The sequence below is a fragment of the Scatophagus argus genome, chromosome 18 (assembly GCF_020382885.2).
Source record: "Scatophagus argus isolate fScaArg1 chromosome 18, fScaArg1.pri, whole genome shotgun sequence".
Taxonomy (NCBI): domain Eukaryota; kingdom Metazoa; phylum Chordata; class Actinopteri; family Scatophagidae; genus Scatophagus; species Scatophagus argus.
In genome coordinates, this window is record NC_058510.1 from 21,065,362 (window position 1) to 21,319,953 (window position 254,592).

The following is a 254,592-nucleotide window of genomic DNA, read 5'->3' on the forward strand; positions in this document are numbered from 1 at the left end:
CCCTGTCCCTGCTGAAGAAAAGCAGGCCCAAACCATGATGCTGCCACCACCATGTTTGACAGTGGGGATGGTGTGTTGAGGGTGATGAGCTGTGCTGCTTTTACGCCAAACATAACGTCTTGCATTGTTGCCAAAAAGTTCGATTTTGGTCTCATCTGACCAGAGCACCTTCTTCCACATGTTTGGTGTGTCTCCCAGGTGGCTTGTGGCAAACTTTAAACGACACTTTTTATGGATATCTTTAAGAAATGGCTTCCTTCTTGCCACTCTTCCATAAAGGCCAGATTTGTGCAGTATACGACTGATTGTTGTCCTATGGACAGATTCTCCCACCTCAGCTGTAGACCTCTGCAGTTCATCCAGAGTGATCATGGGCCTCTTGGCTGCATCTCTGATCAGTCTTCTCCTTGTATGAGCTGAAAGTTTAGGGGGACGGCCAGATCTTGGTAGATTTGCAGTGGTCTGATACTCCTTCCATTTCAATATTATTGCTTGCACAGTGCTCCTTGGGATGTTTAAAGCTTGGGAAATCTTTTTGTATCCAAATCCAGCTTTAAACTTCTCCACAACAGTATCTCGGACCTGCCTGGTGTGTTCCTTGTTCTTCATGATGCTCTCTGCGCTTTAAACAGACCTCTGAGACTATCACAGTGCAGGTGCATTTATACAGAGACTTGATTACACACAGGTGGATTCCATTTATCATCGTTAGTCATTTAGGTCAACATTGAATCATTCAGAGATCCTCACTGAACTTCTGGACAGAGTTTGCTGCACTGAAAGTAAAGGGGCTGAATAATTTTGCACGCCCAATTTTTCGTTTTTTTATTTGTTAAAAAAGTTTAAAATATCCAATAAAGTGTGTTCCACTTCATGATTGTGTCCCACTTGTTGTTGATTCTTCACAAGAAATTACAGTTTTATATCTTTATGTTTGAAGCCTGAAATGTGGAAAAAGGTCACAAAGTTCAAGGGGGCCAAATAGTTTCGCAAGCCACTGTATTCATCCAAGCCAACAACATGCCTCTTAGACCCCATCCCTACCAAACTTCTCAAAGAAGCTTTACCCTTACTTAGCACCTGTCTATTAGACATGATCAATCTGTCCCTGATAACAGGCCATGTACCCCAGTCCTTTAAAATAGCTGTAGTCAAACCTCTCCTTAAAAAACACACACTTGATCCAGAGGTTTTAAGCAACTATAGACCAATATCTAACCTTCCATTTCTTTCCAAGATCCTTGAAAGAACAGTCGCCAATCAGTTATATGACTTTCTTCAAAATAATAACTTATTTGAAACTTTTCAATCTGGCTTTAGAGCTCATCATAGCACAGAAACAGCATTGGTCAAAGTCACAAATGACCTCCTCCTGGCATCAGACAAGGGATTTATCTCTGTCCTTGTACTGTTAGACCTTAGTGCTGCATTTGACACCATTGACCACTCTATATTACTGCACAGATTGGAACACCTAATTGGCATCAAAGGAACTGCATTAAGCTGGTTTCAGTCTTATTTATCAGAGCGATTTCAATTTGTTCATGTTCATGATACATCGTCCACACTCTCAAAAGTTAGTCATGGAGTTCCCCAAGGTTCTGTCCTTGGGCCTATATTATTCAGCCTGTATATGCTCCCCATTGGTGATATTATTAGGAAACACTCCATACATTTTCATTGTTATGCGGATGACACGCAATTGTACTTATCAATGAAACCAGATGAAACAAATCAGCTAGTCAAGCTTCAGGCATGTCTTAAAGACATAAAAACCTGGATGACCAGCAACTTCCTACTTCTCAATTCAGACAAAACCGAAGTTATTGTTCTGGGCCCCGAACACCTTAGAAATAACTTATGCAGTGATATTGCATTGATAGATGGCTTAGCCGTGGCCTCAAGCTCCACTGTAAGAAATCTAGGAGTTATCTTTGACCAGGACATGTCCTTTAACTCGCACATTGCAAATATTTCAAAGACTGCATTCTTTCACCTCCGAAATATCGCAAAGATTAGGCACATCCTGAGTCAGAAAGATGCAGAAAAATTAGTCCATGCATTCATTACATCTAGACTGGATTACTGTAACTCCCTTCTATCAGGCTGCCCCAGTAAATCCATAAAGACTCTCCAGCTAATCCAGAACGCTGCAGCACGACTACTGACAAGAACCAGCATGAGAGACCATATTTCTCCTGTTCTGGCTTCTCTACATTGGCTACCTGTAAAATTCAGGATAGATTTTAAAATTCTCCTCCTCACTTATAAAGCCCTGAACGGTCAGGCACCATCCTATCTTAAAGAGTTAATAGTACCCTATTATCCCACCAGAACTTTGCGTTCCCAAAATGCAGGGCTACTTGTGGTTCCTAGAGTCCTCAAAAGTAGACTGGGAACCAGAGCCTTTAGTTATCAAGCTCCTCTGCTATGGAACCATCTTCCGGTTTCGGTCCGGGAGGCGGACACCCTCTCTATATTTAAGAGTAGACTAAAAACTTTCCTCTTTGATAAAGCTTATAGTTAGGGCTGGCCTAGGCCGGCCCCTAGTTATGCTGCTATAGGCTTAGACTGCCGGGGGCCCTCCCATGACGCACTGAGCTCTTTCTTCCTCTCCCTCTCCTTCTGCACACATTCATGTCCCATTAATGCATATTACTAACTCAACTTCTTCCCTGGAGTCCCTGTGCTTTCTTGTCCCGCAGATTCCTAGCGATCATGACTGGACCTCCTGCTGCGGTCCTGCTGTCGTCCTGCTCAAAACCTACTGCAATTACTACTGTTTAGTCATAATCTGATTTAAATCTGTTAAGACTCAGTACAGCTACTACCATTATTGTCACTACCATTGTTATCAAAATCACCATAATACCTTCTGTATACTTCATTGTCATTATCATTATCTACATTTCGATACTTCTGGTATTATTACTGCTGCTATGCATCTCTGCTTGTGTGCTCCTTCTCTCACGCCCCACCCCCTCTGCCTCTCTCCCTTGCTCTCTCTGTCGCTCTCCTGCTCTCTCTCTCTCTCTCTCTCTCTCTCTCTCTCTCAACCCAACCGGTCAAGGCAGATGGCCGCCCATCTTGAGCCGGGGTCTGCTCCGAGGTTTCTGCCTTCTAAAAGGCAGTTTTTCCTCGCCACTGTCGCCAAGTGCTTGCTCAAGGGGGAATGTTGGGCTCTCTCTATTTTACAATTTAATTAAAGAGTTTGGTCTAGACCTGCTCTAATTGGAAAGTGTCATGAGATAACTTTTGTTGTGAATTGGCGCTATATAAATAAACTGAATTGAATTGAATTGAGAGAGTAGTTCACTGAGTGATTCGTTCACCGGGTGATTCCCTGCAGCGGTACGCCGGCTGCCCGTCTGGTGCTGCTGCGTGCTGCGGCAGCTGGGCTGCTGACAGCTCAACTGAACCGAGAAACGAATGAATCACTTGAGGAACTGACTCGATTCAGTACGTTCACTTAAAAGATTCATTCTTTTGAATGAATCGTTCGCGAACAACACAAAACTATTTTAGGATTGTCAGTTGCTGTTTCGAAAAACACTATTCAAAGTTACTTTGCAGTTCAACAAGGAGAGACAGACAGCAGCACGGTGGTCAAGGAGGGGACAGAGAGTGAACAAATCCAAGTGAGTGAATCGGACATACAGTATGTGTTCTGAAGCAGAACAGCTACGTGACTAGGTGCTTCGACATAAATGATCAGAAACCTTTGTCAGGTCACGTGTGAAAAAGTTTGGAGTTAAACCCGCCCTTAAATAAAAAAAATTAAAAAATAAAATTTGTGAAGCCGTTTATAAAGTAACCCCTAAAACATTTTATTTATGCTGAAAATCGATTTAAATATATATGCGGTGGTGTTACAAATCAGTTCAGGTCCAAATCATGACATTTTAGAGCTGAGTATTGTGTGTTGTACTAGTTAGCTGTTTGAATTCTTTCCCTTCTGTCCTCTTGAAATCTTTCCCCCTGTAGTATAGGTCATAGTCATGTCTTCCATCTTCCAGCTAACAGTCTGGATGAGAGGCACTGGGCCTTAATGTACCATGTAGACACATCAGAGCAACTGCACAATACAGCATATTTTACAAAGTCAAAAGAACAGTGTTTGTTGGCATTGAATGGTAGGTTACGCACATGACTTTGACCTCTGTAGTCCTCTGCAGTCCGAGAGGAGCAAGAAATAACAAACATCACTTTATTTGAACTTGTACAGCATTTTTGTTATCCCGGATGATTACGCTGAGACAGCCACACAGTAGGAGATCTCAGTTTAAAAGACTGAGTCATTCTAACAAAGTACAAGGTTCAAGATGCATTTATTTATCAACCTTATACAATGTATGATTGAATTTCAGTCTTTCTCTGTTATAGTCTTCCTTGTCACCTGATAGAAAGACAGCTTTTTTGGTTCTGGATGGGACCCTCAAATCACCTTTCATTCAGACCTTTTGGTTGGGGAATGATGCTATTATTATTCTGGACTGTAAACAAATAACAGTTAAACAGGGCAACTGCCTTTTTTTCTTGATAAAAAGTGCTACAATGTTTACATTTCTTAAGCTATTTCAATTGTTTTTATATTCAAGAATTTATGATCTACCTATAGCACAGAAATACCTTTTGTCATTGATTACACCTATTTAGAATCTTGATAGATTTTCATCACTGCCAGAAGCTTAATTTATAGGTTGACTCAATTACTTGCAGATAAAAATAAAATAAAATATTCATTGCCTCTTGCTTTATCTTCCCTAGTTTATATTTGTATTCTTGACTCCCTATAATTCAGTGTAAATGAAGTGAGCAGAAAGTTTTTTATTGTTTTATCACTGTGTTTGTTCAGAGGCCAGTCCTGACCTTTCACAATGTTTGTGTTGACGCTGCAGTACGATTCAATGGCCACTGAGGTCTCTGTGTTTCTGTATCTATGGTATTGTAACATTATTTTAATTTTTTATTGGTTTGCTGCGGACAACACACGTTGGTAGCATTAAAACCTTACTTTTACCTGAACATGGCTGTTTTGATGAGGAGAAAAAAAAAAAAACAAAACACATACCCACCATTTCTTTAAGGTCATATCTGAGGCTGAAAAATACTTTAGCATTGCCATTGTCTTTAGTGTCTCCAAATCCATAATATGTCTTAAACAGAACAAAACAGATACAGAAGTAACAAGACGTAACATGTTATCAACTCGAGTATGCTAATATTTGTATGCTTGTCTTTACCTGTTTTTCCTCTGCTTCACTGTGTGTGAAGGGCTAACCAAGATCTGTTTGTAGTGGATAGGAGGGAAATACTCCAGCAACAGTACAGACTCTCACACTCAGCTGAAATGAAGTGAATGGACATAAATGAGGTTAATATAATATCTTGCTTCTTGCACTAAGTCAATAATAAGGAAAATAAGAATATTAATATATATATATATATATATATATATATATATATATATATATATATATATATATATATATATATATATATTCTTAGGGGTGCTGAGATTAAATTTAGGTGTGTTTTATGACTCAACAAATATATATATATATATATATATATATATATATATATTTAGGGGTGCTGAGATTAAATTTAGGTGTGTTTTATGATGTCTAAAGACAGCAAAAAGTGCCTGTGGGCCAGTGTGGGTCATAAGTGAGGTCATTACGGGGGTCCTCTTAGGGTTAAACATGGAACACTACAGACTAATTCTCTGGCTCCTGAAATAGCAGTACATTTCCCTTTAAAGTCACATTTCATCATATGTTGTTAAAAAAACTGATTAGTTGGAATTAGAGGAAAATTGTAAGTGTGTCTCCTCTACTGTATGTTTTAGTTCCCATTACAGTGGAAATGCTGGTCCTTCATGTGTTTTAAAGCACAATTTACGGGAAGTTAAAAATACTTACAGTCTGCCACTGTATGTCATTGTCTGGGCATGTACGTAAAAGAACCACAACATCCCACCTTCCTCTTTGCCAGTGCCAGTCGCACTTCCATGAAACATTTACTATCTGGACGTCCAGTGTATAGTGTATTGCTTTTACAGATACATTTACTTTTACGTTGCTGGTTGTGTATAAACAAAAAAGCTTTCAGCAGACACATTTGGAAGTGGTGAATAAGAAGGCAGTCGAGCTTATTTGGACAGCTGTTATACACATGCCTCTGCAGGCTTTATGGGCCCATTAACAACTGATCCTGAACCAGTTTGAACTCTGAAGAAGACAAGAAGCATAAAAATTAAGGAATCTTTAGGAAATTTATAAAGACAATAATGAATTGCTTACATGAAGTCAGAAAATTCATTCTCTGACAAAACAATGTAAGTGAGTTATTCAATCATTAGCAATTTATTTTTGGAGGTTTATATTCCTTTATTCTGCAGCACCACCAGTGATCCCTCTGTACTTTGTACCTTTTCCTTGGTCACATCCACTGTCTTATATTCTAGTCCATCTATCTAGTCCAGAGTGAGATTAAGTGGTTTCACAACAACTCACCATGCTCCCGACATGAAAGTTAAATAAAGATAACAGATTTAAAGACAAACAAATATGACACACCCACTCTCTCTCTGTACCTGTGCCCTCATAACCTATTATGGCACAGATGTGTCTGCATTTACTTCCAACCTTTGATTCAACCATTGATATGGCTTTATTCAGTATGAGGGCAGCCAAACTGTTTCTGTTCCCTGAAAATAAAAAAGGAACATGTGCTCACCACTGACACACCAAGAAGCTGTGAATCATTGGCTTGGTCAAAGTCAAAAAATATTATCTTCTCTATCAATAAGAACATGGGTTTGGAATTAGTATTGATTTCTTTTTGTGTTTTTAAGGGCTGAGATATTTGCAACCTATAACTCACATTTGAGAGTACAAATAATAAAATCACCGATCATCAGTGATTCATGTTCTGTGGGTTGCAGCCGGTTTCCATTGGTGTGATGTGCATGTTTTGGCAGATATTAGTGACATTTCTACTGGGATCCTCCCTGCCCCGTTGACTGTTCTGGCCTAGTATTATGCAGCGGTATTATTGCTTAAGGCCCCATGATCAGAGAAGGTCCCAAGCACACATATAAATGGATAATACATAACTGAATATATATTTAAAAGGCAATTATTAAAGCTTGCATTTTGTAACATACACAATATTCCTGCAATACTTTTGTTGTTCCTGAGTCATGTCTGTCTTTTCATTGCTTAAATGCAAGAGCTCAAATCAATTCCTCTGAGAAAGCAAATAGAGCAAATAGATTTCGAATCCCCAGAAACTCAAATTCAAGCAATAACACGATGTTTGCTGTGACAGCTTATCACTGTTTAAGGTGGGCTGATTCTAGAGTGTCTAAAGTGTGTAGGGCTGGTAGGCATAGTTTCACTCACCTCATGCTATATAGCCACAGGTAGAATAGGTCTGACTAACTGTTAATCTTTAAATCTCTATCATAGCTAAGCTGCTATAGGCCTATGCTGCCGGGGGACACAAACATGATCCACCAAGCAGTTTCCCCTCCTCCTTCTCCTCTTCTATCCTCTCCCCCAATCAGATTAACATACAATTCCTTATTTTATGTCACTAACTGTGTGTCCAGTTCTCCTCGTAGTCTTGTGTCTCTCCCTCCCTTTCTCTCTCTCTCTCTATATATATATATATCTTTCTGCAGGTATCTCTCCATCCAGATCTTCAAGTTGAACTGTAGCCGGCTCTATGACCAACCCAATGTCTACTGTTGACATCTGCCTGTCATTCTTCTGTGTACCGACTATCGGCGGGGTGGTTCTCCCTACGGGCCGAAATTGAACTGATAGGATAGTGATTTTCAACAGCACATAAAAAATACATGAATGTTACTGCAGTTCATTATAATTTCATTATTACAATTTCAGTCTTGTGAAATGTTAAAATCATATTGAGGTGGTATCGAAAGTGAAACTAAACAGTTTTTTGTTTTACTTGTCTTTTTAGTAATGTCATTTCTCATGTTGTTAATTGCTTTCCTGCCTGTACAACATCCATTGCACGTCTGCCCGTCCTGGGTGAGGGATCCCTCCTCTGTTGCTCACCCTGAGGTTTCTTCCATTTTTTCCTGTTAAAGGTTTTTCTGGGAGTTTTTCCTTAGTCGATGTGAGGGTCGAAGGGCAGAGGATGTTGCTGATGTTATGTTATGCCCTTTGAGACAAACTGCTTGTAAAAATGGGCTATACAAATAAAGTTGACTTGACTTGACTTGACTAGAGAAAGATAGGTAATTGTTGAGTCTCATTCTCAGTGAGTCACCTGGCAACTTTTAGCACCCTTTGAACCTTTAAGCAATACTGGGTTCACTCATCATTGTAATATGTCACTGACAAGAGATAGTAGCTTAATTGACATATATTTAAATGAAAGTCTGTATTTTTTGCAAGTTGAATTTGCAAAGCATGCTGAGATAAAACCAGCACAGGTTCAATTCAGTTCAATTTATTTATATAGCACCTTATACAATCAAAATTGTCTCAAGATACTTTACAGAGACCCAGAGCCTTTGGGTCCTAATTTTACTGTTCACCTTCATCTTTTCTGTAAAGCAAGACAGAATGAGTGAAGTGTAATTTGTCCCAATTTACAGTGTAACTGGGTAATTGGGTTGCAGTGTTATTTGAGTTAAAATAGACTGTACTTAATCCCTTGTACCTGTGTGTGTGTGTGTATTGGTATATACTCAACTGGTACGCTGTTAGTACAAGCAGTGGCGGTCCTAGCCTGAATGGCGCCCTGGGCGAACAGCCCCTGTGGTGCCCCCCCGGCCTGGCTCACGCCCCCACCAACCCAAAGAGAACATCGGGTGAAAAGTATATGCATAAACTTTATTAAGATAGAAATAAAATAAAATAAACTAAACATTAAACAACAAATTTAAAGTGCACAACCATAAATATATGCAAGATATATATTGTTTTTAAAGTGCTTTATAAATAATGCTGAATTGAATTGAACTGAAAGAAAATACACATTTCACATCACAAGCATAGAAAAGCATGACAAAGGAATAAGGATAATTGAATATAAATAACAACAATAAAAATACAAGTCAAAATACACAAATCCTTCACACACACAGAACTAAAACCTGACCCTTCTGGTGACAACATCTCCCATTAGGAAAAAGAAATCTGATGCCACCTAACTTGGCCCTCTGCGTACCAACTCGGTCCTTATGCTGTCTGTCAGAGGTGGTGGCCAGTCTGCAGGGTCTGTTGAAAGAGGCTCTTCCCCAGTGGAAGATGAACTTTGTGGGGGTTCAGGCATTTCTGTAGAACAGCACATTTGATTTGGCACATTATTCAAAGCACACAGCAGTGGAACAAAACCTGGTTTTAAGAAATAGCAAAACTGGATTAATCACAACTAACAGGAAAAAATGTGTACAGGCAGATAAAATTCACAGATAAAACACACTGCTACTTCTATCTTCACACACACACACAAATGACAGCAAAATACCACCCACCTATAGGCTGCTGAGGAGAAGCAGCAGCAAACTCCTCATGGCCTTCCTGAGACATGGCAGGAGATGCCATAGAAGCCATAGCAGCCGTAGAGGTGGATGGGATCTCCTGATCCTCTGCTACAGATGAGGCCTCTGTTGCTGGAGACTCATCCTGGGCAGGAGGCGCTCCAAAAAATTTTAGCAGTGTTGCTGGAAAAGTGCATCAGTGTAAACATGCACGAACGGCACACTTAAATACATTAGCTATCACTTAATGTCATTACGCCTATTACATGCTATTAACCTCCAGATTAACCAATGGAGAGAAATTCTTCATTGCCCAAATTCTATTAACGTTATACTGAGACAGAAAATAATGGACGAAATGTGGGCATCGTCTGTCTTTTTAAGGCTAGCTTACTGAACGGAAAATTCCGACGGCCAAATACAGTACGCAGTGATAACCAAATGGTCACAAAGCAATGACAGCAAAGGTGCTGATGGCTTAAGTTTAGACACAGTTATTGGTATGTATGTATGTTAACTCAGATAATGTTCAGGTTAACGATAACTAGCACACAAAACAGCAAACAAGCTAATGACCGCTAAACAATTAACGTTAGCCCCTTTTCGTAACGTAATTACAGTCGTACGCTACAGAGGGAACATTAGCTACATACCTTTGTTTTTGGACCGTTTCTCCTCTTCTTCTTTCCTTTTCTTTCTGAAATAAGCACCCAATAGCTTTGGCCTTTTTCTATCCATTATGTTTATTACCTGAATCGGAGTCGCCTCGGGAATCAACAGGTTACGCTAATGCCAATGGCCTCTGACGTGACGGACAGCAGGGGTCAAGACTAAACCAATACATTGGTGGGGTACAGATAGTCTCTTTTTTGATTAGTAAGGCTGTATTATCGACCTTCGCACAACCCACAGACAGACGAAAACCAGGAGTGTATGGAATTTGAAATAGGCCTACAGTAGGCAACTATCTAGTGTTATGAATGAAATTTACTTTGAGTGCTTTTTGATTCCATAACTGTGGAACAATTAGGAGGATCCCCGTTCCCCCTCCTCCTTATTCCAGTGGTTTGACCTCGGTGAGTGACCCTACCCCCTCCCCCCTCTTGCAGAGTTGCAGTAACTGCAGCGGCGCTCTCGGGGGGCGTAATTACAACACCAGGGGGCGCCAATTATTAATTAATTATTTAAGTATTTTTTATCTCTTTTTTGTTTTGGTGGGCGGGGCAGAGGTCCTCACATGCCGCCCCCAGCAAAGTGTCGCCCTGGGCGGCCGCCCAATTCGCCCATATGAGAAACCGCTACTGAGTACAAGTGATTAATTTGTAAATTGGGAAGAATTATGCTCTACACTGTGGGCCATAATCTAAAGCACTCTTCCAAATGAGTTTGTCTAATCAAATAAATTTGTCTAACTTTCTAATGTGATTACCTGACTGTCTGTGTTTCTTGACCCATCAACAAGAGATGTCACTGTGTGTGAGCCGGGGGGTACACCCTGGACTGGTCGCCAGTCAATCGCAGGGCTGACACACAGAGACACACTCACACAGTCACACCTAGGGGCAATGTAGAGCAGCCTAATATGCATGTTTGGGGGATTGTGGAAGGAAGCATGAGTACCTGAGGAAAACCCACACAGGCACAAAAAGAGCATGCAAACTCACAGAAGGACCCAATGTGCCACCCTAAAATAAGATTGAAATAATAATAAATAAATAAGGGGCGCCTCCAGGTTCAAATCCCGGTCTGGGCCCTTCTATGTGGAGTTTGCATGTTCTCCCTGTGCCTGCGTGGGTTTTCTCCGGGTACTCCGGCTTCCTCCCACAATACCAAACACATGCACATTAGGTTAATTGGCTACTCTACATTGCCCCTAGGTGTGAGTGTGCGAGTGTGTGGTTGTTTGTCTTTGTGTGCTGGCCCTGCGATTGACTGGCGACCAGTCCAGGGTGTACCCCGCCTCTCGCCCGTAGTCAGCTGGGATAGGCTCCAGCTCCCCCGCGACCCTGACAGATAAGCGGTATAGAAAATGGATGGATATTAATAAATAAATTAATAAACTAAAATGTAATAACCTAAAATTATCCTTAACACTTCACAACACTGCAGTTGCTGAGAATGTAACACCACAAGACAAGACAACTTTATTTGCATAGCCCATTTTTACAAGCAGTTAACATAACATCAGCAACAACAACACATTACAATAACAATGCATTATGTAATAACATCAAATGTCTACATAAACTCCTTTAACAATACTATGTGTTTGCTGATAGTATCTGCAGCTTTACTGCCCAAGGAGCCCTTAATATTTCTCTTGAACATACCCAACACAAGACAGAATTTTCTACTGTGTCCGACATGATTTATGCATAAAGAAGTAAAATTATTGTTAAAATCTAAAATTAAAATCTTTAAAATTTTTCATATTTCTTATATAAAATATATTAATATCTTTCACATTTCACTGGTTTTACTGCTGGACACAAGATGTCTCCAGCTTCACTGTAAAGTCCATACTCTGTCTATACACCCCGGTGGCTTCAAGTTTCCACAGCACACTTGTGTATGCTGAATATTGGACCAGGGTTGACTTATCATAAAAACTATATATGATGTCACAAGTCATGCTTGTAGGCCTGTCTCTTAAAATTATGTTTTCAGCGAGCACGGATGGAATTTACGCTTTCAGCTATGAATGTGAAAATAACCTTATAATGTCAGAATCTGTACATTCATCATTCCGCAGACTGCACAGCACAGTCAAGCTAAAGGACAAACTCATCTCTGTCTGATCCATTCCTGCTTTCATTCCAGGATTCAGAAATAAGTTGCAGACAGTCATGTTCCAACAAGTGAATATCCCACCTCTGCTCTCGTAACAACCTGCATAACAACACACAAAGCATCATTTCCCCAAATTCCTGGGCAAGCCGAGGCATCGTACACAAGTCCAGTTTTTAACAGTGGAAATTCACTGCTCACAAACTTCAGCTTGGTAATACAATATTTTACTCCATGTGTGTCATAACAGAACTGTTACCACATATGTTTGTTGTACACACAGCCATTCAGTTGACCTGAGCTGTTGTTTTTAGGTATGTGAGTGACCGACACAACTAGTGCTGCCTTTCATTTCATGAGAACAGTTGCTGGTTAACTGTATTAGCAGGAAAGCCCTTGCTGTCTATTATTAAATGTGAAAATGATGCAAAACAGGAAAAGGACGTTTGATTGACGCATTAAAAACAATAACATCCTCAGCTTGACTTCTTCACTGCGGTTTTGGTGACTATTAATAAAAAGACAAAAACATACACATATTTGATGTGGTAAGAATAAAAGAAAGTGAAGTCCTTTGATTAATTAATGTCTATTCATGTTGGTCCACTATTACATCTGGATGGAAAACTGCTTAAACTTGAATGTGAAAGTTCATCCTCCATCTTGAAAAATTAGTCTGGAAAACAAGAACTCTACTACTACTCTACTACTACTACTGCTACTGCTACTCTAGTTTCTGTTTGCAAATTTTCATACTTTGTACAGCCAACCATCCATTCTGAGATCACTCTCTACTACTGAGAAAAAACATTCGGTATTCACGTTTCTGCCAGACATTACTTGTCATTTCGGATGTTTGAACAACCTGCTACTGTTTTTTTTCTCAATCAAAAATAATCTAATTAGTTACTCTGTGTAGTTACAAGGCAAAAATCATCTTAAGGAAGTCAGAAGTTGTCAGAAGCTGGGATCCGCATAATCCAAGCTCTCAAATGACTGAGTTTATTTAAAGCTAAATTTCTCTTTGAATCATTGTCTTTCACCATATACAATATTAATTATCACCTAGATGAATTTCTGAAAATTTGTTAAAGAAGATACACTTTTATTAAATCCATATTGAGGAAAGTCACTTTAAGGCTGGGCCTAATGCTCAAGCCCCACAGATGAGGTTGTAGGTGACCAATGACTGACTGGATAACGAAGTTACGTGATTGGTTCAGATGGCTGAGTGTTGGTGCCTTTAGCCAAATGTTTTCTGTTACATCAATGGGGGAACAATGAAAACCACACAAACTTGGGGGCTTTACTTTTCAACCTATACTTTGTTATTGTAATTGTTAAGGATGAGAAAAAAAATAGATCCAGCTGATAAATTTCAGCTGATTCTTTTATTATGAAAATAATGGACTGAGCTACTGCCTCCCTCCCACCATCTAACAAAACAAACAACAAATTGTCTAATCAGTGAGGGCTGGTGAGAAACGAAACCTGGGCTGTAAACACAGCAAAAAGCCCAGCCAGCCCAACTTTCTAAGTGACTTGAAGGTGCCCTGACTGTGACAGTATGCTTAATAATAATGGTGTACAAAAGCGTGTTCAGGGTGTACATATCAGGCTATGATTACTTACCTTATCTTAGCGTATCATTACCTTTACTTCTGCAAAACTTGTGTAGCATTGCTGACTGGAAACAGAATTGAATTACCTCAATACTGGACACATAAATTCCTGCATGGCAGACCAGTGACTGTACATGAGGCCTCCCATACAGTTTTTCTTGTTGGTGACACCTCTGCTGTGACTGTTCTTCATTCAGTCAGTATCTCTGTGCAGGGAATCTGATACGTCAGCACTTCCAAATCCATGGTAACAAGGCATTGTTTAGAATTGCTATGTGTGTAGCCACTCCCTGACAGCCCTGCTCACTGTTGCACCAGACCTCCCTGTGTTCTCTGGAATTTAATGGTTCATAAAGCTTGCAGGAAGATGTTTTCTTGGTTTTAGTTATACCAACCTGTTAAGACAAGTTCCTTAGTCTTATTATTTATGAATTTTATAACACATGAAGGAATAACCGTACAACTTAACACTGGTTAAGACTGATTGCTATCTTTCAGATGTTGCCATCTTTCCTTTTATCCATAAAATCCTTTTTTCTTGCTGTTTGCTGTAGTTTGAAAAAAAATGTATATTAAATATCAGATCAGTATTCCCTCTTATTTCTTCTGATGCACTATTGAGCTGCCCCTGCAGAGATAGGGCATCTGAAAGACAGTGTGGATCACACACAGGGCTCTTCTGTAGGGGGACTGGGTTTTTTCTTTAAATGTAATCAGCTCTGATCATTTAAAGTCTCCCAACCCATTCACAGTAGAATTTTGGTTTATTTTCTTTGGTAGCTCATGTGAATGTTCTGTTCCTTCTGTTGTTTTAAGTGTCTGGTGAACTCTGTCTATTTAACTGTATTTTCTTCTTTTTGCATTCTGCAACATCGCAGATTATATTCACCCATTTGCACACACATTCAAACACTGTTAGCAGAGAGTACCATGCAAGGTGCCACTTGTTCATAAGCAGCAATAACTACTGAGCACTGGCACACTGAAGGCACAGCTGTCAGCGTTATTTTGGGGTTCGGTGTCTTGCCGTAGGACACGCTGACGTATACGCTTTTCTAACTTTCTGACTGACTTCACTGACCTCCAATGACCTTCCAGTTAGTGGACGACCACTCAACCTCCTGAGCCACAGCCACAACTAAAAATAAAAACTACTGCCTGTATTGTATGAGTGGCTACTGTTTTATGTCCAAGATATCCTCTGTTGTAGGAATGTAGACTCAGTGTTTTGCTCTTATCAGGCATCGGAGATGGCTGATAAGCAGCCTGACTGTAGACACTCTTTGTGGCTGCTAGACTTCCAGCAGGCTTCTGCTCATACTTACTAATACATACTCCAGTCTAAAATGTACCTTTCTTATGGTTCCTTCTGTTTGACTTTCACTCTATATAAGGACGTATTTGCACAGTCTGACTCTATAAGTCTGTTTTCACATTTGTTGCTGAAAATGTAACTTTTTTATGCTCAGTGAAAATCTTATTTTAAGAGGAAGGTCTATGTTGAGCATGACATCACACCAGTACTTATACCAATCTGGCTCAGATATGCAGCATACACAATTATGATGTGGAAACATGAAACGTCCAATGCACTTACACAGAGAATGAATTGAACATTGAGGTTGGACTCTTTCTTCCTCATCACATCTTCTGTTATCACTGTTATTCAAATTATATTCCAACACCTTTATATGTATTTAACTTTCAGAGTCATCATACTGTTTAGAAAAGTTCTTTTTGAACCTGCTTGAACCCCTACTTTTGAATGCACTCCACCAGCATCATCAATTCCCATGAAGCAGACAGCACCAGTTTAACACACTTTTGAGAAAACTGCCAGTTGCTCAGAGTAGCAGCTCTGTGTAACTGGAAAATGGTTTCAATTCCAAGGCCTATTTACAGTTTAAAAGCCTTTACCCATTGTGTGTGTGTGAATTTCCCCATTGTGGGACAATCTTAATCCTAATCTTACCCATCAGCTCAATCATCCAGTAACAAGCACATGACGGCAGCAGAAAAGAGATTTGGTACAAAACAGTGAATGCGGGTATTTAGGGACACTGGATGTGTTTTTTAAAACAATGTTTTAGCTGAGGATTATGTAGTCAGGAAAGGGTCAAATATTAAAGAGACTGGTATGGACCCTTTTGGCTGCACCACCATTGCTTCAGCGTGCATTGAAGTGTTTGTGATAATGTCACTGGTATCATATTTGAAAAGTTCCATGCAGCCTCTGAGGATTAATTACAGTAATTACAGTCTTAAAATGGGGTCAAAGTGAGAGAGGTGTCATGAGAGAGTATACAGGGAAGGAGAGAAAACTTCCACCTGGAGCTGATGGTGTGTCTCAGTTTAAAGAGATTTTTGAGATTTTTTGTATGGAGCTCGGTGCCATGAGGTTGAGATGCATGGCAGCCACAGAGAAAACTGCACAGTGTGTTGATCTGATATTAGTTTGTAATTTATTATAGCTATGGTTATCCTCTATGTCACCCGAAAGTAATTGAAAAAGATTTCAGAGAACCCCAAAACTACTTTGTATTAATCAGGGTGGTCTACCTATATTTTCACAATTTATCTTAAAGAACTACTGTGAGTAAGCTGATCTTTTCTCTGTCATTCATGCGCCAAACTCTTTCAAACATTTTCAAGAGGGAACTTGTATGTACAGTGGTGACAATAACACGTTGACAAGCTGTTGGGTCGCACATTAAACAAGGCCTAATGTGTTAGCAAAGAACACAGAATCAGAGGTGTGGCCAGCTTTGACCCAGGTCTTGAATTTCTCAAGACAGAAAAATTTTAAATTCCATTCTGAATTAAAACAAGCAGTGTAGAGAAGCCAATGTGGGAAAATATAATATTTTATGTGAGTTCTTGTAAGTATACATGAAGCTGCATTCTGGGTTAGCTGGGGAGTTCAATAACTTATTGGTGCAGCCTGATAACAGAAAGTTGCAATAACCCAGCATGGAAAAACAAATGTATGGACTAAATTTCCTGCATCTTTCATCTGATATAGAATGTGCCTAATTTTTGCAGTGTTATGTATGTGAAAGAAGGGAATCCTTGAAATTTGTGTTATGTGCAAGTTAAAGCACATATCCTGATCAAAGATAAACCAGATTCTTTACAGTTGTGGAGGCTAAAGTAATGCCATCTAGAGTAGCTATATCATTTGATAATTTATTTCTAAGATGTATAGGGCCCAGCACATAAAAACTTCAGTTTTGTCTGAGTTTAGAAGTAGATAATTGCAGGTCATCCAGATTTTTATGTTTTTAAGACATGTCTCAAGTTTATTTAACTGATACGGGCTTCATCTGATTTCATTGATAAGTATAATTGCATGTCATCTGCATAACAAATGATAGTTATGGGGTGGTTCCTAATATCACCAACAGGAACATTATTACAATAAGTTCAATAACACAACAACAACAATGTTAATAATATGAGATGAAGATGGTAACACTTTATCATAAGAGTACAAATTATACTTAATTCACAGTTACTTGATAGATAGATAGATAAATAGATAGATAGATAGATAGATAGATAGATAGATAGACTTCATTGATCCCGAGGGAAATTCAAAAAATTCACTTCATACATTAATTGAAACATTGATTCAGACTTTGAAACAGACATTCAAATATGTCTTTAATCAACTGATTGTTAGATGTCATGTCAACTGATGATCTGGCATGAACTAATCACATTAAAGTCATCGTGACTTTAACGACATTGCATTCCAAATACATAGACAGATTTGCAACTATAACAGCTTCTATAACAAGAATCTGCAGTGTTGGAATTTTTATTGCAGTAGATGAATAGTGAGGCCAGGCTCCAACAGGCACTATTATAATACTCACTAAATAATAAACTTGAATTTGAACTTAAATATTGTGCAATGACAAGTGAGTTAACTATCATGAAATGGTGAGTTAACAGTATTTTCTATTTAAAAAAGTATGTAAATGGAATGGTCAAAGGTTAACATCAAAGGGATATGGGTCAAAGGTATTAGCATTGTCTTAGTACGTTGTGATGGCAATTACTTTCTCATTCATTCTTTGGGTAATTAAGTTAAGTCAAGTATTATTTTTTCATAATTTTTTATTTTTTGTCATTTCAGCTGTATACAGTTAGTCCAGTACACAAAGTTCCTCCACAGACCAGGTGCTATGTAACACCATGCATAGTATGCCTATACATACTATGCAACTATAGTGCCCCAGACTATGCAATGGCATGGAATAATTAACACAAGAACAACACAAACAATTACAAGACTGTACATAGTTCAAACAAAACTATACAAAGTACAAACAGGGAAATTGAGGCAACGTGCAATACCTTTAGTCGCTTACTGTTAGTCACTCACTAACTCACTCACTGTACATAAGAAATTATTATTTATGCACAGCTTTAGGTAGGTAGATGCTATTTTATGCTTATGTTTATTCTTATTTTTATTTCTAATATTTTTTTATTCGTATTGTCCTAAATATTTCTGATCCTTCCAAGTCTTATTCCAGTGTACCCTGCTGTTGCAACACTGCAATTTACCCTCTGTTGTACAAATAAAGGTTTTCTTATCTTATCTTAAATTGAGCCGCTTTTCACTGAGGCTGTCTTCTTGGCAAGGAAAAATGTTACCACATAAAAATGAAAATATCAACCTTTAGTCCAGGATGTCTCTTGTCAATATTCTATTCAATTCACTTCAAGTCAGTTTATTTATATAGCGCCAATTCACAACAAAAGTTATATCATGACACTTTCTAATTAGACCAGGTCTAGACCAAACTGTGTAATTAAATTGTAATATAGAGAACCCAACATTCCCCCTTGAGCAAGCACTTGGCGACAGTGGCGAGGAAAAACTGCTGGCCATCTACCTTGACCAGTTGGATTGAGAGAACGAGAGAGAGAGAGAGAGAGAGAGAGCAGGACAGAGAGAAAGAGAGAGAGAGAGAGCGATAAAGATAGACAGACAAAGAGAGGGGGGAGGGGGCGTGAGAGTGGGTGTACAAAAGCAGAGATGCATAGCAGCAGTAATAATACCAGAAGTACTGGAACTGTAGATAATGATAATGACAATGAAGTATACAGAAGGTACTGTGGTGATTATGATAGCAATATTAGTATATTGCAATATTAGTAACAATAATGGTAGTAGCTGTACAGAGTAGTAACAGAATTAAAATAGATTATGACAGTAGTAATCGCAGTAAGTTTCAAGCAGGACCGCAGCAGGAGGTCCAATCATGATCCATGGGAACCTGCGAGACGAGAAAGCACAAGGACTACAGGGACTACAAGTTGGGTTAGTGATATGCATTAATGGGACATAAATGTGTGCAGAAGGAGAAGGAGAGGAAGAAAGAGCTCAATAGAAATAACAAGTATGCATATATGACAAATGACAATGAAAAAATGACTGATCAAAAAAAAAGTGGTGTGATGTGAACTAAGTGGGTAAATTGAACCACCTGGGGGTAAAGTGACCAGTGCACCTTTTCTCATTTAAAACTTGAGCATAACTTAAAACTTATAATAATTTTGAACATAAACAAAATGCAAGGGTATTGTTCTGAATTTTTTAATACAAATTACGAAAACAATTTTCATATATCTAGTTAGTATTTCAACAATTCAAAGTTCCACCCACCACAAAGACAGGGTGGATACAAAGAATGTAGGACACAAAAGATAACAGAAGTGTAGGTGAAAGCTTTTGTAACGTTCTATAATTCTTTAACTTGACTTAAACATTCTTCACTGAATAGGGCTTGAGTTTGCCTTTTTCTTACTCAACAACTGATTACTCCACATTCCAGCCTTCAAGGTTTCAAGGAAATATGAAGTGCTACTGCCTCTGTGCAGTTCCTCCTGCCTTTTCGGGTTGAGGTAACTTCAACACACCACTTCGTAGAAAAGTTCTTGAGCTTTTTGCTTCTCCCTTGCAGTATTATTTTATTTATTTTTATTTTCATTATTATTTATTTATTAGTATTATTTTTTCTTTTTTCATATGCCCTTTTGATGGCCTGCTTTTCAGGCATGTCAGTAAACAGCACTTGTCCTTACATGCTTTTGCTTTGTCTTTGCCCTGGGATGTGGACTTTCGGGTAAGGGTAGGATATCATCTGGAGACACATACGCAGGGTGACTTGGACTCATATCTGTGTCATCTGGTGAAGCACATGCAGGTGTAGAGCTTGACGAAGGCAGGTCAACACACATGGAGGTTGAGGCAGTGGGTGTATCATTTGCTGTGCCAGACTGTAGGTCTGGGTTTGGCCTGTCTGACACCATCGAGGGCTCATACTCTGCATCAGGAAAGATATCTCTGTTGTATGGGGAAATCCCTGTGGACCTAAATCCCGAAATGACATTCCATGGTGTCATTGCTGACAGAAAAGCTTCATTTACACATCCAGCGATCTGGTATATGTTAGCTGTTTTTCCTGGGTTAGATCTCATCCATCCATCAAGAGCTATGTTGTAATAAGTCTTGAATGCCTTCAATGGACCAATGTCTGCAAATTTAAATGCTAGTTCACAGTTCACCCTGGACCAGATCTGCACCTTGTTGGACCTCTGCCTTGCTACCACATGTTTCAAGCACAGTGGTTTACCGGTGTCACCCATTGTGGCCAACCTCTACATGGGGAAGTTTGAAAGCAAAGTACTGAGCTTCTTCAGAAGAACAAAACCCAGAAACTGGTTTAGGTATGTGGACAACACCTGGATCAAAATCAAAACCTGAGAAGTAGAGGTCTTCACTGAACACAAGTAGACCATTACATTAAATTCACCAGGGAGGATCCTAAGGGAAATAAATGACCATTTCTGGGCTGTATGGTGCTCATTGAGGATGATGGAAACTTGAACATTGAGGTCTACCAGAAACCCACACAGACCAGTACCTACTTTTTGACTCCCATCACCCATTAGAACACAAACTTGGAGTCATCAGGACCCTACACCATCGGGCAGAGAGTGTTCCTTCCTAGGAAGAGGGAAGAGAGATGGAACACACACACATCAGGGAAGCGTTAAAAATGTGTGGCTATCCAAACTGGGCATTTGTCAAATCACCTCGGAAACACAGAAACTACACCAAACTTCAACCACTGATGAACAGAATAGACGGAAAAACGTAGTTGTTCCCTATGTGGTCGGGTTGTCGGAGAAACTCAGTAGGTACAACATCTCGACACACTTCAAACCCAGCAATTCCCTCAGACTGTTCCATCCTAAAGACAAAACACCAAAACAAACTAAATAATGTGGTATATGCGATAAAATGCAGTGAGGAGTGCTCAGACCTTTACATAGGGGAAACCAAAGAATCATTTCACAGACGCATGGCACAGCACAGGAGAGTCAGCTCATTGATTCTTGCTGTACTCGGCACCGCCCTGTCACCAGCTCCGAAGGCCCTGTTTTGCTTCCTCAGCAAGGTGTAGACTTCCACAGTGATCCATGGCTTTTGGGTGGCACATGTAGTGATGGTCTTAGAGTCATGTCATGTCATCGATCCCTGATGACACATGCTTCCCCAAGTTAGTTTGGTCGCTGTTGGTTGCTTGATTGCAGTCTCCCTAAACATGTGCCTATCAGTGCTCTCAAAACAGACTTGAAGAACAGAAATGGCTCCTGCTGGCCAAGTTATGCCTGCTTCAGAACCACTTTGGTGCATCTGATGAACAGTCTGTATGCTGGAATTAGCAAAACAGACATGAGGTCTGAGTATCAGAGGTAGGGACAGGGCTCTTCCCAATATGCAACAGGAATATTTGTATACACAAGATCCAATGTGTTCTTCCCTCTTGCTGCAATGTCCACAAGTTAATGGAATTTAGGGATCATTGACACAAAAGTCTGTCTGGGTGTGAGTTCTGAGCGTTGCTTATTGTTAGATAGTTTAAACAAGCTTGTTTAGTGCTTCCTTAGCATTAGTGCTGCGCTGCAACAATGAGCACAGTGGTGAATCCCCTAGCAAATAAAATGGCCTGCATTTAACAATAAGGATTTCCTCCATTGCAAAACAATGACTCGAGACTAGAGCAGAGTTCTTGCACTATTCCATGTACATGTAGATACACAGACTGAGGATGTGAGCCTTACCACTTAGAGTTGCATCTCTTTCGGTGTGCAATAATACTAGCCTGTTTAGTTGGATGGCGGTGTCCCGTACTTTGAGCCACGTCTTAGTGAAAACAAAAACAGAGCAGTCGATGCATTCCTGTATCCAAATATCAACTAAAACCTTGTAGGCATCTCTGATTTATGCAGCATATACGCATTGGTTCTTACTGCATTTATTAAACTCATTCAACCAAACCATGTATATCTGTACGTTACTGCAACTTACAGATATACAGTATGTGCTCAAATGTCCGCAGTCTCTCAAATAGGATGCTAGCTTTGGCTCACAGTAAATACACCATTACTTACAAACTATCAAAACAAGAAGTGCTGGGTGACGTCCAATCTCAAAGGCCTTTGTCTTTGCGCTCTTGCCCCACTCCCCCTCCCCAGCAAGAATGCAGGATGGAATTTCCTTTTTCCTTAGACATTTAAACAAACATAACAAGAAATTCTAATATCTAAGAAAGACTTGCAGTAACATAATGTTGTATCAATTATAGGTTGTATTTTAATAGTTGTATAATAATAATAGTTGAATTTTTTAATCATTGTGTTATGAAATATTGCTTCTGGCATATAAAGAATTCACTTTGATTATTGTCACCTCATTATTGAAGCCTGTCATTTTATTTCATCTACTCATTTTTGCTGTGGTCAAATATTTCATTACAGTTTGGTTACAGTTAGCTGTCATTATTAAGAAATCAAGACATGTCCTCAGTTGCATGTGGGTGGTGGATGATTTACCTCAGTGATGATCAAATGACACATTCTAAAAACCAAGAACCAAAGGGAAGAATAGCTAGAATAAATAGCACGTATGTGCAAATGGGTATAGTTGTAAGAAGAGAGGCATAAACAGTGATAAGAGGAAGAGGGGATTCAACAACGGCATTGAGAGTCTTTTCATTAGTGGGACAATTTGCCACATAAATCATTTCAATTCCAAGATCAGAAGTTGTATGAATGTATGAATTTAAAATGTAGGCCTAAAATGTAAATGTATTTGATGAGTTTGAAGAGTGGATATCAGAATTCCAAACGTGGTGAGAAAAAATGAAAATTTAGACAAGATTCAATCATTTGGAAATTAGATTACAAAAAAAATAAAATGTATGTCTATATGTATGAAGGGGATATCACTCACTGTAAGGACCAAACCCCTACTAATAATGATAATCACTGGTCAGTTAACTCATACATTTGCTGTCACAAGTTTAATTATTCATCATTCAATCATCTATCACACATCATTAAGTACCAAAATGTCTAGTTTCATTTTCCCACCCATTCACTGATATTGTCCTACACTTATCTCGCTGTCTCCCGTTTACATACATCTCCACTTACTAGATGTAAAAGCAGCTCCTTTCTCATTCGCACATAATAAACTCAAGTCTGTTTTTTTAAGGATATGAACAAATACTGAGCTCACTTCTCAAAGTACTCCAGTAAAAAAGAGCATGATCAGGATAGTTTGATCCTGAGCATGTAAATGTACTCACTATGTATTGAAAAAGTCAGTAGTATGAGAACCATTTCCATTGTGGTAGAGATGGAAATCTCAGAATCAGGTATCTCAAAACTAACGTATAAAACCAAAGGTAACTGCAGGGCTAGATGACCTGACAATTTAACTCAAACAAGAATCAATCCAGTGAATGAAGCAGAAAATGTTAGCACCCATGCTGCATGCCCCTGCCCCTCTCCACTACAGGGATGGGCCTTGGAATTTTATTAAGGCAGAAATCCATACAGGAGGGTAAAATAATCCTGACTGCAGCATTGTTTGCCATGCCTTTGTTTACTTCTACACAGTGCACACAAAGCCAAGTAAAGGCAGTTTTGTATGGTAGTTGTAGATCACCAGTACCCTGGGAACTTGAAACGTTTTTCTCTGTTGTTTGGTGTAATCTCATCATCTGTCTGAATGTCTAGGCTAGCATAGTGATAAGATCAACCGCTGAACTGGAAACTGGGATACAATCCAAACCAAAATCAGAGGAGTGTTATTTGAGATTTTGCTCTTTTTCTGTAAATCTATCCTTACAGTAATCTCAGATGTTAGAAATGTTAAAGATCCAGCTATTGTAAATGTTTCATGAGTTGTTCATGCAATACATTTTTTAAATCAAATGCCAAAAAATTAGCCAAATGAGTTGTGTTGTTATATTTTATTAAAATTTTCAGCTAAGTTGGTCTAAACTTTGGAGAGTATGTGCACTGGATGTGCTTACTGCGCTTTTATCCATTAGAAAAGAACTGGTGAATAGCAGCTGTATTTGGGTTTGCATTTGCAAGTCCTTCCCGTAAGAGCATATTCAAAGCCACTGTGCTATATCTGGGCCCCTCACCGCCAGGGAGGCAGGGAGGGGGATAATAGGGGACAAGAGGACAAGGGCTGGCACAGTGCCAGACAGACTTTCCCAGCCAGCTCCAAATGAGAAAAACAGACCCACACTCAGGGACCATACCACATTAAGCAACCAGTGGTTTTGCTTTTTACTTTATTTACTACATGTCATGTACAGTTGACCACATGAAGATGATTCCCGACCGTATTACAAAGCATGTCATAGTGTTTTGTGTCATTTTCTTCCTTCCTTTTTCCTGAATGTGAGTGTCTAAGGGCAGAGGATGTTGCTATGATGTTATGTAAAGCCCTTTGAGACAAACTGCTTGTAAAAATGGGCTATACAAATAAAGTTGTCTTGTCTTGTCCTGTCACACGTTGTTATTGGTTGGTTGGTTATTATTGTATGAGTTCTGCTATATAGAACACTAATGTAAGTGTGAGGGCAGACTGATTTGCACTGCACTGCATTGCCGTACAACAGTAAGTGATGAACTCATTTTCTAGAGGCATTTCTGTACATCTGGAGATTTAGCATACCTCTGAACAACCAAGACTATAAATAGAGCTCCAGTGAGCTGTCTGATGATTGGACGTCCTGACTCATGCATTAAACTGCAGTATTTGTCAGATCTTACTGACACAGTAGTTTGACCCAACCAGGTTTCTGTGGTGCAGGAAGTATTTCTCCCTACTGGAAAGTATGTCACCAGTCTGTAAAATAACCATACCGTCTATATTTAGAAAGGTTTCATTTTAACGTAGATATTATTAATATTAAATAAATAAGCAATTCTGAAGCATTGAGCACACCGTAGTGATTGAATTACTGTGATAAAAGTGAGGCTCATTTGACTTTAATTCATCTCTATGTGTCTTTTCCTAATGTTATCATTTTTAATTCTAAATAGTTTCAGCTGCAAATGGACGAAGAAGCAGTAAATCCTGATACAACACCAACAGTTGTGTGAGTTTCTAAATTGGTTTGAGATTAATTCAACATTGTTTTTGTACACTATTGCATAAATAAAATGTTCTTAAAAATTTGAATGATTTCATAGATCTGGCTGGGGGGTGTGTATTGTTTTGAGTCATTGTACATAACAAATTGAGGAAACAACATGATTTCAAAGAGGGTAAAGTGAGGCACGTCCAACTGGTCTTACTTAAAATTCCTATGAAAGAGTAACTAAACCCCAGAGTCATGACTTAACTTCTGCTATCCATGAAATTTTTTTTTCAAGTCCTCTAGAAACTGAAAGTACCAAAAAAGGGCCAAAAAACACTGATTGCCCAGGTGATGTTTTTTGCAGTAGAGAAAGCAACAGCGTTGACCCATCTTGCCACTATCTAATAAATACTAAAGCTAACCAATGCTAAATCAAAGCAACTCTCTAAAACACACAAAGTTAAACTATGAGCTGACGCTGACCAATCTGCTGAATACTATAAACACAAGGGAGGGTGCATGGGGGGGTTGGTGACATAGGGGGGGTCAGCGGAGTACTCCTACACAGTGGAATTCTCCGTGTAAGTACCTGCATCCAAACCTCCTCACCTGTTAGCCTTTTGAAGAAACTGCTCTGCATTATTCAGTGTATTCATACTGTTAAATGGTTCCTTTCACAGACAAGTTCAGGTGTGCCTGCTGAATCACACTACCTTCTGATGAGAATAACCTTGATGGAAAAAATAATGGCAGCGGGGCTTGATAGGAATCCAGTAATGATGAGAAGCTTTTAATGGAATGTTGATTTGAGGTCAAAGGTCTTTGAACAAATAGATAACTAAAAGGCACACAGACCTTATTATTTCAATAAGAAAAAAATTAAAGATTACAAGAACATTACAATTTAAACAACAAACAAACATCATTTACAAATGCCAACAGCTGTATTGCTGCACCTCAGTATATTTAATCCATCCATGTTTTTTAATTTTTAAAAAATTTTTTTGCACAGGTGTATTCTGCTGGGATTATTTTTTGCAAATCTGACAGACATACTTATGTCTTAAAATCTGCCTGCCTTTAGATCTGGCTGGGGGGTTTGTATTGTTTTGAGTCATTGAACATAACAAATTGAGGAAACAACATGATTTCAAAGAAGGTAAAGTTAGGCACATCCAACTGGTCTTACTTAACATCCCTAAACCCCAGAGTCATGACTTAACTTCTGCAATCAATGAATTTTTTTTTTTAAAAAAAAATGCCTCTAGAAACTGAAAGTACCAAAATAAAAAAGGGCCAAAAAACACTGATTTCCCCTGTGATGTTTCTTGCCACTAGTGAATGAATGCTAAAACTAACCAATGCTAAATCAAACAACTCTCTAAAACACACAAAGTTAAACTATGAGCCAAAGATAGGCTGCTACCTAACAACTGTCTAAAATCGCTGACTAATCTGCTGAATACTATAAACACAAAGAAGGGTGCATGGGTGGGGGGGTTGGTGACATAATCCGCCTTTAAAATGTCACCTGCCTCCAGCTCAGCCACTCAGTTGTAATACAGTAATAATTTAGGGGTTTTTTTTTTGCTCCCCGGGCAGCCCACTGCTCCTGTGTGTTTTACTGCATGTAATTTGCATGTGCGTTCAACCAAGGATGGGTTAAAAGCAGGGGGAAAAACAGCATGTGTATGTAAAAATATATATACTGCCAATAAAGCTGATTCTTCTTTAATCTTGTAAAAGCATTTCATTTTTCATCATTTTTTAATAATTAAATTAGCATTTAGGCTATTAATTTAAAAAATGTCTTTGCCTTCCTCTATATCATATCTTTGCCATGTGGTTCAGTTCTGAGTGTAGTGGAAATAGTGGTAATCCAGGAGAGTACCGCACTGTATCCGCTCAATGACCTCAGCAGGACAGGCACGCACTCTAGCCTCCAGTCTGGTGACGACACAGCCGGATGCTCCTTATTTGGTCAAGCCGCGCGCGGTTACATTACTATAAGCAGCGGTTTGCAGTCAGACACAGTGTAACGAGACGAGAGGAATCACAAGCTGCACACAGTGATCAAGGAGCGAATCTGTTGCGTCTGACTCAACCTGTACAACAGCAGCTAAGAGGGATTAAGGAAGTAAACCCGACATGTGGACTGCACGACTACCAGCAGCTCTGTTTATCGTCTTCTTTCTCCGCACACATTATGTCTCAGGTGAGTCCAGGCGGTTCGCGTGCTCGTCTTATCGGCGTTTCGGGTTTAAAAAGTAACTTCAGGTATGAAGAGCGCTGTGTCCCTTTAGCGGCAGCTGGGTCATGGTGAGAGGGGCTCCTCTGGTGGGTGCAAAAATCAGGAATACAGGCTGCGTGAATCGTAAATACGATACAGTATAGAGAAGCGCAGCAAGTTATTTTGTTAGCAATAGGTTAGTTATATATTGTGGCACTGAGAATATAGAAAAAAAGAAATTCATAGCAAATCTGACCTTGTACTCAAATGTGTGTCTACATTGGTTGTGTAGTTAAGTGGCACAGTTAGCAGCATTGGATTTGAACTTAAACACAAATGTACGCCTATAGGCTACCTTCAACGTTATCATACAACTCATCATACAAAGTTTTGCTACTATTTTGCTGGCAGAAAATTTCACTCTATTTTCTCACTGTTACTGAAGTAAGGAACGACCTTCAAGACTGCTTACAAAACTTCCATTAAAATTTACATTGACTGTGTTCTGGTTGCATTCTGTGCCTTTATGAATTAATCACTTAGTATGTATATAATTGTTACTGCTGAAATAAGAAAATGAAAAAAAGTGTTAAATCTGAACATTAAGTCAGTGAACGCCTCATAGCCGTTTTAAAAGGTGTTATAGTCCTGTTTTACATGGTGTCTTTCATTTTGCAGGCTCCTATCCCCGAGCACAGAATGTCACTTGGAAATCTACCAACTTTAAAACATTTTTGACCTGGGAGCCCAAGCCATCAGTGGAGTACTCCTACACAGTGGAATTCTCCGTGTAAGTACCTGCATCCAAACCTCCTCACCTGTTAGCCTTTTGAAGAAACTGCTCTGCATTATTCAGTGTATTCATACTGTTAAATGGTTCCTTTCACAGACAAGTTCAGGTGTGCCTGCTGAATCACACTACCTTCTGATGAGAATAACCTTGATGGAAAAAATAATGGCAGCGGGGCTTGATAGGAATCCAGTAATGATGAGAAGCTTTTAATGGAATGTTGATTTGAGGTCAAAGGTCTTTGAACAAATAGATAACTAAAAGGCACACAGACCTTATTATTTCAATAAGAATAAAATTAAAGATTACAAGAACATTGCAATTTAAACAACAGACAAACATCATTTACAAATGCCAACAGCTGTATTGCTGCACCTCAGTATATTTAATCCATCCATGTTTTCTTTGCACACGTGTATTTAATTTTAATTTAAGTTACTTTATTAATCCCAAGCTGGGAAATTACTTCTCTGCATTTAACCCATCACTGGTTGAAACACACACACATGCAACATGCAGTGAAACACACAGGAGCAGTGGGCTGCAACAAGCACCCGGGGAGCATATTGGGGTTTAAGTGCCTTGCTCAATGGCACATCAGCCAGCTAATGGGGGGTGGGGACATTATCACTCCACCACACTCAAACTTTTCCTGCCCGTCCGGTAGGGGAGTCGAACCAGCGACCTTCCGTTCACAAGCCGCTTCTCCAGCCTCTAGGCCTCGGCTGCCCCCTGTATTCTGCTGGGATTCATTTTTGCAAATCTGACAGACATACCTATGTCTTAAAATCTTCTTGTTAAGACCAATGATATGTGACTGAATGTTTTCCTGTAAACCATTCCCTTTTGTCTGTGCTTGTTTTGAAGCTTGTCTCAGAGTCTTTGCAGTCATTAGCCATGTCCGTGTGTAGTGAATACTCTGAATATGATTTGTCAAATCGCTGCAGGGTTGGTGGAAACAAACAGAGGAACCCTCACTGTATCCGGTCCTCAGCGACACTGTGTGATCTGTCCAGCTCTCTGACTGATCTGAATAGCTCCTACACGGCTGATGTTCTGTCTGAACCCCCACTTGGAGCCACCTCTGACCTCACCGAGTTCCCGTACACCAGCGCACCACGATTCTGCCCTTACAAAGACAGTAGGTTTTTTGTTTTTTTTAAATCAACATAATCCGTCGAAATATTTCCTTTATGCAGCACATTAAGAGCACATTTTCAAATTCGAGAAGCTCAAGCCAGAGATTGCTCTCTAAAAATTTGTCCTCAGTCAAATAACTCAACAAGTCCATTAATCAACTGATTGTCGCAGTTCCTGTTTTGATAATGTGGATACACTCTTTGTTTGTTTCAAACATGTTTCAACATCTGACTGCCTGTCTCTCCTGGCCTGCCTGATTTTATTGTAGTGATGTCATCATGTTCATAGAGGACAATGTACAATGCTATACAGTCATAGAAATTATGGTCAAAATAGAAAATAAGTCCTAGGCTATCATAAATGTTAACTTAATATAACATAAACAGTAAAGAGCCTTAGGGTATTTTCACACCTGTCATTTGGTGTGCACTAAGGGAAAAATAATGATGCATTGTTGCACGTTGCTTCTGATCACAAAAGCAGGATACAAGGTTTTAACAGCTTTTTACCTATTAGTCAGGGAAATATCTGTACTTATGTGATTATGTGTGTGATTTTTGGTTTTTGAAAACAACTGCTCCAAACAAGCGAGGTGTGAATACGCCAATACGCCCTATATTCAGTTATACATGCGCAGATAAAATGTCTTCTTCCGCTAAACACCCCCATCATTTCCCTGTCATTCCTTCACAGCTGATATAGGCAAACCTGAATTCAAGGTGGAGGTCAGTGAAGACAAAAAGAAGACCACCCTGTATGTGACTGACCCACTCACTGCCCTGTTTAAAGATGGACGCCAGCTGAATATCAGGGATATCTTCTCTGACCAGTTGCAGTATAAAGTCACTTACCGGAAAAATAAGAGCACTGGCAAGGTGAGCAGTGTCACAATATCGGCTTCAAACGCTCATGAATGAGACAACACAAACTCCATGCTTTCCTGTGTTATCTGCAGAAATTCTACAGCTCCAAGAGCAATGTGATAGAGCTAACTGATCTGGACCAAGGGGAGAGCTACTGCTTCAGTGTCCAGGCTTACATCCCCACCCGCAGCATTGACAAGCAACTGGGAGAGCTAAGTCAGACCCAGTGCTCCAATGATGACGGCAAGTCCTTCTTTGAAGGTGAGTTGTCCTTGAAATGTGGCCAGGGAAGTGATTCATTTACATTATCCTCTGCTCCACACAAATGACCCATCAGCTGTCCACCAGCTACTTCATTACCAAGACACACTCACAGCATTGATGAAATGCTCCATGGACTTGGTGGTGTTTATTTCTTTCTCTTTTTATTTTTTTGTAGAATTAAGGAACTTACTTCTACACTCAATCAGAATTTAAGTACAAGATATTTGGCTGTGTAATGGATAAAAACATTGAGAAATTTTAGTTTAGTTTTTTGTTATTTTCTTCATCTCATTGGAATTAAAATGCAAGTATTGTGAAAGGTTGAAAGCAAACTAACAGTGTTTTTTATTTTGAACTGGAGCACACTTGGACACACACCTGTTGCTTGGCTCTGTGTTGTTTCATCCATTCACTTTTAATATTAAAGCTGCGGCACATTTAAGCACCCTATAGGTGTATGCATACGTCTGTGCATGCTGTTGAAAAGAAGTCTTTCCAATGAAAAAGGCTGAGAGACTTTTTGCATTTTTTTATTTTAATTTTCCTTGGCTTTTGGACATAAAGCCTGATTTTTAGAAATCCAACAACACCCTCTTGTGGAAGGAATAGACAGCTATCTCTTGATAGTTGGCAAAGCCTTCTGGGTGAATCATTGATGCAGCACAAGAAAAGACACACAGATGCACTGGACACATGCATGTTAATTAACTTTATACATTTATCCACACTGTTGTCAAACTCAAGGCAAAATCCTCAGAATGCTATTCATTCAACCTATAGGGGCCTACTTGGATTTAGAGTTTTGTTTTATTTGAATTTTATTCTCTACTTTGTGACTTTTTAAACTCTGTCTATGCTACATTTTAATAATCAGACATTTCCAGAATTGGCAGTATTCCCACCAGTGATCAAATCCTTTTCATGTAAATGCTCTTTTTCTTCTGCAGTGTATTCTGTGGGTGTGATCGCTGGTGCCATCTTCATCATCCTGTTGCTGATTGGCCTCATTATTACTGTCACAGTGATCTGCTGCAAGCGCAGGAAGAAAGCTCTGAAAAGTGGCAAAGAAGGACTGCCACTCCGTGATGTATAGTGCTTTCCATTATACACAAACATTACTGTGGAAACATGCGGTACAGCTGTGGTCTGAAAGAAAGCAGGAGGGCACACCTGGTTCAACATTCCACTGTCAGACACTGGAATCAATCCTTCCTTTAGTTTCTGTGAAACTGCCATTGAATATGTTGAATGTATTTGATTTATTTTTCTTTTCATTTCACGCTGCAGAAAAAGAGACTTCAGGAAAACAAAACTCCTACTGCACACACTAGTGATATTGCTGAAGCTGTAATATTCCATTCTCTGTCTTTTATATTTGGTGAGTGGTACTTCTTATGACTGTAGATGTATGCTGCTACCTGACTTTATTTATTTCATTTTATAGTGTACTTTTTAACCTAATATGATTGTCATAATTAAGATTTTTTGGGAGACTGGTGAAAAGCAACAGTTTATGGGAAATTATGACCAAGGACATATTTTTGTATCTGATGTTTAATTTATTCTGTTTAATTGAAATAACAAATTTGTGTATGATGCTTTTTTTAGCTGTGTTATACTGCAAATTGTCACAGATGATTATATAATGTGGTGAAATGTTGTAATAAAAGTAATAAATATTTTAAAGAGGACAACCAGTGTGTACATAAACATGTTAATGTTATAGTAAAACCACTTTTTTCTTTAGAATTTTGGGAACCCGCATTAGGACTAGCATGATAATGTTATTTACATATTAATATTTTGTTAAATCACTAAAATTTTTATTTTATTTTATTTTATTTTTTTTTATCAGTTCACACCTGTTATGAACACCTTTTCAGTAGATCAGTCAAAAACCTTAGATCCTGAAGTATCTGCAGTCGCGACTGAAACTACTGAAAAAGTTTTATTTTTGTAATATGATTATGTATTGATTAGTTTATATAGTTTATTGGGGTTTTTTATTTGTAGCATAGGGAGCTATATGCAGTCTGCTAGGCTGCTAGATGTAGTCTTTTGTGTATATTGACAATTAAATTAATCTTTAATAAAACTTTAATAAACTAATACAACCCAAACCCATCAAGATATCGAAAATGTTCCACAATTAATTGCTTTACTAACGATCCGCTGTCATTAATCCACATCATTATCATTCATCCTACTGTACTTGTAAGCCGTATATTGTAACATACCAATTATATATTCTTTTAAAAGACATAATCCAAGGGAAACAGAAAAATGTCTTCAACTTCACACACTGCATGTCATACATTTCACTTTGTATAAAGACTTAGACTTAGACTTAGACTTAGACTTTCTTTATTTGTCATTTGGATTTTCATCGCAAACGAAATTTCGGTACAGTGGCTCAAGCATAGCAGGAATTACCGACATATTCTTTTAAAAGAAAAAAAAGTAAAAAATATAATATATACACACAATAAATATGCAGTAAAAAGTACTTGAAAAATGAGGTATTTTGTATAAAAAGTCAGTCAGCATATATACATATGTAATTATTATTGCACAGTGAGTATTTGTAATAAATAGTACTTTTGTAGATACAGAATATAAATATATTGCACAGTAAATAAATGGGCTGTAGTCCTGAGTGGTGTATGTGTGGGGGAGTGATCATGTAGAGTTAAGTAGTCTTATGGCATATGAAAAGAAGCTGTTTGCGAGTCTGGTTGTTCTGCACCGCATGCTGCGGAATCTTCTGCCAGACTTCAGCAGTGAGAACAGACCGTGGTGAGGGTGGGAGGGGTCACTGGTGATGTTGTGGGCCCAATGTCCTGGAGAGGAGGGAGTGGAGTCCCAATGATTTTCTCCGCTGTCCTCACCACCCTCTGTAGTGATTTCCAGTCAGAGGCACTACAGGCCACTGACCAGACTGAGATGCAGCTGGTCAGGATGCTCTCTATAGTTTCTCTGTAGAAGGTGGTGGGGATGGGAGCAGGTAGTTGTACTCTCCTCATCCGGCGAAAAAAGTGCATGCGCTGCTGGGCCCTCTTTACCAGAGTGCCAGTGTGATTGGACCAGGTTAAAGATCTGCACCCCCAGGAACCTGGTGCTGCTGACAATCTCCACTGCTACATTGTTGATGGTGAGAGGGGTGTGGCTGGACCGGTTCCTCCTGAAGTCCACAATGATCTCTTTTGTTTTAGAGACATTCAGGATCAGGTTGTTGGTGTCACACCATTCTGCCAGGTGTTTCACCTCCTCTCTGTAGGCCTGCTCATCATTGTTCGTGATGAGGCCCACTACTGTTGTGTCGTCTGCGAACTTCACAATGTGGTTGGTAGTGGACCTGGCGTAGCAGTCGTGTGTCATAAGTGTGAACAGCAGCGGACTCAGGACACATCCCTGAGGGGAGCCGGTGCTCAGAGAGATGACACTGGAGACATTGTTTCCCACCCGCACACGCTGAGGTCTGTTGGTGAGGAAATGAAGCAGCCAGTTGCAGAGGTGGGTGTTATATCCAAGGGGGGCCAGTTTACTTATCAAACTGTATAATGCCATATAATGCCAGTGTCCATATAGTTCTGTGTGTGGCATTATCCATTTTACCACTGTCACTTACCAAAGGAATTGGGCCATTAAAACAAATAAAGTAATTATTTTGGGTGATTTCAATATCCATGTGACCATGATAACGATAGCCTTTGCACAGCATTTATCTCTCCATTATAGATTCAACCTGCTTCTCTCAGTGTGTACATAAACCCACTCACTGTTTTAATCACACCCTCGACCTTGTTTTGACTTGTGGCATTGAAATAGAACACTTAATGATCTTTCCACAAGTTCTGAATTTGTATTACTTGACTACATACCACCAAGAAAAAACTCTCATACTAGATACCTGTCTGATAGTGCTGTGGCTAAATTTAAGGAAGCGATTCTATTGTCATTTACTTCAGTATCATGTTGCAGTACTGCAGAACATACCACTAAAGAAAAGTCTTATGCCAACTGTAGTCCCTCTCAAATCAAACATTTTGTGGACAGTGCTGCAAGATCACGAAGGTTAACAGTCGACTCTACGAAACACATAAAGCAAAAGAGACTAGTGCCATGGTATAATAATGAGGTTCACATATTAAAGCAAAATGCACTAAAACTTGAAAGGAAATGGCGCTCCTTCAAACTCACAGAATCTTGCTCAATCTGGCAAGACAGCCTTAGATCGTGTAGAAAGGCCCTATGGACTTCCAGAGCAGCCTATTACTCAAAATTAATTGAGGGTAATAAGCATAATCCCAGGTTTCTCTTCAGCACTGTAGCCAGGCTGACAGAGAGCCATAGTGCTATCGAGCCTTGTATCCCTGTGACCCTCAGCAGCAATGACTTTATGACCTTTTTTAATGACAAGATTATAATCATTAGGGACTAAATTCTACACCTACTGACCTCAGCTGGTACTGATGTACCATCAAACAATGGAGCCTTAGAAACAGCAGTAGAACCAGATAATTGTCAATTGTATTTTTGCACAGTTGTTGAAAGGAGTGTTGTTTTTTCATTTCACTGTGGATGCACATCCACATGTGACAAATAAAGAATTCTGATTCTGATTCTGATTCTGATAATTATCTTGACTGCTTTTCCCCCATTGACCTTCATTAGCTAAATTCATTCATATTTTCATCTAAACCATCAACATGCCTCTTAGACCCCATCCCAACTCAGCTGTTCAAACATGTATTACCCTTACTTAGCACCTCCCAATCAAATATGATCAGTCTGTCCCTGATAACAGGCTATGTAAACCAGTCCTTTAAAGTAGCTGTAGTCAAACCTCTCCTTAAAAAGCACACACTTGACCAGACAGAGGTTTTAAGCAACTATAGACCAATATCTAACCTCCCATTTCTGTCCAAGAGAGAATAGTTGTGAAACAGCTACTTGACTTTCTACATAGTAATAGTTTATTTGATTTTATTTTGATTTTCAATCTGGCTTTAGAGCTCATCATAGTACAGAGACAGCATTGGTCAAAGTCACAAATGACTTTCTGCTTGCATCGGGCGAGGGACTTTTTCTTTGTCCTCATACTGTTAGACCATATGATACAAGTCCCTTATGAGGACTTGAATATAGCTGTATATTATACTGTGTTTACCGTACTGCAAATTGTTAATTTGTTAATTTATTACCTCTATAATTTTTTTTGTAACTGTTTTTGTACACTTTTTGCCTTTTGCACTCTTTTTCTGTTCTTGTGAGCTGCCACGACAAGTAAATTTCCCAACTGCAGGATCAATAAAGTTCATCTTATCTTATCTTATCTTATCTTATCTTATCATAGTACTGCATTTGACACCATTGACCAGTCAATCTTATTACACAGATTGGAACACTTGTTACAACCCGGCTGTAACCAAGAACGGGAGCAGAGACGAGGATAACTCCAAATAAACTAAGTTTATTAAGTAATATCACAAATCGGCAAAAAACAATAACAGTAATCAGTGTCAGTATCAGTAGTGTAGGCGTGCATGGTGATGTGTGAGTGTATGGATGCAAAACCAAATAAACAATAAATCAAAACAAAAGAGCCTGCAACACCGCAGCAATCACATCCCGTGTGTGGAGAAGCGCGAGAGACTGAGGACCAGAGGCCTTTTCAAGGCACTGTACTGGGCCCAGAGGCAGCTTATCAGCTGAGGACGACCCCAGCAAGACAGAACATAAAGAGGAACCACAGCACAGCTAGTGGTGTGTAGGGGTCATCACACTTAACAGGGATTAAAGGAACTGCATTAAATTGTTTTCAGTTCAGTTCAGTTCAATTTGTCCATGTTAATGATGCATCATCCATACTCACAAAAGTTAGTCACAGAGTTCCCAAAGGCCCTGTGCTCTGGCCAATGCTATTCAACCTTTATATGTTCCCTATTGGTGATATTATTGGGAAACACATACATTTTCATTGTTATGCAGATGACACACAATTATACTCATCAGTGAAACCAGATGAAACAAATCAGCTAGCCAAACTTCAGGCAAGCCTTAAAGGCATTAAAACCTAGATGACTTGCAATTAGGGCGGCACGGTGGTGCAGTGGTTAGCACTGTTGCCTCATAGCAAGAGGGTTCCAGGTTCGAATCCTGGTCTGGGCCCTTCTATGTGGAATTTGCATGTTCTCCCTGTGCCTGCGTGGGTTTTCTCCGGGTACTCCGGCTTCCTCCCACAATACCAAAAACATGCACATTAGGTTAATTGGCTACTCTAAATTGCCCCTAGGTGTGAGTGTGAGAGTGTGTGGTTGTCTGTCTTTGTGTGTTGGCCCTGCGATTGACTGGCGACCAGTCCAGGGTGTACCCTGCCTTTCGCCCGTAGTCAGCTGGGATAGGCTCCAGCTCCCCCGCGACCCTGACGGATAAGCGGTATAGAAAATGGATGGATGGATGACTTGCAATTTTCTATTTCTAAATTCAGACAAAACTGATGTTGGTCTGGCTCTGAACACATTAGAAACAAATTATCCAGTGATATAGACCAAGGCTAGATGCCTTAACCTTGGCCTCAAGATTGACTATAAGAAATCTGTTATTGAGTTTTGATCAGGACATGTTCTTTAACTCACACATAAGACACATTTCAAAGACTGCATTCTTTCACCTCGCCAATATTGCAAAAATTAGGCACGTTCTCAGTCAGAAAGATGCAGAAAAATTAGCCCATGCATTTATTACTTCCAGACTGTAACTCGTTTTTATCAGATTGCCCCAATAAGTCTCTAAAGACTCTCCAGCTAATCCAGAATGCTGCTGCACTCCAGGATAGAGTTTAAAATTTCTCTCCTCACATATAAAGCCCTGAACGGCCAGGCACCATCATTTATTGACAAGCTGATAGTATCCTATTATCCCACCAGAGCTTTACGTTCCCAAGATGCAGGGTTACTTGTGGTTCCTAGAGTCTTCAAAAGTAGATTGGGAACCAGAGCCTTTAGTTATCAAGCTCCTCTACTGTGGAACCATCTTCCGGTTTCTGTCCGGGAGGCGGACACCCTCTCTAAGTTTAAGACAAGACAAGACAACTTTATTTGTATAGCCCATTTTTACAAGCAGTTTTTCTCAAAGGGCTTAACATAACATCAACAACATCCTCTGCCCTTCGACCCTCACATCGACTAAGGAAAAACTCCCAGAAAAACCTTTAACAGGAAAAAATGTAAGAAACCTCAGGGTGAGCAACAGAGGAGGGATCCCTCACCCAGGACGGGCAGACGTGCAATGGATGTTGTACAGGCAGGAAAGCAGTTAACAACATGAGAACAACGTTACTAAAAAGACAACAGACAGGCAGATGTCAACAGTAGACATTGGGTTGGTCATCGAGCCGGATGCAGTTCAACGTGAAGATCTGGATGGAGAGATACCTGCAGAAATATACAGAGAGAAAGGGAGGGAGAGACACAAAACTACGAGGAGAATTGTATGTTAATCTGACTAGGGGAGTAAGAGTACACTTGACTTTGATAAAGCTTATAGTTAGGGCTGGCCTAGGCAGGCCCCTAGTTATGCTGCTGTAGGCCTAGACTGCCGGGGATCTCCCGAGGTGCACTGAGCTCTTTCTTCCTCTCCCTCTCCTTCTGCACACATTTATGAACCCATTAATGCATGTTACCAACTCAACTTCTTCCCTGGAGTCCTTGTGCTTTCTTGTTTCAGAGGTTCCCATGGATCGTGGTTGGACCTCCTGCTGCGGTTCTGCTTGAAACCTACTGCGATTACTACTGTTTATCCATAATTTATTTTAATTCTATTACTACTATGACTACAGCTACTACCATTATTATTGTTACTACTGTTGTTATCATAATCACCATAGTACCTTCTGTATAATTCATCTTTATCATTATTTATAGTTCCAATACTTTTGGTATTATTGCTGTTGCTACGCATCTCTGTTTGTGTGTGCCCTCTCTCTCTCTCTCACTCAACCCAACCAGTCAAGGCAGATGGCCACCCACCTAGAGCTGGGGTCTGCTCTGACGTTTCTGCCTACTAAAAGGCAGTTTTTCTTTGCCACTGTCGCCAAGTACTTGCTTATGGGGGAATGTTGGGTTTTCTGTGTTACAAAATTTAATTAAAGAGTTTGGTTTAGACCTGCTCCAATTGCAATGTGGCATGAGATAACTTTTGTTGTGAATTGACGCTATATGAATAAACTGAACTGAAAGTGAATTGAAAATTCTCAGAATAACAAGTGTGTATGATGCAACTCAGAAGTAAATAGCTGAATGTGAACTTGTGTCAGCTATTTTTGCCTGAATCATATTCATACACTGTGAAAAAAAGTTTTTTCATCCAATGGGCCCTGAAACTTGTAGATTAGTGTCACTTGAGTCTGTAAATCTTTACTACAATTCAATGTGAACATCTTAAATGACAAATGACTGATCAACTTGATGAACTTCTTAAATCAGGTATTTATTATCACAATGCAGACAGATTTCAAGCGTACATTGGTTTGATTAAATAATGAAATAATGGACAGCAGGTGTTTGCCTTTAAAATGTGATTAGGTGTCAGCAACTGTGTGTGTCCCTGCATATATGTATGAAGAAGGGCATTCTTTCAGCTGCTCCAGATGAGTCTGAACCCTGAAGGCAGGGTGGCATACTGGGCTTGGAAAATAATGCTGACTTGGTGGGAGGAGGCTGTGAATGGAGCAATGTTGGTTTCCTGGAGAAATAAAAAAGAGAGAAGAAATAATATACTTGCGTGTTCAAAATATCCATGATTGTCCTTAAATAAACCTAATTTACAGTGGTATAGAAAACAGACGGATGGCAAAAGACAAATAGGTAGCTGAGAAAGTTCAATGCACTGCAACTTAGGAAAACACATGCAGATGGACAAAACACAAGCAAATTAAGAAAATTTAAGGAAAAAGTAAAGATACACTGTGCACGGCAGTGCTGCTCTCTGGGTACCAGCTATTGCAGGGTAAACCACAGTTGACCAAGCAATATTCCAGTGTACATGTACATGTCTCATTTAGCCCAGTCATAGCTATCTCAAAGAGACTGAATCGAACGGAACTGGACTTGGTTATATGTCTTTGAAAATACATACATGTACATATACATATATATATATACACATATATACTGTATGTATATGTATATGTACATGGAAACGGAGTTTCGTACCTCTTTAGTTTTACACACACATACGTATATACACACATTTGTAACACTAAAGAGGTACAAAACTCCTTTAACTGTCTCTCACAGGTTCCATGTATCATGGTTGTACCTCCTTCTACATCATCATCATTATTATTATTATTATCATTATTGTTATTATTATTATTCAGGATCAGAATCAGAATATAATTATTGATCCCTGGGGGACACTGGGTTTGTTACAGTTAGACCAAGATTAGAAAGACCAAAGAATTATAATAAAAATAGAAGTCAAAATATATCTAGAATACAAAAATGAACATAAAAAATATGTATTGTATGTGTGCAAAATAATGCAGCAAATACAGTGAAATTGCAGAACCAGTTTCCCAGTCTGTGAACTCAGGATTCCCTTGGTGACCAGAGTTGAATTATTTTTAATGACTTCTTTATTAAACCCTTTGGAGCTTATCTGACTCTTCTGTCAGTGGATACATCTGTTTCACTTCACTTGCCAAATCATCCAGGAGTGACCACAACTTTAAACATCTAGCACACTCCATTGAAACTTCACTGATTTTTCATGGCTCATTCACTTGTGGTTATTTCTGTTGAGCTAAAAACATCATGCTATTAACTAATATCTCCTTGCATATCCAAAATTGTGTTTTTTTTTTCCTTTCGTTTGTATTTCATTACTTTCTTGATCACTTATTTAATGATAATTCACTCAAATCAAATGATGTTGATAGAACTGTAAAAAAATATTTTCTTCTGTTGGTAATAGGCTTATCCCCCTTAGTATGCTACATCTGAACTGCTGATAGCTTTCTTGGGATACATACCATTCCACAGTAAGGTCCTACAGGCAGTGAGGAGGTGTCTGGGCCATCATATAACTCCAAGAAGTTGTTCTGGCAATCTCCAGGGTCATCAATACTGATCTGGGCAAAGGTGATGGTCACCACATGACCTCTGGGTGCTGTGATGTGCCATTCACAATGGGTACCATTGGGATAGGTGCCTGGGAAGTTGGGGCTTGAGAATGAGCCATGGTCTCCATAAAGAGTGCCACCACAACCTGGAACACACCCACATTAATCAAAGTTTATAGACAAGCAGGGTAAGCAAAAAGGGAGACATGACATGACATATTTACTGCTTCCAAGCAATATTACTAAGTGCAGCCAGTAAGACTCTCTACATTTGAGAGTAGATTTAATAATTTCCTTTTTGATAAAGCTTACAGTTAACCCTGGCCTAGGCTAGCCCCTAGTCAAGCTGCTATCATTATAATTATTATTATCATTATTATTATTACAGCAGTTGTTATAGTTTCTTGTTAGTTATAGTTCTATTATTTCCGTTTGTCTTGCTGTTGCCATGCATCTCTGTATGTGTGTTGTTTCACAGACAGGCAGTATCATAGCTACACAGACCCATGATCCATGCAGAGAACAATACATGCCTTTGTGTGCAAATCTCATTTACTTTCTTTTTTTTTTTTTGAGTTTAAGAAGTATCAATTGCTGACAGCAACTGTTTTGCCAACCTGGTACAAAATCATTTGTATAAACAGTTCGGTTCTGACCATGAGGTGAGGATGTCCATGTGGCCTCAAAGCCATCTCGGGCATGTGAGAAGTCAGACTTGAAGCGTAAGTAGAGCAGGTTGGATTGTGGGAAGATGGGGCTGGGTAGGGTGCTGCCACATAACCGATCAATCAGTGGGGAGTCTGCCGTACTGCCATTACGGATCTGACAGACACAATGCAGAGAGGTCTCAGCCAGAAGGGTCAGGCCAATCACACACACAAAAAAAACAATGTACAGCAAGTGGACACCCTTGTTCACTTGATCTTGGCCTAGGTTTTGTTTTCCTGACATGACCCCCTTAGTTCTAATGAAGAAAAATCTTAATTGTACGGCACAGTGAAAATGGTGTAGTTCAAAACTTTGTGTATGAGTAACATGAAGGAGTTCAGTGATAAATGTATTCATTTAAAAGTATGTGTCTGCATGTGTGTTGCTTGTTTCACCTCCAGGTAATCAAAATTACAGCTGCTGTGGCTCTCCACATCGAAATTGTTAAAAAAGAAGGAGATATATGTGTTCTGTGGTGCCTTCAGGATGATGATGCAGTCCATGTTGTGTGGATAGATATCAGGCCAGCCCGGACTCTTCAGGTAGCCATATTCCTGTTCATACGTTCTGCTGCAGCCTGGAAACCACCACAACAATCAGAACAACTGTCTGCAACCAATTTTCCTCAGCAACCACCAGCCCACTTTCAAAACATATTAAACAGTTTTCATTCGGACTATTTCTTCAAGAAATTAAGTCAATCAAAACTTTGTGTCCGTTATGTGGAATATACAGACAAGCACAGACAGACATTGAGAGGTTTAATTTTGTCAAATGCAGTGAGCAGTACAAATGAAATTCAATTTACCTCCGCTGTATTGGGGTGTAGGAAGAAATTTCATGTTGTTAAAAGTCCATAGATTAATGTACATTTTCTGTTTTTTAAAACCAACCAACTGCACACATGTATACCCATTTGAAGACCCAACTTATTTATTGACATTTTTAAAAAAAGAAATATCACCTCTACTTGAGCAGGATATTTTGGTTCTGTTTCTCATCTTGTAACAGGTTTACTATAGGTACTTACTGGCAATCTGATAGGTGAAACTTAGGCCATTTCCTGTCATGAAGGTGTCAGATTTGAAATGTACAAGGATCGTCCTGCCATAGCTGTAGAAGTCTAATGGGTGATCATCTGATGCACAGAACTTATGTGACTGCCCATAGTCTCCCTGGAAACATGAGAATAACGTTATTAAGAATGTATATTATTACATTATTGCAACTTTGCTTAAAGAGAATCTCTATACAGTTACTGTAGGGGCTTTCATGTTCAAGCAAACTCTGGTAACCTTTGCATGCATGAGTGTTGAGATTTTCACAAATCTATTAGATACTGAAAAGCTCCTCAACTGTGGAACTATCTTGTAGTTTCAGTCTGGGAGATGGACACCCTCTCTGCCTTTAAGAGTATACCTAAAACTTTCCTTTTATATCCCATTAATGCATGTTATTCAACTTCTTCCCTGGAGTCCTTGTGCTTTCTGGTCTCGCAGGTTCCCGTGGATCATGGTTGGACCTCCTCCTGCCTGAAAGCTACTGCAATTACTACTGTTTAGTCATAATCAATTTTAATTCTATTACTACTACTGGCAGTATATATATAGTATTCCTACTATTGTTATCTTAATTACCATATTACCTTCTATATACTTCATCATTATCATTATCTATAGTTCCAATACTTCTGGTATTATTGCTGTTGCTACGCATGTTGCTACCCCCCCACCCTCCTCTCCCTCTCCCTCTTTCTCTCTCTCTTTCAACCCAACTGGTCAAGGCAGATGGCCGCCAACCTAACGCCGGGTTGTCACTGTCTTGCTCATGGGGGGATGTTGGGTTCTCTGTATTACAAAATTTAATTAAACAGTTTGGTCTGAGATGACGAGATAACTTTTGTTGTGAATTGACTCTATATAAATAAACTGAACTGACATTGAAAATTGAAGTGTGCATGACTGTCACTGGAATTTGATTTTCCCACGTTGTTCCATGAAATGCTAATGATATCACCAATATTTTTCTTTGGGATGGACCAAAAAAACTGAACTACAAGTGCAAAGGAAACCTTAAACAATGGATATTACAAGGAAAAATGCCTGTAGTCTTTCTCACAAGACTGACTGTGTAGACTTTGTGGCTACATTACAATACATTGTTACACTATTGTGTACATGTATTGTCCAGGTCGAAGTGCTCCTTATAAACAACAATCAAAGCTGTGTACTGTGGACAGGTTACACGTCAAGCTGTGCTGAAAGCCTGCTCAGAGAGATAGCTGGGAAACAAGACAAACACCTTGTCAACACTGAGACTATCCTGAACAATATGGCTACCAATACCCAATTCTATTTTGTTTGATCTACAAAAACACAACAGTTGTTTGAGAAGTTAGTGGCCAAATTACAAACTGCTTCTTATAACTTCTGCTCAAGTATGTAACTTATGATAACAGCACTTTTGTGTCCAGTTGCTGTCTGAACTCACCAGAGGCCAGTCCTTCATGTCAAGGTAGTTTGTGGAGCAGCTCTGGCTGGAATGGAGCTCAAAGGTCTGGACCGACACTTTGATGTTTTCCTGGGCTGGAGCATCCAAGATCCAGCGGCATGAGGTGTAAGGGGGATAGGCATTTGGAAAGGAGGGTGAGGTCAAAGTTTGAATGGTAGTTGTGGCATTCAGAGTCCCACCGCAAACCACTAAGGGAAGGCAGACATAAAAAAATTTGGAAAATGGACAGAATTATTAGTAGTATCGTAGCTACGTGTGATTCACAAGTTTCAAATGAGTTAGCTACTTTTTTCTCAGCAGTTGAGTCTCAATTAATATCTAATTAATCTCACAATTAATGAAATCAACTTCGATGTCAACTTCAGGCAATAAAGAAAAAATAGTTCTGACAAGGTGTAAATTCACCTTCAACTGCCCTTTTGCAGTAAACAAATAATCACAATTTGGTGGGAAACTGGATTTCTGAATACTTATTGAAGATTCTTCATTGGATTTGAATGTGCACATAGGTCTGGATAGGTCTGGTCCATTCACAAACTTGGAATGGGACCAATCCCATCTCAGAACTGCAATACCCACACAAAGTAGTTGAAAACCATACAACTGTGGTATCAAATTTAAACACGCTTACAGTACATTCACTACAAATTTGATCTTTTTGTCAGTGACAGAAACTTTTTTTTAAGATCTCCTACTAAGAACCAGCCACAATCTCGTCCCACCAGTACATGACTGATTAAATGTACTCTTGGCTAAGACATAACACACAGATAATGACCAGAGAGAATGCATGAGGTAATGATGAAGTACTTAGAAAAATAAACTGTCTCTCCACATTGTTAACTGAACAAGGTAGTGTCTTACAGTTTGAAGCTATGTAGAACAAACTGAAGCCTTGTTTCTGTAGCAAGTAGAGTGCAGTGTAGTACAAAGTGAAAAATGTCTTACGTGGCACAACTCTGTAGGTAGCATTGAAACCTCGCCTTTGTACTGAGTTATCAGTGACAAAGTGGATAGTCAGGAAGTTTCCACTGGATACAAAATAAGAAGGGATGGAGTTTCCACAAAATGTTCCAACCAGAGGGAAATTAATGCTGTCACCATCGTACACCTGTTAGAAGTACATGTATAGTTCATTAAAAACATTCACTGAAAATGTAGTAATGACCTCAGTTTTTAGAATTACAAATAGAGTAACACTTTCTTTGAAGGGGAGCGCATAAGACTGATATGACACTATCATAACCATGACATGATACCTGCCACAAACATGACTGAGTCTTTATCAGTTTTTATGTAAGTATCATTTGGTCAGTTATGTAATTTTTAATGCAAAGTTGATATTGCTTCTTTCTCATGACAACTTATCATTGACCAAGACAACAATGTCTTTTTTATGACAATTTGCACACCACTTCAAATAGAGTGTCAGCAAAGTAGGACATATCTGTCTAAGTGTCTGATCATTACACTTCATGAATCACAGAAATGCAGGAAAGCTTTGCAAGCAACAATAAATTAGTGATAGCATACCAGCATAGCAAATGTAAGCGCAAACAGAGGTTACTGGAGTGTGAGGGTAGGTTTTTAGAGGAAAGGAAGGAAAGGAAAGTATTACAAAGTTTGACAGTGAAATGAATTAGGCATGCTCTCAAATTGCAAGACCACTGCTTTGAATAAAGATAGGGAAAAAGCTACATATATTTGCCACCCATATTTCAACAAGGGGTTCTTTACTTTGACATAGTCATAACTGCAAGTAGAGGAGCTCTCAAGTTCAAAGACATTGAAGGTCAGGTTGATAGCCCTATTGACAGGCATCTCAATGATCCACAGGCAGTCCATCCTAGGCTCATAGCGCCCATCCAAGTTTGGATCTGGAGAACCAAACATGCCCATGGGTGAAGCAAGGTAGCCACCACATCCCTGTGCTGGACCTGTAGGCAATTCAGAAGCAAACACATTTAACTGCTTCTTAAAAGTCTTCTGTTGCAAAAAATAGTAATGTCTGGTATGTTCAAAGTATTAATGTGCAAATAGTTTGTTGAAGTGACATGGCGTTTTCACTGTACCACACTGTTGCATGTGTGTGTTTGTTGCATGTGTGTGTTCAACTAAGGATGGGATAAATGCAGTAGTAAAATTCAGTATGTGTGTATGTAAAAATATATATATACTGCCAATAAAAGTTGATTCTTCTTCTTCTGGAAAAAAGAATAATTCATATTGCTATCATTTAAAATGCATCCATTTCCATCCATTTTCTATACCGCTTATCCGTCAGGGTTGCGGGGGAGCTGGAGCCTATCCCAGCTGACTACGGGTGAGAAGCGGAGTACAACCTGGACAGGTCACCAGTCAATTGCAGGGCAGACACACAAAGACAGATAACCACTCATGCACACACTCACACCTAGGGGCAATGTGGAGTAGCCAGTTTACCTAATGTGCATGTTTTTGGGACTGTGGGAGGAAGTTGGAGTACCCGGAGAAAACCCATGTAGGCACAGATAGAACACGCAAACTCCACACAGAGGGGCCAAGACCTGGATTTCAACCTGGAACCCTCTTGTTGTGAGGTGACAGTGCTAACCACTGCACCAGCACAGAAAATAAATAGAACTGAAGTTCTGTCTTGAAAAAGTCAGCGTTTATTTTTTTCTTTGTTATTTTCTGCTTTATTGCAGGTGAGTGCAGCCAAATGGAAATAACCACTCACTCCTCAAATGGCATCACAAGTACAGTAACATTTACCTAGTGTCTCACTGTAAGTAGCCCTCCAACCAATCCCATTCACTGTGGCATCTGTCCTGAAGATGATGAACAGCTGGTTGGTGGAGGAACGCAGATTGGGTGGGAGCACTTCACCACAGAATTTTCCCAGCAAGGGTGCCAAGCTGTCCTGTCCATCATACACTGCCACATAATCATAGCGACAGGAAGAAGATGCCTCCAGATGAAAAGTGTTAAACCTGAGGAGAGAGAAAAGGAGACCACAAAGGGCTGAAAGGACACATTACAAAAAGCTTCAGAGTTAGTTCTCTCCCCCTGGACCCCCCTGGAAGTATTGTATGTGGTAACATGGAACCTGTCAAGTATAACCTTGATCCTACCTAAGGCCTGTGGGACCAACAGGACTTTGTTTTTATCAAAAATGTTTTTATTCTTATTGACTGGTGTATAAAATTCAAAGTAAAATCATTTTACATTATTTTCCTAGTTGCCTCAGTTTTGGTTTCTTCCAGTGACAGACAAGGTTGTATTCAATTATATTTGGTTATGTTTACAGAAAACAAAGCTATAATATCATAAAAATCTGCAATAATATGAATAATAACTTCACACTTCCTCTTTCTCCCTCTGCCCTCCTGTCATCACTCAGATTTATTAATTTCAAGTGTAGGCAGCAGTGAATAAATTCTGGTGTGAAACAAGGTGGTAAAGATCGTTTTTACTTTTATAAAAGATATGCAAGTAGCCACTTCATTATTACTGATAACTGAAAAGAAATGTTTCAAGTGCATATTCAGTTCCACCTTAGTCCTGCAGGTTAATGCAGTTACTTCAGTCAGTGCAGTCTTACTTGAGATCTATCACTCTGTCTGCTGGTACACTGATGTGGTAGGTACAGTTGATGTTGTGGTGGTAGTGGATTACTGAGAGTGCAGGACTGCTCACTGTACCCATGCTTGTATTGAAGAAACCACCACATGCTGTGAACACACACACCCAGACATACACATAAACACACATGCACAGTTACATCTTTATATGTACAGTTTACCTGCAGTACAACCCAGACTCAGATCATTGCTGTTTTGTTATATACTCAGTTGAAAACAGAAAGAAAGGTAATATACTTATTTCTGATCACATCAACGTCATTGATTGTTATGAATATATGCCTTTTGTAATTTGATGCTAGCTTGATGCATTTCAAACTAAACGGAACAGGGCCGAGAAAAGAGAAAATAATAAAAAAGAGACAACACATAGTTGATTTACACACCGCCATCCAACAGGTGGCAGAAAAGCAAGTGGTTCTTTGCAGCAACATAGCAGCCAGACATCAAGACTGAGCTAGGTGATACACATTTTCAAGAAGATGGTTAACCAAGAAGTCCTGCGAAGTCCATGCAGTGATACAAATGCTTTGTTTTTCTTTCCCTTCCTCTGTTTTCAAATATCAGGATCAGACCCATGGTTCAGACAGGTGTGACTGATTTAAGGCATTTCTCAGAAAATGTTTACACAAAAGGGTTGTTTTCAGCCCTGGTCCAATACTCAACATATCAGAACTGATGTGGAAACTTGAGCTTCTAGTGCACCAGTGCACATACACTTAGAATGCACTTTTACAGTTCAGTTAAACTTTTGAAATATAAAAAATGTGGGGATGTGATGTGTGGTGAGAGGAGATGTCATAGGTGTTCAGGTGTTGGGTTAGCCTACAGGTGTAAAGCTGGTTTGACATTTACAGAAATAATGTTCAATATGTGTTTGTCAGTTGATGCAAGTTTAGCTTACTCTGGTTCTGTACTTCAGCAGTGTGGAGATATAATGAAACAAGGAATATGATTTCAAGTTTTAAGTACAGATCTCCATTTCTTCCTACTGCTGCGGTGAAAGAATGATATGGCCATTTTCAACACTTGCTATGCCTTTCCTGGCCTGACATCTTTCTCTTCATCGAGAAGGCTGAATGAATTTTTTGAAGAATGCCAATACCTTATCCCCGAATATTTTATATAATGAAATGTTCTCTTGAATGCAGTTGCTTGCTTTGTTTATTTTGCTGTACTGACCAAACTGTTTTCTTTGCTTAACTGAGCAAATTTTGATGTTCATTCATATGCACTTGTTGTACATGTTATGTGAATATCTTCACATAAGATCATGTTATGATACATTTTTTGTGTGTTGCAGGAAACTGTTGCATATTCTGCCACAAACATGGACTCTGTCCTAACTACTTTGGACTATGTTTCAGGCATCAAATTCACAGTGACTGTATTCTGATGTATATCTACAAAAAACAAAGGTTTACTGGTTTGAACTCTGTAAATTGAATATAAGTTGAGAAGATTTCGCAAAATTTCCATTTTATTTATGTTTATCACAACTTTTTTGGAATCAGCGTTGTAAATACAGCTTTACCCATAATGTTGTGGCATGGTAATGACACTCCTGTGCCATGTACTTTGGTCATACTCAGGGCTAGTAGTAGTTAGTAGTAGTGTCCAGCTGGCTATGTAGCAAACCCATTCACTTACTTGACCATGTCCACATCCACAACATAGCTAGGTAGGTGAGCTTACATCCCCACCTCACTGCATATAAACGTTTATTACACTGTACTCTTTAGCTGTCTAAAGAGTCCGGTGTCCATAAGATGTGCCCACTCCAACTCCCAAAACCTGTTTCATGTCCATTTTCCATTCTTTATGCCACAGCTCCTTAGTTATATATTGAATGCCAAATGTCAAGCAAAAAGTATGAATCAGAAAAAGGGACAAATGTATTTGTGATATATGTGTATATCTGATATCTAGAGGCCTTTTCGATTTTTAACATAATTAATTAATGGTAAAGCAAAAAAAAAAATAATATTTACACAGTAATCACAACTTTTTACGTTATTCTGGGATAAAATTATGGTAAAAACAAAAAGTAAAAATAAATAAATAAAATAAATAAATAATTCTTTACTCACGAATGGCTCTATATTCTGCCATGAAGCCATTGTCAGTGATCACAGAGTCTGAGTAGAAGTGGACCAGCATGGGGCCAAAGGTGGAGAAGGGTCCTGGGATGCTGGTACCACACAGAGTAGCAATAGCAGGGCGCCTAGTAGCCAGGTTGTATATCTTCAACCCATCATACTGACAGGTGGAGTGTGCTAGACAACAGACAGAGAGCTGACTGTTGATTACCAAACAACTAAGAGTACAAAGCATATATTTCCAAATGGTCCAAAACTGTGACAGGTCAATCTTGAGATTATACTAAGATGCCTTGTAGATATATCGCTAATGCTAACACTTGCCTTCTACTTGAAAGACCCGAAAGGTGAGGATAACTACAGTCTGTTCTCCAGCATCTATGGTGTAGTTGCAGTTGGAGTTGTCAGGGTAGTTGGCTGGATAATTTGGAGAAACCACACGACCGCTGGGAGCTGTGAAGTTTGCACCACACCCTAATGAACAGAAAACAAAAAAAATTCTTGCATTTGTTGAAAGAGTCAAGATTCCACTGTCAGGAGGACCTTAGATAACATATCTTTTGTCCTCTGACACTGTCCTTTGAGAGTAAATATGAAGGCACTTAAGTTTCTAACATTACAGGCTACTACTTTAAGATTCAGTGTTATAGTCAGTCTATTAACACTATGACATGAAGCTGTCTTATCTGCCTGGTATTTACTTGTGCTGAAGGAGGCCATGAATCCTCTTCCCTGGGCTTCAGTGCTCTGGAATCGGCTTGTGATGATGTTATACGGAGCAATGATGGGGCCTGGGGCCACTGAACCACAGCCTGTGTACAGCAGAGACTCAGAATTTTGTGTCTGACCTGACCACACCTGCAACAAAATGGAAAATACAGAGTCAGACATTGCTGTTGAATGGAACATTATTGTAAAGATCCATGTACACATGTAAAAGTTATAAGGCACATTGCCTATTTCCAACCACTCCAGTGGCACTGTCCTTGAGGTTCGTGGGCCAACATGGACACCTCTACAACAATCAGAACCTTCACGAACTCGGGGTGAGTCTCATTAATGCCCTGGGGAACTGTCTCTGCCAAGATGTTTAACTACCTCAGTGACCTCCCCTCCTCCCCAGTGAAGGGAGAGCCCACCTCTGACGTTATTTGTCCTATTGGTTGTTGTGCCGATATGAAGTGACACAAACCACGTTTCAGATAAAACCCGCATTCTTTCTTGGGTATACGCAACTGATGGCACTTAGCATATGTTGTGGCCTATAAATAGCTTATACAGCCACAGGGTTTGGTGTCAGTTAATTATTCTAGATATAATACCTGTAATCTAAAATATATAAGTACCTGTCCCAAGTACTAAAGATGGTTATAATAGCTCAACTGCAGTGTACCAGCAAAAGTCAAACGAATCTGAAAAGTTTAGTGGGACCATTATAGGGAAGCTCACTGCCTTATTGGCTCTTACTCAGATTCTGATGTTGATGTCATATTGATGTAATCAATTGGAAAGAAATTATAAATTATATGTAGTGGAGTTTGTTCAATACACTATTATGGTTACTTGTGACTTCTCTAAGCCATTTAACCCAAGCAATGTCCAGCTTTGTCAGACAACGATGATCATAGCAAATTTGTTGCTTTGAAAGGCTAGATTCCTGGTATTCCAAGTATTCAATGATTTGATCATGTGGTTTTGCTGACAAGAGTTTTGTTTCTAGTCTAACTATGTCAATATACTCCAGCTGTACATGCCAGTCTTCACCATATCAGTCAGTTTGACATTGGAGTATTAACACTTTTGAAAGTTCTTGTCAGTATTTTCCTTGTGTTGCCTGTCCCTCTTTTCATTTCTTTATAGATGTTCAGTTTCCTTCCTTGCCTTCACTCCTAATGTCTTAGTCCCTCCCACCGGGGTTGTGAGCAAAGGAGCCAAGGAAGAGATGGCAAGAGGCATCCTTTCTTCAGAGCCATCTCTTTATAGTGATATCAGTTAAATACAATGTGTGGCACAGCTGCATCATCCTGACACTCATCTCTCCTTGAGATCAAGATTCGAGATTCAAGGTTCAAGTTTCAATTTACTAAATAACAGTGCATCAAAAGCCACATACAGTCACAGCAGCCAAAAGTAAGGAGGACAGACTTTAAGTTAAGGTGTTCATATGTCTCACAGCCTCTGGGAAGAAGCTGCTCTTTAGTCTCATGGTTCTGGCTTTGAGGCTCCACAGCCTTCTGCCTGAGGGGAGAAGCATGAATGTGTGCCGGGTGGTTGGGGTTCTTCATAATACATGACGCTTTGCTTCTGCACCTGCTGACCTAAATGTCCTCCAAGGAAGGGAGGCTGCTGTTGGTTATTCTTTTGAATAGACTTAACCACTCGTTGGAGTGCCTGTCTGCCAGGCCAGGCTCAGTAACAGCAATATTATTTTCTTTATTAACCAGTTGGTGTGACCATCATAAAGAAACATCACTTTGTATCTCTACTCTTACTATCCCCCCAAAACACCATTTGAACATGTTTCTGCTGTAGCTCAGTGCTGGTACCTTGACATAGTTGCTGAGGCAGGTTCCACTGTTGTCTGGAATCTGGAAATCATTGTTGAAGTTCACCTCCAGGTGGTTTCCCTCATGGGCAATGATCTGCCAGGTACATTCCACATTTGGTGGGAAGTTCTGGGGATAGTTTGGAGACTTGATTGTTCCTGTATCAGCATGTATCACCCCTCCGCAGCCTAGAAGAAAACAAAACTATGTGACAGTGAGTGTATAAACTGATCCTACAAATAATATGAAAACACTGATACAATGAATGAGCTTCCTTCACAGGGTTGCTAAGGAATTTCAAGTTTCCTAGAAGCAGGGTGTGGACTATTCGCAGAACAGAGTTTGTATAAGCCTACATCAAATTGAGACTTTAATGGATCTGCACTAAACAATGTAATGCAATCATCAAGGTGGAGTTATTACATTACTTTGTAAAGAGAAATGAGGCACCTGTACAAAGAGCTCCTGCAATTTTTTTCCACTCCTCAGCCAAATATAATCAAACAACAAATACATGCAATTACATATACTTTCTCATGACTTACACTGTCTGACCTGCTGTGCAGGGTTACTAATTGTACCGATTACATTTCAAGCATTTACATGGAAAATTAGTGCTGTGGTTTCAATTCGTAAATCTTTGTGTGGGGCAAGAGGAATGTGATGGCAAAATTCAAAATATGCACCTGCTAAATTATCCCATATATCATAGGATCTGGGATTGTTCCAAACTTGTGTCATGTGAAATATGACACAGTATTTTTTAATATTATGAATGCATGCCTAGAGCCTGTCCCCGACATTAAGCATTTTTAAAAAGAGAGACTATCACCCCCACAGTCAAAAAGAGGTTTAGACACATGATGCAGTTCACAAAACTGATTAAATAATTACAGGACTCAAGTGAATGTTTAACATTAACCCTTTGATGTTCACTCCAAGAAAAAAAACAATGTAATTTTTTTTGTATTTTTCACGTTATTGGGCACTAATATTATAAATTATATATATACTGTAATTTTTTTCTTTAGCTTAGCATACCTTGACTGAACATTAGCGATGGCTCAATAAGGCTGATTTAAATTCAACAATTTTTCAACAAGACATAGTGACTCAAAATGTGCTGTACCAAATGGATGAGCAGACAGTCTAGGGGTTAATGAGGCAGCTGATGCTAACCTTTGTAAACTCACCTGAGGAATCAACAGTCCAGGAGGCCGTAAAACCTCCTTTGGACACACTATGGTCAGCCAGGAAAACTACAGCAAGCTTGGTGGATCCTGACTGGATTATTCCCGGGGAAGTGGTTCCACAGTAGTGGCCAATAACAGGAGAGCCAGGGGATCCTCCATTGAAGATGGTGACAGAGTCCCAGGCACATGTAGAGTGGGGCTCCAGGCTGAAGTAACTGAAGGTTAGCTGCAGTAAAACAAGAAACCGGGGGCTAAGGGCATTTTCATAAGTGACTACTGAGCAGTAGGTCCTGGGGTCAAACAACCTCAGCAATATCTTAACACACACAATTTTCTCTGACTTAGTAACTACAATAAAGAGAAGCACACTGATACATTCCTTTTAAATATCACACAATTGTGATATGCATCTTAGTTGTGTCACTGTAATTTATTATTAACTGCTAGGACACAAACCTATATAGTGTCTGAATCTGCAACTACCAGGAAGTCCAAACATCTGGATTCAGCAAAAATTTTGTTAGTTAAGTTTTATTTTATTTTCTTCTGTAAGTGTATGTATGTAAGCGAGAAGGGCATTTCAGTTCTTATGTACTGGTGGTACTTTCAGGGTAAGCGTACTTAAAAAAACATGAATACAGAAGTAACAGTATCATGATGAAAGTAAGTATGATAAACAGTGCAGACAGTAAGTAAATTTGTTGAGTTTAGTCAGTGTATAGAGCCATGGTGTAGATTTACTGTAATAGTGTGGCCCAATGGGGCTTCTAGCAGCCAAGCACAGCGGCTGGGACTGGGGTACATGTTAGGGTAGTTAGGACTGGATAACACCCCTCCCTCACCAGTCTGCAAGCCTCCACACTCTGCAAAAAAAAATGAACTATATGAGCATTCTGATGATAACGTTATGACTGCTACATTTGACAAATACTAACCTCACATTTAAGTATATCCTATGGCACAGTAACTTGAGGAAGCTGCCAGTGTCTGTCTTACCGGAGAACAAGTAATCAGCTTTGAAACCCAGGTCACCCTGGGAGGAGTCAGTCTGGAAATGGACCCACAGCTCAGGGGTAAAAACCACAATGGGAATTCTGGGGATGGTCTGCCCACAAAATTTGGCCAACAGCTCTCCATCTGAGTTACCTGAAGCAGGGGTAGACAAACATAAATACAATATATAATGTATCTATCTATATCCTTTCTTGACATGATTTCCTGTGCAGAGTTGTAGTGTGCTTGTGAGTCTGTCGCAATCAGGACTCAGTGACACACTTTAACTTCACTTGGCAGGTATTTTTTCCATACATCTCAAACTTTGGTACATGCTAGTTATATCTAAGAGAAACTCAAACAGACACTGTGATGTAGTTTGAGTAGTTTACAGTGTATTTCTGCACTTTACAACACCACAAAAGATGTGTGTACTCAATAGGGTGTCATCCCACTTTTTTTCTGCTGTTGAAAAATGTGCATGTAAAAATGCAATTGCAAAGTGAGCTGTTAACTGAAATACATTTAAATGGTTAAATCAGAATCGTTAACTCATACTATGCTTAATTATATACTGTACTAAGTATATATATATATATATATATATATATACAGTATATATATATGGCATGCCGTTCAGGAAATTAATATCTGAATATATGGAATGAAACTTTGAATATATTGAATGAAACCTCGAATATATGGAATGAAATTCTGAATATATGGAATGAACCTTGAATATATTGATTGAAACCTGACTGTCATCATTGCCGCCATCTTTGTGTCTGCTATGTGCAGCAGGCGGCAAAAATGAGCCAGCCAGCACACAATTTGGTTGCAGCTATTTTAAAAAATGAAGACTTAATAAACACTGGTGAATCTTCACCCGTGCACAAGAAAAGGGGCAAGACAACAGAGATAAGAATAGGTAGGATTTATTTAAAACTAGATGAGGGCTCTCAATAGAGTGCATATTTAGGGATGCATCGATACAGATACTGTGTTAATATACTCGTACTCGTAGTTCACTGATACCAATCAAGAATTGATACCAATCACCAATCACTGATACCAATCAAGAACTTGATACCCGCTTGTACACATTGCACGTTAATATACTCGTACTCGTAGTTCACTGATACCAATCAAGAACTTGATACCCGCTTGTACACATTGCACGTTAATATACTCGTACTCGTAGTTCACTGATACCAATCAAGAACTTGATACCCGCTTGTACACATTGCACGCTGCGTCTGCTGATCACTGTGGACAGCTGCGGACACGAAGCAGCTCGAGTGATCGAGTCGATTCACCGCCGCTGCCTCCCAACACGGAGCACCTTAGCTGGATCAACTCGATCGGTGTCAGAATCATGTCAGGACAGCGCAGAATGAAACCCGAAATCTAGCTGAAAGCTTCTCGCTCCCAGAGCATGAGAGCACAGGTTTAAATTGGCAAGTAACTCACATGGATCAAAAATTAAATCTCAGTCAACTTTATTTTAGCAGAAACCATAACTTTGTATCACTTCTAATGTTAATGTGATGGCATGCTGTGGGGAAGACAAAGCCTAGTTTCTCTGGCCCACAAGAGGGTGGTGAGCAATAAACTAATCTTTTCTGCAAAGACATAACCACTGTATCTTTTCTGTGACTGACACCCCAGATGTGAAATGCACAAGCAGTAACTTCCTTCAGTGGATCTTAGAGCCAGTGCTCTCTGAATGGAACTCACCTATGCGAAACTGGAGGTAGTCTGACTCACAGGTCTGGTGGTTCTCAATGTGCAGGTCTTGTATGAGCACCACAATGGAGGAATTGGTGTGCTGTGGGTTCTGGATCAGCCACTCACAGTTGAGGTTGTTGCTGTAATTGGACACTAGGTAACCAGGTGAAGTGAAGTTACCACCAGCTGGGTTGTTCAGGTTTCCACCGCACTCTATCATGAGACAACATCAAAATTTAGGGTAGAAGGATATCCTTCTTTCGGGTGGAAGGATGGGGTAGGGTACAATGGAAGGATATAGGATACAATAGAAGGATATAAAAACAAACACACAGTAAATACTGTAAGTAAGTAAGTAAATACTTGGAACACCTCTCCAAATAACACAATGCAAGTCATCAGCAACACAAAATACATCCTTATTGCTGACCATAAAGTTGAATTAACAACTAACTACAAAGCGAGGAGTCTGTCTATTTTCCTGTCTTTCATTTTCCTGACAGGAAGTCAGCTGGATTTCACTCATCCAATGTCTGAGGATTCAGTGTGACACAGTCGCTTATAGCACCCCTTACAAAATTTCAACAAAGCAGTCCTAATGTTATGCTTCACCTACACCAACATGCAAATGTGGTAGGCACATATATCATACAGTACATAAATCTACAAAAAAGTCTTTTGGAGCCAAACTTTTAACCCAACAATAACTTGGTTATCTTTAATTAATTAATTCATTTTTATTTAGGGCGGCAGGGGTGCAGTGATTAGCACTGTTGCCTCATAGCACTGTTGCCTCATAGCTCATTTCATATAGATCTATTATTATTGTTACTAATGGCACGCCAATATGAAGTGCTGATAACACACAAACTACAGATCCCACAATGCAGCGCAACTGCCGCCTTGCCGTATACAACTGAGACTGTTGATTTTGTTGGCCTAGCTTGCTCTTTTATTATTATTTTCACCACAACAACTTATTAATTTCACCACAACAACAACTACTTGCACGATTGTTTTTCACTGTTTTTCACTGTTTTTTTGGTCGGGAATACTGCATGTGCAATGTCTGTAAAAACAGGAATTTCCCTCCAGGGATTAATAAAGGAATTCTGATTCTGATTCTGATTCTGATTAGCACACTGCTCCCTCCTGTCAGAAAGTGGTCACGAAATGCCCATCTGCTCTTGTGTTCTGTTGTTTTTTATATCCCCAGCTCCTATTCATCTTGTACTGAGTGCTTGTTCTTGTGCTGCCATGATTAGTGATCTAGCCATTAGTAGGTTTTGTTGATATCAGCCACTTCGTCTGTTGTTGGTATATGTCATGCAGGGGTTTGTCCCTCCATGGTGGGTCATTCTCTTCCTCCTCCTCATTGCCAGGTTTCTGCTGCCTGAGGTATTCACCTAGCAGTTCATCTCTGGGGGTCATTTTCCTGGTGTATTCCTGGATCTTTGTTGTTTCATCCTGGACAGTGGCTCTGACACTCTTTAACCCTCGGCCTCCCTCGTTTCACTTAATATACAGTCTCAAGATGCTGGACTTGGGGTGAAACCCTCCATGCGTCGTGAGGAGCTTCCTTGTCTTTATGTCAGTGGCCTCTGTCTCCTCCTTTGGCCAACTTATTATGCTGTCGGGATATGTGATGACTGGCAGATCATATGTGTTGATGGCCCGGACCTTGTTCTTACCATTCAGTTGACTTCTTAAAACCTACCTCACTCTGTGTAGGTATTTGACTGACTTGATCATGGTTTAAATTTGCCTGTGGGATCCAAGGGTACTTGTAACTGTCCAGAACATCTGCAACGTTGCCTTCTGGTAGTTCAATCCCCTCTATTCTGATCTTCTTCCTTCTGTTACCATCCGACCACACTCACTTCGGAACAGGTATCCGTAACCACTCTTTGTGATGATCTGGCTGAGCAGGTTCACTCCCAGAACAGCAGCAGGGATAGTGCATCACCTTAGTTTATGCCGTACTTGATAGTAACTTGTGCAGTTGGCTTTGAGTTGACCTCCAAAGTTGCATTCCACAGGCCCATCAGGTTCTTTTTGAAGGCTCTGAGTGTCCTGCTGATGTTATACATTTGCAGGCTTTCCAGTATCCGTGTGTGGCACTGAGTCGTAGGCTTTCTTGTATTCAATCCAGACAATTCACAGGTTGGTCTGCCTGGTCTTGCAGTCCAGAGTGACTGCTCTGTCGACCGGTAGCAGGACCTTGGTTCCCCTGGAATTGCTCCCAGTTCTCAGATCTATATGCCCACTTATCTTAGCTGCTATGATGCCTGACAGGAGCTTTCTTGTTGTGCAGAGGCAGGTTATTGACCGACAGTTGGATGAGACTGCACTTCTGAGGATTCTCCATGATATGGACTATCCTCCTTTTGGTTCATTTGTGCTGCTAGGCATTCATGGAGTACAGTTAACTTCTTTAGGCAGTAGGCGTGGATTATGTCAGGGCCTGACACTGTTCAGCTCTTCATACCTGGCACTCTTTGTTGGATGTCTGCCATTATGATGATTACTGGGTCTTGTTCTGTGAGATTGCTGCAGTCTGCTCTTAGATCCACAAGCCACTGAGCATTGATCTTAAGTGATACCTTCTTCTCCCATATCGTCGCTGTCCGACAAAAAAAACATATCTCCACTTTTTACGTTTTTGACATTTTAAATTGTACGGCATGTCCGTATTCCTCCCTAGCAACTGATAACAACAGGAGTAATGGCGGGGCGAGGGGAGGGGTCTTTCCATGCACCTCGTTGGTTGTGGTAACGGGTGTGTTTCACGTCAGTCGTTTTTTTTGTTTTTTTTGTTTTTTTTTTTACGACCAGACTGTGGGAGGTTAGGGTTAACTTTTTTTGTGTAATGTGTTAAGTGGAGATGTAGAATAGCCTGCAACCAAGTTTGGTGGGACATAAAAATGAGGCTGGAAGATCGTAAATAATCACACGTCACTGGAGTGCGTAGTAAAAAAACACGTATGTCCAATATTGCCCACAACAATGCACGTAAGTTTAAAATAAACTGTTTAAAAAATTTATTGATAAATGTGTCAAGAGAGTTTTATTTCGGATCCTAAATGTGTCTATTTAAACTGTTTTTGAGTTTCCTTTATAAGTTAGTTTTTGAGAAAAACAGTTTTTTCATGCTCCTGGAAAAAACAAATTTTGGAGATATGATTTTTTCACAAGGCAGCGACGATATATTCTTCCAGTACTATTCAGTCTCAGCCCTGGGTGGATCTATTCTCAGGTTATTACCCTGCCATTGAGAATACATTTTGGATGGTTTGGTGGAGAACATCTTGTTTATTCTCATAGCTTCTGCTTCTCGTGTGCATCTCTTCAAGCGGGTAGCCAGAGCTGTGAGTCTTTGTTTGGCAGTCTCCAGTGCTTCAGGTGTAGACTTCATTGGTAGTCCTTTCTTCATCATATCTCTTTGTAGTTCTGAGAGCCGACTGACTTCTCTCTGTTTTGCTCTGACCTTGGCTTCCACCCTTCTCTTCGGTGGTGGACAGTGCCAGTGCTATGGTAACCTTGGCTAACCTTGTAGCCAAACATCTCAAGGATTACTTTTGCCGTGGTGCACATGAGCACATTGGTTTCAGTTATTGACTTAGTAGGGATAGTCTGTAATGCTGCAGTACATATTCTAGCAGACTTTCAGACAGTACTTTGTCACTTAGCCGAGGTAATACACCACGGGGGTGCCAGGTATCCAGCTTTGTCATGATAATCTGATATTCTGAGGTCAGCCACCCCTGTGTTAAGGGATTATGCATCTGTTACTGGGACTGTGTACCCAACCTCATGTGTGGATGATAATATCTTCCCTCTGACCTGTCGTCCTTGGTCCCCCCCATACCATTGTTGTTGTACCTCATCGATCTCTAGTTGTGATAGCAATTGCTATTTGCGATTGTTGGAACACTGTGCTAGTAGTTGCTTCTTTGTTAGTGTAGATTGGTTTTCTAAGCATCCATATATCCCAGAGTCTCTGCATGTATCTGGGATTGCTTGTGTAGTAGCATTCCAACAGTTTTCTTTTCTCTGCCCTTGTCTACGAATGTCTTGTTCCATTAGCCCACTTCTCATCAGGTTGCCCTGGTCCCCCAAAACTTGATGCAGACCTTGTTGACCCAAGTGACATCCGAGCTGGCGTAACTCTTATTTGTTCAGTTTTGCTCATGCCTGAGGTAAGCTGATAGCATTAAGGACTGTGCCTAAGGGTCCACACTGACTATGTAGCCCTGCCCTGACCGGGGTTCGAACCGCAGTGCCAAAGTTATTGGACACCCCATCTAGCTAAGGCGTCATCAACTAGAAAAAGCTAAGAAAGCTAAAAAGCTAGTTTGGAGTACAAAGTGAAATCGCGGCAGTTTATTCTGTCAATCAACTACTAAATATTTATATCCTTGATATCCAGTTAATATTCTCCATTACTCCACTACTGCACTTTCACTCCATGTTGAGCAGAGCACCACTCCTAGTGTTATTTGAAAACTGCTAAACTTGGCATTAGCTTTAACTCACAAAATATGATGTGAAAAACTTAGTGTATCAGAGAATTTCTTTATAATGGATTTATAATGGTTGCCACACACCAGATGTTCTGTCAGTAACATCTGGTAATAACCCCTGCCATTTCTAGGACAAAATCTTTTGCAGCACCTGGAAGAGCAACTTTATGCTTTACACATGTTAAACTACATAGCACAAATAAAGTACTAATGGGCACTTTTCAATAAGTTATAGTGTAGGCAGTAGGTCAGTTTTAGTATTGTTATCTTACCTGCCGGCTCCTCAGAGGAGTAAGAAGCCATAAAACCACCACTGGACACAGAAGCGTCAGTACGGAAAACTATGGCCATGACATTGCCGGAGGAACGCACCTGGGTGCCTGCTGGTACTGTACCACAGTATCGCTGCAGACGAGGGGCATCGGCTGCCAACCCATTCAGAACCTACAAGACAGAAGGCTGATAATAGAGACACAAGGGTACTGTGTCTGAAGCAGGGCAGCAACATTCCCAGCATCAGGTCTTCTATTAGAGTTAAGGTGTTAATGTAAGTATAACAGTGTAAGGCTTACAGAAAACAGTTTTTATCTAACCTTAAGCGATAATATGTTTTGAGTTTTGAGATGCTTGCTGCCACCATTCAAATATATGTGAGGTCAGCAGAATTAATTCATCGTGTGAGAAGCATGAAAAAAATAAATTACCAACACAAAATAAATTTTTGTCTAACATCTTGGTTAAAAATGGGAACGTAAATGAGGAGCATACTAAACTGGAAAGAATAAAGTGATGAAACACAAGAAAATATTGGCAGAAATGGACTCACATCAACATAGTCATATACACAGGAGGTACCAGAATCTTCCAGCCGCAGGTCATTGATGGTGAGAGTTACACGGCGACCTGGTAAGACCATGAGCTCCCAGCGACACACCCGACTATGTGGGTACAAGTTGGGGTAATTGGGAGAGGAGATAGTTCCTGAGGGAGCATTCAGCTCTCCTCCACAGGCTGCAGTAGGAGAATTCAAAAAGTTTACTTAATTTTTGCTGTGAGCCAAAAGATACCAACACATAGCTATAATTAATAAAAAGTAGGAGGACAACAACCTGCTTTCATTTTAGGCTAATATATGTCGATGTACAGTAGGTTCTCAGTCACCCGGGTCATGGTGGTTGAAGTGCTAGAATTGAAGGCAACTAGGTATCTTTAGACTGTTGAAGACGTTTCACCTCTCTTCCAAAAGGCTTCTTCAGTTCTGAGATTGAAGGGGAAAATCAAGCTATTTAACCTCTAGTGGAGTTGTCACTTTGGGGGTGACCTTATGGTCACATGAACCAAGGGGTGACTCATTGGCAAGCCGTTGTCCCACTCCATCAGTCATTAGGGTCACAAGAAGGATGGTGCAAATGGGGTTTAGACCATTTAGAGAGGGATCTCAAGGCTGCACTATAGATGGCTGAAAGTTTGTGTCGTAAGCCACCAAATCAACTAGGAAACAAACACTGAACTTCAACCACTGATGAACAGAACTGAGAAAAACGCTGTTGATATCCAGTTGCTTCCGCTTCTAGCACTGCAACTTTGGCAAATGTAGCAATTATTTTTTCAGTTTAGTGCTGAATTCTATAGCACACAAAATGCCAAAAATAAGTCACTACAGAATTTTTACTAATTTTGTCTTTCTAACAGTGAAAGTATTCAGTTTACCATATATAAAATGAGGCAAACAGCGAACAATTACATGTGTAATTACATGGACATGTTACAACCAGCAACTGTTTTGTATTTCTACTGAATGAAAATTCACAAGAAGGAATATGGTTGATGGTGAGTCTAACATTGCCGCAGAAAGCATTAAAGATCAGTCAGTGCTGCAGTCTGCTTTTTGCAGATGATCTGGTCCTATTGATGTCATCAAACAGTGACCTCCAGCTTACACTGGGGTGGTTTCCAACCAAGTATGAAGTAGCTGGGATGAAGATCAGCACTTCTAAGTCCGAGGCCATGGTTCTCAGCCAGAAAAGAGTGAATTGCCCACCCAGGGTCGTAGGAGAGTTGCTGCCCCAAGTGGAAGAGTTCAAGTATTTCGGGGCCTTGTTCATGAGTGAGAGAAAAATGGAGCTGGACATTGACAGGCGGATTGGGGCAGTGTCTGCTCTGATGGGGACACTGTGCCAGTCTGTCGTGGTGAAGAGAGAGTTGAGCTGAAAGGCGATGCTCTCAATTTACCACTCAGTCTACATTCCAACCCTTTCCTATGGTCCTGAGCTGTGGGTAGTGAACGAAACGCGAAAGAAGTGAAAAAACGCAAATGGTCTGGTTTAATAAACACTGGTTTGCCAGTGTGCAAGTAAGGAAAGGCTTATCTGGGTCCAGATAAAAGTGATCTTGCAGGATTTGTCCTAGTTCTTTTTGGATTTTTTTGGAATTTTTGGATAGGATCATTCTGATCCAGATATCACAAGATACAGAATACAGAATACAGAATTTATAGAAGGCCTCCATCTCTTAGACACAACAATATTCTCTGTTTTTTTTATCAATATTCTGTTTTGTATTATCAGGATCACATCTTTCATTTTTTAAGTATACAAATTCAAGATTTAATTCTCTTGGGATATTCCTGATCTAGATTAAACATTCTGAAATGGTGAGGCCTGTAGATTTCATATCCAAGTGCGGTCAGGATGATCCAATTACACACGAATAAATGCTGTGTAAACCTGCATTACACATATATTAACAGGTATGTGTTTAACAGTAAGAAATCCAAAAACAGATGCACGGTAATACCATTTTGAAACTGTGTGACAACTGAGTAAAGACAATAAAGCAAACCCAAAAGTAAGAAAACCCGATTTAAATTCATGTTGACATTTTTAGTTCAAATAAAAAAAATCTCTTGTTCAGCAGTATGTTGTGCAGTTCAATGTCCCCAGTCTGCAGACTGTGAAGTGTTTTTTGGGAGATTTTGAACTGCTGAGTTGAACAAAGTTTTGAGCCATCCAGCAGTTTACATAACTAAAACAGTTGATGGCTGCAACTAGGCTTCTTGGGTCATTGGGTCTCAAGGGAAGATATATCTATGCGTCGTTCACGTAGCAGTGAAAAGAGACACTGTGTTTCTGAATAATTCAGCTGAGTGGGAGCATATAAATAGAGCTGGATGATGTGTATTTACCTATGGTGACTGCAAAATTTCTGTCCAAAAGATAAGAGGTAATGGAGTGCAGTGCCCTGGATGCCCACCCAAGACTGCAGACAGTTTATTAAAGTTTATGTTGAGGTCAACAGTGTCAAATGCTCTAAAAGAAATAAAATAGGGCTCCCTCCACTGTTGACCCATAAAAGGAGGTCACTGGTCACCTTAAGGAAGGCAGTTTCTGTATTATGCAGTGATCTAAAACCAGACTGAAATTTCTCAAAGAGGTCATTATGACACATGAACTCAAAATCTGAGCAAATACAACTTTCGTTGGCACCTGAGATAAAAATGGCAGTTTTGAAATTGGTCTAAAATGACTAAAAACAAATGGATTAAGGTTAGGTTTCTTTATATATTATAGGTTTATCCATATATTTCATTCTTTCAAAAAGACAAGTGGACAAAACACTCAGACAAATGTTAGCTAGTGTAACAGCAGTTAGCCACTAAAAGTTGTCAGGAATTCAGCTCTTTGCTGACAATGCTGATGTATGTAAATGTTATGTAGTTTGAAATCCCTCAACAAATAATCCCTTTTCCATAATCTTTTGAAATTTTGAAAATGACTGTACCTTCAATACTGGCTTCAAATGACAGACTGAAGCCAGCCGCATTTTCATTGGCATCACTGACGAACCTGACATAGGCGAAACTGTCAGATGTGTCCATGGAAGCTGGGAGTGTACTGCCGCAGTGTCGACCCAGTAGGCGCCCTACACACAGTACAACAAAGAAAACTTACCTCAGTGTCAAGTTCTTTCTTTCTCTCCTTTTTTCCATTTAATTCTTATATAGGAATATAATCTGGTGATAATATGAATGCTGCTCATTGGTACTGAAAAATACATTGTATTTTTGCTGTATTGTATGCATATTGTATATGGAGTGAATACAGCATTTCACTTCGTTTACAGATGGAATGTGTGTAACTTTTTCAAGACTATCCAAGAACTCCAGCTCTTCTGTAATTCCCCTCCCTTCGCTTTTTGCCTAGTGTTTGTGTGTGCTGAAGGAAAAGTATAGCTTTGGAATAAGCACCATGTTTATTGCTCACAGTAACAGATTTTCAAATTTTGCAGATGCATCCTTGATTGGAAATTTGTGAAAAAACTTTAACACTTAACTGAAATAAACATGGTAACCATCTTAAATTTCTAAAATGCCATTTAAATGAATTGTATATTCTGGCAGTGGCTCCTAAGAACACAAAAAGGGTGGCTGAAACAATCCTCTTGTATTCTCACCTGAGGCATTGTACTCCCTGATCTCCACATAATCACCAGAACAGCCTGGAGTGGTTTGTAGGCTGAAGTTTCCATAGCTGAGAGTGAGATAGTGCCCTGTAGGCCCCTCCAGGTACCACTCACAACTGGAGCTGTCAGGATAGTTGGATCCTGGGAAGCCAGGGCTCTGTATTTTACCCCTCTGACCTATGAAGGTACCTCCACATGTTCCTGTGAGGTATGTCAGATACAAAGCGAAAACAGGACCAATTGTGTTATTTTTCTTTCAGTACATCTCTATTGCCATCAGTTTCCATTGAGTAGACCCTAAAACATGTAATCAAACATTCTATCTGGAATTTGAAAATGTACCTCTTTCTTGAAAAGTGACTGTAAGTTCAACTGTGAACTTTTACTACTGTGTGATCGAGAGCATCCTGACAAACTGTCACAGTCTGGTATGGAAGCTGCTCTATCGCGGAGCGCAGGGCACTGTAGCAGGTGATGAAAACTGCCCAACGCATCGCAGGAACTCCACTCCCAGCCATCGAGGACGTCCAGAAGAAACGCTGTCTGCATCAAGCTCGCAGCATTCTTAAGGACTCCTCCCACCCTGCCCATATACTGCTTTTCCTCCTGCCCTCAGGCAGGCCCTTCAGGAGCTTCCGGACAAGGACCAGCAGACTAAGGAATAGCTTTTTCCCCAGAACTGTGTCCTTACTGAAGTCTTGCTGACCCCTACACACCACTTCACACCTCTCACCTCCTCATTCCTCCTCGGACCAAAGACTGTACTCCACTACCACTGCTCCACTACTACTGGACTGTCCTGCACACACACATAACTACACAATACCACACTAGTTTAGTAACCCTACTTAGCTACTGTCTATATTTATGCACTATTTAATGTCCATTTCACCTTTTTGTATAGCATAATTTGTCATCTGTACATTTCCTCTTGTAAATTATGTCCATCGTTCCTGCCTATAGTCTACTACATTTAATGCACATATCTGTCTGTATATATAATATGTTGTATATGTAATATGTTCATAGAACCCAATCTGTAAATCACTTGTAAATTATTCACATAATATGCCATGTACATACTGTTAATTTATTTATTATATTCTGCTTTTTGCACTTCTGGTTAGATGCTAAACTGCATTTCATTGCCCTCTACCTGTACATGTGTAAGGACAATAAAGTTGAATCTAATCTAATTTGATTACCAAAAAAACAAAAAAACAAAAACAAAAATAAACTGGCAGCTTGCTGAAAATTTCAAGCAACATATCTCCAAATGCAAGAAATCCTGAAACTGACACTGAAGACTCAAAAATATCTGCATATTATCTGCATATCAGCAGTTTTTTGCTGTTGTTTCAGCTTGAGTCAACATAAATTGCATCTATATTCAATCCATGGATTCGGAAAACCATCTTCAATTTGTGCTGACTGTGATTTGCCTACCTATGGAGTACTTTGCCTTGAAGCCTTTGTGCGTGACGCTGCTGTCAGTTCGAAACCTGAGCAGTATGGAGTAACCTGTTGAATGCTGAGTAGATGGTTGGGTGTTGCCACAGAGCCGGGAAATTAGGTCGGCGTTGGAAGTTGAGCCGTCACGTACCTCCAGGTAGTCATGCATACAGCTGAGAAATATATGAATAAATACCTGAAAATATATCTTGTGTAGGTCATAATTTCAAGGATCAAGGAACTTTTATTGTCATACCAGCTCACATTTACATGCTTATGGTACAAAATTAGGACTCAGTTCCCGGGAGCAATAGGTAGGGTATAAAAAAATATGAAATGAAAAGTTGAATAAAAAAATAGAAATATGAGCTAAGTAAAAACAGAATATATAGACTAAGAAGAGAATATATAGGCTACACAAATACAATATAAAACAACTAAACATTCTGAGAAAAAGAAATAAGTAAATAAGAAGTCAGTTTAGCATGTGCAGCATAAATATGCATGTAAAGGTGCGTGCTAGTGTGAGGTAGTCCAGGAAAGTAGTCCGTATTGCACTTGTAAGTCCAAATTGCACTTGTGCTTGTAGTATTGCACTTGTAGGTGTATGTAGGTCAGGTCTATGAACATGGATTGAGATTTTATCAAAATGATAATAATGATCATAATGTAATAATTTTGATAATGGTAATTCTTTTAGAGGTTGGGGAGTATAAATGAATTTCTCCTGCATCCAGCAAAAAATCATGAGATGAAATTTTGGACCCGAGAAAGATGAGACAATATATTCAGTTTTCAAATGCTGTACACTAAAAAACTAAATCTAAACAGTAATGAGAAGTACAAATATGAGAATAGCCAGACAATAGCCTGTAGAGAAAGAAGTTATACCTGACAGATGGCTCAATGTAGAATTCATCCTCAAAATCAATTTGGACAGCTTCTCCATTGGGCACAGTTATGACCCAGATACAGTCAATGTTCTGGGGGTAGTTCTGAGGATAATTAGGTGAAGTGATATACCCTGGAGGATCATTATCATTCAGCTCAATGAAGCCTCCACACGCTGCAAAAACAGAAAGAATATTTTATACTGGACCATTTTGCAATTATTTTGCGTTATTCATTACATCACAACCACAAGTAGATTGTGATATGATGTGAGACCGTGGAGGTAAGATTGAGATTAAACTTTAGATATAGCTTCAATTCAATTAAAGATGCAAAGCCAATCCTTTCATTATGAGCTGGCTCTAACCCTGACAATTTCCCAGCCTAGGATCAATAAAGTCTATCCATCTATCTATCTATCTACCTAATCAAGACACATTGTAATGAACTCTCCCATGACAGGAAAAAACAGAAGAGTGACAGTTGTACCCTGACTGTGGGCTTCAAAGGTCAGCTTAAAGCCACTGGCCTCATTAGTGGCATCAGATGTAAAGAGAATAAAGAGGTGGTTGTCAGTAGTCTGGAGGAGGGATGGTGCACTTGAACCACAGAGACGTTCCCCCAGTAGTGGAGATGAACCATCTGGACCGTTCCTAAGCTGCAGAGAGAAGAATAACTGTGAGTAATGAAATAAACTTGCTACCAACTGATCCCATAGTTTACAAGGTTAAAACAAAGTTGTTCTACCTAAGTAGTTTTATATCTTCCCTGGTTGACCTGCTTTGGCTTCATATTGCATGCATAAATATAATTCCAACTTGAGAATCCCCATAGAGATCACAACAGCATTCAAATTATTTAATGTAAATGAAGCAGTCTGAGGGTCTGAACACTAACTTACAAAACTGTCACTTTGCCATTAAGGATCTGGTTTCAAAATTCTATTCATGACATCTATGTTTTTGCTATCCATCTGTTGTGTACCTCCAGGTAGTCTCCTGAGGTGCATCGACTTCCATCGCCTTGAATCTGGAAGGGGTTCTGGAAGGTGACAGAAATCCTGAAGCCAGGCGTCACCATCACATGCCAGTTACAGTTAAGACCAGGGAGGTAGTTCTGGGGGTACCTGGGACTGCTCAGCACACCCCTGTCTACATGCAGAAGACCTCCACAACCTGGAAAGATAAGTGTTATTATCATGTGTTACAGATTACAAACTCAAAAATGACAAATCTGTGATTCTACACTCTTTTTCCTCGCATCATCATCTGTTCTTTTTTCATTAGTCAACAATGGGACAGCAAATAACTCACACATATGTGCATTGCTTTAATTGCTTATGTTTCTGATGTCCACATCCATTTGTTTATTTTATGTAATTTTTATTTTGCGCTACTGAAGTTTACCAAAACAAACTCTTGCCTGGACCTCCTCCTCAGTGTCCACGATTCACGGTTTGTAATCTTGCAAATTTCAGATTACATTTCCTGAGTCAACCAAAACAACAGCATAGACTGTGTTGAAGTCACTGCTGCACACTGTAGAGAGTAATTCCTGTCTTTAACTAATGCTGTCTGGCAAGTCTGGAGTTGTTCTAGAATGCTGAGAGCAAAATAACCAATACAACGCTCGATTCCAAAGAAGCTGGGACACTGGGTAAAATGTAAATAAAACCAGAATGCAATTATTTGCAAACAAATTGCTTACCAACAACAGTTCCACAAGTGTACTTAGTCCATATAGTAATATCCTTTACACATTCATGTGTTTCACAGAGGGGTCAACCTCAACCTATCCTGGCTTGCGAGCAGCTGAGAATGGTCCTTTAATACCCAATCATGATAAAATATTACCTGATAAAACACCTTACAAGTGTTTTTTAGCATTCCATAATTTTCCCAGTCTTTTGTTGTCCCAACTTGTTTGCTGCCCTCAGATTCAGAATAAGCATACATTTACAAAAATGAATGAGGTTGATGAGGTCTTTACTACTACCGTTTTCAAATGTGTATGTATCAAAAAGGATTAGCAAGTTATAATTTTTCAAATGCATGCTTTACACTCCAACTTTTTGGAAATTAGTGCTGTATATCATGCTTGTCAGTTCGCATCTGGTCTATGACCTTTGGAGTAGGAAGCATTAAAGCCTCGTCCACTAACGCTGCTGTCTGAGGAGAAGTGAATGAACATGGAGTCTCCCGTTGAGTGGAAAGAGCCTGGAGGATCCCGACCACATATCTTAGCCAGCACGGGGGACAGACTGGATGCACCTGAGAACAAACACACACACACACACATAACATGTCCAGAGGAATAAACGGTTACTGCGGTTACTAAATTTTTAACAGCAACTCAGGTTTTGTTCACAGTCTTTCACGGTAATAGTTTTAATAACATCTCAACAAAAAAGGCTTTTAATGTGTCTAATACAGCAAAGCATCATCTTTTCTGATGCCATTATTTACCTGGACATCAAAAGCCCCTGCTTTCTTTAATTCTGTTGCACCTAGTGGTTTGTTCACATAAAAAGTGAAACAGTTTTTCATGTGGCTTGATTATATTACAAAGTCAATTCAAAGACGCATATAGATACAAAAATGTATCAAAAGTCAAAAAGGTTGCAATTTATTTCCTTTTAAAAGCCATTAGTAATGGTAGTAGTAATAGTAATAGTAGTAGTTTCTCCAGCCAGACCTTCTGAGGATCATAAATACCCAGAATCTTTGGATTTTTTTCATTCTTTGTGTGCAATATTGCTGAAATACTGTGTTCTTAACACTTGAACTATATGTCTTTGTAAATTTAATATTATTTTCTGAATTTTACCACACAGACACCCTTGTTGTGTGCAACTACCCACTACATTTAACTAATTTATATATATTACGTCAGGATAATTTGATTATTAGTATAAATGTTTTCAGGAGTGTAGTTGAAAACTCTAAATGCTCTTTTGGGGGGTTGGAAATCTAACGACTGCTACAAAACTAACTTCTATCTAATTCAATGACATTACACTGCCAATTTCAGTACACAGAATCAGCACCTCACATGACATCAGACAATAAATATGATCTTTTTTTTTCCATATGGCATTACATAAGTGGGCAAAATAAGCAGAGTTCAGCAACATCCTGACTTATAGTCTGTAGCATGGGTCAAACATCAAAAAACTTGATAAGTCAGGAACACAGGCATTTGAAAAAAAATGAACATGCCTAATAAATATTTAAAAATTGATTCTGATGACATCATGAGCATTATTTTGTCAGACCTGACAAAACCCCTCCAGAAGACATTAGATACAGGCTGATTTTGTGAATAAACAGGGCAAAATCAGCAGTGTTGCTTTGTTCATTACTGTATCATCCTGCTGGGTTTTCATGGCTTACCATCTCTAATGACAAGACTGTCAAAGTAGCACATAGGGTAGTCCTCTATGTCCAGAGACAAGATATTAAATTCCACAGTCGAGTCTGGAGAACGTATCAACCAGGTACACTCCTGGTTAGGAGGGTAGTTTTCAGGCCAGCCAGATGAATAGAGGAAGTTGGGAGTCTCTCCTGTCATAAGCAGTCCACCACATGCACCTGACACACACACACAGAAAAAAAAAAAAGCTAATTCACATACATTCACATAATATAAACATTCAAAAACTATGACTATGTCATAACTGTAGGAACATCCACACATAAGATAATAATTCTTACAGAGACAAGTGATGACTCAACTTCGTAGCTGTAGCTTTGATTCAGTGAACTGGCATACACTGTAATTCAAACTACATTTATGTGCTATAAATTCATAGCAACCATAAATATGATTGTCCATTGCACTTTCTTCTTATTCAGTCAGGAAAACACAACATATTCCTAAACTGAGTGCACAAATTCCTATTGCTGCCCAATCATATCCACATCCGAAACCAAATTCCACACCCATCATTCTACTCCATCATCCATCCATCCATGTTCTATACCACTAAACCGTCAGGGTCGCGGGGGGCTGGAGCCTATCCCAGCTGACTACGGGTGCGAGGCGGGGTACACCCTGGACTGGTTGCCAGTCAATCGCAGGGCTATCATTCCACTCAACCATCACAAAAACAGAAACAGAAAGGTGGAATTTATAACACATTTACACTTAGGAAAAAGCTTAGTGAGCTGTTGAAGCTCAGTCTAATCCAATAAAACCAGTCAATCTAGCGTTTGTATGCAATTCCATATCATTCAATATTAAATTCAATATTAAATGTGGCAACAATATATTAAAAATTTAGCTATAAATACAAAATGAGTGAATATATTTCAATAAATAAATAGGTTTTATTTTAAAAAGGAATTTTTTTCAAATGACTACTCTTATTTATTTCGGGGGACTTCCATATTTATTTCCCAGCTCCTTTTATTTGCATCTGTTATCTTCAATACTAGGCTGGTAACAACATGGTTCAGTTTTAACATGCACAGTTTACACGTGTATACACATGTTGACTATCATGTAAAGTTATTATCATGTACTGGGACTCTATTGGCAATGCAGAAGTTAAGCCTGCGCTAATTACTTACTTACATCTACTTCTGTCACCAGCAATGGATGTACTGTGGCATTCAGTATTAATGTTTTTTATTGTGCTGTTCATGTAAAGGAGGGACTGTTTTGTCTGACCTGGTGTGATAGTGGGTGGTGGTCCAGAGTCCTGGACAGCAGTCCATTCCACAAGAAAGCCTTGTCCTCCCACCACTGAATCTGACTGGAACTGCAGGGTGACAGTGCTTGCAGAACTTGTAAGTGGAGGGGGCAGTGACACACCACAAAATGTCCCGATGGGATAGTAATGGACACTGGGACCATCAAATATCTGGAGAGAAACAAGGATTGAGGGCAGAATGGATCAGGTAGTCTCATATCAGTGGACAGCTCTGATTTGCTAGATAGTTTGGAAGCAATAAAAACTATTCCACCTAAATAATAAAGAAACAAGGCAAAAGCCTTACTCTGTCAGAATACATGTAACAACATGGATAGGTCATCTGAAAAACACTGCAATCAAGAATCTGATGAATCTCATTCCATTTTAAAGAAGCGGTGGATCAATATGAGTACAATGTGAACCAATGTATACCAATGTATACGTACACACAATACACCTGGACAAAATGGTGCAAACATTCTGACTGTAACTGTAATAACTAAAAAGGATACACTGCAATTACAAAGCACACACAGTCTTACTTTGAGATGGTCATAGTAGCAGTCATACAGATCCTCTATGTCCATGTCCAAGAAGCGGATTTGAATGTAGCTGTCTCCATCCACAGTTATGGTCCAGCGGTAGTGAGCATTATTGGGGTACATTCTGGGATAAAGTGGGGATGCTATCTGACCAAACTCCCCCATCAAATCATTGCCATACACTGAGAAATGGTGAGAAAGTCAAAGTTAGATTTCTCATTCTTTCTTAATTTAAACTATAATTGAACGGATGGATAAACAGGGGTGTGCACAACACAACTTATACACTTGACACAACAGATCTACATCAGTAAGGTATTTGTACAATTATTAACAACATAAAGCTAGTGCAAAGAAGATGCAATGGAGCATGTATTGGTGGCATGGTATGGTGATGAGTTTAATTTCTTCCTTCCTGACCAAAAGAGACAATGCAATACCATAAAAATCCATCACATAATTGCGCAAGAGGTTGAAGCCTTACACCCACAATGTCACATACATCAATGAAAGAAGTATTCAGATCTTTTATTTAAGTAAAAGTAGCAATATCATAGTGTCTAATTACTGTCACAAGTGAAAGTCTTGCATTCAACGTTTTACTTATAATGCAGACCTTTTCATTTATGGGAATTCACCACTGTGTTCACAGGTGGCCTCGCCATCTGAGCTAATGGTTCTCCCTAAATTTCACCTGCATGTGGACTTCGTAAAGATAAGGGCAAACGCGCTCAAACATCTTAGGCAAACATCTCCAGTTCTTATTGTGCGGAGCCCCATCGGTCTTGGACACTCAGACCAAAGAAACTCTCCACCATCATTCCTGTTCCCAAAAAACAAAAGCCCTCTGGACTAAATGACTACAGACCCGTCGCCCTGACCTCAGTGGTCATGAAGTCATTTGAACGCCTTGTCCTGACACACCTCAAATCCATCACCGACCCACTGCTGGACCCCCTGCAGTTTGCCTACAGAGACAACAGGTCTGTGGACGACGCTGTCAACCTAGCCCTACACTACATCCTTCGGCATCTGGACTACACAGGAACCTACGCTAGGGTCCTGTTTGTGGACTTCAGCTCTGCCTTCAACACAATCATCCCAGCTATCCTACAAACTCTCCCAGCTGAGTTTACCTGACTCCACCTGCAGGTGGATGACAGGAAGCAGCACATAAGGATGGGGAAGCACGTCTCTGACACCCGGACCATCAGTACTGGATCACCACAGGGCTGTGTTCTTTCTCCTCTGCTTTTCTCCCTGTATACAAACACCTGCACCTCCAGCCATCAGAATGTCAAGCTCCTGAAGTTTGCGGATGATACCACCCTCATTGGACTCATCTCTGATGGGGATGAGTCAGCCTACAGATGGGAGATCGACTGTCTGGTGACTTGGTGCAGGCTCAACAACCTGGAGCTCAGTGCCCTCAAAACAGTGGAGACGACAGTGGACTTCAGGACCAACCCACCCCCACCAGCCCCTATCACACTGTGTGGCTCCCCTGTGGTTGCTGTCGAGCATTTCTGCTTCCTGGGACCCACCATCACACAGGACCTCAAATGGGAGCTGAACATCAGCTCCCAGTTTGTTCTGCCCAAACCGGAGATAACAGGAATATACTGGCAGCGCATTGTTATTAATGTGAGGCAAGGGACTTAGTTTGCCCACTCATGACCTTGCTCAGTGGACTCAAGCAGGTAGACTCGCTGGTCTTTACCCGAGACGGTCTTCACACAAGATGGATTTGCATGAGTGCTGACGCTTCAGTGACTTGTTAAAAAGCTCAGTTTAAGACTGCCAACAGGTGAGTATGCCCTTGTGAATTAGCCCTACAATACTGATTGACTGTGGAGGCGTGACCATGCTTCATGTTTCGTTGATGGCCCCGAACCCAGCAAACACAAAGATACAACGAAACTAACGAAACTCTGACCACGCTACCTCACCTGCCACACTAATGCCTCCTTGACTCTTGGTTTATTCCTGTACATTAGTCTGGACTGTTAAATCTAGCTACCTATCAGAAGTTGTATTCTTTGATTTTAATTTATCATTTTACTACATTAACACTCTTTCCTGTGTCTGAGTGAGTGTTCTGCATTATGGGTCCTATTTCTCCTAGTTCTAAACTTAACAAGAATGAGGAAATCCTAGTGTATTTCATATAATTTTTTTTCCTTTTAACAGACAGCAACGATCCTTTTATCACATTTTTACTCACTGGCAAGATGATCTGACAGGAGTGTAAATTGTTGTGCCGTTGATGTTAAATCAGATAAACAATGTTTGCTATGGGTTCATATGATTGACTGTTCACATTTAATCGAAAAATAACAATCAAATAGAAATTATACTTTCAGTATTATATGAGAAGATAGATATATATGGAAAGGTTTGAAGTTATAGAGATCAGATACAGTGAATGGGAGAAAGATAAACCACCAGCACGCCCAACTTCAATTATAAGAACAATTTTACTTTGCAGCTATGCAATCTATGAGGAAAGCCGTTCTTAGTGAAGATGAACCCCTGAGCTTCTGTTTATAAGACAGCAGTGCTAAGCACTGAGCAAACACAGCTCCAAGAAAAATCCTGCACAAGTTCTTTTTTTTTTTTTGAAAGAGCAAAAGATTTTTCCAAGATTTTTCCAATATTATTGGAAGAAAACAATCAAAAATACAATATGAAAATAACAATAATGATTTCCGTAACAATTGAAAGTTGTGGGAGATAGGGGAACTGGAGTTAAATTATTTAGTTTGTTAAATTATTTAGTTTGGTCTTGGGAAAGCTGGCTGCTGGGCACTAATCCATCCCACACTGTCTGAGGAAAGAGGGTCTACTTGTCCTGGGTGAGAATCCCAATCAAAAGTATCTCCTTCATTTGTTATTTAGGGAGCACTTTACATAACAACTTGGTAATAACATGGAATTATGTTATTACCAAGTTATTAAATAATGACAACATATTTCCTGTGGGAGAAACTACAGCTTCCTAGATAATGTTGTTGAACAGTGCTAGTATAGGCAAGACTGGAGAACTGTCTTCATATACAGACACTCACCGTGTGAGAAGGTGGCTCTGAATCCTGCTCCACTAACTGATGCATCTGAGACAAACTTAACCCACAGGATGTGACCAGTCACAGAGGTGTAGTTGGAGGGGAGTGAGTTCCCGCAAAAACGTCCAACCACAGGTCCAGTGGAGTTGCCCTCTTTGATTTCTAGGTAGTCATTTTGACAGCCAGAATCTCCCTGCAGGTGAAATGTACTGAAGAAAACACAAGAAGACTGTTACTCTGGTAACAAGTTCACTTCAAATCATAATTTTCTTTTCTTTTTTTTTGTTCATAAAGGAAAGTTTGAAGATTCACTAAACATTCTTTGCATTTTTATCTGTCATTCACCTTTTTTATTTTCACTCTTATTCCAATTTTTCCTCTTTATTACACATTAACTTTTAATTTCAACCTTTAGAGTATGCCTCCCAACCTTTTACTGCAAATATTGAATGAGTATGGACGAAAAAAAGGCTTTAAACCTTTGAAACACGATTCACTGAAAAAAATGCCTGACACTGACCAACATATCATGAATAAAATATTCAATTCTAATATTAAAAATGTGTCATTAACCAGACATTTTCCTTCATTTCTTGAGTTAGGGTTAGTTAGGGTTTGTTCACCAAATTTTCAATTTGGTGAACAAATCTCATAATGCTAGTGGGTAAATGTTTGTACAAAAGTGGTCCTGTCATAAAAACTCCTGAGAGTGTCTCTCTACTGTTTGTGTCAAGGTTTGGCACATACACAGATACTTAATAGTGCATTCAGGTGCCCCTTTAAAACTCTCATGATAAACAGTGCATTGTGACACATGACACGAGACTTCATGCTCAAATGGACTAACACAAATGAGAGCTGGAGACGGTTCCCTGGTGAGCTCCTGATGGTCCACACACACTCCACATTAGGTGGATAAGCATCTGGATAGTTAGGACTGTTAAATGTACCACTCTCAATCACCAGATCTCCTCCACAACCTGAACAAAGAGGTGGAAAACATGAATTTAGAGTTATCAGCACTAAGTGTATCAAAGAACTGTGAGCAGTATATCCTGGTATGTCTTACTGGAAGTGGATGCTGAGTAGGTGGCTCTGAACCCTTTCCTGGACACAGAGTGGTCAGAGATGAAGTTGACCACCAAAGAGTTACTGAAGGATGTCACTGGGTGAGGTATTTCAAAGCCACAGTAGCGTCCTTAAGAAAAAAAAATGCATTTTATTTTCATTAAAATTTAAGGTTACATCTGATTTCATCCATTGAACAAGCTGTTGACTTGTTACATTTAACCAAATTCAGGGGAGGACATTAATTAGATAGACTTACATTAATTTCCTGGAGCCTTAACCACCACTTAACCATAACCACAACATTACTTGCCTAACTGTGGATAAACAAAAAATTATTACTCTTGTAAACCTAACCTAACCGGCACTTCTTTAGGATCATCAAGGCAGAGACCAGCTGGACATTTAAAGAAAAATGTAACAACAACTGCCCTCGGCCGCCCAGACCCACCCTCATCCCCTTGGTGATAACATATTCAGAGGGTTTAAAAGGCTTACTATCTACTCTGAAAACTAAATTTGAGGGGGCGAGGGAGGACTGTGGCGTGCTGAGGGCCTGCCGGCTGATTTCTGCCTACAGAAGGAACAAAAATTTGCTAGTCCATTCAGACATCAACAAAAACGAACTGAACAGGGAAGCATCTCGAGGCTCGGGGATTGGTTTTATTCGTCTCCCCCACATTTTTAACCCCTTTGCCAAGAGCAGAATCAACCCGTGGCAGGCTTTGACCCCACAACCACAAATACAGTGTATGCAATTTGATGCAAGGCTTGCCACAAACTTTATGTGGGTGAGACCAGACATGATATAGTAACTAGTAAAAATGGAGAAGAAAAGCAACTTAACTTAAAAAAAAACTTAACCTCAAACTCAACCTTAAACCAAGTCATCACCCTAACATTTAATGACATTGTGGGAACCTATATTTTACCTATTAACTATTGACCTATATTTCTCGTAAAGTCCTCTAAATGTGACCGTATAAACAGATTTTTGTCCACACAACTACAAGAATACACGTCCACACACACACACACACGGTATGATTACCTATGAGAGGTGCCTGGTAGTTGTCACCATCCAGAACTGTCACTGCATCATGTGAACAGTTGGAACTGATCATCTCTAACTCAAAGTCAGTGAATGACAGGGTCACATGGTTGACTGCTCACAGACAGAAAAGCCAGTTTCAGGTTAAAAGGACACATTTTGTACATTGTGTGAATGCAAAAAGCAACAATCAGATTCAAAATAACTTTGCAGGATGCTGCGTGAAATGTAAATAAAAACAGAATGCATTCATTTGGAAACAAAATGGTTTACAGTTTCACAAAGTGATCCTGTGCCCATATTTTAGTTAATATCTTTTATACAACTGTGTGTGACCATCCTTTCGGGTGAATGATTGCACCTTTCGAGAATACCCCTTTCATACCCAGTCATATTAATTGTTACCACAGAAATCTCTACCTGTGGGATATGCTTTTTTTTTTTTTTTTTTTGGTGTATTCCACAACTTTCCCAGTCTTTTGTTGCCCTTCTCACAACTTCTATGAAACATTCTGGCATCAAATTCAAAGTATATATAAAATCAATAAAGTGACGAGGTAAAACATTAACCATATTGTCTTTGTACTGGTTTCAGTTCAGTATATGTCAAAAAGAATGATCAAAATATTACATTCTGTTTTCTTTATACTTTATATCATCCCTGTTTTAGAATCAGGGTTGTATATACTGTAACAGTGAACCTTTCTGGTTGAGGGCTGATACAACTCACATGGTTCCTGCACTCTGATGATCCAAGTACAGTTCTGATTTGGTGGGTATGGTGCTGGGTATCGTGGCGACGCAATGGCCCCACCATTGTTATCTGCTGTGATGGTTGCACCACAAGCTGTTAAAGAAATCACAAAACGAACACTTACAAACTGAGAATTTGTGCAGAAGGTCATAGTGAGACAGAAATGCTTGTTTGTCACAGAAATAACCAGTTTAAAACTCAAGTAATCAAGCAATAGAATGTTTACTCAGGTCTGATATGGATTATTAGTAGCTTCTCAAGAGACCAGTAACCAATATTTGTAACAGATATTTATTTTAAGTAAAATGCTAATGCTAAAATGCTAATTTGCTAAACACAAGCTGCAGCACAAAATGTTTAAGTGCATTTCAGCATATATTTAATTTAATGCTCCAAAGGATAACTTTTCTCCATGGTCTTATGGTGATGCTGGAAAAGTATTGATAAGCTCTTATTCATTATGTATAGAGAAAACACAGAGAAAACCCATGCAGACACAGATAGAACATGCAAACTCCACACAGAAGTGCCCAGACCAAGATTCCAACCTGGAACCCTGTTGCTGTGAGGCGACAGTGCTAACCACAGCACCACTGTACAGCAGTCAGATAAAAATAATGATTCCAAAAATTAAATGCTGAATATCAAAGCTGATTATTGGCCATAATAATGGTTCAGCCCTAACTGATATAGGTTATTGATTAGAATTCTCAGTAAATGCAGTAGCAAAATATTAACAGTGCAGATGCAGCCTGTGATGTTGCAGTGATTTGAATGTCATGTTCACCCAGAGCTACGCAAAGAACTGTTTGGTGTATGCAGAGGCAGTTTCATGAAGATTCATTAGCATAACAACTCATACCATATTTATTTAAAACTTTATGAAATTAACATTTTCTCTTGTAGGAAGGCAGATTGCAAGGTAGATGTAGTACTAGTAGTAGTGGGAAGAAGAATAAGAAAAAGAAGAAGACTGGTTATCCCCAGAGTTATTTAAGTTTAAAAATAAATCACTAATACATTTTATCACAAGACAAACCACAACATCTCACGTCCTACTTTCTTGCTTTTACGATCTGATCGAGTAGCCATAATACAATTTTTGGTCTTTTTTTGAAAATCATTTTCATTAGTTATATATTGCTTATTCAGTATAGATAACTGCTCAAGGTCAATTCATGTTTCTTTTGTTCACTCCACTCCACTTTGTCCTTGAAACTTTTGCAAATCCCAACTGTGTAATTTTTACTTTTTTTTTTTTTTTTTTTGGTAAATCAACCCCATAGACCCCCATGTTAAAATACCCAACTTTACAGCAGAAATATTTACAATCTGGTACAAAAAATGGTTTTAGTCTGTATAACTAATTTTCCTATTCATGACAACTGTATGAGAGTGAATTTTTAAAAAACATTGCTAAGATGGCAACGACCAGAGCCACCACATTCAGTTTCAGAACGGCTCTTTAAAAACCTATTGGTGATGTCACAAAAACAACATCCATGTTTTATACAGTCTATGGCGTGGGCAGCAGTAGTCTGCATTTAGTATAGCACAAGCGAGTACTTAAAAAAGATTTACACACTTGATATTTCACACATGTTCTTGTCACTGAAAAAGAGAGTTTACAGGATACCCACCCTCGGAGAAGTGAGCACTGAAGCCACGATGGTTGCGACTAGAGTCCGACCTAAAGCGAACATAGATGGTGTTCTGTGTAGAGGTGATGGAGGGCGGAAGAATGGTGCCACACACGTGGGCAAGTAGAGGAGAAGATATGCTTGGACCATCATGGATCTACAGAGAGACAGACATATGATTTCAGGAAAACTATGTACCTTTAACTGTTGCGCACCAGCACAGCAGTTTGTGTGCTTTTTTAGTCAATGGCTGTGGGGGTATCCATGGCTTAGAGGTTGGAGAAGCAGCTTGTGATCATAGGGTCGCTGGTTTGATTCCCCCACCGGATGGCCTGGAAAAATTTGGGTGTGGTGGAGTGATTAATGAGACAATGGGCCTTTGAGCAAAGCACTTAACCCCGAATTTGCTCCCTGGGCACCTGGCAGTAGCAGCCCACTGCTCCTGTGTGTTTCACTGCATGTAATTTACTGTAATTTGTTGTTTGTGTGTTCAACCAAAGATGGGTTAAATACAGAGGAAAAATTCAGTGTGTGTATAATATATATACTACCACTAAAGCTGATTCTTCTTCTTTTTCGTCTTCTTCTAATAGACTGTATGTGTATAGAGACTGTTTTTCCTTAACAGACAAATCACTTTACACTTTGTGTCTGACTTACTCCAGCAGACTACACAGCATGAGTTTAGAGGCTCTAGTGTCTCTGTTTTCACGGAAAGGTGGCTCAGCAACAGTATTCTGCATGCCGCCATTCACCTAGACAGGCTCACCTCATTCTGTGCCGAAAGAAATGCAGCTCTGTGTGGTAAGGTTCGTGGTAGCAAGAACTCTCTGCTTGTTTCTGACCACTGCTCGTCACTGCTGGAGTTTATCACCATCAGATGTAGACCATTTTATTTACAATGGGAATTCACCACTGCCTTAATAGTGGGGGTGTACGTCCCCCCACATTTCTAAAGCAAAGGAGACACTCTGTGAACTTCTTGGGGCTATTAATGAACAACAGAAAGCTCACCCTTGAGAACATTTTATTGTCGCCATGTTCATCCACACAAATCTCAAATCAGTGATCCCAAAATTTCAACAGCATGTGGACTTTGCAACAAGAGGGTCAAACATGCTGTACATTGTTAACACACACATCCCAGCTGCATACCTTGTCCCGCCCCCACCACGAATACTCAGACCACATCTTCATCCATTTTCTATATCGACTTTATAGTTGCGGTGGAGCATGGAGCCTATCCCAGCTGACTATGGGCAAGCACGGGGTACACCCTGGATTGGTCGCCAGTCTATCACAGGGCTGACACACAAAGACAGACAACCACACATGCACACACTCACCCCTAGGGGCAATGTAGACTAACCATGTGGACCACCAATGTGGTTAATTGTGGAAGGAAGGACCTGGAGAAAAACCATACAGGCACAAAATTGCAAACTCTGAACAGATGGGCCAAGGCTGAGATTTGAACCTGGAGCCCTCTTGCTATGAAGCAACAGTGCTAACCACTGTGCCGCCCAACCACATGTCATCATACAGGCTACTTGCCAGACATACTAGGCTGGTGAAAACCTTGCCAGCAGCAGCCATCTCCGGTCAGACCACAGCTAACTTAGGGAAATCTGCTGGACCGGACAACATTGCTGGCAGAGTGCTCAGGGGGTGTGCAGACTAGCTAGCAGACATGTTGACTGACATTTTCAATATTTCCCTGAGCAGCACGTGCTTCCCCGTACCAAAGAAGTCTGCAGTGTCATGCCTCAACTACCATCCTGACGCACTCACACCCATCATCATTAAGTGCTTTGAGAGGCTCATCAAAGGGCATATATACAAGACCCTACTGCCACCCTTACTGGACACCCTGCAATTTGCATATTGTCCCAAGCATTGTTGCATTGCGACCACCCTCCATCTGGCCCTTACCCACCTGGACAATAAATACACTTATGTAAGAATGCCGTTCATAGACTTTAGTTGAGCATTCAACACAATCATTCCTCAACACCTGACTTAAAAACTGAGACTGCTGGGCCTGAACACCTCCTTCTGCAACTGGATGATTGATGAAGTTTCTGACATAGTTCAAACCACACCATTAAGTTTGCTGATTCAATTGATGACACAACTATAGTGGGCCTCATCAGCAAAAACAGAGAGGAGGTGCAATGACTAACAGACTGGTGCAAAGTCAATAACCTGTTTCTGAACGTCAACAAGACTAAAGAGATGGTTGTTAACTTCAGAAGAGATTGGGATCACCACGCTCTGTTGACCATTGACAGATCCTCTGTGGAGATCATCAAGAGCAAATTCCTTGGTGTTCACTTGGCAGAGAACATCACCTTGTTTCTCAATACCAGTTTCTTCAAAGGAAAAGCCCAACAGCATCTCTACTTTCAGAAAAGGCTGAGGAAAGCTCATCTTCCAACCGCTGTCCCGACCACTTTTTACAGAGGGAATATTGAGCGGCATCATTACCTGGTATGGAAATTGCACTGTCCTGAACTGCAACTCCATGCAGTTGATAGTGAGGACAGCTGAGAGAACCATTGGAGTCTATCTCCCCTCAATCACAGACATTTACACCACAGTGCATCCGCATAGCCAACATTGTGGCTTGTGGATAATATTGCACACCCATCACCCTCCTGCTGTCTGGGAGAGCGTACTCAAGCATTCAGACCCTCACAACCACACTCTGCAACAGTTTATTTCCCTGAGCTCTCGGACTCCTGAACTCTCAGGAGTCTGAGAGACTGATTCAAATATACACACTCTCCACATGCACTCACAAAACATACACACTCAAATAACTTAATAGCAGACATCTGCACGTACTTTAATACCCATACTATCACTGTTATTTATTTATTTATTTTTTATGCTTACCATGTGTATTTCATTTATGTAGCATCCTTGAGGAATATTGTTTCATTGCTCTGGGTACCACACATGCATGGTTGTAAAGACAATATAAAGTCCTGGACCTTGACCTTGATTACCTTGACCTCTCCTGTGTTTCCTCTTGTGTATATATGCCTGAACTCATCAGTGAATATCACGAACTGACAAGGAACACTCGGGAAGCAATGTGCCAGCATTACTCTGTGTGCTTTGCTTACCTTGTTTCTTGTACTCTTGCTTGCCTTGTGGATCTTGCCTTTGCCTTGATTGACTGCCATGCCATGTACTGAACCTCTGATTGTCCATTAAAGGCTGAGACTTATTCTGAAGTCCTGTCCCTGTGTGTCTGTGATTTTGGGTCCTTTTCACTGAGCCATTTTAACATGCAAGTAGTAGTTGCAGTACGGGGGCAGTCGTGGATCAGCGGTTAGGGTGTCGGACCCGTAACCGGTGGATCGCTGGTTCGATTCCCCGTACCGGTGTCCATGGCTGAGGTACCCTTGAGCAAGGTACCTAACCCCCACTGCTCCCCGGGCGCTGCACGCGGTCGCCCACTGCCCCGGGTTTGCTGTGTGTGTGTGTGCACGTCACTTGGGTGGGTTAAATGCAGAGCACGAATTTCGTTGGAGTGAGTTCCCTCCAATGACAAAATATGTCACTTTCATCTTTCATCTTTCATCAGTACAATGAGTCATTCGCCATAAAACCATTTCTGGATTTAATGGACAGGCTACACTATATATCAACAAATTCCCTGGTATTTAAGCTTTCATCTGTGATTCAAACTATGACTAATCCACATGTAATTACTTAATTACCAATTACCAAGCAACCATAAACCATCTAAATAAATAGGCCTTGAAATCTCAAAAAAATGTTTTGGCATACTGCTCTTGAACTATAAATTAAATATTCCTAAATCAGTCACTTACATCCACATAGTCCCAGAAGCAGTTGCTATGGTGTTCAATATCCAGGTCAGAGAAGTTGAAAAAAACACGGTGGTTTGGATCCACACTAATAACCCAGGAACAGTCGACATTGTTGGGATAGCTGCTGGGATACAAAGGGGAATGGATGTCCCCTGATGGAGCTGTGACTGGCCCTCCACAGCCTGTAGGAAAGAGAACAACTGATTTAGTTAGTTAGATAGACAGATAGATACTTTATTGATCCGTAGGGAAATTCAAGATTTAAGGTCATTCAGAGTACTGGTGGAAAATTGTGCAACTTGTTTCTGATGTACTCTATCTATATGTGTAAGTGTGTGTGTATGTGCTGTTGGTGATGATGGTATAGCTTATGCTTTTTGTATATTTCTCTCAGTACACTTGATACTACTACTACCTCTCACCCTTGATCTGAGGAGGTTGTTAACGAATGCCAAGAATCCTCTTTCTTCCAAAACATGACTCCTAGACTATTAAACTTTACAATATGTCTTTCTCACTCTTGTGGATGGTCTTCTAACATTTTTCTCCATCAGTATCTTTGTGTGTTCCCCCTGGATTTGCCAACTTTTCGGGCGTCGTCCCTTTTCACTTTTGCTGTGAGTGGGATGTCCCAGAAGCACCAGTGTGAACACCGAACTAAACTAAGAAGAGAGACTGCACAGCTCTTGAGCAGCTGGGAAGTTAGGCCAGTTGGATGACAGTGCGAAGGGAGCGTAGCTCCAAACAACGTCCCAAGGTTCACCACCAGCCCCTTCTCTTCTCCAAATGATATTCCTCACTCAGCGACACACCCGCCAGGAATCCAACTCTGGTCATTGGCGACTCTGTTCTTCAGAACGTGAAGTTAGAGACTCCAGTGACCATAGTTAAGTGCCTTCCCAATGCCAGAGTGGGCAACATCGAAACTAATCTGAAGCTGCTGGCAAAGCGTAAACCTAAATTCAATAACATTGTAATTCATGTCGGCATAAAGCACTTTAAAAACAATATATATCTTGCATATATTTATGATTGTGCACTTTAAATTGGTTGTTTAATGTTTAGTTTGTTTTATTGTATTTCAATCTTAATAAAGTTTATACATATACTTTTCACCTGATGTTCTCTTTGGATTAGTGGGGGCGTGAGCCAGTACGGCGGGGCGGGGCGGGGGGGCACCACAGGGGCTGTTCACCCAGGGCGCCATTCAGGCTAGGACCGCCACTGCTAGGTGGTGTTCAGCAAACAACATGGCCTATAGACAACTGGAAAACTTGAAGCCTGGCCTGGTTAGGAGAGACGGCATCCATCCTACTTTGGATGGGGCAGCTCTCTTGTCTATGAACAATAAAATCAGTGCGCCACCCAAAACCATGACGGGTCCAGACCAGGAAGCAGAGCTGCCGTCTTAGCCTCCCCCCCCTGCAGGCTCCATTCTACTGTCAACCCCCAACCCTCTTCACACCCCACAGAAACCGTGTCTGCCTTGAGGCTGTATAAGCCCACACCCAAATCTGGAAGAGTTGTTCATAAAAACCTAGTTAAATCGAAACAACTACTTTAGCTAACCAATCCAAGTTAACTATTACATGTGGGTTGTTAAATATTCGGTCCCTCATGTCCAAATCTCTCTTAACAAATGATCTGATACTCGATCACCATAGTGATGTAATGTCACTCACAGAAACCTGGCTGCAGCAGGATGAATTTATCAGTTTAAATGAATCAACCCCTCTGTGCTACATTAACTACAAAGTTCCCAGAAATACTGGTAGGGGAAGAGGAGTGGCTGCAGTTTATCAGTCACAGCTGCATATTAACCCTAAACCTACTGCTAAATACAACTCATTTGAAACTCCTGGAGAGTGTCACACAGCGGTGAGGTATTGTCTCATTTTGGTTTTATGTCTCGTCATTTCCTGTTTTATTTTGAAAAGTAACTCTCCTCTCGTTTCAGGTCACTTGCCCTTCCTCTTGTGTCTCCAGTCTGATTGTCTCCCCGATTACCTGATTGTGTCCACCTGTTCCCCATTATCCCTTGTGTTCAAATAGTCTGCGTTTCCCTTGTCTTGTGCCAGTGTGTTTCGTTCTTGTGCGTTCACTCCAGCTTTATTCTCGCCACAGCCATGAAAATAGTCATAGATCGCCTTTCTGTTCTTCCTCTGTTACAGAGTGAATTTTTGTTGTAATTTTCATAGCTTAGATCTCTTTGTCCATAGGTTAGTGTCATGTTTTTGTGCTTTGCTTTTGTTATCCTCCTAAGGAGTGATTTTTAGTTCGTTAGAAGTTTTCTTTGTTGATAGTAGTTTTTTCCTCAGCTTTGCGAGTGATTTTTTTTTGTTCTCCAGTTAGTTAATCGTTTCTAGTTAATCTTTCCTCCTATGGGAATGTTTTCAGTTGTAGATAGATTAGATATTTTCCTTGGTAATCTTTATAGCTCTTTTGTTTTTCCCCTCTAGTAGATTTCATAGTCGTGCTTCTTCTAAGGAAGATCCTCAGGTAATTTGATAGCTTATTGTTTTTTCACTCTGTGTGAGAGACTCAAGACTGAGAGTTCGAATAAAGACAGCAGTTGTGCAACTATCTCTGCATCTGAGTCCTGTTTGAGCCCGATCTTGACAGAGAGCAGATAAACTTCTCTTATTTGCTGTGGTGTACCATCCCCCAGTGCCTTATTCTAAGTTTTTGGATGAATTCCTTGACTTTCTATCATACTTTGCAATAAACCCAGACAAAGTAATTATTGTGGGAGACTTTAACATTCATGTGGATGTTGAAAAACTGTCTGGCATCTGCATTCAAATCACTGGTAGACTCAATTGGCTTCTCCCAGAGGGTAAATAAATCCACTCACTCCTTTAATCACAGGGACTCCACTTCCAGCCCTTGAAGACATCCAGAGGAAACACTGTCTGCGTCGAGCTCACAGCATCCTCAAGGACTCCTCCCACCCTGCTCATGGTCTATTTACACTCTTGCCGTCTGGCAGGCGCTTCAGGAGCCTCAAGGCCAGGACCAGCAGGCCGAGCAACAGCTTCTTCCCCAGGGCTGTCTCCTCACTGAGCTCAGCCCCCCACTAACACCCTCACCCTACACCACCCTATCCTAACTGAGTACTACGTACTGAGTGTTGCACTAGTTCCTCTACCTCACTGTTAATATAGTTAGCCTACTGCCTATCGCTGTACACTCCATACTGTCCATTGCACTAGTGATTTATAGTTAATTTAACATCTGTAAATATCATTTGTAAATTGTGTTATAGTTTCTGCCTACACTGGATGCACATTTAAGCACATATCCATCTGTATAGGATGTTCATAGTACTTAGAATCTCTGTATATTATGACAACTACCTGTGTATCATGTTTATAGTATATCGGTAGCATAGACACCTGTACACACCCTGTACATACTGTAAATTATTGTGTATCTGGCACGTACTGCTTATTGCACTTCTGGTTAGATGCCAAATTGCGTTTCGTTGCATTGTACTTGTACATGTGTAATGACAATAAAGTTGAATCTAATCTAATCATATCCTAGACCTGGTGCTAACCTATGGCATTGTGGCTGACCACCTCATAGTTTTCCCCAAAAACCCTGTCTTGTCTGACCATTCTTTAATAACATTTGAATTTACTTTAGCAAGCTATACTTTGCCTGGAAAAAAAATCCACTACAGCAGATGCCTGTCTGACACTACTGTATCTAAATTTAAAGAACTTATTCCAGCAGAGCTTGTCATTACACTCTACATTAATACAATGGAGGGCAACTATGCCAATTTCAATCCCTCTAAGATAGACCTTCTTCTAGATAGCACTGCAACATCACTTCTTAGAATCAGAATTCCTTTATTCCTTAGGACCTTTAATTCTGTAGCCCTCTGAAAAAGAAGGTCATTAACCAGAAGACAGTAGCTCCTTGGTACAATTCAAATCTACCCAGCTTGAGACAGAAAACTAGACAGCTGGAAAGAAAGCCACATTCTAGCCAATGTGTAGAAGACCATCAAACCTGGAAAAATAGTTTATTTAATTATATATATAAAAAAAGAACTTCATAGTACCAGAAGGGCATTTTACTCCTCATTAAAAGAAAGGAACAAAAACAATCCTAGATTCCTCTTTAATACTGTAGCCGGGCTGAATAAAATCCATAGTGCTGTTGAGCCATGCATGCCCCCGACACTCAGAAGTGATGATTTCTTAACTTTCTTGTTTGGACAGCTTCTCGCCCATTCACCTTTCAGAGTTAACTGCAGTCATTACCTCATCCAACTCATCCACCTGCCTACTTGATCCGGTCCCAACAAGACTGCTTAAGTGAAGCAGATCAATCTGTTATGTAATACAGGCCTTAATGGTTTCTGTCATCAAACCACTATTAAAGAAACCTTCCCTTGACCCGGATTTATGAGTTAATTACAGATCTATATCCAACCTTCCATACATCTCCAAGATCCTTGAGAAGGTTGTCCTAGAGCAGCTACATTGACATCTCCACTCTAATGACCTATTTCAAGCTTTCCAATCTGGATTTAGAGAACACCATAGTACTGAAACAGCACAGATAAAAGTTTCTAACGACCTTCAGCATCCGATAGAGGTCTTGTCTTAATACTTGTACTTCCAGATCTCAGTGCTGCATTTGACATCACTCATCACAACATTCTACTTCAGAGACTGGACCATGAAATTGGGATTAAAGGATCCATTCATCGATGGTTTGAGTCATATCTATCTGACAGGTGTCAATTTGTTATCGTGAATCATAATTGCTGGAGTACAGTTAAGCTATTTATGGTGTACTAGAGGGTTAGGGTTGTTAGGAGAGAAGGTGCAGTTGGAAGAGATGAGTTTTCAGGTGCTTTCTAGAGGAAAAGAGGGACGCCCTGCTCTTACTGTGTTCCACCAATGTGGAACATTGTGGGAGAAAAGTCTGACTTGGGAGTGCCTTGTGTGAAAGATGTCAAGCCTGAATGAGAACGCTCAGGTAGCTGGGTGCAGACCCTGAAGTCACTCTGTAAGCTAGCGTTAGTGACTTGAATTTGTTTCTGGCTACCATAGGTAACCAGTGTAGTTGCATGAGCAATAGAGTGACATGAGCATGTCTGGATCATTTGTAAAGCTTTGACTGCATATGCTGGGAAGCCCGTCAGAAGGGCATTGCAGTAGTCAAGCCAGGAGATAACTATTGCCTGTATAAAAAGCTGAGTGGCATACTGAGATAGGTGAGGTCGGATTTTTTGTATATTCTAGAGCGCATAGTGACAGGACCGTGACACAGACGCAATGTGGTCAAAGAATGACAACTGGTCATCCATCATGACACCCAAGTTTTTTGCCACCTTAGTAGGGGCGAGAGTGGTGGAGGTTGTTCCGGATAGAATGTTTGGCCAGAATAACCAGGAGTTCAGTCTTAGAGAGGTTAGTGTGCAAGTGGTGTGCCTTCGTCCAGGCAGAGATGTGAGAAAGGCATGAGGAGATTCGAGCTGAAATAGTGGAGTCCCCTGGTGGGAACGACAGGTAGAGCTGGGTGTCATCAGCATAGCAGTGACATAAGAACCAGTGTGAGTTGATTATAGGCCCTCAGGAAGTGGTGTATATTGCAAAGAGAAGGGGCCCCATCACTGAGCCCTGGGGGACCCCTGTGGATAGCAAGTGGGGAGCGGAAATTTGTCCCAGCCATGACACACTGAAGGAGTGCCCAGAGAGGTAAGATTTGAACCATGCATGTGCTTTGCCTAATATGTATGGTATATGAGCATGTACCAAATAACGTGCACCCACCTCCCTGAACTTCAGCCCAGCTCGCATTGAAACCTCGACCACTGACATAGGCATCAGATTTGAAACGCACCGTGACCAGGTTGCCAGTGCTGGAGACACGCATTGGGCTGGATGTGGTGGTGCAAAGCCTGGCCAGCTGAGGGGCTGACAAGTCTGGGCCTCCATACACCTGAGGGAAGTCAAAATTTAACAGGGAAACCACAGTGCTTTTTCAAGGACCAGTTTTGAATTGTATTTTACTTGACTGTTTTACACTTCCACTCCACCACATACAATACTTTTTATACCACTGCAAGTTAAGATATTGCATAACAATAATAATAATAATAATGCATTTTATTTATAGGTGCCTTTCTAGTCACCTTACATCATTAATCATAAAAAAACACACACAATAATTAGCAACAATAAGAGAAAATAAGAGACAATAAAATACAATTTAAAATGGACAATGCTTCCATGCAGTAGCGGTCAGAGGTAGTAGGCCAGTCTAAATAGATGGGTTTAATAAATAAATGTAATAAATAATACATATATGGTCAACTTATAAAATATGATGCATTGCTTTAGATTACAACTTTATTGTTGGATAGTTTAAACTAATTAAACTACAGTAGTTTCCACCTTTCACCAGCTATAACAGTAAAATGTTAAAACCACAATCCATCAACTTCTTTTCCGTTGCCTGTTTCACGGAGACCCTCCAACCCAACACCACCCCACCCATCCACCTACCCACCCACACGCACAAGCACACACCATTCACACATACACATTCCACCCACTGCTGCAACTGGCTTAATTAATTTGTGATTAAGCTGAAACATTATGTATTACTATGTTAGGTTTCTTGTTGCTTGTTTGCAGTACATTAGTAAGATTTGTTTAGCTAATGTGTTTGGAATGTTGTATAATATTTTTTGTTTATTAGCATGTTAATCAGCTGTTCCTTGTACTGTATTAGTGTAAATAAAGCTTTATTTATATTTATGAAGAAAATTACACAATGGAAGCTCATTATGTGTTATTTTATATGGATCTCAGACAGGACAATGCCTTTCTCTCAGACTGAAATGAAACCACTTTTATTACCATTATCATTATTATTTATAAACTACGCACTGTGCACTAGTCCAAGAGATGATGAAAGTTTTTAGCTAAAACCTGGAAGAGAGACAGAGAGAGAGCCTTACTTACCTCCAACACATCATAGTTACAGTTTTGGTGAAACTCCACATCAAACTCATGGATAGTGAGGGTTATGCTGCTGCCAGCTGTTGTGGTGATATACCAGATACACTCCTTGTTTTCTGGATATCTGTTGGGGTAGTCTGGGCTGTTGAAGGAACCTTTGGGTCCAGAGAGCTCCCCACCACAACCTACAGGGATACACAACAGAAGTGTGGGGCCTAAAGAATCAGGTTGAAATTATTCCAACCAAGTATTCAAAAATATAATCTAAACATGACAAGGCCATGTGGGAGGAGAGTCACAGTTAGTGGCAAGAATGTCAAGAAAAAGCACAGAAAGTTCTGTAACATATAATCACTTCATTTGCTGAAAGGCACACTATATAAACCTCTTTGAAAATACTCAAATTCCTTTTGTATTTGCTCCCCCTTGTTACTTTGATTCTCCTGTGTAATCACAGAGAAAAAATACAGTTTTATTCTAATTAATACAGATGAGTGATGATACTACTGCCATGAAACAACACGCCAGATCCATGGGAAAAACTTTGTGCAACCAGCTTGAGACTGTTACAATATAACAACAGAAATCACAAAAACTACTTTATATCAAAGTTGTTGACGTATGTTATTAATTGGCATAAATTGAGCTGACCGTACTTCTAGTAATGAATCTTGTAAGCAGACAAAGGTGACATAGTGTGGCTAAAACAAACCTGTTGTCTAGTTCTCTCAGCTCTCAGTAAATGGTTTCATAATAAGCACAAATCACTATCAAAACTGAGACAGTTCCATCTCACCTCAACAATGTAATTAGTTAATAGCAACATCGCACACAACAAATTAACAAAACAGCTAAATTAACAGCAAAATTAAGTGACACCTGGTCGAAAAATTGGTTGCAGTAACAGAAAAAGAAAAAGTGATATTAAACAAAATGAACTGTAGGCTAAACAAAATAGTCACATAACTATAACAGACTAAGACTTTTTAAAAATAATTGATGGTTTGATTTTGCTTTAGACTGGGATTTTCACAACTTTCATTTCACATTTCACATTAGAGGCCTTGCTCCTCAAAATTCTGAGACCTAGAAAGTCACAATGGAGTATAATTTTAATGCACTCTATGAGAAAAAATCAAGTACTGATCTCTGTATACAGTTGTCCTGTTGATTTTGAATGCTTCACAACAAAAGAAAATACTTCCTTCTTACCATACTGGTACCACATCATCTGGAAGCCCAACCTTGACACTGAGGTGTCTGTTCTGAACACCATGGTGAGAGCTGAGCTTGTGGTGCTGTTGGCTGGGGGGGGCATATCTCCACAGAATTTACCAATCAGTGGAGCTTGTTCGTTTGGGCCATTATAGAGCTAGGACAGTGATTTTGGAGAAAAAAGCATGAGTGAACCAGGCTAGATCATCATGGTAACTTGCTGCACACCTAACCTCACATTTTTTATCTACCACAACAGTGTTGCTTTTTACTGTAATTTTTTAAATATGCTTCATTGCTCTCCATCATAACAATTTATTCCTCTTGACTGAAGTGGACGGCATGTAATTGGTGCATAATGTAATGCAATTGTGAGGTGGAATGCGAGTGCTAAGTAACTGTGTACCTTGATGTAGTCATAGTTACAGTTGCTAGAGGTAGCCTCTAACTGGAAGGCAGTAAAGGTGTAGTTGACAGTGTTTCCACTGCTGGCCTGGATGGTCCATCTGCAGTAGGAGTCATCTGGGTAGTTGTTGGGAAAATTCAGCGACTCCACCACTCCTTTGTGTTGGCCTGAGATGAGCATGCTGCAGTCTGAAAAAAAAAATGCAAACAAACACTTAAACACAATGTGAAATTGTATTTAAATTAAACTTTCAAACTGTGTCTGTTCGGAGTAGGTTGCTTGCTTGGACTCTGGTATTGTTGCTTGCAGCTCTCTTAAGAACCACTCATCCAAACTATTTTAGACTACTTGGTATGAACTTCCTCAAATGAACAGTTGTTCTGCTGAAGAACAGACAGACAGAGATTAGTCTAATTATTTGAGCTCCAACAGCATAATTCTGGATATACATTAAAACTAAGCTGTATGTTTTTATTAATTACTCAACACATTTCATTTCATGCTTCATGCAGATCTGCAGAAATGAATAGTAGCAAGTTACATTCACATCTTTGCATGTTCTTAGGTAATTCTTTTGATGATTCTTTTTGTTGTAAGAGTGGTTTTAATGCTGCAATAAAGTATATTTTACAAGTATATAGTATATTTAACAATCTGTACTTTCACCTATTATTTTATTCATACAGCATATACTGATATCTCTGATCATGTACATATCAAAGTGAGTGCCAATGAGATGGTCATACAGATGGTGAGACATTAACATACATGAACTGAAAAGAAAACAGATATGATTAAATGTCAAATCATCACCTACTGTCAAATGATGCCATTCCTGTTTAATGGAAAATTGTGAAAAAGTGAACAAGAAAGCCTCGGGTTGGGGCTCGCAGGCGAGCGCCTGGTGGCCGGGTTTCTGCACACGGGACCCGGCCGGGCACAGCCCAATTAGGTGTCGTGGGTCCACCCTCCCATGGGCCCACCACCCGCGGAAGGGTTCAGAAGGGGCTGGTGCAATGTGGTTTGGGCAATAGCTGCGGGCGGGGTCCCCGGCAACCCAAACCCCGGACAAAAACTCTGGCTATAGGGACATGGAATATCACCTCACTGAGGGAGAATGAGCCTAAGCTAGTGAGAAAAATATAGCAGTTCCGGGTAGATATAGTCGGGCTCACTTCTACTCACAGCTTGGGCTCAGGAACCCAACTCCAAGAGAGAGGCTGGACTCTCTTCTATTCTGGAGTCATCAATGGTGTGAGGCAGCGAGCTGGTGTGGGCTTGCTTATAGCCCCCCAGCTCAGCTGCCATATGTTGGAGTTCTCCCTGGAGGGTTGTTTCCTCGGGCCTTCAGGTCAGGGATAGGTAGCAGAGTACCTGGCTTTCTTGAAGTCCCTGGGAGGGGTGCTGGAAGGTGCTCCAACTGGAGACTCCATAGTTCTACTGGGGGACTTCAATGCCCATGTGGGCAATGACAGTGACACCTGGAGGAGTGTGATTGGGAGGAATGGCCTCCCTTATCTGAACCCGAGTGGTGTTTTGTTGTTGGAATTCTGTGCTAGCCACAGTTTGTTCATAATATACACTATGTTCATGCATAAAAGTGTCCATCAGTGCACATGGCACCAGGACACCCTAGGCCGGGAGTCAGTGATCGACTTTGTGGTTGTGTCATCTGACCTTGGGCATATGTCTTGAACATCTTTGTGAAGAGAGAAGCTGAGAAGCTGAGTAGCATGAGATTGACAGATGGATTGGTGCAGATGTATCAGTCCGTCGTGGTGAAGAAGGGACTGAGCCAAAAGGCAAGGATTTCGATTTACCAGTCATCTACGTTCCTACCCTCAACAATGGTCATGAACTTTGGGTCATTACCAAAGGAACAAGATCTCAGATACAAGCGGCTGAAATGAGCTTCCTCCGCAGGGTGGCGGGGTGCTTCCTTAGAGATAGGGTGATGAGCTCTGTCACCCAGGAGGAGCTTGGAGTGGAGCCGCTGCTCCTCCACATCGAGTGGAGCCAGTTGAGGTGGCTCGGGAATCTGTCTCAGATGCCTCCTGGGCGCCTCCCTGGGGAGGTGTTCTGGGCATGCCCCACCGGCAGGAGGCCCCGAGGAAGACCCAGGACATGCTGGAGGGACTTGCCTTGCCTTGGGGTCCACCTGGAAGGGCTAAAGAAAGCGTCCAGGGAGAGGGAAGTCTGGGCATACCTGCTCAAGCTGCTGCCACTGCGACCCGGCCTCAGATAAAGCGGAAGAAAATGGATGGATGGTCGTGTCATATGTTTTAGACACTCGGGTGAAGAGAGGGGCTGAGCTGTCCACCGATCACCATCTGGTGGTGAGTTGGATCCGCTCCGCTGGTGGAGGAGGAAGCCGGACAGACTTGGCAGACCCAAACGTATTGTGAGGGTCTGCTGGGAACGTCTGGCGGAACCCCCCGTCAGAGCGGTTTTCAACTCACACCTCCGGGAGAACTTTGACCAGATACCGAGGGAGGCTGGGGACATTGAGTCCAAGTGGACCATGTTTTCCACCTCCATTGTGGAAGCTGCTGCTCGGAGCTGTGGTCGTAAGGTCTCTGGTGCCTGTCGTGGCGGCAATCCCCGAATCCGGTGGTGGACACCGGAAGTAAGGGATGCCGTCAAGCTGAAGAAGGAGTCCTATCGAACCTGGTTAACTTGTGGGACTCCCGAGGCAGCTGATGGGTATCGGAGGGCCAAGTGTGCGACAGCCCGAGCAGTTGTGGAAGCAAAAACTCGGGTCTGGGAGGAGTTCGGGGAGGCCATGAAGGAGGACTATTGGTCGGCCTCGAGGAAATTCTGGCAAACCATCCGGCGCCTCAGGAGGGGGAAGCAGTGCCCTGCTAATACTGTCTACAGTGGAAGTGGGGAACTGCTGACTTCGACTGGGGATATTGTCGGAAGGTGGAAGGAATACTTCGAGGCCTCAATCCTGCTGACATGTCTTCCGTCATGGAAGCAGAGGCTGAGGACCCTGAGGCGGATCCATGCATTACCCAAGCCGAAGTCACTGAGGTAGTTGGGAAGCTCCTCAGTGGCAGAGCACCAGGTGTGGATGAGATTCGTCCTGGGTACCTTAACGCTCTGGATGTTGTGGGGCTGTCTTGGTTGACACAACTCTGCAGCATCGCATGGCAGTCGGGGACAGTGCCCTTGGACTGGCAGACCGGGGTGGTGGTCCCTCTTTTTAAGAAGGGGGACCGGAGGGTGTGCTCCAATTACAGAGGAATCACACTCCTCAGCCTCCCTGGGAAAGTCTATGCCAGGGTACTGGAGAGGAGAATCCGGCCGATAGTTGAACCTCGGATCCAAGAGGAACAATGCGGTTTTCGTCCTGGTCGTGGAACACTGGACCAGCTCAATATCCTCTGCAGGGTGCTTGAGGGTTCATGGGAGTTTGCCCAACCGGTCCACATGTGTTTTGCTGTCAGTGACAGCAGTAATGCGGTCGTTGTATCGGTCCGTCGTGGAGAAGAGAGAGCTGAGCCGTAAGGTGAAGATCTCAATTTACCAGTCAATCTACGTTCCTACCCTCACCTATGGTCTTGAACTTTGGCTCATGACCGAAAGAACGAGATCTCGGATACAAGCGGCTGAAATGAGCTTTCTTCGCAGGGTGGCGGGGCGTTCCCTTAGGGATAGAGTGAGGAGCTCTGTCACCCGGGAGGAGCTCGGAGTAGAGCCGCTGCTCCTCCACATCGAAAGTAGCCAGTTGAGGTGGCTCGGGCATCTGTTTCGGATGCCCCCTGGACGCCTCCCCGGGGAGGTTTTCCGGACATGCCATACCAGGAGGAGGCCCCGAGGAAGAGCCAGGACACGCTGGAGGGACTATATGCCCCCGCGACCCGGTCCCGGATGAAGCGGAAGAAGATGGATGGATGGATGAACAAGAAAGCTGTGTTTATGTTAAGTTTTATCAGTAGATAATTTTTTTGGAAATTTGGATGTATGATAGATTTTAGTATTTATCTTTCAAAACACCCTTTAACACAATAAGCCTTGTTCAGACCCTTTGAATTATTCTGTGTGTGTTCATACTGGAGGTATAAGATGCAAGGAAGCCTCCAGTGCTAACGGTGCTGTCAGTGCGGAGTTTGATGTAAAGCTGATTGCCAGAGGAGCTTATGGTGCTGGGTAGCTGACTGCCACACAACTTGGCCAGCTCTGGAGCACTGCTGCTGTTACCATCATGTACCTAAAGACACACATTCATACACATGCACAAACACACACACACACACACACACACACACACACACAGAAGGAGAATGTTCAACTGATAAACTGATTTGATATTGTTCAGACTGTTAAATTAAAAACACACCCCTTGAGCTAATATACAAATTCAAATATGGCCAAGTATCAACTATTTGTTTCAGGTTTGGGTGTTTAAACAACATCATTAGACAAAGAACAACAATAAAGTAAATAGAACAATGTAATAATAAAAAAAACATCTATGTATTCATACTGGAAACTCATTATCTTAAAACTACTGCATAATGCAGTTATATGTTGTGATGTAAAGTACTCACAGCCAGGTAATCATAAGAGCAGCTGGAGCTGGACTCCAGGTGGAAATCAGAGAAAGAGAGGAGGAGCTGGTTGCCCTGGTTGGTCCTGATGTTCCAGTAACACTCAGCATTGGGGTGGTAGGGCAGAGGGTAGTTGGGAGAGGAAAATGTCCCAGATGCAGTTGTCAACATCCCTCCACAGCCTTGGAAGAAGGAATACAATCAAATATGCAGGTGCACAGGTAAAGAAGTTCTGTATCATGCAGAGACAGAATGTGGCAAAATACAATTTTCTTCCTTTTGAACAGTGATTTTTTTTTTTCAAAAAATCTAAAGGACAAGCAACATGCCACAGCATGGTCAAACAAGTGCAGTCACAGTTCAGCTGGACTTCATAAAACAACAATGATATGAATATAATTTGTAATTTCTTGTAGGCCAGAAACCGTGCACAGGATATAAAAATTGATGGATGGTAATTTGTTTTTGACTTACAGACCATAATAAATTTCTATGGAGTTGTAACATACGAGAGTGAACCTCTTGAAGTAGACATAAATACAATCCAAATTCTCTCTTTGGTTTCTATGCTTAACCAGGGTAAAAGAGGAAAATCAAAATGACAAAAACAGCTAAACACTCACCAGTCTGCGTGCCATCCCAGTGGGCAGTGAATCCAAGGCGTGTTACAGTGGCATCTGAGTGGAATCTCACCCATAGACGATTGCTATGAGATACTAGGACTGGAGGTCTCTGACTGGCACAGAACTTACCAATCAAGGGAGATGTTTCATAGCCACCATCCCTGCAAAAGACAATAGAATTCAAAATATTAGAAGTCAAACTGAATAAAGAAAGATAAACGTCAACTTAGAATTAATTAGACACCTTGGCCTGTCTGGTTGCCAAGTGTTTAAGACTTGTTTAAGGTATGAAAGTCTGAAAATGTAAAAATTATCATGGTTGTCAATATCAAAACATTCAAAAAGTACTGCACTTTGTTTGCACAGTTATTACTTATTATTATTATAATTATTACATGTCTTATATCTTATATCTCATATGTATACACCTATGGTCATGAACTTTGGGTCATGATCAAAACAATGAGATGTCGGATACAAGCGGCTGAAATGAGCTTCTTCCGCAGGGTGGCGGGGCGCTCTCTTAGAGATAGGGTGAATAGCTCTGTCACCCGGGAGGAGCTCGGAGTAGAACAGCTCCTCCACATCAAGAGGAGCCAGTTGAGGTGGCTCGGGCATCCGAGACAGATGGAAGCTGCTACCCCCGTGACCCGGTCCCAGATAAAGCGGAAGAAAATGGGTGGATGGATGGATGCATGGATAGTTATTACACAATACTAGATAATAGTGAATACCTGGTTTTCTTTCCCTTTTTGAGGTAATTTCTTGCTTCCTGTTTAGATTTGTCATAGCCTGTGCCTTTTCTTCCCCCCTCATGTGTCAGCTGTATTCTCCCTCTCCTTTGTTTCTTGTGGTTCCTTGTTGGTCTCTCTCTGTGTCTGTGTTCTGGGTGTGGCTCATCAGTCCTGCTGCCAATCAACTCCTGCTGCTATTCTGCCTGCTCACCTGAGAACCATCCACTAATCATCTCCAGCAGTACAAATACAACAGCTCTGCAGTCCACTTTCCACCAGATCATTCAGTCTACCTTGTGGTACAAACCTTGTCCTGCTAGTTACTGTTAGCCTTTTTTCCCTTGTGGGATTTTTTTTGCTAAAGACTTATGTTTTATCACTGCAGATTATTACCCGTGGGTCTCCTGTGAGTCAGCCACTTCTGCCTGCCCCTTGCTTCCAGTCTGAAAATAAGACCACTTACAACCAAACTGTTTTCCAGGTCTTGCTTTTGGGTCTAGTTTTCTCCACACACTGCATAACAAGATTATTCTTTTGTATTGTTTTGTGTTGTGTGACTGTTATACAGCTATACATGGCTTTTCCAGTCATTTTTATTTCTTTGTGTTGCCCTGCCCGCTTCAGTTCTCTGAGGAAAGTTAATTAAAGTTTTCTTTCCTTTTCTAAACTGTACCTTCCCTTTAGTCCTGCACCTGTATTTTGAGTCTTCTATTTTAAATCAAATTGTTTGCCCACCATGTAACCACAACATCCCCAAAATCAATTTTGGCTGGGGACTTTTGCTACATATCAGCTAAACACATATTCCCATAGCTTGTACCGAATATGCATTGTCTTACATTATATATTATATGCTAACCTAATAACCTGATGACACTCTAAGACATGAAGATCATACATACTTTATCTTGCTGTGTTTCCGACAAGAACTGTCTTTCCTGCCAACTTTGTGTCAAGTTTAGTATGTTTTTAAATGACAGCACACAATAACCATTTAATTAAAATATAACCATTTCAGTGTTACACAATAATGCTAAGGGTAAAACTTTCTAGCCATTTTCTACTTATTAAACTTATTAGACTCCACTTCTTCAATAATAAACTCTACCACTTAAATTCTTTCTTTACCTGATTTCCACAAAGTCAAAGTTGCAAGAAGGAGGGGTACCCTCCAGATCAAAGCTGGTGAAGTTCAGCATAATCTGCATGTTGATCTGTACAATGATCTTGAAGATACAGTCTCTCTTGTTGGGATAGTAGTCAGGGTAGTTGGGTGAAGTGAAAGAACCTGTAGGGGAGGTGAAGGTCTCACCACAGTCTGATGAGAGACAAAGATTGAAGCAGAATTTAATAATCTTTCAATTTATTTCAATTTATTTATATAGCACAATCAAAATTGTCTCCAGATGGTTTACAGAGACCCAGAGCCTGAACCCCTGAGCAAGCACACAGTGGCAAGGAAAAACTCCCTTTTAACAGGAAGAAACCTTGAGCAGGACCCGGCTCGCAAGAGAGAACCATCCTGCTAATAGTCGACTGGGTGAAGGGGGGGAGTACTACTTTCTCCTTTTGGCTGACTAACAAAAATATAACAAATAAATTGAATATATTCCTCCTTTTCTGAAATTTTATAAGGCATTCTATGAATTTCCTAAAATCTTTTTCATATTTTCATGTTTTCACATTCCAGAAAACCTCTTTTACGTCACCCAAAAACATACATACATTCACATGAAATACAGCACATTGTAGAATGATGAATATGCCTGTTTTTTGTGGCTTAAGAAGAAGGTTTTCTGAATGTAATTGTTTTTGGTTTCAGTAAGATTTTAGAAATCAACAAAATTAAAATGTATATAATATGGTCTCTGTGAGATCAGTTTAGTTTATCTGTACAATGATCTATTAATTGACCAAATGATCAATGACTTGTCAGATGATCAGTAGGATTTCTTGCATATCAGAAATTTTGGTGTACTCTATACAATGTAGTGACCTTGTTTTAGCATTATTGCAATAGTACTGCACATTCTGTGATTAAAATTGAATTCTTTACTGAGGCTGTGCTGCCATGGAAAATTGAACTTGGTCACAAAGCACACAGACCAAACTGCATTTACATCTTCCAGCCATCTGCAAATGGCATTTTTCTTTTATTTACCTTACTTTTCATTCATTTCACAATGGCATATTTTTCTCTTTTTGTATACGCTGGACCTACCCATCTTGTTTGTGTTAAGTTTGCTGGATTATTACAATTATCAGTAATGTGATTAAACTGTGCAATGTGAGTTAACACAACATACAAAATGAATTACTAGAATAACCACTTTGCAGCTGTATGCCTCTGCACACCAGCCAAGTGGCAGTTTGCATCCACATCTTTCCAGACTCATATAATATGCACAGGGATTGATTTGTGACTTTGTCACATGGTGCAACGATAATCACCTGAAGTTCAGTATCAGCAAAACCAGTGAGCTTGTGGTCAACTACAGTGCTCAAATATGGATGTTGCTGCAAAAGTGCTACAAATTTCAAAATACAGATGCTTCACACACATCTTCAACCTGGCAGCACAGAAGATCTGTACAATCAGCACAGTTTCAAGGTAGACAACCAAGATTAGTGTCACTAATTCAGTATCTGACCAAATATGAAACATGGCCACAATCCCCCTTCTGTTTATGAGTTATGGTGTTGAACAATAAACAGAAAACAATGTCACATTGAAGCTGACCTTTTCAATATAAAATGCTATCAATTAATCTGTATGAAATTTTGTGTGACATATGTGTGAAATTTTGTCACAGCATGTGAATTCTTGAGCCATGGCTATAATTATGTTTTGTGGGATAATAATGACCTTTGACCACCAAATTCTAATCATTTTATGTTTGAGTCCAAGTTGACATTTGTGCAAAATTTGAACAAATTCCTTTAAGGTGTTTCTGAGATATTATGTCCAAAAGATGGGACAGACAGAGTGTCTGGCCAGCTTAAATAAGTTGGGTAAATACGACTTGTTTTCAGGGGATCTTTTCCATAATTATATCTTCCACCTGAACTTGAGCTTGTGAGTCAGAAGCTTGTTTTTCAAGGCTAATTTATCAATACTCTCAAAGATTTTCACTAAAAACTATTGTTTAGCTAATTCATTCTGTACCTGTGGTGGCATTGATGGAGACATAGGTGGCAGAAAATCCCTCAGTCACTAAACTTGAGTCAGTCACAAACAACAGGGTCAGCAGGTTGTCAGTGCTGGTGATGGATGGAGGCACTGAACGCCCGCAGTACCTGCACATAACGAGCAGTCAAATCTCTCAACTCACCAAGGACAACAAATAGAAAGCAATTATCAGCATTATGTTGATTATCACATGTTTTATGTACTATATATGTGCACACTACTGCACACTACTGTAAATTTCTAGTTGCCTGCTAAAAAAGTTTGGTGGCTGAGAGGACTGATCTGCATTTTTGAATGGTCTTTCACACTTATAGGTTGTAGATAGTCTTCTATACATTTGTGGATGTGTATTCCTGTAGTTGTGGGGACAAAAATCTGTTTACACAGTCACCTTGTGAGGACTTGCCTTACTCTCGCCTTTCTTAAGGGAACAAAATGCAAGTGCCCACAGCGTAAATCATTAAATGTTAAGTTGAAGACTTGCTTTAAGGTTAGGTTGAGGTTAGAACGAGATGGACATAACAGTTAGGATGAGACAAATAATGTTTACTGTTGTGGTTAGGTGGTCAAGCCTCCAGGAAAGTAAGTCTATGTAATGTCCCCAAAAGTGATGGAAAAAAAGACTGTGTGTGTGTGTGTGTGTGTGTGTGTATACCTGCCAATCTTGGTTCCGGTCTGCACAGTGCCATTGTCATACACCTCAAGGTAATCATAGTTACAGTTAGCATGGTACTCCAGGTTGAAGGACTCAAATGAGAGCCGAACCAGGTTACCCGGGGTAACATTGATATGCCATGTACAGTTGGCACCATGGGGGTAGTTGTTGGGGTGGCCAGGGCTTGTGACGGTGCCTGAAGGACTAGTTAGGGTATCGCCACAGCCTGATAGAGTAACAAAGGACAACTGGTAAATTTTAGGAATCAATACATTTTTGAAACTTTTGAAAACAGATTCAGAAGAAATTAATTTAAGATAAGACAGGTCTTTATTATCTCATCTTTAACTTATTACAAATAAAGTTATTTTTTAAAAGAATACTGGACTAAATTCCAGGGCTTGTCATGAAAAATAGTAGATACAGTTTCTGAGGTCTCTATTTAAAAGCCCAAGTAAATGACAGGGTCACAATAATGGATCATCATTTCCCTCCAGCCACATTCCCACTTCTTCAAACACCATATGCTCTCTGAGTTTTTCTTGGTCCCAGTCAATTCATTATCACATTTAGCCACTCCCATCTGCCCTGTGGCAAAAAATACTCTAATTCATAAAACCATAAAGGGCAACATGGCAGTGCAACAGTTTGCCCTATTACCTCACAGCAAGAAGGTTCTGGGTTTGAGTCCAGGTCTGAGCCCTTCTATGCAGAGTTTGCATGTTCACACTAGAGTAATTGCCGACTAGGTGTGAACGCGTGCATGTGTGGTTGCCTGTCTTTGTGTTTTGGCCCTGTGATTGACTGGAACCCACTACAGGGTGCACCCCATGTCTCACCCACTGTCAGCTGGGATAGGCTCCAGCCCCCCTGAAAATGACATGGTATTGACTGTTGTGCAATGATTTAATGCCAATGCAACACACACACAAAACAATGTGTGTGTATTTGTATGCATACCTGTAACAACTGCCATTTCGGCATATTGTTTTGCAATTATTTCAGTGATGGGAATCATCATGACATGTATAAGGAAGTCAGGCACTAAGCACAAATATGTATACAAACTCTGAACATTTTTAGAGTTGAAGGACTTTTACTTAATATGGATGAATGTTATCAGACCTTTCTGCTGTCATCCGACATGGCTGAACACAGAATATTAGACATTCTGTGTTGAAACAAAATTACCTTTTAACAGTCAGGCATCATCATGTCCTTACTGACACACTTGTGATGGAGTTACAAAGGATAACAAGCTATATTTCAAAAATACTGTGTGTTTATACATGGTGTAGCTCTAAAGTTTTACATTTTAAAAAATAGCATTTTTCTCACAGTCTTAAACCAAAATGTCCACCGGGCAAACAAGAGAAAATCAAACAAAATTAAAACAAACCACATAAATGATTTCAAATGCCAAGAGATAAAGGTACTTCTCTACAACAGTTGTTGTTGCTCTTGCTAATTAATATCTTTTAACATTATCTCTGGTGACAGATGTTTCTAACCAGGAGATAAGTCAGTGTCTAAAATCTTTGCTAATAATGATTAAAATTATGATAATGAATAATTATACTACTCTCACCCTCCAATGCAGAACCATAGGCTGCTTCAAAGCCATGATTGCTGATAGATGAGTCAGTCTTGAAGTGGATATACATAGATTTCTGAGTAGACTGAAGTCTGGGGGGAATATCAACACCACAAAATACCCCCAACAGTGGAGAGCTAGACCTGGAGCCATCTCTGACCTGGAAGATGGAGAAAACATGCATCATTATAAGTGATCCACTGCCCCCCTCTCATCAATCAAGCTAGCCAACCACTATAGTATATACCACCAATGTAGCAAAAAAGTAAAATCAGTATTATTTTTATGACACAACACAAAAGCCTCTATGGTAATATAAATTGTGACATCAGAGGCTTTAATGTCATGTTTTGCTTTTTTGTACACACACATATATAACCAAAAACAGCACAAAACAATACTGGCCTGTATATACCAGCACTGGGGAGGGCCACTGTATCGCACCACAGTACACATAGTGATGGGGTGGCATAAATGCACACAACCTCTGACCCTCCTGCCTTATTGTCGTGCTGGTCAGTACTGTTATTTCTGCAAGCACTGTTAAGGCTGTTTATACTGCTACAGTGGTTAGGGCAATTCGTGCCTAAGTCACCACAGTGTTTGCAAGTTACTTTGGAACTGAGAGCTGTATGAATGTCTGTATGAATGGCAGAAAATTGCTGATCATGTAAAGTCAGAAGTCAGTATATTTATTTTACCACTAAATGCACTCTTAATGCCCTGTTTATTTCTAATGTGACAATTGTACAATATACAGGTCTTGAACTTCAAACTTGGACAAACATCAATACAATATTCTACACTTATGCAGCTATCTAGTCTTGAATCTGCTACAAGCTTACTCTGGACCAAAAAGAGCTAATTTTCTATTTGTATTTTCTATTTTCACTTAACACTTAAAAAAAATTCCACTGGTTTTTCATTAAAGGTATTATCAAAAGCTGATCCTGCTTGCCACCACAATTGTCTAACTTTTCACTTCACTTTGGGCCAGTTCCTTCTGGGTCCATTTAGAGGCTTCTCCTTTTTTCTTTTGTTGATCTGGTTATTTTCTCTCAGTTTTTTGACTGGGTGGCAGCCACCTTCTACCAATTAAAAATAATTTTTTTTTAGGAATTGTGTGTTTGTTATTATTATCTTATTGTTTTAAATTCAAAAGTAAAATTATGACAAAGTTGGTCATTTGATTTTATGAATTTGTTTGACATTCATTTACCTCAACAAAGTCATATTGGCAGGAGCCTCCCTCAACATCAAATGACAGGAAGTTGAGGGTGACCACATAGCCCTCTGGCTGGTTAATGACCCACTCACAGTCCTTGTTATGGGGATAGGCGTTGGGGTGGTAGGGAGAGCGTAACTGCCCAGACCCGGTCAAAATACCTCCACAAGCTGGGGGGAAGGGAGGGTTAAAGCTGGTCAGTAACTAATGGAATTATATATACAGTATATATATATAGATAGATATGTGTGTGTGTGTGTGTGCGCGCGCATGTCTGTGTGTGTATGTGTGTATGTATAAAATAATAGCTAAGCTTGAATATTGTGGACTATACTTGTATATTCAGTACAATTTGCTTTAAAAAAATGTATACATCTAGGAAACCCTATCTGAATGTCTACTGAAACCTCCTGGAACTGAAGCGTACTGTTGGGATTTAGCACTGTTAGCTGCACTATAGCTTTTAAAGTCTATAGACAGTCTATAAACAGAAAGGCACAATTCAGCATAACACACATAACAAAACTAATGTCAAATCACATGTCTGTGTAAATGTGTGGACACTCACCAACAGTGTATACAGCCCTGAAACCAGCACGGCTGACTGAGCTGTCAGACCTGAAGCGAATCCACAGGAAGTTGGAGGATGAGAGGATGGGAGCTGGCAGGGAGCTCCCACAGTACCTACCTATCAAAGGATCGGTCTCTGTTCTTCCATCCCGAACCTGGAAGAAAACGGGTGGAAGACAAGGAAACAGAAGTAGTCTCTTTTCTGGCCAAAAACTATCTGGGTAAAACATATGTCTAAAAACAAAAAACATTGAAATTTTTTACATTGTTTTGTCAGTGAATTAAAACAACACAGAAAAACAGACAAATGAACCAATTACTGTTTTAAGGCTTGTTGAACAACATGCATATATCTGAATCACACACTGTAGCCTAACTCCTGATAGGTAAAACATGTCCTCTGTCACCCGCTGATATTTCTCATTCAGATTCAGACTCAGATTGATTTAGCTGTTTGACCTGTTGTACTACTAAGGAGCCTGAGCTTGTGCGTGAGGTCGAGGAAATACCGGCAAGATATAGTCGGGTTCACCTGCCCTGGGGGTTGATGACATCTGGCCAGGGTTTCTCAAGACTCTGAAAGTTGTAGGGCTGTCATGGCTGACACACCTCTGCAACATTGCCTGGCCTTCAGGGATAGTGCCTTTGGATTGTCAGACTGGGGTGGTGTTCCCCCTTTTGTGTTGTGTTGATGTGTTCCAACTATAGAGGGATGACACTGCTGGAAAGGAGAACTCATCACTTAGTCGAATCTCGGACTCAAGAGGAACAATGCTGTTTTCACCCCGGCAATGGAACACTGGACCAGCTCTACAGCCTCTCATGGGTGCTGGAGGGGTCATGGGAGTTTGTCCAACCAGTCCACATGTGTTTTGTGGACTTGGAAGAGGCTTACAACCGTGTTCCATGAAGTATCCTGTGAGGAGGTGGAGGGGTGGGGGGTTTCTGGAAATATGGGGTGAATGGCCTCTATATTGTTGGAGAGAGAGTTTGGTTTTCTTTGCTGGCAATAAGTCAAACTCATTCTGCCCTTTGTCACTGGTTTTGTTTATAATCTTTACGGACAGAATTTCTAGGCACAGCTAAGTGGCAGAGCGTGTCAGGTTCGGTGAGTTTAGGATTCCGTCTCTGCTTTTTGCTGATGACATGGTCCTATTGGTGTCATTGAACAGTGACCTCCAGCTCACACTGGAATGTTTTGTATTCAAGTGTAATGGGGTCTGGATCAAGATCTCTAAGTCCGGGGCCATAGTTTTCAGCTGGAAAAGGGTGGATTGCCCACTCCAGACTGGAGGAGAGTTGCTGTCCCAAGTGGAGGAGTTCAAGTATTTCGGGGCCTTGTTCACGAGTGAGTGGTAAGTGGAGTGGGAGACTGACAGGCGAATCAAGGCAGCATCTGCTGTGATGTGGATGCTGTACTGGTCTGTTGCGGTGAAGAGAGAACTGAGCTGAAAGGTGAATTTACAAGTCTATCTACCAGTCAATCTACGTTCCAACCCTCAGCTACGGTCACAAGCTATGGGTAGTGACCAAAATAACAAGATCAAGAATGCAAGCTACCGAAATGGAACGAGATGAGAGTAGAGCCGCTGTTCCTCTACATCAAGAGGTGGCTCGGGCATCTGGTTGTGATGCCTCCCAAACGTCTCGCTGAGGAGCTGTTTTGAGCATGTCCATCTGGGTGAAGGTCCTGGTGCAGACCCAGGACAAGCTGGTGGAAGTGGCTGGGGAGAGGATAGAGACTGTTGCCTCCAAAACCCAGACCAGTACAAGCAGTAAAAAACAAGATGAGACAAGACCTGTTGCACAAGCCTACTGTTAATAAGAAAGAACTTGCATGATGTTTTATGAATCTCCGCATACGTTCAGCCAGGAAGATTGTCTTTCTGGAATACTAAATGTGTCCTTTAAAGTAGCTGTAGTCAAACCTCTCCTTAAAAACGCATACATTACGCATTAAGCAACTATAGACCAATATCTGACCTTCCATTTCTTTCCAAGATCCTTGAAAGAACAGTCGCCACTCTTCAAAATAATAACTTATTTGAAAATTTTCAATCTGGCTTTAGAGCACAGAAACAGCATTGGTCAAAGTCATAAATGACCTCCTCCTGGCATCAGACAAGGGATTTATCTCTGTCCTTATACTGTTAGACCTTAGTGCTGCATTTGACACCATTGACCACTCTATATTACTGCACAGATTGGAACACCTAATTGGCATATAAAGGAACTGCATTAAGCTGGTTTCAGTCTTATTTATCAGATCGATTTCAATTTGTTCATGTTAATGATACATCGTCCACACTCACAAAAGTTAGTCATGGAGTTCCCCAAGGTTCTGTCCTTGGGCCAATATTATTCAGCCTGTATATGCTCCCCATTGGTGATATTATTAGGAAACACTCCATACATTTTCATTGTTATGCGGATGACACACAATTGTACTTATCAATGAAACCAGATGAAACAAATCAGCTAGTCAAGCTTCAGGCATGTCTTAAAGACATAAAAACCTGGATGACCTGCAATTTCCTATTTTTAAATTCAGACAAAACTGAAGTTATTGTTCTGGGCCCCGAACACCTAAGAAACATATTCTGCAGTGATATTGCATTGCCAGATGGCTTAGCCGTGGCCTCGTAGTCTAAGCCTGCTATAGGCTTAGACTACCGGGGGCCCTCCCATGACGCACTGAGCTCTTTCTTCCTCTCCCTCTCCTTCCGCACACATTCATGTCCCATTAATGCATATTACTAACTCAACTTCTTCCCTGGAGTCCTTGTGCTTTCTTGTCCCGCAGATTCCTATCGATCATGATTGGACCTCCTGCTGCGGTCCTGCTGTCGTCCTGCTCAAAACCTACTGCTACTACCATTATTGTTACTATTATTGTTATCAAAATCACCATAATACCCTCTGTATACTTCATTGTCATTATCATTATCCACATTTCCGATACTTCTGGTATTATTACTGCTGCTATGCATCTCTGCTTGTGTGCTCCTTCTCTCACATCCCACCCCCTCTCCCTCTCTCCCTTGCTCTCTCTCTCTCTCTCTCCCTCTCTCTCAAACCCAACCGGTCAAGGCAGATGGCTGCCCATCTTGGGCCGGGGTCTGCTCCGAGGTTTGTGCCTTCTAAAAGGCAGTTTTTCCTCGCCACTGTCGCCAAGTGCTTGCTCAAGGGGGAATGTTGGGCTCTCTCTATTTACAGTTTAATTAAAGAGTTTGGTCTAGACCTGCTCAAATTGGAAAGTGTCATGAGATAACTTTTGTTGTGAATTGGCGCTATATAAATAAACTGAATTGAATTCTGGTTGAGCTTGAGGCTGAACTTGAACTTGAGCTCTGTTGGTAAGACATTCCCTGCAACTCTGAGTCCCAAAAAAAAGTCACACTCCCAGAACCATTAACCAGCCGTCTTGTCTCTTAAGAGCCTAAGGGAAGAAAAAGTTTCTCTGTTCGCTCTAGTCAAGAATGCCGCCCCTGTCACAGTTTCAAGTTATACCACCTCGAACACTAGTAGCTGTACATTGGGGCTGTACTTCTGGAGCAATGTACAGCTGATTGCTTCATTTTATTCAGCATTACACATATTAAAAATCACTTTAATTGTACTATAATGTATTTACATTCATTAAAATTGCAACTGTAGGTCACATGACTAAGATGGGACAAAGCTCATAAAATGCGAATTACATTTAATATACCCATACCCACTTGGTTTATATTGTCTTGAAACAAATGCTGGTTCAATAAAATACTAGCGTTAATCAGCCAAGGATGACCTATGCCAGAGGTAATAGGAGAAGAAAACAAAGCTTTTCTTTTTTGCATTTTTCTTTATAGGATTTTACTTGCAAGTAACCTTTCTTAATCATTGAATAATGATCACTGCCACTGTAAATTTGAGGAAAGAGTCATTAATGTGGACATACTGCTAATGCTGGTTGTACACGCAGTGTGTAAGATACATAAGCTTATTAAATTTTGTTTGTTTTTTGTTTCAAGTCTTTTTCACCTTTATTTATTCAGAGAAGTTTCACTGAGAGGAAGCTTCTCATTTGCAGGAACTGCTCCGAAGTTGCTCAGTACAACCTACTTTTTTATCTTTCCACATGCAGATTAGTTAGAGAAATAAAGTCATTGGTGATTTTAATCATGAGATGGAATTTGTTTCAGTCCATCATCCACTCAGTCCTCCCAAATCTTAATCATGGGTTTTACTTGGACAAGAACTTTAAATTGTCTGGAAAAATCATTGCCAGTGAACATAATCTAGCAAAAATGTATACCTTAAAAACATCTGGCAAGCAAATTAGGAGTGTACTGGATTTTGTAAGGGCTGGAATATTTATAAATTATTTAAACAAATTTAAAGAAACAGCATATATTTGAGAGTCATAAAGAAGTCTTACCTCCACATAGTCAAAAGAGCAGCTGCTGTGACTCTCCAGGTTCATGTCAGTGAAGTTTAGGGCCACCTTCTCACCCACTGGCAACCTTATCATATAGACACACTGGCGGTTGTGGGCGTAGTTATTGGGCCAGTTGGGGGAGATGATAATGCCCTCACTTTCAGTAAAGGTACCACCACAACCAGGGTCACCTAAGACACAACACACAGAAGGGAGAGGATTTCATTACTTGTATAGCTCATTACATAGAGCAGGGCCTTACACTAAGAGGGATAATAGATCATTTGGTTATAATGGCTGTAATGGATTTCATTCATTCAACTTAAGACACACTGTCAGAATCCACTCTTGGAACAAGGTCGTAATGGCAAAACAGAAGCATTGCAACACGTTTCAGCCAGATGATGTCTGACAACCAAAAGTGAAAAAGTGCAGGTCTACATCCTGCACAGAATCACTTGACAATGACATGACAATAACAAACTTTGCATGGGACTGCTTGTGTATTTGAACAGTGAAACTTTACATGTCCACAAAAAGCCCCAGTTCTAACAGCAAAAGTAACAGTAATAATATAAAATAATAACTGTATAGGTAACACCAACATGAGAATCACTGCACCGCCTCTTCTGAACTACACAGTTTCTTCAGAATTTCCTTTGTATCCAGTCCTTCTGCAAACAAATATGTTTTTACTTTGTCACATGGAATAAGAACAAGAAAAAGAAGAAGAATCATCTTTATTGACAGTATATATATTTTTACATACACACACTGAATTCGTCTTCTGCATTTGACCCATCCTTAGTTGAACACACACATGCAACACCCGGCAAATTACATGCAGTGAAACACACAGGAGCAGTGGGCAGCATCAAGCGCCCGGGGAGCATATTGGGGGGTTAAGTGCCTTGCTCAAGGGCACATCAGCCGACTGATGTGGGGGGGGGGGGGGCTTTTTTTTCCCATTAATCACTCCACCACACCAAAATTTTTCCTGCCCGAACTATTTAATACTTCACAGAAGTTGGGAAGCGGACAGTAGTCTCTATGACCTTGACCTTTTTCTGTATGACAAAACATTGCTGAACTGTTTCCAATCACAATGTTTGATTCGGGAAATTAATCTAATAAAAAAATAAGCATGAATATAACATTAAGGCAACTGATTTTTTAAGGGCATAAGGCAAGTTCCATGGGACAGTTAAAGCCCAAAATTGCCCTATCCTTTTACACTGCTCTCAAGGTCAAAAATAATCTTCTACTGTCATGTGAGAACGTAATTTGTTAGACACTGTGTATACACCTTCCAATTTAGTATGCAGAGTTTCTTACTTGGTGAGGTTGTGTATGTAATGTGGAAGCCTCGGTCAGAGATAGTGAAGTCAGAGTGGAAGTGAACCCATGCAGCTGGACCAGTAGTTTGCAGGGGGGCAGGTGTTGCTGTACTGCAGTACTTCCCCAAAACTGGGTCCTCAGGTAGAAGACCGTCACGGATCTGCAACATTTGGCCACACAAGATCATTAATAGAAAAACTTTGACCTGATAACAAACTTTTGTCATACTACAGCTAAACAGTGTAAAAAACATATGTGTCTGATCACATTTCAAGTCTGTGTTAAGGAATGAAAGGAAATGAGCTATGCAGCAACAGAATCTTGAATCTTGATACATATTTGATCAGCATATATGTATCAATGTGTCTGACTTCTTGATCAGAGTTTACCTCAAACAGGACACAAAATGGAAGCCTTGAGCAATAAGCCTTTACAAAGGCAGGAAACAGTATAAAGAGTGACACAATCTGCACAGGAAGATCAGGTTGTTGTGGATGAGTGGGTCATGCATAGGACTTTCACCCAAGAGACTTGGGTTTTAGTTCCATGCCCTTTTTTTATTTGTGATTTTCACACACACACACACACACACACGAACATGAACATGAACACATATATACTGTATTTTCCGCACTATAAGGCGCACCTAAAAGCCTTCAATTTTCTCAAAAGCGGACAGTGCGCCTTATAATCCGATGCGCCTTATCTATGGATCAATATTGGTCAATCGTGGCTACCGTAGTCAGGGGGCGTGGCCGAAGTAACAGATTTAAGCGCACTGTGGATAAAACGGAGCACGTACGGTGAATGTTCGCACCACAGGGAATGAGAAGTCGTCCTTCACTGTAGTTCTCGCTTGCCAGACTACCACCTATGGTTATTTTCAAGAGGAAGACCTTGCCAAAAGAAAACTTTCCAGCCGGTGTCGTTATCAAGGCTAACTCGAAGGGATGGATGGACGAAGAAAAGATGAGTGAGTGGCTGAGAGAAATTTACGTCAAGAGACCGGGTGGCTTTTTTCACACAGCCCCATCCCTATTGATCTGCGACTCCATGCGCCCCCATATCACCGATGGAGTCAAAAAAACAAGTGAAGCACACTAATTCAGTGCTTGCCATCATTCTGGGTGGATTGACAAAAGAACTCCAACCGCTAGATATTGGTGTCAACAGGGCATTGAAAGCTAGACTGCGAACTGCATGGGAGCAGTGGATGACGGAAGGCGAACACACGTTCACCAAGACAGGGAGACAGCGCCGAACGACATACGCCACTATCTGCCAGTAGATCGTAAATGCCTGGGCTGATATATCAGTCTCAACTGTGGAACTGATAAAGTGAGCTTTACGTGTTTCTTTTGTGTGTTCACAACTAAACAAGGTTGTTCATATTGTGAATATGGACATTAACGTTTGAGCAACGTTGAGTTATTATTAAATGGTTATTGCTTTGCACTATTTCGAGAGTTACTATATTGTTATTGCACTTACATTTGAGTTACGGTAACGGTATCGGACTGTTTCTTTTACGTGTTTACTGAATCGAGGAAAAGTTCCCGTCCACTACGTGATAATTGTATATGTTATATTATATATGTTGCACTACCTGTTATACCTTGCTGTTGTTAAAAGATAAACTGTGTTGCGAAAATACTACGTCGCTGACATTACCTCGGGAAAAATAATAACACAGCTCTTTATTCATTTTGGGAGTGAACGGAGTTGTCAGAACACTGGTTTGTATTCTATTAATAAAGTTTGACTGATTTATCTGACTGTTTTGTTGACATTCCCTTTAGCGCAGCTCCATCTAGTGGACGCAAAACGCAACCCGAGCCACTGCTGTAGCTTCTATCCTATGCACCTTATAATGCGGTGCGCCTTTTATATGAAAACAGTTTTAAAATAGGCCATTCATTGAAGGTGCGCCTTATAATCCGGTGCGCCTTATAGTGCGGAAAATACGGTATATACTGTATATCCCCTCTCATACAGCCAACAGATACCCCACTGGCATGATAAGTTGGACAAAAGAGGAGATAGAAGCCACTGATACCAAGGCAAAGGAAGCTCCTCATGATGCATGGAGGGTTTCACCACAAGCCCAGCACACTAAGACTGTACACTAAGTGGAACAAGGGAGGCTGGTGAGTGTCAGAGTCACTGTCCAGGATGAAACAACAAAGATCCAGGAATACATCAGGAGAATGGCCTCCAGAAATAAACTGCTAAGTGAATACCTCATACAGCAAAAACCTGGCAATGATAAGGAGGAAGAGTACCACATCTCTGCTTGACAGATAGAAGAAGTGGCTGATATCAAGAAATCCTGTCAATGGCTTGAGAAGGCTGGATTGAAAGACAGCACAGAAGCACTAATCACGGCAGCACAAGAACAGGCACTCAGTACAAGATCAAGGTCCCAAAGTCACAATGAAAGATGCTTTCCAAGGTGGCTGAGAATGACCAAGCTAAGATATTGTGGGACTTCCAGGGGCAGACTGACATAATGCTGATGGCAAACCAACTGGACATTGTGGTGGTCAACAAACAATCGAAGAAGGCAATGATGATAGATGTAGTGATCCCAAGCAACAACATCAAGAAGAAGAAATACAAGAAGCTTGAAAAATTCCAAGGGCTGAAAAAGGAGCTAGAAAAGATGTGCTGAATAAAAGCAACAATGGTGCCAGTGGTAATCAGGGCACTGGGGGCTATGACCCCTAAACTGTAAGAGTGACTCCAGCAGATTCCAGGTACAACATCAGTGGTCTCTGTCCTTCCTAGGAGCGCAGTCCTAGAAACAGCTAAGACAATGCACAGAACCCTCAAACTCCCAGGCTTCCAGTAGAGGATCTGAACTTGAGGAAGAAATACACATACACACCACCCCAGAGGGGGTGAGAGAGGAGATTTATTTATAGCAAGATAGACAGATATAGACACACACCCATATAGGGATATTTTCTACCTCTAAGAAGTCATAGTTGCAGTCAGGATGATGTTCCAGACTGAGAGTTCCAAATGCAAAGGTAATGAGCAAGCTGGGCTCCACTGTCACTGTCCAGTAGCAATCTCGGCTAGGTGGGTAGTTTCCAGGGTAACCAGGTGAATTAATGTTGCCATAGGGAGCAGTTAGTTCACCTCCACACACTAAGATGAGAGGGAGATTTCAGGGAAAGATAAACAATTATTTCACTTTTGTGCAATACATAAAAGAGCAAATGATTTCATTGTTACCATAAAAATTCCTTTTTATGGTTAAGGCCAAATAACTAATATTAATAATAATTGCAGTAAGTAGACAGCTACTGCCAATGAAAGAGAAATTTTCTTGCTTTAAACACTGGCAGGAAAACACACAAAGGCAGAATTGGGAAGGTAAGAAACAGGTGAGTGACAAAATAAAACATAGAGACAAAGAGAACAAGAAAACATGACTCTACTGGACAGGTTGTGCCAACATCTTTACAGAGAGCAATTGATTGAAAGAAACTTGCCAAAAGGAAGCGGGCGAGTGATAATGTCATTTACTGGTAAAACATGAAACAAAGCAGCTCTGTACTGATGTAAATAATTTTGTGTAAATGGATTCATTCAAGATTCATGCATACACTACAAAACTACAGAGATGCCACTGCTACTAATAATGTTAGTCATAACAATAGTAGCACCAGTAGTAGTATTCAGTTCAATTCAATTCATTTATATAGCACCAAATCACAACAAAGGTTGTATAATGACACTTTCCAATTAGAGCAGGTGTGGACCAAACTCTTACATTCAATTTTTTGTACAGAGAGACCCAACAAAACCCCCATAAGCAAGCACTTGACGACATTGGCAAAGAAAAACTTCCTTTCAGAAGGCAGAAACCTTGGAGCAGACCCCAGCTCTAGGTGGGCAAACATTTGCATTGACTGGTTGGGTTGTGTGTGAGAGAGAAAGAGAGAGACAGTGGGAGGGAGGGGTGGGGGTTACACAAACAGAGATGTCTAGTAGCAACAGCAATAATAACAGTGTGGGAGTGTGAGTGCTTTAACTATAAAAACAATATTAACAATAGCAATGACAGTAGTAGTAGTAGTAATATTAGTAGCAATAATAATGATGTAGTAATATGACAGGTGCTAATAACAAGTGGTAGTAACAGTAGTGGTACTAATAGTAGTAAAATGAAAAAAACTGGCTCACTGCAAGTCAAGCTTGCCTGTCTGCTTATCCAACATAGACTGCCTTGGCCAGAAAAGCCACCTTTTAACTGTGCCTAATGAAGTTTATGAACTTATTTCTGCATGTGTTTGTATTGTATGGTTGCTAAAACACATGGAATTTGAAACTGTCCAAGTTACAGTATGTACTTTCACCAAATTGAATCATTCATTTTACTGGGCACCTTTTAAAATCAATTCGAAGACTTAAAAAAAACCTGACTGATGTATTGATTGTTTTGTTTATGAAATGAACAACAAATACAACTACCTATTGTAACTTACTGTTACCCATAGTTCAGGTTCAAGTATTATTGGACAAACAGTCCAATAATCCAAAAAATTCACCACACAAATGATGTGCATCTAATAGAAAAAATCCTCAAGCATCAAATCCTTACACAAGAGAAATGAAAAACCCACTGTCAACCAGCAACAATTTACTTTCTGTGTTTTCAAGGACACAGTTGACAGTCTGGACGAACTGACTGATGTAAAGTCATCTTACATCAGATTGCTTTGTTGTTGCTGGACTGCAATTTTATTACAATTATAGTTTGCTGTATTGTTTGCTCATTTTAATTATTGTTTTGTTTACACTCTGCACAAGTGTTTCTCTTGTTGAGCCTGTTGCCACCAGCCAATAAACTGATATTTTACCAGCTAAAGGACCAGTGTGAAGCCTGCTGAACGACAGTTTGTCTGCCTTGTTACCGTGTGGTAAAATAAGCCAGTTTATAATGCCTCAGTGATAGTTAGGATCCTCCCTGTTTTATCTGCTTCCTCTTCTCCTTTTCCTTACTCCTCCTTATTAACCATCTTACACACATTTCAAACATCCATGACCATGTGAGTGTAGGGATAACTTGGTAGCCTAACTCAGATTTGCTCCACCTCTTATTATCTATATTTGCTATATAGTCTCACGTAATGCATAGACTTATTCAAAAATTATTCCTCTCAATAACCACTTTTAACTCACAAGACTGTGGTGTCTGCCTCGGCAGAGATCCTGCCCTCTGCCTGTATCTTGTTTTCCTATGTTTCCTATGTTACAGTGCATCCAGAAAGTATTCACACCGCTTTACTTTTTCACATTTTGTTATGTTAGAGTCTCATTCCAAAATGGATTAAATTAAATTACTCCCTCAAAATTATATACAAAATACCTCATAATGACAAAGTGAAACAAGTTTCCTTGAATTTTTTGCAAATTTATTAAACATGGAAAACAAAAAATGTAACATGTACATAAGTATTCTGCTTCCCTTGATCATCCTTAAGAGGTCCACCTGTGGCAAATTCAGTTGATTGGGTATGATTTGGACAGGGACACCCCTGTCTATATAAGTTCTCACAGTTGACAGTGCATGTCAGAGCACAAACCAAGCCATGAAGTCAAAGGAATTGTCTGTAGACCTCTGAGACAGGATTATGTCAAGGCACAGATCTGGGGAAGGGTACAGAAAGATTTCTGCTGCATTCAAGGTCCCAAAGAGCACAGTGGCCTCCATAATCCATAAGTGGAAGAAGTTTGGCACCACCAGGACTCTTTCTAGAGCTGGCCATCCAACTAAACTGAGTGATAGAGGTAGAAGGGCCTTAGACAGGGAGGTGACCAAGAACCCAATGGTCACTCTGACAGAGCTCCAGTGTTGCTCTGTGGAGAGGGGAGAACCTTCAAGAAGGACAACCATTTCTGCAGCACTCCACCAATCAGGCCTGCATGCTAGAGTGGCCAGACGGCAGCCACTCCTCAGTAAAATGTCTATCAAAGCCTGCCTGGATTTTGCCAAAAGGCACCTGAAGGATTCTCAGACCATGAGAAACAAAATTCTCTGGTCTGAGGAAACAAAGATTGAACTCTTTGGCATGAATGCCAAGTGTCATGTCTGGAGAAAACCAGGCACTGCTCATCACCTGGCCAATACCATTCCCACTGTGAAGCATGGTGGTGTTAGCATCATGAGGTGGGAATGTTTTGCGGCAGCAGAAACTGGGAGACTAGTAAGGGTCGAGGGAAAGATGACTGCAGCAAGGTACAGAGACATCCTTGCTGACAACCTGCTCCAGAGTGCACTGGACCTAAGACTGGGAAGAAGGTTTATCTTCCAACAGGACAATGACCCTAAGTATAAAGCCATTATCACAAAGGAGTGGCTTCAGGACGACCCTGTGAATGTCCTTGAGTGGCCCAGCCAGAACTCAAACTTGAACCCTATTGAGCATCTCTGAAGAAATCTGAAAATGGCTATGCGTGACGCTCCCCAAACAATCTGATGGAGCTAGAGAGGTTCTGCATTGCAGAGCATTGAAGAGAAACTGTCCAACAATAAATGCGCCAAGCTTATAGGATTATACTCTTCTAGACTTGAGGCTGTAATTGCTGCCAAAGGGGCTTCAACAAAGTATTGATCACAGGGTGTAAATTTTTGTTTTTTTATTTTTAATAAATTTGCAAAATAATTCAAGCAAACTTGTTTCACTTTGTCATTATGGGGTATTTTGTGTAGAATTTTGAGGGAAAAAATGATTAGGTTCTGGCAACTGAGGTTAGGGGTGTGCACTTCTGGTTTTGCTGAGCTGAGGTAGATGGGTCAACTTTTGTTATTGTTTTTAAAAAAAACCCACAAAACCACTGAAACTTATTCTGAAAATACTGAAAAACTAAGCATTCAAAAATCCTGAATACACAATAAAATTATTGGTATTTTGATACAGACTACTTTGAATAATACTTTGTGTGTGTGTGTAACATTAGAAATGTGACAGTACAAAATATAAAATGTGCTGACATTGCTCACTCAATCTTTAGTGTCATTTCAACCCCTCAAAACCTTTCAAAAATAAACATAGGACTTTTAAAGACATTTTATGACCTTAAACGTTGAAAATCATATTTTAAATACTTCTTTAAGTAATACTCATCATCTTGTGAATTTCCCTTGGGGATGAACAAAAGTATCTGTCTATCTATCTATCTATCTAACTAACTTAAACAAAACAAATAAAACACCCCTACCTGGGTCCTGAGATTGCCAAGCAACTGTGAATCCCCCATTGCTCACAGAGTGGTCAGAGCGAAACCAGAAATACAGTGAATTATGGGAACTATAGAGCTCTTGTGGGTTATTTTGGCCACAGTATTTTCCAATTATGTAAGCAGAGGCGCTGTCCCCATCATGAATCTGAAGGAAGTCATAGTTGCAGTTGGTGCTGCTCTCCAAATGAAAGAAAGGAAAGGTAATACGCAGAATCTAAAGAGAAAACAAACAGAATTCAGCATTCATTCATTTTGCAAATGTCCAGTAGCTAAAATAGCTAAAATTGATCATGTTGCACCCTGCAAGATAAGAAAGCATTCACTTGTTTAACACAATTTTCACTCAGCCACTATAAATAATGTAATGATGAAATATGTACATTGTACAAAATCAAATGTAGTGCAGGCCTCTTTTCAAAGTCCTGAAAAGTCCTGTGATGATGAGCATAAAATTATGATCAATCCAGATGATTTTCTGAACCCTATGTTTTGGTCCTACTGACTGGAGCACTGATTTAAAAAATTAAAAAGTAGATGGATATTAAAGCTACACAGTAACATTTATGTAGAATTGTTTAATGAAGGAGACAAATGACAGGAAAATTCAAATCTCTTTTAACTAAGAGGTACTACAACTGACCTTGCTTGTGTCAGTACGGATCACCCAGGCACAGCTAACCTGGTGATCATATTCATCATGACCTGGGTTGTTGGGATAACTGAAGGTACCCGCAGGGCCAGTCAGGTAACCTCCACACTCTGCAACACACATACACATTTACAGTAGCACTTAACAGTTGACCTGTTCCATACTCTGCATAAAGAATGGGCTAAACAACAGAAAGGGTAATAGATGGGGTGCACTTTCTGGTCTTTCATGTTTGTCTTTTTGTCTTTTTTTTTTTTTTGAAAAGTCACAGCCACAAAATGAAGTTGAATTGAGTTTTTGCAAAATCTTTTCATTATAAGGATATGCATTCCTACTTCTAAAGCATTATGTTTATTGAAGAAAAACGAGGTTGAGAGATACCAGCTAGATATAGTTGGGCTCACCTCCATGCACAGCTTGGGCTCTGGAACCAACCTCCTTGAGAGGGGTTAGACTCTAATCTTTTCTGGAGTTGCTCCAGGTGAGAAGCACAGGACAGATGTGCAGTTACTTATAGCCCCACAGCTTTTTGTCTGCAAGCTGGAGTTTACCCTGGGGAACAAAAGGGTTGCTTCCCTGCACCTGCGGATCACGGAATGGGTCCTGCCATTTGTGCATATACACGAAACAAAATTTCAGAGTACCCTTCCTTTTTGGAGTTCTTGGGACAGGTGCTTGAAGATGCCCCTACTGGGCACTCCTTAGTTTTGCTGGGGGACTTCAGTTCTCACTTGGGTTATAACAGTGTGACCTGGAGAGGTGTGATTGAGAGAAATGGCCTGCCTTCAAGCTGAAGAAGGAGTCTTACAGATCATGGTTGGCTTGTGAGACTTATGAGGAAGATGACAACTACAGGCAGGCCAAATGACACGCCACTCGGGCAGTTGCAGAAGCAAAAACCCAGTTGTAGGAGATGTAGGAATGAGACCACGGAGAGAGACTTTCGGTCAGCCTCAAAGAAATCCTGACAAAGCGTCTGGCGACTCAGGAAGGGGAAGCGGAACTGCAACCACTCTGTTTACAGTGGGGATGGGGAGCTGCTGACCTCAACTGAGGATATAGTTGGACAGTGTAAGGAATAATTTGAGGATCTACAGAGAACTTGATGAGCTCTCCCATCAATGGGGCAGAAGACAGTGAGGGAGTAAAACAGCTTGGCTGTGACGGTGCCCTGTGGGTGAGTGAGATCCTCGAGAGTTCCTCAAGGCTCTAGATGTTGTAGGGCTGACATGCCTCTGCAACATCGGTTGGTCATCAAGGACAGTTCCTTTGGAGTGGCAGACTGTTGTGGTGGTCCCTCATCCAATCTCTGTATTCTCATAAGTGAGATCTTAGTTCGTGTTGCTGGCAATAAGTCAAACTTGTTTCCAGTTAGAGCTGGACTCCCCCAGGGCTTTGTCACTGGTTCTGATGCTCATTCTTTATGGACAGGATTTCCAGCCAAGTGGCAGAGGGTGTCAGGTTTGGTGACCTATGGTTTTCATCTTTGCTTTTTGCAGATGACGTGGTCTCATTGGAGTTATTGAACAGTGATCTTCAGCTTGCACTGGAGTGGTTTGTAGCCAAGTGTGAAGCAACTGGGATGGAGATCAGCACCTCTAAGTCCAAGGCCATGGTTCTCAGCCAGGAAAGGGTGGACTGCCCACTCTAGGTTGGTCCAGAGTTGCTGCCCCAAGTATCTTGGGGTCTTGTTCACAAGTGAGAGGAAAATGGAGCAGAAGACATACAGGTGGATCAGGGCAGCGTTGCGGACAGTGTTGTGTTAAAGAGAGAGCTGAGCCAAACGGCGATTTTACCAATCATTCTAGGCTCCAACCCTCCCCTATGGCTACAAGCTATGGGTAGTGAACAAAAGAACAAGATTGTGAATACAATTGGCCGAAATGAGCTTCCTCTGTTGGGTGGAGCTGCTGCTCCTCTGCTCTCCTCTTGAGAGGAGCCAGCATCTGATTAGGATGCCTTTCAGACGTTTCACTGGGGAGTTGTTTTGGGCAGGCCCAGAATGCGGTGGAGGGACTATGTCTCTCGCCTGGCCTGGGAATACCTCTGTGTTCCATCAGACGAGCTGGTGGAAGGAGCCGGGGAGAGGACAGTCTGGGAGATTCCCCGCTGAGACTGCTGCCCCTGCAACCCGAATCCCGATAAGTGGAAGAAGATGAGACAAGACAAGAACAAAAATTCTTGTTGTGCCCTCCAATTTACTTTTTTTGTATATGTCATGTTTTTTTGTCGTTACATTGCAGACCACTACAGGTGTTTTGTGTACACCATAATAAGCAATGATTCAGAAATCCTGCATAATGTTGCTCTTTCCTACTCATTTATTCTTACCTCTGTTGTGTAGACAAGAAGTCTGCACAACACACAAGGTCAGGATTACACACGTTAATACATTATCCCAGTTTATACAGTATACGAATATGAGTGATGATAAAATATTTAAGATTAATGTCTCAGTCCCTCAAATCAGTCCCTTCTTACCTCTTCTCTTCACCTACCCTCCTTCAGCTTCCCATTCCCTCAGTATCATTTTGTTCTGCCAATACCTTGCTGTGGGGTCTGGCAGAGTTGGCCAGTCCACTGGGCAGTGCAAGTACATGTGAATCCATCAATGCCATCAGTGCAGGTTCCTCCATTCTGACAGGGATTGCTGAAGCATTCATTCGTATTCTGGTCACAGTTTACACCTTGCCAGCCAGAGTTGCAAATGCAGACATAGCCAGGAGCCGAAGTGGTGGCCTGTAATAGATGTAGTGAACCACTAAGACATTGCATTTTTAAGTGTGGCAAAATGTCTCATTTTCCACCCCTTAAAGACCAGTCTCCATGGAAGGTTTCACCACACAGAATTTGGTGGCATATATTTCATAGTCAGAGCTACAGGACATCAGCCATTTTGAATTTTGTGCCCATTTTTTGCTAATTAAGAGGCAACTGAAAATTGCTTACAACTTTAATTGTTTTGTTGGATTTTTTGGAATGCTATGAATACAAGGAAATATAGAACATTATCAGCCTTATTCAATATTAATGTCATCATGGCCACACATTATAAAGCCATGTCTGAACAGACATACAGTATATAGACACACACACTTACCACACACTGTCCATTGATACAGGGGTTGTTGGTCTGACAGGTGTTGCTGGTCTGGGTGCAACCAGTTGGACCATAACCATTGCCTATGTAGCCTGGAGGGCAGGTACATATAGGGAGGCTTGTACCTGGTGGATGTCAAGAGTTGAGTGACAAGAATACATGGTCATATTTTGCATTTCACACCTCACTCTTGAATTGCACTGGTGTATAAAAAAAGTCTATTTAATATGCTATACTTTGTCTTGATAAATACTTATGTTACTGTATACTTTGTACTGATAAATACCTATATTCATAATGTGGATGCCTTCAATAATTAGTGGGTATCATGAATGCAATAAGCTAAAAAGTTAAAAAGTCAGATCAACTGACCTGAAGAACTCATGCTGCATTAATCATCATTTTAACGTTCCAAACTGTAAACAGCTAAAAAAGACCCTCCCCCACTCACCCAAAAAGACATTCAATTCTCCCTTCAGCAAAATAAACACCAAAATAATGACTATCCCCTTAATTTTTGCAGAGCAGCAAGTTGTGATTTAATTATGTGTGATTCTCTTCTTTTAGTTCAAGCACAAATAATACTGCCCTATCTCATACAGAAGAAATAGTATCATTGATATATTTTTATATTCACACATATACATTTTACATCTGTTTTTACCTGGGCTGGAGGAGCAAGTAGCCAATGGGTAACAGCCTCCATTATTGGTAGCACAGATATTAGTCTGGGTGCATGTTCTCCCATCCCCCTCATACCCTGTACAAACAAAAGAATCAGGCAGGCTATGACAGTTTGTTATATGTCTTGTTAAAATGGTCAAATTATGGTTTTTGTGGTGGTTCTCAGTTGCTTTTACTCCTCAGGACCTAGGGTGTCTGTCTGGGATTACATGAAGATACAGATGGCTTTGAGGAAGCCTACAGCCACAGAAGATCTGTGGTTAGTTCTCCAAGATGTTTGGAACGGCCTACCAGCCGAGTTCCTTCAAAGACTGTGTGCAAGTGTACTTAGAAGAACTGATGCTGTTTTGAAGGCAAAGGGTGGTCACACCAAATACTGATTTGATTTAGATTTTTCTTTTGTTCACTCTCTTTGCATGTTGGAATTGGTAAAAATAAACAATTAATACTTATATGTTTGACAGTATTCTTAGTTTACAGCATTTTGACACATGCCTAAAACTTTTACACAGTACTGTGTATATATATGATATAATATTGTCATATATGATACAATATATTAAAATAATGACACTATTACAATTCATAATTCTGTGATCAGTACACTTAACTGGTCTTTAACAAATGGAGATTTCATTAATGGAAGATCACTTCATCTCTTTCCATACAAGAAACACAGGGCAGCTTGGTTAAATTAATACTTAGAATGTTGAAAGAGGTTCTAATAATTGTTCCTGACCACAGGAGGCAAATTTAATACTAAGACAGTCATCATACATGTCTAGGAGCTTAAAACCTTACACTGTGCCACAGGCTGACACCCAACAGTCATCTTCTTTTAATTACCGTATCTTGGATAACCATGCAAGTTGTGCAAACTGTTAGCATTTGCATGTGCATTGCATATGTTCTGTTTTTCAGAATTTACAGAGCCAATTTTCATCTCTACACTCATGCCAGTATGATGCTCAGATGTTTTTACTGAAACTTCACCTACAAAGTGACTGGTACTGTGATGCCTTGATTGTGGCCTTGACCTTTGACTTTTGACAACTGGATGTCCCGATCACCCCTGATCAACCTCAGTTAAAGATTATCCACACATGGAATGAGCAACAACAAAACTGACATTTGAAAAGGTAGTTGCAAAGGTAACATGCATGTTGTCTGTCACAAACAGACACTGAAAATACCATAATGGAAAAGGAAGACAAAAATACAGTGTTGCTGAGAGCATTATCCTGAAAAATTTTGTGAAAAGCAGTTACATTTCCCTAGCTGCCTCATCATTTTTGTCATGTTTTCAGGAAAAGTTAGGCTAATATGGACAGAGACTATTTAAGATCTGAAATGGTACTAATAACCACTAACTAACCACAACAATGACCATGAGAACAGAATGGTTTGGCATCAAGGAAAAACATGGAACTAGCATTCCAGTGAGGCCAAATTGGAGGAAGTTCAAGATCTTAGGCAAGAACTCAAATCCCCGAAGCAGAGGTTAAAGTTGGCAGAATAGGAGGAGAAGGCAGCCCCAGTAAGACTTAGACACAACCTAAGGAGGAAGCTTATCATGATCAAACGGGTGGAGTGGCACCGGACGAAGGGTAAGGAAAAGGCCTGAAAGCACAGTGCGTTCATTTCCAACCCATTCAGTTTCACCAAATGACTACTGGGTCAGAAGTGAAGCAGAAACTTCAACTGTCCAGCAGAGGAGATCAACCACCATGTCATCAACATCTTAGATGACACCTCAAGGGAATAAGACCTTGGCCCTTGTGAGGCGCTGGTGACATCATCTCCGAGCCAACCTTGAAGAAGGAGGTCAAAGAAGCAGTTAAAGCGCCAAGATCAATTGGGCCCTGGGCCCCAGTGGAGTTCCATATAAGGTCTAAAAGCAATGCCTGGGAGTCCTAGTGTGACTCTGAAAGGTTATGAAGATGATCTAGTCATGAAGGTGGCTGCTAACTAGAGGCATGCTGAGGGGGTCTACATACCAAAAGAGGAAAATGCAAGCAGCATTGAACAGTTCTGTATCATGTCACTGCTCAGTGTAGAAGGGAAAATCTGCTTCGAGATTGTGTCCCAACATCCATCTGAGTTCCTCTTGAGGAATGAGTACACAGACACCTCAGTACAGAATGGGGGAGTCCCTGGAGTCCCTGGATGCTTAAAGCAGACAGGGGTGTTGACCCAAGATGGCGGTGCATCAGTAGCATGTAGCAACAGCCCCTCTGGACCTACTATGGTACTACTTTGTGTACTAAGCTTAGTCTGTGGCAGGATTCTGGTTGCATAGATGTCGGAACAATCAGTGTTCATGCCTATCACTGCCAGACACTGCTGCAGATCAGAAATGGACCATTATCTGATGTAGACAGTGACCTGCTGGAAAGCAGAAATGTGGCAAGTGGGAGTCCATGCTAGGCTAAAAACAAACACTATCCGGCCTGCTCTCCCATGGGAATGCAGGAACTGCTGTGTTTTTGTTTTCACAGAAACTTTGCTCTATGTTATCGCCCGACATTTCAATTATGTGAATCTCAATGCAGTCCTTCCTAAGTTCCATCAACACGTGGTCTTTGCAATGAGAGGGGAAAACACACCGGATCTTGTATGCACAAACCTCCCCTGTTTCGAGAACACTGACTGGTACATATTTAGGGAGGCTGCAACCAGTGGCTACCACACCAATTTGGAGGAGTATGCTATAATAGCAAGTGCACTGAAATCACTGTAAGCAAGACCATAACCAAATGTGCCAACTAGAAGCTGTGGAGGAGCTGAGACAGAGCCTTCAGATCTGGTGACAAGGCAGCACTGAGTACATTTGTAACTTGTTTCTCCCTTCATACCTGGAGGGCAGAGACCGCAGTGGAAGGAGCCCATGGTGTTCAGGCATTGCACCATGGGAGTAGTGGAGCAGCCACCATTATTAGTCAAACATTCGTCCACATCCTGACAGCTGTAGCCATTTCCTTGCCAACCTGAGAAATATTATGAATAATTATTAATAATTAATAATAATTCCCTACTTATTCCAACTGTATTTAGTCATATTCATATGCACAAATATACCCATAACATGGTGATTAACAAAACTACATATGAGCTAAATTTATTTCCAGTTGCATGCACACAAACTCATTTTAACATGATTTTTTCTTTTTTTTCTCTCAGTTTGTTGTCCAGAATATCTCATAATTTCCTCAAGAAAAGGGCTGGAGCTTTTGGTGTTATACGTGTACTTTTGATTGGAGAAGACAGATAATTTACAGCTCAAGAGGACAATCTATGTCTCTTCCAGTCACAATATCAATTTGCCAACCCAATGTGAATTGTGTTATTAAATGTTACCAGCAGGACAGGATCCACAGTAGAAGGAACCCTCAGTGTTGTAGCAGGGAACAGCAGGATTGGTGGAACAAGGTTTGTTGGGTAAGTTACACTCATTCACATCAGTCACACAGGCCAGATTCCCAGCTGGAGCCTCCCAGCCACTTTCACAAATGCACTGGTATTTTGGCTATTTATTTGGAAAAAAATAGTCAGTATCAAAATCCTCAACCAAAATTATATTTATATTAACAACAGAATCGTGGATATATCTAGGAAATAGCCCCAACAACAAAATAATAATGCACAATATTGAATATGTTCCCATATTGTTAATATCATTTAATATTATTAGTCTTTTAGGATAGTCTTTTGCTAGTTTTTCCAGTCTGTATATTTAGGACTTACAGACTCCATCCATCTCTACCTCCCCTTTAGTATCACAAATTAAAGAGATGTCTCAGAAGTTAATGATTAGTGATTTCACTGATTTCACTGATTAGTGATTTCACTAATCATTCGGTCTAAACAGTCGGTCAGTGTCAATACATGATTAAAACACTTGTATTCACATTTTGACATTTTAATGTAAATGTAACATCCTATCCTAGTCTGCTGGTTTTTGTGCTTCAAAATAAAAGCCACTTATTGTGTAAATAACTGCAATCATATTGTTTGGAATGATTGGGCATCCATAAAATATGGCAAAAAACTGTCACTATAATCATCATTGTCAAAATGCAGTTATAAAATCGTGGTTTCCTTATACCTTCACAGTCTGGCATTAATGCCAAAGCTTCCATCATACAGTTCTTTACATATATATTCCCATTTTGCTTAACCTTTAAAGAAGGTGCAAATCAAAATTTTGTATTTGTTTTTATGTATCATTATTTTTTGCCCAATCAGAGGTGCTCAGAAGGAATACTTTCACTTTATATTATTTTTAATAGTGTAGATTTCCCTCTTTTTGTTTAATTGATAGTGCTGATTCTGCCATATTTTTTTACTGTGTTATTTAGACCGGTATCAATTAACCAGTCTAAATATCACAGTGCTTACCTGTCCAGGTATAACCCGGTCTGCATCAATACATGTGCCATGCACACACAGATTCTGTCCTACATTCCTGCAGTCATCGTACCGCACAGTACAGAGGCTCCCGGACCATTCTGGAGAGCAGTTACAACTACAGAGAAACAGAGTAATAATGGCAGTTGAAGAAAGCAGCTAGTTGTTAAACAAAAGCTAAGAATATTTTATAAATGAATTGATCACAAGAAGAGTGATCACTGAGACCTCAAACACATATTTGACTGCACACTCTGTGTGGAGTTTTTGTGTCTATGCACAGTAGTGTGATTCACATTTGAATAATGTTACTTAAGTGTATTTGGTCCTGGGCTAGTTTTTCACTTCTTGTGCATTTTGCTCTTGGCTGAATATTTTGCTTTCTTGTCCCCTGTCAGTAATTTGGGATCACAAATGATCAAGAGGCTATTTTTACAAAATTAGGTTTTATCAGTTGGTAAAGACAACGAAGAGAGAAGCAACTAGTATTACTGCAGACCACCCGTTAGGATCAAACCAGACTGAGAAAAACTGATTTGCCTTGACTTTTGATTTGCTATTGTGTATTATGTGTTGGAAAAAAGGCTGATAAAAGCTTGTGGTGGGGAGCAAAAAAGTATAAATGAACAACAGCAACAACAAAAAAATGTCAGTTATAATTATTAACATTGATGAATTCATGAATTTGGGGTGTTGGGTATAAGTAAAATATTTTACCATCTGAACTGCTGTCTCTATTTCATAAGGAGAAACAGCTGAAGAAGTATGAAGATTTGGAAAGGAGATGAATGGTCTAATTAGAATAAATGAGGTTTAAAAGGTTGCATAAGGTTTGGATGGAGTTTCTGATTTAAAGAACGAATGAGTTAATAAAAGGTGAAAAAAGTGAAAATAGCTGTAAGAGTGGGTAAGGGAGGACAAATGCAAAATAAAATGTAAGAGGACAGCAGTTTCTGTGAATGTGAATGTATGAATGAATGGGAAGAGGTTGAAGATGAGTGGGTTTAAATGATTTCTGATTTGAATTCAATAATCACTAAACCTCAAAGTATATTTTGATAAGTTTTAATGGGATCGGATAGTTGAATGATACCCAAAATAGAGAAAGAGATGTTGAACATTTTAAAGTTTGAGTAAAGTTTTCAAATGAAATTATAAATAAGTAGATAAGAGTCGAAAATGCATGAAAAATTGTGAACATGTGGGGTTTCTGAGCATTGTGTCCATTCATTTAAAGGGGAAAATTTCATGGAAAAGGAATATTTTGAAAATGTTCAAGGTTATCAAGTGGGTGTGAATGTCCCACTTGATAACTTAGAACTAAACTAAACTAAACTAAATAACTTATAAATAAAGAATTTCATTTGTAGAAGAACACACCTCTTTCAATAACGTTTGTTTTATGTAATTTCAAGGTAACACTTGAAATTACAGCACATTAATAACATAGTAATTGTAAGGCTTGGTATTAAAAATGGGTATAGATAGATAAGAAGATAATTTATGTAACAGAAATAAAATGCCAAAAGCTTGTAAAATCATGTTCACAAATAAGGCGTAGCATGCAGCTGTTATTACCTTTTCTATGAATGCAAAAAGATTTGCAGCTGTAAAAATGTTGTGTGATTTTATAGTTGTTGTTTTGTTTAAAGTTACACAGCATGTAGCTCATACACAACTGAATGCAAAAACTGAAATCAGTTGATGCATGTAAATGCATAAATGTTTTTTATCGAGAAAAGGTCAAGGGTTATACACAAAGGTCAGAATTTAGCGTGTCAGTCTCTCAGGCTTTGGGTAGCCTTACTGTTGAATATATTCTTGTATGAATCACAACTACATATTTATTTGTGAACACAATTTTACAAGCTCAAAATCTTAGTAGCCTTTATTTGGCTCCACAACACTGCCTCTCTGAGCTTACTTTTTGTGCTATCACATAAATGATCATTTCATATCCCATTCTCCATTCGACTCTTTACATCATTTGTGAAAATCTTAAGACTGACTGGAGGATATATTTATGTTTGTCAACTGTACACAACGTTGACTTTGGATCTTGCTAACATGATTTTCTGGCTCAGAAAGGTCAGTATTGAGCGAACGAGAAATATCTCCCATCGCCAAGTTGTATCTAAGCTTCATCCTATTTACTTCAGTTGATAGTCAAACCCTCGAATACTTTAAGGACAACAGAGTTAGAACTTTAAATTCTGATTGCAAAACACAAAATATAAATAATATAATCTAATATGAATAATCTTTAGTTTTTTCTACTGGTAAGCATGCATGGTATAAGCAAGATAATGCCCTCCAAAGAACTGCAAATTAATAAGGGACACCTCGTCCATTATCCTTGACATTATTACCATGTTATTACCTGGCCATAATATGAAGTGTTACTGATTTTACTCTTTAAAATGATTATACTCTAGCAAGTATGTCTTTTTCATAATGAGATCCTTTCTTCTGGTTGAGCAAAAAAGCACTTTCAGAGGACGTAACTTTGAGGAACATAGTTGCCCTAAAAGACTGTACTGCAGTCACTGCAGCCACGTCACAGCTGCCATCTTGGGCAAACTACTCGACCAGTTCCAAGTCTTTTGGGAAATATGAATCATTTACACAGCAAGATATGTAAATATAGGCCTCAGATCTCTATCTCAAGATAGCAGAATTTCCCTTTAATAATATTTAAGTATGAGTACTAATCCAAACAAACAACAAACAACATTAAAATTCTAACAAAATATTATGGGAAGCTTAAGACATACGTGAATGATCCAGGGGTGTTGACACAGGTTGCACCATTCTGACAACCCTGAGATGTTCCAGAATACACCTGACATTCATTTACATCTGTTGCGCAGTTAGGACCCTACACAGCAAGAGAGGAAGAAACAAAAAGAAAGAAAACACAGATGAGATATGACTTAAATGATCCCAGTATGGGTCATCATTACACAGAAAAAGAGCACACAGTGTTTGCAGAACAAGTAGTATTCTGAGTGACGTGAATTTTTTTCTTTTTTGGCTTTTTTTTTCTTTTTTTTGCTGTGTCAATGTTGAATGTTGAATGAAACTAGGTAAGGATGAATCTAAAAGTCTGTAGATCGAGTTGCCCATTGGCCCTTGCCACTTTAGCTTTGATCACTGGAAAGTGTATAAAGCATGTTTCAGCATAGTCTAATTTTGTGTTCTTCAACTCCAAATTAATCAAATTTATATAACACAAAAAACAAACAAATAAACAACCTTGGGACAAAGCAAACTTGAATCTAGTAGAATTACAAGAGTAATAGCACCCATATATTGTAACAGAAAGTATGGCACTCACAGCCCAGTTGCTGGGACACACACAGTGATATGAGTTGACTAAGTTCAGACATGTTCCTCCATTTTGACAGGGATTACTGTTGCAAGAGACCCTCTGGACTGTCTGGAGGCGGAAAGACGAGAGAAAAGACAAGGGGAGAAACATGACCTATATGATCAAGCATGAGTTTGAGACATTACAACAAATTGATCTTCCTGTGAATGTCTTACCAGTTCAAGTGCAGTTACTTTGTTCTCAAGTGTTGACACCTGTAAAGTATGTAAAATAGTGTTTTATGTCATTGGCTACTTACAATGCATTCACAATAATAACAGTTTGGACAGATACATTTCAAGGAGCTTATATTATGAACACGTAAGAGACAGATTGCATTAAAATAACTCACAAAAAATGTGATTGAAAATGCAAATGATCTGAATGAGAACAATTTAAATTAATTAAAATAAATGTATCAGAAGCAGTTAGTAAGAGAAACAAGACTTTAATGTCTTACCCTGCTATCAAGCTGATTTAGTTTGTTGGTGATATCAGGGGGAATTCCACCTCCATGAGACTTAATGTCATCAATGTCTTCTTTGTTGGTTTTGATCTGAAATCAGGCAGTTCATGTATAGACACTTCATTATAAAAGAGCTTAGACAAAATAGTCTCTTAAGAAATCTTTTTGATATTTATCATCACTGAAATTTCCACTGTATGAATATCTGAACTGTTCTTTGATCTTATGCTCCATTGGGCTATTGTATCACATCAAGAGTGCTTGTTAACAATGGAAAAAGTGTAAGCTTACCTGACTCAAGAGATGGGTGAGGTCTTCGTTATCGACTTTAACCCGTCCTAATTCTGATGTCTGAAATCTGATCTCTTTATTGTAACCAGTTGTGAAGACAAGGTGACCATTGTCTGACAGCATACGAGGCCTACAGGGTCAAATCACCAAAATTCTGTGAACATACTTTGTGATAATGTTGTTTGAACAGATCAATTGTATTTTGGTCACTCACAAACAAGCGCCGTTAAGAAAAATCCAACAACAACCTAGTATAGTTTCCTGTTTTTATTTTTCACCTTTTACTTACTAGTAAACAAATGGTGAACATGAACAGCATTTAGTTTGACGAGTGTGTTACAGATGGAAATTAAAAAGTGATTGTGAAATTATTTTTGGCTTTTTACAGACATTACAGGCGCGTTTGAAGCATTGAATTTGAATTTGAACCCTAATATGGGTCAATATTATTCTTTTTTTTTAAATTAAAATGCTGTTTCAAGTTTATACATAATAAAGCAATATGTAAATTAAGTTAAGACTGGTGGAGCCCAAATTTTTTGATTCATCATGATAAAAGACATCCCCCTGTTTGATTTCTACAAATTCCAACTTACTGGTCATTACTGACGTCCCTCTTGTTTCGTCCTTGTGCAGTGCCCCTTGACTCTCCTTGCAGCCCCACTAGAAGGAAAATGAGTATAAAGAATAGCCACAAGGGCTGCAGTGTTGCAGCCATAGAAAAGAGATGTATTGCCTGGACACTTAAAACAGCTTTACTGGGGTTTCATGCACTGTCACACTCTTATGCTCAATGTTCAGACTTTGACCTGGCAGTACCACTATAAAGCACATGTACACCTCATTTTCCCAAAGCTGGTGGACTTTATTATTGAGTGAGAATGTCCCCCACATGACTGTAGGAGATCAGTAACCCGCTTTGTGTGACTAGGTGTTTGCTTTACAGATGTCAGAGGTGGGTTACCACTGTGCAGAATTAAAAGGTAAAATTATCCTCATAAAAGATTTTAATAAAGTTTTCTTTAAGAATTATCTTAAAGAGAATGTTATGAACAGTATTTATTCTAATCATATAATCACAAACATTTTCAACACTAGTTGTAGGTGTAACTTTTTGAAACAATTTCATCATTCATAATTTTTGTTTTTATTTTTGCTTTTTCAATAAGAAGTCTTTATTAAGGATGAAAATCAACAACAAACTTACTAGTAAACAAACTGGTAGAATGTTCAAAAATATTATGAATAATGTGGGAGCAATTTTTCTGTGGTGGTACTATAGCAACCATCTGAATTTTAAAACTTCAGTTAATTGCTTTAAATATTTAATTAATTTGTTCAGTTCAGTTTAACAGAATAGTCCAGCTTCATCCAAATGATAAAGCAGAGGCAATTTTGATGATGGCCTTACAGCAAACATCCAAATCTTAAAATGCTCAGCTGTGTGCTGTGAAATTCCTGTATTGCTGGTCCTGGTAATAGTCTTAATCATGAATTATTTTACTTTTTTTTATGATATATAATTCAAACCATGATGTGCAGGATTTCTTAACTTGGAAACACAGAATCACATAACATACAAAGGGCAATATATATAACCAGTATTATTTACTCAAATCACATGTTCCAGCACACACGCACAAGGTTAATGATCTCCTGTAATCATATGAGACAGCCAGTAAAGTTAACAACTTTGCTAAGTTAAGATGTTTTTTATGTTAAGACGTTGTCAAGACCAGCCCTCAGATTAGAGCAGGGGTTTCAAACTCATTTCCATCTTTGGTCAGCATTATGGTTGCCCTCAAGGGTCAGTTGGAAATATAAGACTATATAAATGTATCTACTCCTTATAATAATATTATTGCACAATTACCTCTACATTAGATTTTTATTGACTTTACCAACAAATTAATCAATTGACCCAATACTGTTACCCATTTACACTTGCATCAGTGAAATCAGATGAAACCAATCAGTTAACTTCAAGTAACATAGAGTTAAAAAAAAAAAAAAAAAGAATGACCTGCAAGTTTCAGAAAAAAACTTGATTGTGATTGTTCTGGGCCCTAGATATCTTAGAAACACATTTTGTAATGATATAACCACTCTGGACAGCATTACCTTGGCCTCCAGCACTACCATAAGGAATCTGGGCATTGTCTTTTATCAGGATATGTCCTTTAATTTCAACATCAAACAAGGATTCTATCTTTAACCTGGGCAACATTGCAAAAAACCAGGCACACCTTAATGCAGAAAAAGTGATCCATGCATTTATTTCCAGGTTTATTGCAACTCCTTATTATCAGACCCTAATAAGTCTATAAAGGCACATATTGAATGAAAATGATAATATGTGAAATAAAATAAAATAAAATTCGCCTCTCACCTCCTCTAGGGTGGTGTGTGTCTTCCTCAAGCTCAGGTCCTCTACCAGAGGCCTGGGAGTTTGAGGATTCTGTGCAGTAGCTTAGCTGCTTCAAGGACTGTGCTTTTTTTTGGACAGAGACCACTGATGTTGTAACTGGAATCTGCTGGAGCCACTCTTCCAGTTTTGGGGTCACAGCTCATGTTTCAGCACTTAGTATATTTTGAGTTTCTCATGTTATTTCTTCTTGATGTTGCTGTCGCTTGGGATTGCTACATCTATCTCCACTGCCGTCTTCTGTTGGTAGTTTTCTCTGGCCCTCTGTCCAATCTAACTAATGACATGTTTAGCCGCATGTGGTCGTTCCATGGATGTCTAAGTGGTGTTCAGCAAACAACGTGTATACAACATATAGACAACTGGAAAACTTTCTGGGGAAAGCCTGTTCTGGTTAGAAGAGATGGCATCCCTCCTACTTTGGATGGGACAGCTATCTTGTCCAGGAACATAGTAAATTCTGTATGCTACCCAAAACCATGATAACCACCCAGAGTTCAGACCAGGAACTGCTGTCTTACACGCCCCTCTACAGGCTCCATTCTACTGTCACCCCCCTCCATGCCGTTGATGAGTAGAATAGAGGAACAGGCTCAGCACACAGCCCTGTGGCGCACCAGTCTTGAGTGTGATAGTGGTGGAGAGGTTGTAACCCGACTTAACATGCTGCTGTCTGTTGGTCAGAAAGTCCATGATCCAGTTGCAGAGGTGGGCACTGATTCCTAGATCCCCAAGTTTGGTGATTAGCTTGGAGGGAACAATGGTGTTAAATGCTGAACTGAAATCAACCAACTGCATTCTTGCGTATGTGTTCTTGTTTTCCCAGATGTGAGAGCACACAGTGCAGCGCTGTGGATATAGCATCCTCTGTACTCCTGCTTCGGTAGGCAAATTGTTGAAGTTCCAGTGAGGGGGGCAGGCAGTTCTTGAGGTGTGCCAGGACCAGCCGCTCAAAGCACTTCATGACAATGGGTGTGGGTGCTATAAGGTGATAGAGGAGTGTTTCGGTACTGGCACTATGGAGGTGGTCTTGAAGCACGCTGGTGCTGCAGCTTGGGCCAGGGACGTGGGCTGATATGACTCAGTGCTCTATGAATATCTGTGGCCATGAGTGTGATGGTCTGGTGGTTAGCAGAGGGTTCATTTTTAACACCCTTTTCCAAGTTGCCTTTGTTGAAACGGGTGTAAAAGTCATTTAGCTCGTTGAGGAAGGACACATGACTGTCGGCGTTGAATTGCTGGGCTTGTAATCCGTGGTGGCCTGAATGCCCTGCCACATGCGTCATGAGTCAGAGTTGGCAAAGTGTTCCTACACCTTCAGCTTGGGTTTGTGCTTGGCCTTCTTGATGCCCCTCTTCAGATTGGCTCTGGATGTGCTGTAGGCCTGTGCGTCTCCCAATCTAAAGGCACTGTCTCGTGCTTTTAGCAGCAGCCGCACTTCTCTGTTCATCCATGGCTTCTGATTCGGGTATGTGGTGATGTTTCTTCGTGGTAACACTGTCAATTGTGGTGTTGATGTATTCCAATATTGAATGGGTGTAAGAGTCAGTGTCTATATGTGAGCCACTGGTAGCCTGATAGGCAAACCTACTCCAGCCCGTGTCTTTCAACTCGTCTTGGAGTACCAAGTCTACCCCCCAACTGGCCACACTTTGATGGTTTTCACTGCTGGCTTCAAACGGTTGATGAGTGGTTCCTCCTTTAAAGGAGGTCTTGTAGAGGATTTCCTGCAGTATATTTGAAGATCTTTTCAGCCAAGCCTTCAAGAATGTCCACTCTTAGCTGTGGGAAAGATGTAAAAAGAATACCATTTGCTTTGAAGTCTGCATTTCCTCTTTGGAGCTGAGTGTCCGCAAAATATGAAAAGGGGGGGCCAAGAAGAGTTCTTGAATCTGGTGCTGGATCTAAAATGACAGTGTCTGCACTAGAGAGGTCAGAGGACTCATTGTCTTGATCATGGGAAGAAGAGCAGGGGGGTTCAGAGAAGTCCTTCCGGAGGTCATAGAGCTATGGAATGTAGTGAGTGAAGTTGTTGGTGTGCTGGTACTGCAATGTGGAGGAGTCCCTAGAATGCTGGGTATGGTTTGCTCACACTGAAGGAATACCGCTTTCAGAGTATTCCTGTTTTTAATGTCGCTGGTAGATACAAGATTGACATATTCATTTCCAAAGTCATAGTCCTTGTGTTGGAGTCTGAACTGCTGTGTAAGTCCAAACTGACACTTGACATCACTCCCTGTATTTTAAGAAACAAGCACAGGAAACACAATTTAGGAAAAGTACTTAACCCTACTGGTTAATTTTTATTTAAAATTAGTTTGAGATTCCAGATTATTATTATTATATACTACTAGATCAATTATTTATTGCAACCCTGATTTATTATATTAATTATGAATGGTAGAATGGTAAAAACGTCCACGTTATAAACCCAGCTTAGACAACGATATGCTGTTTCAATATGACCATCTGTCTCACACCTATAGTGTAGTCATAGTGTGGATAAACATCGCCAGGTCTTTAAGCTCAACTAGGGCAACCACTCTACGAGTAAATGTTGCCAACTCATAAGCTCTGAAGTGCTCATGGTACCATACACACAGTATTTTTACCACAAAGCTCAAATTGTTTTTGACAATGAACATTTGAAAAATTTCTGCAAACTCAGGCAGACAATCAGTTGAATCATAACGAATTAGCACGCAATTTTGTAAGATTCCTTTGATGGTTGCAAGATGTACCTTATTCATTTCAGGGTGTCTGCCAGAGGCTTGCCACCACTTCCTCCTTCAGAACACCCAAAGGAAGTGTGCAAACATTTGTAACTTCCAATGGGGATTTAACATGGAATGCACTGGCTTGATATGCAATCATTTGCTGGTGGAGATGGAGGAAAAAGTGGAGCGGCAATTCCAAACATAGCAGGTCCATACCCACAGTCAAATGTATTAGAGCTGAACAGTAAAGCAGACATACAAAATAATTAACATAAAACATAACAGTTGTCACAGAGACAGCATCACATTCCTGATGTGATGTAAAAGTAGCATACATCACACTGCTGTCATTGTTAGCTTTGTCTTGAAAGCGCAAAGCTTCTCAACCAAATCAGCAATAGACTTTTATCGTCCTTGCAGTTCACGATTCAGAGTGTTCAAGTGTCTAAAAATGTCACACAGAAAGTACATTTCTGCCATGAACTGTTCATCCAGCACACGCTCCAGGAGGTTTGCTGCCTGTTTGTGTTTACACCCATCAAGGGTGTTCATGACGGTGTTCATGGTGTTTTTCAGATCACCACTCAGCTTTGCACACAACACAGACTGATGAATGATGTAGTGTAAAAACTGCATATGTGGGGCTACGGTTGATAGCCTTGCCACCAGCCCTTGTAATGTACCGATCATGGCTGGAGCGCCATCCGTAACCAAAAGGCAAACTTTTTGTAAATCCAGCTCATGCTCGTTAAAAAATGCGACAATCTTTTGAAACATCACCTCACCTGTGGTGTGTCCCTCCAATGGAATAACCCCAAAAGTTCTTCTCTGAAGCGTACTCCGTCGTGAAATCTGACATAGATGCATAACTGAGCCATGTCAGTACAGTCAGTTGATTCATCCACAGCAAAAGACATAACATCAGATTTTCTGAGGTTTTCCAAAAGCTTCCTTGAGACATCCTTAGCGAGTAATTCCACTCTGTGAAGAGTTGATGTGTCCAAGGGAGGCACTTTTTTAATGGATGAGGTGACGCTTTTCATCACTTTTTCATCAACAACCATTTCAATGACAGCAAGCATACAGTCTTTAACCGTCTCTGCCTCGGTAAAAGGCCTCTTCTGTCTGGTGAATGTCGAGGCTACGCAAAGGGATGCTATCATAGCCCTCTCTTGTTCTGTGCAAAAGCAACCGAAAGGCAACCTGACACTGTTGAACTGCGCTTTGCACACACTGACTGGAGTGTATTTGAAAACCAGGACCTGACAGTATTCACAGAGGTAGTGATGGAATACATCACATTCTGTATGGGGACTGTCACTGTAGTGAAACGTCTTTCCCAATCAAAAACCCTGGATGACCAGTGAAGTCAGGCTACTCCTAAAAGGTTGTAACACTGCCTTCAGGTCAGGTGACAAAGCACTGTACAGTGCTGCTAGAGCTGACCTGAGGAGAGAAATCAGAAAGGTCAAGTCGGGTTACAGGAGGAAAATAGAGGACCACCTCTCCAACAACAATCCTTGGCAGGTGTGGCAGGGATTACAGCAGCTGACCAACTTCAGGAGACAGGCCAGCTCAGCTGCATGCTCCAGCGCCGCAATGGTGGAAGAGCTGAATATGTTCTTCTCACGCTTCGAGACTACACCACAGCAGCTTGCAATCACACCACCTCTGCCCCAATCTGTTCCCAGCTCCAAACCACTGTGCAGGTACAGGATGTGGCACGGATATTCAGCGGGGTGAACCCCAGGAAAGCGACTGGGCCCGACGGTGTTCCCGGCAAGGTACTAAAGGCCTGTGCCGACAAGCTCTCCCAGGTCTTCACAAAAATCTTCAACCTGTCTCGCACAGGCTTCCATCCCTGCCTGTCTGAAGTCATACAGCATCATTCCCATACCCAGAAAATCATCCACAACCTGCCTCACTGACTACCGTCTAGTTGCACTCGCCCCTGTCATCACTAAGTGCCTGGAACCTCCAGGCACCTCCAACCTTCAACCCCCACCATTTCACTTACAAAGCAAACAGATCGACAGAAGATGCCATATCCATCACCCCCTTTACAATTATAACCCTGAATCTGTCTGTGTGGTGTCAGACTAACAACCTCATCCTAAACACCACTAAGACTAAGGAGACTTCAGGAAGCACAGAGCAGACCCACCCCAACTTTACATCAATGGTGACTGCGTAAAGAGGGCCCACAGATTCACCTTCCTGGGCACCACCATCTTGGCTGACCTCACTTGGTCCATCAACACCAAGTCTGTCATCAAGAAGGCACAGCAGCGCTTGAACAATGTAGATCAGAAGCTGCTGGTAACCTTCTACCGCTCAACCATCAAGAGCATCCTGTCCTACTGCATCACAGTGTGGTTTTCCCACTGCACTGAAGCAGAGCGGCAGAGGCTCCAGAGGGTGGTAAAGACGGCACAGAGGATCATCGGCTGCCCTCTGCATCATGCTGCCTCAACAGAGTGACTAGCATTATCAGTGACTACACCTATCTTGCCTTCCGTCTGTTTGACCTGCTGCCCTCTGCCAGGAGATACAGGTCCATCAGAACCAGGACAAACAGACTCAGAAACAGCTTTTTTCCAAAAGCAGTCACCATACTGAACACACACATATATTAACCACACACCACCCTGACCAGATATGTGTGCAGTGTGGCAATGTGCAATACAGCTCTGCATCCATCCATAGACAATATTTATATCCATATTAATACTCTGTTCTTGCACTGTTTTTCTACTTATTTGCACCTTATTATTTTATTCTATTTTTATAAGTATTATTTTATTCTTATTTATCTCGACATCAGCTCTCCCTTGTCTGAATATTCCCCATCTCTGCCATATTTTCATGATTGTTAACTGCTTTCCTGCCTGTACAACATCCATTGCATGTCTGCCCATCCTGGGTGAGGGATCCCTCCTCTGTTGCTCACCCTGAAGTTTCTCCCATTTTTGGGAGAAAAACCTAGAACATAACACATGAAACACAAGACACACATGAAACATGACACATGGACTCAAAACCAAAAGACCAAAAGCCAGGGTGTGACAAAGTTGTCTTGTCTTGTGTTTTACATACTTAAATGTAGATTTAGAATAACACCACTGCAAGGCTGTTACAATTTTGTTGTATTCCTTGTACAATGACAATAAAGGCTTCTGATTCTGATTCTGATTCTGATTCTGATTCTGATTCTGATTCTTCTGATTCTGATTCTGAAAAGGGCAATGGAGTATATTCAGGGAATACTGGTGTAAGGGCACTATGGAGATGGTAAAGGTTACATCAAGATGTTTTGAGACAATTTTTGTCCACTGAGACATGTTGACCTGGAGGAGACTACTGGTTTCTAAGAGACAGTGGGCTAAATGGGACATTGCAGAAACAGATTTTGTACTTATTTATCCCTTGCAGGTATACCTAAACTCTCCCTGGCTAGTAAATAACAAAATCATTTCATTTGCAGGATCTCCTTACTATTTTAGGTTTGCATTAGTGATATAAATGCAGTCAGTTCATGAGGGTATGTCAGCGGATCAATGGATGATCACGGACTTGAAGGTTTCTTCTGTTAGAAGAGGCAGCACATAGTTCAAAGTTATGCGCTTTATGGGGGGAGGTTAGGGTCACACAAGGGTCATACTAGGATAAGTATAGGCACACAGCAGGTAAGTGGCAGACTTCCATGTCTTTATTTGAAATATTTGCTCAGGATGGGTGCTTTTGAATACATTTACATTTCCACTTGGAATGTAAAGGGTTTGGGGCACCCAATCAAGAGAAAAACATATTTTCCATTTTGAAAGCCAAAGAGCATGATATATTATTTTTACCGGAGACACACCTTAGTGCTGAGAAATTATGTAGGGACTGGATAGGCCAAGTCTATTACAGTGCTGGATTCTGCCAAAGTCGTAGAGTCCTAACACTAAAAACAAAAATTACTATTCAAATTTCAAATTTTCAAGAGTCCTTATAATTGTAGCTAAAATAGAATACTACATGATTATTCTGGCAAATATTCATGCTCAAAATGGAGATGAGCTGCAGTTTTTGCTGACTTGGAGGCTAAACTACAACAGACAGGGGACTATGATACAGTTATTAGGAATTTGAGCACTAAAACAACAAATTAATGAATACACTCAGATAAATGAGCCCACAGCACCCTCTGCTGGAATCGCCTGGGAAGCTTTGAAAGTGGAACTAAGAGGCTTTGTTATCCAATATGCGTCACATAAGAAGAAGAGTAGTATGGTGAAACAGGTGGAGTTTGAAGAAAAGATAAAGACACTTGAGAAACTTGAGGAAACTTGACACTTGAGGAAAGTTAACTCTACGAATTTTAGGGCTTTGACACAACTCAAATATGATTATAACTGTATACTGTCAAAGGAAGTGGAATTCTCACTCTTCACAATGAGACAAAAGTATTATGAATCAACTCGTTAAAACAGAAGGAATTATCATCTATCAGGAGGGACAATTACAGGCCAAATGTATAGATATTAGTAATGTGTTTAGAGAGTTCTACGTGAAGTTGTACACACCTACAACCCAATATAATGAAAAAAATACAGAAATATAAGTATTAAAATAAAAAATAAAAGTATTTTTTCAAGTCAAGTCAAGTCAAGTCAACTTTATTTGTATAGCCCATTTTTACAAGCAGTTTGTCTCAAAGGGCTTAACATAACATCAGCAACATCCTCTGCCCTTCGACCCTCACATCGACTAAGGAAAAACTCCCAGAAAAACCTTTAACAGGAAAAAATGGAAGAAACCTCAGGGTGAGCAACAGAGGAGGGATCCCTCACCCAGGACGGGCAGACGTGCAATGGATGTTGTACAGGCAGGAAAGCAATTTGCAACATGAGAAATGACATTACTAAAAAGATAAGCAAAACAAAATCTCAACTGTTTAGTTTCACTTTTTGCTACCACCTCAATATGATTTTAACATTTCACAAGTTATAAGAAAATTATAGTAATGAAAATTATAATGAACTGCTGTAACATTCATGTATTCTTTTTTTATGTGATGTTGAGAATCACTATCCTATCAGTTCAATTTCGGCCCGTAGGGAGAACCACCCCGCCCATAGTCGGTACATAGAGGAATGACAGGCAGATGTCAACAATACACATTGGGTTGGTCATAGAGCCGGCTACAGTTCAACTTGAAGATCTGGATGGAGAGATACCTGCAGAAAGATACAGAGAGAGAGAGAGAGAGAGAGAGAGAGAGAGAGAGAGGGAGGGAGAGACACAAGACTACGAGGAGCACTGGACACACAGTTAGTGACATACAATAATGAACTGCATGTTAAGGAGAAGTAATGACGTCATTGGTGCATGAAGAACAAGTGGGATTTATTTCTAAATGTAGTTCTGCAGACAATATCCGACGCGTTATTAACATTATGTGGGCAGTCTCAGATTCAGATGCACCAATTGCTGCTGTATCGCTCAATGCAGAAAAGTCCTTCGATAGGGTGGAATGGAGATTTCTTTTTAAGAACCTTGATATTCTAGTCTTTGGGGGAAGTTTCAACAAGTGGATATGTCTACTATATAACCAGGGTAGAAAAGGGTATTTTTATACAGTACTAGCCCTCTGGAGTCAGGTATAATTGTCAGTTTTTGACTATTTTTGATTCTAACTTTATATTTCAACTTAGAAATGTTTTACCTTGCCATGTTTGGTATCATTTTTGTTCAGCACAACCTCACAAGTGTGACTTTACTGTTATTTTTTTCATTTTGACATACTGTATTAACACACTGGACCTAAAATCACACAAAAACCATAAAATCCGAGTGGGAAAAATGCGCTGAAGTGCGCTGAATGAAGTGCGCTCAATGCGCTGGTTTTTACTGCGTCTTCTTGCATAAAACTCGCACCAAACGCGCAACAAAAACGTGACGGCAATGTTCAGGAAAAAAACATTGCGTATATTGTTTATCATAACTCGGGTTTTACTTGACATATTAACAAAATTTAAAAACTTGTATATAGTTTGAAGTGCCCACTTTCGACACAAATTAAAACTGAGATTCAGCGAGGCTGCGTCTTGCAGCTACGTCCTCTTAAATTGGTCTTGTGATAAGGACGCGCCGGCGCGTCTGTCGACTCCATGGTGCTAGGACATTTATTCAACTTTAGTGTATTTAAATCATTTCATGAGCTACAACAGCAATATAATTTACCCAGGACACAATTCTGGAAATATCTCCAACTACGACATAGTTAATGTGATTAAAATGAATTCTGTTCCCAGGATTAGTTGTTTACTTAATTTTCTACCATTAAAGATCCCAGATAGCTACTTTAAATGAATTAATTCTATACTGAAACAATTTCTGTGGAATAGGAAGAGCCCACATCTGAATATGAGGAAATTGCAAAAATCTGTGGATATGGGTTGCTTAGGGCTCCCTAACTTAGGATATTATTATTATGCATTTAATCTTAGACATTTTAGCACATTGGGCTTTGCCTCCAAAGAGAAAAATCCATGTCTGTCCCTTTACCACTCCTTTACTTCTTGTCTGCTAAGCCTGCTAAATGTCAGAAGACACACCCAATCATAACCCACCTTCATATGGAGGAGAATATCGGGGCTGGTGAAGACTGACCCCTACTTAAGGTTGTCGAATCTTGCCATATTTGTTGATATTAGTCAGTGAAATGTTAACAATCTACATTAAAATTTTTGATGAGATTCAAAACCTAAATGTATTAGGCACAGAAATTCTCATTAGACAGTTAAGCAAACTTTATTTAAAGACAAATTCATTAGTTAAAAAATTTAAAACTTTGTCAAGCAAAACTGAACTCCTGACTTCAATGAGATTTATCAGTCCTGGGAAGAATTTATCCAACATTTATCGTATACTTTATTATGATGTATTTATTGAACCTACTCCACTGCCATGTCCAAATAAACTAATCAAATCTATTAATCTAATTAATATGAAATTAATTTGGAGAAATAAACCACATTATATAAAAAAGTGACATGGTCTCCATGTCTATATATGCAACAGCTTCAGCCAACCACCTATTTCCAGCCACTCTGGATAATACATTTAATCACTGGTTTAAAAACAGAGTGTTAAATATTAGGATGTTGTATAAGGGAGATATTTTCATGTCATTTAAGCAAAGTAGATACCAGTTTGATGTACCAGCACATAATTTCTTCTGATAGGCTACTCACAATTCAGACACTTTGTAAGATAAGATAAGATAAGATTATCATTTAATAGTCCCATAACTGGGAAATTGCAGTGTTACAGCAGCCAAAAGGATATAGAGGGTGAAGAGCATGCAAAAGTAATAGTAGAATGTGCATTCAAAAAGAATAAATACACATGAAACAAGTGCAAGCAACTGTACACAGTACAGAAAGACTATTGTGATATGATATGATATTGTGATATGGCCTTGTATGCTCTTCCCTTATTTATAAATGTATTTATGGGATGGGATGGTTCTTGTTTGGTTGTGGTTTCTTTTTTTATGATTTGCAATTTTTATTATTTTTAAAGTATACATCTCAATATACTCACACCGAGTGCAACTACAACAAAACAAAACATAACAAGTAGTAAAACACCCAAACATCCCTCTCCCAAAACCCCACAATGGTCATCCAGGCACCAGTTGGGTCAAATTGCATGCAGTTACTGACACAACCAACAGCAAAAACCAGACAGCATAATCTAAAGATACATGTCCCATTTCTCAGAGTATTTTTCACATTTGTCTTGCATCCTATAAAACATTCTTTCATATACTGCCACCTTTCCTAATTCAGTCCACCACTCCTGAAAGGGCGGCTCTCCGGGTTTCTTCCACTTCCTCAAGATTATATTATATGTATATTTACTGCATGTATGTTTCTCTTTTTCTCTCTCTCTGTCTCTCTCTTTCATCCCAGTACCGATTAATCTGAGGGCAGAACCACAGCACATGCAACAGTGTACCTCCATCTCTATTACACTTCCAACAGGTAGCTGAGTTTAATCTGGGTCTAAAAAGTCTACTTGGGGTCCAGTAAAATCGGTGAAGAATTTTAAACTGAATAAGCCTCACCCTCAAGTCCCTTGACATTTTCCACCAATTGCCACATAGCCTATACCACTCCTGTTGATTAAATGAGACCCCAAGGTCTCTTTCCCAGGAGAGTCTCAGGGCTGACACATTCCAATCCCCTTTACATTCCATCAATATCCTGTAGTGTTTAGCTGCTTCATGTCCTTAACCCATTACCTTGAGTATTTTGTGTATTTCCTCTGCAGACTCAATCCGCAGGTTTTTTGTATGACATGTCGTAATTGGAGATATTTCCAGAATTGTGTCCTTTGTAAATTATATTGCTGTTGTAGCTCATCAAATTATTTAAATACACCAAAGTTGAATAAATATCCTAGTACTGTATAAAAATACCCTTTTCTACCCAAATAAACACTTTTTTCCCCCAATTTTAAGTTTAGGGTTTAGCCAGCTACTATCATCCTTATTTAAAGGATTCCTGCATTAACGTTGAACCTGGGGGTGGTGACATCAGGTAATAAAACAGAGTTACTGATGTTCTGATATAGTCCATTAATCAGATTTCTAAATGTAGTTCCAAAACCAAGGTGTATAAATTAATAAATTAATGTTCCAATGAGTCAAAAGCCTTATATAAGACTAAGAATAGAAGAAAACCATCATCAATAAGGTTTCTGAATTCAGTAATGTCCAATACCAGTCTTAAATTGTTGTGAAATCTTCCTTTTAAGAAAGCAGACTGTGTTTATGAGACAAGATTGGAAATCCCTGTTTGAATATGGGTAGCGGAGACATCAGTTAACTTCTGAGTTCTTAAGGATAATAGGCCTCCTGTTTTCTATAACCCTGGGGTCTCTTGTCAGGCTTTGGAGTTAAGGTGACCCCATGTCTTATTGTGGGTGGGAGAATACACGTCTCACAAATTCCTAGAGAATCTTGGTGCAACTTGATGTTTTCTTATGTCTTCCCAGAAAAGTCTGTAGAAGTCTCCTGTAAGTCTGTCCGATCTGGAAGGCTTTGTTGGGGAAAGGTGAATAATTGCTGCATCAAGTTCCTCAGTTGTTACCTGATCATCACAAAATGGTTTGAAGTTATCCATCCTGGGAACATGCCCTTCTATTTCCTTTAAAAATATATTACACTCCAGCCATTGATAGCTGTTAAGCTGGCCATAAATTTTGTGAATCTCTGAAATTAGTTTATTGCTTGTCATTTCACCATCAGGGCTTTGATATAATTTTTTTTTCTGTCTTCTTTTGTCAAGATTGCAGAAATATGCTGAGTTTTTCTCCCCTTCCTCAATCCAATTAGCTCTTGATCTAATTGAGCTCTCTGAATGTAAATTTCATCTAAGAAAAAATCTGTAGAAAGAAATATAAAATCCTCCACCTTAGAATGAGTTTCTTACAAAAAAATAAAATTATCGTTCCCTTGCATTAATAAAATTAAAGAAATGTCAGTTTTCAACCAAAACATGTAACAGCAATAAAAGAAAAAAAAGTGCAAATAGTAACAAGTACTAGAATGCCTGGACTGTATAAATACAATAAAGTGTCTCTAATAGGTGAGGTATTGATGGTAGCAAAACCTTGAGTATTTTAAATGTTTTTTAAATGCAAAACTCACTTTTCAGGAGTTCAAAGTCAGGATTCAAAGTCCCAAGATAGAACTTAGTATGGTTTGACTCTCTGTCCATTAATGTAATGTAAGCATCCGCATCTTTGAACATGGTCTTCTGACCTGCCAACCTCTGGGATTAGAATCCTGCCATCATCTAAAACCGAAAGAAAACGTTTTGCAACCTTGAAAGTCAGTGTTTGTAAATTTAAAAGCTGCAATAAAGTTTTGCAAGTGTGAAAATAAGTTTTGAAACCTTAAAAGTATTTTGAAACTCTAAAAAAAAAAAAGTTCTCTTCAAGCATAATTTTGTACTTGAATTTTTATTTTTCTTAAGTGCAACATGCATATTACGGAGTTTCAGCATCACATTTTCAGAGATTTAAACCTCTTGTTGCACCCTTGCTGTTTTAAAGTATACATTTTCAGAGTTTCAAATATGGCATTGTTGTCCCACCACATCAGTTTGGAAAAACCTTTTGAAACCTTGTAATATGAGATCTGAAAACTGCTGTGTGCATGTTTGCAAAAAAGTTTTGAAACCTTGAAACTTGAGTTTTGAAATGTTAAAATCTTCTGCAAACATCATTTTGTATGTGAGCTCTGGGTGCAACACTGGTTTCTGTTTTTGCAGAGTTTCAAACCTCCCATTAACAACAAACCGTGCTGTTTTCACCCTCACGTTTTCAGGGTTTCAAATGTGTCACTGTTCTCCCACTCGTCTCTCAGGTTCCCATGGATCGTGTCTGGTGTGTCTGGTGTGTCTGGTGTGATTATCACCTGTTGTATTCCTGCATTATTATTATTACTTACTACTATTACTACAATCAAAATCATTATTGTTAATAATTTCTTAATAACTTCCAAATTCAGACAAAACTGAAGTTATTGTTCTGGGCCCTGAACACCTTAGAAACAAATTATCCAGTGATATAGCAATGCTAGATGGTTTAGCCGTGGCCTCAAGCTCCACTGTGAGGAATTTAGGAGTTATCTTTGACCAGGACATGTCCTTTAACTCACACATAGCGAATATTTCAAAGACTGCATTCTTTCACCTCCGCAATATCGCAAAGATTAGGCACATCCTGAGTCAGAAAGATGCAGAAAAATTAGTCCATGCATTCATTACCTCTAGACTGGATTACTGTAACTCCCTTCTATCAGGCTGCCCCAATAAATCTATAAAGACTCTCCAGCTAATCCAGAACGCTGCAGCATGACTACTGACAAGAACCAGCATGAGAGACTATATTTCTTTTTTTTTATTTCTCTCTCTTTCTTCCTCTCCCTCTCATTCTGCACACATTTATGTCCCATTAATGCATATCACTAACTCAACTTCTTCCCTGTAGTCCTTGTGTTTTATCGTCTTGCAGGTTCCCATGGATCATGGTTGGACCTCCTGCTGCGGTCCTGCTCGAAACTTACTACGATTATTACTGTTCAGTCATAATGTCTTTTAATTCTATTACTCTTCTGCTGCAGCTGCTACCATTATTATTGTTATTAATATTGCTATCATAATCACCACAGTACCTTCTGTATACTTCATTGTCATTATCATTATCTACAGTTCCAATACTTCTGGTATTATTACTGTTGCTATGCATCTCTGCTTGTGCGCTCCTTCTCTCACACTAGGTTTAAAAAATGTGCTTCATGGGTTCCATTTTAGGTTTTTATTTTGATTATTAGAAATTCTACAAATGTACTCATAAAAAAAAAAACATATTCAAGTTCTGCCAAAAGACATGCACTGTTTGAAGTGACATCTAAGAAAGTAGGCAACTGTTACATCCCCAACAAAATCCAGATGATACACTTCTAAACATAACACAATATAATCTACAATGATAAATAAGATGGTTTTCTCCTCCAGCGTGTCCGAAGCGCTAAGAAACCAGCAGCTGTAGGAGTCTTGCCACCACCACAACATTGAGGCTGTTTCCCAGAACTTTGTACTGCTGCTTGGTAGGGATCTTGTCGGGAAAGGCTGCAAATGACATCAAAATAAAATTAAGACAAGTAAACATTTGGGTATATAATCCATCAAACAGTATTTTAAAAAAGATCAATATCACATTTACAGTATTTTTGATAAAAAAAAAAAAAGATTTCCATCTAACAATCAGAGTCATTGACAGTTTAATAGGTTAGGATAGGTTATGAATTTATAAAAATTCAATTCTGCTTGTCAGGAAAATGCTAATTATTTGTACCTACATTCAAATTGCCAGGATAATTTACATGCAACTGTTTCCAATAATTTAGACACATTTTACAGAGCAATACAACAGAAAAAACAACACAACACAGCCATAAACATTTAATTAAGCGTGAAAATTTAATAGGGAATGAGACAGTGCATGAGGGCAATCAGGATATTATTGGCTCATATTAATCAAGTGAAGTGATATATAAATTTACCAATGCTCATATGAAACAGCTTATGTTACCACTGAATTATATAAAGACAAACTAAGTAGACAAACGTCCTGGACACCTGGACACCAACAGGGACACTGCAATCTAAAGACATTAATATGGAGTTTGTCCCCCTCTTTGCAGCTAAAATAGAAAAGGACCTTCCCCAAACTGTTGCAACAAAACTGGAAGCACAGCATTGTCCAAAATGTCTTGGCATGCTGTAGCATTAAGATTTCTCTTAACTGGAATTAAGGGGCCTAGCCCAACCCCTGAAAAGCAGCACCATACTTGACAATCTTGACGATGAAGCCACAGTATCGAGGCCCTGCCCCTACGCTTGTCAATCCACTGTTGTGTGCACTCAAATAACTAAATAAAACCAAACTTATCAGAAGAACATCTGAACATACATGGCTGTGATAAGACCTACCCAAAATGAATAAAATGACAGAAACAGTCTTTGGGAGGAAACACATTTGGTGTGTACTTGACTTATCAGTTCAGCCCATGTCCATCCATCCATCCATTTTCTATACAGCTTATCCGTCAGGGTCGCGGGGGAGCTGGAGCCTATCCCAGCTGACTACGGGCGAGAGGCGGGGTACACCCTGGACTGGTCGCCAGTCAATCGCAGGGCCAATACACAAAGACAGACAACCACACACTCTCACACTCTCACCTAGGGGCAATGTAGAGTAGCCAATTAACCTAATGTGCATGTTTTTGGTATTGTGGGAGGAAGCCGGAGTACCCGGAGAAAACCCACGCAGGCACAGGGAGAACATGCAAACTCCACATAGAAGGCCCCAGACCGGGATTCGAACCTGGAACCCTCTCGCTATGAGGCGACAGTGCTAACCACTGCACCACCGTGCCGCCCTTCAGCCCATGTCCCATATGCTAATGTAAAAGGGGAGGGGCTTATGGCTAGTACTGAGGAATCGTTACTCTGAGCACTCCAGTCTTTTTTTTGTAGTTGATATAGTTTATATCACTGATAAACCAGATAATTATAAAGAACAGCATTATATATTTATCAAATAAATAATAAAGTGAGCTATACTGCACAGTCTAAATTCTTTTATAGCACTTGGATAAAAACTGTTCATACTGGCCTTAATGGGCAGCAGTGTAAACAGACCATTGCCTGGGTGGGAGCAGTCCTGGATTATGTTTGTGGCTCTGGGCAGGCATCTGACTCTGTATATGTCCCTAAGTGAAGACATCTGCATCCTTATAATGTCCTGTGCTGACATAACAACTTTCTCCAAAGCCTTTTTGTCAGTGATGGAGTAGCTTTTGAACCACACCAGAATGTCGTGGGTGATGATGCTTTCCACTGAACATTTGTGAAAAGTAAAAAGTACAGCGCAGTTGTGGGATTGCATCCTCAGGCCAGATCTTGTGTATCTCACTCTGGGCATAGTTTTCTTAACAAGAGGTCTGTATGAGTCTTTCAGTCACTGTAGCGTTCGTACATCACATGTTGTTAGAGTAGATGCACAGCACTCCTCTCCCCTCTGCTTTTATCGGAGTTCCTGTTTCTGTCAGCCTGGTGCGATGTGCGGCCTGCTAGCACAATCGTCTTGTCAGGGATCCCCGACTGCAACCATGTCTCTGTTATCACCATAACTGAGCAATGTACTAATGCACTGTGTCGCAACAGTCATTGCCAATTTGTCCGTTTTGTAGCTGAGGGATCTGGTGTTGGTCAGCAAAATGGAGAGGAGCATGGGCTTGTGCGGGGCTTTCCTTAGCCAGGTCTGAACGCCAGCTCTACAGCCATGCTTCTTCAGCGCCATATTGCCATATGCCATTTCAAGATGGCTCCAAATTAATCACTTAATTTCTGTAATGTAGTTTAGATTTTTAGTTTCCTTCATATAAAGATATATATATAAGAATGGTGCAATGCATGGATATAGATTCACATATCTCAATACCAGGGGAGCCAAGCACCAGCTACTGGTGGGCAGAGCAGTCACTAGAGACTGCAAGACCTGGCAAACTAACCTGTGCACCATCTAGATTGTCTACAAGGAATGCCACATGCATGGATGCTGAAATGCCTGGAAACGTACAGCATCAACAGGACACTAAGTGTCTTCATAAAGAACTTGAAGGGGCTGTGGAAGAGAAGTCAACTCAAAACTAGTTGCATAAGTTACCAGTACGTGCAACATATCCCCGTTACTGTTCTGCATAGGCCCCTCAGCCAGATCATCACAAAGAATCGTTACAGATATCAATTCCGAAGAAGGGTAACCATCAGCCATCTCCTCTACATCTTGTGATGTGAAAGTTGAATATTGTGATGAATGGTGCCCATGTAATTGCTGGGTGCACACCAGGTAGAGTCAACCAAATTTCATTGTGCAGTAAGTAAAATGAAAATAAATGTTTCTATTCTATTCTATTCTTGGGATCCCACAGGCAAATGGAAAGTATGAGGAGGCTGCAAGGAAGTCAGCTGCAGCCAATCCCTGCACAGAGTGCAGAGTGAGGTAGGTCCAGAGAAGTGAGATGAATGGTAAGAACAAGGTCCAGGTCATCAACACATAAACCCTGCCAATCATCAGATACCCTACTGACATAATAAGCTGGCCAAAGGAGGAGATTGAGGCCACTGATATAAAGACAAGGAAGCTCCTCATGGTGCACGGAGGGTTTCACCCCAAGCCCAGCAGCCCCAGACTCTACCCTAGGTTGAAAGAGGAAGGCAGAGGACTTGAGAGTGTCAGAGCCACTGTCCAGGATGAAACAACAAAGAATCAGGAATACAGCAAGAAGATGCTAAGTGAATACTTCAGGCAGCAGAAACCTGATGATGATGATAATGTGAAGGAGGATGAAACATCATGGAGGGACAAGCTGCCTATAACCTTGCCTATAAGGCAAGTACGAATGACAGATGGAAGTGACTGATAGCAAGAAATCCTACCTATGGCTAGAAAAGGCTGGACTGAAGGAGAGTTATACAGTATGAAAAGAACATCATGATTAAACACAATCTAACCTTCTGCTTTATTTATAGGCAGAGGCTACCAGTAGCAGCTCAGATTTTTCTGATTTTCAGATTTTTCAGACAACTCTGTGCCACTGTGCTGACTTGTCTGCTTGCTGCAAGAAGTGAACCTGCCTTGATATAACTCCAGTGACTGTACATTTTTTGAGAAATTCCCAAAACAACCACACCAGGCAGGACCCCATGTGCAGGCCATGCAAAGATGCCCCTGAGACAATTCCGCACAGGGTATAAGATGCAGGCAGAAACAGCATACATGGAATACCATAACCAAGTGGTTGGCATAGTACACAGGAACATCTGCACTGAGTATGGGCTGGAAGTCCCAAGGTCTGAATGGAAGATGCCTCCTAAGGAGGTTGAGAATGACCAAGCTAAGATCCTTTGGGATTTCCATGTCAAGACTGTCTAAATGGTGATGGCGAACCAGTCAGACACTGTGGTGGTCGACAAACAAAAGAAGAAACATAAGAAGCTTTAAAATCCCAAGGACTGAAAGAGGAGCTCAAAAAGATGTGGCGAGCAGGGACAACAGTGTTGCCAGAGGTAATCAGAGCACAGGTAATCAGGGCTGTGACCCCCAAACTGAAAGAGTGGCTCCAGCAGATTCCAGGTACAACATCAGTGGTCTCTGTCCAGAAGAGCACAGTCCTAGGAACAACTAAGATACTGAGCAGAACCCTCAAACTCCCAGGCCTCTGGTAGGGGACCCTAGGTTGAAGAAGACACACATCACCCCAGAGGGGGATTTTTTTATAAGGTATGTGAACTTTTGCTTCTGTGTCTGGTGTGACCCCCTTGTGCAGCAATAACGGCAACTAAATGTTGAGTCTCATCCCCTTGATTGGACTCACCTCTGAACAGATGGACCTTAATTTGGCCTTCAAATTAACTGCTAATCCAAGAAGGTCACATACTTTTACAACTCACAGACAATGAACTATTTTCCTAGGTAAATAAATAAATGCACACATATTTCTAATATTTAATATTATATTATTATAATATTTAAGAGTTCTCTTTGTCTACTTTCAGGACTTGTGTGAAAATCCACTGATGTTTTGAGTCATTTCCATGCAGATGGCAAAGGCAATTCTAAAGAGGTCACAAACTTTTAAGCAGCACTGTAGATATAAAAGTTCAAATACTTTCATTATTGAAAATGTGTGATAGCAGGGGGATGCTGCAGCTCCCTCAGTATGGGTAGCTGCAAGCATATGAAAGATCAGAGTTAGAAAAAAGATTTAAGTAATGTGATGCAAGAAGAAGAAAAAGGTTTTTCACGTACAGAAGCTTGGAGGGAAACCCATGAGGTTGGCAACTTCTCTGGGAGTAAAATAACGGAGCTTAAGTTCCAACAGCCTCTGGAGTTTCTCCTCGTCCGAGTACTGGTCCAGACCTCTAAACACAGTCTCTACCTGCAGAGCACACACAGCAAAAGCCTTCAACACACTGACATAAGAAATGTCTGTTGTTCTGATGCTCAAAGGAAATTGGTCTGGCTGAGATGTGTTAATCATAATAATGTACTGAATGATACATAGAATGATACATCTGGACAGACTCAGTAAACACATTTCAGCAATCTTTTTTTTTTTAAGTTCTGTTTAGATCCCAGTGTATCTGGGTGCACGTGTACTTCTTTATTTGCCATTATTTTATTTGGAAATTCTAGCATAATCTGCAACAGAGCATATACACAGGATCTGACTGTGTAATAGCATAGCTGTGTCACGGTTGCTGGAGGCAATCCACTGCCATTCTAGCTGGTGACGTAAAGGGGTGTGTGTCTAATTCTCAGATATTGTTTGGTCTTGCTCATACCTTTACTGAGGCCAAAACCTACCTCTGTTTCCATGTTGCACTTTAGTACTGAACCAGTTCCCTCCACATACCGCCCATAGCTATGGATAAAACACATAAACACAATCATAATAACATAATAAGTGATCATGTTAGCACTTATCAGTCAACAGTGAAGAGAGGGAAAAGACATTATCAACGCATTTATCAAATACTCCATTTACATCCTTAAGCCATTCAGATCAGAGGCAAAGCCAACCCAGGACCCGAAGTGGACCAACTGTACTCTGTCTAATTGGGTCAGGTAGGATGTCTTTTGTTACTGCCACAGTACTCGGGTCTGTGTGTCAATATAGTACCTCATACCCAAGTGGATCTGAGCAGATTCAGACTACCCTCTGCACCCACTTATTCTCTGCTTGCACGTCCCTGTGCAGGGTCTGCCACATTAAGTACAACCCCAAACCAATGACCCTGGAGTGGAAGTGGTTTATAAAACGCTCCCACTGCAAGTCTATACTAAAGCTGACTTACTGACCATGTGCACCTCTATGTTGTGTTCACCATGTAGTTCTGTATGACTTCCCATACAAATGTAAACTGCTTAAATTAACTGAATTCAAGCTCAATATACTCTTTTCTAGTCTAGAAAACAATAGACTTCATTTTACTGTAAGGCGTTTTATATTTACAGGGACTGTTGCAACACCAAGTAGATAATAAATATCAGGAAGAAAAATAAGATGTAAAAATACAAGAAGACACTTGACACCTGATGGGTGCTAACAGGAAATCACGGTTACAGAAAGGTACAACACTGTTCAGCTGGAACCACCAGTGAGATGGAGGTTCATCCTGAGGTTTGCAGCCACCCTGCACCTTAATGAAGGGAGCTTCAATCATCTATGAGACCGACTACAAACAGAACAGGAGTTGGGAGGGTCTGATCTGAAAAAGGCCCCGAGTATCACATGTTATAATTGCGGGACGTGACTTGACCTTACACACAACACAACCAGATGAGTATACTCCAGCACATTCTGGCTGAGCTGCACAGTTTGTATTAGTATTTTTTTGTTTTATGTAGGTTTTATTTTGTAGTTTTGATCAATATAAATATTTCAGTTTTAAAACTTGTCAAAATGTTATTGAAGACATTTTAGATTTTTAGATTTTACTGGATTTTAGGTCAAAAGAAACCCTGTTATTGTTGAAATGATAATCTTGAATTTTGAACAGGGACATCTGGGAAAGTTGCTGAATGCTCAAAAAAAAACATCCATTTTGAACATTTCACAAGTAAACAGTTTCACTGTCAGCTGAGGGGCATTGGTTGCTATGTTATGTAATAGTTAATTTATAGGTTGCAAGTAAGTCATTTCATAAATGTTTTTGTTATAAACAAATACTCAATATAAAAATGTTGGCAAGAGGTAGTACTTGATAAATGATGATACTAAGAGCAATATTAATTTCTCATCCATTGTTGTGGTTGTTGAACACCTACAATAAGATGGTAAGATGTCACGTTTGGCATTTATCCTGTCTCTCTTCCACTGGGATTGGACAGCTGGATAAAGCATTTTACCCAAGACTGAACATTTATCAAATCTTGATGACCATAAAAAATGATTGTTATAATGCATCAAAACATTTTTTCCTGCTAATCAATGACAAGTAAAATAACACACACTCGCACAGATACAAAGACACACAGACACACACACGTTCTTTGTTGGCAGTTGTTTATGACATTATGAAACAAATGAAGATAGTAATAGTAAGATGAAGACTGTTGTCGTACTCACCCTTTGGTAAAGCAGACAGACCGCCTGCATGTGGGCTGAACAATGTCCAAGATCAGAGCATATCGCAGCAATGTTTTAGGAGGAACAAGATAGTCTTCCATGTTTACTTCCATCTGTGGCTCCAAGAAGTCTTGGATCTGCCTGACACAGATATCATTGTTCTGATTCATCTTCCTCTGGAGATCCATTGTTGTTTCCAGTTTATAAAGGACATGAACCCCCTCCATGTTCTCTTGTGGCTGACAGGTACCAGGGCAGGGAGGAGTCAAGACTGTAGACTTCTCAGGGGGATTACTCTCAGCAGGATGTGGAAAGGCATCTAAAATCTAAGATTACATATTTGTCAAAAGTCTTATATACACACGAGTAGTAGTGCCTGATCCTATTATATAATGAGAGCATTATGCAGATGAAACTTCAGTTGTAGTTCCAGTGTAACAGTGACAGGTAGATTTTTTTCAATCTCATTTCACAGTGAGCAGCATAACTGATGCCACCCCCCTTAATGATTACCAAAGAGGTAGGAATATCAGAGAGATATCTCCAAACCCAGATGATGATTTTCCATATTAGCAAAACTAGTGAGCTTGTGGTGGACTGCTGCAAAGAAGCAACATTATCAAAAACAATGATGCTTCACACACAGCAGTACAACCAGATAATTATCTTGACTGCTTTTAAATTCAATTCAATTCAATTCAGTTTATTTATATAGCGCCAATTCACAACAAAAGTTAACTCATGACACTTTCCATTTAGAGCAGGTCTAAACCAAACTCTTTAATTAAATTGTAAAATAGAGAGAGCCCAACATTCCCCCTTGAGCAAGCACTTGGCGAAAGTGGCGAGGAAAAACTGCCTTTTAGAAGGCAGAAACCTCGGAGCAGACCCCGGCTCAAGATGGCCGGCCATCTGCCTTGACCGGCTGGGTTGAGAGAGAGAGAGAGAGCGAGAGCGAGCGAGCGAGAGAGAGGGGGTGGGGTGTGAGAGAAGGAGTACACAAGCAGAGATGCATAGCAGCAGTAAATAATACCATAAGTATTGGAAATGTAGATAATGATAATGACAATGAAGAATACAAAAGGTATTATGGTGATTTTGATAACAATAGTAGTAACAATAATAATGGTAGTAGCAGTAGCAGTAGTACAGAGTCGTAACAGAATTAAATCAGATTATGACTAAACAGTAGTAATCGCAGTAAGTTTCGAGCAGGACGACAGCAGGACCGCAGCAGGAGGTCCAACCACGATCGAAAGTAACCTGTGGGACAAGAAAGAACAAAGACTCCAGGGAAGAAGTTGAGTTAGTAATATGCATTAATGGGACATAAATGTGTGCAGAAGGAGAGAGAGAGGAAGAAAGAGCTCAGTGCGTCATGGGAGAGCCCCCGGTAGTCTAAGCATATAGCAGCATAACTAGGGGCTACTATAACTAACTATAAGCTTTATCAAACAGGAAAGTTTTTAGTCTACTCTTAAATATAGAGAGGGTGTCCGCCTCCCAGACCAAAACTGGAAGATGGTTCCATAGTAGAGGAGCTTGATAACTAAAGGCTCTGGTTCCCAATCTACTTTTGAGGACTCTAGGAACCACAAGTAACCCTGCATTTTGGGAACACAAAGCTCTGGTGTGATAATAGGGTACTATTAACTCTTTAAGATAGGGTGGTGCCTGACCGTTCAGGGCTTTATATGTGAGGAGGTGAATTTTAAAATCTATCCTGAATTTTCTTCCATTGACCTTCATCAGCTAAAGTCATTCATATTTTCATCAAAACCAACAACACGCTTCTTAGACCCCATCTCAACTAAGCTGCTCACAGAAGTTTTACCCTTACTTGGCAACTCTCTATCAGACATGATCAATATGTCTCTAATAACAGGTTACGTACCCCAGTCCTTTAAAGTAGCTGTAGTCAAACCTCTCCTTAAAAAGCACACACTTGATTCAGAGGTTTCAAGGAACTACAGACCAATATCTAATCTTCCATTTCTCCCCAAGACCCTGGAGAGAACAGTCGCCAATCAGCTATGAGACTTTCTACATAGTAATAGTTTTTTTGAGGATTTTCAATCTTGCTTTAGAGCTCATCATAGTGGCACTGGTCAAAGTCACGTATGACCTTCTATTGGCACCAGACGAGGGACTTATCTCTGTCCTTGTACTGTGTGACCTTAGTGCTGCATTTGACACCATTGACCATTCTATCTTATTACACAGAATGGAACACCTAATTGGCATTAAAGGAACTGCATTAAGCTGGTTTCAGTCCTATGTATCAAATCGATCCCAATTTGTTCTGGTAAATGATGCATCATTCATACTCACAAAAGTTAGTCACGGAGTTCCCCAAGGTTCTGTGCTCATGCCAATACTATTCACCCTTCATATGCTCCCCATCAGTGATATCATTCAGAAACACTCCATACATATTCATTGTTATAGAGATGACACACAATTGTACTTTTCAGTGAAACCAGATGAAAAAAATCAGCTAGCCAAACTTCAGGCATGTCTTAAAGACATAAAAACCTGGATGACTTGCAATTTCCAACTACTACATTCAAACAAAACTGAAGTTATTGTTCTGGGCCCTTAACACTTTAGAAACAAATTATCCAATGATATCGCAATGCTAGATGGCCTAGTCTTGGCCTCAAGCTCCACTGTAAGGAATCAGGGAGTTATTTTTGATCAGGATATGTCCTTTAACTCACAAATACCACACATTTCAAAGACTGCATTCTTTCACCTCCACAATATTGCAAAAGGCACATTTAGGCACATTCTGAGCCAGAAAGATGCTGCAAAATTAGTCCATGCATTTATTATTTCCAGGCTGGACTATGATAACTCCCTTTTATAAGGTTGCCCCAATAAGTCTCTAAAGATTCTCCAGCTAATCCAGAATACTGCTGCACGATTACTCACAAGAATCAGCATTATAGATCATATTTCTCCCATACTGGCTTCTCTACATTGGCTGCCTGTAACATAAAATTCTTCTCTTCACATATAAAGCCCTGAATGGCCAAGCACAATCATATCAGAGTTGATAGTACCCTATTATCCCACCAGAGGTTACTTGTGGTTCCTACAGTCTTCAAAAGTAGATTGGGTACCAGAGCCTTTAGTCATCAAGCTCCTCTACTGTGGAATCACCTTCCGGTTTTGGTCTGGGAGGCCGCCACCCTCCCTACGCTGACGTGGAGACTTAAAACTTTCCTTTTTGATAAAGCTTATAGTTCGGGCTGGCCTAGATTGGCCCCTAGTTATGCTGCTATAGGCTTAGACTGCCGTGGACCTCCCATGATACACGAAGTGTCTGTCTCCTCCTCTAACTCTCCTTCTGCACACATTTATGTACCATTAATGTATGTTACTAACTCAACTTCTTCCCTAGAGTTCTTGTGCTTTCTCCTCTCGCAGGTTCCCATGGATACTGGTTGGACCTCCTGCCGCAGTCTTCTGGTATTACTGCTGCTGCTACACATCTCTGTTTGTGTGCTCCTTCTCTCACTTGCAGATGGCAGCCCATCTATAGGCGGGGTCTGCTTTGAGGTTTCTTCCTTCTAAAAGGCACTTTTTCCTCACCACTGTAACAAATGTTGGGTTCTCTGTATTACAAAATTGAATTAAAGAGTTTGGTCTAGACCTGCACAAATTGGAAAGCGTTACGAGATAACTTTTGTTGTGAATTAGCGCTATATAAATGAATCCAACTGAATTCAAATATGAGCAAATGTGAACTTGTGGCTGAACACAATGAAAAGTACAAGAGAAGTCCAAGAAAAGCAAACGTGCGTGGTTGTTGTTTCCCTTCAGGCACCTCAGTACAAGGTTCAATAAAATAGCGTGTCCTCCAGTGTTGGCAAACTACAAGAGCTCAAATAAGTCATGCATAAAACCTCAGATTTGACAACATGGAAATATTTTCCTTACTAAAAACATAAGGGTCACAGGGTGACAATCATTTAGTATGTTTGGAGACTTAACCATTGCTGCTGCCACCATATCCCTTGCACATGCTGAAAACTACCGTATTTCCTGGACTATAAGACGCTACTTTTTTCTCATGCCTTCAACTCTGTGGCCTAAACAACGATGCGGCTATAGTCAAGTGCGACCTATATATGTACAAATTTATTTCTTTTTTTAAAATTTGGTGGGTTTGGCTTATAGTCAGATGCGTTCTATAGTCCAGAAAATACGATATGTTGTTCCAAATAGGAACAACTCTGTGTTGCTACAGAAATGATTTAGGAACTTATTCATAAAGTGATGACTGAAACCTTCAATGGCAAAATTGACTTGAGTTGCACAGTTTTGAAAGTATCATTTTATTTTTGAACTTACTATTTTATTTAAGTATTTTAGAACCTGTGCTGTTGACTTGATAATTGTTTGCTGAAGCTGCTTTGTTTTTCCAGGGTTTTGTTTTATTGCATGCCTCAGGACTAAGGGTCCTAATTTACTTTCTATTTATGTTTCTTGTCAAAATTCACCTGACTAATAAAACTGACACAAACAAACAAGCAGACAAAAAATTAAATATACAGACTATACACCGTATCCCTAACAGCCACAATTTTGTGCCATTAAGTGTTTACATTTTGGGACACAACCTATCCTTGATTTGCTGGTCAGATCAGAAAACCTTCAATTTCAAGATAAGAATCAGAGTGGTGGTCTTTAAGCCAAGTTTCAATAATGGAAATGATACAAAAGCTGTCCTCTAACACAAACATTGCAATCGTTTATAGTTTATAGTCTGCACTTCAGTTGCATCTCAGTTGTTTCATTTCAAATCCAATATGGTGGAACGCAGAGCCCAAATCATGAAGATTGTGTCGCTGTCCAAACATTTCTGGGTCTAACTGTATTTTATGTCTTTGTAACCGCAAACCTGCAATTAAATGGAATTCAATGGAATATGACACCAATGCTGTCTCTGTAGTCTTTGGTATGCTCCAGTTGATTTACCTGTATCAGTCATTTGGTACAGGACTGATTGTTACTAGTTATGTTTCAAAGTGGACTTGGAGCAAATTTCCCTCTTTCTATTATCTTTTGACTACAACACTGAAACATTTGCCACAAGGGCACAAAGGTTTTCCTACCAACTGATCTTGAGAATTAATTTTTATGCAGAATGAAGATGTTGGATTTGTATTTGATGTATCACACACACTGATCATTAATACCACTGACAGGTGAAATGAATAACATAAATCATCTGTTTACAGATGTCCAGTGCATGGAGCACTGAATGTTTTCTACATGACCTCTGAAATATGTTTAGTTCACTAACTAACTTGTAATGTTGTGTTGCCCAACCTCTGAAACATTCTGATTTCTCCTTTGCAGCCTCGCCAAATACAATAAGCAATATGTGCTGCAATTTTGACTGAACTACACAATTCAGAAGCTGTGGAAAGCATACAATATTACAATCTCTGAAGTCCAACTTCAGTTAACACAGGAGACTAGCACTAAAATGATACATAAGAACAGACTGCTGTCAGGAAGTCTTACCTTTTTTGTTGAGAACTTAGCAATCAAGTAATAACGCAGTCGTGAATTTGGGATCCCAACCTGAATTTATGATATCACAGGGATAATAAATATAATTTACTATTCCAAAGTACATTAGTATTTAATTACATTAGTGATACAAAATATCTTTCTTACACTTGTGGGTGAGACCATGATCTCCTGAAAACTGTATCCACATTCCGTCAGTGTCTTCACAAAATGTTCCCTGAGAATTTAAGTACAATATGTATATTAATAATTCTTACATAAAACGTTTTCACTCACGTAGAACATCATTACAGTGGACAATGAGACTGAAATTAAGCACACAGGTTCATTTATAAAAATGTAACTTTATAATTTAACTCAAAAAGTGAAACTTTCACGTATTCTTGATTCATTACACAGAAAGTGAAATATTTCAGGCCTTTTTTTGTTTTAATTTTGATGATTATGCCTTATAGCTCATGGAAATCAATAAATCCAGTTTCCAGACAGTGTACTCTTTGGTTTATCTAACAAAGACTGTACTATCTGTACGCCACATTTACCCTGTTGTTAGACCATCAAGCACCCAAGGTTAAAAAAAAACAAACAAAAACGCTAAGTTAGTAATAAGATTGAAACCACCTCATTGTCAAAATAAACAGAAGAAAGATCATTTGTGGATGTTCTAAATAAATGCATTTCACAATACACTTAGTTTTCAAATGTATGCAAGCAAATGTTGAAAAAAGACGAAAGTGTGAAAGAGTCCGTGGTTACCTGGCAGTGGAGCACTCAAAGCCTTTTACATTCTCCATCAAGATGAAGTGAGGCAGCCTGCACAACCTGGCCAAGGAAAGATCAGAGACTTTACTAGCATAAATTTAGTCCATAGATGAAACAGACCTGGGTTTCATTTATAAAACTACATGATGAATCTACACTGTATCTGCTTTTCTCCTACAATCTACAAATACATTTTCAGTGTAGAATAGATTGCTGTGTAAATACAATGTAGTTGTACATTTTATGACTGGAATAGCTCTTGATTAACTCTGAACCCACTGGTGAAGAGCACAAAAGTAGTAGGACTCATTCATTATGAATTACTTTTTGTACACCCCAAGTAATGTACAATATTGAGTGGTACTAAGTAATCCCCATTGCTCATAATAATAATAATAATAATAATAATAATAATAACTTTATTTATATAGCACCTTTCAAAAAATACATTTCCAAAGTGCTTAAGAATCATTTAAAAACCAAACCAACAAATCATATTGTAATGATGACAGTGAATGTATTGGCTTTATGATCAGACATACAGATATCCTTGATGTCACAATTTAAAAGACTGAGACCATTGTGAAGGACCAGATCAACAGGGTGGCCTTTCAAGTGAGTTGGGTCCTGAACTACCTGGGTAAGGATAAGGATTCTAAAATGTCTATAAAACCAGACACAATTGGCTGAGAGGGGCAGCAGACATGAATGTTAAAATCACCTAAATGAGAATATTGCTGTACCTACAGATAAAACAAAAAAAAAACAATCACAGGGACTATAGAGTGGATCATAAAACCGAGGTGTTCAAAAGAGCTAAAATGGTCATTTAAAACAGGAGTGCATTTAAAAGACAGGAGACAGGTGTGGGGTTCAGAGCTTGTGATGAGAAGGCAGAGGGAGAGAGGGGTCTTAAAATGGATGAGTAATGGGTGGACTAGACTGCATTTTGGACGTTTGCAGATAGCATCCGACTGCAAGGCTTATTAATTAATTCATTTCATTTCATTGTTCATGATCACCTTAAATGATAATCATAATTATTCTTGGTGATGAATGTTCTAATTAAAAGAGCAGCTACGTGGTTAAAAAAAATTGCTATGTTTGAAATTGTGATTTCTATATAAAAATATTTTTTTCATTGATGTCAATCAGATGATAATAAAAAGCTAAATCTAGAGATTTAGACCTTGGAAGAAGATCAAGGATGTAGAGGAAGCTCTTGGTTCTGGGGTCAGCAACGTCACCCTTCAGTCCTATCCTGCACAGAGGAGTAAAACAAAAATTTCAATGGAAAAGTGGTTTGATAATTGAAAAGACAGCAACAGGTTAATGTCATAAGTCAAACAGAAAAACAGTGAGGTGTATCCCGTGATACAACTGAAAGTATGATTCAAATGATTTAATGATTCAAATCAACAGAACAGAAGAGACCAGCAAAACAGATAGAGTTTGCTGTGTGGATTTATTTCATAAATCAGCACTGTTCCACCAGGCAGTTCCAGGTAGCACTTTCTGGTGCTTCAAACTTTCGTCTGACTCACTCATTGACTCATTTTACATATTGATAAAGCAACCGTACAGCACAGCTGCTGTCATAATCCTGGATTTATGTTTATGAAAATAATGATCAGCAGTGCAGCAGCCTGGGAGTGAGTCGTAACCATGTAGCCACAATTAAATTGTCATTTCATACTTGTTCTGTTGTTTGAAAACAAAAACAAAAATATGTTAAAAGCTTAAGCCTGCATCCCTCTTGCTCCATTTCTGTCTCTTGCCTACAAACAAAAAGAAAAACCAGAATTTTCATTTCAGTATCTTAGTATATAATCAAATACAGCACTAATGGTATTCCCATCTCAGCTGTCTCTGGGCTTTATGCTAATGAACAAGATAAACCAAGGTAATTAAACACTACATTACCAACATCAACATATTAGCCTTTTGAGTATAATAGCATTTAGCTCAAAGCACTATTTCCCCAAAAGAGAACCTTAACCCCTGATCACGTATTCACTCTAGTGTATCTGCTCAATATACTGGAGCCTTGCATTTAGCAGGCAAGTCTCCTGGGCAAGTCATGAGTCCATCTAACATGTACTGAGTTTCTGTAACAAATGACATAAAATAAAACCTACCTGGTGAAAGGCTGGCAAGGAGGGCTCATCAAAATCATGTCAAAAGATAATTTATTTAATTCATCTAATGTTATGCCCTAAAAAAGACAGAAAAAAGTAACATATTGAAATGCTGTAACACTGCATAATTATAATAATGTAATTCATTTAAATTAGGTTATAATGGTGATCTTTTCATCCTCAGTACACACTAATTCCTGTTGAAGACCGCATGGAGGCTACAGTGTTGCAAAGCCTTTATGCAAAGAGTTGCATAAAGCCAATGCAACATCCTGAAAAGGGCAACAGACAAAGGGAAGTGCATATAGCCCTGAATCACTGTTCAGATGCTAGCAGTCATACCTAAACCCTCCACTGTAACCCACCTCAATGGTCTTGTTCCAGAGGGGGGTGTCAGGAAAATTGTGTCTGTAGATTTGATTGGCTGTGGTGTTTATGTCAATGGCAGCCACTATCTGGAAAGGTATGCCACTCTCTGGGGGGTAAAAAAAAACGCAGGTTATAAAGATACGGATGAAGATTTTCTAAATTTAAATAATCTGGGTCACTGACTGGAGAATTTACCTAAAATACATGTTTAGATGGTAAAAAAAAAACCCAAACACCTGAAGAAACCCACACAAGTATTGGGAAAACATGCAAATTCCACAAAGGGATAAAATCGCACCAGATCCAATGGCACAATGGTTTTCTTAGCCTGGTGGCAGTAAACCACCAAAGCACAGGGATACATTCCTTTTTCCTTAGATGATAAAGAATATTTTTGGTCTTAAAAAAATAAGTAAATGATTTCAACTTTATAGTCAATATAGCCATGACAGGGGAGAATACTGCAGTTTACCCCAAAATATGCTTTAATTTTGAATTTGTTTTACTATCCAGAAAGATCTAGGTGACCCAAGACCATTACTGAACCGCAAAGGTGCTTGCAACTGGGCTCTTAATATTCTGGAAATCAGCTTTTCTTTGGGCCCTTTGCAGTCTTGTCAGTGGTTTCTCTGCAGCTACTGATTATTAATGATTACTCACATAATCAGATAAGAAATGCTTTTGTTTATTTTAAAAAAGCAATAGTAAATATACAAAAGAGAAAATAAAGCAAGTCTCTTAAAATGAACAACAATTGTTCATTGATTACATAGAGTAGAGTCAGCAGATGTGAGACCACCCTTCAAAACTGGCTAAAGATCTGACGTCGCAACCAGCCTAAACCAAGAACAGGAAAACATCAGAAAGTGGGCTGAAGGTCACCTTTGAATGCAGGAAGTGTAAGGCAGCATCCTGTCCACACAGAGGAATCATGTTTGCCCTGATCACTTCTTTGGGAGCACTAAAAGCAAGCTCAGTGAGCAGACAGAAGGTCTGCATGGATTAACAATTGCAAATACAATGAAAAATCATTTCGGGTTACCACAGGAGTCTATCCTCCTTGGTCCACTGCTGTTTAGTTACTATACACAAAAGACATAATACTTAATACTTACTTTACTGACCATTTTTTTTAGCTGATGGCACAATTTTTTGTCATCAGTAACAATTTTTATGTGTTCCAGGTCCACCCCAGACCCTGATCCATCTTCTTCTTTTGATTCTTTTCAAATATCACTCCTTAGTTACAAACTGGTTTTAAAGAAAAGTCCAGGTCTGTGGTTTTCTCCACCTCCAACAGTGACTCTAACTTTCCATTAAAACTTTAAATGGCTCCTATTACTCTGAGTCATGCAAATATTTAGGAATTTGGCTTGATAGCACACTATCATTCAAATTCATATTCAACATATAGTTTATTTAATGTACAACAGAAGCAGTCACTGACTTCTGTGTTGTAGACAATTGTTCTAACTGGCATGAAACAGAGCTCTTCAGCAGACGTCTTACTGTCAGGGAAGATTCGACTTCAGCCTTGAAGAAAACGACACCAACTATCAGCTATAGTCTAGCTATAGCTATATCAACTATGTTAAAAGTCTACAGTCTCATAGTTTCAACAACTGAAAACTGTTTACAAATTGATATATGGGTATGATAAAATTATAAATCAGCATCAGATCTAATAGGACATCTGTGTGTGTGTGTGTGTGTGTGTGTGTGTTCCGGTGACTTCCTATACAGACTGAAGGCTGCTGAAAACGTTTCGACCTGATTGAAGCTTTGCCTCTGCCGCCTGCTGCTGCCGACTGCTTTCCAGGCGAAGTGCGGTTTATTTCGAATTGATTTAATAATCTCTGTGACTTTAATAAGATAATCCCTTATTATTCCAAAAACTGGGAAATTACAGAAAATCAGAACCACTCCCCGTCGGGGAATCGAACCCCGGTCTTCCGCGTGACAGGCGGAGATACTGTCCACTATACTAACGAGGAGACAATAATACCACAGACTAAGTTAATAGGGAATGTCAATTGATGAAAAGTATTCTTAAGATGCTTAAACAGTTTTTCTTTGTACTTGTAAGTTGTTTTCCGACTTTCGAAGCCGGAAGTCACAAATGGAACACCATCCGATGTCAGAATTCCAACTTGTTGGTTGACCTCAGATGACACGGGGTTCACAAACCAAGATGGCTGCCCAGAGCATCGACCATAAATAAAAGCTGTGCTTCTGCACGTTTTTACTGCTTTTGTCCTTTTTGTGTCCAATTTAGTAAGCCACATACACAATACTGTCTTACTGCTACCTATAGGCATATAACTATGATCTTGTTTGGTGTGAAATACCGCCTAATGTGTTTTTCATCAACTGGTGCTACTTTTAACTGGTCAAAGCTGCTACAACAATAATGGCTGAGTAACGTTACAAACAATCTGCCTTGTGATGTGGCAAATAGAACGCGTCTGACTCGGTTTTTACCGGATGTCACTCCGAAGTTAGAACTTAACTTAAACGCAGTGTGTGGCAAAGTAATCAGCATGACAGCAATCAATATTGCTTACTAGAAGGAAGGAAGTCATTGCTTAACAGGGAAACTGACTGATTATATCTCCAATCGGTATGGTTTAGACCTTCCAGGGAAATAAACACAAGTTATTATCACTTTCAGCGAGCTCACCCTTTAGAGCATAATGCATTCCTCCTATTCCGCTGTAAAGCTCGAGCACCCGCAGATTCTCCATGTCTCATTACTGTAGTACACGTCCTTCCTCTCGGTGTATTATGGAATTTGACTAACAACGAAATGATACATTAGCGCCATCAACTGGTGTGGAGGCAGCATTTCTACTATGCACCAAACCTATTAGGGATTAAATCTCAAAATTAGGAAGGAATCTGCAAAACTGGGATACGGATAATCCAATCATACCCATAAACGAAAAATAATTATGTTTCTGGGTATTCTATAACTGTAAGGTGGAAATGAGGATAGTTTGGACAGTAAAATTCAGAATATTCCTGATCCTGCTGCAGTGGTGGATCCAGCATGTATTCAATTTGAATGAAGAGACATGTAGAACAAATGGCACATATTAATTCATTCTTCAATTCAGTGCTTTTGTATTAAAGTAACAAAGACCAAAGTAGTATCCAGTTAACCAGTGAAGCCTGCAGTGCAACTATCCACCCTAAGCCACTGTCAAATTCTTTCAAACACCAACTTTCAAAAGCTTCTAATATAAATTCTAATAAAAAGACAATGGAATGTTTAATTACATTTGTTATTGAGACCAATTTTAAAAGAAATTTGCCTGGGAAGAGATCTAGGAGCAGGAAGATGAGGAGGAGGATATATATGACATTATGACGTTTATGAATTACCAAAAAATACCATTGTGAAAGCGAAATGTTGGCAAAATTATTTTTCTACGTTTGTACATAAATTATCTTTAATGTATATTTTAATTATAAAATTCGTAGATGGATTTGCATGGCCAAAATACATAATACAAATTACATAAAAACAAACTGTTTCTATCCTGTTTCTGATAATAACATAAATTAGTAATCTATGTGAAAAGAAGAAGGCCAAGTCTCGAGTTTGACGCTCTGAACAGGCGACTCGCAGCTGCTGCCATTCAGCATGGCTACGTTGAAAGAATGCGGACATTTAGGTTTCTGGGAGCTCTCAATTTGACACGTAGGAGGGGCAGACCAGATCTTGGAACAGGAAGTATCCTATTATGGAATGGTTTAGCTCACATAAACTTCCGGTAGAGCGTGAGCTTGAAGCGAAGTCTTCATCAGGAATCAAAAGTCTACATTTTGCAAACGGTAGGCATCCTCTGTAGCCTAACGTAACTTTTCAATGTGTCAACACGGCTGCTTTCGGTTTCTGCTGTACGTAAAGTGTTTGTTGTGGTGTTGTCGCGCTTATTTTAAAGTTACAGTGTACGAATGGCGACCTTCCTAACAACACAATTTAACGTATTTTTCTTTGTATTTACAGAAGAAAATGTCTAAGTCTTTGAAGAAGATAGTGGAGGAGAGTCGAGATAAGAACCTCCCAGAGGTGGAGATGTGCGACAGGGGCATTTCGAATATGCTGGACATCCAAGGACTATGTAAGAGAATTATTTCCATTTCACCGCGAAACTGTATAAATCTCGCTCTTCTAACCGCCATTAGGCCTAAGCTTTACACGAAGAATCTTTCCAATGCGTGTCAGAAGCTCCAAACACAGATACAGGTTACTGGTGATGACGTCACCGCAGCTCGCCTCATCACTTAAACCGTTGTCAGTAAATCACTCGTATCAAGTTTTTGTTCAAACACACAAGGAATTAACCTCTTCCAGACTCTTTTCAGTAGCTCTCTGTGGAGGCTAACTACTCGTGGTGCCGAGAATAAAAACAATATTCTCATACAGTTCAGTTTAAATTCAGTTGTATTTATATAGTCCTAAACTAGCTACAGAGATGGACAGATAGAAGGACAATGTGGGAAAATATGGTTCATATAACCTTAAATACTGCTAGAGTGCATTGGAGCAGAAAATGTATATTATGTACTGCTGTTGTAGTATGTGTTACATATATATTACATTAAAGTATATGGTGCAGTAGGGTTTGGCTGGGGTTCTCAATTCAGAATTGAGAAGTGTTGCACATATCACATTGTGTTTGTACTCCTCACAACAAAAATTCAACTCAGCCTTTCTTCTTCTAAACTTTAACATCAATATTATAATAAATAAAATAACAGTACAGCCTGTTGCATCTTGACAGAAGATGGCAGTAATACATTTCATGAGTGTATGGGAACCATGCAAGTTCCTACTAATATTTCACAATAAAAGCATTAATGAAATGAAGGCTTTCTGTCTACTGAAACGTGGCTTTTAATTTGAAATAGATACAGGAAATGGTGATTTGTCTTAACAGCGTATTTCAGTAAGTTCAGTAACAGGGCAAACAGAACAGATTAAAACAAGGCTTCATATTAAAGTAGCATGTCACATAACATTTGACAGCAGAACTTGCACCATCCAATAACTGTATATAAAGAAGGAATACATGAGAGTTCCCTCAAAGAGAAGCCGTCTTGATGTTGGGCTGTTGAACTCCACGCACATGTTAATAGAGGGGATTTTGACCAAAGTAAAAACTCAAGGTACACATCAAATACATTTTTCCAAAGATGGTTCCTGTCATTTTAGGTTAAGTTTGGTTTTAATTAGTTGACTGAACTTAAAAATGAGAAAAACTTAAAAAGTGCATGAAAAGTCATGATTGACAACTGAGCGCTGCATGTAATTAGTTCAGACAAGTGCATGGGCGGGGATTCCATCCTGCTGCTCCACTGCCCGAATACCACATCAGCAGCTTGAGATGGCAGCACTCTTATCTGGTATATTTTGACTTTAGTTTTGCACACTGAGATGAGATGCATTGTCCCTATTTATATATGTCAATGACAAAAACATTCTCCTGATGAAAATTGTTGGTCTGAATGGTAGAGTGGCACTGTGTGCATTACTGTCAACGGTGGTACATCACAACAAAACAAAACAATCCTCCTCTGCATGCAGGACTAGGAGCTCCTGTACCTACTGTTGTTGTCCCAACTTGCAGACATTTTCTTGTTCTGTTCTTGTTTTGAGTTAGTGGCTAGCTGAATTTAAAATTCTCTGGCGCTGATCACACAAATAACACCTTCTTAACATATCAAACCCACGTCCCATCCTGCTGGCTCACCTGCTAATGTGTAAATTGTGTTCTCTACCACCCTAATTTTTTCCTTCTGTATTGTATACTATTTGTTGTGATAGGTTTTGATATCATGTCATTACTTTAGTCATACTACACTGACAATAGATAAAAAAAGAATCAGTTCACTGTTAGTATGTTCTGTGGTCCTATTTAAATATTATGTACCGGTAAGATTTATGACTAAACAAATTGCTGAGTTAGTTGCGGTGCTGTGCTAATTTGATGTTCTGTGTTGTTTCAGTCACTCTGTCTAACATCACTCAGCTGGTCCTCAGCCACAACAAACTCACAGGTAAGCTGCACCCTCTGTCCTTTGCTGTCTCACACACACCAGCACAGGTCTTCAGAGAGCAGCGAAATGAGATGTGTCATCACTTCCACATTGGACAGAAGCTGTGACATGTGTAGCAACAATGCCTTAAAGCAAGGGGTTACTTTTTGCAAACACCAGTATGATTCAACACATGGGTATTTAAGCTACTTCCTGATTTATCATTTGAAATCATGAAGGTGCTGATCGATGAGGGATTTCATGTTGGTCTTTGAAGACAACACAAAAGGTAAAATTATATAAATGAGAAGAGAAAACTGCAACAAATATAAGTCAAAGAACAAGCATTTTTCTATAACATATTACAAAATGGAGTATCATGTATTTGAATTTCTGTCATTCGTTAATTGAACATTTCAAAGAGTGCTGGTTCAAAGAGTGCAGGTTATAGCTATTATCGCAAAATTCTTTCAGAATAGCACTACAGTTTTCACTTGTTGACACATGACGCTTTCCAGGTTTTACCAGTCTGTTGACAAACTCCTCAGTGATGGTAAAAGATATGTTCACTCTGGGAATGTACAGTACTGCTTAAAAGTTGGTGACCTCTGTAGAATTTTCAATATTTCCACATAAAAATGAATCAAAAGGCATGAAATTCCTGAAAGTATACAAAGAGAACCCAATCAAACAAATGAGATAAAAGTATTATACTTGTGCATTTATTTATTCAGGAAAATGATCCAATATTGCATATCTGTGAGTAGCAAAAGTATGTGACCTTGTAGGATTAGCAGTTAATTTGTAGGGCAAATTAGACTCCATCTGTTCGGAGGTGTGTCCAATGAATGGGATGAGACTCAGGTGTCACTCAGTACCCTGTTTTATTTCTGTTTTATTGCTATTTCTTTTCTTTTAATTCTGATCTTCACAACATGTTTGTGGAAGTGTATGATGGCACTGACAAAGGAGCTTTCTGAGAACTTCAGAAAAAGAGTTGTTGCTCATCAGGCTGGAAGTATTACAAAACCATCTCTGAACAGTCTTGACTCAACAAATCCACAGTCAGACAGATTGTGCACAAATGGATGAGATTCAGGACCACTGTTACCCTCTCCAGGAGTGGCTGACCAACAAAGATCACTCCAAAAGCTACAATAGTCAATAGTGTAATAGTCGGAGAGGTCGTGAAGGGAACCCTGGTAACTGCTAAGCACCTGAAGGCCCCTCTCACATTGGCTAATGTTGATGTTCATGAATCCACTGCCAGGAAAATGCTGAACAACCATGGTGTGCTTGGAAGAGTGGCAAGGAGAAAGCCACTGCTCTCCAAAAAAAAAACGTTTATGCCCATCTGCTAAACATCATGTGAACAAGCCAGAAGACTGTTGGGAAAATGTGTTGTGGATGGATGAGACCAAAAATAGAGTTGTTTGGTTTAAATGAGAGGTGTCATGTTTGGAGAAGAAAAAACACTGCATTGCAACAAATTCTAAAGGAAAATGTCAGGACATCTGTCCATGAACTGAATCTCAGAAGAAACTAGATTATTCAGCAAGACAATGTCCCCAAGCACACACGCAGTTCTTCAAAAGAATGCTTAAAGAACAAAATTAATGTTTTGGAGTGGCCAAGTCAAAGTCCAGATCTCAATCCAATTGAAATGTTGTGGAAGGACGTGAAACAAGTGGTTCATGTGAGGAAACCCACCATCATCTCAGAACTGAAGCGGCTGTGTACTAAGGAACAGGCTGAAATTCGTCCAAGCTGTTATGGACGACTGATCAGCAGTTGTTGGAAGTGTTTAGTTGCTGTTATTGCTGCACAAGGACGTCACCCCAGCTACTGAAGCAAAAATTCACATACTTTTGCAACTCACACATATGTACTAATGGTTAATTTTCTTGAATAAATAAATGCACAAGCATAATATTTCTGTCTCATTTGTTTGACTGGATTCTATTTGTCTACTTTCATGACTTCTGAATGATCTAATTTTAAAATCTGCCGATGTGTTAAGTCATTTTTAACCAGAAATACAGAAAATTCTAAAGAGGTCACAAACATCTAAGCAGCATGTGATTAGGCTGCAGGCCTTGACAAACTTGCTCTCTTCTATCTTGGACATTGCAGAAATTTCAAATGTAATGATAAAACTGTTCTGAAATGCTTCATCATGTGTCTTTTTACATTTTGAAAACCGATTATTGTTTTGTCGGGATAGCCATTCCTCTTTGGTTTGGAGTTGTCCTGTGTGCATGTCATATTTCTCTGTGTGGTGTCATAGTGTCTTTTGATGTTATGTTTTTGCCACAGCACTTGTGAGCAAATGGAGTGTAAGCCATTTTCAGTCTTTCTCTTTTTTTTGCAGTGTTTTTTAAGCTTGCGTATCAAGGCAGGCAGCAATGATCAGTGTAGCAACTTCTTTTTCCGTAATTCCAGTGGATGAATATAGTTTGCAGTGCTTTGTTTAATTAATTTATTATATCACAGAAACCTCTTAGTTTGCTCATTACGCAAAGTTTACACAGGCTGCATCTGTGACATTGTTGCCTTTTAATGATACCAAAATATTAATAAAAGGACACCAAAACTACAGAGAATTACATCAAAATAGTCATAATATCATAAATTTGGCAACAGGAGTTGCAGAATTGAACTTGCATTAAAAAGTTGCTCTGGAGAGGGAAGGGGGAAAGCAGTGTCAGTTCTTATGTAGACTTGGATGCACTTTATCCTCCATTGTGACTCAGCTCGAGCTAGTCTCTCTTTGTTTGCCCAGCGGGGAGTACTAAGGTCTTTGTTCACGCGCTTGGCGGGGTGTGATGGAGCTACCATTGCATTGTTAAACGTAAAGTTTGTTGCAGTTCTAACTTTTGTTGCTATGAACACAGAGTCGAGAAGGTTTCTGTAAGAAGATTCAATTCTGTCAGGGTTGGTGGGGCCTTCAGCGTGTTCTGTAGGCTCTGAAGCTCCGCGGACCTCCAGGCAGGCAGCCCAAGTTCTGGGCTTTATCAGATAGGTTACATTTTAGTGTTACAGTGTTAGGTTGCTACTGTAACGTCTAAAGACCAAAAGCTGTGGCTGAGACTACGTCCATGCATTTTTGTTTCAACATGCATAATTTTTGCTATATTGAAGTTCTACTGACTAAATCTTGACTAAAACAAAACAAAAAGTATAACATTAGAATTTAAACTACATTTTAAAAAAGGGAAAATGATTAAAGCTAAGTTTAACATTTTTGACAAAATTAACAGTGTGGTCAGCCATTGATTTATCAGTGTCCTGTTCTGTGGGATGTCTGACATTTTGCACCAGCAGATGTCACCACAGACCCATAAACGCATTCAAAATAACCTGTGTTTTATTATGGAACAACATTCAAATAACCATGCCCAGTTTTAGTTTTGTATTAATATAATTTCTGGGCCATTTCAGCATTGAACAAGGAGAATAAATTAGAAACTATGAAGCAACAATTATGTCATTTTTAGCTCTAATTTAATCTTTCTTCTCCTCTTGTCCCTATTTTCCAGGAAAGCAGAGCTCTTGAGATTACATTGGGCTTACTGCAGAATAATAAAGTGGTTTTCCTCGTAACTCGCCGCTGTGACTTCAGTCTTACAGGCTTTCTTTTGTCTAAGTAAACAGTGAAAGCCTGCTTGTAACTAATACAATGTTTAAAATTGATTTAAATTTTAAGTGGAAAAGCATTTTCATTATTTAACATGATTAGATCAGTCATTAATAGTTCATCTACATTGATATTAGAATCAAAAAATTCAAATATGGGACCTCTTTACATTTGATGTTTATTTTCATTAGATAAAAATCTTTTTTCAGTTCCAGTTTTTCACGATGTTCACCTTGTGTGTTTTCTAATCTGCTGCTGCAGATTAAAAGATTGCACACATCTAACTTTGCTTGGTTATTTTTAGCTCAGATTAGACTGAAATGGGGATAACATAATTGGCCTAGTTACCCACCTGCAGGCACTCTTAAGGTATACTCACTAACTCCATCCTTGTAAAATGACTATCTACTGTCCTACCCTGCCAGCAGCCTCTGAGAGTATCAACAGGATCAGACAGGATGGATATGATGATGCTGCTATATGAAGATAGTCATGAGTTATAGTGATATTTTGAAAGTCCTCCATTTGAAGAAGAAGAAGAAGAATCAGCTTTATTGACAGTATATATATTTTTACATACACACACTGAATTCATCTTCTGCATTTGACCCATCCTTAGTTGAACACACACATGCAACACCTGGCAAATTACATGCAGTGTTTGTTTTTTTTTTCTTGTAAAGCTTCCTCAGGCTGCTGCCAGCTGTTAAGGTGCCTCCACCATGGTCATCACATCAAGTGAAAACGTGAAATGTGAAAAAGTGAAAATACAATCACAGAGCAGCACTAAATGTCACCTGACATGTCACTTCATCCTCACATACGTTAACATACAAACTGATAATCCAGCAGCTCCCCAAATCACACCAACACACAACAGGGCTGTGGAGCCCATATGGAAATCAATATCATACGATGTACAGAGGACCTTATAAATTCTTTAGGGTTGTCCACCTGGATAGGCGGTTGTGGTGCTCTATTGACGGAGCTCTAGTCAGTGTCCCACAGAGGCCAAATAAATAAAACTGATTTCTGACAACCCATATGAACCAGTGGGACCTTTAAAACCAGCAGCTCTTTACTCACTCTCAAACACAGCACAGACAATTTATCTGTTGGCTCTTGTACTGTAAGCAGTGTGACTTGACCTGCAAGGCTGCTTTGTCCCTGTTTCACTCTATATACCAATACTGCAAGTTTTGTGCCTGCACTGGGGAAAACCACAGAATAATATATAAAATGCCTCTCCTTTTCCCCAGCTCCCGAGAATGATGTGTGCTACTGTGGCAGTAGCACACATCATTCCGACAAAGCAGGTTGATTTTCCTACTCAACAGTAATCAGTAAAGTTGTCAGGGTGAGCGTGGTCCAAACTAACAAACAAAACAAGCGTTAATGACAAGCATTAATAATAAGAATTATGATATAGCTACCATAATAATTAAGATAGGATAAGATAAGATGAACTTTATTAATCCCACAGCGGGGAAATTCTTTTGTCGTGGCTGCTCACAAGAACAGTGAAGAGTGCAAAAGGCAAAAACTCTGCAAAAACAGTTTGAAAAAATATAAAGAGATAATAAATTAACAATTTACAGGTAAATGCTGTACAATATACAGATACTATCTGCATAAGGGAGGAAATTAGGACTAGACTGTTGAGTTGTACAGTGTAACAGCAGTGGGAATGAAGGACCTGCTGTAGCTCCTTCCTACACTGAGGGTGTAGCAGTCTGCTGTTGAAGGAGCTGCTCAGAGCCTCCACTGTGTGATGCAGAGGGTGAGAGGTGTTGTCCATGATGGATGTCTAACATCCTCCTCTCACCTACCTCCTCCATAGAGTCCAGTGGGCAGCCCAGGACAGAGCTGGCCCTCCCAACCAGCTTGTTTAGTCTCTTCCTGTCCCGGTCCGTGCTGCCCGGTCCCCAACAGACCACAGCATAGTGAATAGCAGAGGCTACCACAGAGTCATAAAAAGCGCTTAGGAGGGGCCTGCACACTCCAAAGGACCTCAGTCTCCTCAGAAGGTGGAGGTGACTTTGGCCCTTCTTGTACTGGGCATCGGTGTTATGTGACCAGTCCAGTTAATGGCTGAGGTAGACACCCAGATACTTAAAACTGTCCACCATCTCAATGTCCGAGCCCTGGATGTTCACTGGTGTATGTGGTAATGTCCTTCTCCGGAAGTCAATCACCATCTCCTTTGTTTTACTGGTGTTTAAGCACAGGTGGTTGCGCTCACACCAGTCCACAAAGTCCACGATGACTGACTGTACTCCGTCTCATTCCCCTTAGACACACAGCCAACAACGGCTAAGCCATCAGAACGTCTGGAGGTGACATCTGCTGGCGTTGTAGGTGAAGTCCAAAGTGTGGCCTGTTGGTGAGGTAGTCGATGGTCCAAGCAGCCAAATGTCCATCCACTCCTGCTCTCTCCAGCTTCCAACTCAGCAGCACTGGTTGAATTGTGTTGAATGCGCTTGAGAAGGGGGGTGAGGAGGAGAAAGGGGTGGCAGTTGGGGATGGGCGGGCTGATGGTGGTGGAGGGGGCTGGTGTGAAGACAGGGGGGTGATGGGAGGTGAAGGTGAAGATAGTGATGGTCGGGTGATGATGGTAGTAGTGTCTGCTGGCCTGGAGATGTGTGAAGAGGGGAGAGGAAGGGTGGTAGAGGGGGTGGGGTTGGAATTAAATCTGTTGGTGTGGCACTTCACATACTGTGTGAATGTGGGAAGGATGGAAGATAGAGAGGCTTGACTGAAGTTAATAACAATATGATGTGATCATAATGTAGAATTATGACTGAATGATGATAATAGCAGTCGATGTCAAGCAGGACCGCACCATGGATCGTGGTTGGACCACCTCCAACCACGATCCATGGAAGCTGCACAGAGACCCCATGGAAGAAGCCAAGAAGAAAACTAAGTTAGTAACGTGCATTAATGGGACATGAATGTGCACAGAGAGGGAGAGGAAGAGAGAGAAGCTCAGTGCATCATGGGATGTCCCCTGGCAACCTAAGTCTATAGCAGCTTAACTATGGGCTAACATCAGCCAGCCCTAACTAAAAGCTTTATCTAAAAGGAAAGTGTTAAGTTTAATCTTAAATGTCGAGAGGGTGTGTGCCTGCCGGAACGAGGCCGGAATATGGTTCCACAGGAGAGGAGCTTGATAACTAAAGGCTCTGATTTCCATTCTATTTTTGGAGACTCTAGACACCACAAGTAACCCTGCATCTTGGGAGTTGTGCACAGATGGGAGCAGATTTGGTTATTAGCAGATTATTATTGATTATCAAAGATATCATTAATAGTCACAAAAGTATTAATAATGTTAATTACAGGGCACCACTCTTTTACCAGGGACCAATAACCAGACTGGGGAAGCAGTCTCAATCTGGTGTTCACTGAGAAGTGTTAATATTTCAAGATATTAACACTAATCAAGTGAGCAATGAAGGGTTGAATTCGAGCACCAGATGTCAGTATCCAGCAGTTGTCACACCAATATGCAAATAATCACAATCAACGAGCTTAAACAGAATTTATTAACAAAAGTAATATCAATTAACAATCAACACTACTTCCATTCAATAAAAACCTGCCATGGACTGCAACTAAAGCAATAAACGCAAGCAACTATACTACAGCAAAGCAAAGCACACTGTGTGCGTGTGTGTAGGAGAGAATGGACGAGGTGACATAAGTCACATGTCTCAACGGGTTCGTTATGGTGGGCTCAACTGTGAGGTTTGAACAGCGACAGTGGGGAACAAGGAGGGACAGCGTGATCCAACACGTGTCTATCGAGAAAGAAAGAGCAGATCGAGCAGCACCAGCAAGGCGCAATAAGCTGAGCTATCCTACCATGCAGTAACAAGGCAGGTGAACTGTGGTTGGGCCAGCTTCACATCGGTCTGGCTAAATCTCAGCTCACTGGCTTGGTGGAGTTAGACTCTACAAGCAAAAACACTCGCGAAAGAGCACAAGCTCTGAGTGTAAACAAAAGCCAAATCAAACATACTTAGCATTTAACAACAAAGGACAAAACACAGTTAACCACAATGTTTAAATACACGCTATAAACTTGAATTTCCCTCTGTATCAATAAAGTATCTATCTATCTATCTATCTATCATAAACGTTCAGTAACATAGGACACAGTGATCCTACAACAGTAACATACTATTTAAGTCTCTGCCCAGACCCGAGCATCTTACTTCATGTTGCTGCGATCTGTTGCAATCAGAGGGTGCGTGGAGTCTGCTCTTGTCTGCTCAGCAATCCCTGTTATAACACAGGGGCTTTGCAATGGGAGGGGGGGCATATCTTTGGCGATGTAGTCGGCCACCGCTTTTGCCGCTTACGGCTTTTCTTAGCGTAAGGCACGACACAGTTGAATGATAATAGTTCAGATAGAGTTCAGCGAGTAGGGAGACAGAGAAAGAGAGCGTTTTATGTTAGTGCCTGTGCATCTAGATGAGAGGCAAGCAACCATCTGAAAAGCAAAACTGGCATAATGCAACTTTTAGATATATAACGGTATAACAGTGTTGTCGCATTTTCATATCTCTTTCTAAAATATTCCAGTGTAACACTTAATACCGATATACCGCTCAGTGCTGTACTGATAAAGTGGACAGTGTGATAGTGGGTGGTATGAGTCTGTGGCTGAATCTGCCCAGTAGCCACAGCTCGTCATGGAGAAAGTAAACTGGGTTATCCAGAATGGCTCTGATCTGTATTCCTGATCTATCTTTCTCCCACTGACTCGTGACTGTCCAGCTCCAGACTGACCACTGAGCTGGCTTTCCTCATCAGCTTGTGTAGTCTGTTGGCGTCTCGTGTTTTTATGCAACCACCCCAGCACACCAACGCAAACAACAGGGTGCTGGCAACCACAGACTGATTAAAAAAAGTTTTCAGGAGTCTGCTGCAAACACTGAATGAACTGTAGTCTGTCCTGTTCCTTCCTGTAGAGGGCATCAGTGTCCAGTCCAGTTTATTGTGTATTTAAGATAAGATGGGCCTTTATTAGTCCTGCAGTTGGGAAATTCTCATTGTCACAGCAGCACAAGGATATCAAAATAAAGGTGCAATCGTTTGAGTAAAAGAATATAAAGTAAAAAACTATGGGAATATTTACACTTTTCAAAGTCAAAAGCACATGATATTTACAGTATTTCATGATTTTTAAATTGTTAGCAGTTAAAGTTACTGTATTGGTCTAGGAGAGAAAGTTAAAGTAGCAAAAAAGTGATAAATATAAGAGAGAAATATAAAAAAGAAGTACTTAAGAGTATTTAAAAAGTAGACAACAATTCAATTCAATTTCAATTCAGTTTATTTATATAGCGCCAATTCACCAAAAAGGTTATGTCATGACACTTTCCAGTTAGAGCAGGTCTAGACCAAACTCTTTAATTAACAAATACAACAAGACCTCCTCCTCTCTTGTTACTGCTCTGTTTCCCTGTGTCCGCCCACTGTAGTGTGTAGCTGGATAGTTCAGACTGTCCTGTATATTCTCAGATAGTCTGATAGTAGGCTACTATGAGCTCTTTGAATCATAGACAGACAACCACACACTCTCACACTCACACCTAGGAACGATGTAGAGTAGCCAGTTAACCTAATGTGCATGTTTTTGGGATTGTGGGAGGAAGCCGGAGTACCCGGAGAAAAGCCACGCAAGTGAATTTCCCCACTGTGGGATCAATAAAGTTAATCTTATCCTATCTTAAATAATTTCTCATCAAAATTGTTGATTAATTTTGGTATTAAAAATTATTATTTTTTTTTTTTATTTTTTTTTTTTTTTAAATTTTTCTCATTTAAATGGGAAGTTTAGCCCTCTGGAGTCATTGTTCGTTTTTGACTACTTTTGATTTTAACTTTTTACCTTAAATTTCAGTTTAAACATGGTTTACCTTCCCTTGCCTAGAAATTGTAAATGTCAAAAAATAATGTACAAATTTAGTAAACAACTTAATAGAACTAGTTACCTTAAAATGCAGTTAATGTCTCAGAAGTTTTTTGTACAGCTATTTACAACTATTTACAACACAATCAGGTGTCACACTAAAATGCACAACAAATTATTTATAAAACTTAAAACTTATTTATATTATTTCTAAAACTCACACCAAACACACAGCAAAGTGACGACAATGTTCAGGTAAATTTTTTTTATCATAACTTGGGTTTTACTTGACATACTTTGAAGTGCCCACTTTTGACACAAATTAAATCAGAAAACACAAGCAGCTTCGTCATCTTTAATTGGTCATGCGATAAAGATGTGCCGGCGTGTTCCTCAAATCCACTAGTTGACTGCTCTAAATGTGAGAAACCACTAAAGTGAGCAGAATTTAATCTACAAAGTTAAACCCTATCCAAAATATATTCTGAATATCATAAAAGTCATTTGAAATCCTTAACTGTTCTTCAAAAACTGGTGCTTTCAACATTGGTAACAGATGTTTGTTTCTTTTTTTTGTGAAAAATCACTATGAAAACATGACATTTCAGTGCAAATTATGTCAGTATATAATTTAAATGTGCAGCGCTGTAGCAGCTAAGCCTAAACTTAAAGCCACTGAAGAGATGCATAGACAGGCTAATAAATCATGTGCTTGCCATACCCTTAGCAATGTCTTGTGTCTAAAGTCTGACTTCTGCTTCTTGTCTTTGAAGTGATATTTATTGTTCACTTGCTAATGTTCTTTAATGCGTTACATGCAAGAATCGTCAAACATTTTATCTGTTCTCAAACAACTATTTGCACTCCTCTGAACAGAAACATCTATGTATGTATGTGTGTATGTGAAAGTGACCCAAAAGGACACAGGTGACACCAACCAACCAATGTAGAATCCCACATAATTTAGTTTAATTACTGTCTAGTATTTCTGCTGCTGACTAGCGGGTGTAACCGTGTTAAAATGACCAGTCAACTCATTGTGCACATTCGTACTAGTGAGTGTAGTGTGTAGGGTCAGCAGCTGTTGGGCAACCCTTCAACACTACAAACAAATTTACATGAGCCAGTCCTAAGTGTACATTAGCCCATGTTATGAACTTACTGTTACGAGTTTGATCTTGAACCGGTGGCCCTGAGCTTTAGGTCGAAATGAATCTGGAGGACCTGTCATTCATCTGCCGTTGCTCTCAAAGATTTCCATTGCTGTTTCAGTGCTGAATGCATTGATAAAAGCTGCTGATTCGCAGTTGATTGGAGAAGCGGCTTGTGTCGGAAGGTCACTAGTTCGATTCCCCCACCAGACGGGCAGGAAAAATTTGAGTGTGGTGGAGTGATAATGCCCCCCCCCCAATTAGCCAGCTGATGTGCCCTTGAGCAAGGCACTTAACCCACTATCTGCTCCCTGGGCACTTGAGCTGCTCCTGTGTGTTTCACTGCATGTTGCATGTGTGTGTTTCAATCAGTGATGGGTTAAATGCAGAGAACTAATTTCCCAGTTTGGGATTAATAAAGTAACTTAGATTAAAAATTTAAAAATTAAATTAGCAGAAGTTGCAGTTGTATTTGCTTCCACAGATGAATTTAATTCCTTCATCACCAAGGACCCTCTCTCTCTCTTGGGACTCACTCATTTTCTATTCATCAGTTCCTCGAACACAACCTTATTCAGGGGTGTATTGATTGTACATTGAGTGCCTGTAACCCAGTGTCACTCTCAGAGCAGTCAGCACAGAGGACTCTTCCTCTGTCTCTGCCCGTCTGCCTCTCTCTCTCTCTCTCTCTCTCTCTCTCTCTCTGTTCCACATGTGTTTGTTGGACAGGATCGCTAGCTCCATGTCATCACTGCACAGTAAAAATTATCAGAGTAAATGTTACTCAAACTGAATAGAATTTTGCTCTGAAAAAGATAACATTTGATCCCAGTCTAAATGGAGTAAAATTTAATCCTATTGCAGAGTAAATTTTTCAATCATGTCTACTCTGTTCAGTGTTTTTATTTAACACTAGATGACTATAGTTTCCTTTATGTAGCATAAAATGAAAATATCTCTACTGCCATTTTACTTATACTTTACTTATATATAATTTTAGTTCACTCTATATAGAATTGCAGATCGTTTTATGTCGTATTGTACTTAACTCTATATAGAATTGTAGTTCACTGCATAGAATTATTGTTCACCCTCTTTAGAGTTGTGTAACAATTAAAAATCATAACTAACTCAACAAAGTTATTTTTTAAACTTAACAAGGTCAGCAAATCAGATTGTTATTGAACAAAGCACACTTTATTCTTAAATGTACAAAAAATACATCAAACACTGATGTCATTTTAAGAAAAATGTTTCCTCTGCAAAATAGAAAAAAATGTTGCCATCTCTTCAAAAAACACATTTAATAAAAGTTTACTGCATTCCAGTACATCTGGGTTTTACTGCACATTTTTAGGTCACAAGAGGTAGTATGGGTCAGTTTCTGTGTCACCCCTGCAATTGACTGGCGACCAGTCCAGGGTGTACCCCGCCTCTTGCCCGTAGTCAGCTGGGATAGGCTCCAACTCCCCCGCTACCCTGACGGATAAGCGGTATAGAAAATGGATGGATGGAATAGCTCTTAGACATCAACTACATTGTGTCCCACTGTTGTACACATGACTTTAAATGCATTCAAATGCTCATCATTTGTGGGGCAACTGTAACAAACATTAACCTCTCATTTTTAACAAGGACATTTTGTGAAAAAGTGTGAGAATCTCACAAAGGAAACCTGAATCATACATATTTCCATGGTGGTGTTTTTTCCACAGTGAAATACTTGTGAATCACACTCTTCTGTATTACCTCAGCAAGCAGATAGGGTTTTAGGCTTTTGTTGCGCCTGGATGCTGGTCTTGGTCTGCAACACAAGAACTTCATTAATTCTACTTCATAAATGACTTGTGGTTCTTAAACAGATTTGAGAAAGTGTCTTTAAATTACAGATCATCTTAGCATGATTTTATTATAATCTTCAAAGGATTTGATAGGATTGATTGGGAATGGGGGCAGAACAGTGACCTTCTGGCTGAGAGTTTTCCTGGTCTCTTGCAGCCATGAGGAGGCCCGCGAAAGGCGGACAAGGATCAAAATGTCACATCCTTAAAATAAATACATATTTCACTTTACTTTAAGTTTTCGCCCAGAGCTAATTGTCCTTCCATTTTGCTTTCATAAAAAAAATTCCCCTTGCTTTAGTCTAGCTTTATTCCGACATACCATTTTCCAATTCTGTTGGAGATCCAGCATTTTGAACCAGGTCTTGAAGCTTGCCTGTCTTGTGTGCTGGAAAGAGCACGCAGAAAGGCTTCACGGAGAGCTTCTTCTTACGCCAGCTAAGTTTATTATATTTGGTTAATGTAATGTGCTTTAGGTTACACTATTGTGCAACATTACAGCCAGCTTGCATTACAGTGTGGGCTTACTAGATACACACAGCTGCTTCTTAAACCTCGACTGGTCAAGCCTGCCATTCCACCTCCAACCTGCTGTCCCACGAATTGCTGCTCACTGTTCTCCTTGGATCTCAATTCGGACTTGCTCTGTCACAGTTCGGCTCCAGCCTCTATCTCAGGTCTCAGCTACAGCTCCAACCCCTGTAATCTTCAGTCTGTTTTACACATGGTGTGCAGCTAACATCTTTAACGTCATACCTGACTCTTTGTTTGTGTCTGCGTTTTGGTTCATTAGTTCTGCACCCCACGCACATTTACATACATATGGCTATATGTGTGATTATGTGCACACATATACACTCATACACAGCTGACATAGTATCATTACATGCATGCGCCTCTTCAACACTGGCAGTGTTCAGGTCAGAGCCCAATTGGTTTACTCTTCCTTGCACTGGTTCCATCTCTCTTCTTCCATTGATCAGCCTGATAATCCGAAAAATTCCCAGCTCTTTGTTCTCAGCTCATTGATCCATTTCCACCTTTGTGACTGCAGAATATGGGGGAATAGAACTGTAAATGTAATGAAATGAATGTAAATGGTAAGGAAGAAACCATGTCACTGTGTGCTGTTAAAATTTCAAATGCAGCATTATAATCAAGACAGCTGATAACAGAGTTATTAATTAAATCAGAATTGTAAGAGCCCCTCAGCTAATGATGATAAAGTGGTTGTCAGGAATTGGGGCTGCTTAGAATGGGTACTAACCGCACTCCGAATGATGTATTACTCTGAGATACAAAACAATAAACATTTTGCAGATGTGCTTGTGTGTGTGTGTGTGCCTGTGTGTTTGATACGCTTGTCATTTGTCTCCTGTGTCTGTTTTCAAGTGGTGCCTCCTAACATCTCTGAGCTGAAGAACATTGAAGTTCTAAACATGTTCAACAACCAGATTGAAGAGCTGCCTACTCAGATCAGCAGTCTACAGAAGCTGAAACATCTCAATCTTGGGTAAATTTTACTGATATTTCTTTTTGCATGCGCACGCACACACACACATAAACACACACCTTTTATTCTGTGCTGATCTGTAGCAGTACTGTAGATGCTTAATTTGCTGCTTGTTTTATTACTCCTGCCCCTAGGCCAGGCTTGTCTAGTGTCTGATCATCCTTCTTTCGGTCATAGACACACACACACGCACACACAGACCCTTTGCCATCTCTGTAATCTCCACAGTGAAACCTAAATTGTACCTGAGGCTGTTCCAGCTCAGATTTGGGTTCAGCAGTTATTTTGAACCTTTTGGGTCTCTCTGCTTGATTCGGTTCATTAGGCTGTTTGACAAGACAGCAACCAAATCAAGGTAAGAGTTGTTTTATAAGTGGTGGTCTAAGTGCACTCCAAGTTTCAAGAATCAAGAGATTTATTTGTTGCATGCATAATTGTACAGGTACAACAACAGTGAAATGAGAGTGCGACAACTGTGCAAACAGCAAACATGAAAGAAAAAAAAAGTAAAACTACGTACAATGAAAAGTCATGGAACATCAGTATAATAAAAAATGATATACAGCTATAACTATTTATCTTTTTTTTTTTTTGTGTGTGTGTGTGTGTGTGTGTGTGTGTGTGTCTGTTACGTCATACAATGGAATGACACAGAAACTTTTATCTTTAATAAAACTAGGTAAAGGTAAAGTGCCAAGTTAAACCAATTGAACATGCCAAGTTAAAACAATTGAACAATTCTTAAAATTAATTAAACAAACGTTAAATAATTTGTAGTGTGTGAACAAATACTGTTTGCAACCAGTGTGCAGTGTGGACAATTTGCAGTGTTCGTGGTCTATATGGCCTCAGAAAGAAGCTCCTTTTCAGCCTCTCACTCTTGGCCACGGTGGAGCAGGGACTCTTGACAACAGTGGTTGGGATGTTGAATGTCATTAATGGGCTGGTTAGCCTTGGACCTGCACCAGTCTGACCTCCTTTGTAGTCGGGGCTGCCCACCTTAGCCCTTGTTTGTATTTCAAAATAAGGAAGATGGCAGCATAGTCAGCCTCACCATAATCCAGGAAAGATGTGCCTTTGTAAATGTTCCTGAATGAGATGAAACAGTGATCCATTGTGTCTACCGGTCAAGGCAGATGGCCATCTTGAGCCAGGGTCAGCTTTGAGGTTTCTGCCTTCTAAAAGGCAGTTTTTCCAAGTGCTTGCTCAAGGGGGAATGTTGGGCTCTCCATATTACAATTTAATTAAAGAGTTTGGTGTAGACCTGCTCTAATTGGAAAGTGTCATGAGATATCTTTTGTTGTGAATTGGCGCTATATAAATAAACTGAATTGAATTGAAATGTCTACACTTCTGGTTGGACGTGTGATGTTGGAAAAAGCTGGACGTAACCTGTTTGAGGTTTGCCTTCTTAAAGTCACCAGAAGTCACCAGCCATGATGAGGGTAACTTTCGGGTCTTTGGTGTAGTGTTTGTTTATGATATCATTTAAAGTTTGCTGAGCAACATCTGTGTCCACATCTGGTGGAATATAGACCACCATAGAACATTTATTACAGAGGATCACTCAGTCTTCAAGACAGGGCAAGAGCATGACAGTATAGAGACATTTATTGGATCTCACCAATTGTTTTTGGGTCAAGAAACACACTCCACTACCATTCAGATTGGTTGGATATGGAGAATGTCTGGCTGGCTGAATGCATTTCAACACAGAAGAGAACGATTTCTCAGTTTCTCTGTGAAACAGAGGAGGATGCCCTCCTGTCTGGTTTATTTTTTGTTTTTTGAGGGGTTTTTTTGTTTGTTTGCAAGCAGGCCCAGCCCCTAATGTTGTCAGGCTTGTTATCCATGGATTGACATTATTTACAAATAGGAAACTGGGCAGTTTGTTTCAGATTCCAGCCAAGTTTCCCTCTATTTCGTTTTAATGTCAAGATGTGTGCCAAGGTCAAAAATCTCAGTCTAAGCACAGTAGTCACAATGGCATCTGGACTAAGTAATACTTAAACAAATTTGTGATAGAAAGTGTGTTCCTCACCTGTTGGCAAGAAATACTCTATGTGTGTGTTTAGACATGAGTGCAGACTCACACAGGCAGGATGTCAATGACAGGAGGATTAGGAGGGCAGCCTTGGTGTGCATTGATCCACAAACAAACATCATCTGGAAAGTGTAAGCCTCATACTATGATTCAGGCTGTGCATTCCCTTTTCATCATCTGTTTATTTTTCTTTTTTCTGTGTGTTTGTGTGTATTTGTCAGTGGACACGAGTTTGTGCGTTTGTAAATGTTTAATCTCATTTTTCAAACACACAGAATTGGAATAGAAAAAATGTTCCTTTGACCTGTCAGTTGCTTGCACACACAAACACACAGGCATATATGTGCATAAATTCAGCCGGTATCTCTTACGTCATCAGATCGTCCCTGTCTGCTGATCTGCCTCTTGTTATTATTCATTGATGTGGGTAATGGTTAGTTCACAAGGACAAACAACACAAACCTGACCATTGGTTAGGAAACATGATATCAGATTTTAGAAGTAGACATTTTAGGTGATTTCTGTAATTGATTATTGTAGATTATAATACATAATGAATATTTAGTTCAATTCCACATGGCAATACAAACGCATTATTCTGTGAGGCATGAAAAGTTCTTCTCAGATAGGGTATTCACCCGTATTCAACACAAATTATACAGGATCTACCACACTTTGAAAGGAAACATCTGTAGTTAAGATGACTGAAAAATTGAGACAAGCATCAACAAAATTTCACAATTTCCACCCCTGTATATGAAACAGAGTTTGATATTACCTTGTGATATAACAGTTCAACACTCCTTTCCTCTGACTTGACCATCTTGTGTTATAGATGCAGAGTTGTGTGATCCTATAAAATCAATGACCAAGTGTTTCAAACAGTGTCTGCTTGAAGGTGTTGCACTTGGTGTTCACGCTAAAGATATGAGAAGAAAAGTGAAAGTGTCAGAATTGACAGAAATAGTTGTGTGGCAAATGATCAAAATGAGCTATACGGAGAAGGTCAAACCCCATCTGTTCCCTCACTTCCACACTGACCAATCAATGTCTGAAAAGAATGCTGGGTTGTTGGCATTGGTTTAAAAAGATATTGTCCACAGCCCACCAATTCAGATGCTGTTCAGCAATCCATGATCAAAGGGACAAACCTTCAGGAAAAAAAATGTTAAACTGTCGACAGATTAAGCCAACAGCAGCTCTATAGGCCTCTTGGTACCCAAAAAATCTGGAGTGTCTTGTTTAAACAACCAACCACCAACTACCACCCTGTGACTCTCAACATCATACTGATGAAGTACTTTGAGAAAATCATTGTCCAGCCAGACCACACCCCTGTAACATTTGAACCAGTACCTATAACTCGGATACTCCTACTTGTTCCAAACAAGCTTACAGCTCCATTCTGACAGATTCTGAAACACCAAACACACAAGTCTTGTCTCTAGCTCCTTGTCATAACATTCAGTTTAGCTGTTGGAATGGGGATGATACAGAAGAGAGGCTGGCTGTGGCTCCAGTCACTTTGCAGAACTCTGCCCAGAACTTTGAGGCAAACTGGTGAGCACAGTCAGAAACCACACCCTGTTGAAGACCATGTAAGCAGGAAACTTTGGACAACATTATTTCCTCCATTTCCTTGGTTGAGTGGAGTTTGGATGAGAGAGACAAAGTGAGCCATCAATTAAAACCTGTCAAATATGAGTATGGCTGTGTTAATTACAGAAGGTGGCAGGTCAGTCTGGGACCAGGGCCTTTGGTATAGGGAGCAGATGGAGGGTCGTGACATGAGGGTCGTTTTCTGAGCACAAACTGGGCAGAGGGAAATGCAGCTCCCTGCCCTGGTCAGTGGAAGGCCACCAGAAATGCTAAAGGCTGAGTGTTCGGTACAACCACAGGGGATAGATGGACGGATGGATGGATAGATAGAGAGATAGATAGATAGATAGACTCTAATGCAGAGAGAGACACGAAAGGCAAGATAGAGTTAAAAACAAAATATGTATAAAATCAAGAGAGTGGACATGCAGAAGAAGGCTGGAAAGTGATGCAAACATGAGGAGGTATAAAGTTAATTTGGGAAGGAGTAAAGGAACATGTATGAGTTGGACTGGCTAAATATTTTAGGAGCAGATGGGTGGGTGTTGATAACAGGTAAGAAAAAGGGAGGGAAAACACACACCTGTGTCTGGATCAGTGGACTTGATGAATAGTTTTAGGGTCCTGGGAATCAATATCACAGAAAACCTGTCATGGTCATGACACATCTCCACCCTGGCAAAGAAATCTCAAAACAACTGTAATTCTTTATCAAACTTGGGGAGGCTAAATTGCTATGCAAACTTCTTGATAACTTTTACAGAGGCACAATAGAATGCATTCTGACAGGTTTGTACATGGACCAGGAGAAGAAGACTCTGCAGAGGGTGATTAAAACTGCCCAGAACCCATATACTAGGTATCATTGATATTGGTGAGGTGAGGTGCCTGCACAAAAGCCAAAGGAAACTAAAAGACACCACCCATCCCAGCTGCCGCCTGTTCACTCGGCTGTCTTTAGGGAAAATATACAGAAGTATCTGCTGCCAAATCACAAGACTATGGGGCAGCTGTTTTCCCCCCGAGCTCATACCCCACAGTCAGATTGTTATACAATCCTGTGCTTTATAAAGACAAATTCCTTTTGTATATTGAACTTACATTAACTTGGTTGCTATGATGCAAGTGCCATGTTCTCTGGTTACTTGTGTAACCTGTTTCTGCTGAGGAACTTAAGTAACATGAGAAAGTAATCTTAGTGATGCATCACAGACACTGTAACCTCATTTTTACTGGAGGGATACCTCAAATATTTCCTCAGAGAACAGGCATAAATTGAATTTAAGCTGATCAGGTATATTAAAACTGATGAACTGTTGAAAATTGTTACTTCATGAAGTTACTGCAGTGGTGTCATTGTCATGTTCAAATGTACTGAAATACTGTGCTGTGGAGAGGACAGTCCTTCTGTTGATGTGGAGCATGAAGACAACAATAGTGTGTTTTATTGAGTGACCAGGGGGAAGCTCGTGCTCCATGAGCTGTCGGGTTTTACCGTTGATTTGTCAATATTCAACCGGCAGGGAAGGTATTCTGAAATAACTGTAATGGATTGTCAGTAAATTGAGATCTTAAAAAATAAATCAGTCAACTGGTTATTTGGCCTACTTAAAATGGTTACATCTTATCTAATAACAAATGTTTTATTGATGAAAGACAAGGAATTTTCAAGAAAATGCCACTTTGTCCTAAAATGTCGCCTCAATTTGGATCACACGAAGTGCATTTTAAAGTGATGGGATTGTGCATGTAATGTACATTTTGCATTCGTGTGTATGTTTCATGAACACAGTATGAACCGTCTGAGCACCTTGCCCAGAGGATTTGGTTCGCTGCCAGCTCTCGAAGTGTTGGACCTCACGTATAACAATCTGAACCAGAACTCCCTGCCTGGAAACTTCTTCTACCTCAGTAAGCAACACACACTAACACACTATAGTTTCAGTTCTCAATCTTTTAACAAATAAGTTTGTCTGATTCTGCCTTCAAAGAGTTTCACTGACTAATTGAGTAGTTGACAACTGCCGTTGCTGCTACTACTTCTACTACTGTTAATATTACCGCTGCCTTTAAGCTACCTGTAAGCCTAGTGTACAGCATATTACTTTTGAGTAGTCTTTCCAGACAGACAGAGGGTCTGTGGATTGATTCTGACCAGTTTGTGAGGCAGTATTATTTTTCAGGCTCAGGGTGATCAGATCACTCTGGTCTCAACCACACAGCCCTCAACACACACACACGCAGACTAACAGACATGCTTTTTTTTTTGCAGCCACTCTTCGGGCTCTCTATCTGAGCGACAATGACTTTGAGGTCGTACCTGTTGACATCGGGAAGCTGACCAAGCTGCAAATTGTAAGTCACTGTCAACAATAAATCAAATCAGTCAGTAATCCAGTACATACATGATTTACCAGGTTTAACAAACAACTGCATAGCATCAACAGTGAGAGAGAAGGAAAATCTCCTGCTGGTTTTTTATTTACAGCTCCAAAAGCAGTGATGAATGACCAGATGACCTGGCTTCAACACTGTAGGCTCAGCAGTCCCATTTTGGTACTAATACAACCAAAGTTCAAACCCAGCGTCAAGGTTAATTTACAACAAAGGGTTGCATGACAAAATGTAAGTTCCTTCATGCTACACAATAATATGTAAAAGAATATGTATGTGGATATATACTATATTTGTAAGTTGCGGAGTCTCACATTTCATTTCTCATTCTGAGAAAAGAAGCTGCTTTTTAGTCTGGTGATAAAGCAACAGTTACTTCTCTGTTGCTTGCAAGACAGCAGCAGGGTGATGTCTTCTGTTATCCTCTGGGCTCTGCCCAGGCACCTTACTCATACCGCTGGTGCTCAGTAGATGGGTAAAAATAAAGTTATCTGTGCTGCTGCAGCTAAACCATGCCGGTTTGTAATGTTTGAAGAAACTTTATGTTGTTGTGTCCCTGATTGGTATTTGACAGAAGATACTGAAAAATAGACTTGTGAATTCAAATGAGTTTATTTGCAAAGAATATATATATAAAACCAACTGGAATTGGTTGGGATGTGACCATGCTGGTGAAATTTAGGAAAACATATCTGAGATCCATCCATCCATTTTCTATATCGCTTATCCGTCAGGGTCGCGGGGGAGCTGGAGCCTATCCCAGCTGACTACGGGCGAGAGGCGGGGTTCACCCTGGACTGGTCGCCAGTCAATCACAGGGCCAACACACAAAGACAGACAACCACACACTCTCACACTCACACCTAGGGGCAATGTAGAGTAGCCAATTAACCTAATGTGCATGTTTTTGGGATTGTGGGAGGAAGCCGGAGTACCCGGAGAAAACCCACGCAGGCACAGGGAGAACATGCAAACTCCACATAGAAGGGCCCAGACCGGGATTATGGTCTGGGATTACGGGACTATGAGGTGACAGTGCTAACCACTGCACCACCGTCCCATCCTATGTCTGAGATCTGTCTCATTAAAAATATCTTTGTTTTGTCCTGTGACTGCTAATGACCTAATAGAGTGTAGTCCATTTTTGAATTAGTATCTGGAGGAATGTTAACAGGGGAAACAAACACGCAGACAGAAAATATTGTGGAAATCTTGACATGAAAAAATGTACATCTGGTAAACATTGTCTGTCAACTTTGACAGTGCTTCCACCAAGCATCATTGACAGAGTCCACCTCCTCTCCTCTTACTGATATCTGCATGAAACATGGTCTGCACATCAGGTGTAATAGCTCGATTAGGAATGTTATGATGGAGTCAGGTCCCTGTAAAGATATGGGCATAGCAGTCTCTGATTGCCGTTGCAGAGTTACCCTCAATCTTATTTCATCCATTTTATTGTCTTATCACTGGACATTAGCCAAGAGTAGGCTGAGAGAGCCCTAGTTCCAAGCTAGGTTAGCTGAGCTCTCTTCCAGACATACTGTTATTGGTGTCATTTCGTCTGGCTGATGCTGTGGGTAGTGATCATTTTCAGATCTACTGCACTGCATCCAGTGCCTGTGCTTTCAGTTCTGATGTTGATGACCATCATAGACAATATGGTCTTTGGTAATAAAAGGTGAAAAAAAAGACAAAAAATGTAGTGAAGTTTACATGAACATCTGGCTGCCGCATTTGCAAGTACCATGTGTGGACAGTGTTCGTACAAGAAAAGCACACATACACACAGAAACACCGTATATTGTGTTATTGTTCATAGTAACCACACAGAGTAGGAAGAAGACAAGGAATCTAAACATTGCGTTAACTGCAACATATACCTTTGTTAGTGGGTGAGTCGCTTAGTTAATTATTTTCCCCCTTTAAGAACCTGTCAAACTAGTAATATATATTGTTTGTTTGTTTAAAAAAAATGCCTTTGTTTGTTCCATTATGTTGCTGTACTGGTATGTTCTTCTGTGTCTAAAGTGAGTATACATGGCAAGATAAGCAGCAGATATTTGTGAACATGCTGTGAAAATGTATTCTTTGTGATTACAGAATTTTAAAAAAAGAAAGAAAGCACAGTCAGTCCTCAAAAGTCCTAAAGATATGCTGATTAGGATTTTGGTAAAATTTACAAACTAATATTCACCTCCAAACTCTACTCACTTGTAGTACTTATTGTGCTCTGCAGTTCATGTTAGAGAGCTAACTAGCTATTCTCCTGCCATTTTGAACACAAATTTGTCTTGCCCTCTTGGTTTAACCAGTGCAATATATTTGCAAGGTCTTGAGAGCAAAACGTTTTCAGAATCTTCATATTTTTTCATAAGCCTTGTGCCAGCCAGTGATTGTGACATCGTGAGAAGATATGATCAATTGTGACCCATGCTCTGTTCAGTTTGTCTCCTGCAAAGTGACTTCCTGTAGCCTGGTCTTGCTGAGGGTCCTGTCTGGGACAGTGGGGTGTCGTTCGGCAATGACATTTTGGTTGCACGTAGAGAAACTGTGTTGTGTGTTTATCTCATCGGCCTTTATGGAAACCACCAGTCAAACTATTTGGAATGACAATAGTTCAGTAGCCTTCGATGGCCGATCAGCCCTTACTCCAGAGCAAATGACTGCGAGAGAAGCATCTTTAATTTTATTTGGATAGCATACCATTGCAGAAAAATGTTACAATACGGGTTAAAACTGGCACAGTCTGTGGTTTGCATTCAACTCACTTATCCTGCTGTCTCCTTGTCACATGATTGTTTCATTGAAAGTTTCATGTTTATGCTGCTATCTGGCATCCTCCTCCCAACTTTTTTTGGGACAGCAACTAAACCATTTGATAGTGGATTGTTAGTGACATGAATACAAACTACAGCTGAAGAAAAATTGAAAAAGTTTGAAGTTTAACGTTTTGTGTGATAATCTAGATGCAGTAGAACAGGTTTCATCTCAGTAATATAATAATAAGTATAATAAGATATAAGACAGGTTGAACATGTTAGTCCATTCTATATCTGGTCAAAGACTTTGTTCTTTCAAAAATGAATGTTGCTGTTGTTTCAGTTTGTCAAATCTTGTCTTCTTCCTGTGTTTTTCCCCCCTTCTGTCCAGCTGAGTCTGAGGGATAATGATCTGATCTCGCTGCCTAAGGAGATAGGGGAGCTGGCTCACCTCAAAGAGCTTCACATCCAGGGCAACAGACTGACTGTCCTGCCCCCTGAACTGGGTACTCACCACAAACTGACATACACACACACATACAGACACAACATTCATTTGGCTGAATGTAAACATGTGAGCTTTAACACTTGAGAAAATGTGCTGTAAGGATAATGTACAATAATAATAATAATTATAAAAAGCATAAGAAATATTTTTATTGTACCCCTGCATTGGTGCTAGCTGTGGCTGGAGGCATTATTTTTCAGTTTGTCTGTCCCTTCATCTGCCCTATTTTTGTTAATGTGATATTTCACATCAGAAAGTCAAAGGCAAACTTCACTGTGACATTATAATGTTCTACACAAACAAATTTCTGGTAATTATTTATTTAGGTTGCAGATGTGTGTGAAGATGCGAGAATTTGTAGCTTCTTTCCAGCAACATCCATATTTGAAGCATTGTAGTTCACCATAAGCTCATTGGTTTTGTTGATACTGAGCTTCAGGTGATTGTCATTGCATTGTCAATGCATCTCACAAATCTCAGGACAAATCAGTCCTCTGTACACCTCTGTAAAAGTAGTCTCTAAGTGGAGAAAGCATGCTTCTCAATTATTCAGTGGAATTATACATATAAATAGAGTGATAACATTTCATCAAGAACTGCACTGTTGAATTTCTTTGAAATTTTCACTCTATTTTTAAATGTGTCTGGACTGACATGTATATGAACTCCCAAGTTGACTGGTGCATGGAGGTGATAACTACAGTTATCACTGTTATTTTTTGTTTTATTTCAAATATTAGAAAATATAAATCCACATCCCTGTCCCTGACATGCTAACATCTCTAATACTGACGACTTCTGACACGTGAGTCTTGTCACCAAATACCAGTGTTACGCCGATCACCTTTGTCTGAGTGTACACCTATGAATCTGAGAAGTAAGGAAACCTTTCCTCTACACTGTTAACTTACCTCATTTAATTTCTTACTGTAAGAGCTTAAGTAACAGTTTCCATGTCCTTATGCTTGTTTCCAGATAAAAAACCCTGTCTTTAGTTTATTACTGCCTACTTATCCACTCAGCATTGTATGTTGAATGAGTAAGCTGGTTGGGCATCTCAAACAGCAACAGTAAGACATGACAAGTGAAAGGGGAGAAACGGGCTTGCCGAGTTCCCCCAATGCGGCACCAGGACAGAGTGTGTGGCTTGTGTCGAGTGTGTAGATGAACCGGACAGGTTATGATTATGGTGGAATTTGAAAGAAAAACCTGTTCTGGGTGGATAAGTTAGAAAGTTACAAAGAATCCAATACAACCAGTGCATTCAGTGCCGGATAGCAAGTGGATAGCATTCAGCATACTTAATATTTTTAATTTTTCCTGATGTAAACCACCTGTGCAGGTATATCACATGCACATTCATGTATATAGCTTATTTTACCTTATTTACTTGTAGTTTATATTTCATCTTTACTTTATATTTTATGTTTACTTTGCTTCTTAAATTGCTTATTTTGTTAAATTGTTCTATTTTTTAGTATTCCTTAACTTTTAATGGCATTCAGTGTGGACAGCAAAGTAAAAATTTCATTGTACAGGGAAACCGGTTTCCTTACTGTGCATATGACAATAAATGCTTTGAATCTTGAATCTTAAGGTTTTGATCAAATCACTTAGGGTCTGTTACAGACAAAGGTCCAGGATTTCTTGTCTGGCTGCAGTAAATAAATCTTGGGCAAAAGTTCTACAAGCTAGACTATGTTCTGTGGTGCGGGTTTGATTATAAACTGAACGACGAACGGTGAGAAGCGTTTGCATCTCAGACTTAACCGTCTTGATAATGTTTTCATTACTGCTAGTGAGATATTGCTATTGCAAATTGCTATCCGGTTTGCCAACCATGATGAGTGCTGTGATTGTCCAGTAATCCTATAAGAGTTAGCGATAGAGTTAGCAGAGCCAAAAGACTAGTCACATCAGCAAATAAATCCCACTAGACAGCAAGTCTAGTTTTGTAATCAGAAACTCGATCATCAATTCGTGATGTCATATAAGACTCATCTTTGTCACTACAATGGGTCAAATAGGTAGAAAAAACATTTTTGATATTATAGCTCACATGTGTCATTACTAAACTTACATCATGCAATAAAGTCTTATTAACATTTCCCTTAATAATGCCGCCTGGAGGTGTGGGGTAAGTCTTATTCCATCACCTCACATTGTCTTGCCCATCTGCGTTTCTCATAGTCAAACGCTTCAATACGCGTCTTGAGCTTTTCAGTTACTGCTGAGCGCATTTTTTTCTAGGCTTTGGATGTTTTCTAAAACAAGTTCACCTTTGGCTAGTATTTTAATATTGTTGCGCCCTCATCTTCCCTCTCGTTTCCCTGTCGTATAGGTGTGTTTTTCAAGATTGTAAGATTTCCCCCCATCGGATTTCTACGGTCTCTGATCTATCACCGGATGTGTCGATCCATTCTACAGTATGTGTCTATATATGATGCAAATAAACTCTCTCTGAATCTCTCCTGAGAACAAAAATAAGTTTTACTCACGAAAACAGCTGGCAAAACAGTACCACCAGTTAAAACCTCATCACATGTCATTCCAGAATGACGTGATCGCTTGCAGCCTCGTTGCAATCCTGCGATATCACCACCTGAAAGGGGAGAAACTAATGGGCTTGTACCGAGTTCCCCCAATGCGGGTTCTGTCTTCTCGGTGCTTGAATGATATTTAGGTGAGATAATTTTAGCCAATCTGACTTCAATTTATAAAATGTCTACGAGGTTGAAACTAACCGTTAACCATTATCAGTACACATATCAGCACACCCCCGAAGAAACAAGTTCTGTCCAACAGAACTAAGTCTGGTTAAATAGTTCAGGGATAGGAGATTTAGGTCTAAAGCTATCCAACAAGCTACAAAACATGGGAAATAGCCCAGGCCCTGGGTTGAGATGTTCAGCGGTCCAGAACTTAGCCTACGCCAGCGATTACAGAACACTCAACCTTTTCTATTTTCCTCAGTGCTTAAGAACGTGATATAGCACCCATTGATACTCACTATAAAGTCTCTATAAACTATAAAGTCTAGAGACTCAAAGAATCTCAGACTCCAGACCTCTACAGGCATTTAGGCCTGTTAGATAAGGTATCTCAGCAAAGCAATACTACAGGTTAACAGTTAACAGGTATTATAACCAAAATAGACATACAATTAACAAAACTATATTCCCAAGGTAATCCTAAAAATTAATCAACCAGTCAGTTGATCAATCAAGCAAGATAATAATCAAGAATACCACATAGCATACCTGAAATAGATAGGGCTACTAATATCTCATAATACACAAGATACATTTCAAATCCAACATTTAATGAAGTCCAGTGGGCCTTCAGTGGGCCTGGCCCAGCAGGAGTTGTTATAGGTCCCTCACAGGGTGACAAATGACCATGTGGTCATAGCCAACTGTGGGGGTTCAGAGACAATTGGGGCAGCCCATAAAATAGCCTTACACAGGTTTAGGTTTGTATTTATTTATAAAGCTCTTAATGGCAATTTGCTATTATGTATTTAGTTTCTAGTGCAAGTGATTGGCCAATGGTCAAAGTCACACATGCGAACCCTAAAGGCCAGGTTAGGCCAGCACTATAACTACTATAAGCTTTATCAAACAGGAAAGTTTTTAGTCTACTCTTAAACATAGAGAGGGTGTCCGCCTCCCGGACTGAAACCGGAAGATGGTCCCATAGTAGAGGAGCTTGATAACTAAAAGCTCTGGTTCCCAATCTACTTTTGAGGACTCTAGGCACCACAAGTAGCCCTGCATTTTGGGAACGCAAAGCTCTGGTGGGATAATAGGGTACTATTAACTCTTTAAGGTAGGATGGTGCATGACCGTTCAGGCCTTTATAAGTGAGGAGGAGAATTTTAAAATCTATCCTCAATTTTACAGGTAGCCAATATAGAGAAGCCAGTACAGGAGAAATATGATCTCTCATGCTGGTTCTTGTCAGTAGTCGTGCTGCAGCTCTCTGGATTAGCTGGAGAGTCTTTATAGATTTTTTGGCGCAGCCTGATAGAAGGGAGTTACAGTAATCCAGTCTAGAGGTAATGAATACATGGACTAATTTTTCTGCATCTTTCTGACTCAGGATGTGCCTAATCTTTGCAATATTGTGGAGGTGAAAGAATGCAGTCTTTGACATATTTGCTATGTGCGAGTTAAAGGACATGTCCTGGTCAAAGATAACTCCTAAATTTCTTACAGTGGATAACTACATAATTTGCATAATTTGTTTCTAAGGTGTTCGGGGCCTAGAACAATAACTTCAGTTTTGTCTGAATTTAGAAGTAGGAAGTTGCTGGTCATCCAGGTTTTTATGTCTTTAAGACATGCCTGAAGCTTGACTAGCTGATTTGTTTCGTCTGGTTTCATTGATAAGTACAATTGTGTGTCATCTGCATAACAATGAAAATGTATGGAGTGTTTCCTAATAATATCACCAATGGGGAGCATATACAGGCTGAATAATATTGACCCAAGGACAGAACCTTTTGGAACTCCATGACTAACTTTTGTGAGTGTGGACGATGTATCATTAACATGAGCAAATTGAAATCGATCTGATAAATAAGACTGAATCCAGCTCAATGCAGTTCCTTTGATGCCAATTAGGTGTTCCAATCTGTGCGGTAATATAGAGTGGTCAATGGTGTCAAATGCAGCACTAAGGTCTAAGAGTACAAGGACAGAGATAAGTAGTAAGTAGTAAAGGACTGGGATACATAGCCTGTTATCAGGGATAGATTGATAATGTCTCATAGACAGGTGCTAAGTAAGGGTAAAGCTTCTTTGAGTAGGTTAGTAGGGGTGGGGTCTAAGAGGCATGTGGTTGGCTGATATAGCTGATGGGGATCAATTGGAGAAAAGCAGTCAAGATGATTATCTGTTTCTACTGTTGGTTCTAAGACACCAGTGTTTGATGTTAGATCAAGGTCAGTAGGTGCTGAATTTTGTCTCTAATGTTTAAAATCTTGTCATTAAAAAGGGTTATAAAGTCATTGCTGCTAAGGGTCACAGGAATACAAGGCTCAATAGCACTATGGCTCTCTGTCAGCCTGGCTACAGTGCTGAAGAGAAACCTGAGATTATGCTTGTTATCCTCAATTAATTTCGAGTAATAGGCTGCTCTGGCAGTCCGTAGGGCCTTCCTATATAATCTAAGGCTGTCTTGCCAGATTGAGTGAGATTCAATAAGTTTGGAGGAACGCCATTTCCTCTCAAGTTTTTGCACATTTTGCTTTAATTTGTGAACCTCTGTATTATACCAGGGTGCAAGTTTCTTTTGCTTTATGAGTTTCTTTTTTAGCAGAGCAACATAGTCGAAAGCCGTCCTTAAAAAGCTTGCAGCACTGTCCACGAAATGGTCGATTTGAGAGGGATTATTGTATTGTGCGTTTTACAGTGCACATTAAACCTTATAGTTAGGGGCGACCACGGCAAGATCTCGGATTTGTCAGACTGTGTTTGTATTATGCAGCTTTGGTGTGAATTTGACCAGGGCAGTTTAACACATGTAACCAGATATTGGTTGTGATCACTTCAATTGTTTGTCTGTCTGCAGGTAATCTGGATCTGACTGGCCCTAAACAGGTGTTTAAAGCAGAGAATAATCCCTGGGTCACTCCCATTGCAGACCAGTTCCAGCTGGGTGTCTCCCATGTTTTTGAATATGTTCGCTCAGAGACCTACAAGTAGTAAGTAATAACATTCACACACACTTATGCATTCCAACAACCAAGTGTGGACTACAACTACAGTTTGCTGTTTGTTTAAACATCTCCACAGCTTTCATTTTAAAGTCATTTATCTCATTATTTCATAGTCATAGTTGTGTCAGATATGCTGTGTCACTCCCACTTCTCAACAGATTTGCTCTCACTTTAATCTCTGCAGTCTGCACTATCCCTTGCAGGTTTGTGTCTTACGCGTGTCTCATCAATGTAACCTAAAGCTTTTATTCACATTTCAAATCTGTTTTTCGACATTGCATGAAATAGTGATGCATGAATTGGCTCTGCATCAATTCATCTGAATCTGCACGAGCACTTAATCATCCACCTGCCATGCCGCCAAATAGATTTTATTCAGTTTAAATTCTATTTCATTTCAGATCAGGACACAGATGGAAGTACATTGTACTTTTATTTTACTGTGGTTTGCCTGCAGCTTCCAAATCACTAAATCTGCTTAATCTCTGTTCATATCATGCTCCAACCATTTTAGATTAAGGTTATGAATGCACCCATAACGCAATAAACAACTATGAGCTCGGCTTTTGCAAACAGTACATTTCCCTGCCTATATGTGCTACAAATTCAGTAGACTTGTAGACAGATTGCACATGTTTCCATCAATAATTGCACAGTGTGTGTGTGTGCACAGCGCTGCAGTGAGTGAAAGAGTTGCCCCCAAACCCTTAAACACAGGCTCCGAACAGGAAGGTGTGTCTTCTGGATTGGGAATAGCAAAAAATGCATCATAGACAAATGTGAGATAAAATGTGCAAGATAACTTTTATGTGACAGTAACAAATAGGGAATCTGTTTTCTTAATTTCTATACTGAGAGTGGAACCGGTAATATTGGAGCTTATTGGTCTTTAATAATTTAGCCTGAGGCCCCATTTAATACTGGGTTTTCATACCCACTTCTAGTGCCAAATCTACATTTGGGTGTGTTACAGCACAGAAATGTGAGTCTAAGCTGAAAAGAAGTGTTGGATGTAGCACTGTGATGCAGAAGGCTGCATTGACAAGAGATGCTGCAAATCCTGTGTGTGAATGCTCCAAACTGCTGCTCTGAGGCATGCTCTGGAACTGATCCCTGCACTTTGTGACTGTGTGTGAGTGAGAGAAAAAGACCATGTCTCGACAATATTCCATTCCATATGAATGTTTACAAACTTGTACAACCATTATTCCAAAAAATGAAAATCCTTTGTGACATATACTGATTTATGAAAAAATGCAAAGGTTATAGTTAATATTTGATTTCATCAACTTAATTGATATTTAGTAAATCAGAATCAGAATCAGAATCAGAATCAGCTTTATTTGCCAAGTATGTGTGACCATACAAGGAATTTGACTCCGGATTTTTCTCTGTCCTGTGCACCATACAAAATACAAAAAAGCAATAATAATAATAAAAAGAAGAATAAAATATTTACAAGAAAAAAAAAAAAAATATATATATATATATATACATGTAGTGCAAACAGTGGAATGAGGTAGTGCAAACAGTGTGATGGTTCACACAATGGCAGGTGGTTTATGGGGAGATCAGGGAGACAGCCTGGGGGAAGAAACTGTTTTTGTGTCTGGTGGTCTTGGCATACAGAGCTCTGTAACGCCTACCAGAGGGAAGCAGATCAAACAAAAATATATGCTTATTTTGAATTTGATGATAGCCACAAGGGCGGCACGGTGGTGCAGTGGTTAGCACTGTCGCCTCATAGCAAGAGGGTTCCAGGTTCGAATCCCGGTCTGGGCCCTTCTATGTGGAGTTTGCATGTTCTCCCTGTGCCTGCGTGGGTTTTCTCCGGGTTCTCCGGCTTCCTCCCGCAATACCAAAAACATGCACATTAGGTTAATTGGCTACTCTAAATTGCCCCTAGGTGTGAGTGTGAGAGTGTGTGGTTGTTTGTCTTTGTGTGTCAGCCCTGCGATTGACTGGCGACCAGTCCAGGGTGAACCCCGCCTCTCGCCCGTAGTCAGCTGGGATAGGCTCCAGCCCCCCCGCGACCCTGACGGATAAGCGGTATAGAAAATGGATGGATGATAGCCACAAGTTGAAACAAGTTGGGACCGGACCAACAAAAGATTGCTGTTGTATAATGTTAAAAAAAAACACCTGTTCGGAACATTACACAGGTAAACATGTTCATGCTTAACAGGTTGTAGCATCATGTTTGGATATGAAATTAGCATACTCAAAATTCTCAGTCGTTCAGAAGCAAGGATAGGGCAAGGTTCAACACTTGAAACAATGATACAATGACGACAAAACAAGGATATTACTACGTGGGCTCTGTGTTATTATGTAAAACTGCTGTCAGTAAACCCCATGCTGGGTATCATTTAAAAAATTACAAATACCAATACTAGTACCTCTGAAGTGACACTGATACCCATAGAATACTTCATTTTTTGCTCATTGTCATCCCCCCAATTATTTTTGCCTTCCATCTCTGATTGCTCTAGAGACTCTTCCTAAAGCATCATGGTATTCACAGTGGATGGCTAACAGCCATGCTAACAACAACGCTACCTGTTTTCAAATGGAAAAATGGATAAATAATTACCAAAGACAGCCAGTACTGGATTTATCATTAAGGATGTATTTTAAAGTCTCTGAAAAGACACTGCAGTTCAAGGCTAGGCTACATAGCTTTAATTTTGTTATCCAGAAAATGATGTTGAAATGATGTTGAATAAAAAATGTTTTTATTTTATTTATTTACACATTATCCCAACCTTTTAGGAATTTGGCTTGTATGAGCACTGTATGGGAGTGAATTTTAATTTTTTTTTTTTTAAATATTGATTTTAGACCACTATCAATGACATCAATAATGATGAATTGCATTATGGTGTGAAGGATGCAGCCTCATGTTAAACAATAGTTTTTTGATCGTTAGATGATCACAGCCCAGTTTTAATCAATAGGGATCTGGATCAATTTGATGGCAAAATTTGGGCCTCAGCCCCTTGGCCCCATTTCATCCTCCTTTATGAAATTTTGTAGGCTTGGTAGGCTTGCAAGACACACAGTCGTGGATCAGCGGTTAGGGTGTCGGACCCGTAACCGGTGGATCGCTGGTTCGATTCCCCGTCCCGGTGTCCATGATTGAGGTACCCTTGAACAAGGTACCTAACCCCCACTGCTCCCCGGGCGCTGCACGCGGTCGCCCACTGCCCCGGGTTTGCTGTGTGTGTGTGCACGTCACTTGGGTGGGTTAAATGCAGAGAACAAATTTCGTTGGAGTGAGTTCCCTCCAATGACAAAATATGTCACTTTAATCTTTAATCTTTTAAAACAAAATGGCTCTTGGAGCAGCACCCTAAGCTTAACAGGGAGTCTGCTATTTTGGCTCTAAAGGCGTGATTTTGGTGTATTTTTTGCCATTTCGACACATTGTTGAACAAACTCCTCCTGGAAATGTCATCCAGTTGGCTTTTGACGTCCCCTCAAAGTTTGATGATATGCCATAAAACAGGAAGTTCCAAGTTCCTGTGCTCACCACATATTTCATCCAACCTGGCTCATACTTCACAGATATGATGAGCCTACTGGCCTGAACAAATTAATATGACAATATTCGGCTATTGTCATAGCACCACCTACTGCCAATAGGAAGTTACTTGTTTTAGATTTTGGTCTACTGTTCCTAATTTATTTGTTAGATCCACCTCATAACATGTTGTAACATGTTGATGATCCAGTTTTCTTTACACTGCATTGGCTTGGCAGTGCAGCAAATTTTAATGTTTTGCTGTGACACATCAAATGGTTATAATTCCCAGAACAGTTGACCAGTCTTGTCAAATTTTCATGTGTGCAATAAACATGCCGACCTACACACAATGATATGTTGATGGTAAGGAATGGTTATTGGTATGTAATGGTTTTTGGGCCACTTACAGGGGTCATATTTGAAAGAACTCATCCTAGGGGATTAATCTGATTGACTTCAGACTTGGTCAGTTTATACAACAGATCTTGATGTTGAAAAGTTATCAAAGGTTTCTGCAAAACTTGAAAGGTGTGACTGTGGCGGTGTTGTTTGATAGTTTAACTCTAACTCAAGTGTGTCTTATCCATTCTTCATAAAACTTTACATGGTGAATAAGAGTTATGATCTGAAGACCTGTACGTGTGAATATTCATTTATACTCATATTGCCACCTGCTGGCAACAGGAAATTACATATTTTTTCTTTTTACTTTTGTGTACTGTTTCCCTTAGATTGACCAGATACACCTCATATGCGGTCAGACCAGCCTTAAGAGCTTAGTGAGGAGTTTTTATGGAACAACCTTTCCATGGATGCACATCAAATTTTCATGCTTTGTCATGCAACAGGATGTTGTTGTAACTCAAGCATACCTTGTCCAATCTGCACCAAACTTCCGGTGTTGGATCAGAGTGCAAACCTTAATACATTGACATGCCAGTATTAATTTATACTCATAGTGCCACCTGCTGGCTCAGGGTTGAGATGGTCTCACGCCCTGACTTGAACAGGTGTGCGATGGCCCATTCAATGCTGCTTGCAGCTTTAATTTTATTTTTATTTTAATATATTTTTCACACTGGACAAGTGGAACCCACTAGATTGTAAGTCTTCCTGCCAGCTTTCATTTTGGAATTATAGCTAATATACATTATATAATATTGACCAGTCACCTTGTCTGTCAAGATGAATGATAGAGAGCTTAGCTTTTCTGTTTCATTGATGCCTATTCCATCTTTGTAAGCAATCCCTGTCAACATTTAAGTCAGCACTCATTAAAGCAACATATGCATAATTTATGCATCACACACTCTTTCCTATGATAAAATCTTCAAATCAGCTAAACTGGGGCGTAAGCATAATGGTTTGTTGCCGGGGTGCTGCCACATGGCAGAAACTGGGTCACTATCGGCACTGTTGATATCAAACAATAGGTACACAGTTTGAAAAACAATGGTCAGGTGTTTTAATATGATTATTAAAACAGGTTTTGTTTGCTGCAATAATCCCTCCTATTTGTACTGACCATCCAGAGATCTGATCCTCTGGAGCTTTCAGTTTAAGTGAGGGAGAACCGAATGTCACAATTCCCCTTTACAGAAATACATTTCAGACAAACTGAAGTCTCGTCTCCTCTCTCAACTCCCAAGTCATGTTCCCTTTTCCAGTGTAATGCTTTCACACACATTCAAGTTAAGGACATTGTTGCATAAATATTTTTCCATCCAACTCTATTCAAGCAACATTTGAACATCATTCAGTTGAATTTGAGTAGGATTGCATAAAGGCATACATCCCGCAATGACTGGACTGTACAGACGGTCTGACCATTGACCATTATAAGGAGGAGGAGGATGACATATGAGATATGTGGGGGCACGGAGGGCTGGAGGAAAAAGACAATCTGCAAGACATGAAAGGTGGGGTGGAGTGGAAGCGAAGCAGAGATTTCACAACAAAACCCCACAGGGTTTAATGATGGACTCCTGATGGAGCAACAAGGCAAGGCGGCAACTTCCTGGATTCAAATTTAAGAAAGAAGTATTTGGAACTGAGCCAGACCTTTTTTGAGCCAAGGGTGTAACTTGGTGCACAGCTCACTAGTATAAAGGCGGAACTTGATGCAGCACTCTCTCTTCTCTGGTGTTTAACAGGGTCTGCCCAGAAGAGTGGAAGCTGTTATGCCTGCAAATGGGGGGACAAACTCCAAGTTAATATCCATGTATTTAGAATGCAGTGTCATTAAAGTCCCTGTTGGTGATCAGGTGCCCCAATACTTTTGTTCATATAGTGTATTTTAGCAGGTTTACACATTTTAAAATCCTGCATACATGCTAATTTTGGTGTAAAAATTGTATGAGACATAGTGTCTGTCAGAAACAGTCTCACACTGTGAGATTTTTTACATCTGGCATTAATGCATCTTGGGTGATTCAGTCAAGTGGACTGCCAGGGATTACAGTGTGTCTCTCCAATTGTCTCAAGTGACCACTTCTGATAGGATCTCACTTCCCGGTGCAAACAAACATGTATACATAGTAGTGAACATGGTGAAAGAAACACATTTTTTTTTGATAAAGAAGAAAATAATTTTACTACATTTTCTGAATTTACAAGAAGGCCCGAATAATAAAGAATTTGTCATAGACATCATTTCACAAAGTTTCTTAAGTTTCTCTTAACTCAACAACTCACAAAATTGCATGGGATTTTAAGGATGTCTAGGGACTTTCTGTGTGAACAACAAAGACATAACTTGCTGGTATACTGGTTACTGTTTTCTGTATTTGTAAAATTTGTCATGTTTACAGTCAATATGGTAAATATGGTCTTCTTTTATAAATTCAGTGTGAATGGTGAAATCAGATGAAACAGTCAGTTTCAACAGCTGCCATTGGCAGGTCTAGATTGAATTTATAAGTATGCAGTAGCATACAGGCCATTACAGTGATGAGGCAACAAACTGACGAAATGGTTTTAACAAATCAAATGGAGTCAAATGAAAATCAGACAGCATTTTCCTGGTATACTTACAGAAGACATCAGTTTGCGATCGTTCACAATAATGTGCATACCAGACCACCTCTGGATCTGTCCTCAATGTGTCTTGGGTGCATTCACACCTGCAGTTATTGCTGTCCACTTGTGACCGGCCCGGATGAATGTTAATGCTAGGTGTAAACAGGGCCTGTGAAGACCTGTGAGAGTGAGAGAGATTTATGAGTGTGTGTGAAGAAGTGCCAACAGTGAAAAAGAACACACACACACAATTCTGTCTTAAGACAGGTGTTAAACAGTTTCCCAAAGAAATCTTCTTTGAGCTCGCACAGCTTCATTCACACATGACTAAATGTCCTTCATCTTCCAATTCTGTGAAAACACACACACACACACAAGGTTGTGTTTCCATCACTTTTGGGGACATTACATAGACTTACATTCATTTCCTGAGGCGTAACCACCACTTAAACATAATAAAAATCACCTTAACCTAACCCTAAATTCAACCTGATCTTAAAGCAAGTATTCAACCTAATATTTAATGATTTACGTTGTGGGGACTTGCATTTTGTCCCCATAAGTCAGACGGGGCCTCTCAATGTGACTACGAAAACAGATTTTTGTCCCCACAACTACAGAAAAACATGTCTACACACTCACAAAGACACAGTCTGCACTCAAGTTTCAGTATAGTTTAGTTGGCTGAATCTTGTAATCTAGTAATAATGCTGTGCTCTCCTATTTTTCTTAATGAACAAATACACCCTGACAAAAATATAAACATTATATAACATTATAAACATCAATATAAACATTTTAGACAGACTTTCCAACATTTTGTTTCAGAGCAACATGTTAACATAACCAAAGGCCTTATTGACATGATACTTTTTTATCAATACTTATGATTCTCACTACATAATGAATAGACTCCCAATTTTGGTGACTGAGACCTTTGGCCCAGTGCCACCATCAGTTCACAACTTTCCCTTCACCAACACCTTCTAATGGTCATATGTCAGTGACATTTACAGCAAATATTTATCCGCATATTTCAGGATGATGTTGTCCTTGTGGGAGGCCACACAGTCGTGGGTGTAGAAGATGGGACTGAGGACACAGCCTAGTCATCTTTATTATGAACAACAATAAACTCTTTTCTTCTGTTAAACAAATGGCCTCCATGAAAACTGCGGAATTATACTATTTTTAAGTAAGTCTCTCAGCTAATAGCTAGCAAAAGTTTTAAGTTCCCCTTTCAACATCAGAGAATTAAGTTGTTATGGCCATTTCATTCATCTGCTAGGAGGAGTGGTTGTTGGTGGTTTCAGTGACTGTTTTTGTTGGAAATCTGCTCAGTTTAAGGGAATGTTGCTAATGTGAAGAAAGCAAGACTTTATTAATATTCCATATAAAATACAATGTGCTTCACATAAAGTTCTGGTGACTGTGTTTATCCCAATCCTGAAAAACTAGCATCCTCCTTCAAAATTGTGTGTGCTTGAGAAAGAAAGCAGGGATATGTTACATGTCATACTTTTCATCAGCAATCTTATTATGTTGACAAAGAGCCCTGTCAGATACATTAACATGCTGTAGAGAGAAATCTCTGTGAACCTACACATATAGCGGTCATACGACTAAGAATAGAATCTAGAATATAACCTCTCCGAAGCAGAAAGGGAAGCTGTGGAGGGGTATATCACAACTGCTCTGGCTGCTGTGATAATTAGACCTTCCTCCTTGCCACTAGAGGCAGGCTTCTTTTCTGTGTCTATAAAAGATACGTTTTTGAGACCTTGTATTGATTTTCATTTACTAAACAACATTTCAGTCAAGAATATTTATCCTCTTCCCTTAATCTCCTCTGCCTTTGAGTATCTGCTGCAAGCCACTGTGTTCTCCAAACTAGAGCTACGCAACACTTACCATCTGGTGCTGATAAAGGAGGCAGATGAGTGAAAAACAGTATTTAACACTTCCCTGAGGCATCTTGCATACTTGGTGATGCCTTTTGGGCTCACCAGTGCCCCTAGGGTTTTCCAGGCATTGGTGAGCAATTGTTCTTCAGGACTTCCTGCATCGATGTTCATGTACTTGGACAACATACTCATCTTCTGCAGGAACACTGAAGAGCACACTGTCCTGGTCTGTCAGATACAGTGATTACTTCAGAACAAGTTGTATATAAAAGCTGAGAAATGTGAATCTCATTAATCCATGGTCACTTTTCTTGGGTACATCACTGAGAGTGGAAGGGGCAGGGGCAGTTCTTTCACAGCATTCAGGTCCTTTTAAGGGACTTCATCCCTGCACATTCTTTTCTGGCGATGTGCGGAATCAGAAGCCGTTGGTAGTTTAGATGCTGGAGGTGTGGTGACACTTGCTGGAGGGCACAGAGGTACCATTTGTTGTGTGGATGGATCATAAAAACCTAGCCCACATTCAGTCAGCTAAAAGACTAGACAGACAGACAAAAGTCCAGACAGGCTAGGTGGTGGTGGTCCATGTTCTTTAGTCAGTTTAACCTTTCCTGTACCTTTCCTGTTCCTTAGGCAACATCATATTCAGCGTTGTGTAAGTTGTGGAGAACAACTGGAGATTGACTGACCATCATTCATTCATTCTCCACCAGATCATACAGTTACTTTCTGTGGCCCAGTCTGTATCTGTCTCCTGTTCACCTCAGCTCAACTCAGACTAGGGACTTCAATCCCAGCTTAAGGCCACCGTCTTTCCCAGCTGGCTCACCCTCAAGATTAACAAGTTCCTGTTCTGTCACCCTCAGAGTGGGAACTTGGACCCCCACTCCAGAAACCCCTGCCAGCTAAGAACTCTAAAAACCTGTTTGTAAACATTAAAGACTTATTTTATCTTCTGTGTCTCTATGTGGTGGGTGCTGCTTTGTGAGTCAAAGAAAACTTGCCTTTGAGTCATAGGCAATTAATATTCTATGCACAACTTTTTCTTTTTCACCAAATGTGTGAGCAGATTTCACTAAAACTCTGACAAACAAAAGACAGAAATTGCCTGTAGAGGTTATAGTCAAGTGCTTAAGATGGTGACGCTCATCCATATGTGGTTTTAAGTTCCGTACCAGGTTAATCTTAGTCCTAAAAACAGTTTCATTCTAAACCCCCCAAATCTTCTGTGTGCCTGTGTGTTTGTTTGTCTTTGTGTGTCAGTCCAGGGTGTACCCTGCCTCTCACCCTTAGTCAGCTGGGATAGGCTCCAGCCCCTCTGTGATGCTGACAGATAGGGAAAAGGATGGATGGATGGCTACTCTAAATTGCCCCTAGGTGTGTGTGTGTGTAAGCGGGTGTGGTTGTCTATCTTTGTGTGTTGGGCCTATGATTGACTGGTGAGCAGTCCCGGGTGTACCCCGCCTCTTGCCTATTGTCAGCTGGAAGAGGTTCAAGCCTCTCCCCCCGTGACCCTGACAGATAAAGTGGTATAGAACATGGATGGATGGTTGAAAGTTTGCATTAGTCCCATTAGATTAAGTCAGAAATCTTTCTCAGCATTAATTTGCTGTGTGTTTACAGTAATTTAATATTATGTTCTCTTAAGTTTCTTTCATATTATGCCATAGTTTTATCGAAATAACTTGATCAAACTCCCTGTTATTTACTTTTGTTGTGGCAGTAAATATCACTACATTTAGAAATAAAAAGTTTCAGGGTGAAGAAATATTAATTTGTACACAGCAGAAGAAAAATCCTAATCAGTCACAGAGCCTGGGAGTAGGATAATATCATTAATTCCCAAAAAGTATGATTCAATTTCAGAACTCATGAGACTAGGGATTAAAAAGATTTCAAAATTTATGAGACTGTCAATTAGTTAGTCTATATAATGGCCTCACACTAAAACGCTGAGCGGCATTTATGGTTTTTGACTTAATTTGAATGTCCAGGACAATTTACAATTAATGGGGGGGGGGTGTCATGCCATACAGGAGACTAATGCATGCACTTTAAAGACAACAATATTGAGAGACCTGACTATTACACCAAGAGGGACTTTAATGACACTGCATCCTAAATACAAAGACATTAATATGGAGCTGGTTCCATCTTGTAGCTATAACAACACTCTTCTGGGAAAGCTTTCTACAAAATTTTGGAATGTTTTGTATAGGAATTTTTGTCCATTCATGCAGTAGAGCAATAGTGAGGTCAGGCACTGATGCTAGATGAAAAGGCCTGGCTCACGGTCTCCATTCCAGGTCATCACAAAGGTGTTCAGTGGGGTTGTCTTCAGGGCTCTGTACAGGTCAGTCAAGTTTTTTAAAACCAAACTCATCCAGCTATGTCTTTATGGGCCTTGCTTTGTGCATTGTGACACAGTCATGCTAGGATAGAAAATGACCCTCCAAAACTGTTGGAAGGTCGAAGCCTAGCGTCAAGAATAAGGGGCCTAGCCCAACTCCTGAAAAACAGTCCCATTCCGCACCTGAATTCAATAATAAAGATTCGTGTGTCCAAGTGCTTTTGTCCATGATTTTCACATTTTCCAACAGCATTTCCTTTTTGCTAAATCTAATTGTAAGGTATAATTTGAAATGGTCATCATGCACTGCAGCCATAAAGCAAGGCAAACAGCAGTGTCTATCCTGGCATGTGGCTGATCCAGCCTTGAAAAGCATGTGACTTTAATCTCTGGATTTCTGAGTTTGTTTTCTTGGAATATTGCACCATCCCAAGCCCTAATATGCCATTGTAGCTAGCTGTCAACGGTGCCTACAGTGTACTACATTTATATTGTAGGTATAATGCCATTAGATGAATTATAATGGTCATGGACCATAGGAACAAATTATTGGCCCTTCTCTACACTTGCATATACACATGTTGGGCACCTCTCCCAGAACATAGGATTTGAGTATACAATTGTACAATTGCATATGATCAGTAAATTACACACATCATGTTATGCTCTTATGTTGATTATTTTGCATTGTTGACCATATTTTACCTCTGTTTTGTCCTGTGCATATCACATCTTTAGGCTAAGGGTCAAAACACAACCACTTGCAGATTTCTAAAGCCACATGTACACCTGATTTAGTTTTATAACTCTCAATCATTGTGGAAATGGCATATGGATAAGCCTCATGTCTGCTCTGACAGTTAGCCATAAATAAACAAAAAAATCCCCTTAATCATCTCTTTGCATATCAATATTTTTGCCTGCTCCTTGACTTATTTGACCTGGAATGAATGTGACAGTGTAGACTGCAAAATAATAACACAGTTATTGAAATTGGCAGACAACTGTTTCATTGTTTTAAGTTATGTCACTCACTTCATTTTTCATGTCCACCTGAACATTTCACCCACAGCTATCTTTGTAAAACTGGGCTGAAGTATACCCTCACATACCTTTCTTCTGCTTTTGTCTTCCCATTCCTCTCTCTCCCTTATCTTCTTTGCTTCTACTCCCTCAGTATTCTTTTTCCTACTAATGTTTCCCTTCCTGTTAAGGGAGCTAAATTGCTTGGCAGCTCTGGTGAAGATGAGGTGGCTGCAAGAGGAAGGGCCATCAGATCAATGGCCTTTGGCCTCCCTCTGCATTTATCACACAAGCACTCGCACATACATATTTTTAACTTTGTAACACACACATACATATGCACAAATTGGTAAAGGAAAGCAAAATATCAACTTTCAATCTCTGTACACACACACATACAGAACTTTGCAATGATAAATTAATCCGTGTGGAATAGCAGAGCTCCTTAAAGACATCATCAGGAATCTGAATCTATTCTCCTCTCTTCTGCTGCATTTAATTGGACCTAACAGTTCATCACCAGAGCTGCACATACACATGTACACGCATGCACACACATAAAAGAATGGGAAATCTTTACATTGAGCTGTTGCTGGAATTTTTAGACTGTTAGAACAGTTCTCTATATTGCTTGTATGAAAGTGTGATTAATTTGTTTTTGTAATTGGTGGGTGTATGTGCGTTTGTGTGTTTTGAGTGCTGAGTGCCTGATTGGATATCCCCAGTTCTCCTAGGTTATGGCATCTTGAGCAGGCAACGAGTGGGAATAAATGTCTAATGTTTACGATGTCACAGATTTTCAGTTGGATTAAGACAGGAAGAAGCCCTTGCTTATTATAGATCTCATATTGTATACTTTTTAAATGCTTTTCAAAGACAGAGTGAATTAACAGTTGCTTATGCACAATGCTGCCATTTCGACTGTGGTTGTGCACTGAGTTGGATGACAACATCCAACAAATATTCTCTCTGCCAGCTGTTTCGAAAGGTGGTCATGAGTTTCTGTCTGTATCTCCATCTTCAAGTTATTTCCTCTTTGTTCACTGTTGGATGGTGATTATCTGTTGGGATTCTCTCAGAATGTTTTTAACTGACCACACAAGTTCAACGATGAACCACCCAGTGATGCTCTTTTCTGAGAAAAACTCTTGCAGCTTGGGGTCTTTGAGGTTCCGCCACAGCTCTTGCAAATCCTGATCTGCTTTCTGAAATGTTCTGGTATTGTCTGAATAGCTCACCTTGCACAATCCTCTTCTTGACATGAATCTTTTCAGGGCTAACAGGAGGTTCAGGAAGTTGACTGATTAGAGACTAGCTCTAGGTATACTGTTTTGTGGAAAAAATAGATCTCTTTGAGTTTGGTGAAGAGAAACAACTGAGTCAAAGAAAGTCTTGGGTTCTTTTTGCTGGTTTAATGTTTACCATAGAGTAGCACAGAGTCACTCTCCTGCAGGAGAGCCACCAGTGACTGACCAAGAGCAATTGAGAGCAAGATGTATTTATGTCTCTGTTTGAGCTGAGGTGCTTGGATTTCCTGGGTGAATTAACCTATGAAAGAGAGGTGTCAGCGAAGTGTGAGAGAGATGTCTGGGTGTGGCCTGAGATCACATCAATACTAATACGTTTTTGTTTTAATACAGCATTTTAGAACAAATAAGATGTCCGTCCAGACACACGTTTTTAATTACGGAACCAAAATGTTCTGCATCCACACTAGGGCCTTGATACGCAGATCACAGGGCTATTCACACATATCACATGACATTTCACGCAATTGTCACATGGCCAAGCGTGCATACTGGGCATGCCCGAGCTGGAAGGAAGCAAACTGTCATGTCTGCACTTGTTGGAGAATTACCTTAACAACATCCTGTCCTGGATGGACAATGAGGTCAAAGAATGTGGTCTTTGAAATGCGTGTTATGTGTGATCAAGGCCAAGGTTAAGCAATCTAGATTTGCTATATCATTGGATAATTTGTTTCAAAGGTGTTTAGGATCCAGAACAATAACTTCAGTTTTGTCTGAATTTAGAGTAGAGTAGTAAGTTGCACGTCATCCGGGTTTTTATGTCTTAAAGACACAGCTGAAGATTTGCCAGCTGATTTGTTTCATCTGGTTTCACTGGCAAGTAGAATTGTGTGTCATCTGCATAACAGTGAAAATGTATGGAGTGTTTCCTAATAATATCACCAATGGGGAGCATAGCAAGGGTTAATAGTGTTGGTCCGAGCACAGAAGCACCACAGGCTTACATCTCCATTGACCTTCTCAATCATCAGCTTCAACTAGATCAGGATCTTCCTTTACTAGTTCACCATCCATTTGATTCAGTCGTTTCATGGTGTACAGTGAACCCTCGCTATATCGCGCTTCACTTATCGCGGCTTCGCTACTTCGCGTTTTTTTTTTTTTTTACAGTGCTTATATTTTCCGCGCTTTTTTTTTTTACAGTGCATTGTGCTCTGAATCCTAATTGGCTTCGGGGCTTTACTGTATAGAAGTGAAAAAGTTGATATTGTTGATATTGACAACTACCCATAACGATGTTCTTCTCTCGGGGAAAGACTCCTGAGGCAGCCTTCAGTGGAAAAAGACGCTACAGCGCAGCGGAGTCAGGACGAAGAGGCACAGCTGGACGGACTGTGAAATACGCGTGTGCGAGAATAAATCCTGTTTTATATCATAGTTTTTGTTAAAAAAAAAACGTTAATATTTGTATTTCTTAAACACATTTTAGGCCTGAAAACAAGTTTTGATGTTTTGTTTCATTCTATAGTACAATATTGCATTGTAAAATAATAGTAAAAGTAAAGATATCTACTTCGCGGATTTCACTTATCGCAGGTTATTTTTGGAACGCAACCCCCGCGATAAACGAGGGTTCACTGTAACTCCATATCTTTCATTCATCAATTCAGCCCAACTGGTTCAGGGTCTCAATCTTCACTGTCTGCCATCTTAAACTTCCTGGGTTTCGGCACCAAAAAGTGAATGAGTTGCTTGAATGCCAACTGCCTTGTGGCTTGAGGTGACATGTTTCCTTGGGAAACTGAGGACCAAAAGCTGACACTGGTGCTGGAGGACTGTTCAGTGAATCCCCTTCACAGCTGCAACCTATTGTTGCTAGAATGCAAATGACCACCAACAATAGAATTCTCTACACTGGCTCAAAGTTAAACATAGAATTGATTTGAAGGATCTACTTAATGTCTATTAGTCATTAGTGATCCTGAAAATATATTGCAGATCTGAGCTGAGACAAGCCAGGCAGATCTCTCAGATCGGAAGGGACTGGTCAGCCGGTGTTTCCCAAAGTTCAGAAGATATTTCCGACCCCCACAGCTACCCACTCCTGGCTAATGTCCAGTCACTTAGCTACGAGACGTAGCTTTGAAAGCGAACGATTATGAGAGGAACAGTGTCTCCCTTGGTTTCCGTCCCCAAATTGCCAAAAGTCAGGTTGATTTGCGTGAGGAGAACTTAACATGTAAAACAGAATTACCTGTGGTAGTATCAGTGCTTGCTAAGCAGAAACTCTCTTGTGCAAGGTGGCTGCTGTATGCACTTGCTGCTGATTTATGTGTAATGGCTGCATGTCTGAAATAGTTTTGCTATAATTTGCTCTTGAGCATCACGTGTGTGACTTATGACATCAATGTGATGCCACAAACCATCTAGATTACTTTAAGTTCTCCAAAATCCTAATTACTTTACACATGAGTTTATGCCTATATTAATTGTTTGTGCTATTGTGTAACTGGCTAGACTAGTTTGTCAGTAGCTGTGGCGTGATGGGGTGATTCACATTTAAATTTGAGGTGTTGTATATTTGTATTTTGGGACTTCTAGTGCTTCATGAAGGGTGTCATCTGTTGCTTTTTATATAGATGATGAGAAGAGCTCCTCTTTCTCCTCTTTCTTTTATTGTCCTTAGTATTCTGTTCATGTTCGCCTCCATGTCAGTCCCCAACTGCCATAAAGACAAGAGATATGTCTGTGTGACTTAACATCATAAGAACACATAATATACATACTAGTACTGAAAAGAAGTAATTAGAAACCATTAATAGGTCAATCATTAATCAAGTTCCTTTTTCGATTGAAGAATCTTCAATGAGGCTGCATTCTGCTTGTCTCTTCACATTGATTTATTTCTTCCTTTCTGACACACTGACTGATCGCCCCCCTCCTCCGCTCCTCCTCTTCCCTTATTCTTCTTTCCTCCACTCATCCATCAATGCTGGGAACCCACAATTATGCAAACTCTAGCTTGTTATGTCAACACCAAGTGTACTGCATTGGCCACTGATTGACTAAATGGATGATCTGTCAAAGCAGTCTTGATCTCCATTTGCAGTATCACTTTGCTCTTTATACCATGTGCTTTTGTTGTCTTTGTCATTTATAATGGCACGACATATATGGATAAATCGTACACCACTTTGTGATATTATTATGTTGTCACATGCAATGTCTCTATTTGATTGCATTTAAATATTTTAGTCAGCATGTTAAAAATATAGGTTTAAGTTTGTAGTCTAAAGATTTGAATGGTGTATAGTTATGTATCTCTTTTGCTATAGAGGTCTAATATGAACCATAACAAGCAGACAAGTCAGTAAGGGAGCAACGTATTAATGAATATTAAAAATGACAACAAGGTTGTCCCAGAGGAATGAGTGCCTGTGTGCTCATTGTTGAAAACCAGTCTGTTCTAGTTCAGTGTTAATATGAACTTTCAAGCTAACTGATTCCGATGTGTCATAATAGCTCTGAACTCAAATAAGGTTGTTAAATATCTTGTCAACTTAGATAGAAAGGCCTTCTAAATAAAGGTAGACTGATGGCTTCTAGATGGTGACCACTAACCTTTTTATATAACTCATAGGTGAGTGCGGTAGCTTGCTGGTGTAATGAATCAAAAGGCACACTTGTAAATGGTGTACAACACCTCTGCATATATTTGCATGTAAATAAAATGTGTGCATGTGTCAAATGGAAGTGTATCTGTTCTGTCAAATGTATGTGAGACAGACGATTGGAAAATGTGCCTGAATTGCCTCCCATGTAGTCACAATGTGTAGAGACTACAGCTAGCAACTAACAGCTCTGTGAGGTTATGCTTGAGCTGTAACATTTATCAGAGGTGATTATCAGATGGTTAAATTGCTTTAGAAGCACCAGACACATAGACACAGATTTCCAACACTGGAATCATGGAGGGCTGTTTTCTTACATTTCTATAACTTTTCCGTCCAGGATATGATAGAGAAGAACTGTTTTGCGTGATAGTGAGAACACATGAGAAATCAAATGGTTTCAGAGCCGTTGCAATAAAACAACAAACTATGCTAGCAAATTGTGTTTACCATGTTCACTACCTAGTAATCATCACAATACACACTGGTCCAATTGAAGTTTTGATGATGGCACCAGATGAAGTCAAGTGATTAAAATTCATCTGGAGGGGGGCATGAACATATGCACCAGATCCCATGGCAATTGGTCCAATAATTGCTGAGACATTTTCCTCAAAACCATAAATGTGAGAGAAATGGTGCTGAAGGAAAGTCAAGTCCATCTCCAAAGTCAGTCGGATATATGATCATTTAACCATCAATGTCTGTACAAAATTTCATGCAAATCCACCCTGTAGATGTCCAGACCATCCAGTGGTCAGACCAGCCATCATTGCCATCCCTGGATCCATCTAGCATGGCTAAAAACTGTCATCTGTCCAAAGGCCCAGCTGCTTCCAGACACCATGCTGCTCTGAGGGGCTGCTTGTCATCCACCCTCTTCTCTGACTAAGTGGCCCAGCTGAATGGACGATGGGCTCTGTATACCCTGGAGATCGTGCTTTGTCTCAACTTCTCTGTAAAATATGCATCCCTGCAGACTGGAAGCCCTCACATGGGGAAAAGGAGTAGGGGAGAGGTTGGGTGAGTTTTCGACTGCAAATAGGCAGATATCTCTTAGTAGGCGAAATGTAGACAGTAAACCAAGATGACTAACAGTAATGTAGTACACATGGTTGGACAGTTGCTTTGAGGAGCTGTTCAAAAGTGAACAGCTTCCTATAGATTGAGCACTCTTGTTAAAATGAAGAGCAGTTGCCTTCAGCAAGAGGGCAGTTCTTCCATTGGCTGTTTCTCTTAAGTTTTTTCTGTCTGTTTCTGCTGTAGGACTGCTCTGTGGCTTTGATGGGCAGCAGATATTATGGGGTTTGGCAGCACTTAATTCCCAGTTGAAAAATTTGACATTGGATGGATTCAGAAAGAGGAGAGGGAAATACAAGACACTTCAATAACAGAATGACATTCTTTCTAAGTGTGTGTGTGTGTGTGAGAGAGAGAGAGAGTTGTGTAAGGTTGTGCTTGTATGCATGCACGCATGGACTGTACAAAACCATGGTCATATCTGTAATGTAATGCATCTGAAATGTCTTACAGGTTTTTAAGTAACGATTTTAAGTTTTTAGTTTTTTAGTTTTCCTCTTGTCACTGTCTAACTTGGTTAAAGAAATATGGGCAAAGCTAATGTGGGAACTGGCAACTTCAACAGCTGTCTGTGATGCACTGACTATCTTTAAGTGCAAAAACTACTCTGTTTTTATTATTATTTATTATTTTTATTTTTCCAAAAAAAAAAAAAACAATATTCTTTCTAAGCTCGTTACATGGCCAGTGAGGATGAATAATTATCTAATCCTGTATACATGCAGGAGGGCATAAAGCTATTAATATAATGATGTATGCCCTAAAAAGAAATTTTTCAAACAGCAGTCGTACTGCTCACATGGTGCAAACTCGTCAAACCAAACCCTCACCCAAGTTTGCGAGGCTGTATTTCTCAAGCCATTAGTGATACAGCTATGCACTAGAACGGACTCCGACATATACTGCTAATGCAGCAGGTGGCCTTCTCAGTGATCAGTGAGCTACACTTAATGCTGTCACAGACCACACAGAGATTCTGGACAAGAGTATGCAGCAAGGATTGGTGAGAGAGAGGTGGGATCATCACTAACTCAGAAAGTGCAGAGTAAGAATAAGGTCTGATTTGGGATATCCAAATGGAATAAGCTGTTTACATGGCCTATAACAAATTTGGAATATTGTGATATTCTGAATAATAGTGGAAAATGCATGAAAGAAATTTTGGACGAAAAAGGTTGGAAGTCTTAATATCTCATTTATAGCCATCCTTGAAAACATACACTATAATTCATGACAGTTTGAGTGTTTTGAATATACGGATACTGTGGATGAACAGTGTAGACTGCTGCAGTGATTGAGAAATGAGCATGGACTTTTTGAAAAAGGTGGCATCCCTTGTAGCCACCATCATTGTAGTCACCTCCACAAAAGGAGCAAGACAAAAGTTTTTGAAGCAGCATTTTCAAGTCTGCAGGGGATGAGTGTTAAGGCTGATACATAAGGCAAGTCTTTGGATGGAGTACTGCTGGAATATAGGCAATCTGGTATTTCTTTTTGTAACATTGTAACACATTTATTTATGTGTTTATTTATTGTAGATGATATACTCTTATCACATCGCTATGACATAATCAGGGTTATTTACTTCACATTCTAACATTTTCCTTTATTAAGTAAGATTATTTTAAATTCAGACTAAGCATGAATACAGTAAGAGAAGGAAAAACCAAGAGACAATTATCTGTGAAACAGACTGCAGGGAGGAGGACAGAGACATGGAGACTTTTCCACTCCACTGAGCTCTCTTGCTTTACCATGAGCAAGAGAAACCCATGGGAGACAAAAAGATGACAGATAGAGGTTGTGTGCGAATGTGTGTGCATCCCCTAATCGGCACTAATAAATGAACCACAGCAATGTTGACTGACCAAGTCTCCATAACTGATGATTCTCCAGACTGATAATGTATATTGTGTGAATTTTTTATGTCTTTGTAGTTGGTACAATTACAGTGATTTTAACTATCATTCTGGTGAGAATTATAGTGATTGTAATGTTCTGATCATGTTTTGACATTTATCCACCTGCAGCTGTTCAGTTATCTATGTATCGACATGCAAGTGCTGTAAGAGGAAGGGTCAGCGTAAACAAGGAGCAGCAATGCTGATGTCAAAACTGCTGTTTTTGCCTCTAAATGAGTGCATCTTAGCACAGAATCAGCCATTCAGTGTTATTTCTGTGCCTTTATATGTTACATCAATGGATACTTTAATGCTAAGAGAGATTGGTCCATGGATGAATGTTTCAATGAAAACCGCTTCCTTCACAACCACATCTATGGACCCCTCGAGTTCACAAGAAAATGCTCTGGTTTGTTATTCGGTTGTATGTTCTCTTAAGAGCCATCCATCCATCCATCCATCTTCTTCCGCTTCATCCGGGACCGGGTCGCGGGGGCAGCAGCTTGAGCGGGGATACTCAGACTTCCCTCTCCCCAGACACTTCCTCCAGCTCTTCCGGGCAGACCCCAAGGCATTCCCAGGCCAGCCGAGTGACATAGTCCCTCCAGCGTGTCCTGGGTCTTCCTTGGGGGCCTGAGTGTATCTGGTCTTTAGTTTGTCAGTTATTACAAAGATTCTTTTAGGTGTTGCCAGAAAATTGTGGGAATAGAACATTGTTTTGGTGGTTGCCTTGGATTCTACTATTACTGAAATAATGCAGCTTGCATGTTGTTTGAAACATTGTCTTTGAAGTATTTTTCATTTATCTGACTTGTTGTCTTATTTGTGTTATTTCATCTAACCAGTGGATGTTTTTTCAATAAAAACAAATTTTATATTGTGGCATACCTCTTGGGTGCTTGCCTGAGTGATCAAGACAAGACAAGACAACTTTATTTGTATAGCCCATTTTTACAAGCAGTTTGTCTCAAAGGGCATCAGGGATCATGTGGCTTCTTTCTTGAGTGTTTGGTTTGGTTGTCTACCGTGGGTGGGCTTCATCTTGTACCATGGAGATGGGGTTATCAAACTGGACTTTGCATTGTGCATTGCATTCAACATCGACTGTTATGTAATTTGTGCATTTATGCCACTTAATTTTTGCTCTAGTCACTTCCATATATTTCTTTGTCCATTGCACAGTCCATATTTTCATTGTACATTTAATATTTAATTTCAAGATTTATTTCACATTTCAGAACTACTAGTCTACTGTGCAGTATGCATGAGGTGAATTTAACTCAAGCTGTAAACGCCTTGAAAAACTGTATCCTTAACTTGCTTTTTCGCCCACAATTTTCATGCTATATACATACTTTTATTCATTTAAAGGTTTCTCACATATACTTATGGAATTTAGTGGTCTTAGGAATGTGGCCCTGTGAGCAATTAACTGGAGTGCCAGCAAGCTTCCCACAGACTCACAGCATTTCTGACTGCAGAAATCCCATCCTAATTTCTTTCTCTTCTTAAATTTCTAACATACTGTAGTTGTCAAACAAAATATACACAATGTGTTCAACAGTTTTGGTTAACATGATATGTTTGCTTTGGTTATGGGCTGTAGGATCCTGGAACTGTAAGCAGGGGTTTAAGAGTTTGTGTTCCCATTAATGGAATGGTTAATGGACTATATAGATGTGGTGTTTTTCTAGTCTGAACGATCACTGAAGCAGGAGTCAAACATACATGTGGTAGGGGCTTTGTATTGTGGTAGGTCATGAACACTGCAGACTGTGTGTGAAGATACAGTAGTTATCTGTGTATACTGAACAAAGTTTCCCTTCTCTTCTCCTCTGCTTTCCTCTCCAGTCTCTATGGCAGACACATGCAGGCCAACCCAGAGCCACCAAAGAAGAGCAATGATAAGAGTAAGAAGATCAGCCGCAAACCACTGGCAGCAAAGAACAAATAAAGAGAGAACCGAAGAATCAGAACTCGCTCAGGCAGCCAAGCTCACTGCATGTGCCTTTTCACTTTTTCTTTTTCATTTATAATACACTGTATTACATGAAAATGCTTTAATTATGTTTTTTAATTCATAGTGTTAAACACTGTTTACCGTGCCTAAGCCCACATGGATTGTTTTTGAGCTTTTTAACTGGTTTAGATTCTTGGTACTACTTACAGTGCTTGCATATATTGATTATAAATACCCTGCATAACCACCAGACAAGAAAAAAGACATTTTTATGCTGATGGCCTTGTTAAACCATGATACCAAAGTCTGACAGGACAGTGTTATTCACAAACCCTTTCACAAAAACAAACCCGAGTCTTTTAATTCATGTACAATTATCTCTAACAGTGAGGAAGCAGAGCCAGTGACACCTGTTCATTTCAGCGATCTCTCCAATTCCACATTCTCTTTAAATTATTTACAGAGCTTTACCAGTGTCCATTGCATTTCAGCCTGTTGTAAATATGACTGGACATCATCATTTTATTTTTCATTTTTATGCATGCTTCAATTCTTTCTTTTATCAGAGCCTCTCTGTATCAAATGTTTCAAATAAAACAATCACAGTGTCCTCTTGTGTATTTTTCATTTCAGATAGATGAATCTTGTATTACTGCCAGAGACAGTGCTTCACACAAGATCTTCCATCTCACACACATGCAGATCAAGTGTTTGTATCGATAAAATCATGTGTGGATGACCTCTGGCCAAATGTAACTGCAGGTGTCATCCACAAGATTATTCCAAAAGAATCATCTCGAGGATCATGAGATTCTGATTGACTGAGGACTCTGGCACCATCCAGCATCTATCCTTTGGCACATATGTCCTCAGGGTACTCCTGTCAGGATTGCCCAGCACTGTAAAATAATAATAATATTAATAATGCATTCTATTTATAGCCGCCTTTCTAAACACTCAAGGTCACCTTACATCATTGATCATATAAAAACACACACAATAATTAACAACAATAAGCAAAAATAAGAGACAATAAAATACATTTTAAAATGGATAATGCTTCCATGCAGTAGTGTCAGAGGGAGTAGGCCAGTCTAAATGGGTTTTTAGTTTGGATTTGAAATGAGGGAGTGAGTCAGAGTTACGATCAGGTGAAAGTGAGTTCCAGAGCTGGGGAGCAGAGCGGCTGAATGCTCTGCTCCTCACGGTAGCAAGGCAGTCAGGGGGTACAGCAAGATGAAGGGAGGAGGATCTGAGGGTGCGGGAGGGTGTGGCAATATATGGTCCACCAATTTTGGACCAGTTGTAGTTTATGGAGGGTTTTTTGTGTGGAGGCCAAACAAGAGGGAGTTGCAATAGTCTAAGTGGGAGGTGATGAGTCTGTGAACAAGAATGGCAGAGGAGTGAGGGAAGGACAGAGACGGTTGATGTTACGGAGATGGAAGTAGGAGGATTGGGTAACACTATTGATGTGGGGGGTGAAGGAGAGAGTGCTGTCAAGGATGACACCCAGACTCTTTACCTGAGGGGACGGGAAGATGGAGGAGTTATCAATGTGAACAGAGAAGTTACGGACTTTCATTAATGTGGATTTTGTGCCTGTTAGAAGAAGTTGTGGTTCAGAGCTGTGGTCGTAAGGTCTCTGGTGCCTGTTGCGGCGGCAATTCCCTAACCAGGTGGTGGACACTGGAAGTAAGGGATGCCGTCAAGCAGAAAAAGGAGTCCCACCGAGCCTGGCTGGCTTGTGGGACTCCCAAAGCAGCTGACGGGTATCGGAAGGTCAAAAACTCGGGGTCTGGGAAAAGTTTGGAAAGGCCATGGAGGAGGACTATCGGTTGGCCCCGAGGAAATTTTGTCCCGTCTGGTGCCTCAGAAAAGGAAAGCAGTCCCTTACCAATACTGTTTACAGTGGTAGTGGGGATCTGCTCACTTCAACTGGGGATATTGTTGGGTGGTGGAAGGAATACTTCAATGATCTCCTCAATTCTGCTGACACGCCTTCCATCAAGGAAGCAGAGGCTGGGGACCTAGAGGCTGATCCGTTCATCACCCAAGCTGAAGTCAGTGAGGTAGTTAGGAAACTCCTCAGTGGCAGAGCACCAGGGAGAGATGAGATCCATCCTGAGTACCTTAAGTCTCTGAATATTGTGGGGCTGTCGTGGCTGACACGCCTCTGCAACATCGTGTGGCGGTTGGGGACAGTGCTCCTGATCTAGCAGATGGGTGGTGATCCCTCTTTTCAAGAAGGGGGACCGGAGAGTGTGCTCCAACTACAGAGGGATCACACTCCTCAGCCTCCCTGGGAAAGTCTATTTCAGGGTACTGGAGAGGAGAATTTGGCCCACAGTCAAACCTCAGATCCAGGAGGAACAATGCGGTTTTCGTCCTGGTCGTGGAACACTGGATCAGCTCTATACCGTACACAGGGTGCTCGAGGGTGGGTTCATGGGAGTTTGCCCAACCTGTGCACATGTGTTTTGTAGACTTGGAGAAGGCATTCAACCGTGTTCCCTGCTGCATTCTGTGGGAGGTGCTCTCTGCTAAAGGCTGTGCGATCTCTGTACTCCCAGTGCAGGAGTCTGGTTTGCATTACTGGCAGTAAGTGTTCCTAGTGCATGCTGGACTCCATCAGGGCTGCCCTTTGCCACTGGTCCCGTTCATCATTTTCATGGACAGGATTTCTAGGCACAGCCAGGGGCCGGAGGGTGTCCGGTTTGGGAACTTCAAGATTTCATCTCTGCTTTTTGTGGACGATGTTGTCCTGTTGGCTTCTTCGAGCCAGGACCTTCAGCATGCACTGGGGAGGTTTGCAACCGAATGTGAAGCGGCTTGGATGAAAATCAGCACCTCCAAATCTGAGGCCATGGTTCTCAACCGGAAAAAGGTGGTCTGCCCCCTCCAGGTCAGGGGAGAGCTCCTGCCTCAAGTGGAGCAGTTCAAGTATCTTGGGGTCTTGTTCACGGGTGAGGGAAGATAGGAGCATGAGATTGACAGATTGGTGCAGCAACCACAGCAATGCAGCCGATATATTGGTCCGCCGTGGTGAAGAAGGAGCTGAGCCGAACCTGTGATCATGAACTTTGGGTCATGACCGAAAGAACAAGATCTGGGATACAAACAGTTGAAATGAGCTTCCTCCGCAGGGTGGCAGGGCGCTCCGTTAGAGATAGGGTGAGGAGGTGAAGACCATCCTGACAGCCAGACATTCCCAGCAAACCTTCACTGTTTGTTTAGGTCTGCCGGGTCAATCTGGCATCTTCCCCCAACCCCTGATCCAACTCACCACCAGGTGGTGATCAGTTGACACCTTTGTTCCTCTCTTCACCCTAGTGTCCAGAGCATACAAGAGATAAGTCTTTACTGTCATTGCATAGTCACCTATACAATGAAATGTGAAAAGTGCCTCATTTGATGGTGCATTTGGTATAAAAATTAAGAGCAAGCAATAAAAACAAGAATAAATAAACAAGAACACCACTTCAGACAATATAAGAACATGTGATGTCATTTAAATACAAATAAAGTGAAGTAGTGAATATTCGAGAGAAATATTCGAGAGAGCATCCTCTCTCAGAGTGATGCTGAAAAACTTGTCCATGCTTTTGTTACTTCTAGGCTGGACTACTGCAACTCACTATTATCAGGATGTCCAAATTACTCCATTAATAGCCTGCAGCTGATCCAGAATGCAGCAGCTAGAGTTTTAACAGGAATCTGTAAAAGGGATCATATCTCCCCCATCTTAGCTTCTTTTCACTGGCTTCCGGTAAAATTCAGAATAGACTTTAAAATTCTCCTACTAACATATAAGGCCCTAAATGGACTAGCCCCATCATACCTGCAGGATCTAATAGTCCCATATATTCCCAATAGATCACTCAGATCACAGAGTGCAGGTTTACTTGCAGTTCCCAGAATTCATAAAAGTAGAACGGCAGCACGAGCCTTTAGCTATCAGGCACCCCTGCTGTGGAACCAGTTGCCAATCTGGGTTCGACAGGCAGACACCACCTCCACTTTTAAGACTAAACTTAAAACCTTTCTGTTTAGTAAAGCATATAGTTAGCCTCAAACAAAGTGTGTAGGGCTGGTAGGCATAGTAACAGTCGCTGTAACTATGGTAGAATAGATCTGACTAACTGTTAATCTTTAATCTCTATCATAGCTACGCAGCTATAGGCCTGTGCTGCCAGGGGACACAAACATGATCCACCCCACCTCCCCAATACCACCACCATCTCTACTCCCCCACCTCCTCTCCTCTTTTTCCTAAATGGAGTTATTACATTCAATAATCATCAACAATTTAAATACGAAAATCAAGTAGTATTTGTGCACAACATTGTTCTAGAGGTGAATTCCACTTTAAAGATTTGACAATTATAGCTCTGCTGTGTTAGTAGAACCAGACCAACTGATAATTGAGCGAGGAGTTCCAAAGCCAGCAAGACACATTTCGACACGGGATGCAGCATGCAAGCATGACTCGCTGGACCCCGGATGTGTTATCAGCCTACTTTCTGAGGGAGCTGAGATTAAGCAGAATGCATTAAGTGTGAGAGCGAATTAGCCCACATCATAACAGTATTTTATCATGTTGTTGACCACAATGAGGGTCGCGTTAAAGAATCTTGATGCCATTCTTTACCGTGTTTGTGGGTACTCCATGCTATTTTGTGAAATCGTCAAACAGAAAAAAAACGGCATGTCGTGTCTCATTGCGAAACAGTAATACTCTTAATCTTTTAATTTTATGAATTTTTAATGGTGCACATGAAGGCTTCGTGCTTCTTGAAGACGCAAGGATTTCCGGGGAGACAAAAGAGACTGCACTTTTTCCAATGAAGTCTTTGACCTGCCGCAATAAAAATGAAGTCAACAGACCATCCCAACTTTAATGTAAAAAAGAAAAAAACACAACACCAGGAACCCACTTTATTCAGAGATCCGTGAAGTAAATGAAAACCTTCTCAAAAGTAACCAATATCTGAAAGAGCCAAATAACAAACTGTTGATACAATACAGGGGAGAACGGACAGTAGGAAAGAGGCAAACCTCATCTGTCCACCCCCCACTCCCTCACTCCTACCTTCCGCCATCTCTCCTCACCTCCTCTCATAGGGTAAGGTTTACTCCTCCCTCCTATCCAACCCTTTCCAAACCTCTCTCATACTGTACTCCCTCTCTCCTTACCTTCTGTTTCCTGTTAGGAAATAGAACAAACTAACCTTCCCTATCCTGACCTTCTCTCCCCTTGCCCCTCAACCCTTGGAAATGTCCCCTTCTGCTAAATAGAATCAGTCAAACAGCCAAAACAAAAGAAAGTATCCTTACAACTACACTGTTTTATGACTTACCTGACATCCGGCGTTGACTCTACTGACTGCCTCAGATCCTCAGCTGCCTTTTGACAGAGAAAAACAATAATTTTCTATTATTTCTCTCCAGGGATATCACCCCTAAATACACTACACGGTATGGTAAAAGAGGAAGACAGGAATGGCATTATCTTTGTAAACTACATTGTAGATAAAAAAGGAGAATTAACACAGTTACTATTTAGAGAGAGAGAAGATCAGAGAGGGGGGTGGACCTAGGGGAAGAGAGAAAAAACAGGACTGAGACAGAGAGGAGTGAGCTTAGGTAGAGACAGCGAAAGACAGATGGAGAGAGAGAGGAGACGGCCAGGCACAGAGTGGGAGAAAGAGACACAGAAAGGAGAGAGGGGGAGATCGACAAAGTGTGATAGGAATAGAGAGAGAGCAGTTGATCAATCTTGTGTTGGTTAGATATCCTGTCAACATGTCCCTCACTTCCAATAACTTCAAGGAGGACAAGAAGGCTTCCTTCTGTGTGATGTTCTCACGGCGTTGGAGTTCATAAGCAGACAGTCTACAACATGCATTCTAGTGACACCCCCCCCACACACACACACACATACAGGAGTATGTCCATCCCATTCTCATGAATTCCACATGGAGGGAAACTAATAACATCTGGCACAAAAGACAGAAGGATGACATACCAACCACATACTCTTTAACCAGTGTGTTCAGGTCTTCATTGAAGTAGATGCTCAGACAGCTCAGCACACAGTCACGCCTCACGTTGATGTCTTCATTCTGAAACAAACATTGCATGATTCCATGCTGGTCAGTGTCAGAGGCACACTAACACGCATGTCCTGAGACCAGCTGAGCCACTGACATTTCCCTTCTTGACCATCCTGAACTCACCTGGTTTCACCCCACTCAATTAAAGCTCACACAGGTCTGAGCCTGTTCACTACACAGTATTTTTGAAAGTGCCTATCCTGTTCCAAACCGTTAACAAAGGAGCTTTCCCATACGGGTGAGCTGAGTCAAACAAACAATACGTGTATTAGGTCAGACCAAAAAATACTTACAGTATCCATCTCTGCCATTACGTCTCTGATCTTCTTTCCTGCGGCCCCACCTTTGGTATGAAAAACCCTGATGAGGTCGTCCGTCAGGCGGTCCAGTTCTCCAAGGAATTTGGAGGTCAGAGGTACAGTCGTCAGCCGCATAAACTCCAAGTTGATCTGTAAAAGACAACACAGACAGGATACAGACTTAAACAGGGGCAGCTGTAGCTCAGTTGGTAGAGGGGTCATTAACAGACAGTGGTCAGTGATTCGATTCCGGGCTGTGACTGTCCGCATGCCAAAGTGTCATTGAGCAAGGTTAGCACATTGCACGGAAGTGCATTTAATATATGAGTTACTACATGTCAGATTCACACTTACCTCACTGATGTCAAAGAGTTCTGGCCATTTGTTTAGGAACTATGGAATCTTTGGCTCCTGGAGAATCTCCTCTCTCTTAAGCGAGAAAGTACGGTGCATCTTCTCCTTGATTATGACATCATCCCTTTTCTTCTTTTTTACCTGAAATGGAATGAATTTTTAAATTTGGTAAAAAAAAAAAATTCCGCAAAGGTACACAATACAAATGAGAAACAGATGAAAGAAAGGTAAACACTAAGCTAGATACCAGACAATATAATTAGGGAGTAAAATATATATATATATATATATATATATTAACTGAGTGCAATAGATAAAGAAAAATTAACTGTGCAAAGTAACCAGAAAACAGCTTAAGTGTCCAGTGCTGCCCAAAATGAACTGTTGGGCTGCTTCAGCTGGACAGGAAGCATAGTGCAAAGAAACATGACAGGTGAAAAGCTGTGATCATGTACATACTGGCCATGGCATGAACATACTGTAATCATGGATAGGTAACATACAATGTATAGCACATTATACCTCTGTCAGTAGAGCCACTCTTTCCACCTCTAAATTGTCTCTTGTTTCACTACTTGGAATGCTTGGACAGAAATTAACATCTCCCTTCCTGGGCTTCTTGATGTTGGATGCTGGAGTCTGCTGGAGTCTGCTGGCCTCTTCGCTTATTTTTCAGGGAGTTGTTGGCACCTTCGGGGTGTCCAGCTCGGCTGAGGAGAAGAATATTTATATTTTTTTAGCACCTTTCACTGATCAGGATCACAAATTGCTTCACAATTTAAACACAATGGGCTCTATTTTGGTTTTGTCCTAAGCATCATCTCTTCAATACATTTATGTATTAAATTTTTTACAGTATGTAACAAAAAGAACCCATTACATAAAAAACAAATCTCAGCTTGCTTTGTGTTCATGTTGCTATTTCCAGTAATTTTCCTGAATTTTACAGGTAGCCAACGTAGAGAAGCCAGTACAGGAGAAATATGATCTCTCATGCTGGTTCTTGTGAGTAATCATGCAGCAGCAGTCTGGATTAGCTGGAGAGTCTTTATAGATTTATTGGGGCAGCCTGATAGAAGGGAATTACAATAATCCAGCCTGGAGGTAATGAATGCATGGACTAATATTTCTGCATCTTTCTGACTCAGAATGTGCCTAATTTTTGCAATATTGCTGAGGTGAAAAAATGCAGTCTTTGAAATATTCGATATGTGTGTGTTAAAGGACATGTCCTGGTCAAAGATAACTCCTAAATTCCTTACAGTGTAGCTTGAGGCCACAGCTAAGCCATCTAGCACTGCTATATCACTGGATAATTTGTTTCTAAGGTGTTCAGGGCCCAGAACAATAACTTCAGTTTTGTCTGAATTTAGAAGTAGGAAATTGTAAGTCATCCAGGTTTTTATGTCTTTACAACCTGAAATTTGACTAACTGATTTGTTTCATCTGGTTTCTTTGACAAGTACAATTGTGTGTCATCTGCATAACAATGAAAATGTATGAAGTGTTTCCTAATAACTGATGGGAAGCATATAAAGGGTGAATAATATTGGCCCAAGGACAGAACCTTGGGGAACTCCATGACTAACTTTTGTGAGTGTGGACGATGTATCATTAACATCAACAAATTGAGATCGATCTGATAAATAGGACTGAAACCAGCTCAATGCAGTTCCTTTGATGCCAATTAGGTGTTCCAATCTGTGTAATAAAATAGAATGGTCAATGGTATCAAATGCAGCACTAAGGTCTAACAGTACAAGGACAGAGATAAGTCCCTTGTCTGATGCCATTAGGAGGTCATTTGTGACTTTGACCAATGCTCCTTAATGAGCTTGCAACACTGTCCACAAAATGGTCAATTTGAGAGGGATTGTTGTAATGTTCACTAATATCGGGATATGATACTGAAGTAAATGACAATAGAACTGCTTCTTTAACTTGGTGGTTTGAAGTCAGATAGTACAAATTCAGAAGTTATTAAACAATGGTCAGATAGAAGGTGATTTTGTTCAAAGACTATTAAATGTTCTACTTCAATGCCATATGTCAGAACAAGGTCAAAAGTGTGACTGAAGCAGTGAGTGGGTTCATGTACACACTGACAGAAGCTGATTGAATTTAATTGAGAGATAAATGCTGCACAAAGGCTATCATTACTATCATCCACGTGGATGTTGAAATCGCCCCTAATAATTACTTTATTAGTTTTAAGGACGAGACTTGATAGAAACTCTGAAAATCCTAGTAGAAATTCAGAGTATGGGCCAGGAGTGTGGTACACTACAACAATAAAAATTGGTTGTACTGTTTTCCAGGTAGGGTGTGAGAGACTAAGAATAATGCTTTCGAATGAATGGTAGTTGACTTTGGGCTTTGGATTGAATGATAGGGTTGGATCAAAAATGGCTGCAACCCCACCTCCTCGGTCGGTGTCTTGAGGAATGTGGGTGTTAATATGACTGTGGGGAGTGGATTCATTTAAGCTGACTTATTCTTCTGGCCGAAGCCAGGTTTCAGTTAAACAAAATAAATCTATATTATGGCCCAATATTAACTCATTTACTAGTAAAGCTTTGGATGAGAGAGATCTAACATTTAACAGTGATAGGTAGAGCTCCCCCTCCTTCCACTGGCAGCTCGCCAGGCCCCTCTGATCAGTACCGATTCCTAACAGCCGAGGCCAGATCACTTCCTGGTCATCTTTAAATGTAGCTGCAGACAGCCAGTGGTAGGTTCTTCTCACTCTCTCCTGATCCTGCACTGCCACGAATGGCGATGTCTAGTTCTCCGCTTTTTGTTGAAAATAGTTCTGGCAGATGCACTTAGCACTTTCCTTATATTTGTACTGGTGCAGGACTGAGCACTTAAGCTGCTGGTCACCGTGCTCCCCTCCCCATTTGGTGCAGCACTCATTATGTGTGTATGTGTGGCTGTATCATGTGAAGTTCCCAGGTATGCTTGCTTTTGGTGTTTTGAGTAAGTTCCTATGTTTTTGGTTGGATATGTTACTCAGATATTCAGCGCATACTAGTCACAGTATCTTACATCTTGTATATCATGCATGCTTTTCATACTAGGAACGGGGAAGTGATGCCGGCCCCTGGTGTGGTAGCTGAGCTCTAGGCACTGCTGTTTTTGCCCATTTGTTAAATATATTTTGGGTATTTATGATTACCTTGTTTATTAAGTGTTTTCTTTATAATTTGTTGTAGCCATTAGGTTTTCTCCCCAGTTGGGTTAAGTTTTGTTGTTTGTTCTCTTTTGTAAACCAACATGAGTTTATATTCTATTTGATAGAATATATTAATATATTTTTATATATTAATATATTCTATCCTTTTAATGCCAGTATAGGCGGGTTAGTCATAGGCTTACAGGTGGTGGCTCACTAGGTGGAGGGTCTCCCCATTCCCTGAGTTTATTTGCATGTCTAATATTTTGTTGTGTTCTAACCTGTGTCTTCTTGCTTTGCAGTGCGTGTGTGTGTGTAATCCCCCCCCCCCACTCCTGTTGGTCTCCCTGATACCACCCCTCTTGCTGGTAAATGCTTCAGTATAATGACACCTTTTTTAATAGAGTTTTTTTTTTCGTAGTGAGATTTTAAGCCATGCTGGCATGTTATAATATGAAATGTCTAAATAAAACTTGAATATTTTTGCAAAACTAGAAATTCACCTCTCTGCTCCTTCGTACTTTAAACTAAAGAACCTGTGTGGTATTCTCTGGGTGAAATTCCCAGAGTGCCGTTATCGCATTGTCAGGGGTATAGAGCTGCCCCGGTGACACATATGTACACACTGATTCAGCATTAATTTTAGTGACCTCCAACTGACGCAGTCGAGTGTCATTGCCGCCGACATGTATTACTATTTTACTGTATTTACGCTTATCCTTAGCCAGCAGGTTTAGATGAGTTTCAACGTCGCCCGCTCTGGCCCCCAGAATGCATTTGACTGTGGTCGCTGGTGTCGCTAACTTCACGTTTCTGACTACAGAGCTGCCAATTACCAGAGTTGATTTCTCAGCGGGTGTGTTGCTGAGTGGGGAGAACTTGTTGGAAACGTGAAGAGGTTGGAGGTGAACCGTGGGCTTGTGCTTAGGACTATGCTTCCTCCGTACAGTCACCCAGCCTCCCTGGTTTCCCGGCTGCCCGGGAGCTACCGGGGACAGGCTAGGAGCTACACTAGATCGGTCCACACCGGTTAATGTGGGCTGGTTAACTACAAAAGACTTTGTTTCCACGGTGCGGAGCCACGCTTCTGATTCTCCAAGCCTTGCCTCCAGCGCTACAAGTAAACTGCATTTATTACATTCACCATTTACACTAAAGGAGGCAGAGAAATAGCTAAACATGTGACACCAAGCAGGAGAGCGAGAGGGAGACAGAGAAGCCATCGCGGGATTTAACAAATGCTAATCGGTTATAAGATTAGCGTGAATTTACGAAAGTGAGTGATAAAAGTGTATTCTAGAACAGACGTTCAAAGTAACAGTGTGAAATTACTCGCTACAGCGAATAGTAGAACAACTTAAGTGATGTTAAATTAAAGCTCAGGCAGAGTTACTCGTAACACCAGTAACACACAACAACAGGAAATGACGTAGGACACTCAAATCCTGGGTAAGCTGTGTACTTATTTATTTATTTCCTCAGCAAGACCTTCAAGAATATCTGAGTGTACTTTTGGTGTAGGAGACAGGAAATTTTCGTGTGCCTTGAACTCATCATTTCCTGTCTGTAGCATAATCTCGGCACAGGATGAGAAGCGCAGCACAACAAAGGGTTTAGGCCAAGAGCAGGACCAGGTCTTTGGGGATGACAAGATGATGGTATCATTGCTGGTGTAGGAGTCTGAATCACTTGGTTCTTGTGATGCAAAGCTGGCATTGGAAGGAGTACCTGGGATTGTGGAGCGTGCATCTTCTGTGAGTGGAGAGGACCTGGTTGTCTCACAAAGTATGTACACCACTTTCAAAGTACCTTTATCTTCAAGTTCTGATGTTGACCAGAAATTCCTAAACTGAAATTCATACAATTCAACATAAATTCATAATCATCCATGTCTTAAGTTGTACTGAAGTCTGAACTGCTCAGTCAAGAAAGTCTTGATTTTAAGAGCCAAGTCTTCCGCAGTTCTTGGTATTCCGGATTCAATGGTGAGTTTTCTTGCATCGTCTTCACCTCCAAAAAGGACTCTGAAGGTTACTCTTCATCTTCATCATCATCTTGCTTAGCTAATCTAAGGTGGAGACAAACACAGAGTGGACAGGTATTAGTCTTGTTATTCAAATACTCAACCACTCAGGACAGGAATTGCCTAGGTCTGATGAGGGTGGGGCAGCAAGGAGAAGGGTAAGAGAAGTTAGTAGAGCAAAGGCTCAGAGAGCAAGGAGGAGGGTAAAAGAGGAGGGTAGTAGTGAGGAGGGTAGAGGAGACTAGGAGAGTGAGGAGTTTAGTAAAGAGCAGAGGCTAAGAGAGGTTAGTAGAGAGCAGGGATGAGTACAGAGAGATGCCTATAAAGATTATGTGGCAGACAAAAACTACATTTATTACTGAAGAATTTTACACGGCACTGTAACTTATGAAAATCAAACCTCTGATGAGGATGTGTCTCTTCAGGGTCACCATACATCTGGACCCAACTGCGTAGGCCACAAGTGGATAGCAATCTGTCAGCTCAACCTCTCTAGCTGGTGACAAAGTCAACTGAAAGGCCCTAAAATGGTCCTAATACCAAGCAAAATATAAACGAACTATGAAGCTCAACTCATCTTCCACTATACATATTTGTAGGATCTCTGCAAATTCAGGCATTCCTGATGTTGAACCACATGCCAAAATCATCCCATTTCTGTAGATGATCCCTCTAGTTGTGACATTCTTTGTGAGATTTACTTGACTAATGTCTAGATACTTCTGCAAGTACAGATGAATGCAAGTGATAACTAATCAAATGCTGGTGTTTGTTTGCCAGAGTGAGTGCAATATTCCTGAAATTATTTGTGTATCGAGCAACTTGTTTAAAGAAGCTTCGCTTCAAACCTTATCGTCCATACACCCACAAGAGGCCCAAAGCACCTGATCAAGTGTGGATAGTGCTCGAGATAGTGGTGTTTAGGTTTCTGCGTCTCACCCGGGATAAACTCAAGTAATCTGTGTCTGTGCTCAGACACTTTGACATCGAGATAGGCTATTGACTCGTGGGTGTGAACAGGTGCTACAACTAACTCTACGATTTCCTTCAGGTCTAGTATCACTTGCCAAGCCAGCTCACCCTCTGGTATAAGTTCTCCTATGATAAATGGAAGGAAATGTATTAAGCACCGATTCTCATGGGCATTGTCACCTATTGTCTTCCTACCGGAATAGCTGTGTGGTATGATGTGAGGCCGATTCTTATTGTCACTCCACTTGAAAGGAAATTTGAATGAACGTTCTTTGACTGTATCTCTACTTTCTGAGCAGTACCAAATCGACAAATATATTGCCCAGAAAAGCTCTCTATTAAACCAGCCAAACCGTGGGTTCCCAAATTGTCAGCAATTACACTATGCACTGTCGCTTTGACGAAAGTTCCAAGCTTTGGAATGAACACACCATGCTCTTCTAATGTAACAAGATCATGTAAAAGTGGCTCTAATATTTTTCCATAACCATATGCCTTTATATCGTCACTCTTGCAAAAAAAAAAACAACCTGCCAAATAAATTGAGGTGAGTACTGAGTGAGAGCCTGGTGCCAAGTTATTCAGAATCTAATATATACTACACAACTTGTGCTTCTTCCATGATGTGCCCAAAGGATTACACAATTCAAAGTCGTCAATGTATAAGGTTAAAAAGTTCCAAAGTTTTAACTCATCACCTGACAGGAAAGGGTTTTCCTTTAAGTACACACAATCTGTAATGGAGCAAAACTGGTTTTCAAGCTGGTCAGTGTTACTGATCTGTGTTCTGTGGACTATCAATAACTTTATTCAACACTGTAGAATCAAGTATCTGCTGCAACACAGTATTGCATCACAGTAATGGGATATACTGAAAGGACCTGCTCTTTTCTCTTATAAGCTGAAGCAAGTGCACCACCTTTCCCCATTTGCGAAAGGATTAGACTTACACGGTAAATCAGCTAATTCATTAACGACACCATCAACCTCAATGTTTTTATTTCTGAGAAATCTGAAAGACTGCTACAAGTTATCAGCACAGACACAGTACTCAGCAGGTAGTGTAGCTCTTCAACAAACTCATCTACTGCTGTAGATGAAACATGAAGGCAAGTCTTTTGCCGAATTCCGCTAAGCTATCTTAGCCTGTTCATTAGCGATGGCTTCTCTGTCTCCCTCTTGCTCTCCTGCTCTCTCCTGCTTGGTGTGTCAAATGTTTAGTTATTCCCCTGCCTCCTTTAGTGAAAGTGGTAAATGTAATAAATGCAGTTTACTTGTAGCGCTGGAGGCGAGGCTTAGTGAATTAGAAGCACGGCTCCGCACCATGGAAACAAAGTCTTTAGCTACTGTTGTTAGTCAGCCCCCATTAGCCGGTGCGGACCGATCTAGTGTAGCTCGTAGCCTGCCCCCGGTAGTTCCCGAGCAGCCGAGAAACCAGGGAGGCTGGGTGACTGTACAGAGGAAGCATAGTCCTAAGCACAAGCCCACGGTTCACCCCCAACCAGTTCACATTTCCAACAAGTTCTCCCCACTCAGCGACACACCCGCTGAGAAACCAACTCTGGTGATTGGCAGCTCTGTAGTCAGAAACGTGAAGTTAGCGACATCAGCGACCATAGTCAAATGCATTCCTAAGGCCAGAGCGGGCGACATTGAATCTTAACTAAAACTGCTGACTAAGGATAAGTGTAAATACAGTGTTGTACGACTTAGTAGGAGCAATTTGGTTATTGGCAAAGAGTCAATGATTATGGGAAATAATCATTAATGTAAAATCAGTGTATGCTTAATACACATAAATATCGGGGCACCACCCTGTTACCAGGGACCAATAGCCAAATTAATTAATGGGAAAACAGTCTCTTAAAATTGTGAAGGATGAATCCGAGCACTGGCTGTCATGAATTCAGCTGGTATTACAAGTACATACACAACAACCACAGACAACGACAGGTTAAACTATAACAGGATTTATTAAACAGCCACAACCATCCATAGATAAGCATCACTTTGTAATAAACACTATTATAATCTAAGTTTTATCAACACACATTAACTATTAACTAAAGATAACACAGGTACAGCAACAAGAGTATATACATAGGTGTGCATATATACAGGGTGTGTGTGTGTGTGTGTGTGTGTGTGTGTGTGTGTGTGTGTGTGTGTGTGTGTGTGTGCGTGTGAGAGAGAGAGATGATGACAACAGTATGGGGGCTAACAAGCTAGCCAGGTAGCGGCTAACAAGCTAGTGGCTAAAAACAAACAAGATGGCGGTTAGCATGCTAGCCAGAGGGTGGCTAACAAGCTACAGGCTAAAAACAAACAAAATGGCGGTTAGCAAGATAGCGGCTAACAAGATAGCAGCTAACAACAAGCTAGTGGCTGACTACAATTAAGATGGCGGATGGCCACATGAGTGGAGGAACTACATGAGGGTGGGGGTCAGCACATGAGATGAACAACCACATGAGTGGATGATTCAGCAAACAAAGCAGCTAGTCAACACGAAAGTGATGACTCAGCAAAATCCAAAATGACTACAGAAAAATACGCTGGCCGTATTATTCGGAGCTAAGTTGATGATAACCCACTTAATATTGCTTATATGGTCATAGAAGAGAATAGTGGGCGGAAGCCTTCGAGCGCCACGTACCCTTTTGTTACGGCTCGTGATCGCGTGCTCGGACTTTCGCCTCACCATGCAGAAAGAAGAATGTGAGGAAAGATAGAAATGAAAATACAAGAAACACAACCCAAATAAAGAATCCACTCTAATTCTTTAGAAACTCGCGTGTCACCACACAATAGCGGAGTCAGTAAACCGGAGTTTATCTACTCAGCTATTGGTCCTTTAACTGGTGACGCGCGGTCTCGCTGAAACGGCGGAAATGACCGACCGGAAAACAAGATCAATGAATGCAGCACTTAAAAGTTACAGAAAGCATGTGTAAACAACCCTACGTTACACTATCTCTGCCCAGACATAAGCCTCTTACGTTGCGTTGCTCCGATCATTCGGAGTTTGAAATAATGATCCGCTTAAACGTTCGCAGCGTCGTCCTTGGCGGGATGCTGGCGGTCTGTTATTCTGATGATGCGGAGTGTTGATCTCTCGGCGGCAGCGGAGAGAATCACCGGTGAAAAAGTTAACAAACTTTGTTTTCGTCCTTAACAAAGTCGGCGCGCGGCTCGTTAACGTGCGATCAGCTGATTGCCCAGCGATCCACGTCGGTAAAAGGAAAAAGGAAAAGTTACAGGAAAAATACAGCAGTCTGTCTCTCGGCCTGCGAGTTGCAGAACTGTGACCCGGGATCTAAAATGATGTTAATCAAAACGTTTGATTGTTGCTCCCTTTGGGCGGTTTGGACACTTGGAGAGCCTGGAGGAGCTCTCACTGTCACAGCACGCACGGGAAAAAGCGAAGGCTGATGATCGCAGTGACCTTTTATTACCTGAGTGACGTCACCTCGGACCCCCGTGGAGATGGCTGGCACACAGCCAATGTCCGTGCCGGTTCTGAGTTTAAACTCAGGAATTTATGACTTAGGTGCACGTCATGAGTGGGGTCTCTAACAGTTAGTCACTCTAACTCAGGCTTTATGAGTTACATGTAGGCCGCTCTATTGTTCTCCAGAGCGCATGGCCAGAGATCCCAACAACAGTAAAATAGTAATACATGTTGGCGGTAATGACACTCGACTGCGCCAGTCGGAGGTCACTAAAATTAATGTAGAATCAGTTTGTACATTCGCAAAAACTATGTCGGACTCCGTAGTTTTCTCTGGACCCCTACCCAATCTGACCAGTGATGATATGTTTAGCCGCATGTCATCATTCAATTGCTGGCTGTCGAGGTGGTATCCAGCAAACAATGTGGGCTTTGTAGATAATTGGCAGACATTTTGGGGAAGACCTGGTCTCATCCCACTTTGGATGGAGCAGCTCTCATATCTAGAAATCTGACTGACTTTCTTATTAAACCAAAACCCTGACAACCCAGAGTTGAGACCAGGAGGCAGAGTTGCAGTCCTACACGCCTCTCTGCGCTTCCATTACAGTTACCCACCCAATATCCCATAGAGACTGTGTCTGTCCCCCGGCCACTTAAATTAATTGAACCAAATTCAAAAAGAGGAGTTATACATAAAAATCTAATAAAGATCAACACCAACACCTCCACAGCTACAACAAATAGGAGAATTAAATGTGGACTGTTAAATATTAGATCTCTCTCATCTAAAGCTGTACTAGTGAATGAGTTAATATTGGACCATAATATAGATTTATTTTGCTTAACCGAAACCTGGCTTCGGCCAGAAGAATATGCCAGTTTAAATGAATCCACTCCCCAAAGTCATATTAATACTCCTCGAGACACCAGGAGGTGGAGTTGCCGCCATTTTCGACCCAAACCTATCATTTAGTCCAAAGCCCAAAGTCAACTACCGTTCATTCGAAAGCCTTATTCTTAGTCTCTCACACCCTACCTGGAAAACAATACAACCAATTTTTATTGTTGTAGTGTACCGCGCTCCTGGCCCATACTCTGAATTCTTACTGGAATTTCCAGTGTTCCTATCGAGTCTGGTCCTTAAAACTAATAAAGTTATTATTATGGGTGATTTCAACATCCACGTGGACGATAGTAATGATAGCCTTCGCGCAGCATTTATCTCTCTCTTAGATTCAATCGGCTTCTGTCAGTGTGTACATGAACCCACTCATTGCTTCAATCACACTCTTGACCTTGTTCTGACATATGGTATAGATGTAGAACATTTAACTGTTTCTGAACAAAATCCTCTTCTGTCTGACCATTGTTTAATAACTTTTGAGTTTATACTATTTGACTTCATACCACCAAGAAAAAACTCCTACACTAGATACCTGTCTGATAGTGCTGTGGCTAAATTTAAAGAAACAGTTCTATTGTCATTAACTTCAGTATCATTTCCCCATACAAGTGAACAATACAATAATACCTCTCAAATCGACTATTTCGTGGACAGTGCTGCAAGTTTACTAAGGATGACTTTAGACTCTGTTGCTCCGCTAAAAAGGAAACTCATAAAGCAAAAGAAACTTGCACCCTGGTTTATTGCACCACCACAGAGGTTCACAAATTAAAGCAAAATGTGCAAAAACTTGAGAGGAAATGGCATTCCTCCAAACTTATTGAATCTTGCTCAATCTGGCAAGACAGTCTTAGATTATATAGGAAGGCCCTACGGACTGCCAGAGCAGCTGATTACTCAAAATTAATTGAGGATAACAAGCATAATCCCAGGTTTCTCTTCAGCACTGTAGCCAGGCTGACAGAGAGCCATAGTGCTATCGAGCCTTGTATCCCTGTGACCCTTAGCAGCAATGACTTTATAACCTTTTTTAACGACAAGATCTTAAACATTAGAGACAAAATTCAACACCTACTGACCTCAGCTGGTACTGATGTAACATCAAACACTAGTGTCTTAGAACCAACAGTAGAAACAGATAATCATCTTGACTGCTTTTCACCTATTGATCCCCATAAGCTATGCTCACTCGTATATTCATCCAAGCCAACAACATGCCTCTTAGATCCCATCCCTACCAACCTTCTCAAAGAAGCTTTACCCTTACTTAGCACCTGTCTATTAGACATGATCAGTCTGTCCCTGATAACAGGCTATGTACCCCAGTCCTTTAAAGTAGCTGTAGTCAAACCTCTCCTTAAAAAACACACACTTGATCCAGAGGTTTTAAGCAACTATAGACCAATATCTAACCTTCCATTTCCTTCCAAGATCCTTGAAAGAACAGTCGCCAATCAGTTATATGACTTTCTTCAAAATAATAACTTATTTGAAAATTTTCAATCTGGCTTTAGAGCTCATCATAGCACAGAAACAGCACTGGTCAAAGTCACAAATGACCTCCTCCTGGCATCAGACAGGGATTTATCTCTGTCCTTGTACTGTTAGACCTTAGTGCTGCATTTGACACCATTGACCACTCTATATTACTGCACAGATTGGAACATCTAATTGGCATCAAAGGAACTGCATTAAGCTGGTTTCAGTCTTATTTATCAGATCGATTTCAATTTGTTCATGTTAATGATACATCGTCCACACTCACAAAGGTTAGTCATGGAGTTCCCCAAGGTTCTGTCCTTGGGCCAATATTATTCAGCCTGTATATGCTCCCCATTGGTGATATTATTAGGAAACAATCCATACATTTTCATTGTTATGCGGATGACACACAATTGTACTTATCAATGAAACCAGATGAAACAAATCAGCTAGTCAAGCTTCAGGCATGTCTTAAAGACATAAAAACCTGGATGACCAGCAACTTCCTACTTCTAAATTCAGACAAAACTGAAGTTATTGTTCTGGGCCCTGAACACCTTAGAAACAAATTATGCAGTGATATTGCATTGATAGATAGCTTAGCCGTGGCCTCAATCTCCACTGTAAGAAATTTAGGAGTTATCTTTGACCAGGACATCAGAATCAGAATCAGAATCAGAATTCTTTATTTGTCACATGTGGATGTGCATCCACAGTGAAATGAAAAAACAACACTCCTTTTTACAACTGTGCAAAAATAATAAAAATACTATTTACATGAGAATTTTTTTTTTTTTTTTTAAAAGATAAAAAGTTAAAAAATAGAATAGAATAGAATAGAATAAAAAATAAAGATAGAGATCTAACCTCAGTGGCAGAGGGAATGTAAATATACATAAATATACATATCGTATACATAGTATACAAGTATGCATGTGTGTGTATGGGGGGGTGAGTTAAGTGGGGGAAAGAGAGTTCAGTGTCCTGATGGCCTGGGGGAAGAAACTCTTCCTCAGTCTTTCAGTTTTGGCCATGCGGGACCAGAGACGTTTCCCCGATGGCAGCCACTGAAAGAGTCTATTGTGCGGGTGGTTTGTGTCTTTTAAAATCCTGTGTGCACTGGATGTACACCTGCTGGCATACACCTCTTGCATGGAGGGCAATGCTGTCCTGGTAGTCCATTCAGCACAGCGGATCACTCTGTGCAGAGCTTTCCTGTCCTGTGCCGTACAGTTGCCATACCAGGCAGTGATGCTCCCAGTGAGCACAGACTGTATGGCTGCAGTGAAGAAGGTTCTCTGCAGCGCTGTGGAGACCCTGAATTTCCTCAGTCGCCTGAGGTAATACAGCCGCTGCCTCGCCTTCTTCACCAGGGTGGAAATGTGGGTGGTCCATGTCAGGTCCTCGGAGATGTGGACGCCGAGGTACCTGTAGCTGCTGACTCTCTCCACCAGTGTCCCATAAATCCTGAGAGGGGTATGATGGCTCCTCTGCTTCTCCCTCCTGAAGTCCACAATCAACTCCTTGGTTTTGTGGACGTTCATGTCTAGATTGTTCGTACGACACCATGATGCCAGAGCATCCACCTCCTCCGTGTAGGCCGTTATCCTGTTATTGGAGATCAGACCTACCACCACTGTATCGTCGGCGAACTTTACAATGATGTTGGAGGGGTACATGGCTTTACAGTCATGGGTGTAGAGGGAGTAAAGCAGAGGACTCAGGACGCAGCCTTGGGGGGCACCGATGTTGAGGGTGCATGGGCTGGAGGTGTGTTTACCAATCCTCACTACCTGTGACCTGTCAGTCAAAAAGCTCTGGACCCAGGAGCAGAGTGAGGAGTTCAGCCCCAGGTCCCTGAGCTTAGAGACCAGTCTGTGGGGAACTATGGTGTTGAATGCGGAGCTGTAGTCGATGAACAGCAGCCGCACATAGTTCCCCAGACCGCTGTCCAGGTGGGTGAGGGTGGAGTGGAGGACGTGATTGATGGTGTCGTCGGTGCTCCTGTTCGTGCGGTAGGCGAACTGGAGGGGGTCGAAAGAAGCAGGCAATGAAGTACAGATGAAGTCTTTTATCAGTCTTTCGAAGCACTTCATTACCACCGAGGTGAGGGCAACAGGGCGGTAGTCGTTGTTGCAGGCAGGGTTGGGCTTTTTGGGTACGGGGATGATGGTGGAGCGTTTGAAGCAGTCAGGGACAACAGAGTGAGCCAGGGACATATTGAATATAGAGGTGAAGACGGGAGCCAGCTGATCTGCGCATGCCCTCAGTGCACGCCCGGGGATGCCATCAGGGCCAGCAGCTTTCCTGCTGTTCACGCGTCTCAGAGCTGTCCTCACGTTGTGCTCTGAGACGGACAGCAAGCGGGACTCACCGGAGTTACTGCCAGGCTCCTCCGCGTAAGCATTAGCCGCGGCGCTAGCGGTGTTGTAGCGTGCGAAGAAAGAGTTCAGCTCCTCCGCTGTTGCAGGATCCGCTGCAGCCGGTGAATCCTTCCGTCCTCTATACTCAGTGATGGTCTGAAGTCCCTGCCACATCCGTCTGCTGTCCCGGTCGCCCAGTGTAGCCTCCACTCTGTCCTTGTACCGCCGCTTCGCCGTCCTCACCTTCCGCCGGAGCTCGTAGGACGCTGCTTTGTACGGGACCATGTCTTCATTGTAGGCAGTGGTTCGAGCCTTCAGAGCCTCACGAATAGTTTTATCGACCCACGGTTTCTGATTAGGAAAAACCTTCACAGTCACCACGGGAACGATATCATCTATAAGCTTAACAATGAAGTCCGTCACCACTTCCGTAAACAAACTGACGTCATCTCCGGAGCTCCTCTCAAACATGTCCCAGTCCACGTCCTGCAGCATGGCCTCTGATTGGTCGGTCCAGCGCCTGACCTCCCTCGTTGTCGGAGCAACCGCCCTTAGCTTCTGTTTATACTCTGGCATGAGGAAGATGGCGGCGTGGTCCGCTTTACCAAAAGCCGGTAGTGCTGTGGCTTTGTAGCTGTCTTTATGGAGGGTGTAGCAGTGGTCCAACGTGTTAACACCCCGGGTTGGGCATGTCACATGTTGGAAAAAGTTCGGCATGACCTTTGTCAGGTTCGCCTTGTTGAAGTCCCCCGCCACTATGAGGGCAGTGTCCGGGTGTTTGCTGTGGTGTTTGCTGATGATATCGTGTAGTGAAGCCAGAGCAGTGTCCGTATCCGCATGTGGTGGGATGTAGACAGCAACAATGGCGGCTGAAGTGAACTCCCTGGGCAGGTAGAAGGGCCGCCAGATGTTCCAAATGCGGCGAGCAGGAACGGGACAGAACTGATATGTTCCTTGGGTCACACCAGTTGTTGTTGGTCATGAAGCACACGCCACCCCCTTTACTTTTACCAGAGTCCTTGGTCCTATCCATACGAAACACGGAGAACGTATCGTCAGGAAGAACGGCGTGGTCTGGCACAGCGGGGGTCAGCCATGTTTCGGTGAAACAAAGAACATTACAGTCCCGTATGTCCCTCTGGTAGCGCACTTGGGCCCTGATCTCGTCCAGCTTATTGTCCAGGGACTGGACATTAGCCAGCAGGATACTGGGCAGCGGTTGGCGATGTGCGCTTTCTCTTAGTCTGTTGCGTATTCCGGCCCTTTTCCCTCGGTGTTTCTTCCTGCTTTTCCGCGGAGGTGTAGATCCATTGTTATTGTCCACGTCTCGCAGGATCTCCTTCGGCCAGGTAGAGCAATCTCCAGAAAAAGTAATTCCAACTGTAGGAAATATGTTTAAGAGTACACTGCGGTCATACCTGATGGTAATGACGCTCTGTATAGAAGAATGGCACATGAAAACAATAAAAATAATAAATAAAAAGCACAGTCGTAGGGGAGCAGTCGCGACGGCGTCTGGACCCACCCGCGCCATCTTGTAAAAGGTAAAAGGACATGTCCTTTAACTCACACATATCAAATATTTCAAAGACTGCATTCTTTCACCTCCGCAATATCGCAAAGATTAGGCACATCCTGAGTCAGAAAGATGCAGAAAAATTAGTCCATGCATTCATTACCTCTAGACTGGATTACTGTAACTCCCTTCTATCAGGCTGCCCAATAAATCCATAAAGACTCTCCAGCTAATCCAGAACGCTGCAGCACAACTACTGACAAGAACCAGCATGAGAGACCATATTTCTCATGTTCTGGCTTCTCTGCATTGGCTACCTGTAAAATTCAGGATAGATTTTAAAATTCTCCTCCTCACTTATAAAGCCCTGAACGGTCAGGCACCATCCTATCTTAAAGAGTTAATAGTACCCTATTATCCCACCAGAACTTTGCGTTCCCAAAATGCAGGGCTACTTGTGGTTCCGAGAGTCCTCAAAAGTAGATTGGGAACCAGAGCCTTTAGTTATCAAGCTCCTCTACTATGGAACCATCTTCCGGTTTCGGTCCGGGAGGCGGACACCCTCTCTATATTTAAGAGTAGACTAAAAACTTTCCTCTTTGATAAAACTTATAGACTGCCGGGGGCCCTCCCATGACACACTGAGCTCTTTCTTCCTCTCCCTCTCCTTCTGCACACATTCATGTCCCATTAATGCATATTACTAACTCAACATCTTCCCTGGAGTCCCTGTGCTTTCTTGTCCCGCAGATTCCTATCGATCATGACTGGACCTCCTGCTGCGGTCCTGCTGTCGTCCTGCTCAAAACCTACTGCAATTACTACTGTTTAGTCATAATCTGATTTAAATCTGTTGCGACTCAGTACAGCTACTACCATTATTGTTACTACTATTGCTATCAAAATCACCATAATACCTTCTGTATACTTCATTGTCATTATCATTATCTACATTCCGATACTTCTGGTATTATTACTGCTGCTATGCATCTCTGCTTGTGTGCTCCTTCTCTCACACCCCACCCCCTCTGCCTCTCTCCCTTGCTCTCGCTCTCGCTCTCGCTCTCTCTCTCTCTCAACCCAACCGGTCAAGGCAGATGGCCGCCCATCTTGAGCCGGGGTTTGCTCCGAGGTTTCTGCCTTCTAAAAGGTAGTTTTTCCTCGCCACTGTCGCCAAGTGCTTGCTCAAGGGGGAATGTTGGGCTCTCTCTATTTACAATTTAATTAAAGAGTTTGGTCTAGACCTGCTCAAATTGGAAAGTGTCATGAGATAACTTTTGTTGTGAATTGGCGCTATATAAATAAACTGAATTGAATTGAATTGAAATTGTGAGCGTCAGTACACACAACGTAGTAAAGATAAAACTGCCTACAATCATCACAAACTACGTAGATTTGCTTATCAGTGAATTGATATTAACGCAATATGTTAATAAACTGCACAAATAATACACGGGTGGATAGACAAAGGATGACTCAGATTACTCACCATTAACCTGAGGTACCACAGGCTGCAGAATGATCAGCATGGCATCCAGTAGAAAATATGATGTCATTTCCGGTTTCTAGATTTTGCTTCCCCTAAATTGTATGTAAACCAGTCACATACATTTTAAATAAAAGAATCTTTGTTTCACAGCTTTAATTATTTAAACCATGTTAATATGTATTGGGTAATTACATTTTAGAAATGAAAGAATTATACAGATTATAATTAATTTCAATACATAAATTTAAAAAATATAAACATTTAAATAAAATCAAATAGATTTATATGCTTAAAATTAAACTCTATCATGATTTATTTCTGTGAGTGTATGGGTTCTCATTAGGCTTTTATCCAAGAGGCTAGAAATAAACCCTACTCTCTATCCCAATTGTTTTCAGTGACAGATGTGATGAGGCTGTAACTTATGCATCACCGTATCAGACTGACATTTTAAAACATTATAGACTAAATTCATGGAACCTCTGGACACAGCCATGCCTTGCCTTGTATACATTCGGCTCGGATGCAGCTCTCACTTGTCAAGATACCATCCAGAAGTTAAAAACTCCCTTAACTCATTCTCATTTCACTTCACCAACTTTACTATTTTGTGCATTAAAAAAAAAAAATAAAATAAAATAAAATAATTCATATTTAAAGAAAACATTGAAATTACAAAAGGTGTGTCCTTGCAGGATGCAGGACCAAACATGGGACTTTTGCGAACCATTAATGACACATTTGTTACATCTCTAGTGGAAGAATTCCGCAAGTCCAATCCCACAGTACAGCACTCAGTAGTGTTTGTCCTCTGTCCTTATCATTCAAGAGACGGCAGAAAAATGTGAAAGAAAAAATTTGATGTTGTTGAGCCTGTTGAATTCAGATTTTGGGCAGAAAATGTTAGGGTAAAAGTTCTGAGTAAAGAACAGGACCATTTGTCCATCCTAAACACAAATCATATAGTAATGGTACAGTCTATAAAGAGAATTCTTTTTATTGAGAAGAACTCAGAATTTCACTTGTTTTGTGTATTTATGAGTTTGAAATTTGTAATCCGCTGGGAACATCCAGAAAGAAGCATAAAATTACAGCTGTATACTGGATGTTTGGCCACATCCCTCATCTTATTTCGATCCACTCTGAACTCAGTATACTTGGCCCTTTTATGTAAAGCACGATTCATTTGCATATTTTGTCTTGGGCAGTGATCGGAATTTTAGGGAAACGAATTGAGATCAGGTACATTTCCTGCTCATACCGAAGAGGCACATGCCACTCACATATTGACTGTTAAAGAAACATCTGCTTTGACGTACTGTTACGGTGTGAAAAAGGCCCTTTGACTGAGAATCTGAGCTTCTTCTATTGTGTCACCAGCTACCCACTGGACATATTGCATGACTTTTTTGGTGGAATTGTTCCCTTGGAGCTGGGTCTGTCCTTCAGTGTTTTCATTTCTAAGAAATATTTTACATTCATTGCAGTTTTGCTATAAATGGTTTGACAAAACTGACTGTCCACAGCCGGTGCCTGCAACCTTCTCCTCACAAAAGAAGATTGGAGGAAATGCACATGAAAATTTTGCGCTCATATTCTGCCATTCATTATTTGACACGGAATACCTTTGAATGATTCAGTCTGACTTCTGCTCATGGCTTTAAAAGACATTGTTGAGTTTGTTGTTGCTCTACTCCATAATGAAGAAAGCATTGCTTATCTTGAAAATTTCTGAGCACCGACAAAGATTCCAGGAAGTATTTCCTTACGAAGAGTTAATCTCAGAGCACCACTTTTTAGAAAAGCTTTTGGACCTGTGATTGCTTTTTAGACAATGAGGTTTGAGGTGAGACATGGTCCGTTTAAACTGATTGTAAGGCAAACTGGCAAATTTAAGAACATATTGTTGTCCCTTGCCACAAAGCACCAGCTTATGATATGCCACCGCCTGCATTCTATAACAGTTGTGCCCGCTCTTAGTGTTGTAACAGTGAAATCAGTGCCACTGGATGTTCTGCATGTAGACGTTCAAGGGTCAATTAGGAGTTTATATCCTTCTCAGTCAGAAGTTCAGTTGGCTGACACAGTCACCTATCAGGGAACAGGGTACTGAAAAGGCATGATTATGGCTTATGGTTCCACTGCAGGGCTTCCTCATTTTGCATAAATTGTTCAAATTGCACTTTTTAGGGAAACGGTGCATTTTATTGTGAGGACACAGATGTCCTGGTATGATGAACACTATCGTGTATATCATTTGGAGAAGACAGATCACATCACTCCTCCTGAACAACAGAGCCTTGATGTATGTCCTCTGTCAGCCTATATTGTTGGAGGAAAGCGCATGGTGACATTGAAGTGCCACATCTCTGTCTTCCAAGACATGGAACAAATTGTGAGATTCTGGGTCCTTATTGATCATGAAGTCAAGAAACTTACTCTCAACAGTGGATTACCCTCAACTGTGGATGAGTTGGTTGCAGCCATCAAAGAAAATTTTTCCATCCCCACAAATATAAGTCTTCAGTACAAAGATGAGGACTTTGATGACGTCTTCACCCCACAGGCACTTGTAGAAAAGCATGCCTTCTTGAAGGAGCCCGGATCTTTTAACGGAATTTACAGATGCCAGCAAAGCCTGAAATACAAATGGGGAAACTACTGGACAAAACGTAAATCACTGGGAAGCCCTGAACTCTTGATAAGCTCACTCTAGCCAGAGGATGAGCAAAAATGTGCAGAAAACATCAAGAAACCAAAGGTGGTAGGAGTAGATTGCCCTCGCATCCACCTGATGAAACAGACAACACCCTTGAGAATCTGAGACTTGTCCTTATTGCAGCCAGCAAGAGAAAGGACAGTGCCAAGAGCATACACTACATTATGGCCAGGACATACAGCTAAAGAAAAAAGAAAGTGGTCGCCCATTTCCATTTTGGTGTCCATTAACAGCTCAGAGCAGTCAATAGAGCAGTGAATAGATTTGGACTTGAGTCATTGTGAATTGGACTTGAAATACTTGACGCACTTTGTGCTTAACAACATGTGCTGAAGTCCCACAATTTTTCATTTGTTTGTAGATTCTTGAGAAAGGAAGGGAAGGTTGCTAATGTTTACACCTCCTGAATGTCCTATGTAATGGCCAAAAATTTGCTGTCTTACAGATAAATGAGGAGTTCCAAAGGTGCACTGCTGTTCCACTGGAATCAATGTTTATGTCCCAGCTGGACAAATACACTCTACACAGCTGTTCAGTGTGAAGGGAGGAGCAGTTGGTCAGTGCATCAAGAATTTGTTGATGAAACTGATACAGATGGGGCAAAAGTGGCTAAAATGGTTGTTCAGTTGCTTATCGGGGTGAACATTGCATTAAACATTTTGTTTTCAAAATGGTTTCAAGTTTTTTTGTTATTAACACATTTTAAAGTTGAATTTTTAAGAAAGCTCTAGATTGCGAGATTATTTTTTTTGTTATTCTTTTTCTTAACTTAACTCTAGGACCAAAGTGCCTCTACAGTTTAGAAGAGAGACGAGAGAAGTCTGGGATGCCTCAATGAGTATATAGGAGAGAGCGGATGGGAGCTCATCTCTGACTACTATGTAAATAGCGTTTGAACTGGTGTACAAGTTTAAACTGGTTGATTTTATGTGAACTGTAGGAGTGGCTGTAGAGAGCTAGCAGCATACAGCTAGTTAGCAGGAGCTCCGGGATAGTCGATTAGCTTGGCATCACAGTGAAGCCTCTCTTTATTTTGTTGTATGTCATGTTTTGTTGTTTGTTTGTTTGTTTGTTTGTTTGTTTTTTTTCTTTTTTGCACTACAGTTGTCCCTCACTATAAGGCGGTTCACCTTTGTGGCCTCGCTGTTTCACAGATTTTTTTAGTGCAATTTTGCATGCTTTTTTTTACAGCGTATGAACGCGCATTGTGTTCTGCATCTTGATTGGCTAAGGGACTGTAGACCATTGTCAATCAATCTCCTTGCTGTGTCGCCTGTACAGTACAGAATGCGTTCGGCTTGCCAAATTTACATAAATGTTCGATCACTAGCAGTGTGACTCTGAAGTGCTATATGTTTACAAGTTTTCTCCCCTAAAAAAAACCCACAATGTCGATGAAACGTTCTGCACCGACAAAGGCACCTGCGGTCGCACCCATAAGGCAGAGGAAGATGCTAACCATCGACAAAACGTTGGACTTCTGGACATGCTGAAGGAAGGTAGAAGTTACACGGCTGTAGGGCGCCATTATGGAATAAATCAATGTTGTGAGAGGTTTTACAGCCTTAAAACATATATAATAATTACATAATAAATAAAATAAAGCTGACTACTTTGCGGATTTCGCCTATGCGTGTTAGTTTCAGAACATAACCCCTGCGATAAACGAGGTGCTTCTGTAGTATATCAACAAAGAAACTTCCTTTTTAACAAGGCTTTTATTGTAAAACATTTGCAGGAAGGTGTTGTGGAAAACTCATTGACTGGAAATCAACAGACCTGTGTAGGCTTGGAGATCTACCAGGTTGATTTCTCTCCAGGTGTCCCCAAACACACGCTTCTCCTCCAGGTTTGTCATCTCCAGTATAATTCCCTCAATGGACTCTGGTAAAAAGAGTTGGAATCTGGACTTGATGTCATCCACACGAGATGTTGCATACCGTGTTGGCCCTGGCGTCATCTTTATGATGTTTTCCACTCTCACTCTACTTCCTCTGGGGGGATGAAGACCAGAGCAAGTGTCCATTCTTGGACTCTTGGAATGTCTTCTCAGATGGAGAGGGAGCGGCACCTGAAGAACAGGCCTTCAGGTGCCGCTCCCTCTGCATCTGTTGACTGGTCAGTCTCCTCAAAGTCTGGATCAAAATCTGTGTTGTCTTCCACTTCCGAGACATCCTCCTCTATCTCTAGTTCAGTTTCAGTGCCCTCTTCATCATGTCCAAAAACCTGGACCAGAACCTCTTCGACAGAGAACCACTTGGTCAGTCGCCTACTCATTGTGTTCAGAGTAAAAGGAGTGCAAGGCAAACATCAAGCTATATATATGGGGTCTGTGTGAGGATGATACATTGATTAGTCTGGAAGGTGTGGTTCACGTTGGGGACAGGCACAAAAGTGTGGGAAAGAGATGGGTTCACATAACAGACACCTGTCTAGTCTGTGTGAAGATATGATACATTGTCTCGTCAGGAAGTTGGTTCACGTGGGAGGATCGGCACATAAGCACGGGAAAGAGATGTGTACCCGCAAAAGACATTGTTCAGTTTGAAATGTGTGTGTGAGTGAGTTGGGGTGGTGTGTATGGGGATGTTTTCTGTCTGATAGATGAATATAGTGGTTGATACTCATTAATTTCCTATGGCGGTCACTTTTGACCAGGAACACCACTGGTGTAACAAGGTTGATTAAAACACTCAAAATTCAATGAAAGAGGTGATCATCACTTTTATATGTTCAAATGCATAGTGCGGAGGATATCATAAGGCCTTGTGGCAATCAGATGTAAAACACAACATTTATGAGCGTTTTAAGTTGTAAATCAGTCAGATTTGACCCGAACGTGACAGGAAGGTTTAAGGAATAGTTCACCTAAAAATCCAAACTCCACATTTTTCCTCTCACTTGTAGTGTATTCATGTTTGTGTTCATGACTGTTTTGGTTTAAGTTGCATAGTGTTGATATCCACAGAAGAAATTTCTGCCCTCTCTTGAATATAATAAAATAAAATAAAAATAAAAATACTAAAAACACCTCAAGAAAGCATCAAAACTCAAAAGTTTCTGGTGAATCCATTCATTTTTTGATGCGCAATTTGAAAATGTATTTTTTTTTCCAATTTTCAATTTTCGATTGTCATTCATTTTCAAAATGGATCTTATGTCTTAAGTCTAATGTACAAGATCTCAAATCATGATTGTTCTGGAGTTTTCTAGTTTTCAACATTGTCTTTGCAAAAGCTGTCATATCTGAATTAAATCACATAACTTCTATGCAATATATTTTTGTCTTTCAAAACAAATGAGACTTAATTACTGTGTTTGTATTGGAACGACAGAGGCCAGTGTGCAGTGAGTATCATCACTGGAGGAATCCCAGTGCTTACTAATCTTGGCGTTCTGGCCAAAGCATGCTGTCTACTCCTTAGGGTGATATATGCCTTTAATCTCCAGAATCCATACAAACGTTTGAGGTCTTTCAAAGACTTTTTGTGGGACTCAACACATTGTGCTCAAACCCATGTCCCAGGTTGATGACTCAAAAACCAGCTTCAAGCTTAGACAGTCAGCACAAACAGTTACAGTTATTCTGTTCAAGAATGCTGTGATGAGTGAAATTCTTTGGGATGTTGTGCTAGTTTGTCCTGTGAAGGTTTTATACTAGACTGCAGGTCATAATTTCTGGTCTGTAAATTGTTTTTTGTTGTTATTTGATGTTTTATACACCAAAATACACTGTTGTGAAGTTTCCATTTAAAAGCGGAGGTCAGAGGTTGTAATTTGTGAATTGTTAAAGGTAAGACGTTTCATTACACACTAAAAGGCACTACTGTGCAGGTGTTTTGCTGAGCTGAGGTCAGATGTTGAATTTAAATGGTCAAATGTCAGTGAATTTTTTCCCTGCTGTTGTTGCCTATCTTCTTTCAGGCACATCTGTTCTTTTGTCATCAGTGCACAAATGATACATTAGTTGACTATTAACATTATGGACACAGTAATGTGAAGGTGTTCTACTAAGTAGCACTTGATAAGCTGAGGCCACAAGTTCTTATACTGTACTGATTATAGATGTACTTGAATCTTCTCTGCTATTCAGCTCATTGCCATTGTTTATATATGGCAGTGATTTAAAAAAATGTTGGAAATGGGTACCTCTCTAGTTAATTTGTTAAATTTATGTTAATGCTAACTAATTATTTAAATCAATTTATAGTTTAAAAACATATAAAAGAAGAATTGGTCAAAATGAATAAAGCATGACTTCATTCAAATCAAATTCTTAATTTTTCTTTTAAATGTTACTTACCGGGCGGCACGGTGGTGCAGTGGTCGCCTCATAGCAAGAGGGTTCCAGGTTCGAATCCCGGTCTGGGCCCTTCTGTGTGGAGTTTGCATGTTCTCCCTGTGCCTGCGTGGGTTTTCTCCGGGTACTCCGGCTTCCTCCCACAATACCAGAAACATGCACATTAGGTTAATTGGCTACTCTAAATTGCCCCTAGGTGTGAGCGTGAGAGTGTGTGGTTGTTTGTCTTTGTGTGTTGGCCCTGCGATTGACTGGCGACCAGTCCAGGGTGAACCCCGCCTCTCGCCCGTAGTCAGCTGGGATAGGCTCCAGCCCCCCGCGACCCTGACGGATAAGCGGTATAGAAAATGGATGGATGGATGTTACTTACCTTAATTAAGTCTGATGTGTTTGATATGCTGACATTTTTGACATTGATTTTACTTAATTTCTTGTCCGTTTCTTGTATATTTTTCTTAATCTTTCTTAGCATATAGTGAAAGGCATAGTGAGGTTTTCCTAACTCAAAATACCAATTAGTTCACTAAACTTACGAAAAGTGGTTGGAAAATGTTGCCTTATTTTTTCTTAGAGTTAGTTAGATCAAAGTAACAGTTTTTACAGTGTAGTATATGTATTTATTATTTATTCATTATATGTGTTTAAACATGAACTTTAAAGTGACAACTCATCCATACACTGTTTTAGTAGACTAGGAACTGCGTACAAACTGATAATGGGTCTGATATAACATTTTAATAAATCAGAATGAGATCTAACAGCATGTGAATGCCTCTGTGACTTCCTGTGCAGACTGAAGGCTGCTGGAAACTGTCCAACTTGACAAGAGCTTTTTGTCTCTGCCCCTTGTTGCCGCCCCCTTGTACTAGTCCACTTATTTGGTGAGGCACAGACAGTTTAACTCAATTAACATGGAATATTATTTTTGAATGCCTCTCTTATGTGTCTGCACTGCACAGACACATAGAACCCAGGTGTTGCAGCAATTAGCACATGGTTGTGCGGTGATGTGGAAGGAAACAATTGGGAGAGTATCATTATTTGGCCTGTAAACTGCCTAGAATGCAGTGGTTTCCAGGTCTCACCTTGGGAGCAACAACTATTCTAGAATGGCTTTCCAAGTACTCTCATTTGCCAGTATTCCCATTATTATGTGGGTTATTATGTGTTTCAAACTCTGGTTTTGCTTGTGGAGTAAAAGATGATATAATAAAAGACCTTTGTGTGCATGCACTTTGCAATCCTCTTGCAGCTGTTGTGTTTTTTCCTTAATGTTCAACTATTATAATTTCTAGGTGCATCTTTAATTAAGATAGTACAGAGAGCACCATACATATGGGAAAAATATGTTTTATGCTGAAAATGGTGCATGAGACCGCTGTTTATGATTTCAGCAGAATGCTGAGAAGATCCAGAGGGTTTAAAACATTTCCTGAAAGAAAATATTCAATATGGCAGCCTTGGTTTAAGCCCTCCATCCATCTGAGAAATGATCTCAAGTAATGGCATTTGTCTTCTATTAGAAAAGTAAAACTTGGGATGAAAAATTATCATCATGGATTGTTTCATTTCACAAAATGTTATGAACAACTATCACCTCCACTCTAAACTATAACTGGATGTTGTTCCTGTTTTGTTCTCACTTCATCTCAATTCATCTCACACTTTTCCAAGGACACAATGAGTCCCAGGCTAAGTAAAGCCCATTGATTTTCACAAAGTGATTTATAGGTGGTGTGTGTGTTAGGGCAGGCTTGATGGTATAAGAGGGGCTGCACTGTGCCACTTTAATGAGGGTAGTGACACAGGGAAAAGAAACAAGCACCCTACCTGCCACACAATGAGCAGCTAATATACCACTGCTGCCTTACTGAATAACCAAAACATTTACACACAGCCTGTAGTGTCTGATATTAGTGTCTAATAACTTTGGTCTAATAGTAAGCTT

The 254,592-nt window shown here is 40.3% G+C and overlaps 4 protein-coding genes and 1 non-coding gene across 8 annotated transcripts; 2 read left to right on the forward strand and 3 right to left on the reverse strand.

Annotated features, from left to right (window-relative positions):
• Positions 1-27,429: 27,429 nt before the first annotated feature.
• On the forward strand, positions 27,430-32,381 carry f3a (coagulation factor IIIa). Its single transcript, XM_046371861.1, has 6 exons — positions 27,430-27,618; positions 28,312-28,423; positions 29,371-29,564; positions 30,257-30,438; positions 30,519-30,687; positions 31,638-32,381. The coding sequence occupies exons 1-6, from the start codon at positions 27,552-27,554 to the stop codon at positions 31,781-31,783; spliced, it is 870 nt and encodes a 289-aa protein (XP_046227817.1). The 5' UTR covers positions 27,430-27,551; the 3' UTR covers positions 31,784-32,381.
• Positions 32,382-38,857: 6,476 nt separating this feature from the next.
• Positions 38,858-132,742, reverse strand: cubn (cubilin (intrinsic factor-cobalamin receptor)). The gene is made up of 67 exons (XM_046371033.1): positions 132,535-132,742; positions 131,939-132,068; positions 131,642-131,737; positions 131,358-131,396; positions 131,149-131,250; positions 130,586-130,689; positions 127,803-127,929; positions 126,762-126,930; positions 126,260-126,391; positions 123,385-123,480; positions 122,721-122,845; positions 122,167-122,359; positions 119,612-119,730; positions 118,951-119,185; positions 114,689-114,870; positions 111,715-111,877; positions 110,380-110,570; positions 105,958-106,114; positions 105,384-105,559; positions 104,159-104,324; positions 102,571-102,796; positions 101,892-102,022; positions 99,854-100,043; positions 97,992-98,152; positions 97,369-97,550; positions 96,872-97,028; positions 92,816-93,003; positions 92,407-92,566; positions 91,198-91,379; positions 90,001-90,169; positions 84,206-84,387; positions 80,361-80,517; positions 78,697-78,813; positions 77,967-78,080; positions 76,917-77,045; positions 76,695-76,827; positions 75,851-76,056; positions 72,783-72,964; positions 72,216-72,408; positions 70,937-71,134; positions 69,668-69,814; positions 68,529-68,719; positions 68,034-68,202; positions 67,545-67,719; positions 66,648-66,826; positions 65,193-65,402; positions 64,521-64,661; positions 61,567-61,751; positions 61,013-61,184; positions 56,227-56,430; positions 54,493-54,642; positions 54,238-54,359; positions 53,497-53,722; positions 52,304-52,491; positions 50,459-50,615; positions 50,082-50,231; positions 49,749-49,934; positions 47,619-47,748; positions 46,790-47,007; positions 45,773-45,972; positions 44,984-45,146; positions 44,015-44,223; positions 42,555-42,699; positions 41,920-42,101; positions 41,473-41,638; positions 40,727-40,962; positions 38,858-39,435 (listed from the first exon to the last, which is right to left on the reverse strand). Exons 1-67 carry the CDS (start codon positions 132,654-132,656, stop codon positions 39,328-39,330), a joined length of 10,890 nt encoding a protein of 3,629 aa, XP_046226989.1. The 5' UTR covers positions 132,657-132,742; the 3' UTR covers positions 38,858-39,327.
• A 15,702-nt stretch (positions 132,743-148,444) lies between these two features.
• trdmt1 (tRNA aspartic acid methyltransferase 1) lies at positions 148,445-167,496 on the reverse strand. Of its 3 annotated transcripts, none has more exons than XM_046371034.1 (11): positions 167,340-167,496; positions 164,656-164,765; positions 164,291-164,367; positions 163,342-163,413; positions 162,147-162,212; positions 161,538-161,607; positions 161,382-161,441; positions 155,844-156,169; positions 154,079-154,136; positions 153,521-153,650; positions 148,445-148,773 (listed from the first exon to the last, which is right to left on the reverse strand). In XM_046371034.1, the coding sequence occupies exons 1-11, from the start codon at positions 167,401-167,403 to the stop codon at positions 148,673-148,675; spliced, it is 1,134 nt and encodes a 377-aa protein (XP_046226990.1). In that variant the 5' UTR covers positions 167,404-167,496; the 3' UTR covers positions 148,445-148,672. The 3 variants fall into 3 exon arrangements, with proteins under 3 accessions (XP_046226990.1, XP_046226992.1, XP_046226991.1); XM_046371036.1 differs by lacking the exon at positions 167,340-167,496 and adding an exon at positions 165,542-166,079; XM_046371035.1 differs by lacking the exon at positions 161,382-161,441.
• trnad-guc lies at positions 166,582-166,653 on the reverse strand. The gene has a single exon. It is a non-coding gene; the product is annotated as a tRNA-Asp (tRNA).
• An 855-nt stretch (positions 167,497-168,351) lies between the features above and the next one.
• rsu1 (Ras suppressor protein 1) lies at positions 168,352-222,091 on the forward strand. 2 transcript variants are annotated; one of them, XM_046371037.1, is made up of 9 exons: positions 168,352-168,496; positions 168,672-168,786; positions 170,675-170,725; positions 184,649-184,769; positions 190,205-190,323; positions 190,685-190,767; positions 193,960-194,074; positions 199,651-199,783; positions 221,373-222,091. In XM_046371037.1, the coding sequence occupies exons 2-9, from the start codon at positions 168,678-168,680 to the stop codon at positions 221,473-221,475; spliced, it is 834 nt and encodes a 277-aa protein (XP_046226993.1). In that variant the 5' UTR covers positions 168,352-168,496; positions 168,672-168,677; the 3' UTR covers positions 221,476-222,091. The 2 variants fall into 2 exon arrangements, with proteins under 2 accessions (XP_046226993.1, XP_046226994.1); XM_046371038.1 differs by having other exon boundaries at positions 168,423-168,562.
• Positions 222,092-254,592: the final 32,501 nt, after the last annotated feature.

What these genes read in the sequence shown, in the direction of transcription:
- cubn (XM_046371033.1), bottom strand. Translation starts at nt 132,656, where the DNA reads ATGGCTGCAACACTGCAGCCCTTGTGGCTATTCTTTATACTCATTTTC. An exon ending in GGCAGAATATAGAGCCATTC is followed by an intron (nt 47,749 to 49,748) that starts GTGAGTAAAGAA and finishes GTGTGTTCACAG; the next exon opens with CATGTGGTGGTTTCTTCAAT. An exon ending in TACTTACAGTGAGACACTAG is followed by an intron (nt 45,973 to 46,789) that starts GTAAATGTTACT and finishes AATTGCCTACAG; the next exon opens with GTCCAGCACAGGGATGTGGT.
- rsu1 (XM_046371037.1), top strand. Translation starts at nt 168,678, where the DNA reads ATGTCTAAGTCTTTGAAGAAGATAGTGGAGGAGAGTCGAGATAAGAAC. An exon ending in TGGAAACTTCTTCTACCTCA is followed by an intron (nt 190,324 to 190,684) that starts GTAAGCAACACA and finishes TTTTTTTTGCAG; the next exon opens with CCACTCTTCGGGCTCTCTAT. An exon ending in TGTCCTGCCCCCTGAACTGG is followed by an intron (nt 194,075 to 199,650) that starts GTACTCACCACA and finishes GTCTGTCTGCAG; the next exon opens with GTAATCTGGATCTGACTGGC.
- f3a (XM_046371861.1), top strand. Translation starts at nt 27,552, where the DNA reads ATGTGGACTGCACGACTACCAGCAGCTCTGTTTATCGTCTTCTTTCTC. An exon ending in AAAATAAGAGCACTGGCAAG is followed by an intron (nt 30,439 to 30,518) that starts GTGAGCAGTGTC and finishes TGTTATCTGCAG; the next exon opens with AAATTCTACAGCTCCAAGAG. An exon ending in CGGCAAGTCCTTCTTTGAAG is followed by an intron (nt 30,688 to 31,637) that starts GTGAGTTGTCCT and finishes TTTCTTCTGCAG; the next exon opens with TGTATTCTGTGGGTGTGATC.
- trdmt1 (XM_046371034.1), bottom strand. Translation starts at nt 167,403, where the DNA reads ATGGAGAATCTGCGGGTGCTCGAGCTTTACAGCGGAATAGGAGGAATG. An exon ending in AATGCATTATGCTCTAAAGG is followed by an intron (nt 164,766 to 167,339) that starts GTGAGCTCGCTG and finishes TTTACCCCCCAG; the next exon opens with AGAGTGGCATACCTTTCCAG. An exon ending in AGTGCAACATGGAAACAGAG is followed by an intron (nt 153,651 to 154,078) that starts GTAGGTTTTGGC and finishes TGTGCTCTGCAG; the next exon opens with GTAGAGACTGTGTTTAGAGG.